We start from the raw sequence: 288,358 nt of genomic DNA on the forward strand, positions 1-288,358 counted from the left end.
AGGCGTCTCAGGTTTCGAGGGAACTCAAAACTTTGAGATCGCTATCTCGGGAACCTCGCTTAGGAGCGAGGGAAAGTAGACCAATTGATGAGAGAGGAATTTAAGGTGAGTCCAGGACTTACTCGGGCTGGCTCATGTGGGTACCCGCTTAGATCACGAAGAAAGCCCCCTAATCGTAGAACTGGTTCGAAATCACCTCCCTTGGCTTATATTCTCCTGTTTCTGCAATCACATAAACGTGGTTAATTTTACAAGATAAGTGGGCTAAAAGAGACCCCACCTTGTCTTTGATCGAATGTACATGAACATGCATATCCAAAAGAAGAGAGGGTAAGAGAATAAGTGAAAGAAGAAGAAAGGGGTAAATCAGACGAATTTTGACTAGGTGACGAGACTAACACGTCAGTTAGATCAACAAGTGATTTACCCGGCGTGGTAGCAAGACGGGCATGGTAACTAGACTAACATAACAGAAATACTACTAGATGCTAGAACGATCATCGATCAACCGGGCACGATGGCTAGCCTATCATGGAAGTAAGGCAAACTCAGTAACGAAGATCGGCTCAATGACAGTACTACTAGACGATAAGACTACCATGGCAATGTTTGTCTCAGTCTCTCTTGGTCAAATGAGAGAGAAGAAAGAAGAGAGAGAAAGAGAAACATGCACACTACTACCGACGTTGTGCTTGTGAGAAGAAGATGAGATAAGCAATGAGGGAGAAAGAAAAAAAGGAAAGAGGAAAGACAAGGAAAAGAAAGAGGAAGGAGAGAGAAGAGAGGAAGGGAAGATGGGCGGCGATGAGAGAAAAGATAGGAAAGAACATGGACGGCGATGAGCTCCCGCCATCCATGATGGAAGGGTAAGAAGAGAGAGAAAACACGAGCGACAATGAGCCTCTGTCGTCCGTGACAAAAGAATGAGAGGAGAGAAAATATGGGTGGCGATATACTTCCACCATCCATGATAGAAGAATGAGAGAAGAGAGAGAATACATGGGTGGCGATGTGCTTCCGCAGTCCATGACAAAAGATTAAGAGGAAAGAGAAACCATGGGCGGCGATGTGCTTCTGTAGTGCATAATAGAGAATTGGAGGAGAGAGAAAACATGGGCAGCGATGTGCTTCTACCATCCATGATAGACAATTAAGAAGAAAGAGAAAACATGAGCGACGATGTGCTTCTGCTGTCCATGACATAGATTAAGAGGAAAGAGAAAACATGGGTTGCAATGTGCTTCCACCATCAATGACAGAGACTAGAAGGAGAGAGAAAATATGGGCGACAATGTGCTTCTATCGTCCATGACAGATGATTAAGAAGAAAAAGAGAACATGGATGGCGATGTGCTTCTACCGTCCATGACAAAAGGGAAGACAAGGAAACTTTGACAGCGGCCCGACCCACCACTCGGATTAAGGCCCGTCTCATTGTTCATGTCTCTAAAGCAAGAAGACACATGCTAGGTGATAAACTTCGCCATGCATGAACAGAGAAGAATGAGAGAGAACAGAGAGATAGCAGGAAAGAGAAGAGCGAGAAAGGAAAGGTAAAGAAAAAGAAGGAAAGTTGATAAAGGAGATCAGAGAGGAAATAGGATAGAAAGATGGATGAGAGGAGAGACAAATAGAGATATGAGAGGAGGAGAGAGAGAGAGAGAAAAAAGAGGAGAGAAAGAGAGATAAAAGAGGAGAGAAAGAGAGAGAAAAGAGGAGAGAGAAAGAGAGAGAAAAGAGGAGAGAGAAAGAGAGAAAAGAAAAAAAGAGGAGAACAAAAAATTACCTTACTGAAGGGTACCAAACCTTTTCTTCTCTCTCCTCTCTCTCTCCAAGACGTACCCACAATTTGAACATGAAAACTCTCAAATTTTATTGATGAGTATTGAATAACCAAGGGTCCTTTAACAATTGTGTTTAGCATGTACTTATAGAATTGAGTCCAAACATGGGTGGATTCCCAAAAACTACCTAAATTGATGATAATTACAATTTAATTGAATTAAAATAAATTCTAAAATTGGGTGCAAAAGGATTGTTTTGCGTCTGCCCAACTATGTGTGAAATTTTATAACAGTCCTTGCTACTGCCCTAGAACTTGCGTGATCTTTCATGGATGATCTGGGGTTGCTCTGGTGCCCATTTGATTGAAAGATGATTGTTTTCTTGTATGGCTCGGCGTTGCGATCGATTTGATACCAACTTCGAGCCATGGACCATGTTTTTAGGTCAGGATCATGTGGCTAGAAATTTGGATGAATCTTGTAAATTTCGGATCGATAGTGTGCTTGTTTCTTGATGTTTTTCTTTAGTTTCTTCGTTGAATCACACTGAGCATGCTGTCAAGATTGCATGGCAACAAACTCAGCCAGAATTTACAGCAGCCTCGATGCCTATGTGTGTGAAATCCAACCGTTCATCGTACACAGGGTTCGGACCAGAGATAACCTCAAACCATATGCACATAATGCAATTAGTTTCGCGTCGATTGGGTACGCGAGCGTTGTGATTTGGCTTCTTGAGCGAGGCGTGCTGCTGCTGAATTTTCTGCAACTATCTTCACGAATCATCAACTTCTCTTTAGTTTTTCTCCCTGCTCGGGTATCGTCATGGGTCGTGCCACATATCAAAACGCTCGCCTTGATGAGATGAACATGTTCACCAAATTTGAGAGCGATCTGACTTAGATCAAGTGAGATATGGGCCTTTGAAGTTGTTGCTAGAGATTATGCATATCAACCTCCTTTAATAGAGATTGGTGTAGGGAGGCCACATGGGAATAGCGTGCGACCTACGCCTTTTTGGTCTTTTACCCATAACTTGTCCTGAAATTCCCGATTAAGCCAAAATTGACCTATAAGAGTTTTCAACCGTGTCGGATCCAATGGCAGTGGTCCCCACAACTGTTTGACGCACCAAGAATATAGTTCTAGTTATGGGATTCGTTTCAGGGTGCTAGAGGCTAATTTTTTCGAAATTGTTTCTTTGTCTGCGTTGTCTTAGACATGTCAGATTGAGACGAAACATAGCAGGTAGCCTTTTGGAGTGCTTCCAAAGATTCTGACCCATTCTAGGGAAATTCTAAGATTGCTGGGAATTTTACTGTATGTTAAGGCTTTATTGACTGGCTTCCTCTTTATTCTGCATCAGGGACCATGGTGTTGAAAAATGTCTTCAAACAGCTTGCCCCACCGAATGTTTGTGTTTCGAGAGAAGCGAGAAGGACAACATTCTAAAAATTTCCTTTGGCTTTATTACTTTTTTCTTCCTAGCCACAAGACAACGTGAACGTCGAGGAGATTCGTGCAATGTTGCACTAGGATGCTTAGACGTTTTGATACAATGTACAGGTCCATCCGTGTAAACTTTAGAGGAGAAGAGACTTTTTTTAGGGATCTTGTTGCATGGGGAGGAGGTCTTGTAAGAGAAGGAGAAAGCATGCATACTCCGTGCATGGGAAAGAGGTCTTATAAGAGAAGGAGAAGGCATGCACACTCCGTGCATGGGGAGGAGGTCTTGTAAGAGAAGGAGAAGGCATGCATACTCCATGCATGAGGAGGAGGTCTTGTAAGAGAAGGAGAAGGCATGCACACTCCGTGCATTAGGAGGAGGTCTTGTAAGAGAAGATAATGATTGGGCTATGTTTAGCCAGCTTTGAAGAAAGATATCAACTGGGCTACATGTTCACCTAGTACTGAAGAAGGATGTCGACTGGGCTACCTGTTCACCCAAGACTGAAGAAGGATGTCGACTAGGCTACCAATTCACTCAGGATTGAAGAAGGATGTCGACTGGGCTACCTATTCACCCAAGATTGGAGGACGACGTCGACTGGGCTACCTATTCACCCAAGATTGGAGGACGACGTCGACTGGGCTACCTATTCACCTAGGACTGGAGAAGGACATCGGCTGGGCTACCTGCTCACCCAGGACTGGAGAAGGACGTCGACTAGGCTACATGCTCATCCAAGATTGGAGAAGGACGTCGACTGGGCTACCTATTCACCCAGGAGTGAAGAAGGAATGTTCAAGGATGATTTTACCGTCTACACCCTGTTGGACGTCTTGATTATGAAGGGAGTGCTGGTTGAGGCCTTCTGTGGAAGTGAATATTGCATCAAAATGATTTTATTCGTCCAAGCGCCCTTTGTGGGTTTCACTAGGACTGGGGAAGTGGTGTTGTAAAGATGCTTTTCACCAATCCTCCTTTCTATTAGGCTCTTTTTCCCATGACCTTTTGACCATGTCCATCCTTTTTGTCTATTTATACTCACGATGTCCTTTCGGTTTTTCACCGTGCCTGGTTTTTATTCACGAAACTCTTTTACTCATGGTTTCGTGACCATGCCCGCCCATCATTTTTACTCATGACGTTCCCTTGTTCAGGTATACACCTTGCCCGTTATTTCTTCTTTTCCATTTTTTTTTGGGAGGGTGTATTTACGGTCATTCCTCCGAAACCCGTGCGAAACAGTTTAATGTCATGCGGCCTGGACGTGCACTATGGTTTAAGGTCATACAGCTGGACCGTAATGGTGATGGATAGCAATCTATGAAGGTCATGGAGTGAGTATGGTGGTGGTTTTCTTCACTTGGGGAGATGACTCGAGGCTATCCATGAGAGATGGGTGATGTATGAAATGTGAGTGGATGATGGTGACCCAGTAACTTACAACGAGTTTGAATGACGAGATGGTTCGCCTTTTTGTGAGCATGGGTGAGACTCACAAGGGAATGATGTATGGTGATGAAATGAATGAACTCACTAGGGGGGAGATAATGAAGGTGATGCGTGCACACTAATAAGTAGGTTAGGAAAGGCATGCGTGAAAGTGCACATAAAGGCGTGTGCGCGTATGTGGGGGCGAGTTTATGGTCATACCTCCTGGACCTGAGCAAAGCAGTTTATCGCTATGCGATCAGGACGTGCACTATGGTCTAAAGTCATATAGTTGGATCGTGGTTATGCAGTTTTAAAGTCATACAACTACGACCATGCAGTTTAAGGTCGTACAACTCGACCTCCGCTACAGTTTAAAGTCATATAGTTCGAACCATAGTGTTGTGCAGTTTAACGTCGTATGATCGGGACGTAGACTATAGTTTAAGGTCATATAGTTTTGACCATGCAGTTTAGGGTCGTGCAAGTAGACCAGAGTTGTGCAGTTTAGGGTCATGCAGCATGGACCGAGGAGTTTTAGGGTCATGCATCTAGACCAGGGCTGTGCAGTTTAGGGTCATGCAGCACAAACCATGGAGTTTAGGGTCGTGCGTCTAGACTAGGGCTGTGCAGTTTAAGGTCATGCAGCATGGACCACGGAGTTGAGGGTCGTGCATCTAAACCAGGGTTGTGCAGTTTAGGGTCATGCAAGGGACCACGGAGTTTTAGGGTCATGCGTCTAGACCAGGGATGTGCAGTTTAGAGTCATGCAGCACGGACCGCGACGTTTAGGGTCGTGCGTCTATACCAGGGCAGTGCAGTTTAGGGTCATGAAGCACGGACCGTGGAGTCTTAGGGTCATGCATCTAGACCAAGGCTGTGTAGTTTAGGGTCATGCAACACGGACAGCGGAGTTTAGGGTTGTGCGTCTAGACCAGGACTGTGCAGTTTAGGGTCATGCAGCATGGACTGCGGAGTTTAAGGTCGTGCACCTAGACCAGGGTTGTGCAGTTTAGGGTCATGCAGCACGGACCATGGAGTTTTAGGGTCATGCATCTACTAAGGCTATGCAGTTTAGGGTCATGCAGCATGGACAGTGGAGTTTAGGGTCATGCGTCTAGACCAGGGTTGTGCAGTTTAGGTTCATGCAGCACGGACAGTGGAGTTTTAGGGTCGTGCGTCTAGACCAAGGTTGTGCAGTTTAGGGTCATGCAGCCCGGACGGTGGAGTTTAGGGTCGTGCATCTAGACCAGGGTTGTGCAGTTTAGGGTCATGCAGCACAGACCACGGAGTTTAGGGTCTTACGTCTAGACCAGGGTTGTGCAGTTCAGGGTCATGCAGCACAGACAGTGGAATTTTAGGGTTGTGCATCTAAACCATGGATCGTGGGGTTAGGGTCATGCGTCTAGACCAAGGCTGTGCAGTTTAGGGTCATACAGAATGGACCACATATTTTAGGGTCGTGCGTCTAGACCAGGGCTATGAAGTTTAGGGTCATGCAGCACGGACCGTTTTGTGGTTCACCATATAGGTGGAGCTTGATGGGGAATAGGCATGTGGATGGTAATCTGACTCCTTGAGGATAACATGGCTAAGACCATTCACAAACTGAGGGCTAGGTGGAAATGGTGACCTGACGAAGGATGACTAGTAGAAGTGGACCTTACTGTGATTTTTAAGGGGGTAAGGCACTCTCTGGGGTGACAGATGAGACTTTATGACCGGTAACCCGACTCCCTAGGGATAAGGTAGCTTAGTGTGAAGCTGACCCACTAGATATTGGGGACGTTAGAATGACCCCAACTTCACTGGGGATGATGGGCTGCAGTATGGGTGTGACTCCTAGTGGGGGACGAGGGACAGCTCCTGACTCCATTGGGGAAGTCACAGTTTAGGTGCAACAGCTTGAGTACAAGTCCACTAAGGATGACACGTCCTGGCTTGGGTACACAACTCCACTAGGGATAGTGGTAGGGCATACACTGCTTGAAATACGACCGGCACCACATGTAGCGCTTTCAACCGGCGCTGAGTTCTCACAACACAACCGGCGCTGCGTTCTCACAACACAACTAGCGCTGAGTTCTAACACAACCAGCTTTTTTCAGCTGGTGTAGTGAATGACCCGTGATATCATCTGAAGTCAATTGATGCTGAGTTAACCGGCGCTAGGGTCGTTTCGAAGACATACACGGTGCTAAGTCAACTGGTGCTAAGGTTGAATTTGAAAACACACCTGGCCCTAAGGCAACTGGTGCTAGGTTGTATTTGAAAACACACCCAGTGCTATGTCAACTAGCGCTAGGTTTGTTCCCAACGCTGCGTCAACCGGCACTAGAGATGGATTGATGAGAGTTCCTCAGGCCTCGTGTTGAAGCCCGACCCAGCTCGTTGTCACTTGGATTTTCTTGGATGCACTGGACTTCCCAATTTGTGAAGAGCTTTTGAGTTCAATGTAGTCTATATAAGGGGGTAAAACCCCATTTTTCTCTTATTTTTCACCAAGGGTAAAAACTTAAGCAAGATTTCTTTAACCATGAGGAGAGAGTGCTCGGTTGAAGTTTCCAGTGAGCAGTGGGACTTCAGCAACAGTCTCTACAGGGAAGGTTCTTCGATAGGAAGCAGGATTATGGCAAGGGTTTTGCTAAGAATACCTTCGACGTGCGTACTTTGCCCATAATTTGGCGAAGTTGCAGAGAGAGTAGCAGGGAAAGGAGAGCTTTCTGAGAATCTTTTTTGGAAGCAGAGAAGGCTCCGGCTATCTTTTTTCTTTCGGGAAGAGGGGGGAAACACATCAGCGAGTATTTTCGAACGTCTTAAGGGCTTTTGGGGGTTTTTAAGGGGTTTCCCGACGGTTGTGGACGTTTTTCGGCACTTTTATGGTGTCGCAGAGGTTTCCCGGCGAGGTTCTGGTGAAGTCTAGATAAAAAAGATAAGCGGAGAGTTTTCTGTGAGTTTCCGGCCTTGTGAGAGCAATTTCGACGAAAGACGAATGGTCACCGAAGGTGGGCCGTATGGATGCAGGAGGTGAAACGTCATGGGGAAGGCGTACAGTTGCTGGAGGTGAACCATCGCGATGAAGGCATACGGTTGCTGGAGGTGAACTGTCGTCCTAGGAAATCTTGTGACCATTTATGGAGGTGTGAAATGAGGAGTCTCAGGAGGAGACCAATCGTGATAGGGCCGGTGTTAACAGAAGTCCAACTGGCACTAAGGTAACCGGCTCTGATGATTTAAAGTGCTGATACAACCGGAGCCGACCCTCAAGTAAAACAGCCGGCGCTAAGGGTTAGGAGCACTATTGACACTGGCCTTTGCATAACGCAACCGGCGCTGGCTTCAGTCAGTGCTCGTCAGCACATGTGACTTATCACAATGCGAATAAAGATGTTCGCATGTGTTAGCAAGTCATGTGCGGGGTTCGCGGCGCTCGACGATGAGCTACATACTGCGATGTCCATGGGCCGGCAAAAAGTGGTGAAGGATGAGGCGTGGCTTGTGATATCTATTGGAAGCCAAATCCTTCAGGACAACAGTGAGGTCCACGTTGTTCTGTGGAAGGGCATCTACTGTGAACAGGGTGTGCTTCTCGTCATAGGCCAGCTCCTTGCCAGGGCAACCCCTCTTGTATGTTTGATATACACGTCGAATGGATCCTACCTCGTATGTTCGACATACACCTCAGATGAGGTATCTAGCTTGTATGTTTGACATACAAGTCGAATGGACTGAGGCTAACTTCTTGAAGTGGCTCTGCTTTGTCTTCTGGCCTGTAACCATCCTCTTACGCGTCAGATGAATTAAAGCTAACTCTCCAAGTGGTTTCTCTTCTTCTTCATGAGGAGGTCCTTCCTTTTGTGGGTTTGCTTCTTCCTCATGGGACAGGCATTTGTTTTGGCCTGTAACCGTCCTCTTACTCTCAGATGTAAGAGCAAAAGCACAAGTTTTGGCTTGTAACCGTCCTCTTATCCTCCGACGCAAGAGACTTGTAACCTCCCTAATAATGGGTTCTTGTAACTTGTAACTCATTTTTACTGCAATATAAAAGAAAAAAGTTAGCATTTTGTTTGGACTATCTTGCTTGTTTTCACGTTGAGTCCCTACGCATCATGGATAGTACTTCTTTAGGTATCGCCCGTTGATAGGGGGCATCGCCTCTTCTCTATCAGGATGTGCTAGTATGTAGGCCCCGTTGGGAGAGACATTTTTTACTATAAAGGGACCTTCCTAATTAGGCTCAAACTTCCCTTTACGCCTGCCATGCATAACAATAGGCCTCTTGACGGCTAAGACTAAATCATCACGGGTGAATGAGCAGATATTGACATATTTGTCTAAATCCCTCTTCATTCTCCCTTGCTTGAGTTCAAGGTTCTGCTGAGCCTCTAGCCATTTTCCATCGAGTGCATCCAGTTCTTAATACTGGAGCTTGACTTTTTCATCTTCGGTTATTCCCTAATGAATAGCTACTCACAATGTAAGGATTTGTATTTTGAGAGGTAAAACTGCTTCACCCTCATAAACCAGAGAATAAGGAGTGGAATCAGTAGCATTTTGTATTGTAGTGCGATAAGCCCACAGTGCTTTGGGAAGCCTCTCATGTCAATTCTTCCTTGTTTTTTATACTAACTTTCTTAGAACATTTCATAGGGTCTTATTGAAAGCCTCAACTAATCTATTCGCCCGAGGGTGGTACATAGTTGAGTACCTCCATTCGAAACCGAACTGGTTAACTAGGCAATCCATGTGATGACTTCTAAATTGAGGGCCATTATCAGATATGATCTAGTCGGGCACTTCGAAGCAGTATATGATATGATGTCGAACAAAGTAGGTCACCGCTATCCCAGGAATTTGCTTAAGGGGACTACTTCAGCCCACTTAGAGAAATAATTTCTTGCAGCTAGGATGAAAACATGGCCCATTGCAGAAGCAGGGTCAATGGGCCATACGATATCCATACCCCATTGTGAGAAGGACCATGATGCAACCGTAGGGTGTAAGGGCTCTAGAGGTTGGTGAACCAGGCCGCAGTGTATTGGGCATACCTGACACTTTTTAACGTAGCTCAAGGAATCGGCGATCATAAAAGGCCAATAGTATCCCAACCTGCATATTCATTCATAGAGCTTATGACTGGACTAGTGCAGCCCACAAATGCCTGAGTGGACTTCTTCTAACACCTTATTTCCCTCTTGGATGTCAACACATCTCAGAAGAATGTCGTCAAATGACCGTCTAAAGAGAGCATCACCTTCGAGGAGGGTATACTTGGTGGACATTCGACGTATACTATTACGTTCGGCACAATCTTCTGGGAGCCTGCCATGTTTCAGGAAACTAGTAATGGGGTCTCTCCAATCTTCGACCTGCTCAATTTCTACACATATTGGGTCAAAGAAATGTGGTCCTTGATTTTGCCCTTAGCTCCTCGACTCTGTGCTATTTCTTGTACGGTCTTGGTTACTTCTTTGGCCTATAGAAGCACTCCAAATGGATAAGGAGGACACTTAGGGAAAATATTTCTCTCGTCATCCGCATCGACTTCAGTTATCAGCACGATGTGTCTCCATTCTGCCACCCAAACAAGCGTGGGTCCTTACAAGGACAACTGAATTGTAGCGCCGAGTTTCGCAAGGGCATCAGCCTGCGAATTTAGCCTCCTGAGGATGTGACTCAGGGATATGTCTTCAAATTGGGCCATATACGATTTTGCAGTATCGTGATAAGGCTTAAGGGTGCCTTTTCTTACATCATAAATCGCTTTGAGCTGTTGGATAACCAACTCAGAGTCACCGTAGATTTTGAGCTGCTCTAAGTCGAGATCGAAAGCTATCTTGAGTCCGATTATAAGGGCCTGATATTCTGCTTCATTATGAGAACTGGCATGAGCCAAAGAGAAAGAAAGTGGCAGTATTCCTCCTGTAGGAGTCAAGAATATGACTCTGACACCTCCTCGTTCTGATTGGAAGGCTCCGTCGAAGTATAATTCCCACACAAGAGCAAGGTCGACACAAAATATTTCTTCATCAAGGAGGACACTTGATAGAGGAGATTCAGCCGACAATAGGTGTGCTGCTAGAAAGTCAGCCAAGGCTTGGCCCTTGATGGCCTTTTATGGTACATATCTGATGTCAAACTCCATCAGCAATAATGGCCACTTGGCAAGGCGTCCCGACAAATATGGGCGTGTCATGAGAAATTTTACAGGATCAGCTTTTGATATAAGTTTCACTTCATGACCAAGCAAGTAATGGCGGAGTTTTTGTACTGCGAAGATCAGAGCCAGACACATTTTCTCAATAGGGGGATAGTTCCTCTCAGCTCCTTGCATCCTTCGACTGAGGAAATATAGTGTAGTCTCTTTACCCTCTTCATTGTTTTGTGCCAACAATGTTTTGAGTGACTCGTCTAGAGCAGTCACGTACAGAATGAGAGGTCTCCCCAATACTAGCATAGAAAGCACTAGAGGGATGAGAAAATAATGCTTGATGTCGTCAAGGGCTGCTTGACATGCTTCATCCCAGATGAATGGGGTATCTTTCTTTAGCAGATGTGCAAAGGGTTTACAACGACTTGAGAGGTTCGAGATGAATTTGCGAATGGATGTCAGTTGCCCATGAAGAGAGTGCAGTTCTCGAAGTATACTGGGTGATGGCATTTCTTAGATTGCCTTGATCTTACAAGGCTCAACTTCAAACACTCGATGTCTGACAATGAACCCCAAGAATTTTCTGGAGCGCACGCCAAAACCACATTTCAGCGAGTTCATTTTAAGTTGATGAAGATGTAGTCGCTCAAATACTTTTTCAAGGTCCTTCAGGTGAGCATCCTTCACTTCAGAGTTTACCATCAAGTCATCTACATAACACTCCACCTCTCTGTGTATCATGCCTTTAAAAATGGTCGTCATTGCTCTCTGATATGTGACCCCATCATTCTTTCATCCAAAAAGCATCATTGTGTAACAGAAGATCCCTTTTGAAGTTAAGAATGTGGTGGCTTCTTCATCTTCGGGTGCCATCCTTTTTTAATTATACCTGGAGCATCTGTCCATCAAGGAGAAGATCTAGCAGTGAGCTATAGAGTCGATGAGCATCTCGGTAATGACAACAGAAAGTCAGCTTTAGGACAAGCGGTATTCAAATCACGATAGTCAATACACACTCTAATTTGACCATTCTTTTTCTTGACCGGAACGACATTTGCTAGCCATTTTGGGTATTTGACTTCATGGATGAAACCTGCTTGTCTGGGCTTGGTTATCTTGGCGTCTATCTGCATCTCGAGGTCAGGGCTGAACTTTCTCGACTTCGGTTTAACTGGTTTGATAATTGGATCGATGCCGAGATGGTGAAGTGCTACTTAATGGTTTAACCCAAGCATCTTATGATAGTGCCAAGCAAAGACGTCTCAGTTTACTTTCAAGAAGGTGGTGAAATCTTCTTTTTCTTTTGGAGACATATTCGCTGAAATGAAAGTGGGTATGGGATCCACTTCGTCTCCAAGATTTATTTCCTCAAGTTCGTCAGCTGTGGCCCGACCACCTTCTTCCCATTCTTCTGAAGCCTCTTGAAGTTATTCATCGTCGTTCTCAGAGATTTTTGATCAACCTCAAGTGCAGAGACCCATGATCCTGACATTTCTACCTTTGATAGAGGTCTAGAGTGGGCCATAATTTATGCACCTCCCTCGAATATAGTGATGGAAAGGTCAACCTCAAACGTGGTGAACACGTCAGGTTGGAGAGGCTTGTCTTGAACGTTAGAGGGGAATTGAGGTTCAGCGATAATTATGTGAAGAGTGTCTTCGTACGAACCATACGGTATTTGTACAGATGCCTGGAGTGTTTGCTCCAAGCTAGCGGGTTCTTCACAGACTTGTATCATGTGGCAAACCTCTTGAGATAGAAGCTTTGTCCTCTTGATTCTCTCAATCTCTGCTCGAAGTCAGGCTCAAGGGGCCCCTAGGGCTTCTTTGGCTTTGACTTCTTGTGCTTCTTTGATGAAGGTGGCTCTGCCTTGGCTTTAGCTGCCATGAAGGTGGCTCTGCCTTGGTTTATAGTAGCAATTCATCTCTCCCACCATCGGGACATTGTATCTCTTCAACGCTTCAGCTACCATGCTCTTATTAGTTCCTCATCCACAACCTGGGTTGATGGAGGAGAGACCGGAGGTGAGGGAGTTGTTGGTGGCAGTAGCTCTTCTTTTGATGGCATTGTTTCAATAGCATGACATGCTGGTTGGGAGGTAGTTAAGGGATTTTAATGTGTCAAGGCCGTGTGCTCGACCTCTCGGGACACCAACATCTCTTGGTGCATGGTTTCCATCATTTTATCTTCTTACATCATCTCAACATGCAATTGCTTTGATGAACCCTTTAGTTGCACCATCTCATCTCCATAGGATTCTGACATTTCATCGATCACCATGGTATTGACTACATCTATGATTAGAGATCCTTCTTCCCTTGAAGGGTTGAGTCGTTCATCATTGGGAGCAAAAGGATAATGGAAGCTTTGGGGTTGATTGCCTTGAAAGTTTCTGGTGCACTCCAACAGAGTTTGCTCATCAAATGCCTATCGTTCCGTGGGATTTTCGATTATTGGTTCGACTGTTAGCACTACAACAGCATCATTGATGATGGTTATTGGGCTTTCCCTGGGGCCCACTTCATTTTGCAAGGCATGAACATCCTCGTCATTGACTGAGAATGTAAAACTCTCATAAGATGGTGAGGTCACATCATCAGTATCAAGGGAACATACGGAGCTTTCAAGGGATGGAAAGCGTATGCAATTGGCCTCTTAAGGAATCATGACATCTTCGGGCTCTGGAGGTGCCATTTCACTGAGGTGGTCAGTAGAGGGAATGCGGCTCATGCCATCGTCTATTAAGGAGTAGTTTTCCTCGAATGAAAGTGACAAACTCTCATCAGAGGTAGGAGTAATTAGGAGGACAAGGATGAGAGGGGCTGCATGTCACACCCCAAGTTTTCTAACATTATCGATGTGCGATAGACTATTCTTATACTATCTATATATATATATAACAAATTTAAAATTTCTACTAGTATATTCGCACTAAAACAGATTTTTCTGTTTCCTTTAATCTATACAAAGTCTGCCCACAACCGATATTAACATGAAGGGCTAGATATATACATCTCTTGATAGAACAAAAATTACAATGGCGCATTTGATTAAAAGTTACAAGGGGAAGGTCAATCATGTCTACAAATTCTTCAAAGATGGTCCTGCTACATTCGAACTATGAGACTACAATTATCCTGAAAAATATTTATCATAGCTGATGAGGTTGGCTACTTAGTAAGTGATCATCATGGTCCTCAAAATAATCATGGTTGAAAGATATAAACACTTTTAAAAGGGAGGTCTATTAAAAACAATTGGAGAGAGCATTTATGGAGAACAATTTCACTTTTAGGAATACAAAATTAAGCATAATCTAAAAGATTGAAATGCATAAAAACAATTTAACAACAATGCATAACTCAAATGATTTCACAAAATACCCTACTGGCGTCCCAAGTAGGTCACCTATATACCCCACCAGTGTCTTGGATGGATCCAAACAATCCCTGTAGGTCAAAACACCTCATCGACGTACCGGATGAGTCCAAATAGTCCCTACCGGCGTAACCGGATAGGTCCACACAATCCCTGCAGGTCCAAACATACCTCACCGACATCTCGAATGAGTCCAAATAATCCCTACCGGCATAACCGGACAGATCCTAACAATCCCTGTAAATCCGATCATACCTCATCAACATCTCGAATGAGTCCAAATAGTCCCTACTAGCATAATCAAAAGATCTGGCAATGAACTATCTACAAGTAACCAGTCAAACATTTTGGTAATAATTTCTTAAAGGTAGCAGTTCTGAAGTACATTCCTGAAATGTAACATGATAAACAGTTCATTATCAATAAAAGAGCTTTTATGGAATTCCAAAGTTAAATACAAAAATATTACAATTTTATGGAAATGTAATTATGCAAATAATCATTTTACAGGAATGGGTACAACTTATAACGTTTAAATTTCACAGACGGACAAAAATACAATTAAATGCATAAATGCGTAAATCTTACAATATTGGCAATATTACAATTTTTATTGAAAGCAGAACTAACCAAAATTCATAACAGCTACTGGAATATCATAATTTTGCTAAAACATACTATTTTTCAGGATAATAAGGTCACTTGCATATAAAACTTATAAAGTTGGAAGAAAATATCACTATTTTATTAAAAATAGACTATTTTTCCGGAGTATGAGGTCACTTACACATAAAACTTATAAAATAAATATGTTGGACGGAGATATCTCTATTTTATTAAAAACAGACTATTTTTCAAGAGGATGAAGTACTTACCTTTATGTGTCACTTTGAGAGAAAAGAGAAATTAAAATACTCGTTTGTCAGCCACGGACTCTTTATTATTTCACCTTACTGATGCTGGGGGAAACATCTTTGGGTCAGAACTCGTTCATGTGTGGACATATACTAAAATTCATCATTTATTTCATGGTCCATGTGATAATTATCATGTGTTTTGACAAGCTTCCCACTCCAATCACCCTTTAACCTTAGACTGACCTGCAAAAACTCTCGAAGGGTCCTCACCATCAACTGCCTTCAATTTCTGCAACTCCAACATGAATTGAGAAACCAACCAAGACTTTGACCCATCCTTCAACGTCGCGATTTTGGGGCCGTACTCTTCGGGAGCCTTACAAGGCCTACCCACTAACATAATGTGAGAACCAAGTGTTAATCCACAAGGAAGAAGCAACACCTTTTCGGATTCGAATTCAAAACCAGCCAATGAGATAAGAGTTTGGGCAACTTTCTTCCTCCTTTCTCTATCTAAAAGTCTCCTCTTTTGTATCTCTAGAATCCTCAATCTTGTAATTCTCCACCTTTATTCAAACTTTCTTACCAATTTGGTGAGCATCACTAGCGGACCTTTGAAACTCTGAGACCCCACTTGAACAATTCATGGAGCATAGAAATCACCCCAATACAATTGATGTATACTAATATAATAATAATACTAATCTTCTCTGTAAAAGGAGGTTAATGAGTAATGAAGCAATGTAGCCTAAACCACCAGCTGACCTTCCCGCTCTTTCCTCTCTCTCTAACTTCAATTTCTAAACTCTACATGACACAGTGAAGATGAAGACCCCGTAGATTTATTCATGCCCTAAGTTAAACTTATATTCATGTCCTCATGCTTTGATGGACCAAATCCACTCCTTAATGAGAGAGAGAATCGAGATGAAAGATAAATGAAAATGAATGAAATCATAATTCTGTACAGACCCAACCTCAATGAAGTGAGTTTGGTAGGAGTACGATTGCATATGAAGGATTCAAAACTGTGAGAATGAGACTTACCAGTTGCTTTAGAGAGAGAGAAAGAAAGAATCCAGCCAGCTACGTGTTCTTTCTAGAGAGAGAGAGCGACCAAACAGCTAGCTTGTAAAATGAAGATTTACCATCCAAGAGAGAGACTAAACAGCTATATTTAAAAGAAGGTCTACCGTTCAAAAGAGAGAGAGAAAAGTGGAGATTATCTTTGCATTTAAAACTGTACGAATGAGAGCTTAAGAATCATCCCCCAATAAATACGTTTAGAGAGAGACCAACACCTCATCTCATGGTGGGGCATGCGTTCATCGAACATGAAATTGTAGAGAGAGTGCCAAGTTAATAACTAGCCACGTCATGAGGTGAGGGAGACTTAAAGAGAGAGTGGCAAGTTAATAACTAGCCACGTCATGAGGTGAAAACAAAAGAGAAGCCCCAAAAAGAAGTAAAAGGAACTAATGGTCTTTTTGGACCATATTATGTAAAGTATAAATATTAGCACGATGGACTCTCATTCAAAACTTATTTCCTCATATAAATATGTTGATTTTATTTTTATTTTGATTTTGGTTTTATTATTATTATTTACCACATTTACTATTATTATTTTATTCTATATTTTCTTTTCTTTTTTTTTTTTATCAATTCTGAAAATTTAGAGTCATTACACCGCAGCATCAAAGTCGGGCTCCTCACCATCAAATGAGAATGTGAAGCTCTTATAGGATGGCGAGGCTACATCGTCACCATCAAGAGAACGTTTGGGGCTTTTGAGGAATGGGGAAGCCACTTCAATGAGGTTGCAAGTAAAGGGAGTGCGGCTCATCCCTTTCATTACTAGGAAGTGGTTTTCCTCGAATTAGAGTGATGAGCTGTCATCAGAGGCAGGATTAATTGGACGGATGAGGGTAATGGAAATCGCATCATCAGCATCAGCTAGAGAACGCTCCTGTTCAACAGTTCTTCGAGATTCTAAGACGAATTCGGGTAAAGTTGTGGAAGGGATGAGCGAGGGTGAAGCCTCTTCCATGACTGCTTCCCTCTTGTTCTTGAGATTTAAATTGGAGATGAGGCTTTCACCATTTTCAAGAAGTTTAGTAGTACTAGCTTGCTCTTTGGTTTCAGCCCAGGGAACTGGGATGTCGGTGAAGACCTTAGGTGGAGGTAGGGGGTCACTCTCTTGCCTTGTGACAGTGAGACCAGTCTCTTTATAACTCAGAATTTGCATCATCTAAAGGATGCTTTGCTCAAGCTAGGACATGATGGCCTCTTTAGATAGGGCAACATTAATCTTTTCTGCATGCTCCACAACTAACTCGGGCTTGATTTTCTCCTTTCCTAAATTTGAGAGTCGCCCCACATAATAGATTCCTCATGAATTCAGAAAGGGAAAATCCGACTTTTTAGCTATGAGCAACCTACCCCTAACCAGTTTAGTCGAGTCTTCATTCTGGATTTGGGCCTTTGCCATGTTTGTGAGTTCAGCTTCCATTGCGCTTGAGCATTTGGCGCAGCCCCGAGTTAGTGTTTTCTGACTCAACACAACTTCTTCGGGCACATTAGCTGCTCTGAGCTTGCATTGAATTGGCTTAGACTCCGACATCATGTCATGCTTGGACCTAGTCGACTTGGAAAGTCCATTGTCTTGGGTGCCTTGACCTGAAATGGGCTTAAGGGGAGCTATTTTGGAGTTCTAGACCGCAACGAGTGCAAGAGGGGCAGGTTCTGGCTCTAGGGCTTGAATGGGTGTTGGCTTGGCTTGCTCAAGATTGATGGGATTGTCAAGGTTGAACTGGTTGTTTGCCCCGTTTGTGGGCTCGTCTTTGTCCCGAGCCAAGCTTCGAACGTTATAGAGAACTGGCCTTACCATGCCCTGAGAAACCTCTTTGATGTTCACCATGTAACAGACCTTTCCAACATCTGGTGAGAAGGGAGAAGGGGTTCACATCTTTGGAAGGGAAGTCCTTAATTCTCTTCTTTTCTTTGCCCTTAAGTCAGGCTTTCAATGTCTTGGTCTCCCAGCCCCATATCCGGGCTTGAACATTATTTCCTTTCTTGATGGCCAGGTAGAATTGCCCTTGAGCGAAGGCGAGCAGTTCCTTCAACCTCTTTTCATGTTTGCCCTCAGAACTGGGTGAGGATTTGGATCCGTGCGTGTGTGTACGGTGCAAAGGTGTGCACGAGGCGGCTTTGGGGCCAGCCCGAAATGTGACAGAGGGACCGGCTTTAGGGATGCCGGCCTTGTCATGAAGTCTGCACGATAAGGTGGCTTGGCAGACACCATTGTGTGGTGAACATGCATGTGCATATGTGGACCATGGCTAGGCCATTGGTTGTGTGCTTGTTGGCCACTAGCCCGAGTTAGGTGTGCATCGTGTTATGCCATCCGGGTGGCTCTTGGGCCACCTTTAGGTGTGGGGCCGGGTCCTAAGAGGTCCGACGCCTTGGAGTGTATCAGGGTAACTTGTGGGTTGCCCGAAGCATCGGACCGATAGGGTGATTGCTAGTCCTTGTGAGTGGATGAGAAGGAATGGCCTTAGGCATCTTTTTTGTGGGAGACTGGTGACTGGGCTGTTAGTCTCATGAGTGGTGATGTGTGGCATGGCCTCTTGGCTGCCCCCCGACCTTCTCAGCACAGTTTGGATTTTGCTCCCTTTTCACTCACACACTACACCAGTTGGTTAACACACCTTCTTTATATGTACCCGGGATCGAGCACCCCTTTCGGTTCCTCCTTTTAGTGTGGGTCTTAAGGTGACAGGTTAGGTTTGAGGGTTGAAGAGGTTGGTGGGGGTTGGGTTCTAAGAAGAAACAGGAAAGGAAAGAAGAAGAAGAGAAGAGAGACAAAGAAGAAGGTAGAAAAGACCCCTTGTCACTTGGACAGCCTTCTGGCTTCCCCTCCCTCATGAGGTATTACTGGAGGATGCTTAAGGAACAGAACTGTGGGACGGAACTAAACCAAACAAACCTCAACAGAGCTTCTTAGAAGTAGTACTGGTCAAATTTGCAAAAATGACCAAAAAACATGCAAAACTGGGAAGAAAGCATGCAAAATATATGTAAGAGAGAGTGAAGGAGAGGGAAAGAAGAGAGAGAAAGTAGAGAGAGAAACAAGAAAGAGAAAGTAGAGAGAAATAAGAGAGAAACAAGAAAGAGAAAGTAGAGAGCAATAAGAGAGAAAGTAGAGAGAAAGTAAAGAGAAAGAAGACAGAAAGTAGAGAGAAGAGATAGAAGTAGAGAGAAAAAGAAGAGAGAGAAAGTGAGAGAAAAAGAGAGAGTAAAGAGATAACGAAGAGAGAAAGTATAGAGATAAAAAAGAGAAAAAGAAGAGGGATAAAATAGAGAGAGAAAGTAGAGAGAAAGAAGAGAGAAAATAGAGAGACATGAGAGAAAGTAGAGAAAAATAAGAGAGAGCAAGAAAAGAGAAAGAAGATAGAGAAAGAAAAGAGAAAGTAGGGAGAAAGAAAAGAGAAAGAAGATAAAGAAAGAAGAGATAAATAAGAGAGAGAAAGAAGAGAGACAAGAGAGAAAGTAAAAAGACAGTAGAGAGAGAAAGAAGGAAGACAAAGTAGAGAGAAAGAAGAGAGAGATAAGAGAGAAAGTAGAGAGAGAAAGAAGAGAGACAAAGTAGAGAGAGAAAAAAGGTAGAGAAAGTATAGAGAGAAAGAAGAGAAATAAATAAGAGAGACAGTAGAGAGAGAACCGACGCCTAGGTGAGGGGAGACTGACACCTTGAGAGGAGCATGGATGTAGAGGGTATGGGTCTAGGTATGATGTGTATGATGTATGGGTGTAGGGTATGTGGAAGTATAAAGTTCAGGGGGTAGCTCTCAAAGGGGGGGAGTTTTCTCTTTCCTCTGTCTTAGTGTTAGAAACACAATGCAAAAATTAAGCTCAAAGGGGGCAAGCTCCATATTTTTTTATTAATCGTTCCCACAATAGGTTACAAATGACTTTAAGAACTTATATATTATTCACTAAAAACATGGGTGGATGATAAAAAGTGAACGAACTTGCTTGAAAATAAATTTTATGAATTTAAAAAGTGAATTTCGTGTATGGGGAAAATTGGCCATTTTGCCCCTAGCAAGAATCATGAAAATGACAAAATAGTCCCTCAAGAAGATGTCATAGGCCATTGCCATGGTTCAGGGCCATTTTTAATGGTTTTGACGACGTTCATGGGAAGATAACATCGTAAAAATGTCGAGCTCATTGCACCGATCGATTTGATATCCACTTTTAGTCTTGGATCAAACATTTGACCTCACATTGGAATTCCGACCGAAACCCATAAACTTGTCATCTTTCATCTTCCTCATTTCGTCACGTTTCCGGTCATTTTCTTTATCACAAATCAAAGGGGAAGTTACTGCGATCATTTTCCAATATAAATCCATCGATTTGGATTCTAATGATCACTTGCCAAATTGAGGAGGTCGCCAAAAAAGGGATTCCGACGCCAAAAAACATGTCTTTCTTGAACTTGAAATAAGGTGTCTTTCAGTCCTTCATCTTATGTAAATTTTACCTCAAATCGAAGCGCTTTGAAATATGGTTGCAACAAACTCACACTTGAGGTGATCCGATGTCAGGGCTTCAAGATCCGACCCTTTGAATGAAAGGATGTTCCTCTTTAACATTTCTACAACACAAGAGTTTTCAAATCCAACTTCTCGCTAGAAATTCTCTCGTTTTGGACATTATGACGAGTCGTGACAAATACCAAAACGAGCGTCATGATGAGCTCTTTCATATAACAAAATTTGAGCTTAAGTGCCGTCAAGATGAGAGAGTTATGATCTTCATAAGGTAATCCCGAAATCAAATGGCATAGTTCACCAAGGCTGCACCAAAATAATGTAAAACCCGCCCTTTTTTGCTAAGTTAGACTGATAACGGTCTAGAAAGGTCCAAATCAATCGAAAATTGGTATTTGGGGGTTTTGGGGCGTTTCAGATCCAATGATGGTGGTATGATGCTCATCATAAGCCTCGGTAATATGGCCTTAGTTATGATGCATTTTTCAGCATGATAGGAACTGGAATTGTGAACCAAATTTCATCATGATCTGCTTTATCTCTGTCGGATTGGGAAGAAACTTGACGGGTTCCTTAGGGCATCAAATATTACCCTCTCATGCTTTTTGGAACCGATCCGACACGTTTTCAAATCCATATAATAATTAGGCTTATTTTATCAATGTTTTCGTAGTCCACTTGTGCTTTGGTATCGGTAGGGCTAGGCTGCGATTAGCTACTCTTTTATTCGCATCAGGGATGCAAGTGTGTCAAAAAATACCCTACAACAATCACAGTATTTAAAAGACCGTAATGCTTGAAATTTTCAGTAACTTTTTAGCATCATGGCCTTTTAAATACCATAATGCTTATGGTGGTCCAAGCTTTGAATCGCACTCAATGTAATAAAAGTAAAAATAAAATCATACACCCTTTTTAGTATACACACATTTTTGCTTGTTTTAAATCTTAAACATGCTCAATATCACAAATATACACTCATTTTCATCAACATAAATTTCCCATTGTAAATTGATCAAAATGACTAATAATTTCAAATGCCAAAAAAACAATTGTAGGCACTATTGGCCCCTTTACACACTATAGGTACCACTGGTCTATTTAAAAAAACAACTTGACCAACAAACATATACAAATCATCATGGATGCTTTCGTCTTGGCTTACACTTCTGACTGTGGTAACTCAAATCGTATTGTAATTGAGTTTCTCTCTTTATGTTTAACTAAGCGAGAGCGTAACTCCCATCTAGGCGCCTTCAGTTAAGCCGGTGTGGGGATAAGCTATGTATTAGTGTTTACGATGAAAATCAGATCTTTCGATGAAGATCTCTCAAATTTTAACACCTTAAACTAATTAAAAATATGTAAATAAAGTGGTAGAGATAGTGGGATAGATTGAATTCAAATTTGAGCCAGATTTGCTCGGAAACAAGCAGATCTACTCAGATATGTGGCAGAGCCAGCATGATCTAGAGCATTACAATACGATTTTTAAGACAAGTTAACAGATAATAAATAAATAAAAGAAGCAAAAAAAAAAAAAGAAGAACAAAGAGAGAGGAAGAAATAATACCAAACCGGACCGGATGGCCAGGGATTCTCGAGCCTTCGAGGGCTCGCCCGTATCAGAACCGATCCTCCTTGCCTCTCTGATTCGGATGTTGACTAACAAATCTCTAGTGTAAATGGTTAGATCTATGGTTCTTGTGCACCAATTCTAGTTTTGATCTAGGGTTTTTGTACCCTAGGTCTAGGTTTTCTTAGTCTTGAGGGTTAGGACTTCAGGAGGCTAGGGTTTCTATCTTCTCTAGGTTTTCAATATAGAGATTTTTCTAAAGCTATCGGTCTTTCTCGAGGTCTGAAGGAGAAGTTCTTTTATTTTCTAAGGCTGTTGTGATCTCCAGATGTTGAATATGAATTCTATAATTTTCTTTAATTTTTTGGCTTTTTGGCGATTTTTTCTAAATTTTTAAGAATTTTCTAAGGGTTTTTCCTATTTTTTGTATTTTTGGGTAATTTTTCTAATTTTCGAAATTTCTAAGGGTTTTGTTTTGTCTATTTTTTATCTCTCCTTTTAGGTTAGGGAGGGGTATTTATAAGATTCAATTGGTGATTATTTCTAAATTTTTTGGAGTTTTTTCGGAATATTTTAGAGTTTTTTTGGAATTGTTTTTATTTATCTTGAAGTTTTAGCCTTATCTAATTAAATAAAATGCATTTACTACATAATCAGATGCGTTGACTACATCATCAGCCTGTGTCTGGGCCTGTCAGGCCCATTACAGCCCTGCCCGCGACTCAATAGTTGGGACTCATAGGGACTAAATTGTCATTTGCCATATCATTTTATCCATAGGTCCGATTCAGTCGATTCTTAGACCGTTGAAAAGCTCTTGGGCTCTACTTTAAATTGAGATAAGATTTGGGTAGTTTTGGGGTAATTAATTGGATCTACTAAGATAATGTGGTCTTAAGGGTTTAGAAAACCATAAAATTTACCAGATTTAAAATGGGGTATCTACACTTGCTCATCTTTGGCACTCCCTGTCCTTCGAGGAATAAGTGAGTGGCAAAGAAGTAGATAATCTTTTGTTTTCTATCCTTCGAGGGGCAGGTAAACGTCAAAGATAAAGCATATATTTTAAATTTCTTCCTAATGTCATGTGGTCGGGGAGCACACCAACTATCTCTCCAAGTCATTGGGCTCACCGAGCTCACCCACCTATGGAATTTTTCCTCCTAGGTTTGTCGACATGAGATGTCGGTGAGTGACACAAGCTTGAAACTCGAGTTGGATTTTCTAGCCAAGCCACTTAACTTCAAGGGTTTTTGTAGTTTGAATTTTTAACCCTGATATTTTCTTTGATCTCCTTGGGGTTTCCTAAGGCTGTCTATAGGAAAAGGCTTTCTATAAGAAGAGACTTGTTTGGCCAAATTCGAAGTGAGAGACGAGGCAGCAACACGATAATCATCATATACGGGTGTCTCTTTAAGACTTTTTTAGAATTTTTTTTGAAAGTAGGGAGAGAATTGAAATAAAACCCGAATCAAGGACAACTTACGATTTTAACAAATAAATTAAATTTTTTGGAAAAAACACAAGACATATAGTGAAAATTTTGAAAAGATAAAGATATTTCGAAAAACAAGGTTGGTTAGCAGTTTTAACTCTTGCAACCGTAGATCCCTCTAAGCAATTTAGCATATTGCAGCGATGGACCATACACCCGACCCTTTTACGTCAATACGAGAATAGACGGAATCCATCGAACAGGGTGGTTGTGCCCTGGATACACTCGACCTTTTTGCGCCATACGGGGCTAGACGGTACCTGCCTCGGCTCTCTCACATCGCACGAGTTTGAAATTTTCCATTGAATAGGGTGGTTGTGCCCTGGATACACTCGACCGTTTTGTGCCATACGGGGATAGACAGTACCAGCCTCGGCTCTTTTACGTCGCACGAGTTTGATGTCTTTCCTGTCTCGGCTCTTTAACATCGCATGAGTTTGATATTTTTTTTATATTGGCTCTTTAACATCGCACGAGTTTGACGTTTTTCACATCTCAGCTCTTTAACGTCGCACGAGTTTGATGTTTTTTTCATGTATCGGATTTTTTAACATCGCACGAGTTTGATGTTTTTTTCCTGTCTCGGCTCTTTAACATAGAACGAGTATGACGCTTATCATATCTCGGCTCTTTTACGTCTCACGAGTTTGACGTTTATCCTGTCTCGACTGTTTTATGTTGCACGAGTTTGACGTTTTTCTGAATTGGACTTTAGGACATCATATGCACACGCGAGGATGAGCGTGCCTCATTTCACCTTAGGGGATCCAGTCATGAGAAAAACACTCCCAGACTAACCAATATCGTCATTGGAGAGGTCTCGATGTTCTTCCTGGATTCGTCGAAGTCACTTCGGTTTTCTATTCATATCAGCTCCCACATCTTTCTGAGTTGGTTCTGTTGGGAACCTGCAGGGTTTAGGAGGAGTCTTCGTCCTCAAGGTCTGCTTGAGCCATATTGTTGGAACCTGCAAGTATTTGTTTGTACTTGAAGTTTTTTTAATCAAAAGCTCCTTCTTGGAGTTTTTTTTTTTCGTGATGCCTTTTCACATTTTCACCACTCTTTTGAGCCCGTTACGGGTAGTATTTTTTGAGATACATCGCATTGATGGGGTCATTGAGCTCGCACCCCTCCTGATTCTTGATCTTGTAAGAATTGCCTGCGTGCACTCGAGTGACCATGAATGGCCCCTCCCAATTAAGTTTGAACTTTCCTAAAGGGTGTGGATTTGCAGGAATGTGGAAGATTTTCGTGAGTACCACGTCCCCTTCCTTGAGCTGTCGAGGAACAACTTTACTTTGGTATGCCCTCTCAATTCGACATTGGTAATCAACAATACTTTGTGTTGCTCGTAGTTGTCTTTCATCCAAATTAACGAGGGCAGTGATTCGTGCTTCGATATTTTGTTCCTCATCTGAATCTTTATGAACAAGCACTTGGAGAGAGTATCTCAACTTCAATGGGTAACACTACTTCCACACCATATACCAATGAGTACGGGGTCATGCCAGTAGGAGTCTTCTCAGGTTTTCGGTAGGCCCATAGCACGTCATTTAGCTTTTCGTGCCAATCTTTGCCACCTTCTACTATTCTGTCTATAATTCTGAGAAGTCCGTTGTTTGTAGCCTCTGTTTGTCCATTTCCTTGAGGGTAGTAAGGTGTGGAAAATTTCGGCGTTATCTCAAACTTTTTGCACACCTTAAAGACCTTTTCATTTTTGAGATTGGATCCATTGTCAGTAATGATTGACTCAAGAACATCGAACCTGAATACAATATTGTTCTTTATGAAACGAGCAACATGTTGTCCCTCAATTTTGACAAATGATGCGGCCTCTACCCATTTAGTGAAGTACTCTGTAGCCGTTAATATTAAATAGTGGTCGTTTGAGGCTTTCAGTGAGATCATTCCGATGATATCAAGACCCCACATAGCAAAGGGCCATACAGGCGGTGTTGAGTTGAGTGGTACAAACGGTGCATGGATAAGGTCTCCATAAAGCTGACATTTGGGACGCCTCTTTACAAACTTCCAACAATCTTCAGCCATGGTGGTCCAGTAATAGCCTTGGCACGTAATTTATGAGCTAAGGCAGTTGCACTAGAATGACCTTCTTCATTGTGTAAATCTGTCAGTACTTGGTCGATTCCTGGCTGATCAAGACACTATAGAATGATGCTATCAAATGAATTTTTGAACAGGAGATCTCCTCTTACTAAAAATCCCATAGAAAACCTTCGAAAGGTTTCTTTATCCATTTTGGTGGCTCTTTCAGAGTATAATCGATCTTTTAGCAAGGACAGAACATTGTGGAACCATGGTTTTGTCTTAACTAGCACATCTGAAGCCACGAGAGATACTTCCCCATCGTTCTCATTTTCTTGCTCTATTTCTTCTTCAATCCTTGGTGAGGAAGGATCATGTTTGTTCCTGAAATAGAATGGTAGTGTGGGGATTTCTGGAGGAATATCAATCATTGAAGCAAGGGTCGCAAGGGCATCGGTGAACCGATTATTCTTCCCTAGTTACATGCTGAAAGGTGATTTTCTTGAAATATGGGATCATCTTTTTCACCTTTTCTTGATAGGGCTTGAGCTTTTCTTTTTTCACCTTCCAAATCCCTTGAACTTGGTTTATGACAAGTAAGGAGTCACCAATCACTCGTATTTGTTGGATTTTTATTCCCATGGCATCCTCGAGCTCGGCTAACAAGGCTTCATATTCAGCAATATTATTAGTACATGGGAAATTCAATCTGATGGTTGTTGGCATTAAAATCTTCTCGGGTGAGCATAGTATGACTCTTATACCTGACCTGTATTCATTTCTTGCACCGTCGAAGTATAGCTTCCAGATTGACTCCGTAATCATTAAGAGATTTCATCAAGGAGATCCGTGTTGACGGGAGTGTTACTTGGCAGTGTGTGTTCAGCCAAATGGTTAGCAATGGCTTGTCCTTTGACCAATTTTTTAGTAACATATTCGATCTCGAACTCGCTCAATAGCATTCTCCACTTTGCCAAACATCCATTAAGGACTGGTCTCTCCAATAGGTACTTGAGTGGGTTTATTTTTTAGCTGAGCTTGAAAGAATGAGATAAGACATAGTCTATTAACTTCTGCATGTCCCACACAAGCGTTAATCAATGCTTCTCCACAGTCCACTATAGTCTTGCTGATGTAGTATATCGTTTGTTCTTTTCCATGGTCATTGTATTGTCCTAACATTACCCCCATGGTCTTGTCTCTTACTGACATGTATAGAAAAAGGTTGTATAGACTAGGAGGACTAAGGATGGGAGGTTTGGTGAGGTACTCCTTGATTTAATCAAATGCTTCTTGGCATTTATTATCCCATATGAATGGGGCATCTTTCTTAAGTAGTCTATTAAACGGCGCGTACTTGTCTGCTAGTGGTGAGATGAAACGCCTTATGGCTTGTATGCGACCTTGCAGCCCAAAAATTTCTCTGATGTTTCGGGGAGAGGGCATTTCAATGATGGCTCATATTTTGGACGGGTCCACCTCAATGCCTCTTTGCCATACTATAAAGCCTAGTAATTTTCCGGATTCAACCCCAAAGGCACATTTTTGTAAATTGAGTTTGAGTTGATGTTTTCGGAGTCTTTCGAAAATGGTTCTCAGGTTGATAAGATAATCGAGCCTTTTCTTCGACTTGACCAGAATGTCGTCGACATAGTCTTCCATGATGGTGTGCATTAAGTCGTGGAAGATGCTAGTCATTGCCCACTGATAAGTTGCCCCTGCATTTTTTAGGTCGAAGGGCATGACTTTGTAGCAGTAAGTTCCTCATTACGTTATGAACGAAGTCTTAGTCTGGTCTTCTTCTGTCATGAAGATCTAGTTGTAACCTACGAAGCTGTCCATGAATGACAACATCTCGTGCCCGACAGTGTTGTCGACCAAGTCATCTATGTTTGGTAATGGAAAATTGTCCTTTGGGCATGCCTTGTTGAGGTCTCTGTAGTCAACACACACTCGGATCCTCCAGTCTTTCTTGGGTACGATCACTATGTTGACCAACCATTCTGAGTAATCAACGTGGATAATAAATTTCGCCTTGAGCAGTTTATCGATTTCTTCCTTAATTTTGAGCTCAAGGTGGGTCTTCTGACGTCGGAGTTTCTACATTATAGGCTTAGCCCCTTCATTTAATATTAGGTGATGTTGCACCAATGTGGGATCTAGCCCTTGCATATCATCGTATAACTAAGCGAAGACATCACAATATTCCTTGAGAAAGGAAATCATATTTTCCCGCTCCTCAGGAGATAGGGAGGTTTCAATCTTCATTAACCTTGGGTCCTTCTCAGTTCCTAAGTATATGTCGATCGTCTCTTCGATAATAGCCGTTGGGTCACCATCGAATCTCTTCTTGAATTGCTTAACATGGGAACTGAGTTCCTTAGGTTTAGGGATTTCTTCAGACTCTTGGCTCTCTTGATCTTCATCTTGGTCATCCAATTTATCATCCTGGGTATTGTACACCGTTATCGGGCTATCTTAAGTGTTCGCTGTTTTTGAAATTCTTTTTTAATATTATCAATTTTATCATGTTTTGATTTTTCAACAGTTTTGGAAATCGCAAGAGAAATGTTGGGGACTAGACACTCTGGGTGGTTAGACGGCCACCATGCGCCTATCCGTTTTTTGGATCCGGGACTTGAAGGTTCCGCTGGTATGATTCCAACAATTCTTGAGATAGGGGAGTGATCGGCCAATTCCGTTCCTGGGTTTGAATCAGTGGATGAGCATGATTGTGCATACGTTCAAATTCAGGTCAGCAAAAAGGTCTTCAATTCCCAATTCTTGTGTGTGCTAAGATGTGGAAGAAGAATTATTCCCTGTTGAGGATTCATGGATCACCTTAGGCTGTTTTGAAGGACAGGCATCGAAAGGATCGAGGCTTTGAACGCCTCCAGATACAAAAGCCCAGATAGGTTGAAGGCATCATCCGCCTTTGCAATAAGGTGAGAGAACACCCGAGACCTCTTCGATCTCCGTTTTCAGTTTTGTCTTCGAATGATTCAGAAATGGCCTCTGTTGCGCCTTGCCCTTGACTATCCAAGCCATGGCGTGGTTGGAAACCTGGAGAGAAGAGCATGTGCTAAGCTTCGAGGGACCTAAAACCGCATCGATGCTGACATTGGATAATGTCATCCATCGATGCAGAAGTTTGTAAAATTTGAGGAACAACATCGCTAGCCTCTAGGCGTAAGGTGGCACAATCGGCTTGCTCGAAGGAAGTGAGCGGGATTTCTCCGAGCTCGACTCCTACAGCTAGCTTTCCATTATGTATACTAGGATTGAGAAAAGCAAGGGGTTCAGCACATACCTTTGCGACGCCGTTTTTAATTGGAAATTTGAGGCATTGATGGAGTGTAGAGGCGGCCACGAGCTTTTCATGCAGCCACGGTCTTCCAAACAACATGTTGAAAGAAGGTTTTATGTTAAAGACATAAAACTTTATCACTTGGACGGTAAGGCCGATCTTGAGTGTGAGAGGCAGTATGCCTTCAGCTTGTCTTTTAGTTCCGTCGTATGTAGTGATAGTTGATATGACTCGAAGACATCCGGGCTTTTGCTTATCTGCTTCATTGTTTTCATAGGGCATATGTTTAAGGGTGCCCCACTATCAACAAGCACTCTTCGTATCTCATATCCTTGCATGAAGATGATGATGTGTAGAGGTTGGACGTGAAATCGGTTGAAGCTAGCTGGGATGTCATCATCTGTGAACGCGATTAGTGTTGGTTCCATTAGCTGGTTGATCATTCCGCACAACTCATCCTGCTGTGTGTTGCTCGGGATGTGTGTCTTGGCAATGACCTTCTCGATCTGGGCTCTATGTGCCGGAGAATTGGCAGGTAGCTCCAAGATGGAGATTTGAGCCTGGATCTTCCAGATATGAGCTGGTAGATCGTAGGTGGATGCAGATCCTTGAATTTCCTTGTTCGGCTAGTGATCTACGACCCCCGCTGGTTGTTTGGTTGTTTAGGTATTTCCCATTCTTTTATCGAGAGTATTGGCCATCAATTGAATGGGGTGTTGGCCCCTTGTTTGGAAGATTGCATCTTGTCATTGGTCTTGACCATATCAATCTCTAGTGTGTCATCTTCATCATATCAGTCCCATTTGGGAAGGTTATCGAGGTTTGAGGATGGGCTTTTGTGGGTCATCTTCCTCTTAGGAGGCTCAAAAGATCTTCTTCGGTTTCTTGAAAGTGATGATCACAAGTTAACATGAACTGACTGGGTTCCACTTCTTCGTCCCCAAACTCAATCATGTGAATAACAATGTTCTCTTTCGAGTTGACTTGAGCTCCTAGCTTTTAGGTCGTTCTGACCATATTTTTAGGGAGATGATTTGTGAAGATACCCATCTTTTGATTAGACTCTTCGAAATGTTAATTTCTAGGAGCGAGAGTGATGTCCCCCTTATTGATTAACCCTTGAATCACTTGTTTCAAATATATGCAGTTTTAAGTATCATGAGCATTGTTTTAATGCCATTTGCACCACCTACTCTTACCCGTGACTTGAAATGGTGGCGAAAGATAAACCATATTCTTAGCCAAGAGTAATTCCAACACTTTTTCTAATGGCTCTTTGAGAGGGGTGAAATTATCCTCGCACCTTTGGTTATTATTTTGAGTGTTACCTCGAGGCAGACCCCTTCGGTTTTGATTCTGATTATTGCGTTGAGCATCTGAACCTTGGGTCGATCCATTAACGATGATCTTGTTTTTGTTCTTATTTTGCGGAGCTGTTGTGGGCTTGTTGTCGGGCTTGGTGCTGAGGGGTATCCCTCTGGCCCTTTCATGTCGCGCCACCTGCCCGATCATGGAGTCAAAAGAGTAGGGGATAAGACCTTAACTGAAGAAAGTCATGTACTCAGGAGCAGCATTCTCTAAGACTATAGAGATCTTGGCTGGGTCAGTAAGTAGACATTCTATGACCCGCATTACCGCCTCGCGGAATCGACCAATGAAATCCTCGAAAGATTCTCCTAGGTTTTGTTTTGTTGCACTGAGTTCGCCTAGGGAGAGAGGTCTTGGTGTTGACCCACGATAGTGAGAGACCAATAGGTTGAACATTTCGTCTGGAGTGATGTGCAGTCAAGCGGACATTGTTATCCGATGCCAGTTCAAGGCCTCATCGGCCAATGTTTGTGAAAAGATGGCCTCTAGTTGGTTAGGCATGTCTCACAAAGCTTGAACGGAGAGGAGGTACGCGTTGACATGAGTATCTGGATCGCTCTTTCCATTGAACTTGTTTCTAAATTTTGGAACAACAAATCCCAGGGGAAGGTCTTCCATGCCTCTAAGGGTCTCATGAACATATGCCTTTGGGGTTAGAATTTCATGCATGCCCATTCTTACAAGCATATCCTGCATTGCTTTTAAGGTGCCTTCTTATTGAGTATTTGGCATGGCAGTAGGCCCACTGGTTGGTGGGTTCCCAAGCGTAGACTAATAAGTTGAAACTTGGGGTATATGTTGGCTTGCATGGGCCTGAGATTAATGGGTCGCAGTCACCAGGGCGGTTTGATACATTGGTGCTTGAAGGGCGTACTGACCCATAGATGTCGCCATCGGTTGCAGAAATTGACGGTTTGTTGGACCGAATGAACCAGAGGGACTAATTGAAGAATCGGTTGACTCAGTTGTGCTAAATGTTGACCTATACCACTAACTTGGTTTGGGATCGACCCGTAAGCTGGGGCATGAACAGTGCCACCTAGGTCAACTAGACTTTTGAGGGCAGCTTCGACGCCTATCTCGCCTAAGGGTCGGTTTGAGTCGACACCTCTACTTCGTACAGTGTTAAGGACATCATGAGTTGTACTATGGTGGCTCGAGGTTGGGTTAGATCCCCTAAACCTAGGTGGGTCTTGGTTTTGAGATCACTGTACCTCAGAGTTATCTTGGTTCGAGTTACGGGAATTGGCTTTAGATGTTGCAAGAATTTCTTCTCTCACTCGACTTCTACTTTGGTTGCCTAAAATCCCCTGTAGGATGACGCCTGGTCGGACTCCTGACTATTCAAGGTTTTTCTGGCGGAGCCAACTTTTCGGGCCACACAAATCTCAGGATTAGGAGTGGATGCTTGAGACTCTGCCTCTAATTGAAGACTTGGGCGTTGGATAATGGATTGTCCAGAGGTCTGTCAATAACTCCAAGGGATCGCAGCATACTGGTCCCTATGTTTGGGTAGGTTAGACTTAGAGTCGGCCGTGAAGCAGTCATGACCTAAACTCGACGACTTAGGTAAGATTTAAAGTCAATGACTTAGGGCAATCCTAGCCTGACACTAGGGGCAGAAACCTTAACTAAGACCTAGGCTAAGACTAAACTGGAACCTACACTTACTAGACTAAATGGATTTTGGTTAAGACCCTAAACAAGGGTAAGCCTAGTCTAGATCCGGAGCCAACACTTAAGCTTAGACCTACGCTAGAACATAGACTAAGATCTAGACTAGATGGTGCATAAGTCTCGCCTTGGACCAAGAGTAGGTCTAAGTTTGTAGGGGTAAGCACCCCTAATGTATTTTTATTTATTTTTTATCTTTTTAATTTTGATGAAACACAGTTAAACTAAGCATGATGAAAGTAGGGAAAATATGATTTCAATCAAAATTAACAAACTAAAATAAAATCAAAAGGGCATAAACAGAACAGACCTGTCTGAAGGAAAATATTTGTTTATTATATTTTAAAAAAAATTATTTCAGCTCAAAAATTGGTCAACAGGGAGCCAAAAGTCCCTGGAATGGTCCTGTGGGGTCCCATAATTTTTCTAGGACACTTGCAGTTGAGCGACACGGGTGGTGTCGACTAGGCGGCACTAGCGGTGTCGCCCTTACAGGGTGGGCGACACAGTTGGTGTCGCCCAAAAACCTTTTTCTTTTTTTTTTTATGTTGTTAATCTTGATAAAATAAGACTACTTTAAACTTGAAAGAAGTAGAAAATAAAAAAATATATGATTAAATAAATTAAAATAAACTAAAATAGAAAAACCTAGATTGAACTAAAAAATATTTTTTTGTATTTTTTAAGATTTTATTTTGATCAGAAGTTTTTTGTACAGTCACAAAATAGCCCTGATAACAGACCCACAAAGTTCCACAGGTTTCTGAGACTTTTGAATTTGGGCGACACTGGAAGTGTTGCCCAGAAAAAGCAGGATTTTAGAGCATGGAAACCCTGGATTCTGGTCACAGCCAACTTTTGGGACCTTTTGTGACTAAAAACAATGAAAAACAGTGAATAAAAATTGTATTTTGAAGCTTGGATCAAGCTCGAAATAGCCCCATGGTGAGCGCCAAACTGTTCATGATGAAAATCTGACAGATCTTCCGATAAAGATCTCTCGAATTTTAGCACCTTAAACTAACTTAAAAGATGTAAATAAAGTGGTAGAGAATGTAGGACAGATCGAATTCAGATCTGAGGCAAGATTTTCTCGAAAACGAGCAGATCTACTCTCAGATCTGTGGCAGAGCCAACATAATCCAGAGCATTAAAATACGATTTTAAGACAAGTTAACATATCAAAAATAAATAAAAGAAGCAAAACAGTAAAAAAAAAGAAGAAATAGAGAGGAAGAAATAATACCAAACCAAACCGGATGGCCCGGAATTCTCAAGGCTTATAGGGCTCGCCCATATTAGAACGGATCATCTTTACCTCTGTAATTCAGATGTTGATCAGCAGATCTCTGGTGTAAAGGGTTAGATATAGGGCTGTTGTACCCTAATTCTAGTTTTGATCTAGGTTTTGTGCCTTAGATCTAGGTTTTCTCCGTCTTGGGAGTTAGGACTTCAGGAGACTAAGGTTTCTATATTCTCTTGGGTTTTCAATCTAGAGATTTTTCTAAAGCTGTCGATCTTTCTCAGGGTCTAGAGGAACATTTCCTTAGTTTTCTAAGGGTTTAATGATCTCCAGATGTTGAATATGAATTCTGAGATTTTCTCTAATTTTTTGGGATTTTTCCTAAATTTTTAAGAATTCGTAAGGGTTTTTCCTATTTTTGGTATTTTTGGATAATTTTTCTAATTTGAAGAATTTCTACGGTTTTTTTGGTCTCTTTTTTTTATCTCCTTTTGGGTTAGCGGGATGTATTTATAAGATTTAATTAGTGATTTTTCCTAAATGTTTTGGAGTTTTTTCATAATGTTTTGGATTTATCTTGAAGTTTTAGCCATATATAATTAAAAAAAACGTATTTACTGCATCATCAACCTGCCTCTAGGCCTATCGGGCTGGTTACAGGCCTGCCATCGGCCCGTGGCCCGACAGTTGGGTCTCACAAGGACTAAATTGTTATTTGTTATATCTTTTTATCCGTAGGTCCGAGTCAGGCGATTCCTAGACCGTTGGAAAGCTCTTGGGCTCTACTTCAAATTGTGATAGGATTTGGGTAGTTTTGGGACAATTAAATTAAGTCTACTAGGATAATGTGGTCCTAAGGGTTCATAAAGCCATAGAATTTGCCAGATTTAAAATGAGGTGTCTACAATTAGTTGGCCGCTCATTTGGTCATGAAGGGTGCCATAGTGGAACTATATCTTCCATCTCCCCATGTCTATCATCCACCTCCATTTCCTCAGAGGCATCTTCATCCCTTATCATCTCCTCCCAACTTTTGGGTCATATAATTTCAATGTTTCTAATGCTTCTCCAATTAGGTCCCAATTCCTTGAAGTATAACCTTCATGTACAAGTTGTGCTACATAGTTAATGTCCTTGAGTTGCATCAATTCATAAGACTACTAAAATTAAAGCGGCGTGAATAAAATAGTGATAGTTCTAAAATAGTCTTACTATTCTATTTTTATCGTGATAACCTCAAGGCGTGAATCTTGAGGGACGATGTCTATATGGGTTATGGATTAGGGACCTAGTCCTTGACGTGTACCACTTGATGTATTCTTGTGTCGGCTTCCCATACAACATATCATCTGTTGCATGACATCTATAATCTAACATGTTCATCCACAATTATCTAATGTCGAAGCTTGTCTCCCTGGTTCTCAGGCATCTTCCCCTTTGTCTCCCTCCTCTCCCATTGTAAGGGATTTGTCGGTATCTCTTGGTAGAGTCCAAACTGCCGAAGCATGTGATCTGGCATGTACCCCTCACAAATGTGTCCACCTGTGAGGAACATACGACACCAAACATTCTCCCGAACCTAAAGGTCATAATCTCTGTACTCTTGAGATTCATCTCCTAATTCAGGATAATCATCATATGGGGTCCATATGACCTATCACAAAAAAATAACAATTTGGAGTAAATAAATTGTACTAAAAATTAATAAAATTTAAATAAACAAGGTCAATGAAAACTTTTTCTATACTAATAGCATTTATCGATGCATTATCAGTCTCCTGGAGCCCCACGAGATGGAGTTGTGAGCGTTATCCCATTCTTTAAGAGGGGCCCACCTGAGGGATCTAAGAAGCCTTGTCGGGATGTCTTTGGGCTTTAGGTGCAACAATTTGAAGTGCTCATACACCCAGCACTGGAATGCATGCATAAAAATTTAATATCATAACCAAATATATATAAAAACTTTTAAATATCTATCAAAACATTTAATAATAGCATTATTTGCAAAAGAGTAACTGATCCACATAAGGCGAAGTATCTTGGACAAAGATTGGAACAAATAAGCTAGGGCAGCTGCACCCCATGCATGCTGACCAACAACTTCCATATCCTAAAAAATCTGCAAATATAATGTAGACACCATGCCATCGATGGAATCCACAAAGATTGTGCAGCCTACTAAATTCAAGAGGTACACACGGGGGCGTCGTAACAGAGTGCGCCGATTACAATTATGTTGCAACTGTCTAAACATCTTCCTCAACCATATCAGTCAAATAGTGGAATGCCTAGCGGCAACTCTCCTAGCATATTGACTATAAAATCCCTATAGTTCTCCACTCTCCTAATAGTACAAGTACACATGTCACCCTTAACCGGATAATTCTCTATACATCTTCAAGAGTAGGCATCATCTCTCCAACAGCCATATCAAAGTGTCTGATATTCATCCCTGTGTGCCACCTCCTGAAAATAATAGCCCGTGTCATGGTCATGGTGAGTCATAGCAACTAGGGTTAAAGGAAGCAACCTTGATTTCCTGACCAAGTCAATTTGAGCATTCTTTGATAAAGACCAAAAAGTTACTGCAATGGCTTTCTCATCAATCTTGAGGGGATTATCCTGATCTTGAAAGGGAATTTGTTTCAAATATTAAAAAAAGTATATTGATTAACGAACATGATAGACAAAGAATATAATTTTAAACATGTATACATACCTGTCCTTCACAGACCTTCAGTGATACATGCTAACTTTGTCTAGTGAGGAACGTAGGAATTTGAAGACCTTCAGGGCTGGGTGTGCCTTCGGCCATGATCCTTGTTAAAAATATTTAGAAATCATGAATTTGAGCCCTCTACAATTAATGACACAAAAAAAATGCCCTACACTAATATGGGAACCAAAAATATAAAATTAGCAATAAGAAACCTTATTCTTTCATGATACAAATAATTAAGGTGCTCCAAGAATAGTTCCAAAAAAAAATTTATACTCAAATAAAAAATACAAAACAAGCAATAACAAAACAAAAATCTCATAATAATATTTTTTCAGAAGAAATCATAAATAAAAAATCATCAATCAAATTCTTCAATAAGGTGTTTGGGATTTATATTGATCTATCATTTAGGAACCAAAATCAAAATGGTAATGACAATAAAATAAATTGTTATAAAACTACTTACATTATTGAAACAAATATTCTCGCCTTTGACTAAGAAAATCTCATAATCCATTTCAAAATGGTACTTCTTAAATGACATATCAAACAATAGGACATAACTGTCTCAGAAGGAACCAATAAGTATTAATAATTAGGGTATGAACATTCTTTGAGAAGGGACCAAACAAGAAGTTATTCAAAATAAAATTTGTGGACCAAATAATATCAAATGCTTTGTGATAAAATGTTCCAATAAGAAAACAAAATGATGCTAGAAAGATTTCTTTCAGATTTTCATTATATAGTCTGAACCAGAATCCAATTGGTAATAATTAGAAAAAAAAAAAAGTTACAGAGCTACTAATATTATCACAAATAATTACCAATAGATTATAAGAAGTTTTTTAATTCTCATGTCACTTCAACAAATAATGCCTCATGGATATTTTTCAACAACAAAAAGTACAGAAATAATGCGTATACAAAAATGTAGAAAATAGAGCATTGGGCATATTTTCAAGATACCTTAAAATACTTGACCTAAGTAAAAAATCACGAAATAAGAGGAAACCCAACATTATATATCAGGCTATATATCATCGATCTAGTATTGGTTCATAACAATAGAAAAAAAAAAATATTGGGGATTTATATCAACTATCATGCTCGGATGCTAAAAAAAGTAGGGAACGATTTCTTACCTCAAAGGACAAGTCTGATGAGATGAGACAGATGAGGGAGAAAGAGACACAATGAGAGAGAGAGAGAGAGAGCGCCAAAAGGTAAGAGCTCCTAAGAATTTATGCGCCAGAGAGGAAGAATGGAGAGAGCCCTAAGAAGATTGGCAAAAACAGTACCGCAAGGAAGAAATGGGTTTCCAATGGGTTATAAGACATGAAGACTATCACGGTCTTTCATGTACCGTGATACTCATTCGAGTAGTCACAGCACTTTAAGTGTCGTATAATTTATGAAAATCATCACGGCATTTAAAGTACTGTGATGCTTTATGTCTTCACAATAATACGATTTCCGTAAAGGCTATTTTTAATAAAATAAGAAAAAAAGGGTATGGCCAAGGTTTAGGAAAGTATAGGGTTTTTTGTAATTAGGAGAAAATTAAGGTATGTTCCGGATAATTTCTCATGATTTTCTTTAGCGAGTGGAGAATAAAATAAGGGATGCTAGACTATATAGGCAAGGTCCAAATAAATAAAAAATATACTATCAAAACAAATTGTAATTTTCCAAAAAAAATTTGTTTATCATAAACCGCACACAAACATATCAAAAGTTCTATCTCTAAAAAAGTTAACAAAATGGCAAAAAAAAAAGAAGGAAAATCTAAGTGGTGCAAACCAAAACACTTAAAATGCAATGATAACAGTGAAAAGAAAATAGGTTAAGGTCAAGGATAAGATTAGAGTGTGCTAAACTTCGATCAACAATAATGGGAACTCAAGGAGAGCATAAACTAGAGAATACCAAACTGTGGGAAAGAGATAAATGATCATTTTTCTTTTACTGAAGCAAGATAATTCTTTTTATTTTGAGAAATAGCTTGATCTTCTTTCTTTTCCTTTTTTTTTTTTTTTTTTCTTTTTCCTTTAAAATATGAGCTTTTTTTTGGAGCAAAATGGCTTTGCTAGGTGATTTTTTTAGTTATTATTTAAAAAAAAATATTGAGGAATTTTATAAAAAGAGGCTCTACCTTCTACGGGTTTTCTTTGTTTTTTTTAGCTAAAGAAAATTCAAATGAAATGCTAAACCATAAGACAGAAATAAGTGAGGAGAAGATCTATAACGGAGATGCAAAAGGTTTTCTTTTTCTGTTTTTTTTTTTTTTGTTTTTATTTGCTAACAAAGTAGCCTTAAGAAAAGGGATTTTTCTAATTACAAATTAGGTAGTTTTTTTTATGGATCTCCGGACATGCCTGCTAAACTTCACCTTAAACCAAAAAAAAATAGAATGTTTAGAAAATCTAAGGGAAAATAGGGAGATCTTGGAAAATATCTTAGAAATAGATATCAAGAAAAATAACCAAATAAAAATATGCATAAAAAAGACAAATAAGGGGAAAAGAAGAGATGCAAGACAATTTGGATTGAAGCCGACATCTGAAGTTGGCGGCCCGAATCAGAGTTTGTTGGTTCAAGGGGACTGTTCCCATTAACGTCGAACGGATGTGTCAGAGACGCTCAATTTCTAAAATTATCGTAGAATCGAAATGGGGCCTTCGCAGTATGGTTTTTGAAGTTCAATTTCCCTCTCACCAATCCTTGTATGGATAATGATTGTGCTTATTTTAATGGATGTAGAGACGGGAGCAGCAGTAGAGTAGCTTAGGGTCGAGAGAGGGGCATGAGGGAAGAGTGCTCAAGTGAGAGGATATGAGAGAGTTCATCCATGCATAAATGAGTTGGAGGAGTTAAAGGGAGGGAAAGCGAGCATGTCGGGTTGGTTATGAAGAGGTTGAATAAGTGAGAGAGAGAAAGAGAGGTTGAGTAACTGAGAAGGTATCAGGTTGAGTAAGTGAGAGGGAGAGTGAGTGTGTTAGGTTATAGAGAGGTTGGGTAAGTAAGAGGGACATAAGTTGAGTAAATAAGAGAGAGAGAAGGGGAGTGAGACATTGTGAAGAGGGAGAGAATAAGTGGAGAGAGAGAGGAACGTAGGGAAGAGGGAGCAAATAAGTGGACAGAGTGAGGGGAGAGACGTTTGATAGTGGGGGGAGAGTAAATGGAGAGATAGAGAAGAAAGAGAGACATTGGGTCTAGAGATAGAAAGAGAGAGAGGGACAGAGAGGAATATGGAGCAGGAAATAAAATATGAAGCATAGGATGGTGTACTAGGGTGCATTGTGATAGTTTAGTACCTAATATGATTCAAGTTAGACAATGGTTTTTTTTGTTAAGAAAAAAAATTGGATTTTGGTTAAAGTGAGTCGAAACCTTATTCTTAGGATTTTCAATATTTTCTATTCTCTAGAATTTCCTCAGCCAAAAAATGAAGTTTCACACATATGTATAAAGCCAAATCTTTAAAAAAATACTTCACAACTATGAAGCGAGAGGGAAAGTGTGTTATAGTGTTCTTATCACCTAGATCTGTCAATCTATGGGAAAAAGGAAAGGATGGACATACCTCTATCTATGTTACTCAAACATGGACTTAGGAGCCAGTTTCCAAAACATGTCTAACATATAGATAGATAGTGGGATTCAATCAAGATAATACTGGGAAGGTCTATCCAAGTATTTGCTATTAAAAATGGAAATGTATGCAATAAGATATTTTACTTCTGCTATAAGGAAGCCATAATTATTATTGACTGTTAGAAGTGAAATCGGGTGGCTAAGGATGTGTCATTTGGGCACAAAGTCCAAAATATAATTTTTCACACTATGTGAGTGTGTGATTTTATATCTGATGGTTAAAGGTGATTGTGACCTCTTGTACCAAAAATGAATGATCTTATAACATAGAATTTCTTTACAAAAAAGGGAGATTATCAGGAATATACCTTAATTTTGGCCTAATTGGAAATAAAAAACCTCAACTTTTATAAACCTCGTCCACATTATTTTTCTTCTTTTTGGCATTTTTTACCAAAATAACATTCACGGTAGTCGTATTGTTGTAATTATTATTGCATTTTATAAGGTATTTAAAATGACATAATAATTTGAAGTATTTTTATGTTAAAATGCCTACATTACGGTACTTTAAGTATCGTAAACTATCGCATATTATATGGTATTTTAAATATCCTAACAACTTGAAAGTCTTATTGCAACACTCAAAATGCCGTAATACTTTTGTATTTAAAAAAATCCCCATGAAACACTTTTCTTCATTGCAGTTCTGTTTTTACCATTTTAGGGTGCTCTGTTCTGGCTCACAATTTCTAGAGGCTCAATCTCTCACTGGTCTCTGTCTCCCTCATTTTCCTCATCTTGTCAGATTCTTTGTTGTGGTAAGAAATCTTTCCCCCCTTTTTTTTTATTCAACATTGCCAATTTTAGTTTTTTTTTTTTTTTGGGCAAATTATGCGATTTTTCCATTATTTTTTTGCTTGTTTTGGAATAGGATTTTGGTTTTGGGATTTTAGGGTAAATTGGATGAGTTTTTCAATTATAAGTTTGTTATATTAACCCTCCAACAATGCACTCGCTATGAACATCCATCTGCAGCGCACCTTGCCTATACACGTCTCTCCTCACTTTTTACAAACTTCGTATTGAAGTTTTATGATATTACATAATCAATCAGGTGATTACGGCATGCCTGTACGTCATCAAAATTATGACCATGTTGAAGTACAACTTCGTAATGATCAATCCTGATGGGGCTTTCTATCGAATTGATGTCGTCGATATGGCGCTCGATTTCTGAATCATGCTCATCTTTTATGCCTATGTCAGCAGTACTTTCATTCTAAACTACTTGCTTTGGTCGGGTTCCACTGTTGAAAAGAAATATTAAAAGAACAAGAGAATTATCCTAACACATAATATCTACTCTAAAAAGTCAAATAAAAAATAAATTTCATCAGTGCAAACTTTTTACATGGCCAATCTTGATGGATCATTATCGAGCACTGTTGGTGGTTGATATTTAGTGGAGTCCTACTCAATAGGTCTATTATATACGCACATAGCAATGGGAGAAGACCTATCCACTATATTTGCAATGTCATCATCATCGTTAATAGGTACCATATTCCTGGTACTTGGTAACCCTGTATCAATATACCTAATAGTCATGGTACTTTTGACATAATTTGTTACTTTTAATAAGTGAGCTTTTACTTGGTCGAAAGATGGGATCCCTCTAAAAATACAACCTTCAGGTCCCCATCATCATAGAAAATACATCAATCATTAGAATTCCTCTTCGAGAACCATCAAACTGTAAAACGATTTTCACTATGTCATCACCTGTTATTGGTGCATACAAGCCCAATTACTACTGAGATCTCCAATTTAAAAGAAATTTTTTAGATTAATAAAACATTGGAAGATAGCAATGCATGTATAAAGGTTTCAAAATATTTATATATAATGAGGTACCAAGGGATATTACATTGCCATACATATGCCACAATATAAATACAGATCTAAAACTTATTTACGCAATATTTTAAACAAAAAAATTACAATGGCTAACCCAAATACATCAAGTACTATAGAAAAAACAACATAATATTTGTTAAAAAATGTGGTCATCGCACATCCAAGGAAATATAATTAAAAGCTTAACGATTTTGATGACATACCTATAAAATGGTGTAAGTATGTATATTTGATGCTCATGGATTGAGAAATAACTCTCAGAGACCTCGTTCAGAGTTTGAGAAATAAAAGGAAATAATAGAAAATGGATGAGAGATTAGACAGACAGGAGGATAAAGAAGAGAGAGAGAGAGAGGAGGCTAAAGAAGAGAGAGAGAAATAGAGGATATGAGGCTAAGGAAGAGAGATATGTGGTTAAGAGAGAGTGAGATGGGAAAATAGGGTTTTAGGATGAATAAAATCATGTTAAATATAAAAATAATGAAATTAATCAAAATGATAAATCTAATAATGATTGTCTTTTAATGATTTGAATATTGGATGAATTATCTAAATTAAAAGTGTGATTGGAATCTTGGGTCTTTCTTCTCATTACATAAAGTATGTAACATACATCTCAAAATGTATAATCTTGGAGGAAAATGAACAAGTTGGTATTGTTTTGTTTTGGAAAATTATTAGGTAAGCCGCCTAATTCATATGTTATCTTGGTTTCAAGGAATTTAGGATCCACAACAATTCCCAAGTCAGTGTAAACTTGGATTAGTCGTGCGGATCATTCATCCACAAGTGTTAGGATGCTGGATTTGTAATCTGCATTAGATTTGGATTGGTCTGAGTCGGTGATCCAAAAGAGACCAATAAATAAAAATAAAATAAAATTTAATCAAGATTTTAAGGGTGGTGATTTAGAAGGGACCTAATAAAACATTAACAAAGTTTAGAAAAAGACAAAAAGAAAAAAAGAAGAAGAAGAATGTATGCAATAGGAGTTTTAGTGGGGACTTAGCCTAGACCCATTACCATCCTAACCAGTGGTTTAAAAATCGCCGAGTCAGAACGGACTCGGGCGATTCAACATGGGAATCGGTCACCTCGTGTCGATTCTAGCTCAAAATAGGAAACTACTCATGTTTAGAAAGGAACCGGGCGAGTCGGGCGATTTTGCTATAGTAGACTTGCCGATTCCACCAAGTTTCTACGATGAATAATGAAAGTTGAATGATTTGAGCTCAATGATAAGACTTTGAAGCTTTTTGATTATTTATTTTAACAAACTCGAATCTTTGCAGCTTTCACAGAAAGAATTTATAGTCTTATTGATCATTAAAACCAAAACCACCATCGATTTGAAGCTACAAATTCACGGTTTTGTGAAGAACATAAACCATTTTGAAAAAAATCCGCCATTTCATCGATTGCAGACAAAATAGGGCATGATTTGAGATCAAATCAAATGGCTTTTGATTTCGATAGTATCATTGATAAGAAATTGTAGCCTATTTTTGGGTTTTTTTGGTCGATTACTGGTGGATTTGTGATTTGAACTCACGGTTTTTGAAGAACAGGTAAGGGATTTTTTTATCAAATCAGAGGTTTTTTTTTTTATCTTAATAGTATTATGCACAATATATTGTAGTCTATTTTTAGTTTTTGTTGTCGATTACTGGTGTATTTGTGATTTGAAGTTACGGTTTTTCAAGAACAGGTTAGGGTTTTCATTTTTTTGCTATTTCATCGATTGTAGACGAAATAGGACACACTTTTTTATCAAATCAGAGGATTTTTTTATCTTAATAGTATTATTCACAAGATGTTATAGCCTATTTTTGGGTTTTTTGTGTCGATTAATGGTGTATTTGTGATTTGAAGTCACAGTTTCTCAACAGGTTAAGGTTTTCATTTTTCCATCATTTCATTGATTGTAGGCTAAATAGGGCACGTTTTTTTACCAAATCAGATGATTTTTTATCTTAATAATACTATTCACAAGATATTGTAGCCTATTTTCAGGGTTTTTAGTCGATTAATGGTGTATTTTTGATTTGAAGTCCTAGTTTCTCAAGAATAGTATATGGTTTTTTTTTTCTTCCACAAAGCTAATGTTTTCAGTCGAATTAAGGCATTATTTTGAATGATTTCAGAGGGTTTTTTAAGATATAATGTTATTTAGATAATTGTTATTGTTATTTGTGTGATCAACAAAGTTTTGTTGGTCGAATTTTGAAAAAATCGTATTATTGGATTTAATTTTTAAAATAATTTAATGCAAATGCGTATTATAAAATTTTAGGTTCTTTGACTAATTAATTTCAAACAATTGTTGATTAAAATTGTGAATTAATCTCTGGTGCCCACTAATTTAGATGATTTTTTCTTAAATCAAGTAAATGAATTGTCACGCGAATTCAATCAATGGCACCAACGTGACTAAGATGAAAAACAACATCGTCTTTAGTGTAGTCCATACATGATTATATACTTCATGCATGATAATTCTATACTTCGTCTTTTGCGTGATGTAAATTTAATGGTTAACAGTAGTTTATACAAGAAAATAACTTCTCAATATTCATATATTGATGCAAAAAAATGAAAGTTATTAATGTAATACCTTTATTTTTTATTGAATTCTTAAAAACCAACATTTTCAATGATTTTTAATAATTTTTTTAATTTTTTTTAAAAATCGAATACGATCGATTTGACCATTTCTCAATCCGATTCACCGATCCAAATGGTTTTTTAGGAATATCCCATGGGGGTCCGACCCTTTTTTTAAAGCATGACCCTGACCGCCTTCTAAATCGGTGATTCATATTGGAAGACAGAGCGTACGCTCAAATCATGCGTGTCCGAAAGCGGTCCATGGCTCTTGCTCTCTCGGAAAATCATACGTATAAGAAAGCGGTCCGAGGCTCTCCCTCTCGTAAACGAACCGCGCTCTCTTTCTACCTTACCGCCTTTGCAGAACCAAACCCGTCGACCCCGTATGCCATGCTTCCATTTTAAGCCTCCTCCTCTAGACCTGGATTTCTCTGGCTTTCGCTTAAACCAGCCATGAATATTTTGGCTGCGCTTTATTTCTAATCAGTGTTTTCCGCCATGTTTGAGGGCCTGGTTCGCCAGCTTTTGGCTGGTTATGGTCTTGGTCGGTACTTCAAGGATATACAAAAGGAACTGCAGTTTAAGATTGAATTAGGGAAAGGTATACTGATCCTTTGTTGTGTTCTATGATTTCTATTTTTCAAATTGCTTCACTGTTGTTAACAACTGACATCGAAGAGTCAATTCTCAACAGACATCCAATTGGTGAATGTAGATCAGCGTGCTCCAATGAATGGCTAAATGTTTTTGATTTTGAAACTTGTATTGGAATTTTATGTATATGGTGTTTTTCTTAAGAATCAAGATGCTGGAGTTAGTGATTTCGCAAGGTGTGATTGTAATGGAGTCTTTAGGTTATTGTATTTACAATTGAGAAGTGGAATTTACCATGACAGAGAGGAAATGGATGGATGCTGTTCTATTTACTGATAAACTGTATTCCGTGGGGACTTATATTTACGAGACTGTGTGGGCAAACATTCATGTGATACTGTAATTGTTGATATGGTTTTGTTCTTTGTCCATTATGCAGGAAAAGCATCGCTAGACAATGTGGCCTTGATTCCCGAAGCATTTGACTATCTGCAGCTTCCTTTTTCTATAAAGGAAGGTAGGATCGTCACATAATAAATTGTTTTAGGGTTGCATCTTTTCTCTCTTATTTTGCTATTTATTTTAAAAAATTCCTTTTACCGCCGAGGTATGTATCGTGTGACTTTTATGACAGTCTGTCAATAAATGCTTGTGAGTCATTTGATCAGAAAGTTATGGGATGTTGTAGCTAACGTTCTGCAAATCAAAATTTATAAAATTTTGTAGAATTTTATGCTGACTTGGTTCTTGAGAGAGCTGTTTGTTAGTATAGATGGCACATGCATACCTATTTGAACTTTTTTTATGCATACCTATTTGAACTTTTGTACATGGCTCATGTCTTTTGTTTTATTTATTTATTTTTTGAAATATCATTAATGCTTGAAAGTTTTATTAATTTGAAATAAAGATAAAAAAAAAGGTCCTGACATCACCAAGGAGATTCCGAGGTAGTCGTTGGCTATGAATAGACTTGGGTTATGAGCTCATCAAGTTTCTTATTAGTGGGCATTTTGAGTGTATTTGTCTCCCAAACTATATATTCCTTGTAATATGTCACATTAGATGAATCTTGATTTGATCTCTTTTTGGTGTGTTTCATGGAAGTTTATGTACTTATGTGGATATCAAAGGTATATATGTCCTGCTCTTGTTCTTGAACCAAGTTTTGATTGTTTCCTCCTCACATTAAGTACCACAAAAGCACATTTCTTCTCGTATTTCTTATGATTTGTTAGCCCTTGTATGTAATAGTGGTATAAAATGGCTAATTTATGTTTTAAAGGCCTTTTTATTTTTTGGTTCTTGTTGGAACCTTATTGAGATGATGCATCGGTAGTTGTTAAGATCCATAAATTACATTATCATCTGGCATCATTTGGTTGGCAGTGTTGTGCACATGTCAAACATGTATGTGTCCTACCAAGATCCATTACATCGACGACAAGATTTGCACCATTGATGAATGGGCTTTTCTGCTTATATTTCTTGGATACGCCTAAATCTGGGATTCTTTTTGTTGCATCGCTGTTTAACATGTATGTGTCCTACCATGTTCCTTTACATCGATGACAAGATTTGGACCATTGATGAATGGACTTTTTCTGCTTATGTTTCTTGGATACACCTAAATTTGGTATTCTTTTTGTTGCATCGTTCTTTATTTGTGTTCTAATCTCAAAACAAGGCAATGGCAGGACGGATTGGGAACTTGAGCATTCAAATACCATGGAAGAAACTCGGTTGGGACCCTATCGTGATTGAGCTAAAAGATGTATTTTTATCTACCTGTCCACGTGATGATGCTGAGGTACTAAATTGATTCTGTAGTGTGAAAATTATGAATGCTTTGTTACAGTTAACAGTTTAAAACAATATAAAAATTATGAATGCTTTGTTTCTCTTGAAAAGCGTATGATTTAATTACATTTATGCACTGAAGCATCTTAGCTATAGATCTATTCTTTACTCATTGGTTATTTTGTCCACCAAATCCTTTATTCGGAACTTGTTAATTGTCATTTCTCTTTTCTTTATTTGTGTCATCGGTAGTATGCTCAAGATGCAGTTGAAAAAAGAGATATTGCTAGCAAGAGAGCTAAACTTGCTGCAGCGGAGTTGGCAAAGCTATCGAGACGTGTCTCTAGTGAGTTCTTTCAGTTTCCAAATGCTACATTGACAGTGATGATCAGAATTTATTACTATGTTCTAATTTTGAGAGTTTAGAAATGCCATTGATGGATGAAATGCAATGAAGTTCGTAAAGAATATTCTCTTTTCAATGGGTTGATAATGCCATTGTCATGTCATAAACTGTCTGTGCCGTTGCAGTTGGTCTATTGATTCTGTTACAAATGACCATCTATTTGTTTGGAAACAGATGAAAATACAATTTGAGAGCTCTGACTTTCGAAAATGATTTAGCTGTTAAACTATAGATTTTTGATGCAAATAAATTCAAGAGATGTACTCGTATTTTTTAATTTTCAAAATTTTATTATTATTATATTTTTATGGAGAGTTTTTAGCGGGTTGTGCTTATTTATTAATTTATTTATGCATGAGGTTTAATTTTGGGAATTGGAGAAATGAAAAGGGATTTTTATTTCATATTATGGGCATGCATTAGGTTCTAGTTTCTTTACGAGGGCATGCCACATTCCTACTTCCTATGGTGTTTTTGGAAGTCCTCAATGTGTCATATAGAGGCCCTATTTTTATGGATATTGTAGAGGATTTTTCCATAAGACTGGAAACGAGGATGGGGAAGTATGGAACTTTTCTTGAAGAGATAATCCTATAAAAGAGGAACGAGGGGGAGGGAAAATAGAGTTACATAGAGATAAAGCTGAATTCACATAAGGAGTCCTAGAATGCAGAGAGTTTAGTAGAGAGTAGAATATGTGTGCGTTTTAAGGAGTAGCTGCTGGGTCCGTAGAGCCGTGGATTGTTAGAAGCTCCTTGTGGTTAGGATCGTCGTTCGTGCAATCCTACGGCAAGGGAGCACGATCCTTGTCATAGGGGAGCACAATTCCATGAGGAAGGAGTCACAATCGTATGTTTTGAGGGATCGCGAATGACACATGGGTTGACAGTACCATTGGCCACAAACCTAAATCATTGCATATGAATTAATGCTGAATAGAGAAAACATCACATGCACTGCATCATACACTTGAGAATCGCTATTCAAATCCGTTGCCTTGAGAACGAGGATCACTATATATGGATCCTCGTTTCATTTAAGATCCCTAGCTGGAATCACTAGATTAAGGTTTTGGAGCGGGTTCGTGACCTGTATAAAATGCCAACAACTATGTTTTGGACATTTATTTGTTATTTATTTTTATTTTATCTTATTTAAAATGACTTGTATAAAAAGAATTTTCGGACGTCCTATAAAATGGAGAGCGGACTTTTTCAGGAGGGGACTTAAATGGCTATGGAGGGAAGGACAGTAGAGAATATGAAGTGGTAAATATGGGATATAGTTTTGGGAAAAGAAATGAGATAGATGAGGCTATTATAGATTTTGCTATGGCCTATGACCAGCAATAGCAAACATTTACTTTAAAAAACGGAATGAACATTTACAACGTATGAAAGTGGATCATATAAAAGCCAGATGGAATACTTTCTAGTTAAGAAGGTAGATTTTCCATCATGTAGAGACTGTAAGGTTATTCCAGGAGAGAGCTTGACTACGCAAAATAGGCTCATGGTTATGAATGTCTGCATAAAGAGATGGAAGAGGAGTGAAATCACTAAGTTTCAAAGAACTAGGTGGTGGAATTTTAAAAAGGTAAAAATAGACTTATTTAGTGATAAATTGGTAAAAGAAGGGAAATGAAACTCCAATACAAAGTTAATATTGTGCAGAATGAAATGGATGACTATGTTAAGAAAGTGACAAAATAAGTTTTAGGAGAATCTTGAGGGAAAAGAAATTCCGATGGGGAAACTTGGTGGTGTGATGAGGTTCAGAAAGCTATTAACAAAAAATGATCATGTTATAAAACTTGGCAGTGTAATAGAAATCATCAAAACTTAGACGAACATAAAAATGCTAAGAAAACACTAAGAATTAACAAGGCCAAATTTAAAGTTTATGGTAATCTACACAATAAATTAAAAACAAGATAAGGTGAAAAAGGTGTCTTCAAACTAGCAAAAGTTAGAGTGGAAATTTACGAAACTACAGATCTAGACCATATTAAATGCATTAAGAGTAAGGATCATAGGGTCTTGATGATGGATGACGAGATCAATAAAAGTTAGAGATTTTATTCTCGAAACTTGTCAAATGACGAACATAATGGGAAGGCAACGCTAGGAGGAAACTGGTTAATAAAAATTATGCACAAGTTTTTTAGAAAAATAGGTTGTAGGAAACTGGTCTTTTTCTTTTTTTTCCTTTTTCGATTGGTTATATAAATATATCTTATCTATTGTTTTTAGTCTTCTAAAAATTGGTTGCAACAAATTTCACGATTTTTAAATACTATGGTTTTATTCAAATTGATAATATTTTGAATATGTTCCTTTTTTCAAAGTTGTATTCTAACAAAAAGTTCCCTTTTTTTAATCTTTAAAGCACTATCATTGTTCCATTTTTTCCTTCACAGTTGCAAATCAAAATTTCCTTAAAAAATCATTTGTACGTTTTCGTCTTTCATAAATCATTTATTTCAAATTTTTATACTTCAATAAAAAATAATATTTCAAACAAGCTTACCATTTTTTTATCTTTTCACTTTGTAATTTATACTTGTTTGTGTACTCAATTATTATGAATGATTTTAATTTTTAATTACAATTTTTAAATTATTGTTAATAATGGGGTGACTACAAAAAAAGCAAACTAGCCTTTTTTTTTTTTTAATTTTTTTTATCTAATTTATATTTAGCTTGTGTTGTATTTTAGGTGGCGGAGTATGGTGTATTAGGGAAAATATTATTGTTTATTTTATGGAGTTCGTGATGTGGTGCTAGTGTGGTACTTGTGGTGGCTACAACATCACGGTGGTGATAGTGTGGTGGACGTGGTGGGAGTAGTGGGATGATGGTGGCCATCTTGATGGTCTGAAGTAATGTTTTAAAAAATTGGTGATTTGGATCAGAACCGGCTGATTTGGATCGGGAATTGGTCAGGCCAATCTGAATCTTGCTAAATATCGGGAACCGATCGGTTCATCCCATGAATAACTGGTTCCTGATGGAATTGACTTGTTCTACTAGGAACTGGCCAGATTCCAAAAAGCGTTTGTTTTTTTTTATAATTTTATATTTTCTTTTTTGAAAATTGTATTTTATAAGATACCATTGTGAGAAGTGGCCTTGCAAAGAGGTGTTTTTTTATGTTAGTCTTTATTTTTTGTTTCTTACTCATATCGTATGATATTCTAAACTTTATGAGAATTGGGTCCACCAGTTTAAAGAGAAGTGGTCCCACAAGCTTTTGCTACATTCCTGTCCCTTGATGCTCTTCTATAAAAGAGAAGTGGTCCCACAAGCTTGGGATCTTCCTTTTAAGTAGTCGAAAAGAAAATGGGTTCAGTCCTATATACTGTGAAACGGGTTGTTGAGTTTCTTTGAGTTTTATAAGAGAGAAATGCACGAAAATGGGTTGTTGAGTTCCTTTGAGTTTTATAAGAGAGAAAATTAAATTAAAGCATCACCCTCTTCCAGTGACGTTTTGTACAAGAGAGAGAGAGGGAGAGCGAGAGAGATATGAGCATAGCAAGTGCAATATTGCTAAACGATCATCAAATTTACTAGTTTTTTTTTTTTAAAATCTTATAATATAGAATTTTTTTATTATTATATCAACTATCTACCATGTTAATATATCATGTTTTCTCTTAAGATGGATCATTTAGATATCAAAATGAATGTAATGTAATATTATAATTATTCATTAATAATACAAATCTTGTAATTTATTAATCAATTTATCTATATTCTAAATTACATAATGTGTTATTTTTAATACAAATGTAAATAAGAATTTTTTATATTAGAAGTTATTATATAACTAAATTTAAATTTAGCTAAATAATTATAACCTTACAAGTCTAATTTTATAATATTATAGTGTTATGTTATATTTGCATATGAGATTTGAAATATTCAATATTTGAAAATAATATAGATGCAAGAATATAAAGGAAATCACGTTTCAATGAAATTTTTAAATGAAGGTTAACTTAAATGGACTAACTTTTAAAATTAGTAAGGTGTAAGAACTGTGCCGTCTTTCCTTTTGGTATTAGATTGTATTTAAATGATTGTATGCTCCATTTTGGGCCATGTATTCATGTCCATGATGATTGTATGCTCCTTTTCTCCACTGATGTGAATATAATGGTCAATAGACATCTTGACAAACAACATTTCAATAGTCGTGTATTTTTGCAAAATAATTGAAGCACATAAGACACCGCCATCAATTTTTTGAAAACTAAAAAAACAATATTTTTAGGGATTTTTAGTATTTTTTGGATTTTTTTTAAAGCTGGATTCGGCCTATCTAATCGATTCTCCTATTCGGACTGCCAATCCATCGATTTGACCTGGTTTTTTGGATGGATGATCCAGGTCATCGATCATCATCATCAGAGCTTTTTCCTAACTAATTGGGGTAGACTACACAAGTCCTGGTCTGCTGTTATGCTCTACCAAGGGCCATAACCTCAGTGAGGCCATAAGTCCCCATATATTTTTTATTACTTCAAACCATATCCTTTTGGGCTTACCCTTGTCCTTTTTGAGCCTTCCACTTGAATCGACTCGTACCTCTTAAAAGGTGCTGTACTGGTTTTGCGTTGTATATTGCCAGCCCACCTAAGTCTACTTTCTCTCATCTTATCCTATTGGCGCCACACCTTAGGTCTCCCAATATATCTAGGTCTTGGGTCCATTTTGTAAAACATTGGTTTGAAGATAGTTATGGTGTTGCTTATCTCTCTTACACATGTTAAGCTCTTGTGTGCGGATTCTTGAGATTTGGATGCATGTGTGCTTGCATGTGTATGCGTGCAGTCATGAGGATACATATCCACTCATATTGGCATAAATACACATAATTCGCAATATCTAGTATATATTAAACGAGAAGGAGACTCATGTTATTCTATGACACGTGTCCCTCTCCTTATTTTCTCCCTTTCTAAAAAATGGTTCAATTGTTGTCTCTCTTTCCAACAGTTTCAAAGCCAAAGGTTCCCACCTCCTTAAACTAAATATCTACATAACTGTTTGCCTCTCTCATTTCTTTCTTCCCTCTTACTCATCCCTCTCTCCTTAAATCTCTTTAAATCTCTCTTTCTTTATCCCTCCTTAAGTCTCTCTCCTCTCCTCCTTTCACTCCCTCTCTCCCTCTCCCTCTCCACACTCTCTCTCTCTCTCTCTCTTTCTTTTACTATATATTAAGCGAGAAGGAGACCCGTGTTACTTTTATGACACATGTCCCTTTCTCTATTTTCTCTCTTTCTAAAAATCGGTTCAACTGTTGTCTTTTTTTTCAAAAGTTCCAAAGCCAAAGGTTCCCACCTCCTTAATCTCTTCAACAATGTCTTTCCTTAAACTAAAGGGAAAGGTTTGTATGCTTCCCCTACAGCATAGAAGTTCTATCCTCTCCCTACCATCCAGTCGTCCAATTTTGATCAAGAGAGCCACTCACCGTTTGATCTTGGATCCGACGTCTCTAAGTATTTTATTTTTAGTTTTTTTTATACAAATTGTATGAATATGGAATGTGGTACGTGCCATCTTCTCATTGGGGCGCACCTATAAAAAATATTAAAAATAATTTTTTGATAAAATATAATGACCAAAATACCCCTTGAAACTTTCAGGGGTATTTTTGTCATTTTATTTTATTGAAAATATTTTTTTTATATTTTTCGCTAGTATGAGTTTAATAGAGGAATAGACGTCCAAAATTTGGTGTCAAAATCGTTTATAGAAAAAATTAAAAATAAAATAGTGTAGAGACGTGACATTGTGATTGGCCCAATCTTAGCCCTCCATTCAGAATGAACGGTTGGATAAGGGGGAGGATAGAACTTCTATGCTGTAGGGGAAGCATAGAAAGTTTGCCCTAAACTAAATATCTACGTAACTTCTTTCCTCTCTCATTTCTTTGTCCCCTCTCACTCATCCCTCTCTCCTTAAATCTCTTTCAATCTCACCTTAAATATTTCTTTCTTTATTTCTCCATAAATCTTTCTCCCTCTCTTCCTTTCACTCCCTATCTTCCTCTCCCTCTCCACGTACTATCTCTCTATCTTTTTGTCCCAAATTTTTCGAAGGATATCTCTCCCCATTTCCTTCTAAAGTCTCTCTCTCTCTCTGTATTTTCTATTTTACTTTGTCTTATTCTAATTTTGACATTTTTTTTACCCGATCGTGATTTACAGCCAATATACCATATCATAGATCTCTGGATGCTGTCAATTTTAAACATCATTTTAAAATGTTTGGTAACAAAATAAGATTCTTTTATTTGTTGTAGTTTGGTACTATATTTTTTTGTGTCGTTTTTCATTTAATCTAATTATATTTTGCTTATTAAATTTATAAATTTATTTATTGTATGATTAGAAATAAAGAATATCATTTGGATTGAGTAATTGTGGTTGAGTAATTTAAATAATGATAATAGTGTTTTCTAATTGTTGTGTTTATTTTCATGACTATAGTGTTGTGTACAATTATGATTATGTATTTTAAGTCGATTAGTAGAATATTAATTTGACAATAACAATTAATTATAAAAGTATAAGGAGACTTGCATAAATTAATGTATCAACATCGGTCATTAGTAATAACGAAATATAAATAATTAATATATACCTTATCATTAATATAAGGAATTGATAAACATAATATATTATTATGAAAACTTATATTCATACTAATTAACATGATTATAGATATTAATATTCATAAATTTAAAATTCTTGAAACTTTATAATATTTACTATTTACTTAAAAATTTAGTATTATTGTATAATTATTTATTATAATTTCATTAGTGGATATAATGATACTTACATTGCATTATCAATAAATTGTAATTACCTAAATTTAGTGATAATAAATAATTTTTTTATAATTTTTATGTATTTTATATCAATTAATAATATTTGTCAATAATAATTAACACAATGATTAATCATTTGGATTATACTAATTATAATTCATAACTGTTATAATATTCATAACAAAAATAACTATAACTATTATTAAAAATATCAGGAGTATTAATTGCAACATTCTACTAAATATTATACTTATTACACAAATAATTATAGATTGTAACTATATATTATTAGCAATTGATTTTCTTATTTTTGGGGATACTTTTGGTCGACATAAAAATGTGCTCATTATGTGTACATGAATAATAATAATTATACTTTGATAACTATAAAAATAAAATAATTCATTTAGTGAAACGATATTGAATATAGTTTGATACTTTGATTAGTCATTAATTCAACAATTATGTTATACTATTAGAATTTTAACTAAATAATATTAATCTATTATTTGGGGTTCTTCATATTAATCTGTTGTAATAACATATGAATAATTATATTTTGTAAATTCATTTTTATAAGTAATAAATATTACTTATAATTCAATTAATAATCATAATAATAAAAAACCCTTTATATGTTAATTTGATATATTAAAATTTTATGTATTATTTAACTTAACACATAAATTATTTATTTATTTCACTAAATTTATGTCTATTCAGTCAAATAGTGTTTCAATCACTGTTGTTTGTTAATGTCTCTTTCGCTTACTCCTTATATGTGTGAGAAACTATTACTTTTATTTTATTGTAGAATATACCTTAATTTTTATTTCATTTTATGTTTTTATTTAGATTTTGTAAATTTATGTTCCTTACAAAATATCATTAAAAAATATTACATACATAACATTTTAATAACACCTGCAACATAGGTGCATGGTATTAGTAGTGTTATATATGACATAGTTCATATTAGTGTTTGGAAACTAGTTTGTTTGGGCTCAGACTCTCCCAAGTTGCTTGGGTCTAGTAAGGTTCTAGGTCTCGGTGAAAAGCCTCATGAACTGGTTGAGTCTCACTATTTCCTCGAGGCTACTTCATTAGTTTTTCATAGTCTCAATCAAGTCCTATATTGATTCGGGGCTGAGTTGGACCGCTTGACTCAGACTCAAGTGCTGTACTGTTCCAAGCCCTATTATGTGTTTCAATTTCCAGTTCATGTTATATTAACTTAGATTAACAAATACATAGGATTATAATCTTCCAAAAAAAAAACAAAAAAGCACAGAATTCTATGATGCATCGCAAATTATGTATATTCTACTATTAAGTGAGTGATTGTGGTGATGGGCTTTATTTTTGCTTCATTTGGTCTAGATGTGGGGTTATATATTATTTTTGTAGTTCCTATCTTATTTTGAAAGCAATGGTGAGGATTTCCTTCATATTTTTATGGAATTAGTTGTAGAAATATGGAAAAAGAGGGTTAAATAAACATAGGAAGAAATACTTTTTTTAAAAGATCAATATACTGCTATCTCGTAGTGAGAATGTTTTCTGTCATACGTATTTAATTACCCATAAAATATCTTATATACCTTTCATTTGATAAGTTCATTTGATAGAGTTAGGTTCTTTTTTATTTTCATTGTGTGAAATGCATAGGCTGCATACTAGTATCATATATAATACATGTGAAATGGTAGAAGTAAGTTGCACTTAAATGGCACACTTTTTTTTTTTTTTTTGAAACTATTTAAATTGCACACTGTTGTAAACTGCTGCTTTAACTCTATGTTTTTGACTTGTTTTTTATTTTTTAGAATGTTTTTGACTTTTTTCTTTCTTGCTTTCCAGATAATCAAGTGGGGCAATCTTTTCTTTCATACCTTTCTGCTAAGGTGAGGGACTGCTGTCTAGTTTTTTTGAATGTCATGATTGTGAGGTTTTCATATTGGTTGTGTCACGTGTGTGATATGTAATATGTAACATAGGTGAACATTTGAATATCATTCGGAATAGAACTATTTCGTAGTTAATATTAGTCATCACTAGTCCTTCCCAGAGTTGTGTATTTAAGTTTTGAGAAGTCAATTATGTAGTAAAAAATTGTGCTAAGGGCCATGAGAAGAGGATGATGCCAGTTATGACTTTCCGGTTCATAACTATCAGTAGATATGTGAATCATCATGGGGTAGCCAAGTTCTTGGATTGTTATTTCTAGAGGGTGATGCCCACAGTCTTTTCCTCTGTGGTGAAGTTTGAGGTCTTGCATTCATTGTGATTATATGCATAGTCAATACTGATGAACTTCATGCCATTACGACATCTGTTAACAACATAAGCCTTTGGACTGCAATTTTATTGGCCTCAAAGTTTTTTGTTATGAAGGTTTTTATATACAAGTTCTAAAGAAAAATTGTCCTTTTGCACAATGAATGCAGTTGATTTTAGCTTTTTATTTTGAGTTTGTTCAATGAAGTGGTGGATGTTTAGGTTAAGACGGGTGACTTAGTCTCGGGGAAGTCTTGATGCCTTATCATATACTTGTATAATCAGGAATGAAATCTTCACTTTTTCTAAATTAAATCATCATTTGTCATGAAACTGAATTGTTAAATTATCAACAATGAAGAGATATTTACATTAAGCTAACCCCAATTGGTTGGGAAAAGGCTTTGATGATGATGATAGAGAAGATATTACTTTAAGGAAAAAGTTTATATAAGGTGTCAACCTTATACTGTACAAGTAAGGTGCACTTGAAAAACCCACTAGAGAAGGTTGTTCCTATGTTGGAAAACCCTCGAATCGATTATCTTGACCTCGATATTCATAGAAAAAAAAAAAAAGGGATTTCTAGTCCTAAAAGTAGTTCATCTTCTAACACATTATCTAGACCGTCCATTTTTGAGATTTTCAAGTGTTTATAGATTTGCTTGATCGTCACCATTATTTCTGGAACATTAAATTTCATAATTTGGGGCAACAATAGATTTCCATATCATCACAAGGCTTTGCCGCACCGAAACTGCATTTTCGGTATGGTTTTGAGGTGCACCTTACGTCAATAGTATAAAGTTGACACCATATAGATGCCTCACCCTTACTTTAATAGACTCTTTTTCCATGACCCTATTGGACCATGGTGGTTCTGTTTATAATCAAAGGACGCTTTGCTGATACTGGCTAGTTTATGTCTGGCCTCTGGTCAAACTAGGCTGGATTAGCCATTCCACATCCGATTCTGCCAATGAATCTATGTATCATGTGCTTTGGTTTGCATCAATGGTTGGGATAGTGATTTGCATTTATAGGGTTTCATTCGAGATGCCTGTATATGATATATGGTCGGATGATATTAGTTGAGTGTTTTGTCCTGTTTAGTAGAGATCATGTTGAGTAGTGTTTTGGAGATCTGGTTGAGAAGTGTTATATGCTTGATTCCTTTTTGAAGGATGTTTTATTCTAACTCTTGATACTCATTCTTTACTTTTTTCAGATATTTTTTAGTGAAATTCTCTCTGATTTGTATTACATTCTTTCTGCAGATTCTTGATAATATCCAAGTGACCATCTACAATTTCCATGTCATCTATGATAACAAAGAGAAGGATTTAATGGTATGATCCAACCCAATCTATATGCCTTCTTTCCAATGGAAGTTTCCAGCTTACGATTTTTTTTATTAATTAAGTAGTTGTGTTGCTTTTGCTATTTCTTTGATCATGGATCTACTATATTCTTCTGTCCATGCTATTAATGTTGAGGAAGTTCTTTTGTACATTTTTCCATTATCAAAATCTAATGGATAAATAGTTTCAGGTTTGCAGCAATGTTTTGTTAAAGGACAATTGCTTGGGATCCTATAAATGTCCACGTAGGTTGCTTTTGTTGTATGCATGTATGGGTCTGTGTGTGCATGTTAAAGTCGATATAAATACTTTTATCTATCCTATAGCCTGTTGATATTTTTTGTTTGTTGCTTTTATGAGCCAGATATCCCTCTTGAATAAGCCTAGTATGTGTATAAATTTTGTTGTATACGAGGATGCAGATAGAAGGGGAGGCATACACATGTTTTGAAAGAAGATAAATGAGATAAGCGAAAGCAGTTACAATAAAAAAGAAAGACGCATGGATATAATGAAGCATAGCCATGAAATTAAGTAGAGGAGTCGCTTAATGAGAAGAGTAGGCATCAAAATAGTGAAGAAAACAATTTAATGGAAGATGGTGCGAGATTCCTCATTAGCTAACTCACTTTTCACCCCACTTTTTCTATTTCGAGAATGACAGAAAGAAATGTCCTTCTCTAATCCTTATGCTCCATGGAGACCTAGATTCTTGCTGAGCCATTCTAATGGCATCAATGAAGTTATACTCAATGAGGAAATTGGCTTTAGTAGAAACAAAGTATTCTCTCAAGACGTTCAACCATTGTTCAAAAAAACGGACCGCCCAGTGCGTAGGTGGTTCAGAAGGTTTGGACGCATCGCACAGGCCTAGGCGGCCAAACTGGGCGGTGGTCCATGGGTGGCCGCCTAGGCGGTACGGAACCCGCTTAGGCGCTTAGGGCCTACTCCCCTCCTAGAGGCGGAAAAGTGTTTTTTTTTTTTTCACTTTTTTCAAGACATAAAAGTTTAGAAAGATGGGTTTTAAGTTCATTTGAAACTTAAACCCACAAGAAACCCTTTTAGAGAGAAAGAAACCTCCAAAAAACTACATTTCATTGGATCGAATCGTCTAAGTGTTTATCAAAGTTTGGAGTTTGAGTAACCAAAGTAAGTGCCTTTTTTAGATTGCCTGTTTTATTTTGAGATGTCTTCTTCAGGAGTTAGTCGGAATGGAGATATAGGTTGGAAATATGGATACAACCCGAATTCAAATGACAAAAATTGCGTTAGATACAATTTTTGTAAAAAAGATACAAGAGGCATAAACCTGTTTAAGAAACATCTTACCGGTATTAAGGGGGATGTTGCCCCTTGTAAAAATGTTCCTGAAGATATCAGAGATGAGATTAAACAATTTATAAGTTATGTAAGGCAAAAACAAGAACAAAATCCTTGTCATAGATCTATTTCTGCTATTCGCAGAAAATGTGATCCTGGTTGGAAGTATGGGTACAACCCAAAACCAAATGATAAAAATTGTATAAGGTATAATTTTTGTGAAAAAGATATCAATGGGGGTATTAGCCGATTCAAAAAACACCTTGTTGGTGTTAGAGGTAATGTTGCTTCTTATACAAAGGTTTCTGAAGCAGTTTGGGATGAGGTTAGACATCTTCTGAATTTTGAAGAACCAGAAAAGGACGAAAATAAGCCCTGTTCTATGGAAGCATCTTCTCCAGGTTCTAGACGGAGTGGTGATCTGAGTTGGAAGTATGGTTATAACGCAAATCCAAGTGATAAAAATTGTATTAAATGTAATTATTGTGGAAATGATACTAATGGGGGGCATTCACCGGTTTAAAAAACGTCTTGCCGGTATTAAGGGGGATGGTGCCCCTTGTAAAAGTGTTCTTGAGGCTACCAAGGAAGAAATTATACAATATTTGAGTTCAGAGAAGCACAAAGAAAAGGGTAGAGCAGCCAAGACTCCTAGGGCCTCATTTGCACAGACTAGTAAGAGGAAGATAGAAGAAGAGGAGGAGGAAGAGGTAGATTCAAAAGAAACAGAGAAAGACGAGCCTTATATTGAAGGGAGATGACTCTGATGATGATGGCCTCGACTTTGATGCATATGATGAGGATTGCCCTATTGATATTCCTTCTGATGATGATGATGATGATGATGACGATGACTGAAGACTCTTGCCTCTTGGTGCTGAGTGTTAAGTGTTGAGTCTGTTGACTGTTGTGTTGAGTCATGAGTGTTGACTTTTGTTATACTATATATTTTCTAAATTTCTGTTGTGTTGAGTGTTGACTTTTATATCCTACCTACACTTGTATGGTTTTACAGTTTACTGTTTTAACAATATGGATTGTCAAAATTCTCTTCTCAACGTCGATCTTTTTTTTTTTCAACTAGTAATATGGTATTATATTGGTAATTTGGTATAGTTTTTACTTATTTTCAAATTTCAACTGGTAGTCGCCCAGGTTCTGGGCTCCCGCCTAGGCGCTGGGCGGCCTGGACCCCCCAGGTCGCCTAGAACCCGCTTAACACTTATGATACACTGCGTTCAACAGAGAGATTTATCCAGGGACGAGGTCATCCCTAAATGGGCTAGAGAAAAATTCTCTAGACCATAGTTACCTAAAGCGATTCGGAAACTGAATCAATTTAAAAATTGAAAGCTTGTAATCATCGTCTGCTGGAAGATTCCTATTTTCGAAATCAGTGTCCATAGAACAGGAATCGTGGGGGACGAGATTCTTATTTTTCGGAATTGAGATTCAACCAAAATAGAATCGAGATCCTTAGATGGAATTGAGATTCCTAGCTCTGTGGAATCTAGTTTCCGACCTAGTTGGAATCAACCAATATTGAATCGGGGATTTTTTCATTTATGGAACAAGATTTCGACATCTTTGGAATCAAAAGGGAGTTGCGAGGGAAACTATACATGTATAAATGCTATCCATTGACTGAACAAATGTACGTTTACATTGTTTCTAACATCTTGGGGTTGCAATCTCTCTATTGGATCGATACGATGCATATGTAAAGAATTAATAAGAACGTGGACAACCACTTTGGTTTCTATTGGTTATTTCATGGAAAAAATGATGACCACACATTGTAGCTTGAGATTGAATGTTCAGCTCGAGTTTGAATGTTCAGCTCGAGTAGTTTGATGCTTTGAAAAATTCTAATCATCTCCTATAAGAAAAAAGCAAAAAAAAAAAAATAGGGGGAAGTGGTAGAAGTCTGGTAAATGTGGAAACCAGTTTCAAGAATGTGGAAGCGATATTTACCAATTGTGGAATCGAGAATCAGTAAATATTGGAAATGAGATTCTAAAAGTGTTGGACTCGAGATTCCTAAAATAAGGAATCAAGTTCTAAACTACATGGAAATAAGTTCCGTGAAGATTCCAAGTTGGAACCGCCGAATTAGGGTTCCGAGTTGGTATCACGACTTTCGATGAGAGATTAGGGTAACTAATGCTTTAGACGTTCCCCGAGGAGTCCCTAAAAATAACTAGCTATCTTGGAGGGACATAAGTTCACCAAGGATGCCATTGAACTTGAGCTTAACTTCTAGAGAAGGTGTCCAATGGATTGTAGTCCCCATAACTTTGTCTTCTGGAAATATTTTTGAACTTCAGTCTTTGATGACTACATTGATTGTTTGACACAATTATTGTGATCTCCCAAGGAGGTGGTGGCTCCATCTCCAGAAGGTCGATCTTGCGCTTCGGGACAAGGGATCTCAGTCCAAGCATTTTTTGATTGTAGCGAACTCTATCCACAAAATTGGGGATCTAGATCCCGGATAAATGGGATCTAGGTCCTTCTTATCCAAATCATGGGTCCACATTTAATTGGAACCGAGCCTCCACAAACTTGGAACTGAGCTTCTTCTACATTGGGAACGAGGTTCATTGACACACTTGGAGATCGTTTACAATAGTTGTGTGGATCAATACATATTTTAGTTGTTGTGCATGGCAATTTTTTTATTTAAACTATGAGCTTTAGACAATTTGCCATAGATTCCCTACTTGGGGAGTTGCTTTCTTTTTATGACCTACGATTTATGTAAAGGTTTGGATTTCTTATATATTTTACATTTACAGTTTACACACCTTTGTGAGTCATGATTTGTTACTGATTTCAAAGAAAGACGACAAGAGAGGGTAGGGAGAGAGAAGGAAGAAGAGGAAAGAAGATAGTAAGAATAAGTGAGTTGCGGTATTATAAACGAGGAAAGAGGTCACTATTGATAGGCTTACCTTCCTTCAAGATAATTCACTAGGTCTTGTTCATCTCTTATTTTTGTAGTTTGGGGGGGGGGGGGGGGGGGGGGGGGGGGGGTGTGGGGCAGAGAGAGAATAATGTACCCATCAACGAATTTGGAGAGAATAGGATAGTGCGCAAAACTTTCCTATGTGTGTATATCTGTGTGTGTGTGTGTGTGAGAGAGAGATTCTTCACCACTGGGGAGGGGGGGGGGAGAGAGGTTGCTAGCATTGTGAATGCAAAGCAGTGATGCTCATTGGCCCCCACTTTTTGAGAGGCAGCACAAAGAGAGTCAGGGTATAAAAGATTTAATTCTAAATTTCTAATATTGACAATATAAAGGAGGAATGGGGAGAGAGTGGGAAATGGAGATCTTTGCCTTTCCATCGACAATGTCAACCAATGGCATCTAAGTGAAAGGACCCAAAGGAGGGAAAACAAGGTCAAGGACACTGGGATTTGAATCCTTGTATTGGAAATTGTTCCCGAACTAGATTACCCTAGTTAAGTGATCTTCTAGGCCTTGATTCTAAGATTCACGGACCCCTATCCCATATACTTTATTGTTCGATCCTGGGCAAATTTAAATTACGCTCCCTACATGTTGGGATCTTGATCCCCTTACCACAAGATATACGGATCTCGATCCCTCAGCTATGGATATTCGAGCATCGCTTTATCCCGATCTCCCTTTATCGTTACGGGATCGGCCCTCGCTCCAATCTTAGTAACGATGGTTGACACCATAAGACTCCTTTAAGACAACGCTCCATGACATGGTGCGATGCTGTGAATGATCGCACACTATTTACATACTTATTATCAACATACAAAGATCTTCTGCTTGATCTCTTTCCCCCATAATATTTTGAAATAAAAATATGAAAGTTTTTTTTTTGAGAAAGTTAACCTTTAATTAGTAGATAAAGAGAGTGCAACGAATCACAAAGTATAGGCTATCCACCGGGCAGAAGCTCTATGTACAAAAAGCCTTTCTGGAAAGGGGGGTGAGAAAGTTGAATAAAAAAGATGGCTTTCTAAAAGTTACAATGACATAGTAGCAAAGCAATCAACAAAAAGAAGCCGATCCAAAACATTGATCCTATAAACCATCCCAAAAATTAAGTTTTCATTTATCACAGATAGGCTTCAACCAGGAACCAGATCAAAAAGCATCATCCAACTCTTACCAAGAGGATTGGAAAATTCCAAAGTGCCTATGAGGGGCAGTGAGTCAGTATACATGCATCATGCTCTTAAAGGAACTGAATTTTATACGTCCACATGTATCTATGTCTATATGGCTGATTTTTTCCTTTATGTATTGCCTATAATGGGTGCTAGTTTTGTTCTTCTATATCATTATAAGGCATTCTTATCTCATTATATAGTGATGATAAATGATAATAGTAGTTTGCATTTCCTAATCCCTATAGTTTGTTTTACACTTGCAGCTAATTTTTTGCATCCACACCGAAATTTTCCCTTGTGTCAAATGTGTATGACTATGTATCATGTCATGGTACCATGTGTAAGGGGCATGATTGGCATTATCGCTTTATAGTTTCTTCTTTTTTTTTGAGAGTATTCACCTTTTTTGTTGACTAAGTAATGATATCCCTGGATATGAAGGACATTTATTGTAATTGTACACACCTTGACATCCCACAATGTAATAGTTTATCACATATGGCAAAGCCAACCCCAACACATAATAATTAGGGATTCACGCCAAAGGCACCTCCAACACATAAGAATTAGGGATTCACGCCACTCTCTCTTGCTCTTCTCATCTTAGTCTCTTTCTTCTTAGTTACAAAATATCAAACTTACAAGGTATTAGATCAGGCATCACCCTTTGACATTCTATGTAATCCATAACCACATAGACACTCCCTTACCCTCCGTAATCTGAAATCCTAATCTCATTCTCGGTTCCTCCAATTTGTTGCTCGAAATCACAAGATTTCTCTCTCAAACCCTAATCTCATTCTTAGCTTCTTTAATCTTAAACCTCAATCTAATGCTTGATTCCTTTGATCTGGCTTGAAATTTTAATCTCTCTCTCTGCCCCCTCCCCCCCCCAAAATCTGAAATCGATCCGCAAAAACCGAAATCCCTCTTTCTTTAAACCTTAATATCTCTCTTTCTTTTAGCCTCAAATCAGCCACTGTATTCACAATAACCCAGATCTCTCTTTACCTCTCTCTTATGAGCACCAAGTTGAACTCATCCAATGTCATAATCTGGAAGGCCTTATCAAACCCTGCATTCGTGGCTCATGACTTATGGGGCATGTAGATGGATATTCTAAATTTCCTTCCAAAACTTGTCACTAAGGAAGAGATTAGCGACAAATGGGAAGACAGTGAATGTTCTTTCCACCGACACGACTTTGGAAGAATGGGTTGCTAATGACCATCCACTCGTTAGATGGGTCAACCTAATTTTGTTGGAAGACATCCTAGTATGACTTATTGGAATGGTCACTGCTGTAGAACTATCGAAGGCAATTTATGACATTTTTTCGCTAGAATATGAGGCAGTGTGATGCACTTGAAGCATGCATGCATGAAAAAATGGCAGGAATGGAATATTTCAACAAAAGTTCTACAGCGATAAACTTACTATGATGCAAGAGTCAGCAAGTGACAAGGACAAAGGATACTATACACTTGTTTGCGGGAAGAATATGGGATTTTGGTCACTTCGATTATCATCGAGCCTCCCTTTTCATCCTTTTCAAAATTGCGCCTCCTTGCTACTTCAAGACCCTTCTTCAACATCAAACGTGCACCTAAAGCTGTGCAGAACCATCCGTCCGTCTTATAATGGAGGAAGTGGAGGCCGGGGATGTGGCCATGGCGATAGGTGCCGTGAAGAGGAAGTTGAGGTCATTTCTTTCCTCCTAACCAAGAGACGATGATCCACAATGTTCTCTTATCAAACCCAACAAAATCCCATGACCCACAGTTTCTTTATCGGGGCTCATGATTGGCTTGTCAAAGTTGGATAATAAAACAATGAAACTATGATCTTGGAATGTGGATTATAGTCCTCCCCTTTAGGAACAAGTCTAGTATTTGTCACTACAGTGCAAAAGGGGCTCTCTCGATGGACATGTACACGTGTCCCTCTAAAGGGCTGCTTCCCATGCGGTTGTCATGTGTACATGCCGTGCGTAAGTATGTTGAGGCTTTGGCCCTTGCGCTTACAGGCCTACAACTGCACAAAGGAGACCATATAGCTCTCCTGGCCTACAAACATGATCCTTGGGCATCTCTCCGACCTCAACAAGGGATGTCCCACTACAAACCCTTCTCAGTAGTGCCACATGCCCATGGCCTTTTGACACGACTAGGGCCATAAATGGCCCAACCCTTAGTCACTCAACGCACACACTTCCATTGAAGTGCATAATCCACTATAAATATCATTTTTACAAGTTTTCTAGGCCTTTAAAGGCCACAAAACCCAACAAATGCTTAGAATTACTATCTGAGACATTGTAGCCATTAGTCAATAAATTATATATATAATCTGATCCTCTCATTGTCCATGTGTCAAACTTCATTTGTTTTCGGTGCTCGTCAAGTGGGTCCATAGTTGTTGGAAATGCCTGAGATTCCAAATCTGCCTTATAAACCTTTCCTTTTAGTTTCATTGGTATATGTAGTGATCACATAGAACTCCAGATGCACATCTCCACTTCGCCCACCCTGCTCTAATTCTATATGCGTCATCTTCCTCAATCTCTCCATGCCTTTATTAGGAGTTTTTGCTCTCTGTACATGTGTTTTGAAAAAAGAAAAGGAAAATACTTTCCTAAGATGTCGCCACATGGGATTGTTGCCACATCGGTGTAGGCTACAACTATTGAGAAACAAACGCAGTTTTAAAATGTTATTGGGCTGATATTTAGGAATTTTGTCCTAGAGGAAGTAGTTTTGGGTAAATGTTTATTTAGGGTTTGAGCTCTAGATAAAGGTCTTCTACGTTTGAATGAGGATGCTTCGCGTTCATGAGTTAAGTTCAAATATGCATTTAATGGCTGATACAAAGGTAGAATAACTTGATGAGGTTTATTTTGGGCGTGATACTGAGAGAAGCAGATATAAAGATCATTCTTAGAGGAGGTAATGACCGCAGTTTCTATGGGGTTCAGTTATGGTTTGTGTTTGAGCTGCAAAAGTAAAAATTATGCAAAAAAAATCATTTTTTGTTTTCTTTAGTGGACTGAGGCAGAGGTTTACCATGTGTTGTCTAGGACTGCTTTGAACTGTAGAGATAAACCTAGTCACTTAAAAATAATTTTCTATTTTCTTTTTGTGGAAATTTTTTTCATTGTGTTGAAATTCTTTTTTTGGATTTAATATCTATCTTTTAAAAATTTCATTATATTATGTAGTTTATTTATTAACTTCCTGTCTATCTTGGATATTGAGTTTGAGGTGGTTTTATATAGTTTCTATAATAAATTCCTGTCCATGTTGGATATTGAGGTTGAGGCGTTTGACACAAATACTTTTAATGGTGCCTATGAACAATACCTGTAGCTCGCAGCTCGGCTAGTTGAAAAGTCAAATTCATTTGGCTGAAAAGTGGGCATGCACATGCCTGAATGTGTCCTTAATTTAATTCCTTTTTCCTTTCATATGCCTCACATTTGGTGTTTCAAGAAGGCTTCATTTTTTGTTTTTTTAATTTCTATGGTTCACTATTCTCATAAAGTTTATACTTGTATGGAAATTGATTCACTCTCTACATATGTGAGACATTACTCTTCTACGACACATATATGCAAATTATTGTTAACTTGCCTTTTTGAGCATTTAATTATGCATCTTTTTGACCCTTTCAGGCACATTTCATTTCTGGCCTAAAGTTTTCAAGACTTGATATCATGACAGATACTGGAGCTAAGCAGAATCGAAATGGGTTTGTTTTGAATGTTATTATGGAAAAGCATACTTTCTTTCGGTTTTAAAACTTTGTTTGCAGTTCCAGTTTGTTGCATTTTATTACTGAAATGTGAGTCATAAGTAATTACTTTGAGAAAAATTTTCTTTTTTTTTTTCTCTGGGTGTTGATCTAAGCCAAGTATCTATATTTGCCATTCCTCCGTATGATTTCTAATGGTCTAGACACTTTGGAAACTATTAAATACTTAGTAAATGTTGCTTGAGCTGAACATTATCCAATTTGTGATATCTATGTTTTTTCATTACATGCTTTACAACCGTTGCAGAATATTATTATGCAGGGCAGTTGTATTGTAAATGTATGTTGCTATAATCTATTGTATCATTTGTTTTTCATAGGAAACAATAGTTAATGCAAATGAAATCAGTAGAGAAAACAACATGAAATTTCTGATGTTAAATAAAAAATTTTCTATGTATATGGAGCGTTATCTTTCTTATATTTTAAGTAAGAGTTCTCCTTGCCTGGATTTCAACCTAAATTGATTGAGGTTTATGGCAATTGAGCTCTTGGATTCCGTTATTAACTTTACACATATTTAGATGTGCTCCTTTTTTTGGAGGAATACATATTTGTTTCATCCTATTTTCATGGAAATTAGAGGGAGAATATGTGTTCTAAGAAGGCAGGGAGAGATATGGGAGTAAAGGAATAACAATTTTTATCCTATAGCCATGGAAGATAGCGGGTTAGAGAGTGCACCAAAGGGGTTTTAGGGAGGGAGACATGGAAGAAATTGTTTATCATAAATTTGAAATTCTTTATGTTTTAGAGAGGTCTAGTAATTGTTGTTTCAAATAGTACAAAGGGTGTAATTGTAGCTATCCTATTGATTAATTACTTAAGTTAATTGCAGTATTCCAAAGAACGCCAGGCGGCTCCTAGGCAGGCAGAGGTTCCTGGCCGCCTAGCTCCTAAGTAGTCGCTAAGAACCTGGCGGGCCTAGGACCTAGATTGAAGAAGATGGGCAGGGGACAGGGAAATATGAATATACATCATAAAATATTAAAAATCCCATAATAAAAAAAGTTCCAAACCCTTGTTTATTCGTAATAGATAGACTACTAGCATAAACAAAAATCAAATAAAATAACAATTAGTAAATTAGTAATACAGGCACAATCCATACTCCATAGACTATACTCCATGCACCATAGTTCATATCATTCCATAATCCATATTTCCATATAATGATACAACATATAGGCATACACATAAGAGTAGATAGTAGAAACTAGAAGGTAAGAAAAATAAAATATACAGTCTAAGACTTAACACCAAGAGAATATACAGTCTAAGACTTAACACCAAGAGTCAAGTGTTTTCAATCATCATTAGAAAAAGTAGGGCAAGTCTCATCATACGCATTGGATTTTAGGCCATCATCATTACAATCATATTCCTCTTCAACATAATGCTTGTCTTCCTCTATTTTTTTTGAATCTTCCTCATCCTCCTCTTCTTCTACTCCCCTCTTACGCTTTGCAGATGAGGCCCTTGGAGTCTTGGCTGCTTTGTCTGGTGCCTCTTCATCCTTTTCTTGCCTTTTGTGTTTATTGATTTCTTCAAAAAAAATATCGCTTAATCTCCTCCGTGGTAGCCCCAGAAACATTTTTACATGGGGCAACATCCCCCTTAATACTGACAAGGTGTTTCTTGAACTGATAAATATCTTATTAGTATTCTTTCCACAATAATTACACCTTATGACCATACTTGCAACCCCGATCACCACTTCTAGAAGAACCTGGAGAAGATATTTCCATGTAGCGAGGCTCATTTTCTTCCTTTTCGGGTTTTACTAAATTCAATTTTTTTCTAATCTCGTCCCTAATAGCTTCAGGAACCTTTTTACAAGAAGCAACATTCCCTTTGATAATCAGCTAGGTGTTTCTTGAATCAGCTAATATCCCCATTAGTATTTTTTTCACAAAAATTACACCTTATACAATTTTTATCACTTGGTTTTGGGTTATAACCTGATGCAGGGCAAAATAATTTTTATTTTTGATTTTTATTCAACTTTAAAGGATAGATATTATAATTTTAGTTTTAGGATTTCTTTATAGGGTTTTTTAGTTTTTTAGGGATTCTAGGTTTTTATTTTTATTTTTTACTTCATAAATAATATTCATAAGTACTATTCACGAGTACTGTGCACATGTTATATTCACAGGAGTAAAACTGTCATTATAAAATTTAAGTTTAAGTCAGGTCTTATAGGCCATTTTAATCATTGTATGGACATGTAATGTCTTTGAAAATTAAGTTATACTATATAATAGGTGTCTGTCTGCCTCATATAGTTTATGGATATTGTGGTTACCTCATATATTTCAGTTTCTCATTGCTACCTCACTATTTCACGGGCTCCCATTTTTTGTGCCCTCTTCTTATGCTCACCTATTTCTGTAGTTCTTCTAAAATTTTAAGGCTTCCATCAAACCTAGATAGATGAGCTTTTATGCATATTTTTTTCCTGATAAATATAGGGGCTGTTTCATGTTATCTACAACATACTCTTCAATTTTATTTTCTTCTTCGCTCTTATGGATCACATTCTTTCATGTTTTTTCAAAGTAATCAAGTTCATGGTTTCAGAGAGTGCTTCTTAGTTACGAGTTGCATGTTTTCCAGGATATTACTTGTTTGATTGTTTTGGGACATATTTTAGAGGAAACTTGTATAATGGGGCTAATTTTCACTTTATGATCTAATTCTCCCACAGGAATGTTGATGTGAAGTTTAAAGGCACTCAGGTCAACAAGGTTGTGAAGATTTTGGATATGGGTATTTATTGGAACTCATATGAAGGGTACCCAGACAGAGATGTCATGAATATTTCCGAAACAAGTCAAGATATTGGAAGATATGATTATCTCATAAAACCATTTAATGTAACCATCTGGCTTGTGGTATGTGTTTAGTAGCCATAATCCTCGTTTTTGTTTTGTTTTGTTTTTTTTTTTAATATATATATATATATAATTTTATTTTTGTTTTTTGTTTTTCTTTTCTGAAGCTTTTCTTTTTACTGCATACATTGTTATAGATCTGATTTGGACACAAATCAGAGTTCCAAGTACCAACTCCTGAGTTAACTTACGCATACCTTGTTATAGATCTGATTTGTGTTTGTGTTGAACTTTGGGTAAACTGAATCATATGATTTGCTTTTGATACTGGAATTTGTCTAGAATAAACAATATGTACATTGGGAGAATTACTGCACATACTAAAAATATGAGGCAACATCAATTCCATAAACAATGGTAATCGTTATTGTTTGGAAATTAGAAGCATATGGTGATTTAGCCCCCCCATAAAATGATATCATTACAACAAAGTCACTCTAGCATAACAAGTTTTAGAAATTTATAAAAGAGGTGATTTTTTACTCTCTATAGAACAGAGATTTGGTGAGAGTCACTCTAGCATAACGAGTTTTAGAAATTTATAAACGAGGTAGTGATTTTTTACTCTCTATAGAACAGAGATTTGATCTCACCAATCAAAAAAGAAAAAGAAAAACTTACAATTTTGATATGCAATGAGAACATGTTATATGACGCTTCATTTGTATCGGACTTATTTCTAGATGCCATGAAAAACTTATTTCAATTGGAAACGTTTGGGAATTATATCCTTGTGATGAGAGGCAATACTAAGTCAAGTCTAGTTTATATATATATATATATGGAGCTTGGCCAAAACGTTTGGTAGAATGTTCTGGATAGGATTTTCTTCTCCTTTTCCTTTTGAGATGTAATAAGGTTTTCTATGTGGAAGTACTTGACAAAAAGCTGAATATGTGGTAGCTAAGAATATTTGTAAATCTTCTTTTTCTCTACAAAATTGAGAATTTTGTTGCTTTCAAATTCCTCTGCTTGATTGATGAGGAATGGTGGTGCCTTTAGGGGAACAATAAACATATGAAACCCAATATTTGGAAAAGAGAGGCAACTGATATGTTTTAAGTTGTATACTATAATATTATTTATATTTGGTACTAGAAGATCACAATCACCATTAGCTGTAATAAGGGGAATTGGGTGGTTAAGGGTGTTTCAGAAAATTAAAGAACCTTTAGCTTTCCGGTAGTGACTTTGCATGCATTCAATGGCAAACCTTTAGCTTTCCGATAGTGACCTTCTTGTACCTAAGGTAGATGTTCTTGTTATTTACTTCCCATTTTTTGCTAGCCCAATGTGGGCCATGGGATGCATGGGCTTTAAGCCCATGTTTCCCCCCATCTATAAACTAATTCTCGAGTATTTCAGAGAGGACTAACAGATTCATAATTTCTGAAAATTCTACTGGGAAACATAACATTCTAATATGAAGAATACACCTGTGGATTCCATTGTTTTGGTTTCTTAGCTAGGAAGGGCTTTAGCTCTGGTTTTTATTTTATTTTTTCTGTACATTCTAGCCAGTGGCTTGTTCTGTATTTTGTGTCTTAACACATCAATTTGCTTTATCGTTCTGGGGACTGCTGATTTGGAAATGGCTTTGGAATCGTTGGAGTCTTTTCTGTTTGAATCAAATGTCATTGTGTTGAATGATCAGTGTCAGACAATTTGTCATATAGATTTTCATTTGAATGGAATTTGTGTTATTTCTGTTCCTATAGGTTTTTGTGGTGATTATGTTAGATTATGGACTCTTTGATTGGTTTTCATGTTTGGCACACACAATAAATACCATTTTGAATATCCTGTTGACAGTCCTTTGTCATTTTATCGTTTACCTATCATATTTTGAATGGTGTGATTGGAGACACTTTGACAAGATGTTCTGTATTTGTGCCATACTAGATATTTTCTTTAAACTTGAATAGAATATGATTACCATTTGTTCTTTTCTGTTAGATTGTAAATACTCTAAATTATTTATGAAGTTTCTGATTTGTCTTGGAGCACTTGTGCATTTCTTCTGCAGGTAGACAAGTCTGGGAAATTTGAGGAGGGCACCCCAACTTATACCGTAAAGTCAGAGCTAACTCGCTTGGTCTGCCTTTCGCTACCCTAAGTTATTAGATATGCATTGGAATCTTCTTTGACTTTGTCACTTGGCTTTCTATTCTTATAAGCAGATGTGTTAACTCGAACTTTTAGTTGATGAAGTGTTACTTTTCTTTTAGGTGTTAACTTTGAATGAAATTCAGCTACAACAAATCTTATTTTTCGGGGATGAGTTCTCTATTCATTCATTGCGGGAGAAGTAAGTTGAGTAGTTAAAATGGAAGTGTCCTTTGTTTCTTATTTTTTTTACCTCTTCTTTTAATTTTTTTTGTTTCATTTGGCTAGGTGATGACCTTCCTTTAAGAATGAACATTGAATTATGACCTACTCAATTTTTTCTGCACCTTTTTATTTGTCTAAATGAAGGATATGATACTGATTGTCTATGGCATGCTGAATGCTATACTATTGCCCTTCCTATTTTTCAGATTGGTTTTGAGTTTAAGAGACAAGCAAAGGCAATATTAATTTGATGTCAATTTGGTTGCTTTTTTATTCTGCTTATGATGACAATTTATTGAACGTTTGAGGAGTGCTGAAAATTGGCTTAGGGAATTCTTAAGCGGTGCTATTTGTTGGGGTTTTGTAGCCTTTGAAGGCCTTGAGAGCATGTAAAAGTCATGATTATAGTGGATATGCTAACTTTTGCATAGTGGACATGTACTACAATGGGAGTGTGGTCCTCATAGGACGAATATGGCATTTTATGTTTTGTTGGTTGACTCACATGGAATGAGTTGTCTAGATCTGGGACCAAGTCTAAAACTCTTACCCCTAGGCATATGGTACTATCAGAGAGAGTTCTATTGAAGGTCATCCCTTGTAGAAGTCGGAGAAATACCCAAGAATGATGTTGTGAGCTTGGATGCTGCATGCGGTTGAAGGCTTGCCAACACAAAAGCTAAATCTTCAATCGCTGCATGGCATGTACACATAATAGCCGTGTTATGGGAAGCAACTGGGATGTGTTATGTGCATGTGCTGTGTGGAGTACCCCCTACACTAATATGATACCGTGTATTCATCCTGAGTCCTTATGGATATGACTTGTCCTTAGGTGGTGAACTTGTAATCCATGCTTCATTTGCGCCCCCACTATTATTGGCCAACTATTGACTGTAGGTCATAGGTTCCATTGGAGTTGTTTGAGAAGACAACCTATAGGTCACAATTTTTTAACAAAGGTTTGAGTGCTTTAGAAATTGCATATTCTAATATATGGATCCAATCCTCGTTTAAAAGTTTTTCTTTTATGTTTTAGAAAAGCTGTGGAACACAAAATTTTTCTGTATTGATTAAACATTCTATTCTAGTGCCATGAATTTTTAATTCAAAATACTTAATTTTTACTAATTAAAAATTCAAATTGTTTTCTAATTTTGTGCCGTTTAAAAACAATTGTTTAGAGCTTTGTAAAATATGGGATCCACATGGGACCCAATGTGCATTGGCCCACATATGGATGATCAACCCTTATGTGGGAAATGGGGACCACAAGGGCTCTATGGCTCACATGTCCTACTCCTCTCTTTCTCTCGCCTACTTGGGCGATGTTTGACCAAGTCAACGTTAAGGTGGTTGTGGGAGAGGATGGAGTTTGATTAGAATGGGACTCTTGGATAAGGTTTGTTAAAGAAAATAAGTTTTTTTAAAGTTTATGAGATTATCTTGAAATTAGATAAGGTTTGTAGAAGATTAATTGAGATAGGGCTTCCAGAAGATTATTATATAAACCTAGTCCATATATATTTTGATAAACCTAATCCTGCTAGAACTAAAAGAGGATAAGGGTCAAGGATCGAAGGGATACTGATTCTAGGATTCACTCCTTCATTATGATGGCTGATCTGACTTAGATTAAATCTCTTTTCACCCCAAAGATTACCTTGGACTCTTCAAAGCTAAATGCGAATTAGAATGGGCAACCCTAGACCCCAGAAAGCACTATATAAAGGGGTTCACCCTGCTCATTCTCAGCACCTTCTCGTGGCCTGTTTCTCTCTTCCATGTCAATCTCTCTCTTCACTCTTCCTCGTTTCCTAGGTTGGGCATGCACCCATAGGAGCCTTCTAGGCGAGGCATGCCCAACACAAGAGTATGGGGAGGTGCTACGTTGAGCCTAAGGTGTAATCCAGTTGTGGCATGCCCCATATTAAGGGGTTGAAAAGAAACCCAAGTTATTTTCAGACGGTTGAGAAGAAACCGTAGGTCCATCTTGGTTATGCTCTCAACCTCAGCCCTACTTTTGAGTTAGGGTGTTCCATTGAAGCTTCTTATCTTCTAGAGGATTCAACAAGGTCCATTGGATCAATGCATCATCGGCTTGGTAATCTAGAGTGGGTGTTTTAAGTCCTATGGAGGTGGTCCTAGTCATGTTACTTTAAGTGGCTTCCCAGTTTCTTATTGCTTTATTCTTCTTGTTTTATATTCCTAATTGTTAGTGTATTCAATCATTTTTTAAGCTTAAAGTTTTATTTTAAGCTAGTAAGAGTATGATCCTTATATTGTAATAGATTTTATTTGCATATGTATTCATAGTTTTTGCATTTGGCTTGGGATTTCTAAGTATAATTTGCCTGTATAATAATATAAAAAGAGAATTTGTGCTATTTTTCATTTCTCACCTTTCACTATCTCCATGGAATTCCTCAATAGATGCACATGCAAGCTTTTATGCACATAGGGAAGTCAATAAGTTGCTAAGTTGTCTAGAACCAAAGGAACATCTACCCAGTTATGTGGTTATTTGTTCACTAAGATCTTTTAGTTATCATTATTATTACCTGAATTCCACTTACATGGGCTCCAATATATTGCTGTAAAATATAAATAATGCCCTAGATGCAACTTAGGATCTTTATTTTCGTTGCCAAGAGAAATACAAGCTATCCAAGAACTTTAAACTAACTCCCACTATAATTTTTAGAACAAAATAAGTTCCTGAAAATTTACAAAAAATAGAAAATAATAATGTAAATTAATTTAAAACCACTGGGAAGACTTATTGGAAGATGTCTGGAGTTGCCCTATTAGGACTTTGTACACCCCACATTCAATTCCTTGACATTCACGCATTTTTGCTCCTTATGGTGTTACTGGGAATTCTGAGATGAGGAAGTTTTGTTGGCAATACTTCCTTTTTTAGGGTTATAGAGAGCTCAACAATAAACTAGGGTGTATAGAAATCCTATAGGAACAAATTAGGGTTGAACTTGAGAATTAATTTCACTCTAAGCTGCACATACCTCTTTTTCCTTCAAAAAATCAGCAAACCCTCACCCAAGGTTTTCAACTGCCACCACCTATTTGTCTTTCTTTTTGGATGGCGTGAATAAAAAAAGAGATGAGAGAGAGGGTGGCGTGAGATTGAGAGAGAAGGATCTCCCCTTTTGATGGTGCATGAAGGAAAGAGGAGAGAGAAAGTGGTGTGAGAGAGATGATCTTGTCTTGAGAGAGAAAGATCTTGTAATGAGTTTTAAAGGGGCTCAAACTTGATCCTTTTATAGAAAGAAATCTATCTCCTAAATTGATTAGGATTCCTTCTAAGTATTGCCTTATCTAGTTTCCAGTTAGGCCTTTAGGATAAATATGAAATCTGTGAGGTGAGAGATTTAATCAGCTCCATCCATCCCAAAAATCAACCATCATGATTTTGGGTAGAAAGATACGAATCTTATCCCTTCACAATTGACCCAAGTCCAATTCTTATTCAAAATTGAAATATAATCAAATCTTAAATTTTATCTAGATCTCCTATTAAAATTTGAAATGCAATCAAATTTAAAGATTATTTTGATCTCTATATTTCCCATAAGGATATGAAACCGAATCTCTTTAGAATTAGATTACGTATCTTAACTTAATTTAAAATATGAACCATAAAAATAGTGAAGTTGGGTGTACCTCCTTTTCGTTCTTAAAACAGGGAGTGACCCTTTTTGTTTTAAGAAAAAATTGTTGGCATGCCACCTTTTAGCTAAAAAGGTGGCATGCTCCCCCCTTTAGCAGGAAAAGTAGGTGCTACTTATTTACAAAAAAATAGGGCGTGGTCCTTAGGGTGCACGTGGTCCCCACTCTTAAAAAAGGGACACACACACATGTGGGGCTGGTGCCTTGGTCCCACATGTAATATTTAAAGTTCAGAAATTTCAGAAATACTCTTTTAATGGAACTTACAGCATAAATAATATTTTAAAGTTCTGAAAAATTATTTGAAAAATCATAAAAACATTTATAATTTCAAAAAAAAAAATAGTAAGAGTAGATTGGTACCAATGGGTCAAAATAAGCGACACTAAGGGCACTCAACTTCCCCTAGAAACCATAATCCAATACTGTTCTCTTATTCAACCCAACAAAGTCCCATGACCCACAGTCTCTTTGCAGGGGCTTATGATTGGCTTGTTAAAGTTAGATAATAAACAATGGGGCTGTAACCTTAGAATGTGGATTTCAGTTCCCTTCTTTGAGAGCAAGTCTAGCACCTGTCATCACGGTGCAAAGAATGCTCTCTATGCACATGTTGACGTGTCCCTATATAGGGCATCCACTCATGTGGCTGTCATGTATACATTATGTGAAGAAGTTTGTTTAGGCTTTGGCCCTTGCTCTCTCATGCCTACACCGCACAAAGGAGACCGAACAATTCTCCTAGCTTACAAACATGATCCTTGGGCATCTCTCTGACCTCAACAAGGGATGACCCATTACAAACCCTTTTCGATAGTAGCACATGCCCAGAGCCAAAGCTTTTGGACATGACCAATGTCATAAATCGCTTAACCTTTAGTCAGTCAACACACACATTCCCACTGAAGTGCATATTCCACTATAAATATCATTTTCACAAGCTCTCTAGGCTTTTAACTGCCATAAAAATGATCAGATAATAAACAAGTAATATAAGAAACTGAAAAAAACTTCAAAGATGGAGAGAATTGAGATTACAATCTTGCTCAAGGTACTGTGATTCACATGATAGTGTGACTTTGTGCATGGCAACAATATTCATAACACTATTGGTGAATATGAAAATTCAAGATAATGCAAAACAAGGAACTCCTAACCTCCTAGATTGCTCTTTTCCAAGCTCAATAATACATTCACTGTCTGCTAATAACATAGACATCCAAGCTGAGCCATAATATATAATACGAATCCCATCATTTGAGGTTTTCAGCGATTTTTCTCAACATTTGTATGCCAAATTAGAACCTAAAGCCATCTCTCTTTGGTTATGGCACTCTTTAAAATACTTTCAAGAATAGTGCATATTTGTCCCCTCACTCCGTATTGTTTCTAGAAATGAAGGAAATTAGTTCTATATATAGATCTTCTTTGTTAAGTTGATTCTTAATTTCTCAATGTTTGTAATCTTTCCAATCAGATTTTTACACCCAAATTAGGAATATTTTGAAGAGAGAAGGTAATACTGTTCTCGTAAATGTGTTCAAAATGTCATTTTTTTAATCATGGGTGTGATTTGCCATGTAGAACTGCATGGCACCACTAACATGGGTTTACAAAAAAGTAAAATTAGGCTCGGATGAGGATCGTTTCCATGGGGACAACTATTAGGGTTTGTGGCCTTTAAAGCCCATGAGAGCATTTAAATGTAGTAAATATAGTGAATTATATTGTTCAGTGGGAGTGTATAGTTGGTTAAGTGAGTCAGTGTTAAGCGGTCTATGGCCCAGGTCATGTAAAAAACCCATTCCCTTAGGCATAGACACTATCGTTTAGGGTTTCTGGAGGGTCATCCCCTTTGGAGGTTAGAGAGATGCCTAGGGATGGTTTGTAGGCCAATAGAGCTTTGTTGTCTCTTGCGAGTGATTGTAGTCCTATGAGAGCGATGGCCAAATCCTTACAGACTTTTGCATGGCTTGTATAGCGGACAACCGCATTCTGGAAAGCAACCTTATAGAGGGATACATGTACATGTGCATAGAGTCTCCCCCTTTACTATAATGATATGTGTATTTGACTTACTCTTAAGGGGGGAATCTGTAATTCACGTATTGAAAATGTGATTCCACTATTTTTTTTGAGAAAGGTTAACATTGTATTACTGGGTAAGAAGTGTACAAGAGAGAGGAAGCCAAGTTCACCCCCGGGTGGACTGGTAAACTACAGTCAGCGTATCATATACAGAAAGGGCTTATAAGACCGCCAGATGTAATTGTTTTACATGAAGCTTTGAAAAACTACAAAAAATGAGGAGGCCTAGAAAAGCCAGGTGATGTGCTATGGAAGCGAGCTGTGCCAGAGGTCTTGTGCAAAGAAGGAAACGACCCCGCCTTGATCTTGTAAATGCCTATTAGCTCCCTCTTTCGCCAAGCGATCTGCGAAGTCGTTGGACGTCCTTCATGTATGCCGCCATAAGACGTCCATATCCCTGCAAAGATGATCAATTTCATCGAATGTAGTGGTTAGGTACCATGGCCGAGAGGAAGCCCTACGAGGCCTTAGGGGGTCACTATTAGCATAAACCCTGCATATGATTGTGTATGATTGGGGCTCATAGATTGTTTCTTTTTATTGTGTATGATTGGGGCTAAATTTTTATTGGCGAGCTTTGACGGGTCAATCATGAGCGCTGCATATGATTGGGGCTCATAGATTCTGTCATTGTTTTAAAAACTGCTCCCCGTTAGCACTTAGGTGGCCAAGTAGGTGGGCTAGGGGGGCTTGGACACATTGCTCAGGCCTAGGCGGGCCTCGGGCTGGATGGCTTCCCGGGCACTATTCCTTGCTCAGGGGCAAAAATGCCCCTTGTGGAGGGGCATTTTGGTTTTCTTTTTTGTTATTTTTTAAGGTATTTTAGAGAGGGAGACTTTTGGAGATTTTTTAGTCCTATTACATATTTTTTTAAAAGATTTTGAGATTGAAAAACATCTCAAAGGTGGAAGTTTGAAGATCGAGCAATCAAGGTTAGTGTAAAAATTGTTTTTCAGGTTGCTTGGATTAATTTGAGATGTCTTGTTGGGGTTCTAATAGAAGTGGTGGCCCATGTTTGAAATATGAAAATAACCCGAATCCTTTAGATAAAAATTGCATGAGATGCAATTATTGTGAGAAGGATACAAATGGGGGTATAAACCTGTTCAAGAAACATCTTGTCGATATCAAGGGGCTGTTGCGCCTTGTAAAAAAAGTTTTTGATGCGACTACGGAAGAGATAAAGTCCTTTGCATGGTTGACAATGACAAGCCCTCAATGGGCTACATATATGAGGCAATGGAAGTTGCAAGAGAGAGAGCCCATAATTTGGATAATGATGTGAGATATTATGAGCTAGTTTGGAAGATTATTGATGAGAAGTGGGATAGGCAGCTGCATCGACCATTGAATGCAGCTGGTTATTATTTGAACGTAGCTGTTCATTATGCTTATAGGGATATACACACAAATGACACAATTATGTCTGGATATAATAAGTGTTTGGATGTGCTGGTCACTAATCACGATATCCAAGACATTATATGCGCTGATAAGCTAATAAGTTACAAGTGTGCATTGAAGCCTTTTGGGAGTCTAATGTGAGACAACTGACCAAAATTGATCCAGGTAGTACCATGCTTAACCTAGTCTTCAAGTTCAATTTTCATCTTTATTGTTTGTTTTTTATATTTCATATATAATCGTATTTCATAATCAATTTGCAGCCAAGTGGTAGAGCCGACATGGGTGTAATGCTCCAAACTTAACAAAAGTTGGCCATTCAAATCTTGAGCCTAACCACTACCTCGTCCTGTTGTGATCAGAATTGGAGTACTTTTGAGATGGTAATTCATTTTATTAATTTATAGTTTACTTGAAACAAAAATGGATAATGCCATGGAGTGGTTGTTTGATGATGATGCGGTCGGGGGTCATGAAGGATTGACATGGGATATGGACAACTATTGACTCTTCTAAGGCCCAATAGATCTTCTTCACAGAGGATGAGGGTGGCGGAGGAAATAGAGGCAGATTCAGAAGAGATAGAGGAGGACGACCATTATGTTAAAGAGGGAGATAATTCCGATGATGATGGGTTCGACTCTGTTGCATATGATGCAGTTGACCCTACTTTCTCTAATGATGAGTGATGGCTGAAGAGTCAAGGGAGTCTTCAAGTTTATTTTTCTTTTCTTTTTCTTTTCGTCTTGTCACGTGTATGCAATGTTTTAAAAAACGGTCCTCTTGGCGCCTAGGCGGTCTAGACCAAAAATCCGCACGCCTAGACCCAGGTGGCCCTACACGGGCAGATGTACTTGGGCAGGCGCCCAGAGCCGTGAGGCCTTTTTCATTTTTTTAAATCGCCAAAGGGGAAAAGGGGGTCATTTTGACCCTCAAGGTTGTATAAAAACGTTATGGGGTTTATGTTTAACCCCCAAAGTGAAAAACAAAAAAAAACCTTCAATATATGAAAACCCCCGAAGTAAAAAGAACTACAGGGACTCAAGGTTCTGGGGGCCCGCCTAGGCGTTAGGCGTTAGGCAGGCCACCTTAGGGGCCGCCTAGCTTTTTTTGAAACCTTGCGTGTATGTATGGACTATGGATATGGAGTATGGAGGAATGTATGTGGACTATAGACATTTGATATGTTGTACGTGTTATTTTTTTGCTTTAGTTGATGATGACTTGATGACTGAATTAAAAAATTTCGGATGTTAGATTATAGTTTCCTATTTTTACTGCGTGTATGGAGTCTATGGAGTATGGACAATGGCATGGAGTGTGGACTAATGTTTTGAAAAGTATGGATTATGGAGTATTGGAATGTGGATGGACCATAGTTTCCTCTAGCGATTCCGGATCCGAATCAATTTGGGAAACGAAATCGAGGAATCGCCATTGGTTAAAAGATTCTTGTTTTTGGAATCGACGTCCATGCAAGAGGAATCATAGGTTATGAGATTCTTATTTTAAGAACTAGGATTCGACCAAAATTGAATCGAAAACCCTACGTAAATGGAATCAAGATTCTTGGCTCTTTGAAATTGAGTTCTCGACCAAGGGGAAGTCGACCAATATGAAATTGAGATTCCTTCATTTATGGAATCGATACTATGACATCTTTGGAATTGTGAGGGCATTGAGAGGGAAACAATTTATGTTTCAATGCCATTCATTGATCGACATACCACACATGTAAAAAAATAAGAAAAAAAAAAAAACGAGTAAGTCAGTGGGGATTTGGGCCCCTACCTTTTGGTGGGAATGGAGTTAGAGACTTCATCATAAGATGCGTTGGTACTATTGTCAAGGCCCCAGCCCATTCTCAACATACTACACAAGTACGCTTACATTATTTTTAGAATCTTGGAGTTGCATCTCTCGATTGGATTAATCCACGGATACTTAAAGAATTAAGTATAGAATGCGGATTGCCACTTTGGTTTCTATTGGTCATTTCGTACCAAAAAAATATACTATACCTTGTAGCTTGAGCTTGGGTGTCTAGCTCGAGTGGTTTGATGCCTTAAATACTTCTAATCATCACTTCTAAGGAAAACAAAAAAAAAGATGTGCTAGAATTTCGGTAGATATGGAAACTAGTTTTAACAAGTGTGTAATTGAGATTCACCAATTGTGGGATTGAGAATCACTATTTTATAGTATTGGAATCGAGATTCCTAATAAAGGAAATGAGATTTCAGGCTGCACAAAAACTAGTTCTGTGAAGATTTGTCGTTACAATAGCCAAATTGAGGTTCCGAATCTATATTTGGGTAACTTTGGGATGGACTCTATGTTATGTATTTTTAATGTGTTTGATGCCTGAATAAATATTTTTTAGTTTTTTTACATAGAATTTGGCCCTAAAACAGTTGGATTAGACACCCAGGTTTAGGGCGGTCCCCTAGGCATAGGGCGGTCTGGACCCCCTGTCCCCCCCTCGGCTGGTTAGGTGCTGCTCATTGTTTTTTGGAATACTAGGTTTTGTGGGGCTGGTTTGAGAAAATAGTTGTAGACCACAGTTTCTTACTCAGGTGGAGTGCTTTGATAGTCACTTTTCTTGACCGATTGGTACCAATCCACTTCTGGATTTATTTTTGAGTTTTTTAAAGAGTTTTTTTTTAGGAACCTCAAAAATACTGTTTTCAACTCTAATTATGATTGTGATTTCTAGAAAATTTGCAGAATTTTTTAAAGGGAAAATTACGTATATGTCTGTTAGAGTTACAGTTATTATGAAAATACTTCAAAATTTTCATTATTACCCCTATATCTGTTTTTTCAACTTCATCACACTTTTTTTTAAAAAAGATGGAACTGCCCATTTTTCCGTTTTTCAAAAACATAAATTTAATAATTTTCGGATTTTAAAAGTCCGAATTTATACTTTTTTCGGTTTTTGAAAGACCGATAATCCACTCATAAAGAGCTCTCTACAAAGCTACTACCGTTCAATTGTCTTTGTAACCCGTTGTTGGGGGAAATGGACAGCCATATTTGATCAAAAATCACCATCAGACCAGTCAAAAACCCTATCTGAATTGGCCTAGTTCTTGTCAGACGAAGGAAAGGATTTATAGGTTGCAGTGTACTTGGATTGATGGCCTTCTGATGAGCTTGGGTACTGGCTCAAGAGGGAGTAATTGGATCTCCTTCTAGGTATTTCCAAAGGAAAACGATGAAGTGAAGTTGATGAATCAATAAAACCTAACACCCATTTTCCTTTTGAATTCGACCGAGACAAAGCTTGACAACTCACTGAACCTTAATTTGCCGTTTTTACCAACTAAATCAACCTATAAGCAGCTGAAATTATCAGAACCTGCTATTTGTGCCTGTGAGATGCAGCTTGAGCTCACAGATCATCAAACCCTAACTCACTATTTCCAAAACCAGATTTTGTGATGCACTGAAGGATGTTAGTTTCAAAAGAACCCCAATTCCCCCATTTGTTTCACCTGTAAATCGTCCTAGTACACAAGTGATGAATCAATGATACTAATCCATCATTTTCACCAATAAATTCAGTAGAAATTGCAAAAAATCGATAAATGCGAAACCATAATCAGCACTTTCTCAGCTGAATTGTCACAAATTCTCCGTTATCACCAGCAAATTCTTCCCTGAAAACATATTCACACGAAAGACCAAAACCTTATTTCATCATTCCAGCCTCCAAATTTACCCCGAATCACCATTTTCACCGGTAAATTTTGACCAAAAACCAGAATCCACAAAGCATCAAAACCCTAATTCACCGTTCTAGCCTCCAAATTCAGCTCCACCATACAATTTTTGTCCCTCAATCCTGCCTTACAAGCACCTAAAACCAATCAATATACCCTAACTCACAGGTCCTGCAACTTCTTGACCACATAGATAGAGAGCAACAAACATCGAGCCCTAATTTGCCATTTTCAGATGAAATTTTCTGCAAAAAAAAAGGTGATATTTTCGCGCTATTTTCAAAAACCAAATTGAGCCTATTTTTGGATTTTGAAAAAACGAATTGATCTTATTTTTGGTTTTTGAAAAACCAAAAATTTTATGGATTTTGGTTTTTGAAAAACCAAAAAATGGGCTGTTTTGTCTTTTTTTTTTTAAAATGTTATGAACTTGAAAACACGGACATAGGTGTAATAATGGAAACTTTGAGGTATTTTCGTAATAACGATGAATATAACGGATATATATGTAAATTTCGCTTTTTTAAAATTCATTTGCTGCTATTAAAAAAAAGAAAGGGTGAACTTGATATTAAACAATTTAGTTGGGGCTTGGTTTTAAGTGGGTTCGACATTGGGGGGCCAATGGCCTTGCTCCCACGCATGGGTAGGCCACCTAGGGGTTGGACATAGGGCCCATAAGGGCAACACATTCCACACACAAAGTGGAACACCCCTAATTCAATTTAAAATATTATTAAAATACTGTTTATTTTAGGAATCCTTATTGTTTTAGGATTCTATTTGGATTAGGATACTTACATAGACTAGGATTCCTACTTAGATCAGAGTTTGTTGTAAAGTATTATGTATTTTCGAAGTCCTAATTGTATTAGGAGTCCTATTCGAATTAAACCTACTTGGACTTGGACTTGGACTCCTATATAGATAAAAATTCATATTAAAATATTATTTTTTTTAAGAGTCCATCCTTCTTAGTGTGGATGATTTAGAAGATATAATTGGAGGACATGTATGGTTAGGTTTCATTTGTATACTTGGTGGAATTTGGCATATCTTAACCAAACGTTTTGCGTGGGCTCGCCGCGCATTTGTATGGTTTGGAGAAGCTTACTTGTCTTATAGTTTGGGGGCTTTATCTGTCTTTGGTTTCATTGCTTGCTGTTTCGTCTGGTTCAATAATACCGCTTATCCTAGTGAGTTTTACTGTCCTATCGGCTTCTCAAGCTCAAGCGTTTACTTTTCTAGTTAGAGACCAACGTCTTGGGGCTAACGTAGGATCTGCTCAAGGACCCTAGGTAAATAGCTAATGCGTTCCCCAACTGGGGAGGTCCTTTTGGAGGAGAAACTGTGCGCTTCTGGGATCTCTGTGCTCCTTGGTTGGAACCACTAAGGGGTCCCAATGGTTTGGACTTGAGTAAGCTGAACAAGGACATACAGCCCTGGTAAGAACGACGTTCGTCGGAATCCTGTTTGGATTAGTATTCTCACTTAGACTAGGACTCCTACTTAGATTAGAATTCAAATTTAAATGAAAGTCTAGCTTATCCTTGTTTAACTAGAAGTGGATATGGATCAAGATGCAAGTTTAAGGTTCCTAAAATTCCTCTCTTAATCGTGATGGTTGATTTGTGGGATGGATGATTCAGATTTGTTATCTCTCTCACCCCACAGATTACTTTTCGAGGCCCTCTCTCTCTCTCTCTCCTCTTGACGCCTCATCTCTCTCTCTCTCTATATATATATATATATAATTTCTGTCATCTCTCGTCCTTAGATGGTGGCATGCACACTTAGGGATTCCTAGGGTGGCACGCCAACCCCAGGCTAAGGAAGAGAGCACGCCCAACCTAGGTTGTAGGAGGGTGGTGCTACATAGTGACCTACCTTATGAGCTTTCAGGAAAGCCCTAGACCCACTTCATGCTCCCATGCCGTATTTCTTTAAATGGTATTGCCTAAGGAGCTTCCTAGTATATGGAATTCAGTGGGGCCAAGGGTTTAAGAAGTGTGCTATCGGAGTGGTAATCAGGTGTACTAAGTCCTAAAGGGCTGATCCTAGGAAAAGTATGGTAAATTTACCCAGCCTATTTATTTATTTTATATTAGAAGATCTAGATTTATATTTATTAACAAATATCCTATTATTATTAGAATTCAAATTTGAACGTTTCAATTCAGCCTTTAAATAAAGGTTTATTTTGCCAGTAAAAGTAAAAGATCCTAGATTGTTGTATTTTTTTTCTCTCTTTTTAGTTGTATTGTGGCAATTTTAAGTAGCAATTCTAGTTATTAATAAAAAAACTTTTTGAATCATGCCTTGGAATTCTACATATCCACAGGTTTCAACAATGCAAGAAAATGCGGTTTCATGTGTTAAATTCTTTAGAGATAGTTTCCAGTACTTCTAAGCTTGGTTAATTATTGGGCAGCATGAGCTTACACGAGGCTTGAGTCATCTTTTCTTTCCATCAATGCAAAACTTTTCCCGGTTGCCTTTTCTTTAGGTAGTGAGAAATTGGTCCGTTCATCTAATTGATTGTTATGAACTTAGAATTCAGAATGCTTTAAATTCTAAATTCTGTTGCTGTAAACTGCCATCTGTCCTTGTAAGTTTTTGTTCCTCTTGTACAAGAATCAGGGATTTTTGTTTGTGTATTGTGATGGCTATGGATTTGGGATGATTTATGTTGTTGCTACCTCCTTGTTGACTTTTTCTTTCATGTTAGGTATGGGCGACATCGACCTTGGGGCTGTCCTTTATCAGAAAAGCAGGATGGCTGGCAAAGGCTGTGGTGGTGGTATGCACAAGAATCTGTTTTATTAGATGTTCGTCGTAAATTACGGAAGAATTCTTGGAGCCATCTTGGAGAGCGAATGTGAGTCCACTATAAATCCTGAGTTAAATTCCAGTTAGAATTCTTGAGGCTTCAATTTCTTATATGCTGAAGTAGCATGAAGCATTTTATTGTGTGAGTGCTAACAAATGAGTTCTGGAAACATGCTTTCTCTGTTCTTTTAATTTGAATTGAGATGGAGAAGCTTGAAGAATTTGTAATAATTTGTATAAAGTGGTCAAATCATCCTTGGAGAGCGAGTGTGAGTCCACTATAAATCTGGTTGAAATCCTCTTGTTTTTGTAATAATTTGTACAAAGTGGTCAAATCATCCTTGCTTACAGGACAGATGATTGTTCGCCTTGTTCCTGTTTGTTTCTCTTATCTCTCAAGATCCTAGTTTAATCATTACCTATCTTTTTATATAAAAATGTGGTGCAGTTCTTTTCTTTTCTTTTATTAAGAGGCATTGTTCCTCTCATGGGCTTGGCTTATTAGATATTTCGAGATACCTGATACTACCAACTACGTCCTTGAAATGTTATATCTTTATAATCACTGTTTGATGTGGCTGCTAACTAGTAAATGAGGCTTAGTGAGGTGCAGTATATGAAAGTAGTGGCTATGTGGAATTCTAGGGAATAAAATTGAAACTTTTTTCCTCTTTTCTTTTATTTGTATAACTGAATTCCACTTATAGGTGCTACAAAGGATTGCTATAAATAAGAAAATGAACTCTAAATACAACCTAGGATCTTTCCTTTTATTGTCAAAGAAATATAATTTAATCCTAGGGCTGAATAAAAGCTTTAACTGTGAATTCTAATACAAATAAAATGTCTCGAAATTGCATTTAATTATACAATAATGACCCAAAATAAGCCAAGAATAGCCAGAAAGAGTTACTCGAGTTCGCCTAAAGTTACTCTTTAGGACTTCATACACCCCACACCTAATTACATGACGGATGACACACTTTATTTTATTGGCCCTACTGAATTCTTGGGGTTAGGAAGCTCTTTAGCCAATACCTTGTCCAACATCAGGGGTTTTGACAACATAAAACAAGGATAGGACTTTCCTAGACCCTCTTGGGACGTTTCTATGGCATGCCACAATTGGCACCTTCCTTGCTCAATTATGGGCTGTTCGTGCCCCTCTCTATGTTACCTAGGTGGTCGCGACATCCCTAGGGCCTCTAGGTGCTGTGTGCCACCTCTTCAATAGAGGGGGACTAGCGAGAGAGAGAGAGAGAGAGAGAGAGAGAGAGAGAGAGAGGCTTAGAAATTCAGATGGTGAGAAGTTTGGAGCGCTACCCTCTGTTTGTAGCTTTCATGGGGGTCAAGGCATGCTTATTTGAATTAGAATTCGTCTTAGTAGCCAATATGACGAGTGTAAACTCATATTCTATTTTGACTAGAATTTCCTTTTCTATCAGAGAAGATTGTAGAAAAAGTCAAAGAGATTTGGTCAAATTCAATGATTGAAAGAATATTTTCCATACACAAATTATTCCTACTCTCACAAAAAATGCGTATTTAAAGATTTTCTCAAGATTTCCTCTAACAAACTCTTCTTAAAATAACGCTTTTTTATTTTAAAAAATATTTCAAGATGAGAAGAGAGGCTGAGGGGAAGTCCCACCACCATGTGTGATGTGTGGGCCCTATGGGGGTAGCCTTCCACAGTGGCCCACCAGTGCAAAGGGGAAGCCCTAGTTATTTGGAAGGTAGGGATTCTACTCTAGACTCTTATATTTTTGAAAATTAGCAAAATGGAGTTATAAATATTCCAATTAGTGTGAATTTAGCTACGATGTTTCTTCTTCATCAAAATGATGGAATGCAGAAATCAAGTATGATAAAAAAGCAAATGACTATATTTTATTTTAATTTTTCCTTTCTTGTTAGTGAATTTACTTGTTTTTTGAGTTCCCATGATTAGTAATTTAAAGCTTTATTGCATTGAGTAATGTTATTTTATTCATACTTTGTGAAAATTTTTTAGTTTCTTTATTTTGGTATGTCTTTTGGGGTTTTTGGTTTTTTATCAAAACAAGTCACCAGAGTGATTTTTGCATTGTGCTTATTTGATTTCTGAATATCATGAAGAGCCATTGATATCCATGTCAAAACTGGTAGGAGGGCGCCCTTGGGCTAAAAAACTTCTGATTTTTAAAAAGCTCATTGTTTGCAGTATATTAGTATTTGAAAATTTCTTTCCTATTTTAAAAAATAAATCTTATTGGGTTTTCTGTAATTTGTATTAACATTGTAAAGCATTTTCTATGGTGATTTTTTTTTTTTTTTTGGAAACATTTGATTTTTAAAAAGCTCATTGTTTGCAACATGTTAGTATTTGAAAATTTCTTTCCTATTTTAAAAATTTAATGTAATTGGGTCATATTGGGTTTTCTGTAATTTGTATAAACATTGTAAAGCATTTTCTATGGTGATTTTTTTTTTTTTTTTTTTTTTGAGTAAGTCAGTAGCTAAGTCTATGGTCATTTGTTTGACAGCAAATTCTGTACTTACTCTCTTGAACCTAGCAAACAATACAAATGCAGATCTTAAAAGTGGATTTCTTCAAGAGAGAGGTTTTAGTGAATGTGGACGTCTATGTTGAGTCTCAGCCTTTAAGAATTGACATTTGTTTACTTTTTCTGTTAATAAATTGTTCATCTAGTGATGATGGGAACATCTACAAAATTTGGTGTAAAAGAAAACCCCTTAAGGTCTTGATCTAAGCCCATTTTTTCTTTCTTAAAACAGATGAGTTGGATTTATCCCATTTCCTTTCGTCCCAAAAAAATGTTTTCCATTTTTTTTTTTTTCCAGATTTGTTTTATGAGCATGTTCATTGAGCAGATGAATGTAGGTCACTTACAAAATTTGGAGAAAAAGAAACCTCTCTCGATAGGTTTTTGTTAGAGTTTTTGACTTGTGAGCTACTGTTGAAAAACTTAGCTTAAGTTTGTAGGAAATATATAGACATACACACATACACACACATGTCGGTGATTTCATGCAAGTGTTTCATAGTAATATTGTGAAGCTGGTCATTTACATAAACTGTGTTGGGACATTTGTGTGACCAAAATTTTTGCACACAGGCTCCTAATCCCAACAGTCAATTTAAAAAAGAAAAAGAAAATTGAATTTGCACTCTAGGAAAGTTCCACTTCGCAAATGAATCTAGATGGTCCATTTGGTGGACACTGAGGTCTAATCCTTTCATCATCATCATTTTAGCTTTTTGCCAATTAATTGGGGTCGGGTGCATGAATCCTAATTCTACATTCTGCTCTATTAAAGGCCATATCCTTAATGAGGTCATAAGTCCCTATATCTTTTCGGACTACTTCCAATCGCATTCTTTTGGGCCTACCCCTTGCTTTTTTCAGTTCTTCTACTTGAACTAACTTGCACCTCCTAACAGGTGTTATATTTGGTTGGCGCCACACATGGCCAGCCACTTAAGTCTACTCTCTCATTTTATCGCCTATTGGTGCCACGCCTAAATTCTCTCGAATAGATTCATTTCCAATTCTATCCCTTCTTGTCTTGTCACTCATCTATCTCAACACCCTCATCTCCGCTGTATTCATTCTATGGGTTTATTGTTTTGGTCCGCAAAACATTCTGCCCCATAGAGTAAAGCTGGTCTCACCGCTGTCTTATAGAGCTTTCCCTTTAGCCTCATTGGTATGTGGCGATCACATAAAATTCTAGTTGCACATCTCTACTTAGCTCACCCAACACTAATTCTGTATGTGACATCTTCCTCGATCTCGCCATTTTCTTAGATTATCGACCCAAGATATCGAAAGTGCAGCTTTTTTTGTACTTCCTGATTGTCAATCTTAACTACTTCCTCGTCTCTATCGCTATTATTACTAAACTTGCACTCCATATACTTCGTCTTAGTCCCACTAATTTTAATACTTTTAGATTCTAGTGGATCCCTCCCAAGTTCTAACTTTGTGTTGACGTCGCTTCAGGTTTCATCAATCAAAACTATATCATCTGTGAACAACATGCACTATGGTACTTCATCCTGTAGATGTCTAGGTAAGTGGTCCATAATTAAGACAGAGGTACATGCTCAATGCTGACCCTTGATGTAGACGTATTGTCACTAAAAACTCACTCGTCTCTCCACTAGTTGTTCGTACACTAATTACCTCTCCATTGTACATATCTCTCACCAAATCGATGTATTGTTTAGAGATGCCTTTCTTTCCCAATACCAGCTAAATCAAATCTCGAGGTACTCCATCGTAAGCTTTCTCTAGATCAATAAAGACCATGTTGAGGTCTTTTCCCTTCGCCTTAAACTTCTCAATCATTTGCATAAGTAGGAAAATAGCTTTAGTTGTTGACCTTCCTGGCATAAAACCAAATTGGTTTTCAAATACACTCGTTTCAAGCCTTAGTCGTTGCTCAATGCTCTCTCCCAGAGCTTCATAGTATGGCTTATAAGCTTGATCCCTCAATAGTTTGCACAATTTTGTATGTCTCATTGTTCTTGTAAATAGGTACCACAATACTTTTTCTTCAGTCGTCTGGCATTTTCATTGTTCTCAACACCTTGTTGAATAGCTTCGTCAGCCAATCAATGCCAATTTTCCCTATGAACTTCCAAACCTCTATCAAGATACCATTTGGTCCTAAGGCCTTTCATATCTTCAGCCTTTTCAAGGCTTCTTTCACTTCCAACATCCTAATCCTACAAATGTATCTACGATCTTTGCCATCAATTATACCAACAATCCCTTCTACCACTATGTTCCCATTATGTTTATCATTTAATAATTTTTGAAAATAGACTCTCCACCTTTCGTTGACCTCATCATCCTTCACCAAGACCCTTTAGATCCCTACACTATTTCTCTCTTATTTTTTCCAATTTTAAGATATATTTTTCACCTTCTCTTCTTCCCAGTTTATTGTTTAGATTATCATATGCATCCTTCACCAAGACCCTTTAGTTCCCTACACTATTTCTCTCTTATTTTTTCCAATTTGAAGATTTATCTTTCACTTTCTCTTCTTCCCAGTTTATTGTATAGATTATCATATGCCTTACTTTTACTTACTATTTGTTTAGCATTTTTCTTCGCATTTTTATTCTAGGTTTTGATGGCTTCTATTACACTGCCAAGTTTTATAACATGATCGTTTTTCGCTAATGGCCTGTTAAACCTCATTATTCCACCACCAAGTTTCCTTATCAAAGTTTCTTTTTCCTTTAGATTCTCCTAAAACTTCTTTTGCCCCTTTCTTGATACAATCAGCCATCTCATTCCATATTACATTGACATCATCTTCAGAGTTCCATTTTCCTTCTTTAACTAATTTATTCCTAAATAAGTCTATTTTCTCAATTTTTAAATTCCACCACCTAGTTCTTGGACGCCCATTACTTTCACCTTTTCTCCTCCATGTCTTTATGCAGACGTCCATCTAAACATTTAAGAACTGAAAGTCATTTTTTTTCTTTCTTAAAAAATATTCATCTAAGGGCCATGTTGAAAATTTGGGATAAAATAATTCCCTTAAGGCCCTGACTTTAGGGTCCCATCAATAGGACGACCTATGTACATTTTGTTAAAAAAACAACACTTTTTATTGTGTTATGTTTTTCTTTACTATTGTGCATCATGATGGAAAGAGTGTATGTTCAAATTTTTGGTTGAACAAATGCATCTATCATTGTTTATGAAGGTGTTGTTTCATTGTATTACTATACACTCTTTGTATATTAGTCATTTCCCATAAATACAATGGCTTTTTAGTTAACAACAATTTTTATTGGTAGCTTAATGATTAAGTAAGTTTACATTAAATTTTTTCCCTAATAGGACATTTACATTTTGACGGTAAGTGCCCTAAAACTTTGTTTGTACAAATATCCTTTTACTTCTTTTTAAAGATGATGAAAGTAACGTACTCCCAACTTTAATCTTGAAAATTCAAGTTGACCACCCTTTTGCTACCGTTGAAACTATCCCCTCCCCACTGTCCAACAATATGTGCCACAACTGGCCTTCTGTGCCGATCCCTATTTGATTCCCTAGGATACTTAACGTACACTGTGAAACTCAACCTTTAGTGAGTCCATGGGCCATCATTTTCCACCCTCCCTTCTTGCATCCCACCCATCCTACATCTGTCCCGCCCTACCCTAGAGTCGTGGCCTCTTGATTGTACCCTGTTGATTCCCCTAGGCTGACATGTTGCAAGTTCTTCATGCGGCTGTTGACCCACCTTGATCGTATGTCTCTAAGCATGTTTTCTCCATCACCCCTTCCAACGACGATTAAGGCAGCCTATGCATTGAGCATCGATGTAATGGTGCTGATGCTCCCTAAGCTATATCACTCCCCATGGTCTTGAGGAATGACCCATCCCCGAGGGTATCTCCAACATCAGATGGCGCATCAACTGAACCAAACCTATTAGAGCTATATGCTCTTGCGGATCACCTGACCGAAGCAATAAAGGCAAAATCAATATTCGACTGGCTCAAAAGCCCCACCATTAGCAGCAAAATGAATGGCTGGGTGTTAAAAGTGAATCCATGATTTAGGTGAGGGGTGTACTTGGAATGGGTTCTTTAGGTTTACTATTATTAGGGTTGTCATATTGACTGTACTTTCCTATTTTGTGCTGTGTGAAGTCCTACGATTTTGGGTAAAGCAATGTAATTTCTAAAAAGAAGGGATTAGAGAGGCCTTAAGTGGGTGTCTTCTTAGGTTTCTCAATATAAAGGCGGTTTTTTTAGGGAGAGATTGATGCAGAGTACTTGAAGAAACAGTAAAAATCAGCATGAAAAGAACCAGATATGCAATTTTGGAGAATTTCGATGGTTTCCTCTCACCTAGGGCTCGAGTCTTAGAAAGATGCTCTTTTATCAAGAAAGTATTTTTTTTGTCTTTTTTGAAAGAGCAGTACGTGACCCTTCTACAGCCCATCCACACCCCTCTTTTATATTAAATATGTAGTGGTTTGGACAATATTTGTCCATACAGTTGAACTTTGACCAAAGGATTCTAACCTAAGTATAACTTGAAATTAAACTTCCTAACTTTAATAAAAATGTTTGAAAAGTCCATAACTGGTCCAACAATGAAAAACAAAAACAAAAATAAAAATGAAATAGCCCTAAAACAACTAAAAAAACTATTCAAACTATTTCTTGCTCCTCTTCTTCTTGGAAGCCCTCCTAGGATTTTCATCATCCAAATATGAGTAAGAATTAAGAGGATTCTGTCGTTCCCAAAGAAGATACTCATGGCTACTCGATGTGCTTTGCTCATCATCATTCTCCCTTGGATGAGGAGAACTCACCCTCGAGTTTGCGTCTTCATCTTCATACACCATCGGACCATGATACTCAGACATATTTGAAATGTTGAAGATGGCCTAAGTCTATGTGCGAAGACAAAGCCACTTTGTAATTGTTGCTGCCCATCTTATTCAAAATCTTAAACGGTTCTACCTTGTGATCATTCAGCTTGTACTTTCCCACTGGATTTCGCTCCTTGAGATCTGCCATTACCTAGTCTCCCACATTAAACTCCTTGAAACGACGATGCTTGTCTATTGCTTCCTTGTATTTGGCTGTATTGGCTTCTAGATTAGTACACACTTGCTCATGCACTCCTTTCATTTGTGCAATCAAGTTCTCAACAGTATCATGACCTTCCTATTAGCCTGGATAGGAACCAAGTCATGTGAATGAGTATGCTTTTCCCCATATATCACCATGAACGGCTCTTACCAGTGGACTTGTTGTGAGCACTATTATAGGCAAACTCAGCTTGAGGCAGTGCTGGGTTGCACTATTTCTCCTTTTTTCTCACGATATTTTTTAAATATTGCCAAGAGTATAGTTTGGCCATCTGTTTGCGAATGATAAGCACTCACTACTAAACTGTAATTGAGTGCCCAGTTTTTCGATATAGTTCCCCAAAAATGATCGAGAAACTTTGTGTCCCTTATACCTGATCTAAAGTTATTGTCTTTGGAACACCTTGCAACTTCACCACTTCTTTGAAGTATAAACTAGCAACATGTGTGGCATCCAGGTTCTTCTTACAAGGTATAAAATGAGCCATCTTTGATAATCTATCCACCACCACAAATATAGAATCCATACCTATTTGAGTCCTTGGAAGCCCCAACACAAAATCCATGATAGCATTCTCCCAACATGCATTAGGAATAGGACGTGGAGAATGAAGCTTGGTGTTCTGTCGTTGTCCCTTAGCCAGTTGACACGTACGACATCTCTCAACAAACCGTACAACTCTCTTCAAAATTGGCTAGTAGTACTTAGACTCCACCAATATTATGGATTTGTCTAGACCAAAATGTCCACCAAGTCCTCCCCCATGAAGCACTGCTACTAGGGTTTCTCCAAGGGATCCTGCAAGAATACGAAGTCGATTTCCTTCAAAGAGAAATCCGTCATGAATAAGAAAGTCCCCATTGACTCTACTACTACAACACTAGTCCCATGTCTACTTGAAGTTTTCTTCATCTGCTTAACGATCTTTCATAAGCTTGAACCCAGCAATAGCAGTCGTCATTAAAGCGAACATTCTGCTCAAAGCATCTCTATATTTTGATTTTCTGCCTTATGCCTAATAACAAATGTGACCTCCTGCAAACAGGCTATCCATCAAGCATGTCGCTGATTTAATTTATGTTGCCCGTTAATATGCCTTAATGCTTCATGATCCGAGGACAAATAAATTCACTATGAAATCAAGTTATGCGGCTAATACCTTAAGGCTTAAATAATAGCATAAAACTCCACATCACTACGAGCTATCAACTCGTAAAATTCATTGGTATACTCCTCTGCACCCTTTCCCCTCTGACGAAGAGCATTCTTCTTATGATAGAGGGATTGTAAATAATTTTCAGGTTTGCATTTTTCTTTTAATTTATTTTTCATCTTTTCCCATGTAGTAATTTTGAGCTCTCCCATTTCTCTCTTTTCATCTTTTCCAATGTATTAATTTTGAGCTCTCTCATTTCTCTCTTCTCGGTCTAAGTTATTCCTACCATGCCGAGGCACTTTTGTCCAGCAATAAAGTAAATAGAAAAATATTTGAAATAGCCCCAAAGCAACTAAAAAATTTATTCAAACTATTTCTTCCTCGTCTTTTTCTTCTTGGAATCCCTCTTAGGGTTTTCAACCTCAAAAATTATGAGCGAGAATTTGGAGGAATTTGTTGCTCCTGAAGAGGATAGTCATGGCTACTTGATGTTCTTTACTCATCATCAAAAATTAAGATTGCATGTGTGCAAAATAGAGAGAAAAAGGGTGGGTTTTCTTTAAGAGAGAAAACCTATTATAAGGTTCGTGTGAGAGCGTGTAAATCCTTGTAATCTCTGTTCTTGCATAGTGTTTTTTTTATTTAGTAGAAGATATGTTTGCTAACTTGTGGATCTAGTCAATTGCCGAATGACATAAGTCTCTGATTATTGCTTTTTTAATTCAATGCACAATTTGTCTTTCCCTTCTATTATATTGAAGCCTTGGTTCTTATGCATCAGAATCTAGGGTTTGATATCCTTGTTGTGTAAGAGGTTTATGGTAGATCATGAAAGGTATATAGAATTCTAGATTATAAATTCAAAAATTTTCTTTCTTTTCTTTTATTAATTTCTAGAAATTCTACATACTGGTACCACAAATAAATATAATAAATTCAGCGGCAACTGAAAACAATACTCAGACTTTAGGAATAAAAAATAAGACAAAAACAACAACATATAATAACTACGTAATTGAGGGATGACTTATTGGCTTTTGCATAGCGTTACCTCTCTAGAGCTTCTTAGCACACCCCATACCCGATCACATAACCAATGGCGCCCTTATTTTTAAAATTTCTGAAATATCACTTTAGGGTTTTTATACATTTAAAATTCGTTTTAAATTTCTAAAAATTTCTAAAAATTTCCAAAAATTTAAATAAACGCTCTTTAATTTGAAAACAATATTTGGAGTTTCATAAAATCTAAAACATACGGAAATATGACTTAGAAGTGGGTAGGGGCTGGGTTGTGGTGGTAGCATCCCCACACCCTAGTCACCATGTTGTAGTACATTCTGATGTGCTGATTCTCTTGCCAAAGTAGATGAACTTGGATAATGAAAAACAAAGCATTTATAATAGGAAATGAACCCCATCTCTTCACCTAAATTATTCCACAGTGCTACCTCATTGGAAGAAACCATGTATGCGTCAAATTAACATAGATGAATATAAACCCTGCTCACCTGGCCAGTTGACATGGGTGAGTTTCTGATGCAAAATGTATTCTTATTTACTGGATAAATTATGAATAAAGCTGAAGTTATTCAGCGGGTAATGTGACTGGGTACTCCAGCTTTTTGATTCATTTCCATGCTATCTAATTCTACATAGAGTGGTGTCCATAATAATAGAATTCATGAAAAGACCAGGTACTTACGAATTCTAAAATTGTTTTTGCCTGCATGCCTGGTTGTGATGCAACTTTGACATTGGAAAACGATTAAGCTTTTGACCTTGACCTTATAATCTATTTGAGTGCATGCTGTCAACTAAATCCAATTGGGCATTGGACTATGGCAAGTTGTATGATTACTATCCAGTACAAGAAATGATTGCCATTCTTCCTTTATTTATTGTTTTCGCGCACACTTCTTATTCTTTCTTTGTTTTAGTAAGATTCATCCTACTTAAGTTAGCTTCTTCCTGCTTCTGCTTCTTCACATATAATTTCATAACCTACTGCCTTATGAAATGCAGAACCCGGCGGCGAGAATATGTCAAGTTGTACAAGACAAAGCTCGTCTCTCTCCTGCATAAACAGGTGGTTGCAGAACTTGCTACTGTTGTCTTAAGTTTTAACATTTGACCCATTCTTTAAAAAATAAATGTTTGTGTAGGCAACATATGTGAATGGCGATTCTATTATTTCCAATAATATAAATACAAAATTTCTTTAGTTTTAGAATTGCGCATTACCCAGGCAATTGGTTTGCTAGTTCCAATCTGACTGCCAATTGCTAGTTCCAATTTAACTGGCATTACCCTTAGTGAATATCAGTGATGAATTTGAAAAGTGAAAATCATAAAGAACAGAACTGACGCCATGAGCTGACAGAGCTAATGGGCTGATCACCTGTTTTTGGTGTGCTGGGCCTAGTCTTTCCTTTTTGTCAGTTCAATGCTCCATCAGACTTATGTTAGGTCTTATCCATTACTGGATTGGACCAGCTTGTTTGATAAGGCTAGTTCCTACATTATGTTAAATGTAGAGGTCTCAGTTGGTTTTATGTCAAAACACGTTCAAGTTATGTTATGATTTATTTCCTAGCATCTTCACTTTTACATCCATGCATTTTAGTGCTGCCTTCTGATCACTCAATTTTACCTGCCATCTTTTTCTTCCCTCATTTTCTTTCTATCAGGGTGGTGTTAGAGTGTTGGGGATCCTGGAGCATGAATATTAGATGTTCACTTTTGTATCAGTGTTTTTTAATGCTGCCTTCTGATCACTCAATTTTACTTAGATGTTCACTTTTGCATCAGTGCTCTTTAATGCTGCCTTCTGATCAGTCAATTTTACCTACCATCTTTTCTAACCTCTTTTTCTTTCTGTCGGGGTGGTGTTAGGGCATTGGGGATCTTGGAACATGAATCTTGGATGTTTGTCTCTGTGATGATACACTCTTTAACTGTTAATCCAAAATGCTAAAATCAAAGAGCCCCTCCCTTTGCATGGTGGTGGATAGATATAATGTTAAAGATTGTTGTGATGATAGTTGCAATTTAATACATATCAATATTTCTCAACAAAGTAAAAGATTGTTGTGATGATATACATGGGCTAGTCTATAATTCACAACCCTTGGAAACTACAAAGATTTGTCTTAGAATGAATTGTGAGTGTTGGATTTATTAAATATGCGGTTCTTCTATAAAAAAGCAACCTTTTATGGTGGCTTTCTCACTAAGGAAGGGTGCTTTGTAACCTTCGTTGAAAGATGTGTTGGATATTTGTGGCCATTAAAGCCTTATGTAGTGTTTCAAAATGCGCTAGGCAGCACCCAGGAGGCCCAGCGCCTAGGTGAGTGCTCAGAACCTGGGCGGCCCAGGTTCCAGCCCTTGATAGAGGGCCTCATGGTGTGACTAAGGGTATGGCCATAATCCGAGTTAATAAAAAGATAGAAGTTGAGAAGAGAATTTTGATAATCTATAAGGCCATAATCCATATTTTCATACAATGCTAAAACAGTAAAACCATACAAACTTACATTGATAGTTTGATACACTGTAGACTGTACACACAAAAGTTAGATAGTAGAACTAGAAACTAGAAAGTACAGTTAGAAACTAAAAATAAGAAAAATACAATGTACAGAAATTCAGAAAATATACAATCTAGGACACAATAGTCAACACTCAACAATCAACACAACAGTCAACAGGCAACACCAAGAGTCTTCACTCTTCAGTCATCATCATCATCATCAGAAGGAATAGGGTAGGCTTAATCATATGCATCAGAATCGAGGCCATCATCATCAGAGTCATCTCCCTCTTCAATAGAACGCTCGTCCTCCTCTGTTTCTTCTGAATCTGCCTCTTTCTCCTCTTCTTCTATCTGCCTTTAACTAGTATGTGCAGATAAAGCCCTAGGAGTCTTGGCTTCTCTACACTTTTCTATTTTTTTTGTGCTTCCCAGAACTCAAATATTGTATAATTTCCTCCTTGGTAATCTCAAGAACATTTTTACACGGGGCAACATATCCCTTAATACCAACAAGGTGTTTTTTAGACTGTTAAATACCCCCATTAGTAACCTTTCCACAATAATTACATTTAATATGATTTTTGTGGTTCGGATTCAAGTTATACCATACTTCCATTTCGGATCACCACTTCTAGAAGAATCTGGAGAAGATATTTCCACAGAACAAGGCTCATTTTCATCATTTACTGGTTCTTTTAATTTCAGAAGTTTAATCTCATCCCAAATAGCTTTAGAAAATTTTTTACGAGAGGCAACATTCCTTTTAATCTCTTGAAACGGTTAATACCCCCATTGGCATCTTTTTCACAAAAATTACACTTAATAGAATTTTTATCGTTTGGTTTTGGGTTATAACCATACTTCCAACTCGGATCACTTCTTCTAGATGTAGCAAAAATAGACCTATTCAATTGACAAGGATTTTGTTCCTGTTTTTGTTTTACAAAACTCATATATTGCTTAATCTCCTCTCTGATAGCTTTAGGAAAATTTTTACAGGGGCAACATCCCCCTTAATACCTCCAAGATGTTTCTTAAACCGGTTTATGTCCCCTTTCATATCTTTTTCATAAAAGTTGCATCTAATTCAATTTTTGTCCTTTGGATTCCGGTTATATCCATATTTCCAACCCAGATTTCCACTTCGACTAGATCTTGAAGAAGACAACTCAAAATAAAACAAGCAATCTAAAAAATAAATTTTTGCACTTTCTTTGATTGCTCAAACTCCAAACTCCCACCTCTGAGATATTTTCTGGTGCTAAAATAATAAATAACACCCTCTAATAGGATTATAAAACTCCAAAACTAAATCAAATCTTCCTGGGTGATGTATGGATCCATTTTTCGTAACTTTGAGAAACACTTCGATCCAATGAAAGTCACAAAATTTAGTTTTCTTGAGGTTTCTTTCTCTTTAGAATGAGTTATTGTGGGTTTAGGTTTGAAATGAACCTAAAACCCATTCTTCAAACCCTTTATATTTTTTAAAAAGTCATTATAAAGAAAATAAAATAAATTTCTGCCCCTAGGTGGGGTGCAGGCCTGGGCGGCCGCCCAGGGCTGGGGGATGCGCCCAGGCCTTCTGGACTGCTTAGGCTCTAAGCGGTCCGCTTTTTTGAACACTGGCCTTGTGAGAGCTTGTAATCAATATTTTTATACAGTGGAACAAAAAATTTGTGGGAGTTTGGTCCTTTAAGACCGAGATTGGCAAATGAAGTTTGCCGAGACTTTGATTAGGCTTAACGAGCTAGGCCAGTCGAGTTACAAAACCCTTAATACTTGGGCATAGAGCACAACCGATGAGGGTTAATAAGGTTATCCCTTGATGATGTTGAACTTGCCTAGGATAGAGAGCCAATGGATTGTATGACCCTTCTGTGTGATGGTAGGCTTGTAGAGACAAAGGCCATCGCCTCATATTTTGACCATCACACGACATGTATATATAATAGTCGTGTCGGGGAAAGAAAATCACCATTGAGGGTGATATGTGTACATGTGGGAGAGATGACCCCCATATACACCATAGAGTTTTGGTTGCATTAGGTCTGTGACCTTGGACTTGTTCTTGCGTGGAACATGTAATCCCATAGACTGGGATTGTGTCCCCTCACCTATTGACTGACTTTAGTAGCCCAATCATGAACCTTGCAATGGTCTGTGAGTCCTGGGAATTGCTGGGTCAGTTTGAGAAAGTGATTGTAGATTATAGTCCACAGTAAAAGATGGAGTGCTTAAGCAAATCAATATTTCCTTGACCTAGTTGGATTAAGTATTTTGATGTTAGATGATTCATTTTGATGTTAGATGATTTTTAGATTAGTAGTTTGAATTTTTAGAAGTTTTTGGATATTTTATTTTTTTAAAATGGATTTATAAATAGAGAGAACTTAATTTTCAGTATTTTAAATATTCAAGGAGAAAAAAATAGATAATCTTTTTTAAAAATCATTTTATTATTTTTATCATTCATACTATATATGGGGGCCCACCATATTTACACATGGAAAGTGCGTGGGGCCCACATGAGGCCCCATGGGTGACACGCCCTACTATGGGGGGCTTTCTTTCTAATTTTGGATGAGGCCATCAAGGCTCTCAATCAACTTAAGACAAAAAGGGAAATTTTGAGAAATTAAGAGATTTGATTTTCAAACTGAAAGCATGTGTAAGAAGATTGTGGAAAAGAAAGGAAAGTACATTATATTTTTCATATTATCTTTTATTTGATGGGATTAGGTTAAGGAAGCTGAAGGATAAGGTTCTAGCACATTCTTTTTAATCATGATGGCATATCTAAGGATTGTATGACTAAGATCTCTCACCCATAGGTCTTCTGTGATCAATGGTTTGGATCTATTCTTTATAAGGGTGGCTAACCCTAAGAAACCCTAACCCTGGAGAAAATCTATAAATAGGCCTCATGAGGGGTCCGATTCTCTATACATCTCATCTTTCTCTCTCTTCTCTCTCTAGGCGGCATGTCACCCTCTCTTCTCTCTAAGATCTCTCTCCCTTAGAAAATATTAATAAGAAAATAGGGGGCACATCCCACCTAGTTCCAAGAGAGGGGCACTTCCCACACACTAAGGCATTGAGGCTTAGTTCTTGTTCATTGTTTCAAAAAGCGGACTGCCTAATGGGCGGCCGCCTAGGAGGATATCCGTGGGCGCCCGTTTGAATCCGCCTAGGCGGCTGCCTAGGGCTTGCGCCTCACCCAAGGACAGAAATGCGGCTCCTGGAGGGTATTTTTGGGTCCTTTTTTTAATACTAAAGCGGCAAAATTGTGGGTTTTAGGTTCATTTGAAACCTAAAACCCATTAGAGGCTATTTTAGAAAGAGAAAACCCCAAAAAAAAAAATTTTCTACTGGGTCTCCCAGGTTATAGGCGTCCCTCTAGGCGCTAGGCAGTCTGGACCCCCCCGACCGCCTAGGTGCCGCCTAACGCTTTCTGAAACACTATTCTTGTTACATGTTCTACCTTTGCTCTCATAATTATACAAGGGTTATAGCCTATGGTTTCCCATACTTTAAATATCTGAGATAGATCATTGATCTCGTGTGTCATTAGATGAGGAGAACCAGAGTGGCGTGTATAAAGTGCAATTGAGTTAATCGTCTGGCATCTTGTTATATACTTTGTAGTTGATGTAGGAGAACTTTGATGAAACATAGAAATTCAGCAAGAAAGAACCTTGATAGAAGCAATTTTGGAGAACCCTAGGGTTTCTTCCCACCTATGCCTCAAGCCTTAGGCTTCTTTTATAAGACAAAGTCTTTGTTTTCTTAAAGAGGAATACGTGAATTCCTCTCCAGCCTATCCGTGCCCTTATTTATATTGAAATATTATTATTTTGGATAATATTTGTTCATACAATTAACTTTTGACGAAAAGGTCCTAACTTAAGTATAACTTGAAACTAAACTCCCTAACTTTAATTAAAATATCTAAAAGGTCCCTAAAATTCCTAGAAAACTAAAAAAACGCTAGAATTAAATTCTAAACCTAAAATCAAAATATACATCTTTCAAAAATGAAGAGAAATTAAATATAAGTATAAATTTTTCCCTACATCATTCTTTCCTTGTTGGAGAAAATTCGTCCCCGAGTTTTGAAATGTTCTATGATTAATTAGCATCAAAACCTCCTTCAATCTTCTTCTTTTTTGTTGGTTCAAAGATTATTCTTGGTAAAAAAAATTCCGCAAGATACAGATCTTGATATGTATATTGAGGAATTATGGCCACAATTTACAGCTTCTGAATCGACTATGCTTCCACTGTGCTACTCTGATTCCATTACCTTGAATTTCTTGAATGCTCTATATCTTTAATAATAATGACATCTTCAAAGGCCATGATGTGAATCAATCCTCTTGTTGTCTTCTCTTCATATTCTTCACCCTCTTCCTAGATGTCTTCGCCATCATCTTGATCCTTATCATAGATCGAATCTCTTAAGAAATCTTGTTGTTCATCTGAGTATATGTCGAAGAATGGTGGTGAATTCCAATCAACAACTTGTTGACTTTCCATGCAATCTATGTAAAAAAAAAATTTCACGCTTTAAATCGAAAACTCTAGAGTGATGTTTCCCATATCTGGGTCTTCTATTGCTATCCTCATCAACCGAATCTACATGCGAAGCGCGAAAGTGAAAATGCTTGCACATGAGATCCTCTTGGGCTGAAAGATCACCGTCTTGCCCATTATTGAGGCTCGCGAACTGCTGCGCCAGTTACTGAACTTGCCTTTCAAGTTCCTCAATTCTGTCATCTATGGGATCACAAAGCGGATCTATGAAAGCCGCTCTTCTACGGCCCTTTCTTGCTGCCTCGGGTTCGTCGAAATCAGAAATCATCGGCAAATAATCAACAAAAATTGCTGAAATCAGCAAGATCTAGGTTGTTTTGGCAAAGCTTTGGCCAAAATCAGCAAACCCTAGACCCCACTATAACTTTCCCTCTTTGTTGTTGTCTTAGGGCACCAAAAAAAAGGTGATGCTACAGTAACTCAGTACATGCTACAGTAACTTTCGTATTGTTACAGTAACTTTTGTACTTGCTACAGTTACTTCCGTGTAGATCGTGAGCTCTGATACCACTTGATGTAGGAGAACTTGACGAAATATAGAAATTCAGCAAGAAAGCACGTAGAAATTCTGCAAGAAAGCACCTTAACACAAGCATTTTTGGGGAAACCATAGGGTTTCCTCACACTTAGGCCTCAACCTTTAGAATTAAACTAAAAAATCCTAAAACTAAAATCAAAATATATATCATTAAAAATTGAATAGAAATTAAAAATAAGTATAATTTTTCCCTCCATCAGTAGTCTTGTTATTTCTTGTTCTCACGAGTCTTATGTGCTTTTTATTTATTGAATAAAAGAAGATGTATTAGTGGCAGCATGTGAGATCCTTTTTTGTTATTATTTGTTATTTATTTTGAGTTGATTTAATTGTGTTTGGACCTCTATAAGTGCTCTAGCCAGTCAAAAGAAGAAAAATGGCATATACGATGCTAGTTCACCCTGTCCAACGTTCAAGACAATGGGTACTTTTGTTGTCATTATAAGGGCAAAGTTGAAATTTTTAATAAAGGGCAAGGGTATTATTCAAATAAAGTTATTAGGCATTGACTTTATTTTCTTGGTTAAGTCGGTGGGGATTTGGGCCGCTACTTGTTTTTCATTAATAAAAAAGATTGTTACAAAGCATGTAGAGTTTATGGTACAATTTTGTCATGCAATGTCCTGGCCATATCAGAATAAATAAGTGGCGAAAGAAAATCAAATGGCCGGGCACGCCAAGGTATGGCCTCATAGAGACTTGCGACACTCTTGGCTAGGTGATCGGCCATCGAGTTGGCTTCTCGGTAGACATGCATAATACTCTAGGGGCGGCCATCCAGGTGGTAAAGGCAGTTTGCTATCATAATACGGAGATTCCTGGGGGCTTATGGTGGCCGTGTAGGCAATGCACCAGAATCTGTGAGTCGTTCTCATTGAGCACTACTACACAATGCAACTCGATAGCTAGCTGAATGCTCATTTTCAAGGGCCGAAAATTTAGAAACATTGTTTGATGTGTGGCCAAGGGGAACAACAAAAGCGGCGAGAAACTCTCCCATATCGTTTCTAGTAATTCCGCCACAACTAGCGACTTTGGGGTTGCCAAGAGATGAGCTATCGATGTTTAATTTATAACAACCTGCTGGGGGTGGAGATCATGAGACCAATAAATTGAAGCTTTAGGATGCATAGGGTACGACTAATTTTTGAGGTTGTTGACTATATGTTTCTGTAACCCCGTAACAATAGAGATGATTCGGTGCAACAACTGTTCTCTTTCGGGTCTCTTTCCTTCAAAGATATACAAATTCCTTTCAGTCCAGGGGAGCCAGATGGTTGTGGAAAATAGAGAAATCCTAAGATTACGTTATTCCGTCAATCGAAACCGGACTTTAACCCAACTCTCGAATGTCGAAGGAATCGATGAGGCCATAGGGAATCTTTTGCCACGTCACCACATAATAGAGCACCAGAGAACCTGCAAGAAAATACGCACTCGAATAATATGGTTAACACAATCACTTTAAGTCACAAGGGGCAACAAAATGCTAGAGAAATTCCTTTGGACTAGAGTATTTTTGATGTAGGGAGGTGAAGATGAAGGGAAAGCCTAGTTAACGATTTGGCCCAAGGGTCGAAATAAAATGGCCATAAAGATTTGAAGATCTCTCTGGTGGGGGCCGTATCTCTAATTTAGTTCCAAGCGCTCTTAATAGAAAAAGATCCATTTGAGGAGTGAATCCATGGAAGAAAGTCATCAAAAGGATGGAGAGGACCTGTGAAAGACTTCACCTGTTGCTAGGCTCGAATCAAATGCCCAGAAGTAGTTCTTCGCAAAGAATTGGGCCCAATGATGGGTTTGGGCCGACATCACTATTGGGGGTTAGCAGAGAGAAAATCAGCTAGACGAGACTTCACAGGTAGACCCAAGTCTTTGTGTATGTTATGTCCAAACTCGTCCTAGATACAGACCCCTGATAGCCATGGATCTGCCCAAAATTGGGTGGAATTACCATTACCCACAACTCACTTAACATTGCGCTTGGATCGATTTAAATCAGAGGAGATGCCCCTCCAAGCATGAGACTAATTCTTGTAAATGCCTAATACCAGGACCGACCTTCTCAAAGTGAAGGTAGATAGTCTCCCAATTTAGGAGATGTAATCCCTTCATATCTGTACCTGCCCAAAGAAAATTCCGTTGACATCTCTCTAAAAAATTGCAAGTTCGAACCAGCAGAAGAAAGGATAGAGTCTAGTAGATTGAGGAAGCACTTAAGACCGACTTATTCAGCTGAAGTCTGCTAGCAAAAGAGAGTGTTAAAGCGTGCCAGAACCCACTTGTAGCAACTGTCTGCCCCACCAAAGCTTCTCAATGGGACTGTCTTAGGGAGCCATGAAAGAGAGGTAAGCCTAGATATTTCTTTGGCAGATCGTCTTTGCCAAAATGGAGAATATCTTTAGTTTTTGATTTGAGTCCATCACCACCACCAAAGAATAGAATTTTGCTTTTCATAACGTTGAGTTTTTGCCTCGTGGCCCCATAGAAAGAATGTAGGATGTTACTTACAGCAATTGCAGCCTTAAGAGATGTCTCACAATTTTTTTTTTTTTTTTTTGATAAAGTTAACTTTGATGTCTCACAGAAAATTAGGACATCATCTGCATACAGTAGTTGAGAAACCCCATAGTTCTAACCAGATGGGAAAGCTGTTGGTAGGGAACTATTTTTTAAAGGCCTCTTTTAGCTGCCTACTCAGAAAATCCAAAACAATTAAGAATAAGTAAGGAGAAAAAGGATTTCCCTTGCCCAACCCCTACTTGGTTTTGAAGTAACCTTTAAGCAAGCCATCTACCAATATGGAAAAGCTAGGCGTACTAACAGAATGCTTCAACCAAGTTATAAACTTTTCAGGAAACCCCAAAGCTGTCAACCGCTTCATCATGAAAGTCCCATGACACCTTGTCGTAGGCATGGCTAAGATCTAGTTGGAGGCACATTTTGGGTCTGCTAGCTGGTTTGTGGTATATTGAAATAATTTCATTACCCATAAGCATATTATCAATGATTAGTCTACCCTTCAGCAATGCTGCTTGATAGGGCATAATAAGAGCATCCTCGACTGTATGTAGTCTATTAGCCACAGTCTTGCTCATAATTTTTTAAAGAACATTGCATAAACCAATGGTCCTAAAGCCCTTCATGGTACGAGGTGACTTATTCTTTGGGATTACCATATAAAAGTAAAGTTAACCTACCTTAAGAGCATACCTTTGATAAAGAAATCTCTGAGCGGTAGCCAAGCTTATGAGACTACTTATCCACTTTGTCATGATTTAAATTTGTTTCCAAACGAACTAAAATTCCAATGTCATGCTCGAACAAGAATTTCCTAATGTCATATAATCCATCATGGGCATTGATACCCTTGACGTTCCAAGGTAAGATTGACATATGATTTAAGAGTTTAGTGGAGTGCCTGTTTTAGGAGAGGGGGCACTTATTGTGGAAGGTGAACCCTTGCGGTCCTTCATGGCTCGTAATTTCTTGGCCTCCTTCGGGTTTTTTGTCTCATCATGATGAATTTCATGAGTCGTCATAATATGACGTTGAGGGTCAACAGCTTTCTCCATTGGCACCCCAAACTGTTGGTTTGTCGTTAGTAAGTCCGGTGAGGGCAAGTTCCCAGCGGTGTCAGTGGAGGAATCATCAAATATTCTGGAAGCATCTTTTCGGCCTGGTGGGACTAATTTAAGACCACCTTTTTCGCTTGACGAGGGAGGCGGATAGTTCTCCTTGTTGCTATCACCTCGAGAAGCGAACTCATTCCCGTCCAAAATTTTCTGGTCACTAGAGCCACTCATAGATTTTTGCCTCTATTCAATAAGGCGTTATCTTCGGAAATTGCACCGCCAACTCATTATGGTTTCCTTCAACGGAACCTTCCAAAAATGTGTTTTTCATATTTGAACCTTCCAAATTGTTTTGGAAACATTATCTTTCTCTTCCCACTTTTCAGCTGTAAAATCCATATTGTTTTTGGAAGCCTAATCTTTCTCATGTTGGTCACCCTCTACGATTCCATTGATTGGTTGATGTCTTGAATCCAGTGACCCCAAACTCTTTGCAGAATTGATCGGTGTGCCCCTCACATTTTTGCAACTCATTGCATGGTGGTACTACAGCAGAGAAGGTGGAGACCTCTGTGAGACCATGAAGCTCGTCTTCCATGGACACTTGCAGTTTGAGAGCATCTAATATGTTGGCCTGTTGAGGAATGAAGGTTTTTTTTGCGATAGAATTCCTCCTTTCTTCCTTTAACAGCCCTCCACACTTCCTCATTAGTTCGTTAATGTGTAGGATACACCTTGTTCTTCTGATTTCCAGCAGCAATATGACTACACCTTTTACAAGACTGCGACTTGTGGCCCATAGCATGACAATTAGAGCATTGTACAGGTATGACACACTGTTTTAACTCTTTGCCATTAAATCCAAACTTTCTTCAGATAATCCACAACAGTATTCATAGCGACACATACCCTTGCTTCAGGCCTTGTTCGTAGTCTGTGGGTTTGTCAATATAAATAGGTTTACCAACAGCAGATGTGATAGAGGCTAAAATCTCAAGGCTCCATGTAAATTGTTGGTAATCTAGGGAATTTGATCCATACAGGAAGCACTTCTTTTACTTTTTTTGATGGTTGAGGGTCCGGCTCCCACTTCTACAGCACCAGTCACTTCTTATTGACGAACCATGTTCCTCCAAGCATTGGTGTTTCCATATCTCTAAGGTCTTAAAATCTGAACACTAGGAATCCATCCGTAAGGGAGTAGATATCCAAGTCAGATTGGATGTTCCACATCTTCATTACCATGTTCTTCATATAGATCCAATCAGGTCTTCTACCTAGAAAGAAGCTTTATAGGTTGTATTTCCACAGTATGGCACAGGTCTCATACAGTTTTGGATCTACCTCCTCAACACATAGGCCATCCGCATTCTGGAACATTGGAGAAATTTGCTCATTGAAATAAACCACCCCCTTCTGCACGTCGTGGTTACCAAACAGCAAAACTGCTGCTGACATATCTTTCTTCCAACATCTAACAATATTAGATCTATTTTCCTCCAAATTCACAAAAGGTTCATGCTCTGAATCTTCAACATCCAACGAAGTTGAATTCCTAAAGGTAATTCATCATTACCTTTACTCCCCTCCTAATCCTAAAGGTAATGATTAGGTGTAGTAGTAACTAAAGGTAATGATGAAACAAAACCAGGATCAGGAGGGGACCGCCATGGGAGGATCGTCACCATGGTCACTACCCTCTCTCGGACCATGGGAGGGTTTGAATATCCATGGTCATGGCTGCGCTCAATCATTGCTAACATCTCTACATGAAAGATCGTTGCTCTTAAGTGGCATCGGTTTTGCTGATTATTACATTGGAAACTTCATAAGCCTCACCTCATCCTAGGGCATTGACTTCCAAAATACTATTGTACTTTTCTAAAAATTTCAAATATACTCTTAATGGTTAAATTACCTACAAAAACAAAAATCTAACAAAACTTAATTTTTTTTTTATATATGCACCCATTACAGCACATTCCAACATTAATTCGTATTTTGAGGGTTGTTAATTATAAACATGTATATATTATCAGCATCATCATCCAGGCCTTATCCCAATTAATTAGGGTCAACTACATCAATCCGGTTGTGGCCATACCCTTAGTAAGACCAAAAGTCACCATATCTTTTCTCACTACTGCTATCCATTCATTTCGGGCCTTCCCCTTGCCCTTTTAGAGCCTTCAATTCAAACCAAATCGCACACCGGTGTTGTGTTGGATATATGCTGCACATAATGAGCCCACGTAAGTCTACTTTTACTCATCTTATTACCTATTGAAGCCACTCCTAAGTTCCCTCGTATGTATCCATTTCGAAATCCATCCTTTCATGTCTTTACACTCATCCATCTCCACATCCTCTTCTCAGCTACGCTCATTATATTGATAGGTTGTTTTTTGACTGCTTGACATTCCGTCCCATAAAGCACGGCTTGTCTTATAGTTGTCCTATAGAACTTCCCCTTCAATCTCAATGGTATACGGGGATCAAGTAAAATCTAGATGCATATCTTCACTTCGCCCTCAGCTCTAATTCTATGTGCAACATTTTCCTCTTTTAGGTATTTTTTTATCATCAAATCTTAACTACTTTCTCATTTCTACTCCTATTATTACTAAATTTGTGTTCTATATATTCTGTTGTAGTCCGGCTAATTTTAAAACTTACAAATTCTAGAGCATGAATTTGTGTTGACACCGCCTCTAGTGTCATCAATCAAAACTATGTCATCTGCAAACAATATGCACCATGGTATTTCTTCTTCTAGGTACTTGGTTAACATGTCCATAACTAAAACAAAACGATATGGGCTCAACGCCAACGAGGACATACGATGGTATAAAAAAAAAAAAAAGGAAAACAAGAAAAAAAAATGGAGTCCCAATATGGAGGGACTCTCGCTTCAAACAATCCATGTAATACATTTATAAGCAATACAGTTAACTTTGTCAAAAAAAAATGTCCAAATTTTGTTGAGTACAATGATAAATTACTCCATAGTGTGAGCACCCTAATGTAACTCATATATATATATATATATATATATATATATATATATATATTACAAAAGTTGTCAACTTTAAACAGTTATATATGTATATTACAGAGGGCGTCAACTTTAAACAGTTAAAGCCACACCACAAAACCCTACCAGAAGATGTAGTTCTGGAGCCAGAAATGCCTATGATGTCATGAAAATCTATTTCCACCCCTAGTTATGAAATTTAGATCCTTTTATTTTATATCCATATATCTCAAGGTCGAGATGGTCAATTGAGGGACTTTCCAATGTCAGGACAACCTTTTTTGATGGATTCTAGTGGTGTTTGTTTCTTTTATAATGGATAAAATTATCTATATATATATATATATATATATATGGAAAATGCTAGCGTAGGCCAGTGGGCCTACAACTATATATGAGCCCAATAGCCTAGATTCAATCTGGGCCGATCCAATGAACACGATTGCATTTCGTATTGCAATTTTAATTTTTTTTTGTATAAATCCAAATCAGTTTAAATTTTGGGGCTTGTGTTCTTTAAAAATGGGAGAATCTAATAAAAATATAAAAAATATATTTCGTGAGAAATAAATTGACCAAAATACCCCCAAAACTTTTCAGGGGTATTTTTGTCAATTTAGATCTTGCGAATTAGTTTTTAATATTTTTATTAGATGCACCTTAATTAGAAGAATAAACAATTAAAATTTCACTTGATTTGGATTTCTAGGAAAAGAAATTAAAATTCAAATATGAAATGAGGTCATGTCTGTCAAATCGACCCAGATTGAAACTAGGTCGTTGGGCTCATATGTAGCTGGTCTAGAGTTAACAATCCCTCAAAATACCAAGGTTAATATTCAAATGGGTTGTGGTGGGTGTGTTTATAAAAAAATTATTACTTTTTATTTAAAACTTATTTTATTAGGTAACTAAATCATTAAGTAAGGGTAAGTTTGAAATGTTTACAAAAGTACAATGGTATTTTGAAAGTTTGTTTCCTGAAACTTTATTTATTGAAACTTTTGTCCTTTAATAAAATTTTAAACTCTATCCCTTAGAGAGATAACAAAAGTAACATTTGTCTTTTAATGATATTTACGAAATACCCTTACTTGATAAGTAAGATATCACAAAAAGTAACTTTAGAAATTAAATAAAGTATATAATTAATAAATCCACCCCTCACAACTCATTCTATCATTAACCTTTGTAATTTGAAACATTGTGTGTATTGTGAGTGTGTGTGTATACACACACACGCACATATATATATTGATATATGTACAACACACACACAGATATATATATATATATATATATATATATATATATATATATATATATATATATATATATATATCATTGTTTAAAAAATTTGGAGCATCCACTCTTCCCATCAAGGTGCACATAATAAAAATATTAAAAAATCATTCGCATAAAGTAAATCAACAAAAATTCCCTTGTAACTTTTAAGAGTAGTTTGGTGAATTTATGTTTTGTAAATTATTGTTTTAAATTTTAATACTTTTATTAGGTTCTCCTATTTTTCAAGAGTAGACGCTTAAAATTTCAACTGAATTGGATTTATAAAAGAGAAATTAAAAATCAAATATGAAATACTATCGTGACCATTAGATTGGCCCAGATTCATTCTAGGCCATTGGCGTTTACTGTAGCTGTCAATTAGCTGGTTAACCTCAGGCTCACCATATATATATATATATTTAGGAAAAAGTTTATATAAGGTTCGAACCTGAAAAATGTAGAATTATATATGCACCTCAAATATCCATCGGAAAATGTTGTTTTAATGTTGAAAATCCCTCTAATTGATCATCTCGACAACGCAATGCATGAATATGAAAAATAAAGATTTTGAGTCCTAGAAATAGTGCATCTTGCAACACGTTATCTAGACTGTCTATATTCAAGATTTTCATTTGTTTATAGATCTACTTGATTTTAACCATATTTGGAGTTTAAAATTTTATAATTTGATATGAAAATAGATTTTGAGATAATCCTAAGACCGTTTTGCACCAAAATTACATGTTATGATAAAATTTGGTGGTACACGTTATTTGGATTGTTTAAGGTTGCAACCTTATAGAAACCACACCCATATATATATATATATATAAATAAAATATATATATATATATATATATATATATATATATATATATATATTTACATATGTAATCATAATTGAATAAATTCTATATATATAAAGACCAAAACCATATATATATATGGTAAAAGCTGAGGTTAGCCCACTAGCTAACAACTACAGTTTTAGCCTAGCGGCCCAAATTGAATCTGGGCTGATCTGACGATCACGATATCATTTCGTAATATAATTTTAATATTTTTTTCAAACCCAAATCTCATGAAATTTTAGTCGTTTGTTCTTCTCATCAAGCCTCACCTAATTAAAATATAAAAAGAACAATTCGTAAAATATAAATTGACCAAAATACAGCTGAAAAGTTTCAGAAGTATTTTACTCAATTATTTTATGGAAATTATGTTTTTGATAGTTTTATTAGATTCTCCTATTTTCAAACTACAGACGCTCAATATTTCAAGTGATTTGGATTTGTTGATGGCCCAGATTCAATTTGGGTCGTTGGGCTAACACTGTTGCGTTAGCTCGTGGGCTAACCTCTGCTTTTCCCTCTAGTCATAGCTGAAATAGGTATTATATAATTCATGACTCCCCATAAATACCTGAACTTGCAAGTGCACAAATGCAACATGAATGTGTCCTTGTTGAAGAAATGTTGCTATTTGGATTGCTTTGCCAAAATATCTACATAATGGTGATGTACTCATTCTAGAAATTGGTATGCCATTGGGCTGTTGTATACTTTATTAGAGTTCATCATTGATCTCATGCACAACATGTGGGGCAAGGTGGTGTCTAGCTGTGATGTCCTCCATCTACACTACATTAGGTTGTCTTATTGTTATGTTAGATAGGTCAGCTTGGTTTAATGTTTTGTTTCAAGTCTGAGGTGTGAAGTTAGAATTGGCTGGTCAGCCAGTTGTAGTGGGTTTGAGGATGTCTTTTTTTTCTTAATTGGCATTTTCTATCAGAGCTAAAGATCTTCTTCACATGTAATTTTATATGTTAAATGAAGGTTCTTCTTTTTTTGGTTCCTTCTGTTTTAATTTGATTATATTTCTTAATTGTTAGGCTGTTGATGACAGTATCCTACAAGAGCTGGAGCGTATGGAGAAGGCTTTTGATATTGATGAGATTTTGACCTACAGGTCTATTGCTGAAAGCCAGTTGCAGGTATTATTTAGAAATGCAGGTATTATTTAGAAATGAACTGATCCTTTTTTTGAGTGAAATGGAAGATAAGGTAGCCCCATCTCAATTTTTTCCTTCTTGGAAATTGTATCTTTTGCTATTGGTGGAGCATGTCCACTTGTGACTTTGGTTTTTGCCATCTGTGAATTCTATACTACACTCGTGGTTCTCTTCATCCAGCTGTAAGGCTTCTGTTCATGATTGCATTTTGAAACCGTGGTTTTGTTCTTCCGTTCTCATGCACTTCATAATTGAACTTTATTTCACCTTAAACAATTTGGTAATAGTGGATCTTCAAGTTGGAATTACTGCTTTATGGCCAAATTGATAGCTTTTGCTTTGGAGAGTTGGAAAGGGGAATGTTTTACCTCCGTAGGTTTGTTGGTAATCATTTTGAAGGAGACCTGGTTGCTAGATGCGCTTTTGGGTTCATGGTTTTCCTGACAGTTTTTGAGTTCAATGGGTATTTTGACATTGTTTCCATTCTTTGCAAGTGAAACATCTAGTCATTTGAGTTTGGACACATCAAGTACCTATTGAGTCTTGTAAGGTCACCAATTTTTTTTCAGATTTTTTGTTTCATTTTCTTGTCTTTTGGGACAAGGTTTTTCCAAGTTGACTCAGTATCAGGCCAAGTTCCAAGCTTAGTCTCTGTTTAAATAACTCGGTGTTTTGTTCTTTTGTACTGTGCCAGTTACTGCATATTATGAAATATTAAATTTGTTTTTTTGGTTACCTTATGAGTTTAATAATATGCTTCCTAAAGTCCAGAATTGGAGCTTGACACCAGAGGGTTATATTCTAGAGTGACAAATAACAAACAATTTAGTTTTTGTTGGATGGATTATTTAACCTTATGTACATATATTGTCATTGTCCTCTTTGCATATTCCACTATTTGGTGTTAAATACTCAATTTTTATTTTTGTTTTGCAATAAAGGTTGGTCTTGCAGCATTGTTTAATGGAGGCTCTCTTGACACTTTATTCTGAATGGATTTCAAATATTTGTCTTCTATCTTTGATTTTATGGGTGATAATTAGGCATCAAGATATGTTTCAAGCGTGGGTGGTTATCATAAGAGATTCTCCTCTATATTTATTTATTTAATTATTTCCCCAAATCCGATACTCATAACCATGTGGCCGATGCTTTAAGTCAATGCTCCATCTGAACTTTATCTCATGAACTCATTCGTTTTTAGCTGCTCAAATTCCAATAATTTGATCGCCCCTACTTTTGTCCCTATATGGGAATGGCAGTGTTTAAAAAATCTCTGATCTGGATCGGGAATCATTTGAGCGATCTGGATCCCTAATATATCAGGATTAGGTTGTGTCCCCCCAGAATGGGTCGGTTCGAGGCTGCCCTTACCTTTTCTTTGTTGGAGAACCGGTGTGAGAACTGGACAGTCTTATTGAACTAGATTTTATCCACATTTTTTCAATAAAAAATGTTGTGGTGGTTCAACGTTATTGTGCACGTTAGATCTGTTAGCAGATTATTACTCATGGGGCCCACCTACACCTACCATCGGGCTTACCTCATGTGCAACAAGAAGCTTGGTTGTGTTGTGTGGTTCATACCTTTTATATTGCCATTTTCCCCCCCAAATCTTTGATGTGGGATACTGTTGGCTAGCGTTTTCTCTCCAAACTCAAGTTCAAAGTTAGGCGTATTCCATTAACATCTCTACGTTTCCATTAACATCTCTCTCTCTCTCTCTCTCTCTCTCTCTCGCTTATTCAAGAACAAGTTCGTCTACAAAATGAATTGTCTATAAAGTATGATTTATTTTTCTTTTTTAGATTTTTTATATATAATAAATAAAGGAAAATTTGAACTATGATTCATGCTTATTTTCTTATTCAGACCTCGTGACCAAGCTCAAAAACAAAATTCTCAAAGATCTATTTCATAAATCAATCAATTCTTCTTTTTATTCAGAATCATGCTTATTTCAACTAAGGGACAAATATTTCTCTTGATATTTAGTCATTATATCTTAAAATAAATGATTATCAAATGGTTCCTACTTAGAGAACCTTTTGGTTTGGAGGGACTGGTGAATCATTGTGTTTTAATATGAAACTGAGGTTTCAATTGATTTTTTGGGTCTCAAAATTCATTGGAACAACTTGATGAATGTAGTGGATCCTTTTAGGAGCTTCCAATGACTATAGATGGATTCTATCCGATTTTTATAGTGAGATGGTTGGCTGTTCACGGACTAGCTTTACCTTTAATTTTTTGCTTGGGGTCAATATCAACAATGCAGTTTATCCAATGATAAACCTAATTCGAATTCATTATCAAGCTACGACACAATCAAACCCGAATGAACAAAATGTTGAATTATATCGTACCAGTCTCTACTTGGTGTTATTACTCATGTTAGTACATGCTGTTTCAGTTTTCATTTTTTCTTCAATTGATTGAGAGAAAGAAAACAAATTCTCGTATTCCATTCGGAAGGATATCATACTCATAATTATCTATGATTGTTTATGTCTCTAGTCTAACCAGTTGATAAAATGTGGAGGGAAGTTGGGTAAATGGCTGATACTACCTGAAGGATTCCTCTTTGGCTGATAGGCACCATAATTGGTATTCCTGTGATCGGTTCAATGGGTATTTTCTTTGATGGATCATATTCCAGATTGTGCTTATCCCTATTGTAATTGAATGAACCGAACCGGGTTGTAGATATGTATTGCACACCATCATTTGGCTATATTTACTAAAAAAAAACCATCATTTGGCTATTGTTATTATTTTCCTAATTGCTGGTCACATGTACAGAACCAACTGGGGAATTGGTAATGGCTATAGTTAAGTTCTATTTACATATGATTACCAAAATAAATTTCATATAATTAATTTTAAAAACTTAGTATGATTCTATTGAAATTATTATTGTTTATTATGTTAATAACTTAATATAATTATGTTAAACATATGTCTCTATAATTATGTGGTTATGATTACATTAAAATTACGTTAATATCATTATGTTGAACGAATATATATATATACAAATTGTTAATGTATTTAATTATGTTAAATTTTTTTTTGCTATATTGAAATTTTTATTGTTATAAATACATTAAAACATCACATAATTTAATGTTTTAAATTGCTGCATTATTAATAAATTGTTATTGTAGATTATGTTGTTTTCATATTTCATGTAGATTGTAATTTTAAATTAGTATCTTTATAACTTGCATATATCAACAAACAACTTATTGTTAATTTGTTATTCTTATTGTAACTTATTTTATAGAGCAAAAAAAATTTAATATAATTTTAAGTTGTATTAAGTTGTTATTGTTATATAGAATATATATCAAGTTGTTCAGACGATCCTGAGACGTAGATGGAACGACTCGATGAGTTGTTGTGACAATTCCATGAGTTGCACCAACCCGATGAAGAGGAAGAACAACGACGTCATTCATTTTGGTATTAGGTGGTATTTTGATTGTTGTATGTTCCATTGTAGACCATGTATTTGTATCCATGGTGATTGTAAGCTCCATCTTTCTTTGTGATGTGAATGTAATGGTCAACAAACATTCAGACCTAGAAACATCTCAATATTCATGAATTTTTGCAAAATAATGAAAGTACATTATGCACCACTCTTGTTTTTTGTTAAAACTCAAAAAACACTATTTTTACTGATTTTTAGTGAGTTTTTCAATTTTGTTTTAGACCAAAACCGGCTGATTCTTTGATCTGGATCCCCAATCCACCAATCTGACTTGGTTTTAAAACCTTGGGGAATAGTGTTAGCAGGGTAATGATCCTTCATCTAACTGTGAGTTACAGGAAGGCTACTTATTTTGTGGTACAAAATTGTGTATTTGCAGTGCTTCTATGTGGGAAATATAATAATGGAGTTAGCTGATGGAAGCCTTAGTGTTCATTTTGGTTACTCCAAAATCACAACTTAGGTGGAGGAAAAATATTATTGGCTTAGGTTTATGCGGGATGTGAAGTAGTATGTGGAGCATTGCCGAGTCTTCTAAGTTTCCAAATGTCATTCTCAAAATTCTGATCTCTACATGCCGCTGCCTTGTTAACGTAAGTATGTATTTTGTCCTTGGTCTTCTGCAGACACCATTTGTAGTGGTGGGCTAATTTTCAGAAATGGCTTATTCTTTGCCATGCTAAAGGACGTTCCAATCAAATGCCGCTCAAGTATTTTCAGAGAAATTGCATGTTTACATGATGTACCAAAGGCCATTACTTCAGATTGGGACACCAAATTTTTGAGTCATTTTGGAAGATCTTGTAGCACAAGATGGGATGTATGCTGTAATATAGTAGTGCATATTGCCTTCAAACTTATGGGCAAACTGAAATAGTCTATTGAAGCCTTGAAATCTTCTAATGTACCTAGATTGCGACAAGCCTTCCCAAGGAGGCTTAGGGCCTCAGCAAACTGATTTTGACTTTATTAATAGATTGACAACTAAGTCTCCATTTCACATTTTTTATGGCCTATCTCCCATACATATTTTGGGTCTGGTGCCTTTACCAAATCTTGAAGGATGATGATGATGTTGAGGCTTAAACCAACAAATACATAAAGTTACAAAAAAAGGTTGAAATCAAGTTGCAACAAGTACTGGTAACTATTAAGAAGATGCCAATTCACATACGTCTTTTAAGGCTTATGAGCTTGGAAATAGTACATGGTATTTTTGGTACTGTATCCATGCTTTTGGGAGTTGTTTTTATGCATTGGGAGGGTGCATTTTTTGGGTGAGTATCGGAAAAATAATACTGGCTCTGGGAGTTGTGGTGTGCTCAAAGTGAGTCCGCTATGCGAGTCCCGAGTGGACTGCTCGGTTTGCTTTGGTTACACATAGAAAACCTGAAAAATAAAAATTGAGAAAATATAAACAATAAAATACTTGTAAGCAAAAGGTCTCCATCTTTTCTATCTTATAACCCCCTAGACCCCTTTGACCATAAATTTTTGACCCAAACAACACTAAATGACACCCTATTCAAGCTCCATCTCTCTCTCTAAAACTCCATCTCTCTCTCTTCACTTCTCGGTGAGTTTATCAGCCAAGGGGTTTAGCTTGAGCTCGAACACGAGCACACCTTCTTATGTGTTAGAGAAAGATGGAGTTTTAGAGAGAGAGAGATAGAGATTGGGTTTTAGAGAAAGATGGAGTTTTAGAGAGAGAAAGAGATGGAGTTTGAGTTTTAGGGAAAGAGATGGACTTTTGAGAGAGAGACGATGATGTGAGAGAGAGATGGCGTTTTGAGAGAGACGAACACGAGCACACCTTATGTGTGAGAGAAATATGGAGTTTTAGAGAGAGAGAGATGGAGATTGGGTTTTAGAAAGAGAAAGAGATGGAGTTTGAGCTTTAGGAGGAGAGATGGACTTTTGAGAAAGAGACGATGATGTGAGAGAGAGAGATGGCGTTTTGAAAGAGAGACGATGATGTGAGAGAGAGATGGAGTTTTAGAGAGAGACGATGATGTGAGAGAGAGATGGAGTTTTAGAGAGAGAGATAGAGTCATTTTGTAAGTTGTTGATGTCAATAATACATGGTCAAAAGGGTTTAGGGGCTTGGAAGATAGAAAAGATAGATTCTTTTTACTTACAAGTAATATTTTCAATTCTTGGGTTTGATGAGATATAGAAGTTAAAAATAGGGGATAATAGGATGATGAAAATTTGATTTTATTGGCATAGACTCATGAAGTAGTGGGTTTTTGAAATTTTTGGTAAACAGTATTTAGAAGTGTATTCTCAATCAGCGATTTTAGGTAGTTTTGGTGGTAAATAAGCCTTTGATGCTACAGAGAACTCAAACATAGGCTAGGGAAAAATTTTCAGGCAAGATAGTGCTAGGGTGCCTAAAATTTTGTGAGTATTTGAACATCGTCCAAATCTAGATCACAAATGTTTTTATTTTTCTGGTATTCGATGTTTAAACATCTGAGGCTGGAAAATGAGTCCTAAGGGTGAAATTTTTAGAGCTATCGAAGATCAAAATGATTGCACCTCCTTGAATGTGTTCAGCAAACCAATGAACAGGACCCTTTTACCAAGAGTAGGGGGATTTTGGTCATGGCAGGCTCAGGCTCATCTCAGGGAACTTCGAGTCAGACTCACGGAGTTTTTGAACAATGTTCTGGGGAATTAGTGTATGGTTTTTTTGGGATTGCATGAGTAGGTTTCTTTCTAAATGAGTAGGGAGAAAGACCCATATTAAGGTGACAAAGAAGTTGGGTTTTTATTTTTAGCAAAAAGAAAGTTTGGAGAGTAAGTGTGGAGCGTTTCTTCGGTAATTTTACATTCTGAAGTTGGATATTAAACAAATGAAAAAGGTGTTGAGCTTCTTTTGAGCGTCTTGCTTATTGTTGATTGCTTTCTATATTATGTTGAGTGATTTTCTTAGGAGTTTTGGCTTTAGTTTCAATTGAGAATGTTTTGAATTCAAGAGCAAGGAAAACTGAGATAACTGCTTCTGGTTCCAATTGATTTTGTCAATTTCTGTTCAGGTACTTTAGAAATCTTTGTCCGGCTATAGTTTTTGAGGCCCAGCTAGTGAATCAGTGTCTTGACTTTGTATTTGGCCAAATTTATCAGTTGTTAAGCTCAAGTTGGATGAAAATGGTCTTAGTTGATCTGAAACACATTGATGATTCTACTACTCCGTATAAATATTCTGGTCCATTTTTGTTATGTTCTGTGAATGTATTGATGTAATTTTGAGTGTTGGAAGAAACAAAACATTTTAAAATGTTAAGCTCCTCATCTTGTTTTTGGTGAAATCTATAGATTCACTCTCTGAAATTTGTTACCTGGATACTGCTTTCATAGGCTATTTCTTTTTTACGATATTTTCCTATGTGTAAGTTTATTTAATATCCTTGCAGAACCTTGCTCTTGGCCTTGTGGATTGGTTTTATCCCAAGTTTAAGATATTTGAGTTTTTAATTTCAGATATGCATCGGATTTTTCTTTGATACTTCATATTTTGTCTGACTGCTAACATGACTATTAACTTCTTTGAAACTCTTTTTTTGTCTTTGCTGTTTGTTCATCTTTTTACTGTTATCTTAAAAGGCATCTTCTTTTGTAAGAAATTCTTATTGTTCATTTTAGTTTCGGTTTATTTTTAGTTTTATTTTTCTTTTTTGGTTCATCTTTTGCTGTTATTCTGATCCACAGACATTGTTTCTTTTCTAAAAATTCTTATTGTATCGATCGTCTTAGGCAAGGTCGATCTTGCTTTCATCGTAAATTGGTTTCTTAAGAAGCATGTTTCCTTTGTAAAAAATTCTTATTGTTCATTTTAGTTTCAGTTAGTTTTTTGTGGTTCATCTTTCTGCTGTTATTCTGATCCAGAAACACTCTTTCTTTTCTAAGAAATTCTTATTGTATCAATCGTCAGAGGCAAGGTCTATCTTGCTTTCATTTTATATTGGTTTTGTTTCTTTTCAAATTCGTGCACACATAGTTATGTTTTTTAACATATACTGCAGGAATTTCTATTAAGCTCTACAAATCCCAGTGTAGAATCAACTGGCACTGGTGAGGCAAAGCAACACAGTGATGAACGGCCATCAAGCCAGCCTCGTGGTTGGTTGAACTGGTTATCTTTAGGCATGCTTGGGGCTGGGGACCCTGCTGATTCCGGTCAATTTTCTGGTGTTGTCTCTGATGAGACAATCAAGGTACTGGGTCTTTTGTCAATGGTTCCGTGCAACTTTAGTTGTCACTGATGTTTTTGTATGTGATGTTCATGCAGGATATTTACGAGGTGACAAAGTTTCATCCAGTGCCTTCATTCGATGGGGATGTCTCTCTGCAGGATAAGTTCTATTTAGCATCCATTGCAATCAATATTGAACAAATTTCTTTAACACTTTGGAGCAAGTATGGTTTCTTCTTTCAGACCCCTTGTTTCTTTTGGCAATTATGGTCATTGTTATTTGATAGTTAGCAATATTATTGCTTGCTGCTAATCTTCTGTTTGAATTTATAAATAACTATATAAAGATTATGTGGTTGGTTGGAATGGTTATCAATTTGTACCTGTTGACTTTTATGCATTATGCAGCATTTAAAAAAAAAAATTGAAAGGTGCACAGCTAGTAAAATTTGCAAGTTGGACGTACACTTTCGTTTCGTAGATAAAATTTGAGGTAAACATGATTTTAATGGGGCTACTGAGCTCGAAGATGCTGAATACACTTGTGTTTGGGAAGGATGGACTGGACTCTTGGATGCCATTTCTGCTTTCAAAGTTGCTGCTTAAGAACTAGATGCCGCTTGTGTAAAGATTAATGGGTGTACCTATATAGCATATTTCCTGTGGCATATTTTACAAATACTGAGGGATAATATAGTAGGTTTTACATTAATCTATTCACCATGCTGGAGTTCTGCTGCTCTGGAATATATTAACATTCTCTTATTTTGTCAGGATTTTAATGTGATCATCTGACCACTTGGTTGTTATAGTCCTTTAATCAATAATATAATAGGTTTTGCTTCAATCTAGTCACCATGCAGGAGTTCTGCTCTGGAATATATAAACATTCTCATATGTCATCATCGGACCACTTAGTTGTTATAGTTCCGCTGTATTCTTATTTGTCTGTATTTCTTATGGGCTCGCAAGTGTGTATGTTCATTGAGAAATATCTTATACCTGTTAAATTACTTTGAGTTACAGATCCACTTTTTTTTCCTTTTAATTTCTGTTCATATCTTATGTTTTGCAGTAAAGCTATTAAGACTGTTTCAGTATAGCAATGGTCATCAAACAAGAGATATGGTTATTCCTGTTCCAAACTGGGAAGAAAAACTGTTCTTCCAATAAAGAAAATTAATTTTTGGAAGCTTTAATAAACAAAGGAAATCCAAATTATAACAATGAAAATTTCATATAAGTACAATATCAAAAAAAATAAAATTGATATAAGTATTTCATATGTTTAAGCAATACAGAATAGCATCAGAATATTTACTTACAATGTACATTAGTGAATGTTGTTACAAAGCACATTGCAGTTGCTTGATATCTTCGAGGTGCTTTTTTGATCTTTGTGATTCCCATGCTATCTATTTTTGTTATTTTCTGGTGAGGCTGATGCTGATGCAGATGTGTTGGTTGGCAGTTGCTTGATTTGTGAGATACTGAGATGCCCTTGTTTCTGTCAAAATTGTTTTGAAAAAGTTTCATTTGTCAATAAAACATATATGTTTTTAAATGAAAATAGACAACCCAAGACATGCCTTGGTCAACTATTCGAAGATTTTGGCCTTATTATTCCAGCTTTGCGTTAACTGTGGACAGTTTGAGTTGCTCTAAGGGACTGCACCACAGTTGTTGGGATCCCTCAACCTAGGTGGCGATCCCGCTCCGGCATTTCTATAAGGATCTAAACTATCTTGACCTCCCTTGTTAGGGATGGTGATCTCTGCTATTAGGGATCTCATTGCCACCTCAAAGACCATGATAACGATCAAAATGATGATTTTCACGATCCTATTCCACTCTCGATTCACTATCAATCCCAACTACTATGGACCACACTACTATGCTAAACTTTGATGGATATTTATGGGGCAATTCAGGCGGGGCTGTTATGACTGGGATATTTATAAAAGAAGTTAAGAAGCTTAAAAGCTACTCGGGCTCGCTGGGGATATGTGATTGTACATTAGAGGCTTGTGCATTACTTGAAAGTGTATAGATTTGCCACTTCCATCATAGGTATTGAATCTATTGATTAGTTATAGTAGGGGATTGTCTCACTATTATAAAATGGCCCAGTAAAGCGTCCTTTATTTTGTGGAGGGCGGTTATGATATTTGATGACATTTGTGACACTGCGAATGTGACCTTTGTACACGTTTAAATGTGGGAATCTAGATATGTTGCTTTGAAACTATTGACTTCTGTTTTGCGCTTTTAACTTACAGCACTTTAGGTACCATTTGATCTGAAATTTGATTGATGATTCTATTTTATTTATTTTTCAATGCATAATTGAAGAAATGGCAATTGGTCAATGATTAGTTGTTGTCTAGGGATGTTCGGTTCAAATTTGAGATGCAATTTGTTAGTTTTGGCGTAGGAATGTAGTGTGTATGGTGTGATAGTGGTGGTTGTGCTTGTGGTGGCGATGCAATGGTAAAGACCTTGGATGGCCCCTAGGTAGCCGGGGAGAGTTGTTATGGCACCTAAGAAGGTGCCTAGGTTTTGTGGCGCTTGCAACACACTTATAGGAATATATGTGAACTTCAAATTCATATGGATAGTGGCATTTAAGATATGTCATCATCATCATCATCATCATAGCCTTTTCCCAATTAATTGGGGTCAGCTATACGAATCTTGGTCCGCCATTCTGCTCTATTTAAAGCCTTATCTTTAGTGAGGTCATAAGTCCCCATATCTTTTCAGACTACTTCTAACCACATCCTTTTGGGTCTACCTCTTGCCCTTTTCAATCCTTCCACTTGAACTAATTCGTGCCTCGTAACAGGTGCTGTTTTGAGTCAACACCACACATGGTCAGCCCACTTAAGTCTACTCTCTATCATCTTATCACTTATTGGTGCCCCACGTGAATTTTCCCAAATGGATTCATTTCGGATTCTATCCCCTCATGTATTGCTTCTCATCTATTTCAACTTCCTCGTCTCTGCTACACTTATTTATGACCTCCGCCCTCATTTATACCAATTGTTCCTTCTATCGCTATGTTCCCATTGTGTTTGTCATTTAATAATTTTTTAAAATAAATTCTCCACCTTTCATTGACCTCGGCATCCTTTGCCAAAACCCTTTGATATTCATTCTTAATGCATTTAATATGGTTTAGATCCCTACACTTTTTCTCTCGTATTTTTGCTAATTTGAAGACATCTTTTTCACCTTCACTTGTTTCCAATTTATTGTATAAATTATCATGTCTTAAATTTCTCTTTACTTACTATTTGTTTAGCATTTTTATATTCGTTTAAGTTTTGATCGTTCCAAATACATTGCCAAGTTTTATAACATGATCGTTTTTCGCTAATGGACTTCTGGACTTCATCACTCCACCACCAAGTTTCCTTATCGAAAATATTTTTTCCTCTAGATTTTCCTAACACTTCTTTTGCCACTTTCTTGATACAGTCAGCCATCTCATTCTATATTACATTGATATCATGTTCGGAGTTCCATTTGCCTTCAACTAATTTATTTTTAAATAAGTCTATTTTCTCATTTTTAAACTTTCACCACTTAGTTCTTGGACACCCATTACTTTCACCCCTTCTCTTCCATGTCTTTATTCAGATGTCCATAACCATGAGCCTATGTTGGGTAGTCAAACTCTCCTGGGATACTTATTTATGGAAAACACTTACAGATGCCCATAGGTGAAGTTTTACAGCACCTCACCTATAATCCATCGCGGTCCAAAATCGATCACATGGTCATGACTATCTGGTAGAGTTTTATTTCAATAATGTTTCCACAAATCAAATTTATCTTAATATTAGGGTTCGTGTACATCTGACCAAATTGCACTGAAACAAAATATTGAAAAGAGTTGTTTGAAAAATAAAATGATGAATATACCCTGAAATATTCATAGGGGTGTTTTGGTATTTTTATTGTCCAAATTATATTTTTTTATATTTTACTCATGTGGGCCTCACTAAGGCACACACACCCACAAAATTTTAGATAAATCTAATTTATAGAAAAATTATTAAAGTTCAAACACTATTGGATGGACTTTTGATATAGGGAAATTTGAATTCATAGTAAATTCGACAACGAACAAGCCAAACACAAGCATAAGTTGAAGAAACTTGTGGTTTCTTCTCCACACCCATGCTAGGGTTGCAAAAGCCTTAGTTTTTCTCTCCTTCAATTTCTAAAAATCATGTGGAATATGACCCAATGAATGCTCCACACAACTCTTGTATATTACAATTTAATGTTCTGTGTTCAAATAGCATCTAAACAAATAAGACATTGACCGATATATCCTAACCTAACTTAAAACTCATTATGATAGTTTTACCCTTTTGAATAGTACCTGTGAACAATACTTATGAACAATGTGAATAGTACCCATGAAATAAATAGAAAAATATAAAAACCCTAGAATTCTTAAATAAATTAAAAGAACCTATAAATAAAACCCTAAAACTAAAACTATAATTTGAGATGGAATAAGAAAAGTTAAAAGTAAGAATAATTTTTCCCTCTATCATTCTCCCTTGATTGGAAAAAACTCATCCTCGAGTTTTGGAGTGTGGTAAGATGAATTCAGTGTCAAACCCATATTTTTCTTATTCTTATTTGTTGGTTCAATGATTATTTGTAATTAAAAGAATTCCTGAAGAAACGGATCCTGATATGTATATTAAGGAATCAATACAAATTATTTATCAGATACAACTGTCCTTGAACTCCCATTGAAATTCATGTAGGAAACTTCAAACTCAATTTTCTGGTCTTTAGATGCTTTCTCCGCATCTAATTCGTTACTCTCTGAAACCAGAGCCACAATTTTATCAGTTGACCACACTCCCATTGCGCTATTCTGATTCCAATGAGTTAAATATCTTGAATTCTCCACCTCTTGATATTAATGAGTTCTTCAAAGGCGATGATTTGGATCGGTACACTTGCTGCCTTCTCTCCATATGCTTCACCCTTGTCCCAAATGTCTTTATCATCATCTTGATCCTTATCATATGTTGGACCTGTTAAGAAATCTTGTTGGTCATTGAAGTATATATCGAAGGCTGGTGGTGAATTTCAATCTACAACTTGCCAATTTTCGAATCAATCTGTGTCAAAATCAATAATCTCATCCTTCAAATCGCAAACTCCATAGTGTTGTTCCCCACGTCTAGGTTTTTTATCGCTAACCTCATCACTGGACTCCACTCGTGGAGCCCAAAAATAAAAAGGTTTGTACTCGAGATTCTCTTGGGCTGAAAGTCACCCGTCTTGCCCATTATTGAGGTTCGTGAACTGCTGTGCTAGCTGCTGTAGCCTTTCAAGTTCCTCAATTCTATCATTTATAGGATCACAAAGTGGATATACGAAAAGCTCTCTTCTATGGGCCTTCTTGTTGCCATGGGTTCGCCTAAATCACAAATCCTAGACAAATAATCAACAAAAAATTGCGGAAATCAATAAGATCTAGGTTGTTTTGGCAAAATATTGGCAAAAATCAGAGACCCTAGACCCCCACTATAACTTCCCGGCTAGGTTGTTAATCTATTGATGCGACAGTAACTCTTACCGTGATACAGTACTCGGTACACTACTATAGCATATACTGCTACAGTACTTTTCATGTAGATAGTTGGCTTTGACACCAAATTGATGCAGGAGAATTTGAGGAAACAGTAAAATCAGCAAGGAACAAGCTGAACACAAGTACAAGTCAAATAAACTTGTGGTTTCTTCTCCACACCCAAGCTAGGGTTGCAACAGCCTAAGCTTTTCTCTCTTTCAATTTTTGAAAATTATGTAGAAAAAGCTTATATATTATAATTTAATGTTTCGAGTACAAAAAGATTCCAAACAAATAACACATTGATCTATATATATCCTAACTTAACTGAAAATTCGTAATGACAGGTTTACCCTTGTGAACAGACCCTAGAAATAAACCCTAAAACTAATACTATAAGATACATCCTTTGAAAGAGAAAAAATATTAAAAAGTAAGAAACAATTTTGCCCTCCAACTTTGGATTGTGCCTCCCTATGGCTGAAAGAGGTCTTGGGGTAAGAGATATGATGGATTTCAATATCACAGGAATGATGAAGTTAGCATGGAGGATTTTGGAAAATCCATTCTCGTTGTTGGCACGGTTCTTCAAACATCGATATTTTACAAATTCCTTTATTTGGGAGGCTGAAGGCAGAAGAGGATGTTCTCATGCATGTAAGGGGATTTTACTTGGCTTGTTTCATTTGAGAGGCAATGTATAGTGGAATATTGATAATAGTCAGATGGTGGATTTCTGGATGGACCCATGGTTAGCAGGTCAATCAGTTTTAGATTTCTACGATGATAACATTCAGGAATATTTTGGGGCTGCTGTAGGGAGGAGGGTTTCAGACTTTATCAGAGTACCTCAAGCTTGGGTGCTACCACATCCCACATCTGATTTTTTGAGGAATATATGGAGAGAGGTTGAGAATTATACTCTCCCTCTACAGCTCAGGAAGTCACTGGTCTAGATTCATTCTGCTGATGCATTGTTCTCTATTAAAAGGGCAGGGGATTTTATTAGGCATCAAGGTTCATCACAACCTATTTTCTGTGCAGTTTGGTCCTCCAAATGCCACTCAAGGGCGAAATGGTTCTCATGGCTGGCCTTGCATAATCGATTGCCCACTTCATTCTTATTATAGCAGCAAGGCATGCAACTGGATTCTTTATGTCCCTTTTGTAGTAACCATGATGACAGTCTTTTTTATCTATTATTCCAATGTGCCTTTGCGCAGGGTGTATGGAGATCACTCGCTTGGAGATGTGGAAAAGGTTTGTCCTTGGTACCTCTGTCCCTGATTTTCTTAGGTGGTGTCTACTTTTCAGGTTTGAATCGCATGCATTTCGCATTATTTGGTGTTCCATCTTTTTTACTGCTATTTGGTTTCTATGGGAAGAGCGCAAGGGAAGAGTTTTTGAGTCAAGACCCACCAGGAGAGAGCTTATTGTGAAAAGAATAACTTTGCATGTTCAGGCATTAGCAGAAGTTAAGAAGTGGTCTTTTTATTTATCAAAAAAGGCCATCATTGGTAACCTTTGGATAACTTGGCAGCAGCAGAGGGCTGAGCCCTTTACTTCGGTAGTGTGGTCTTTTCCTGAGACTCATAATTACAAACTCAATATTGATGGTGCTTCCTTGAGAAATCCAGGTTTACCAGGTGGTGGTGGAGTTATCAAGAACAGTGCGGGTGGTTTTATTGCTGCACTCAATATTGATGGTGCTTCCTTGAGAAATCCAGGTTTAGCAGATGGTGGGGGAGTTATCAAGAACAGTGTGGGTGGTTTTATTTCTGCTTTTGCAAAGCATTTTGGTTTTGCTTCTAATAACCATGCATAATTCTTGGCATTTGAGGAAGGAGTTCAATTGGTTATTCAAAGTAATTGCTTTCCAATCTAGATTGAAAGTGACTCGGGCTTGCTTGTGAACATCATTCAGAATTGATGCAATGCTCCATGGAGATTGAAGATGATTGTAGACAATTGTTGCACCAGACTGTCTTCTCATTGATGGTCCATCACACTTGTCTTTCGTGAGGCTAACATGGTTGTTGATGCCCTAGCTAAGAGGGTAGCTGCTGGCTCCGGTGCTACTGTGTGGTGCCGCTGACCACTAGATTTTCTTTCCTCTCTTTTATTACATGATCTGGCGCACGTGCCCTACCATAGGGTTGTATTTTAATTGTTTTTCTCTGCTTTTTTTTAATGAAAAACGGGTAGGGGGCCTTCTCCCCCACTGACTTACCCAAAAAAAAACTTTGGACGGTGATGGGCTATAGGTGAAGTACTGTAAAACTTCACCTATAGGCATTTTTAAGTGTTTTCAATAGACTGTACTATACATTATTTGAAAGAGAAAAAATATTAAAAAATAAGAACAATTATATATATATATATATATATATATATATATATATATATATATATATATATATATATATATATATATATATATATATTTTTTTTTTTTTTTAGAGTAATGAACTTATGAGACCCTCACACATTCCAGTTGTATAGGACCTCACTCTTGTACCGTCAGATGTGCATCTAGATCTTAAGAAAAAATGAGGACGCCAACTCACCAGTAAAGGGACTAAAAAATCAACTGGTTGAAATGGTCATAGTTGAAAATAAAGAAAAATAGGAAATTGGGCCCCACTTTCTGTCTATTCACTGTTAGTTGGCACCCCGCTCTCTGTCTCTCTCATCTGAGGTCCACATCTCTTGCTCTCTCTCATCTTCCTGCACCTCATATGTGTGCTCGTAACTCTGAGTAAATCCTTTCTCCTTCCATAATAAAAAAAGCCCCTTCACCTCATTGAATCCTCTCTCTCTAAAATTCATCTTGTAATACATGTTTGCTGAAATCTACACAGCGATCATCCCCCCTCTGTCGCTCACCAATCCAGTCCCTCTGCCTCCACACATGCTTGCAAATCCATGAAACTTGATCTCTCTTTCTCCACTTCCTTGAAGAACAAGAAAATGGTTAACTCTCACACTTATGCCTCTCTTTCTCTCTCTCTCTCTCTCTCCACACTGTAAATAGATGGCAGACCCACACCTCTCTCGGACTTTCCCACATTGACAAATTTTAACAGATTTAATGCAATGCTTGGAGAAATTGGACCCTCTCCTTCTGAGAATTCTCTCCTTTCTTCATCCTCTTCAGAAACAAGCCTTCTGATGCACTAAGTCCAGAAACTCTTTCCCTCTCTCTCTCATGCAACTCCAAGCCCAATTAGGTCTCTCTCTTGAAGAGAAAAGAAATGAGCCTTCTGCAATTCCCCTGCTAAATCACTACTCCAGATCATAAGTTTTAGACATAGAGAAATAGCGCCATCTTCGCATAAGATGATACATATGAGCCCCCATTGAATTTTCTTGGTCTTCTCTTCAACTCATCTTCAGTTCTTAACCAATCGATCTAATCTTTTACGATTCTCCAATCTTTACAAAGAAAATCAAAGCCCTGAATCTCAACTCAATTTTTGCATAACTCTAAAGTCCCTCTGGCCCCTCACTTCCCACTCAATGAAGCCATTAAAGCCCCAATCCAATTTCTTCTCCACTACAGAATGCCAATGGTGATCAGAGCGTATCTGCCGGTATTGAAGAGATGGAGCGAGAGAGATAACTTCGAGGTTAGTCGAGCTCAACCTCCAATAGGCGGCCACCTAAGAGAGAGAGAAAGAAAGTTTCATCGGGGAAGACATAATGTTTCTATCTCATTGCAGAGCGTGTGATGGCATAACTTTTTCTTCTTTTTTTTTTTTTTTAACTTTGACCACTTTACACCTTTTTTACTGGTGAGCTGGCATCCCAAACTTTCCTTGAGATATAGATGCACATCTGACGGTACAAAAGTGGGGTCCTATACAGCCCGTATGTGTGAGGGGCTCATAGGATCATTGCTCATATATATATATATATATATATATTATGCAGCCGGGTCTATATATAAATATATGTGCCTATTTGCTAAAACACTTTGACATATTTGTGTACTTTGAATCACATGAAATTTTGTAATTGTGATAAATAAGCAAACATTTAGCAATAGAAGTTTAAACTAAGAAACTAAGTAATTACCACGACGAGTAATTGTAAAGGTGTTGTATACTGTGAAACCTTTGATCTTTATTGCAAGGAGATCACAATTGCTCCTAGTCGTCAGATGTTACATTGGATGGCTTGGGGTGAGTCACAAAGTTCGAGAAATCTTTTTTTGAACTTTGAGTCTAGTCAATGACACTCTTACATCCACCCAATTTGAAATCTAAGGGACAAGAGTAATTGTAACCTCCTTGTACTAAAAGTAAATGGTTTCTTTGTATACTTGAGTAAAAGATTTAAACTATCCATTAAGTGCTCTGGTCAATTGAAAAACATAGCAGAACCACTAGTTCATAGTTCACTGACTCCAATATCTGTACACATATTGGTGACCTTCTTAGGGTTGTGATGCAAATCGCATTGAGGCTTGCAAGAATTAGACTAATTAAATATTTTTTATTTATTTGTTGTTTTTAAAAATTGATTTTTAGGGATGGGGTAGACTTTTTCTAATTTTCTATTGGGGTTTTATATTTTAGTTGTCCTTTTTTTATTTTATTTGAGATTATAAAACTTAGATGGGAGTAAGTTATTTTTATTGGGCTTTAGTTATTGTTATGAGGGACTTAGAGGGTATCTTCATTTAGCATGGGACAAGAGTAGTAAATTAACAAAACTTTCTTATTTAGGATATGTTCAAATTTTTGAGGATGGGGGGATGTTTTATTTGTTAAGGAAAGGGAGAGGAGGTAATCCCGTGAGGTGGATCTCTTCTTTATTTATGGTGGGGCCTACATGAAGTTAGATTGAGAATATGTGGAAAAGATAAAGAATAGAGTTTCTATAGTAATATGGGTACATGAGAGAGAGAGAGAGAGAGAGAGAGAGAGAGAGAGAGAGAGAGATTGATTGACGTGGGAGATAGAGAGAAATTGATTGGGTTTTCTTTATTTGACTTTGAATTTTTTGGATTGCATTTAAAGTGGGAATTTCCTCTTAGAAGAAAGACTTGGATATTTTTGTAGTGTTTTTTTTATGACTGACGAAAAGAGAGCTTCTTTATGGCTTGATTTACAACCACCTTATTTTCTCCATAGGTGCTGAATTTTGTTGATTTTAAGATCGAAAGAAGGCTGGATTTAATTTCCCGAGCTCCTTTTGCTTCATTTGTTATCAGAGCACGGTTCGAAAGGGTTTAGCAACTACGATGGATGGTCGTGGAGGTCGCAACCATAGGAATGCCAAGCAAGACCAAATATACATGAAATCGACAACTTGACGGAGATTGTTGAAAAGTTGTTGCAGAAACGAAGACCACAACAATGTAAAAATCGAACAAGATGAGATCTATGGTGTGAGATCCATATTGTGTGAGTCTTGTGAAGATCGGCATAAATCAAAGTGCGAGTCTGAGTGAGAACGATCGGATGTTATGCTTGATTGCACTTATGGGTTCGATGCACGATGGCATCGACGGGAGCACCAATGTAGAGAAAAGTTGGGTAACCAACAACCCTAAAGCCGATGACATCTTGCATATGAGAGCAGACGAAAATCAGTGTCAAGGCTAGTAGAGAAAGAATTTTACTACATTCAGATCAGCCCTAGAACTGAATCATCCCAAGCTAGGAGACTGACAACTCCAACTTGGGGAGTTGCTGTCCCTACCGCTAAACCTGAGTATCACACAAGTAAATAGAGATAGGTATATGATTTCATAATCAAAGAAAATCCTAAATTTGTCACTAGTGAGGTTGATGCATTGAATGATGCACAAAACCCCAAATGTATTGAGAAAATGGTAGATGTATTTATAGATGAATGTGTTGAAAGAGAAGAGATAATTGGGGATATACCTAACCACTTTATTGATAGAAGGATGGATGCTTTCAAATCTGACAATGAAGAAATTCATCATTATCTTAATCAGAAGGAAGTGTTAACTTTTAACATTATTTCCATTGAAGATAATATTGAGTTTGCAAATGATTCACTTTTAGTGAACAAGGAAGAGCAATCCATAACTATAATCTTAGGGGACTTGCGATTGGATGAGAAAGTAGAGGCATTGGCTTCTGATCAAAGTAAAGTGTTAATGGTTAGAGATGAACCATCATTGTTGTCGTTGAACGAGGAGATTCCACCCAAATCTTCTGAAGAGGAGGGTATCGCTCTACTATTTATCTGAGAACCTACAAAGAAAAATGATATTGATGATAGTGCTCATAATGGTGTTGTTTCGCACAATGTTTTTCTAAATCTGTGGGGCTATTGGAGATGCATACCAAGGAACTAAAGGTGTTTTCAACTTCGTTTCTTGACAATAGGCTTGACATAAGTAATGTCCACTTTGAAGTTGATAATATCGTCCTCAGTGGTGAAAGAAAAACTGCTCCATTGTTTTTCTTTGAGTTGCAGATTCCAATCTCAATTCATGAATTATGTGTTGAAAGCTATGGGCTGAATGTAGGATTTATCTTGATCCACTTCAAAATTCTTGGCCAAAATTTTTCAGGTTTCTTTGATAATGAGACAATTGCTTGAGGGAGATGGAGGCCCATGGTTTTTATTTTCGTATTCTACTCTTATTGGTGTTTACATATTTGATTGGCACATAGATATGGAGAGTATAAGAGCCATTATGTAAATCCTTACTGAAGTTTTGAGGTGTGGATTCATTAATGGCCCTTGCATTGCCAATGTACTTTTGTCACCTCATGGCAAAGTTATTGAGCTCCTTGCTGCAGATTTGATGCTTGATTCCATGAATTACAAAGGTAATAATTTGTTTTGAGATAGTTTTAGTAAGAGCTCTCAAAGAAGGTATGGGCCATGGCGTTTTGAATTTCTTTCTTCATGTGCTTTACCGTGATTTTAAACCTTATGATTTTACCCTCCCTATTGGTAACAGTGCATGCATGTGCTTGAACTAGAGCGATTCAGCCGTGAGTGTTCAAGTTCATGGGTTAGGTGTTAAGTGGGGCTTAGATTCGGGTGATTTTATGGGGAGTTCTTTTATTGTACTTTGTGCTGGCTTTGGTTCGTTGTGGAATGCCCAATTTTCTTTTAAGAATTGACAACATAAAGATGTTCTTAGATGGGGCTTAACGATAGGAGCTTGTGTTGTCCATGTTCATGGAGGAAGGCATCTCATTTTTGTTTCAAATTTCATGGGCTTACGCTTGACATTGAGTGCACCGATTTTTGCTAGTTCCTTGTTGGTATCCACAACTCTTGCCATTCTTGAACATGTAAAGCATGCCCATATATCATGCTGAGTTTGAGACCTCTAGCGAGGATTGAATCCGATAAGGAAGACAAGCAGGTAGGCATAAACCTCAATTATAGTTTCATTGATATTTTGTACTGTATTTTTAGTTGTTAGGCCATATTTCTTCCTTGCACTCAAAAGAAGTAATCAGCTGAGCCTTGAAGTAGTCGTAGCTATTTGCCATGTTCTTGGCACACCAAATAAAGTATTTATTAAACTTGGTAATGTTTGGGGCTATGCAATAGCGCTATTGCCATAAGCTAAGGCGATCCTTGTCAAATATGAACTTCACTTCTTGGAAGATTTTTGAGAATCGCTAAAGTTTGAGATTTATGCTGAAATCATGGAGTCAGTCAATATTTGCTTATTTCTAGGGAAATTTTTTCAAGACCAGACATGGGAGAAAGCTTCTTCGATTAGGAATCAAAATTCTTTGGCGGGAACTAATTATTCTTCTTCATAAAGGGTAGTCAATTTTGAACTCTCAGTTAGTAATTCCCTATATGTGCCGCATGGATAACCATCAGAGGTGTATTTTGGTTGTTCGCCTCATGCCTTACAAAGAACAATTGCGTGGAGATGTAGGGCTTCGCCATCAGCTAAGAGAGGATGAAGATGCAACAGAAGAAACTTGAGACGAGTTTTTTTTCCATCTCGAGTATGATGCGAATCGCATTGGGGCTTGCAAGAATTAGATTGATTGAATGTTTTTTACTTATCAGTTTTTTTTAAAAATTGATTTTCAGGGATGGGGTAGACTTTTTTAAATTTTCTATTGGGGTTTTATTTTTAGTTGTCTTTTTTTATATTTTATTTGAGACTATAGGACTTAAATGAGATTGAGTTATTTCTGTTGGGCTTTAGTTATTGTTATGAGGAATTTTGAAGGTATTTTCATTTAGAATGGGACAAGAGCAGTAAATTAGCAGAAGTTACTTATTTAGGATAAGTTCAAATTTTTGAGGATGGGGGGATGTTTTATTTGTTTAGGACAGGGAGAGGAGGTAATCATATGAGATGGATCTTTTCTGTATTTTTGGTGGGGCTCACATGAACTTAGAGAGAGAAATATGTTGAAAAGATAAAGGATGGAGTTTCTATAGTAATATGGTCTCAAGAGAGAGAGAGAGAGAGAGAGAGAGAGAGAGAGAGAGAGAGAGATTGATTTGGGGGATAGAGAGAGAAAGTGATTGGGTTTTCTTTACTTTATTTTTTATCTTTTTTGGCTTGTATTTATGGTGAAATTTTTTCCTTAGAAGAGAGATTTGGATATTTTTGTTGGTTTTAAGATCGAAAGAAGGTCGGACTCCTTTTGCATCAGGTTAGAAGCATGCATGTAGCTTCTTCAACTTTATCCCAAGCCGAACTCTTGTCAAGAAAGGCCTGTTCAGTCCCGTGGTTTTTAAACAAGCACTACTAGCATCTTTATGTATTTGAATGCGATGGAATCCGTCTTTTAACGATCATTACATGCTTCCTTAGCATTTGATTACACTTTGTGAAGACTAAATCATCGAGCCTCTTTCTCGCAAGCTACTTCCTTTTTTTTTGTATGGACATGTAAGAAACTCTATGAGCTAGAGTTGAGGCTTAATGAACTAAATATTATATTGCAGTCAATCTATAATAGATTAATACTCTATTAATAGAGTGTAGGAGTTATAAGTTGATATAAGGCTATAATTTTTAACTGAGTAATACCATAATTGTTGGATACTCTTGAGATTCTTAATCGTTTTAGAATCGGGATCGCGGATTCGCGGCTAGCTAGAAGATTCTTATTTTAAGAATCCATGTTTGTACCAGGGGAATAGCGAGTAACACGATTCCTACTTTATAGGAATTGAGTTTTGACCGAAATGGAATCGAGATCCTTATATACATGGATTCGAGATTTCGACTGCTTTAGGAATCGAGTTTCTAGCCTATTTGGAATCAACCCATATGGAAATGAGATTCTTTCATATGTGAAATCTTGATTCTGCCTTCTTTGGATCAAGTTTTTGATGCATTTGTAATCATGATACATTTGGAATTAAGATTCATGCCAGTGCTCAAAAAAGCAGGCCGCCTAGCGCCTAGGCGGTCCAGAAGGCTTGGGCACATCGCCCAAGCCTAGGCGGTCCAAAAGGCTTGGGCGCATCACCCAAGCGTAGCCGGACAAACTGGGCGGCAGTCCCTGGGCAAAAGTCCCTGGGCGATAGTCCTTGGGTGGCCGCTGAGGCAGTACGGAACCTGTCTAGGCGCAAGATTTTTATTATTATTTTTAGTTGTATTAATTTTTTTTGAAATATAAAGGGTTTGAAGGATGGGTTTTAGGTTCATTTCAAACCTAATCACAGAAGAACCCATTTTATTGAGAAAGAAACCTCAAGAAAACTAAATTTTGTGACTTTTATTGGATCAAAGTGTTTCTCAAAGTTACAGAAACGGATCCAAACATCACCCAGGTAGATTTGATTTAGTTTTGGAGTTTTATAATATTATTAGAGGGTGTTTTTTATTATTTTAGCACCAGAAAACATCTCAGAGGTGGGAGTTTGGAGTTCGAGCAATCAAAGTGCAAATATTTATTTTTTAGATTGCTTGTTTTATTTTGAGATGTCTTCTTCAGGATCTAGTCGAAGTGGAGATCCGGGTTGGAAATATGGATATAACTTGAATCCAAATGACAAAACTTGCATTAGATGCAATTTTTGTGAAAAAGATACGAAAGGGGGCATAAACCGGTTTAAGAAACATCTTGCCGGTATTAAAGGGGATGTTGCCCATTGTAAAAGTGTTCCTGAAGCTATTCTAGAGGAGATTAAGCAATATATGAGTTCTGTAAAACAAAAACGGGAACAAAATCCTTGTAGTTGAATAGATCTATTTTTGCTACTTTTAGAAGAAGTGATCCGGGTTGTAAGTATGGTTATAACCCAAAACCAAACGATAAAAATTGTATAAGGTGTAATTTTTGTGAAAGCGATACCAATGGGGGTATTAACCGATTTAAGAAACACCTTGCTGATATTGAAGAGAACGTTGCTTCTTATAAAAAGGTTCTTGAAGCTATTCGGGATGAGATTAGATAGCTTCTGAATTTAAAAGAACCAGAAAATGATGAAAATGAACTTTGTTCTATGGAAATATCTTCTCCAGGTTCTTCTAGAAGTGGTGATCTGGGTTGGAAGTATGGTTATAACCCGAATCCAAATGACAAAAATCGTATTAGATGTAATTATTGTGGAAAGGATACTAATGGGGGCATTTACTGGTTTAAAAACACCTTGCCGGTGTTAAGGTGGATGTTGCCCCGTGCAAAAATGTTCCTGAGGCTACCAGGGGGGAAATTATACAATAATTGAGTTCAGGAAAGTATAAAATGATAGACAAGGGTTGAGAAGCCAAGACTCCTAGGGCCTGATCTGCACTTACTAGGAAGAGGGAGGTAGAAGAAAAGGAGGAAGACGCATATTCAGAAGAAACAGAAGAGGACGAGTGTTATATTGAAGAGGGAGGTGGCTGTGATGATGATGGCCTCGATTCTCATACTAGTAAGAGGGAGGTAGAAGAACAGGAGGAAGAGGTAGATTCAGAAGAAACAGAAGAGGACGAGCGTTATATTGAAGAGGGAGGTGGCTCTGATGATGATTGCCTTGATTTTGATGCATATGATGAAGCTTACCCTATTCCTTTTGATGATGTTGATGATTACTGAAGACTCTTGGTGTTGAGTGTTGACTATTGTGTTGAGTCTTGAGTGTTGACTATTGTGTCCTAGACTGTATATTTTTGAATTTCTGTATATTTTCTTTTTCTTATTTTTAGTTTCTAGTTCTACTTTCTAGTTTCTAGTTCTACTATATAACTTTTGTGTGTACAGTCTACAGTGTATCAGACACAGTCTATTATCAAACACAATATTAGGAGGAAGGTCAATTAGTAGATACTCATAGTCCACCAGGGAAATTGTCTACAAAGGATACAAGTATTATCTCTTGTATTTTTTAAATGTGATTTTGATATCATTATTGTAGTTATCTGCACTATGGTGTTGTTTATGTTGTAGTCTTATTGGAACATAATGTTCTTTACCAATTATGTTTTAAAAAGGCAGGTAATCCTAACACTATTAGAAACATGATCTGAGCCTATTCTAGCTTCATAAGAAACATGATATGAGCCTGTCCTATGGTACTCTCATTAATGCTCCTTTACGATAGTTATACCTGCCATTGTGACCTACAAAAGGCATTAGATTATAAATGTTGAGTTCTTAAACATTTGCATTTGAAAGTTGATTCTTGTTACAAATACTTCAGCCACTGCATTCATTGAATTATTGTTTGGAGCACCTATAAACCATGGGAAATAATGTTCTCCAATCGTATTTCCAAATAACAGAAATCATAATCCATGAATATTTGAGGCAAGATTCCACATTCAGCAAATCACAATTTGTCCACCTATGAATATCAATGCTTGATCTTGTGGAAAATTTGGATCGAGATTCTATGATGGTGGATGTCAGATTCCATGTTGATTGAATCACAGTTTCATACACCTACGAACTGAGGTACTTTATGTTGTAGATTTTGGATTCAAATGAAGGAAAAAATCAACATGGGATTCATTATATGTGGAATGGGGAATCATCAAATGTGTAATCTGTATTCAATAAATGTTGGACTCGAGATTTGAAAAAGCTGGAACCAAAATTCCATAAATCTTGGGATCGAGATTTGGAAAAAGTTGGAATCAGGTTTCCTAAAATAAAGAATCGAGATTCCTGAATTCAAGGAAACGGGTTCTGTCAAGACTCTTTGTTAGAATCCCAAATCAGGATTATGAAGCGGAATCGTGAGCTTGGTAGACAGACACTAGTAACTGTGTGATACATTGAATTCCAAACACTATAATTCAAACTTGATTTTGAAATGTTAAATTTCTTAATCTTGGCAGAATGCAACTTGCCTACTTAACATCTCAAATGAACAACTGTTTTCTGAAGTAGATGAGAAACAACTTAATCTCAATATTCAGATGGCCATCCTTTGTAAGTTTGAAGCATTACTCCCATGTTGTTCATTATTCGCCTACAAATTGTAAGCAATCATTATAAGTCTATATTCAAGTCGATCTTCTATATCCTATATCATCATATGAAGCTACGCAAGTCGAATCTTGAAAGAAATTATTCAATTAGAGAGATACCCAGATCTGATTTGGTCTTTCGTCCCACTGCCATTTCCTTCCCAAATGATTTTAATGTATACGTACAAAGTCAACTGTTTTGTAGATATCTTATGTTGGATGTTTTTGTCCAAGACAAGCCTCTCAGCACATTCATTAAAGTCATCCATATTTGCATCCTTGCTCTCAATACCCAGGTGAAAGCAATGGTGCCTAGCTACATGCAATGGTGCAAGCACCCTCTCCCATCTTTTATCTTTAGTCTCCTATATTGAGCCACAATTTGTGTCATCATTGTTCAACCCATAGTTAGGCAAAGCGATTTGAAATCCAAATCGATTTAGGGATTGGAAGCATGGAATTGCCAACACGCTTCCACATCGTCTTAACCCGAAATGGCTACCAGCTGGGGGGTTTATGTTTTCAGAATCGATGCCATGCAAGAGAAATGATGGGGAACGAGATTTCTATTTTTAGGAATCGAGATTCGACCAAACTAGAATCAAGATCCTCACATCGATGGAATTGAAAATCCTAGCTCTTTGGAATCGAGTTCTAACCTAGTTGGAATTGACCAATATCAAATGGAGATTCCTTCATTTATGGAACCGAGAATCCGGCGTCTTTGGAATCGAGAGGGAACTGAGAGGGAAAAAATATATGTATCAATGCCATTTATTGACCGACATGCCATATGTGCACGTTTACATTATTTCCTTTAAATTATTTCTAACATCTTGGAGTTGCAACCTCTCCATTGAATCAATACAAAGCATATTTAAAGAATTAAATAGAGAACGTGGACCACTATGGTTTCTATTGGTTATTTTCGTGCCAAAAAAGATGATTACACCTTGCAGCTTGAGATTGAGTCTCTAACTCGAGTAGTTAGATGCCTTGAAAACTTCTAATCATCACTTATCAAAAAAAGCAAAAAGAAAAAAAAAGGGGAAAGAGGTAGAATTCTGGTAAACGTGGAAACCAATTTCAACAAATGTAGAAGCGAGATTCACCAATTGTGGAATCGAGAATCAATAAATATTGAAAACTGGATTCTATATAGGATGGAATCGAGATTTTACCAATCGGTATCGCGACCATCGAGAAGAGATTCAGGTAACTATGGTTCAAAGCCTCCATTATCACCCTCTTAGTTCCATTGAGTGCAACCTATGTAAAACCCATAAGGGACTCACCTTGTTGTCAACAAAACCGTAGAACTTTTGTGGTGGTAGTGGATGTGGTGGAGTGAGGTGAGGGGGGGGGGGGGGGGTTTGGAGAGAGAGAGAGCTCTCAGTTTGGTGTAAGAAAAATTTGTTTAGAAACATCCGATAAGGCGTGTGCAGAGGGTTTAACCTCATATATTAGTAACTCAAATTCTTAAAGATAATGAGTCATGTCGTCCCCAACCATAAAAGGCATTCAAGTACATCACAAATACCTCAAAGTCTCAAAAAAAATACCACAAAGTCTCTTTTTACCAAGTTGGTATTTTGCTTAGTTATTGGGGTGGTGTGCATTAGAAATTGCTTTTCATGGACTTTCTGAGTTGTTTCCTAAAACGTTGTCCCATATAATGTCTCTTAGAATGCCAAATTCACATTTTTCTTATTTATCTACAGGGAAGCTAACAACGACTCTTTGCGCATGATGGCCTATGGAGTTATTCTTGAGTGCAAAATTTGGAGCAAGTCTGCATCAGTTTCTTCTTTGATTAATCAACTACAAATTGTTGATCCTGCCACCACAAATATCTGGCTTGCTAGTTTGAACAGCAAGGTTCTTGTTGGTTCCTTTTCTGCATTTCCTAGTTGACTTATGATGGAAGGAGGGGGGGGGGTAAATTATTCTGGTGTGCTGATTATACCAGTTACTAGTTTCTGTTCTGACTGCAGAATCTGAAGCAAGGGCAACCTTTTATTTCTGTACAAGTTGAATTGTTACCTCAAAAATGCCCTCATGATATTTCAGTGAAGGTGATTGTTGAAGGATAGTCATTTTACATCAGTAAAGGAATTGATTGTTGAAGGATAGTCATTTTACATCAGTAAAGGAATCATTCCACTAATTCTTGGTCACCAAATTTTTTATCGAATAAATGACATGTACAAGTAAAAATATCTTTTAATGGGTCAAATCCCTTTACAAATTCTTTAAGGGGTTCAAATAATCCCATCTAACATTATCAGGGTTACTTTCTAGCTTCTCATTTCAGTCTAAAAGAACATCAAGAAGGCCTAAATAGCCCTTGTTCAGGATTGGGAACCCTGAGCAATAATGACATTTTGGTAATCTTAGCCTTACTATAGGGGATAAATTACCAAAATGCCCCTGAATGGTCAGGCGTCCCAGTGCAGAACAGTGGAACTTTAGGCATTTTTGAATTTTATATGGGGAAGTACCTGATTGAAATGGAGGTTAAAAAGTAACCTTTGCGATATAAAATGGCTTCATTTAGACTAAATGATTTTTTATAGGATTGGTCCCATAACTGATACTTTTCGTTTCAAAAAGTTTTCTTAATAATTTCTTTTGTACTTATGTTCCTATGGTTGTTGTACATGATTAGGTTGTATTGCAACCATTTGAGGCATTTTGTGATTCAAAACTCTTGCTGAGTCTCTTATATTTTCATAGTATTTTGGGGAGCTTTCAATCTCATGATCATATGGTAAGTGTTTGTTGACTTTCTATATGGTGTTCTTCTATTCTTTACCCACGTTTTTTATTTTGTTCATTTTGATTGATATCTACCTGATAGTTTCCTCTGTTGCGGTGACATCATCCCTTTTGCTTGTTGACTTTTTTGCTTGTTGAGTTTTGTACGCCTATGAGCTTCCTTGGATGGACTAGATGTTTTGAACATAAATGCTTATGTCAATAAATTTCTCTTAAAATTGCTTTGGCTAAATATTATTTCACATGAAGATTTTCAATGTTATGTAATAATGTCATACACGATTCTGAATTATTACTAAAACCAGATGAGGCTGGCCATTCCAACAAGAATCAGTTTTCTTTGTTTTGGGTGATGACTGTATGATGCCTTCACCTTGTTGTAACTGCGATTAACTATCTGGTGGGTTGTTGGACTTCCTCAAACCCTGTTTGATAAGAATAATTTCTGAATCTTCTATTTAAGGTGGCGCTTATGCTCCCGAAGTACATTCCCGCCATGTTTCTCTTCTCAAGGGAACATTTCTCTTCTTTATGGGAGTCTCTCTACTAATTAAAGGAGGAGATCATCTTTCCAGTGGACCCCGTATGGAACCTACAAAATGCAGGACAAATTAAATTTTTTGGGTTCTAGAGGAGCGGTCACATTCTCATCCTTACCAGATTCAAAAGGCAACTTGAGCATCAAAATTCTTTCTTAATCCAATTTAACAATTAAGTTCCATTGTAGCAAGCATGAGCTAAGATACATCATGGGAGTATTGAGATACCTATAATGGATTCTTATGTACGAACGTTATTCTTAGTAGAACTTCATTCATGGAAAAAATATATTACTTGGTGTACTGAAAATTTCAATTAATAGCTTTTTTCGGTAGTTCAGTGGGGATAGGGTCCCCTGCCCATGGTAGGAATGGAACCTAGCCGATTTTTAATTTCAATTTTAATTAAGGCTATGATATAGAAAACTCGATTTATTTATTTTTTAAAATTTGGATTTTATGATGTGCATTTATATATAATCAACATATTTGCAATTGCTTTGTAAATAAATTTTAAAATTATTTAAAAAATATGGCCCTTGATAGAGCAGAATGGCGGACTAGGATTTGTATACCCAACCCCAAGTAGTTTGGAAAATGTTCTAATTTTTAAAATTATTTAAACATTATGGCTTTTGATAGAGCAGAATGACGGACTAGGATTCATGTAGCTGACCCCAAATAGTTGGGAAAAGGCTATAAGATGATGATGATGATTAGCAAGTGCTTTATAAATAATTTTTAAAATTTATCCTGTTTCCTAAATATTTATTGTACGTGCTCTCAGACGGAGCTTTTGGCTACCTGCTCGTTCTCCCTCTCCTAACAACTACGTTGAAAACCAACGTGGTCTGGTCTACAAGTTCCTTGACTGGTTTGATTGGAACTGATGCTCGTGATTTAGTCAAGACTGATTGTTGATCTCTCTCTCCCTTTGAACTGGCAATTCTTTTTTCAATGGCTCACTTTCCACTTGAGTTTATGGTAGCTTAGATCTTCTGCATAGCTGCAAGCGACATGGGCTAGTTCACACCCTTTTCTGGCTATGCTATCATTCAGTGAAGTTGTTTCCGTGGGATATGACTGCCATCAATTTCATATTGGCATATAAACTTATTGATATAAATGTATTGCTTACATTAGAGGAAAAATGGAAGATATTCCCATGGGGTTCACTATACCAACTCAATGATGCAGCTATTGATAGTATTGCTCACTGTTGGAAAAACCGGGTGATTTAACCGCTAACGGACCGGTTAGATGCCACTGGCCAGTTCTGGTTTTGGTTTGTTTTGGTGATCGACCGGTATTAAAAAAAAATAAAAATAAAAGAAAGTATATAGATTCTAAAAACTAAGGAATTTGGTTTGTAATGTATTTTTTAATATTCTTTACATTATGGTAAAGATTAAAAATTGTTTTTGTCATTAATCCTTGTTTTAATAATCCATTATTTTCATTAATTTTCAACTTCATTTGAATGTGTTTTCTTTTAATAATTCTTTATATGCTTTTCATATTTTATTAGATATTTTTTTTGACCGCCCGGGACTTGCTCGGTTAGAATGGTTGAATCGGCCAGTTTAGCGGTTAGGCCGGTTAAACCGCTTTTGGGCCCATGTCCGGTTAGCCGTTGCGGTTTGATTTTGCGAACACTGGTATTGCTAAAACTATCTCAGGATATACATGAAGTTTTTACTGGCAAGATATTAATTGCAAAGCTTATTTCTCTTGCTTGGGCATTGCTGAAAGTCATGTCTTTTCTGTTTCGTGGCTTAAGAATGTAATTTCTATTTTTGTTGGAGTCAGATATTGTATCACACTGGATGCAATTGTACTTTACATGGTATTGGGTATTAGGTCATTGTACCTAAACCTTGTATGTCTCATGCATGTAACCTATTATGCTTGGTGGAATTTATTCTTTTTGGCTGCAACCAGAATTTGTTTTCAGTTTACTGTAGTATGTCCAAGTGCTTTTTATTCAGCTATAGTAAAGTAGTTTTGGACCTTGTGGTACGTCTCGTGCTCCTTGGAGCAGATTGTTGATCTTAATATTTTTATGTTGAATTCTGTAGCTATTGATTTATGTAAAAGTTTTCATTCACCATCATGTGGACATGTTTGTTGTATTTTATCTCTTGTTTCACTTTTTATTTGTGGAATCTTATAGTTGGCCTTTTACTTTCTATTTGAAGTGCAGGTCCTTTCATCACTTGATGGATTTGAAAATGTTAAAGTCCGTTTACTGACCAAGGCTGAGTGAGTTTCCTATTTAGCAGTGAAAAGCTGTGCAACAATTGTTTTTTATTTGGACTTGATAATTCTTCGGTAGCATTTATTTGCCTATTGGTTTTTGTTCTGTTTTCTAAGGTATGTGCTATTGAATCGTGCCAAAGTGGCTTGGGATGTTAAGCTGGGCAATGCAACAGTTGCGATCCCTTGCAGTTGCTGCGCTATCAACACACATAAAATGGTGTCAACTTGGTTTTTTCTCTCTATTTTTCCTGCCCTAAATTTTTGAGGACATTTTTATTGTTCAGCTATTTTTAATAGCTTTTTCTATCTACGCTGTAACCTGGGTGGTGTGGTGCTCCCCATCTTGACCATTTGTTGGTATGGATGCTATTCATGGAAATGGCATTCATCATCCCGGTTGTTTATAGTGTGAATTATCTTAATTTTTTTCTTTGCTGAGCTAGTCCAGATTTTGGACTGCTCTTTTATACTACTATAATAAACATATGTTCAATGGGTTTAAAGACCGATTCCTTTCATTTTACCAAAAAAAAAAGTAATAGGAAGACTAGTTGCCTGTCTTCATTCTTCTCTTGATTTCTTGAAACAAGAGGCTGTGATGGCTCTTATTAACTTGTGAGGCTCTGTCCCATTCCTGACTAGATTACTCATTTACTGCACATGTGAAGCTCTTATTATATGTTCTCATTACGCCATTTCTATTTACAAGTATCCATATTTGTAGTGGAAGTCATGTTTCCTGCTAAATGCATCATAACATCTCAATGATTCACATGGTATAGGCTTCTCTCTTCTGTCTTAATGCCTGAATTACAAGTTATATGGTAAGCTATATGAATAGTGAAGTGTTTAAAATGCATAGAAACTATAAATTGAACATGGTTTATCACGAAAATAAATCAATACTGGAGTTGTATTTTACTTTTAGTTTATATCTAGATTAGTTGGATTCTGGATGGTGAATATGTGTCAATACTCTGTCTCTCAAATATATTAAGATATTCTGTGATGTCAAATTTAATAGATTGTAATGAACAAGTTGCACTAGATATTATATTTTCACATATTGCTACATTTTGTGTATCATGCTTTTAATTAGTTAAGCTAAATAGAATGTATTGTGCTGTGTACATCTTCCCCTTTTAATTTTGCTCTTGTGATTGGCAAATGTGTTCTTACTATGAATTTACCAAAATTGGAGATAATTCATATCATTAAAAAATTTGATTTCCTCCATAAATTAAAGGCAGTTCGAAACTAATTCCTCTTTGGAAAACAATAGTTCCTTAATTGCAATAATTACATCATAGATGCAACAAAAAAGAAAATCTTCTCAATTTATGCATTAAGGAAGTCAACGGCTTCGAAGTACTACTTTCTTTGAGAAAATATTATACTTCCAACACAAAGAAAGCAATATAAATATAAATATAGATTTATTTAAAAACAACATAATGAGGAAAGAGACAAATTCTAAGCAGTAACACAACATTAATAAAAACGCAAAAACTATAAATACTAACCTTACATGTATCAAAGTTTCACTACGTGTACAACAAAACTGAGGCAAGAATATAATTAATTCATATGTTTTGATAAAATACAATTAAAATCTAACAAAGTGCAATACTATTACAAATAATAGTATTATGATTCAGAATATCAAGTTTAAACCATTTTTATGGGTTTGAATAAAAAACATAAAATTTACCTAATATTTTTAGCTTGAAAGCCACAGATCTCTATCCTCGGTATGCAGCACAAATGAAAATTCCCAAACAACTTTTGGGATTCGACTTTGGTTCTATGAGTCCAAGGGTTTCAAATTTTTGGATTAATAGAAAATCCGAAAATAAGAATGAGAAATTCCTACTTTTTTGTTTTGGGATTTATTTGGAGGAACCATTATGTTAAGGAATTAAGAATACAATGTTGATTCTAAACTTTGATTTTCATCAAATATCGACAGCATAGATCAAAGAAATCGAGGTCTTCCAAAATCAGGCATAATATCCCCAATTTTTAGATCTTCAAAGTGCAAGAAATCCGTGTTTTTTTCTCCCTTTTTAAACAGTGTACAGTGGCGATATTGTGCATAGTCACCCTAGTACTTTAGAACTCAGACAAGTGAGCCCGAGCTCTACAGCACTAATCACCCGAGTTCTACTGCACTAATCACCCATGTAAGCCCAAACTCGGGTGAGTATTGTACTGTGCACTTTCCTATACCCAATTGGGTACAAGAGAACTCGCCTTGGCTACTACCAAGGGCATGTAACTAAACTGAGTCGAGTTAAGCTCGGCCAAGTTTTGGAATTGCGATTCAATAAAGTTCATTCAAAAGAAATCAAGTGTGGATGTCAATGAAAATTATTTAACTATTTCAATACTACATTTTGCAGATATTGAGTTTTGTGGGTTTGCATTTGCAATCAATTCCTGTGGAGGAAGGCGATGAACTTACACAAAAGGGGGATCAAAACTATGACTATACACGCCTCCATTTCCATCAATTTTTTAATCAAGAAGATATCTCAACTATTCTCTACGATTTCTATGATCGCTTTCAGATTAGAATTACAGATTTTGAGGTAAATTTTGTGTGGAATCCCATGCATTTATTTTAAATAAAAAACATTTTCTGGACTCAGAACTTGAATGAAAAACATTTTCTGGATTTGGAACATGTGATTGGCTTCGTCTTTTTTTTTTTTCCATTTTGTTGATCCTTTTTTGATGACATTGATCATTGCAGGGGACCGTTGTAGGAAGTGATTCTTCTCAAGAAGTTACAATTGTTGATCGATTTAATGCTTTGATAACTGTTGGATCATGTATATTTGGGGATGAATCTGCATTGAAACAGTTAGAGGTAAGTTGAGTTTTGAGAGATTATAACTGATTCTATTGTTTTTTGTACACGCTTTTGTTGAAGTCTTCAGGTATCTTGTGTAATGTACTTTTGCCTCAGGAAACATGATATATTTTTCGTGAACTGACGATGTTTCTAACATATATAATCAAATTCTCTTAAAGGATTTAGAAAACAAAATTTGAAGTTGTTCCTGTGCTAAAAGAGTATAGGAACCTGACATTAACAAAAGAAAAAAAAAAAAAGAAGAAAGTTGGTTGTAAACCAGAGAGGGTGGTTGTACTTTCGAATTCTTTACTTCTCTTTTTAAGGTGTTTTAATATTCGAAGGGATTTTGGACATGTTGACTTTTGGGGTTTTAGTTTTATGCAAATGGTTGCGTTTATTTATTTATTTTTTAACTTTTTGGGATTTAATTTTATGGGATTTAATTTTATGTTGAGGTTTATATTTTCTATTTAGCAATATATTTATTTAGATTAGGATTTAAGGTTTGATATTAGATTGAATGAATGGTTAAGATTTCGTAGGAACTTTTAGGGTTTCCCTTTGGGTGTTCTATACACTAGTTTTGACGGAGGATATGGGGACTTTGGTTTTGGAAGATTACTTTGTGTGCAAAGCTTCCCTCTAGCTAGGGTTTGAGACATTGGAAGTGAGGATCTTCAAGCTTGAAGCTCCAGATAACCGCAATCACCTTTTGGCAGTGAGTCAACGCATGAGGACTTATCTTTTTCTTCGGTTCAACTATTGTTCTCCTTTTTCCTGCAAGAGTTTGGAGGTATTTATGCAATTTTAAGTTGAGAATTTGGGGATCATTTATCTCTCGAAATTGCCAAATTCTATTACTAGTTCTTGGATATTTCTTGCTTGTACTGCTCTTAGCTTTGATTCACATGAACTGGTACCATGGAAAGTTCATTCCTTGCAGCCATTCAGTTCTCCTTTTTTTTTTTCTTCTTCTTATCAGGCACTTCATTCTTCCAATTGATGATTGCAAGATGTGCACTTGGAATCATCGCTGAAGGGGCAGGAAGGGGGTGACTCTTGAGATGTTTCAAGGGATGCAAGAAACAAATCCAACTTGTGAAGTTTGTTATGCGTGTGATGGCCTTTTATTATGAAAATTGACGTGATTGTGGCTCTTATCGTATTAGTGTGGTGGTCAATAATTTTGATCCATTTTCTGAAAGAGATAGTGGTAGCTCTAACAATGAAAGTAGGGCAGATCTGGATAGTCCTAACTGGTGGAATGAGATGGGACAATGATGGGAAGATCGCATTGTATGTTCTCTACAAAATAACAAAGACTTCATGCTCAAATTGCTGGATTTGATGAGGAAATGGAAGCTGAAGAGTTTTTAGGCTAGTTGAACAACATGGAAAGTTATTCCGATTGGAAAGATGTCCTAGAGGAGAGAAAGGATAACATTGTTAATGCTAAGTTGAGATGTATAGCTTCTATGTGATGGAAGCATTATCAATAAGATAGCGAAATTAAGGTAAAGGGAAAGGTAAGAAGATGGGAAAAATGATATACAAGATGAGGGCCCAATGTTTACCTTGAGACTTGAGAGAAAAATTTATTTTAGAATGTACAAAATCTACATCAGTGGGAGAGTACTGAGATGAGATATACTCGAGGTCTATATCGACTTACATTAAGGAGTAACTGATACTAGAGTGAAGCCCAAAGAGTTAGTTAGTATCTGAAAGGTCTACGATTGGCCATACGAGGTCAGGTGGGACTACATCAACTCCGTAGTGTAAGTGATACGTATCACTCTCCTTAAAAGTGGAAGATCTAACTTGTGGAGCACTAAGAGGATTGAATTATTGTAGTGGCAGTGCATGGTCTAACCGTGGGAACAATGCCATCCACGGGGATAGACAGCAACCCCTACATGTTAGGAACCACGCAAATCCTAATAATGAAAAGATGGGGTTCAATACTTTAAGCTCGAGGTAGTGTGCAAGGGGGAATCAAATGTTTTAGGTGAATCAAATGCTTTAGGTATGGATGAGTGGCTTGGATAAAAGCCTCTTACGTGCCATTGATCTAATGCATGAAGGATCAAGATCAAATCCACCTTTATGTTCTAAGTATAAAAGTAACTTATGTGATCAATTATAACCCAAACTTATGTATTCACTTCAAGGAGAGAGAGAGCCCCCTTAACAAAAACGTGGCCACCCATGCGACTATCTTCTTCCTTGAACTATTATTTGAAACCCTTCTTTGGAGTAGTCCCTCATGTATGTGATCAAGCACATACTATTGCTTCATTAAGGTATAAATTTTTCTTCTTATATTTCAATTCCTACCTCATTTCCATTATCAAAACTTGTTGTAATTCTTAATTTATTGTAGTTTTCTTCATTTTTGGTCATGAAAACTTGATATTTGAAGAGTCCCAAAGCAATAGTGTAGTCCATACACATAGTATATGTAGACAAACTTGGTTACTCCATGATCTTGTATAGTTTCACCTTGATTTTCTTGATCGTATTTTTTTGGAATTTTTATTGAGAATATACAACTGATGAGATGTTTATTTCATCATATTTGAGCATATGAAATAGTCCCTTTAATTATTTTTTGAATGTTGAAAAGTTCGTGTTGTTCCTTATGGACCACATGGTGTAGTTTTACTATTACTTCCTTAGTTTTGGTAGTCTCTCTGTCAAACTTTGAATGACTGTTTTGGTATGTCTCCCTCATGATTAGATCCCTATTAAGTGAAACAAAAGTGATCATTTGCTTCCCATTGGATTGATCTCCTTGAGTTATTATTATCATCCGTGCCTTAGACAATGGGACAAAATTAAGTCCTCGAAAGGCCCTTTCGTGGCCCGAGCACAAGGTGTTCAAACCATGGCTTCCCCCATGTATGTTTGCATGTTAATTTGATGTATTTACAATTATTGAGTGATTCTTGATTGATTAATATTGAGATTGTTCTTATAGTCATGTAGTATGTGCTTTAATGCGATGTTATATTGTTTATGTAAATTGAAATCTCATTGGATCGTCATGATCAAGTGTATAATGTATATGAAACATTGTGATATATGGTGAGAATGAATAATGAAGATGTAATATGTCTAGAGATGTACATTGTGAGTATTTGGACATTGTATTGAGTTTAATTGTATGTTTGAGTAAGGGATTTGTAAGGGACCTATTAGGGTTGAATTTTTATTATTCAAATGTGTATAAACGATGTTTGTAGGTTGGAATATATGTATTATGGTTATGTATTGAGATATTCATGCATTTAAACCTTTCAAGTTTTAATACAATAACTTTTTTTTTTTTTTTAAAGATTGCGTTTCTAGCCCACTGGTCTTATACCACCAATAGAGATGTGGGCATAGATCGAATGAGTAAACAAGAAGATGAAATGAAGTACACACATGGAAGGTGAAGCTCAATTTGAAGAAGTTCCTGAGTCCATTGATATCGAAGAGGAAGAACTTGAAGGCGACATGTTTGGTGAAACACGTGTCACTGATGATCTATGCTTGCATCGTATCTTCGAACTTGTGGCCAACTGGAAAAAAACTTTGGAAAAATATCATTGACCGCGGGAGTAGCGAAAATCTGGTTGCTCAAGAGATGGTGGACAAGTTGAAGTTCAAAACCTGATGCAACCACAACCTTACCGCATTCTTTGATTCAACAAGGGGGAGCGAGGTAATTGTGTCTTTAGAATGCCTTGTCAATTTGTCAATTGGGATTTCATTTGAAGAATTGGTGTGCTACGACAAGGTCCCATGGACACTTACCGCATCTTTTTAAGTCATCCTGGGCAATATGATTGGAAAAATGTTTGTCTTGATGACAAGAAAACCTATGCATTCTTCTAAAGTAATGAGAAAATTATTCTAAGGCCAATGAAGGATGGTGCCTTTCTGAAGATGGAGTGTGGAGCTTCATTTGCTCTCTTTAATCTACATGATGTTGCAGACAAAGTTGAAAAGAGTGGTGATGTAGAGAACTTGAAGAAATAGTAGAAAATTAGCAAGAAAGCATCCTGACGCATGCAATTTTGAAGAAACCTTAAGGCTTTCTCCCACCTAGGGCTCAAGCCTTGTGCTTCTTTACCCAAGACAAAGTATTTTCTTTTCTTCAAAGAGGAATACGTGAATGCCTCTCTAGCCCATCCACGACTTTATTTGTATTTAAAAATTTATTGTTTTGGAAAATATTTGTCTATACAATTAACTTTTGAGTTTTGACCAAAAGGTCCTAACTTACGTATCACTTGAAACTAAACTCCTTGAGTTAAAAATATCTGAAAAGTCCCTAACTGGTCCAACAATGAAATAAATATAAAAAACATTTGAAATAACCTCAAACTTAAAAAAAAAACAAACATTCAAACTTTTTTTTGTTCTTTTCTTCGTCTTGGAAGCCTTCCTTGGGTTTTGATCCTACAAATATGAGTGAAAATTAAGAGGAATTTGTCGCTCCCAAAGAAGATACGTGTGGCTACTTGTTGTGCTTTGATCACCATCATCATTCTCCCCAGGTTAAGAAGAACTCACCCTCGCGTTCACATCATTGTGCACCTCTAGACCACGATACTCTGACCAATCAACAATGTTGAAGATATTCGAAGTCTCCATATGCAAAGTCAAAGCCACTTTGTAAGTGTCGTTGCCCATTTTCCTCAAAATCTTAAACAGTTCTGCCTTGCGATTATTCAGCTGTTTTACTTTCCCAGTGGATGCCGCTCCTTCTTGAGATACACCATTACCCAGTCTCACACATTAAACTCCTTGAAACAACGATGCTTGTCTACTGCTACCTTGCATTTAGCTGTATTGGCTTCTAGATTAGCATGCACTCCCTCATGCACTCCTTTCATTTGTCTACCAACTCCTCAACAATAGCATGACCCTCATCGGCCTGGATAAGAACCAAATCTATCGAATGAGTAGGGTTTGTCCCAAATACCACCTCGAACGGACTCTTAGCAGTAGATCTATTGCAACCACTATTATAGGAAAACTCGGCTTGAGACAGTGCTAGGTCGTACTGTTTCTTCCTTTTCCTTACAATACTTCTTAAAAGAATGCCAAGAGCATGGTTTACCACTCCAGTCTTGCCACTTGTCTGCGGATGATATGCCCTACTAAATTCTAGCCTAGTACCCAATTTCTTCCACAAAGTTCCCCAAAAATGGCTGAGAAACTTTGTATCCCGATCTGAAGTGATTGTTTTTGGAACACCATTCAACCTCACCACCTCTTTGAAGTACAAGTTAGCAACATGTGTGGCATCCAGAGTCTTCTTGCAAGGTATAAAATGAGCCATCTTTGAGAATCTATCCGCCACCACAAATATAAAATATATACATATTTGAGTCCATAGAAGTTCCAGCATGAAATTCATGTGAACATCCTCCCATGGTGCATTAGGAATAGGAAGTGGAGATTAAAGCCCGGTATTCTGCCGTTGCCCCTTAGCCCCTTGACACGTACAACACCTCTCAACAAACCATACAACATCCCTCTTCAATTTTGACCAGCAGTACTTGGACTCCACGAATACTATCGTTTTGTCTCAACTAAAATGTCCAGCAAGACCTCCCACATGAAGCTCTACTATTAGGGTTTCTCTAAGGGAACCTGCAACAATACAAAGACGGTTTCCTTTGAAGAGATATCCATCTTCAATAAGAAAATCCCTCATGACCCCACTGGAACAATGGTCGCATATCTCCTTGGAAGTCGTCATCATCTGTATAAATATCCTTCATAAACTCAAACCTAGTAATAGTAGTAGGCATGGTAGTTAATAGAGTCAACCTTCTACTCTAAGCATATGCCACTTTGTTCTGATTGCTTGTCTCATGTCAAATAATAAAAGTGAACTCCTGCAAATAGGCTACCTAGTATTCTTATTCTTGTAAGTTGTTTTTGTGTTAGGAGGGATTCAAAACTATTTAGACATTTGGATATTTAGTTTTGTGAAAAGGGTTATATTTGATACTGATTTGGACATTTTGGGATTTAGTTTTGTGTGAAGGGTAATATATGGTATTTGGCAATATTTTAACTTAAAAAGTTTAGATTTAAGGGTTGATATTTGACTAAATGGATGGATAGGATTTCGTAGGAATTTTTAGTGTTTTCTTTTGGGTGTTTTAAATGCAAGTTCTAAGGGGGAAAAGAAGGGCTTTTGGTTTTAAAAGGTTACTTTGAGAACAAGGCTTTGCTCTAGCTATGGTTTGAGAGATTGGAAGTGAGGACATTGATGCTTGAAGCTATGGATCACCGTAACCACCTTGTCGCAGTGAGTTGGCACATGAGGAGTAGTCTTTTCCTTTGATTCAACTGCTGTTCTCCTTTTTCCAGCAAGGATTTGGAGGTATTGATGTAATTTTAAGTTGAAAATTGAAAGATCTTTTTATTTCTCGACGTTGCTAAGTACACATACGGCTAGTTCTTGCATGTTTTCTTGCTCTTGCCTTTTCGCATCCAAACCATTCAGATGGGTCGCTATCATTCTGTTGCAGTATTACTTTATTTCTAAGGCACCTATTTGTTGGCACTCTGCTGGTTGTGTAAAAACAGAATCTGCTTTTTTAGGTTGGTTAGCCTTCCTAACGTTGTGAAGAGTTATTCGTCCAATATGCAGTCGAGTTGCACTAGGTGTCTGGATTATCTCCACTAATCTGTACAATTGTTCAAGGACTCGGTTGAGTCCAACTAGGACAAGCCGGAGTTACTTTGACTAGGCAGGCTGTCGAGTCTTGAAGAAAACCTTTGGATCCAGCCAAAGGGCTAAGAAGGTCCTTTGGATAAATGTTTTTGGGACTCTACTTGGCTTAGGACCCTAACGAGTCCTAAACCAAATCCATGCTTTAAAACACTGGTCTATGCTAGTGTTTAAAATCACGGAGCTGTGCACTGATCTGGGCAGGGCCTGCTTTTGCCTGAGACTACCAAACTCGGCCAAGTTTCTACAAGAACCGACTGAGAAAGGAGGGTCCAGAAAAAGATAACACTCGGGTAAATCCCAAGATATTGGCTCGGACTTGCTAGGCTCCTCAGCCGAGCCGACTCAGACGCATCCAATTGACTTGACAAGTTTTTAAACACTGACCAGTACCTCTATAGTCTCATAAAACCCCACCTCTAATCAAGTTAAGGAGTAGTTTGGAGAATCTTAGTTATTTTGTCTTAGCATTGGGGTTCTGCTTTAGCAAATCAATTGCTATGCACTACATAAATGAATATTTGACATACTAGTAACTAGCATTGCAACCTCTGAAAACTGGGTCTTCATGGTTTATTTCATAACAATAGTGTAGCCTGAAAAAGTATCTCACAGCAGTAGTGATATCTCACTGAATGTTATGTGGACATCTTTTTTTTTCTGCCATCCTAGTTAGTCATCTGTATTTATTTATATTTTTATATTTGCGGCGATTATTATATACTTCATTGTTCAATTTACTTTTATTGCTTTTTTTGAAAGCATGTCCACACGACCTGATATTTACTTCCGAAACTCTGGAATAAGTTACCATTTATATTGTATCTTTTGTTTATGTCAGTTTTTGTGTCACATAATGGAAATTTCTAATGTGTTGCCTTATTGTCAGGTTTGCAGCATTGTGCAATCCCTGGGTTTGCACTTTTCCTCAATTGTAAATGAGGCACTAATTGGTTTGGTGAATGGTTTTACACTGCAAAAATCAGATGGAGGGGACATGGAGAGATATGAATCAGCTTCTGGACAGACTTGTGATGCTAGCTGGATTTCAGGACGTGAACCACATGCTTCCAGTAAGGTTTTCCAATATTCTGCTACAGTACAGTTCAATCTTGTTACTCTGCATGTTAACCTTGAAGATGAGGATGCAGAAAACAATTTGATCATGGCTTGCAGTTTGGAAGACTTAGATTTTCAGTATGTAGTAAAGAGCATTTGGATCGTACATTTGATTTGTATTATTTTGGCTGTCCTTTCAAGTATTCTTCTTGAATCTGTTCTCTAACTCTGCATTTGGTTTCAGGTGTTCACTTGAGGAATTTGTTGAAGAGTACAGGATTTCTATAAGGATGCTAAGTGCTAAAGTAATTAATACAAAAGGGGAATCTGTCAATTCTATAATATGCACAAACAAGATCAATTCTGCTTCATTTGTTGAACTGCAGGGTGCAGAGGAAGTTGATTGTGGTTTTGTGAAGGAAAGAAACAGTGAAGCACTACTATGTGCTCCGGCTGAGGCATGTTTTGTTTTACAATATCAAGCAGGAAGTAATGTGAACAATTTCGTCCACAAAATTACATTGGGAATAAATGATATTGATTTTCATTGCCATCCTAGAATTGTCGCATTGCTGCTCATGAATTATGAGAGATTGTGCCATCAGTGTATCCCATCTTCTTCTTGCGACTCTGTTGCAACCTGCTTGGTGGAGGAAAAGGAAATTTTACATCCTAGATCTATGTCTGGAATTGCTCATAAGAAATTTGGCTTTTCAAATTTTTGCATAACAGATTCTCACGAATCAGCGCCTATACCTTTGGATCAGTTTCCATTTGTTACAATTCACAACTCTGGTTCTCTTGACAGCTTAGAGGAGTCGCTTATTTTTGGGGTCTCTGAGTGGAGAAAGTTATTTCCTGTTAAGAATAGGCAATCCACTTCTGCTAGACATGAGAAATTAGCTACATGGAGGACATCATGGTTGGTAAACAATTCAAGGATGAGAAGAAGGTGCAGTGTTGTTTCCAATGGGAACTCAGGCAGTTTCAATGAATTTGTTCAATTTGTTGTTGATTTGGATCTATATGGTGTCAAACTCCATTTTCATGATTTATCCTGCATTATGGCATCCCTTGGTATACCTGCTTTGAGATCATCTCTTTATATTCGTCAAGTTGACTGTTGGGATATAATAAGCTCATTTAATGGTTTGAATCTTACTTCTTCGTGGTTTATGCCCGATAAATGTGAATTGCTTTGGGGGCCTTCATTACCATATATCGCTCCTGTACTGAATGTTCGTATACGAAAGGGAATGCATTCAATGGCATCTTCTCAAATAGAAATAAGTTTAGGGATTCAGCATATAAACTGTACATTGCCATCGGATTTTCTGGCTGTTGTTATTGGTTACTTCTCATCATCTGATTGGAAGCCCAGTATGAAGAAGCAGTTTCCTAACATGGAAGATGATAAGACTACTAACTTTGGAAAAGAATCATGTTGTTTTTTGTATAAGTTCGAAGTTCTTGATTCGTCACTGAGCTTGCCATTGGGGAGCAACAGCCATCAGTTTATTGAAATTGGAATTCAACAGCTTTATTGTAGTTTTGTTCCAAAGGGGCTTGCATTAGATGCACTTAAGAGAGTTCCCTCTGAATGTGCCATTTCAATAAATGAAGCTTCCGAGGTTGCTCATCTTCTCAACATTTTTGGAAGAGGTGTATCTGTTTCATTTAGTTTGTTAAATGGCATTGGACAACACTCACAGCGACTTGATCAAGATCAAGATATTAAAATTATGCCGCTTGTTGAAGCACTTCATGCCGATATGTGGATTAGAATACCATGCGAAAGTGAGTGTTTTGGCGAATTATCTACTGTTCCTACATGCATTATGGTGATGGTGGAAACGTGTCAGTTGATTGCTACAGGTATGATGTTTCCAATTCTTGGGGATTGATAGCCTGGTACGAGTATCCCTCTTTAATTCATTTGTTTTTACATAGAACTTACGGTAGCATTTGTACTTCAAGCTATTTTTGCTCTCCTGTTTTGTTTCTGCTTTTCTCATGCACCACCTGCATATGCAGAGGAATACTTCTTATGGGGCCTTGAAGCTGCTATGGCTGTGATAGATGAGATGTCATCTGTTGGTATGCTTTCTAAATTATTTACATCAGATGTCCTGCGGTTCATGCAGTTGAAGAACGTTAGGCATACCAATGCAATGGTGCAAGATGGTTCATCTGTGGGCTATACGAAAGTTAGAATTTGCATGAACACAATGTCTGTGAGGCTACAACGGTTGAAGGATAAGCATCTTCTCTATTCCAAAGTCGTTGCTCAAGCAGAAACACGCCTAACAGTTTCTGCCATGTTCAGAAATGGTATACCCATTGGCTTAGATATGAAATTTATCAACTTGGTCCTTTATTCAATGTGCAGCAATGATGTATTGTTTAGTTTCGCATCTGTGGATTCAGTGAGTGCTAGTCCTGAAATCCACTTCTCCAAATCAGATAAAGATGAAGATGAGTTATTCATTGTGATCCCCTCTGTTGATGTTTGGCTGCTTTTAGAAGCATGGGACGAGGTTTTTGAATTTATTAGCTCTTGTACAAGGTTAAATAGGCCATCAGAAACAATTATGTCATCTGAAAGTCTGAATATAGAACCTCTGGATGAAAGAAAGTGCTCAGGCATGAGTCAGTCACAAACAAAGGGAGTAGGATCTGATAATCAGCCACGGTTAAGTGTTCATTCTGCTGAAGACGGTATGCATCCATCTGGTGCGTTTACTGTGAACTTGGAAAATAATTGCATCTTCTTGCATTTCCCAATCCATGCTATGAATGATCCTGTCGATTCACATAGATGTGCCAAAAATGAACACGATATGCACCAGGGCTTTACTTACGTAGTTTCGGAGAGAAAACAAGGCTTCATTTCATGTGGACCAGGACTTTGTAAATCTATGACATTATCTCTTTACAGCTGTCATAGTGAAATTGTACTTAGTGGTAATCATATGAAACTTAAACTTAAGTGTGAGAAGGCAGAAGGGAATCTTGAGATGATAGGTGCCGAGTCAATTCACTCTTTACCATTCTCCCGTCTTTTTAATGTAAATTTGACTATGGAAATTTCCAAAACGCTGCAAGATTTAATGCAAGTCTTCACTGTGATCCAAACTGATACGTTGGACTTGTGGATTTCATATCAAATACTCAACTTCTTTCATGGCATTGGGCTTAGATTACCCAGCAAGTCCTCCTTTCAAGCTCCACAATTTACTATGGCCATCAAAGTTATTTTAAGAAAGGGTTCTTTCCTGCTAAGTGATGGGAGGGTATGCTATATTCCTCGACTCTCTTGCAATACTTTCTGCATTGGTCTTGTTAGTGTTTGATTACTGATAATTGACTTGCTATGGATCTCGGAAAACCTTTGATTGGATTTTTCACTTTCTGTTGTGCTAGTTTGCCACTTCATTTACTTTTTCTGTACAGTGGAACTGTAATCTACCCATCATGGAAATCTTCTTGAAGAATATACTTGTGGACAGTAATCAAATAGAGGATAGGGTGGAGACATTACTCACTGGAGACCTTCAAGTGAACTACAACAACATTCAGAAGGTGCCTTTTTCATTGCCATACAACTTGCAATGTTGTTGTTATGTTTTCGCAAATAACATATTCTGAGAGAAATAATTGCAGGTCATGTGGGAGCCTTTCCTAGAGCCTTGGAGTCTAAACTTAAAGTTGATTAAGGCTTGTGAACAGAGTGCCCTTTTAAACAGAGATGTTGGAACGGACATACATTTATTGTCATCTACAAAGCTTAATGTGAATATAACTGAAGCACTGCTTGAGGTATAAGATGGACATTTGCAATTTATCGTTATTCTGTGATTGGCTTAGATTTAAGTTAGGTTTGAATATATGCACAATTTTATATAGAGTCGAGGCTCTAAACAATCAAATTAGAGCGCATCTCAAAATTCATTTGAAGAAGTTGGTTTGATGCCCAAATATCATCAAATTGATCATCTCAACATCAAGATGCATGGACATGAGAAATACATGGATTTCAAGTTTTGGAAATGGTGCATCTTGTAATTCATTTTTGGACCATCAATTTTCAAGATTTTCAAGTTTTTATAGATCGGCTCGATCTACACTATTTTTTAAGCTTAAAATTTTTTAATTAGAGATGAAAATATATTTTTAGGCTATCACGAAGATTTCCAGTACTGAAACTACATTTCTTGACATTATTTGAAGGTGCACTTTATTTTGATTGTTTAGAGCCTTGGCTGTATACAAACCACACCCTTGAATATATTGTCTTGGTTTTCAAGAGTTGACATATCTATAAAGTTATACAATCAAACTAATTTTAAAATATGTTTTAGTTGCAGATGTGGTTTAGTATTATTGTTTTATTTGGGCCCTAATGAGTTCTCTATAGTTTTATCAATGAGTCATGTATGTTACGTTTTTGTTGCTATCCTTCATAGGCTTGTTTGAGGGGAAGTGAGATAATTAAAGACGCTTTCTGCCTACTCAGAGAAAATGGGAAATCTGAAAGTAGTGAGATAGACAACAGCAGGACCACAGTGTCTATAAATGGAGATCGCTACGCGCCTTATATTCTTCAGAATGACACATCTTTGCCCTTGTCATTTTGGGTATTGGGTCTTGCCAATGCCGAGGATGTTAGCATTTCTGACACAAGAGTAAATATTGTTGAGCCAGGCTCTTCAGTTCCATTGTATATTGATGAAACTCCAGAAGATCAATTTTTCCGCCACAAGCCAAGCCATTCCTCTGAAAAGCTTAATGGGAATAAATTAGACGGAGTGCAGCATCATATGATCTGTGTCCAACTTGAGGGAACTTCTCGAGCATCTATACCTATGTCAATGGACCTTGTAGGTCTTCGCTATTTTGAGGTAGATTTCTCGAAATTCCCTGATATCACAGATACAGATAAGAATGGGGACCCTTACATGTACAGTAAGCAAACCGAAGACAATATTAAAGCAGATTCTGGTGTTGCTTTTGTTGTACCTGTTGTATTTGAAGTCTCCATTCAACGTTACAGCAAGTTAATAAGACTGTATTCAACTGTAAGTATGTTTGTGTTTTTTCCTTTTGGTATTTACTTGTCTTTGACAACCCTTTGGTGTGTCTTATGAATCTTATGACTTCAGGTTGTTCTTTTAAATGCAACTTCTGTGCCATTAGAACTTCGTTTTGACATACCATTTGGAATATCCCCTAAGGTATGTTCTTTCCATAAGTTTCATAATATTCCCTTGTGGAATCGCCTAATTTTGTTATGATTTCAGGTATTAGATCCAATTTTACCTGGCCAGGAGTTGCCACTTCCTGTGCATTTGGCTGAAGCTGGTCGCATGAGATGGCGTCCACTTGATAGTAATTACCTCTGGAGTGAAGCGCATCCTCTTGCAAATATCCTTTCACAAGAGAGCAGACTTGGATTTCTGAGATCCTTCGTTTGTTATCCTTCTCATCCTAGCAATGATCCATTTCGCTGTTCCATCTCAGTTCAAGATATACCCCTCACTCTTTACAACGGTACAAAGCGGAGTTCAATCCCCCGTCGTAGTCAAAAAAATTTCAAATGTTTGAATGAAAGGTCGGATCAAAGGATTCATAGTGCTAACGAGTCAAAGAAGCGATTTATTCGTCAAGTGAGGCTGACTACACCTTTAATTCTCGAAAACTGTCTTCCAATGCCATTACATGCAACAATAGAAAGCAGTGGTGGAGTTGTCTCATCTGTGCATATTTTAGAGGTTTGTATTGTGCTTAAAATGCTACATGATGACTGTTTGTCCATATATGTACTGAATGTTTACCTGTGCATGAATGTTAGATGTAACTTTTGTGGTACCATTCTGTTTTGTATAGGTGGACACTGCATCTTTGTTCCATATCGATTCCACGCATGACTTGGGGATTACCTTCCATCTATCTGGATTTGGGCCATCCCTTTCAAAGTTCCTTCGAGCAGAAACTTTTACGGCCATGGGCAAAACAAATGCTTCCAAATTCCCAGCATATGAAACATTACGTTTTCACCCAGATGAGACAAATGGTATCTCACCATTTTCTCAAGCTTTTCAGATTTGCTATGAGTCTTTCTTTGGTTTGACTTTTATAATTATGAATTTACATTGCAGTTACTGATAGATTTGGTTTCTTGGACTAGGAGATCCCCCGATATGCTTGATATTGGAAAAAACAATGGATGCATTTTCCGGTGCTCGCAGAATTAGCATCTCGGTTCCATTTTGGCTCTACAACTGCACTGGTTTGAATCTTACTCTTGCTGATGGTGACAATGAAAACAAGGGGCATGAGTACTTTATACCTTCAAGTTATTCCCTAGTCAGTGATGAACAATTTCTGGCTGGAAAAGTTGGTTTGTCAATTGTTTCTGCAGAGGTGTCAGCTGCATCCCAGCGCACTGGCAACTTTAGAAATATATACCCAAAAAAATCCAGTATGCCTTGTAAAGCAAGATACCTTGTCCATTTGGCGCATGGTTGTGGACATCTTGGCATGCATGATACAGTTTCTCAGCAAGCTTCTTTTCCTAACATCCAGAACAAGCAGAGAAATCCAGCTCGGAGGTCGGAGAATAATTTCATTGTAGATGATGATAGCCGCAAGCTTAAGGCGTGCATGTATTCTCCTGTAGGGGGCTTTCCTTCTAGTGAATTAATGGTTAGACTGAGTGCTTGTGTGCCAGATTGCTTTAACTCAAGTTCACGAAATATTTTGTGGTCCAATCCATTTTCCCTTGTTCCTGCAAATGGGTCAAATAGTCTGGTTATTCCTCAACCAGGTAAAAGTGGAGCTTTTATTCTGTCTGTAGCATCCATGCCTTTTTCTGGAGTACTTAATGGGAGAACTAGAGCTATCATTTTTCAACCCAGGTGACAATGCTGAACTGGACCTTTTGTTTTTGGTTTTCCTCTCTGTTGTAGAAATGTGATAGTTTTGACTATATATATACTGATTCATAGAAAAATAAAATTTTAACGGTAGTGCTAACTGAACAGTGTATGTTCATTTTTATCATGAAAATGCACTGGGTTTCTACCTGTAGGATAGTGATTTGGAGCTCTTAATCTTGCACTCTCAAGTCACCAGCATGAATCCCACTCTTAGACTTGCCAAAAGAACAGAAAATTGAAATGCATCATATTTACTTGTTTAGAGTCAGTTTTCATTCTTTTGATGTCATTTATATACTCACAATAAAAGTTTGAAGAGAGCAGCATCCAAGGGCAGAAACAACCTTTCCTCGAGGCGCTATGGTTATGTACAGGCTTTGCAATTCATATTCTCTCAGTCAACAACTTTTCAAATATGATTTTTAGTTATGTAGTCAAATGTTATTGTGATTTCAAAGTTAACAGAATGCTTTTTGTTTCAATGAATTCATGATTGGAAAGAAGCATGTTAAATGGTTTCTTCTGTTTGGGTATTGTACCTTTGTTAGACATATCGACATGCATACCTGCATCGATTCTTCAGGATTCTTTCTCGTTGATTAACCATTGATGACATCATTTTAGAGATTTGATCTTCCTGTTTGTTCTGAGTGGATACAAGTGAACTTTGAAAATGACTTTGTAACTTTAGGAAAATCAATGAATTCAACCATAATAGGAACTTTAAGAAAATCAATGAATTCAACCGATTAGGGCATAATTGATTATTTCTTGCTACTCATAATGAAATGGAATGTTATTAAAACATTATTGGGTTTGGTTGTCTCTTCATAATATGGCCTTGTTGCTGAATGCTCTTCATGGCATAAGGGTCTAATACACCATACCCATGTCAGACAGTAACACACATACCTGTGTCCATTTGACATAGGAAAGAAAGAATAGCTGTCAGAGCTAATTTTTAGAAGTACCTTTTGTGACTGATATATGGAACCTCTGTGCTCCTTACCTTCATGTTGTCCACAAGCGTGCATGCAGCAGCACATTTAGGCGAAGTAGTTACTAACATAACTTTCCGTCAGTTTCTCGTGTTGGATCTCTTCAAGGTTCTATCCACTCATGTGATGAATAGATAACTTGTGTATGTTTATGCACAAGGAAGAACTAAAGGAAGTCCTCTGGTCCATGATCTCCACCATGTGATTCAGAGATTCTTGACAATGGGGCTGTTGATGTAAAATAAACCACAGAGAGGAATACAAGCAACCGTCTGTATTGTTCGAAATAGAAAAGGGGGACTTACAACCCATGCTTAGCTGCCTCTGGTTAAACCAGGAAACCTTAAGCAGAAAATCCCAAGACTGACCTCACCCTTACATCGCGCACTATTTAGCGAACAAATCCTAACCTAAATATAATCTAGAGCGTCCATTACAAACATTAAATCTAGGACATTGACATGAAAGACAGAGATCAAATATTAAACAGTCCTTGATGCGACAAAGTCCAAACTACCCAAACAGTTGATTAAGGTCCCCCAAGAAAGGCCTGGTTCACATGGTCGAGCCATTCAACCTCTCCCACTCTCTCCAAACTTGATCGCTTCCTGTTTAGCTCCAATTGGGATGCTCTATTCCCAGGCTCCCATGCTTCTGCTCTTCCAAAACCTACCTCCGACCATTGTCCCATCATCCTTAAAACCAAACCTGCTCCAGAGGGCCTAAACCCTTTAGGTTAGAGCTTTCTTGGTTAGCAGAACCCAATTTCTCTAACCTGATCCCTCTATGGTGGGACTTTTTCTCCCCCCTTGTTTCCAGTTGGGCTAGTTTCCGATTTCAAAGGAAACTCCAGCTCCTCAAACAGCCGCTCAAGGAATGGAGCAAGCCACTCTTGGGAAATCTTAGCTCCCACAAAGGTGAAATTTTGTAGTCAATATAGACATGGGACTCCATCGAAGAACAAGACCTCTCCTTGTGGATGAGCGAGCTCAGAGAGCCCACTTGAAAGTAGAATACCAAGTCCTTCTAAAGCAAGAGGAAATTCACTGGTATCAGCATTCATGGATTAAATGGTTCAAATAAGGGGGCCTGAATATGACGTTTTTTCCACATAATCACCAATTTTAGAAGTCAGAACAATACTATCTCTTGTATCAAGGTTGCTGAGAGTTTCTTTTGATCCGCCAGCAGAGATGGAAGGAGCAATCTTGGGCTTCTTCAAACACCTTTTCACCTCTCCCACCAACCCCAAGATCTTCAATGGGAAACCTAACCTCCTTTACCCTCCCTCCTGAGATAACCTCCTGGCTCAAACACCCCTCTTCCGAGGACAAGATCCTCAAACCAATTCATGATATAGGCAAGGACTATTCTCTTGGACCTGAAGGATACCCAATGGCCTTTTACAATTCTTTCTGATGCACCCTCTGTCTCAGACAAACTCCTATCTAAGGTCTTCCCCTCTCGCCTCAGAGAAGTCCTAGGCTCAATTATCTCTCCCCAACAAAGTTCCTTTGTCAAGGATCGACAGATCCTTGATGGCGCTTTCATCACCCATGAATGTATCCACGCTAAGCATCTCTCAAAAACCCCTGGACTGGTGATCAAAGTCAATTGAGAACAAGGCCTAAGATCATGTCGAATGGGTCGTCCTTGACGAAACCTTGGCTCACATGAGTTTTAGCCTCTGAAGGGGGAAGGGGATACAAGGTTGTATCTCCCAGCCTTACTTCTCTATCCTTATCAACAGATCTCCCAAAGGTTATTTCCTGTCGATGAGGGGCCTTAGACAGGGCGACCCCCTCTCCGCCTTCCTCTACGCTATTGTGGCTGAAGTTTTTAGTCGATCTCTAAGTTGTCTCTTTCTCTCAGTCTGGCTGCTTTGCTTCTATATATGAAACCATGGGTTGTCCATCACCCACCTTTAATACGTAGACGACACTCTAGTCTTTTGCAAGGCCTCCCCTTAGGAGGTGGACACCCTTCTCCTTTTTTTCAAATGCTTCCAAAGGGTTATAGGGTTTCAGGTTAACATGAGCCAATCAAAGATGATTGGGGTACACCTCTCAACCAAATACTCAGGGCCTGAGCCCCAATTTTAGAAGATCCCCTTTCTGACTTAGAGTTTTAGGAATTCCTTGACCTATTCTCCCTTCTGCATTTCATCTTGCTCCCTCTTAGTGGAGAAGACAAGCCCATATGGTCTCTTGCACCCTCGGGGATTTTCATAGTCTCCTCCTTTACTACAAACTCTTGTTACCACCAACCTTTCCCCATTGGTCCCAATCCAATAATGGGTCAAGCATGGTCTTGCATCGCTCCACCTAAGGTTAAAGTGTTCACCTGGATTGCCATGTCTGAAAGAGCCCTCACAATGGACCAACTTCAAAGAAGAGATCTCCCTATTCCAAACCACTACGCCATGCGCGTGGAAGCTGAGTCCAATGCCCACCTCTTCCTTCAATGCCTCATTGATTTTTCTCTGTGGGGCACCCTCTTGTGCTTATTCCATTGGTAGTGGGTCACCCCTCGCACCATTCCCCTCCTTTTCTCCTCTCTCCAACCCTACCCCTGGGCCACATTAGGCATCCAATTATGGAAGGCCTCAAGAGTGGCCCTCCTTTGGACTATTTGGACGGAGAGGAATCATAGAATCTTTCGTGGGAAAACATCCTCCACAGTTGCCCTCTTCTAGGAGTTTAATGGCTCAATCGATTTTTTGACCTCCAACCATAAGCTCTTCAAGGGAGTCCCTCCTTCAGCATTTCAATTAGATTGGGTGGCTTTGCTCAACCTTACGTACGCTCATATACCTCAAGCCTCTTAGTGGAGATCACTTGAGGTCGGCCATATAAAACTCAATTTTGACAGTTGCTCTGTAGGCAACCTCGGTCGTTTTGGCATTGGTGGCCTCTTCAAGGAGCATCTTGGTACATCACTGGCCTCCTACCCTAAACACTTGGGCCACTCTAATTCCCAAACAGCAGAATCTTCAGCCCTCCTTGTAAGGTCTCAAATTATTCGACCGGTACTGGAGCTCCTCCTTAATTGTTGAAGGTGACTCCAGCAACGTAATATCTTAGGCCTCTAGTCCTTCACCTTGCCCATGGACCCTCGCCCACCTGTTTGACAAAATTTCCCAATTTAGTAGGCGTTTGAACATCGTCTGGTCCCACAGTTGGAGGGAAGGAAACTTAGAGGCTGACACTCTTGCTAAGGCTGGCGCTTCTAACTCTAACGACTGAGGAGTTTTTGCTACCTCAGTCCACCTTATCTCCTTGTTTATGTATACCTTTTTGTATTTACCCCCTAATACATGGATAGCCATTTTTTCCTGTCTAACCGGGAAGTGCCCCTTATGTTGCTCCTCTCTTAATACAAAAGTTAAGTCTTTCACAAAAAAAAAAACAAAAAAGTTCGGGATTGATGTTCGTGCCTTTAGAACCATTTTATGCTCCAATACGCCTAGCGAAATCATCAAATTGGATTTACCTTTATAGGGCTTAGGCTGCCGTTTCTGAATGGGATAATTATAGAAAATATGAGCGATTGAGAAGCCAACACCATCTCGAAGTTAGACACCCAGAATCACTTGCATCAGTCTCCCATGGTTGCCTGCGAGTTTTGTTCATTTGAGAACGTCCATCAGTCTGCCATTGTTGGCCACGTTTTGCTCGTTTGAGAACCTCCTTAATGCCTTCTCATCAATTCTCCTCAAGTCTCCGAGATCCATAAGTTCTTCATGTGAGGTTTATCCTTTCGCTGGACTAGGTACTGGTTATAGGATCCATGCCAATTGGTGATGATCCTAATGCGCAAAACCTTATAAACAACCTTGGCAGCTTGCTTAGGCAACTGAGCCTTCCACTCTGCTTCCCCTGCTAGTCATAAAGTTGGGCAACATTGAAGATAGGGGTTATGCTATACCCCTCTGGTACCTTGACCTTTTAGCATTGTTACCTATCTTATGTAGCACTGGACAGGAGCCAATTATCCTACATTTCAGCTAATGATAGTTGCCGATCAGAAAGCACTCTTGCTGCAAGTACATCATCAGTAAATCACATTGATTAATTTCTCGTCAGTGGTGGGCGACATCATCCTTATATCTTGCATAACTCTCTGGCACCTTTCTCACACCTGCGTATGGACTTCTCAGAGATGCTTGGTTAGCGCTTCTGCGTCATCTTTAGCTTGCTCCCCCTTGGGAAAAGGAACCAGGTCAAGTACTTGGTTGTCGCCCATACACGTCAAAATGGGACTTTCTGGTCAACCTATTAAAAGTGTTGTAAGTGATCTCAGCTTGGGGGAGGACTGGTCCCACTGATTGGGCTTGTCTGCTACAAGGCTCCAAAGGAGGTTGCCCAGACTCTTCACAAGCTCCATTTGTCAGACTGTTTGTGGGTAGTAGTCAGAAATGTATTGAACTTTGGTACACATCTTCCATGAAGGCGATCCACGTCTTTGAGGTGATAGGTCTCAATCAAAGGTGATAGTCTAGAGCATTCCATATAGTCTTGAGGATTCCCTGAAGGCAATCCATCTCTTTGAGAAATATGTCAGCTGTATGGGTGGGTGTCAAGTGTGTGCTTGCACTGGTTGAAGCGTGTCATCTTCAAGAAATGATCCACCATGATGAAGATGGTATCCCAGCACTTGGTGGTATAAGGAAGTCCCACTACAAAATCCATATTGATATCCATCTAAGAGGTAGTAGGGATGGGCAGAGAAGTATATAAAGCAGGGTTTTGGGACCGGCCCTTGACCGACTTTCTGATCATGTACTTTACTGTGAACTGGCTGATGGCTCACTGTAGTCAAGACCAATAATGCTTCTCGTCCATAATATCACTGCCTCATCCCACTTGATACCCTTTGAGTCCCTCGCTGTACAAGTCGGCAATGAAGGATCTTTTCAAGATGCATAATTTACTCCCTTTGCAAAGGAAGCCATCTTACAATGCAAAATCAGAAGAGGGAACCTTGCTGCCCCTCACACATGGATCAATAATTTTACAGAAATAAGGATCAGTTGCATATAGCTGTAGGAACTCAATCCCAACCTCTGAAGACGCAAGAGATCTGGCCACCTTGTTGTGGTTGTCAATTTATGTTAAGCAACAAAAATGAATTACTGCAAGTGGGAAATCCACTTGGCATGATGCATGTTCAGCCTCTTGTGGGCATTCAAGTGCCTCAGCAGCTCATAATTGAAGAATTCAATGAACTCCTTTTGTATGAGATAGTGCTGCCAGTTACACACAGCCTGTACAACAGCATGGAACTCCACATAATTGGTAGAGTACAAAGCTTTGGACTCATTTAATGTTTCACTGTAAAAGGTTATTGGCTGGCCTACTTGGCTAGGGACAGCTCCAATGCCTACATGTGAGGCATCACAGTCTTATCTGAGAGACCTTGAAATCTGGCAGTGCTGAGATCCGGGCATCAGTCATCTCCTACTTAATGTGCCTAAAGCTTTCATCAGCTGCCATAGTCAATTCAAATATGCCTTTCAAAGGCTGATATTCTTAATAAATCTCATGTAAATAGTAGCCAAATAAGAAAGCTTCTCATCCCTATTGTCTGTGGTATAGGTTAGTCTATGGCAACCTGCACTCCGGTTTGATCCATCTTAACCCTTATAGCCAACATCACAAACCCCCAAAAATATGAATCTATTTTGTAGTAAAAAAGCTTTTTGTCAGATTCACTAACAACTCCTTTCAGATAGCCTTCAACCCTAGCCTTAAATTGCCGAAGTGCTTATCATCAGTAGAGCTGGAGACAAAGATGCCGTCAAAGCACACGTTATAAATGTCACAATGAAGGGTTGAACACTTGGTTCATCACCCATTAAGGTACTTCAGGGATTGGACCACCCAAATGGCATGAACAAGCCCCTCATATGAACCCCTCAATCTGTAGATTTTTTTGAAGAAGTTAATATTGTATTAAAAGAAATGGAGTACATATAGTGATAATAGAGGACACTCGGGTATGTCCTTTTGGAGGGGGTATAGTAAACCACTGTGGATAGGTGTAGTACAAAGAGTACTCCAGAAAGACACTAACCACAGGCTTAACATCGACAGATTGGGGTCGGTTTACAAGGGCTTTGGCCACATAGTGGCAAGCTAGGTATTACAGTAATAAGTAAGACCAAATAAACATGAGGAAACACGATTAGGAAAGTCTTCCAGACTTAGGTAGTAGCTGTGGCTTGCATGTTGGCTCCCTCCTTAGCTAAACGGTCCGCCAGTGCGTTTGATTCCCGCCAGATATGCGTCCATGAGACGGGAATATCCCTGCAGTGGTGAGAAATCTTGTCAAAATCGTAGAGAGGTACCATGGGGGGAAAACATGACCTGCACCCCAAGAGACTATATTGCGTGCATCCCCTTCCACCAGGAGTGGTTGATGCCACGCAGGATCAAAGAGTTTGATGCCCATGAGCAAGGCGAGAGATTCTGCTAGTTGTGAATGGGCATGAACTATTTGACTTGAGAATTGTACCAGGGTCTTTCCTTAGTAGTCTCTGAACTCCCCCCCTAACCCAGAGGGGCCGGGATTTCCAAGCGAGCAGCCATCAAAGTTGAACTTAATTGCACCCGGCAGAGGGGGCGACCAGTCCCCATGGCATGGGGGTCGAATGTTCTGAAGCATAAGTAATTGTTGCCAGTGTAGGCGCAATTACTTATAATTCGCAACCTCTAAACTTTTCATAATTTCTTTTGGAAGTGTAGGCGCTTTGACCCAATTTTTTGTTTTTGAGAGGAGCAGCGAGAGCTGCGAAGGAGAGGAGCCACCAGCGAGAGCCATCAGTCAACGAGCACTCAACAGCGAAGCCACCAGCGAGATCTGTGAGGGCCTCCAGCGAGCAGCGAGATCTGCGAGCAGCCAGAGACATCAGCGAGCAGCAAGTTCTGCAAGGGCCACCAGCGAGATCTGAGGAGCCTCCAGCGAGATCTGTGAGGGCCACCAGAGCTGCGTGTGCCACCAGAGAATTTGTGTGAGCCACCAGAGGTACGACCAGAGAGATCTGTGAGCCACCAGTGAGACTTCTGGGCCACTAGCGAGTTCTTTGTGTCCAGAGCCACCAGCGAGAGATCTGCGTGATGCTGCTTTTTGAAGCGTGTTTGCTTTGATGGCTTCCCAACCTCCTCCTGGTATGCCTCTCCCTTTGGAGAGAAAAACACCTGATCCTCAAGAGCTTCTTTCTCGTCTATGCGGAAGTAGCATTGCTTTCTGTTTTGGTGGTGCTGAGCCCCTTAAGTATATGGCCAGATCTGCTCTTATTTCTGATGGTGGCCATCTTCTCGATAGAGATGGGGATGGATCTGGTCGTGATCCTATCATTACCGATCAAAGCTATATCATCAAAGATGGATCTGGGCCTAAAGTCTCTGATGTTATAGTTTCAAAGCTAGATTCTGGTGCTGCCTATCGTGTGGTTTCTGGGTCTGGTTTTGGGGAGATGCCTGCGAAGAATAACAATTCGAAGGAGTATAATAGTGCTGCCTTTAATTCTACAGAAGATGATCATGAAGCTGCGTACTTTGGGGAAGGTTTGGGTGTTCGTAGTTCTGCCCCTTGCGATGATTTTATTCAAGATTCTGGCCTTGAAAACCCTAATATGGGTCCTGCCCCGAGATCTAATGCTGTTGCTCTTGTTGGGGTCATCAGGAGCTTGCAAGGGAGGCTTCTCTTCTCTTAAAGGGTGTTTTTGACAAAGGCAAGGTGGTGGCTGTTACTCCTTTGGAAAAAATTTTGGGTAGTAAGAACGACCTAGGATCTACCTCGGGTCTTCATGGTGAAGATGTCGTACGGGAAGCATGATAATTTAGCTAACAGTTGTTGGGGCCCGGGTAGGTCCTCAGACTTGTTATTTGGTGCCAAGGGTGTCCAAAATGGAGTGTTTTACTTTGAAGAGATGGATACTTCACCTACTGAAATTATTAATGGTAAAAAATTTGTGAAAATTGACAAGAAGGTGATGGATTCATGTAGGAGCAGGTGGGCAAACTGTCTATTGGGATACTTCTTGGGCCGCCGACCTAATTGGAACTACATGAAAGAGATGTTGAAAAAGATGCGGAGGCTTGAGGGGGATTTTGAAGTATTCTCCGCTGATGGGGGCTTCTTGATTTTTCGTTTCCATTCTAGTAAAGAGATGGAGGTTGGCCGTACAGGGGGACCTTGGTTTATTAACAAAAAATGCTTGGTGCTTCAAGAATGGCATCCTTCAGTTCAACCCTCTAAGCATACTCGCCATACTGTGCCAGTTTGTATCAAATTGCCAAGGTTACCATTGGTATATTGGGAACCAGAAATTCTTTTCTCTATTGCCTTCAGTGTTGGAAAACCCATCTTTATGGACAAACCGACAAAACTAAGATCAAGGGCTGAGCCAAGGGTGTGTGTTACATTGGATCTAGATAGCATTTGTTCGACTGAAGTTTGGCTGGATTTTTTTGGGAAGGAGTATAAGCAAGAGATACTCTATGAGTTCATACCCTCGATCTGTTCCAAGTGTCGGAGGGTGGGCCACAAGCCCAAATTATGTCGAGCAGGCTTAAGTGCAAAGGTTTCCATTGAGGTCAGTGCAACAATTATTCTCAACGGTGTTACTTCTGTTAAATTACCCTCTGGGGAAGAAGGCTGGAAGGTTGTCAAAGGGAGACAACAGTTAGTTTACAAAAGGAAGGGGAAGGAAAGCACTGTTGCGGTTCCAACCCTTCCCACCTTGCTAGAGAAGAATAATGTTGCTGTCCCATGACCCACAGCCTCTTACAAGGATTCATGATTGGACTATCAAAGTCGGAAGTGCAGGAGATACGATTCTAGACCATGGATTACAGGTCCCTTCCTGAAGACAAGTCCAAGCCCCATTTAAGCAGTATGCTCCATGGGTCCTTCCAACACAGTCCAGTATTATACACGTCACACAGCCTTATCCATAAAGGGCCGCTTCTCAGACAACTATCTAATGTACATGCCGTGTGATGGTAATAATGAGGATTTAAACCCTTGTTCTCTCAGGCCATCCATCACACACCAAGGTCAAGTCCATGTCCTCTGGTCAACTGTCCTAGCCACAACTCCGACATCATGAAGGGATAATCCCACGTCAAAACCCTTATCGGTTGTGTTCACACATGCCCATGACTACGGGTTTTGGGACAAGACATTGAACCATAGCCAATCAAAGCTCAGGTGTTTCTAAGCATTAGAAATGGCTTACAATCCAATGTGGACCACACTCTCACTGAAGCCAACATTTCACTATATGTTTTTCAGTATATGCTATTGTAAGGCCTTTAAATGGCCACAAAACCCCAATACTAGAGAAGAGGAAGTAGTTAAGATTGCTGGCCAAAAAGTACAAAAAAGACCGTACTTTTGATATCTTTGGTCGATGATCCAAGAAAATGGAGAGATTGAGGAAGATGTCGAACACAGAATTAGTGCTAGGTGGGCGAAGTGGAGATGTGCAATTGGAATTTTATGTGATCGCCGCATGTCTATAAGATAGCTGTGAGACCAGTTTCGCTTTATGGTTCATAATGTTGGCGGACAAAAAAAAATACTTGAACGTAGCGGAGATGTTGAGATTGATGAGTGAAAAGACGGGATAGAATTTGAAATGCGCACATTCGAGAGAGTTTAGGTGTGGCACCAATAGGAGATATGTGAGAGAGTGCAAACTTAGGTGGGTGGGCCATGTGTGGCATTGACCAAGTACAACACCTGTTAGGAAGTGCGAGTTAGTTCAAGTGGAAGGACTAAAAATGGCAAGGGGTAGGCCTAAAAGGATGTGGTTGGAAGTAATTCGAAAAGATATGGGGACTTACGGCCTCACTGATGGTATGGACTTTAATAGAGCAGAATGGCGACCACGATTCGTGTAGCCGACCCCAATTAATTGGGAAAAGGCTATGATGAAAATGATGACTAATAATAAAAATTACAGTAATAATAATAATATTATTATTAATAATGTTATTTATAAAAATATAATACTATTATACATGCTATTATATTATTATGACACTTTCATTTTATAATAATATTGTATTACAAATATCATTATATTATAATAATAGTATTATTTGTTATTTATATATCATTTTAAGTTATTTTAATATTAATAATATTATTGTGTTATTATCAGTTTAATTATAGTGTATTCTCTCTCATGCTTACAAAGTCGTGTTTTGGATAATATTGTTGTATTATTATCAGTTTTATTGTATTATTAGTTTTTTCCCTCTTCCCTTCTTACAGAGAACGTGATTATGGGTCCAAAAAGTTGCAAACATGTTTTTTGGAAAAATAACTTGGGTTCACAAAATATGATTTTTCGATACCCTAGGATCCAGACGACCCATTAGCTATTTGACCCCTATCTCATGGTAAAAAGTTCGGGTCAATTACTCTTGCTTTCTTGGATTGGTATTACGTCCTTTAGTGGCCTAGGATGGCCTTGATTAGATATATGTATAAAAAATACATCTCTTCAAGTTTGCCAACTTTTTGAACAAATCAACAGGATTCATTAAGGCTGGTTATTCGGTGTAGTGTCAAGTTTCAACCCAATTATGTAGGGGCTATGAGCTGAACGTCATTTTTATGGATTTCGTTTTTGACTCATCAATAGGTAAAACTCCTTTGTGTATTCTTGCACGCTCTTCTCCTTGAGCAATTGATGAAATCTTTGGTTTAAAACTTGGGCAAACTCAATTAGGATGAACTTTTCCTTCAAACATCCTTTTATCGTCCTCCCAGTTTTGATTTTCCCCATTCCTTTCCTCAAACAACTTGTTTGCAATTGCTGCCGCCAAAATTAGGGCATGACCTTTCAATTGGGTAGCCACAAACATTACCTTCTTTTGTTCAGATAGCTCCTTCCACTCAAAAGACTTTGTGAAGCAGGCAATCCAATCTAAGTCAAGTCATTTGGTTGTACCCGGGTAGAAACCTCAGGCATGTTGACTAGAATGCCTCTATCCTCCCCTTCCAAAGCTCCCACCAAGCATTCCTCAAGATAGAGATTCGGATCCCTTTGCTGATTAGGAAGTGAGCTTCATCGTTATGGAAAGGTTTTTCCTTTGTGGATTTAGAGCCGTCATTCTCATGAATGACCAAGTTCTGCTCGGAATGCGTTTAGTGTACCTCATGTGCCAGCTCCTTGAATAGCCTCAAAATGTCATCGAAATCCTCCAGTATAAGTCCGAAACCACCACCATGACCACGGCAGCCTAGGGCTCCCCTAGTGGCTACACAGTTGCAGCACCAGAGGTGCTTTGGGAATAGTCCGGCTCTGAGACCATATGATGTAAAATGAAATCACAAAGAGAAGAAGCAACATGTTGTGTCGATTGAAATAGAAGTGGAAGCCTACAAACCATGCTCCATATTTATCTCTAGATAAACCAGGATATCTAAGAAGAAATCCTAAATAATGTCACCTCCCTTGTATATTAAACTATTTATAGACCACGTGCTGACCTTAATGTAATCCAGATTGTCAATTACAACATTAAATCTAGGTCATAGGCATAAAACAGAGAAATCTAAAAGACCATAGAATCCTTGACGCAGAGTATGCCAAACTATCCCTAAATATGTGCTATAAACTTCGGGCTTGACATTCGGGCCTTTAGAGAAATTTTTGGGTTGAACTTTCCTAGCAAAACAGAGAAGCACATGTCACCATTATAGAGCTCATGTTGTCATTTCCAAAATGGGGTTGTAGTAGAAAATATGAGCCAAGACCGAGAAGCCAACCCCTCCAGACGTTGGGGCAACCAAAATCACTTGCTTCAGTTGTATCCACATTGGATACGTTAAGAATAAATGTAAAATCAGAAATGGCTATACATATACTTAAAAGGAAATATAATAATCAATATTCCAAAAAATGCCTGATGGCACCTAGGTGGCTGGGGCCCTTGGTTCTTAGTGCTTGTACGGCAGCCGAGGTTTCTGGCGGCTCAGGTTTTTGCATTATGATTACAAATTAACAATAGAAGGAAAACTGCACTTTTTTTTCTTTTTCACTCTAGAATGTAAAACAAGGGCTTTAGGGCACATGAAAACCTAATCCACCTTTTCCCCCTTATTTAGGGGGGAAAATTATGAAAGTGCCCCTCCAAGAGGGACATTTTTGCCCTTGGGCGGGCACAATTCCCTGGGAACCCGCCCAGGCCTAGGAGTTGGGCAGCTGCATAGGCATGCGCCTAGGTTCCCTAAACAGGCACAGTTTCCTGGACCCCTGCTCAGGGCTAGGTGCTGGGAAGCCGCCTAGGCAGGTGCCCAGACCCCCTTGACCCATCTAGCGGCTGCCAATGTTCTGGGCAGTCCTTTTTTGGAACTGTGATAATGTTGCATCTGGTCGTAAAAGTTGAATACTGAGTCTTAAAGGCACAAAAGTTGTGTCTAATACTGTTTTGGACCTCTTTTAACGTAACACTGGTTATGTTGTACTTGTACTTGCTCCAGGAGATATTTACTTCCATTGCTGTAACGTCCATCTCATCACGGTTAGATTGTGGTCATTTTTTTGTTCTAGAACTTCTGTTTTGCATTTTCCACGAGTTCAATTTGAGCAAGCTCATTTATGGCAAGTTATAACCAACCCCAAATAGTTGGGATATGGCTTGAATAATGATTATTTATCCCAAGTTATGATAAAAGTACCTTGGAATTCTTTAGTGAAATTAGGGTGGTATGTCGTATAAATATTACAGTAAGGTCATGGTGTTGCTTCTCAGTTATGTAATCATATACATTTTTCTGTAAAGAGCACCACACAGTTCTGCTTATTCGTTTGCAAAAACCATCATGTACTGTTTTTGTGATTCGTATTGTTAGTGAATGGCAGTTCACCAGTAATTTGGTGTAATTTTAGTGCTTTGTGATTTAGGAGTTCTTTACGGATTATGTGAAACTGCGTAAATTCTGAAATGCATTCTCACAATCAATCTCTCTGTATATATATTGCCCCCTATTATTGATTGAAGGATGCATATGTGTTTGCTGTGGTTTTATAGGCAATGAATATGGTTCAACCATGCAAAGAAAATATGAAACATGCCTCACAATATTTGGCTCATCCAATAAAATTATCAGATATTAATTTATAAGAATCATAGAGTTGGCTCTTATTGATGCACCCTGCTATAATATACCGTTATTGACTGCAAATGAGCTTGGTGATGGGTCAGAATTGAAAATAGTATTCCTGATGTCTTTTTTCAAATTTTCTTTTTTGGTTTATGTGATGGATTTTTTTTGTTTTGGGCGGTGGGAGGGTTGGCATTTCAGGAGACAGACTTTTCATTTATCCCTAATTGCATTATTTATTATTTGTAAATTGCTGTCTAAATAAACCGACTTCTGCAATGGTTTACTTACACTAACAAGATTGATGCACTTTTACTTTGTCTGATTATTGTCTGTTTGTGTAATTAACAGTGGAATAACATTTTTGTGTTTGTCTTTGCAGATATGTCATTAGTAATGCATGCCGCAGGGATCTATGTTTCAAGCAGAAGGGAAGTGATTTGTATTCTCGCTTGGGAGTCGGAGAACATTGTCAACTTCACTGGACTGATACCTCAAGGTACATAATAAAATTCTTGAGTTCCTTTCAGCTACTTCTCTCACTACTTGGAATTCTTAATTATGAATTGATCAAATTAGGTATTTGAATACATAGCTTTGCAGGTAGCATTTCATTAAGTATTTGATATTCATTGGCTCATCGATGTTGCAGGGAGCTCCTTGTCTCGGTGCGATTTGATGAACCGGGATGGCAATGGTCTGGGAGCTTCCTTCCTGATCGTTTGGGAGACATTCAGGTCAAAATGCATAATTATGTTACTGGCGCCTTAAACATGGTCCGTGTTGAAGTGCAGAATACTGATTTTTCTATTCAAGATAAAAGACTTTTCTACAGTTCCAATGGGAATTCTGGAACATATTTGATTCTTCTATCTGATGATGACACTGGGTTTATGCCATACAGAATTGACAATTTTTCTATGACAGTAAGTTGCTATTCTGTTTCATTTCTATACTGATACATGATTTCCACAATAGAGATGCTGGGTAGGGTGTTCATTTGTGTGTCTATTCATGTGTATGACATGTGCATGTTTCTTTTTTCTGTTTTTGGCTATACTAGCGGGGTTTGCATGGGAACCCCACCCATAATTAATTTGTTTGAAAATTTACATTAGTGACGGGTCAGTCCTTTTGAAATATTATCTACAATGAGCCTCACTACAAGTTTTGCTCTATCAGTCTATTTACTTAATGACCTCAGTATATTTGCTCATGCTCACTCAAGGTCGATTGAGAGTTTGTATTTCCCATATTTCATATATGACCTTTTCTCTTACATTCCTTGGGAGGATTATCTTTTCTTCTGGGGTGCTATTTTGAATTTTCCATGTCATTTTCCTAAGTGTCCTTTGAATGATATAATGATGATCTTCCTTTGACCACATTCTTCTTTAGGTCACTCTTCTTTTAATAAATTGGACGGTTTGAAGGTCTGAATCCCATCTAACGAATCCTGAGAACGACTTTAGCTGTCTTTAAATATTTGAAAGAGAAACCGTAACACTTGGTTGACTTTTTTCTCTTGATTAAAATCTCAGCTAGTAGCCTAGCCAAGCAACTCCAGTGGAACCCCAGTCTAAAGCCACAATTCAAAACAATGGTTCTTACTCTAGTTAGTTTATGTATATTACTATCTAACCATTTCTGCAGCTAAATTTCTCTCTTGTGTGAAATAATCTTTTGGTCACTGTCAATAATATGCAGAGGTTTATTAAAGGTTTATTATCTTATACCTCGTGTGCTCTCGGAGTTTCGCGAGTGCTTATAACTTCATCATTCCCATTGGCCATTGCATAATTTGTTTTTCATCTTTTTCAAATTTAGTTTTTGCCTGGCCTAGTGATTAGACTGATCTTGTAGATATTCAACTTAAACAGAAGTTCACCTTCCAGAATTCTAGATGTTATTCATCAGAAACTAAAAGAGGTACTAGTAGTAGCTTTCAACTTATTGTACTCACTTGACTGGTACAATCACAACACTACATCCCAGGTTCAAATACCACTACTGAGCTGCACCTGCCAAAAAAAAAAAATATAGCATGTTGTAAATTCACTACCTGAAGATGCAATTGATACGGAAGTCACATCATGTTAAGCAAACATTTAGAGTTGTGCTTTCCATGAGACTTGTTACAAACAAAAAATTATATTCACTATTTGATAAGACTTGATGAGACTTTCTCCCATCCTCGTTTGTAAATTCATTATATGTGGAGAGATTTCCTATTTATTTAATTAATTTCAGATTATAGGGAAGCATTTGCTGACTCTCTTTCCTTTTCGAAATGTAGCGGTTACGCATATACCAGCAAAATTGTGAAATATTTGAGAGAACTGTGCATTCTTATTCGTCTTGCCCATACGCTTGGGATGAACCTTGCTACCCACACCGTCTCGTTGTTGAGGTGTGCTAATTTCCTTTTTTTTTTTTTTAGCATAGTTTTCATAATGATTCTCAGGAATTTGATCATGATTCTTCTTGTATTTGCTAGGTTCCTGGGGAGTGTGTTTTGGGGTCATACATACTTGATGATGTGAGGGAATTCGTACCTGCATTTTTACCATCCACATATGAGGTAGCCAACTGATTTCTTCCCAATTTTAGCAGCCTAGAAACAAAATGGTATTCATTAAAGAATAGGTGATGCATCTAAATCATTTGCAGGCACTTAATTTTCAGTTTATTGAAGAACTTAAATGTGTATGTATCCAGTGAATGTTTTTCCGTGTATCAAATAGGGCACGTACACTATCTAATTAGAGTGAAACCTTGCAACCAACCTGATGAGGAAACCTAATATTTTTTTTTGGGTAAGTCAGTGGGGAAGAAGCCCCCCTACCCATTTTTTCATTAATAAATGAGCAGAGGAAAACAATTATCGTATAACCCTATAGCAGAGAAAAACAATTACCTCATAATAAGTAATGGGCATTTTTCAGTTTATCTGTTCATTCTTAGGAAGTTAATTGTAGTTGGCCTTCTTGGGAAATGTTAATGTTTGTTAGACCTCATTTTTTCCCTGTTTTTTTATCTCTTCTCTCATGAAAATTCTGAAAGTCCCCTTAGAATAATATTTGGCGCTTCGCCAAAGAGAGTTTTGAAGCTCTTCACAATTTGACTTTGTTTCATGCATATTTCCACTGTAGATGGACTCAAAAAATGTGGAACTTTTATTCTGCACAAAGAATTATTGATGTTGTACTGTCTAGCAGTTGTACACTTCAGTACCTCATGTTACGTTGTCCAGTGTGGGCTACTATTTGTGATGCATATGCAGAGTGGTTAATGGATGAACTTGACTTTGCTCTTTCTTCAAAATCTCTTGTGCATATGTCATGTACTGTACTTGACATTGATTGATACTATCAGGTAGGAATTTGTTGAACGAACCGCACTCCTTCGTATGGTAGGAGTTACAATGGGGCATTAATAAGAGAAATAATCCAGTAACAGTGCCTAGAGCACAAACGTTTTATTTTTCTGATGTGTCACTAAGTCCAATTTAATTACTCGTAAGGCAATCAGGCATATGAAAAAACTAATGTCCTTAGAAAACAAATAGTTGTTGAATTACTTGCAGTGGTTGTCAAAGAATAGTTGCGTAATGCTCACTATGACTTGTGTTTCAGAAAAATGCTTAGAATGGCTTTTGAACTTCGGACAAGTGGTTGCACTGCTCCACAGGCATGAACCAATATAGAAAACTGCCAGCCCCTAAAACACTTCAAACTTCAATAGTATCAGTCTATATCACTTTTTGAACCCTATGCCGCAAAACTGGAAAGGTTCACCATTGGGCTAGGGTAATCTAATGATTGCAAACTGTAGTACAGATCACAATAGTATCAGTCTATATCACTTTTTGAACCCTATATCACAATTGGACTAGGTAATCCAATGATTGCAAAGTGTAGTACAGATCACAGTCGTAAAGTAAGATTCCTAGGCATAATTTAATAGAAAGAAGTGCCTAGATATAGATATGGCTGCAGATAGAAAGAAATATGGGGGGCAGGAATCTTGGACACAGTTACAGATACACTTATTCTGTCTAACATGTTGATACATACATATTACATTCATAAATCTATAATGTGCAAACTGGCATATGATGTTACAATATATATAGTAGTGTATTGTATCTAGTACATAAATACAGTTTACGAATGGATATATATTTATTATCAAGATTAAATTCATGGTGTGTTTTAGGTGTGTGCGACAAGTATATAGCTTAGATATATCATGTTATATATCACATGCTATTAATTCAAAATATATCGTATTATATTTAATTGGAATTTATATTTTTGTGTTTATATCATTTTTCTATATGTGATATTCTAAATGTACTCATTACTTTTGTGTTATCTTGTTGATCAGTACAGACTTGCATGGCATATACATGTTTCCTGTTATCCATGTTAGCTTCTTAAATGGAACACTCCACTAAGAATGACATAAAACCAGAGTTGTCTGGATATTTTTAATTTTTTGTTTGGGAAGCTATTTATGCATTACAGATGCTAAGTATATGCAAAAATTCAGATGTTTTAGCCAGTAAAACAAAGCCTTCAGAATGATGTAAATGAGTTCTGTGGATATTCTTGAACTGATTCAACTCTTGATGTGCTATGCACTTGGGGATACCCAAGCAATCTGGAATGGGATTTGCTGCTGATCCATGAAGTAATCAGTCATAACAACTGTTGGAAAGCAAAGCTGTCGTCATAAGATGTTGAAATGACAAAAATGAAGCAAGAATTCCCTTGCAGTTGTTTATATGGAAACAAATCATCTTACCGTGGACTTCTGGCATTTGCCTTTTTAATTGGTGACAAAAATTTACTGACATAGAAAGGAAGCAATACAAAGAATGAAAAAGATACATCATAGGGATTCCATGGTGCCATCTTAATAATGAGAAAAGAAAACTCCTATATTGCTAAAGAAGCTTGTGCACACCCTTATTATCAAGAGTATCATCGTCAGCATTCGCCTCTCTTCTTGCATGCTGAAATGAGAAGGATCGGACCGTGCACAAGTGTCTAGCTCTTCTCAAAACAATGTCGGGCATTTACAACTTGATTGTTAGTGGAGACAACACTACACTGTTCATGCTATTATTGTTGCCAACTAAATGAGATACGAGTGGAGCTATGTGTCTTCTATACATGTCGAATTTGTAATTGCTGCTGTGTAAAACTAGATGTGGATCCATGTAAGGATTTGTATGTCTCCAAGGACTTGCCTTGCTGATGATACCCATCTCATGCTCAGTTGGACCAGAGAGGTGCCATGTCCACAAAATTTTAGTGCATCTCAAGTGATTTTTGTGCAGAAGTGTGTTAAGTGTGTGCCAACCACACAGACATTGGTAGGCTAATGAAGGGACATTTAAATTGTTGGTTGAATTGACAATGGGTCAAGCAGCATTCTTTTGTGCTATTCTTTTTCTTTGCACTGGTAGGTCATATCTTATGGCCTCCTATTGTTGTTCCTTTCCTTTTTACCATTAAATTATCAAATAAATACGGTACTAATACATGGTATCTTGTCATCTCAAAATAAAATCATGATTCCCATTTATAGGGAATTATTATGATCTATGATATAATCAGTCATATATTTTTGTCGACAAGCAATGGAAACCAAGAGGAAAATGCTGGCTCGGCACCTCGTTGACCCGCATACCTAGGTATAAACTTTGTTAAATAAGAAAGCATAAAAAAAAATATAAAAATTATATTTTCTACTAAATCAGTGTATAAATATTTTATGGAAAAAGTTTATATAAGGTTGCAACCTTAAAATGCAGAATTAAGATGCATATAAGAAATCCATCATAAAAGGTTGTTTTGAAGTTGGAAAACCCTCTAATCGATCATCTCGACATCAAGATGTTTGAATATGAAAAAAGAAAAAGGATTTCAAGTCCTAAAAATAGTGCATCCTGCCATACATTATCTGGATCATCCATTTTCAAGATTTTCATGTGTTTATAGATCTATTTAATTTGAACCAGTTTTGGGGTCCAAAATTTTATAACTAGAGATGAAAATCGATTCTCAAACCATCCTAAGAATGGTCAATACCAAAATTATCTTATAATAAAATTTGGTGGTGCACCTTACTTTAATTGTCTAAGGTTGCAACCTTATACAAACTACACCCATATTTTGTATATAATTTTGACATTTTTAATGATGACTTGTGAGTTTTTCTTATCATATGCTGTAGTTTTCTAATTTCACCTTGTGTAGATTTTCTAAATTTTTCCAGCTAGAGATCAGTTACTTCCAAATTACATCTGTTGTGTATTTTTTTATATTTTTTTCACCTCTGATGTTGTTTATACGTCGGTTGGCTTTTTACTTATTTATTTTTTAAACCTTTTTTGGGCTGTAAATTCGTGCGTCACTTGGACTCGCCTGCGTTACTGTGCTTGGGAAAGACCTGAGTCCCGAACCAGAGCCAAGTAATTAAACCTTGGTAAAAATTAATAGTGAGAGGTGCATGTTGATTATAATGATCGATTTCACTATGGCCAATCATGGAAGACATCTTCATAGTTGACAACCTAGTATAATGTTTTTCTGTTAATTGTCTTTAATGAAATTTATCAAATCCCACATGAGAGTTAAACTATTTTGTGTGTCACCATATCTTTTTATCTAATTTCAATACCATCATTCTTTTGATCAGTTTTCAAATAGCCCATCAATTGGCACATATGATCAAGGTATACCATTCTGACTGTATATGCTCTTTCACTTGCAGAAACCTGAAAGGAGATTCTTTCTCTCTGTCCATGCTGAAGGAGCAGTCAAGGTGGAGCCCTAGTTTCTGGCTGTATCACTAATGCATTGTTCGTCTCTGTTCTTCATCTTACAGTAACAACTGGTTCTTGTTTGATGCATTGCAGGTTTTCAGCATTATCAATTCAAATCTTCACTTTATGGAAGATGTGAGGGAAAGCGGATTTTATGGCCTTCGAGAAAGGAGGAAAATTAGCCCAAAGCAAGAAAACGCTGTTTATTTCAACGAGAAGATATCTATTCGTTTGCCTTTCATTGGTATTTCTGTTATAGATTCTGCTCCACAGGTGAATAAGAACGTCTTATACATTTCTGATTGTGATATTTTTATTGCAAACGAAAACATTAAAAAAACCAAGAGCTCTAGCATAAAGTATGAAGTTTATTTCGTGTGCCTTATCTTTCTGGTTCCAGTTATCATATTAGTATCAGTTGTGCTTTCTGTTCATTCACGCATGCTTGGTGTGCATACACAGACATAAGACAAATTAAAAAGAAAATGGATGAAAATGCTATGGGACATACTCACATGTGCACACACATGCTTAAATATCTGGGAAAGAAAGCAAATGAAATGATAGGATTACAGCCAAACTGTATGTGTTTATTCAATATTTAAATCATTGGCAATATGAAATTCTTATTGCTCAATCCCTTGGGCAATCTTTATTTTTTATTGCAGGAATTACTTTTTGCTTGTGCAAAGGACATCAAGATTGACATACTGCAGAGTTTGGATCGTCAAGAGCTTTCGTTTCAAATATCATTACTGCAAATTGATAACCAACTGCGCAATACCCCATATCCTGTTATTTTGTCTTTTGACCATGATTTGCGAGGAATGTTGGCCTTGCAAGTGAAAAATAAAAAAAATTGTAATGGAAATGAGAGAACACCCTCTGGTGCTTTTGATAGTTCTCCAGAAGCTGTGTTTGATCTGGCTGTTGCAAAGTGGAGGAACAAGGACTTGTCATTGGTCTCCTTTGAATACATAAATTTAAGGTTTTGACTCACTTAAAGTTTGAGGTGTTATTTAGAAATGATCTCGTTACATTTTCTACCCAAAAAAATATCTTCAGTTTTCTGACAAAAAAATTTCTTTTAAATGATCTGAAGAGCACTAAACCTCATGTACTTGCAGATTAGCACCGATGCATGTTGAGCTTGAAGAACAAGTGCTTTTTAACTTGTTAGACCTTTTCAGAGCTATGACTCTCAGGATTCAGTCCAGAAGCTTTCAAGAACCAAAATTTGAACTGCTGACAATGGGCAATGGGACAAACAATAGCAAAAAAAATTTTGCACATTTCCAAAATTACGAGTTTGTGAAGAATCAAAAGTCAGGCCATCTCCATTTCTTGAAGATACATAAATTTATGGAGTGTCGCACTATCAAGTCATCACTTGCTCCTGTAGTTCCCATAGGAGCTCCTGGACAGCAGATTTTCCTCCTAGCCAGAAGGCAGAAAAAGCTGTATATTGAACTATTTCATGTAGCTCCTATTATGTTGACCGTGAGGTACATTTCTCTCTATTGGTCTTTCGTTTTGTGAAAATTATGTATGAAAAATGATATTTGTTTCTAGTTATAAATTTCCCATGGAAAGTACACATATACATTGACTAAGCTTTAGTTTCAGTTGAATCCGTTCACTAGCTAAATGTTGACGAATTAATAGCAATAATGTTCATTTATGCCCCTTTAACCTTGGCAGCTTTTCTAGCACTCCATGGATTGCAAAAGATGAGAGTCATGTCTCTGCAGAGTCAATGATTAATGCTGGTGGCAGTGTTTTTCAGGTGGGAATCAAATTCTGATGGGTTGTGAAAGAGAAACATGCTAGTACACCTTCTGTATGAGTAGCCATATTATATTATTTACATTGCTCCTAGAGTGTCATTTAATCAATGAAAACGTTTATATAAGGTTGCGGCCCTAAACAATCAAACTAAGGCGCACCTCAAAAATTCACTAGAAAAAGTTGTTTCACTACCGAAAAACCCTCAAATCAGATTATCTCACCCTTGAGATACATGGACTTAAAAAAATTATCGAGACCGTCAATTTTCATGATTCTTAGATCTGCTTGCTCTTACTGTTCTTTGAAGCTTTAAATTTTTTTATTAGATATTAAAATAAATTTTCCGGCCATCACAAAGATTTTCGATACTGAAACGACACCTTTCAACACTATGTGAAGGTGCACCTTACTTTGATCATTTAAGACCTCAGCCTTATACAAAGTCTACAAACCACACCCTTTAATCAAATTGTATTATAACCAAACAATTAGGAAATTTGGGACAAATTTTGTTATTTATTGCTTGTAATCTACATCTTTTTTAGTCGGATGCTGATATTTCTGTGATCACATTGTGAATACCATTTTTATAATGACAGAGAATAAGTCACTGGTGGTTTGCTCTGAAGTTCTACCTTCCATTCTCAGCAATATCTTTCTAATTGAAAATAAATTCCTTTTTGGCACTTAACACTTCTTAGAAGAACCATACAGTTAAATCATTATTTATCACACAGAACATTGGTGAGAAGTTATCTAGTCCTTTACTGAGCATGCAATTGTTCTTCCTATTGTGTTTCTAGTATCTTGAACTTACACGCGTTATGTTCATGATATTTTATTATGATAAAATTACGTTGTGGCAGAGGTGGTTAATGGCTCTTGTGGATGTCGATGGCGCGCCAGTTTATTTGAAACAAATTACTATGGCACACCATTTGGCTAGCATGGAATCCATGCAAGAGATCCTCATTAGGCATTATACTCGACAGCTCCTCCAAGAAATGTACAAGGTAACCCTTAATTTACCCAAGTTCCTGCCAGTCAAGGTTATCTTTAGGGATTGAGAATAAGAGTTGGTTAATATGAAGACTTTTGTGAAAATGAAAGTTGAAATATCATAGCCAATGACTACGTTTTGGTTTGTTTACAAACTGTTTTGTACAAGAACATATTGAACTCCTACATTGAGATACACCTACAGATCGAAATAAATCATGAAAAGATATGACAAATAGGCAATGATTATTGTAATTCTTGTCATGCCAAATTTATGGGCAGCCATTTATCTTTCGTCAATAAACAGCAGATCCAATGTTTTCCTTGACGATGAAGTAGATAAGCTCTAGGTGTATTTGTGTACTACGAGTTGGAATGCTTATCTGGCTTTTCTAGTTTGGATGTTGGAAGTTATAATCCGTTGTCTCATCAATTCATGCTCCTGAACTGTACTAAAGATATGAGAAAAAAGAAGCATTAACATGAAGCCAATGCAAAAAGAGAACCACAATTACTTCTGCTTCCTCATATAATATGAATCAATAACTTTGTCATAATATAGACCACAGACAAAATATAATACAAATATTGAATCAATGATGCAACTTTGTGATATATTTTACTTCTTTAATTTGCAGGTATTTGGTTCTGCTGGTGTGATAGGAAATCCTATAGGCTTTATAAGAAATGTCGGGCTCGGCATCAAAGATTTTGTTTTAGTACCTGCTAGAGGTGTTCTTCAGGTATGTCCTGGCAAAATGTGAATTATTCATATCTCTACTTTGTTAAGCGGATAACGAGTCATTGTATCTTTTAAAATGAAAATTATTTTCTCCAGAGCCCTACTGAATTAGTTGTGGGAATGGTACATGGAACTAAAAGTCTTTTTATCAACACTGTCTATGCAATGAGCAATGCTGCAACACTGTTCAGTAAAGCTGCTCGTATGGTAAGAACATACTGAAAATGTTGTTGAGATGAACCAGCTTGCTAATATGTCCAATCTGATTGAATTACTACGTCTGTATGCAGGGGGTTGTTGCTTTTGCATTTGATGAACAAGCTGTTGCAGAAATGGAAAAGCGACGTAAACATCAAGGTTCACACAGCAAAGGAGTCTTAAATGAATTTTTGGAGGTTTGCCGCATTATCTGACAAATGTGTTATTCCCCTTTGTGTTATTTTCGCATTTGAAAGTAATCACTATTTCTTTTATGTTCTCAGGGTCTTACTGGTCTCCTTCAGTCTCCAATTCGAGGTGCAGAAAAGCATGGGCTACCAGGAATCCTCTCAGGTAACTCTCATTTTCAAGAATCACAGGCTTGCTTATCTGTTGCTTAAACTGAAAATTCTTGATTCCTGCCTCTGATGTACATGGATTATACCTTTCAGCAATCCTTTAGGAGCCCTTTCGCATGTAGCACCTGACTTCTCCTAACATTTTTATTTGGATGGATAGCTTTGATTGGATGGGCATCTCCATGCAGGATTAAAGGGACCCATGTCCCCGTCAATACTACATTTTCTGTTCAATGTACTATAGATTCATGGACAGAAATTTTATCTGGAAATTTACTTGGGGAGACAATTGGAGATGCAGGAATAAAAGGACCCATGTACCCCTCCATACTATGGTTTGCTTTTCAATATACTATAGATTCATGGACAGAAATTTTATCTGGAAAATTACTTGGGGAGATTTGTTGTGATGTTTGTATAATAAAGTATTTTCCTGAAAAATTTTGTGAATGTTTTTGTAGAAGGGCATGTTTCTTAAAACAAATTAAACAGCTCAAACTCTCCAAATATTGCAAAAAGAACAATGTGAAATACATCGAAAGTGAGTTTCAAAATATCATGAAAGATTTCGATGAGATATTGTTTCTTGAAAAAGGAGTGTGTCGAATGACAAGCTCTTATATGAATAGGTTGATCTCGACCTTCAACCCTAATTTGGTTACTGTTTCCAAGTTGCCTCAACTTTGACCTTCTCCTGATTTTTATTTAGCTCGTACAATATATATTCATTCAGATTTGTCTCGAAGTATCACAAGATTTTCAATAAGAGATGTTCACTGCAATATCACGTACAATGGAAAAACCATAGTGCGTTGGATCATAACCCTCCCTTCATTAGGGTGGGATGGTGATGGGGAGAGAGTAGGACCCACATTAGGCTTCATGCACATTCTCTCAGGTCCTTTACCCCATGACAATCCATTCATCAATCTGACATGTCCCAACTAGCATAAATGGTTTTCCTTGGCCCATAAGATCACAATATCCTCTTTCAAGAAAGTCGGAGATATTAATGAAATTCATACTCGCTTTTATATGCAGGGGTTGCTGCCGGGACAGCTGGGTTTGTGGCAAGGCCTGTGGTTAGCATCCTCGAGGTTGCTGGGAGGACTGCGCAGAGCATCAGGAACCGCACCCAGCCCCAGAAACTGAGCCGTTTCCGGGTCCGCTTCCCCCGCCCCTTGGCTTTTGACCTCCCTCTCCTCCCTTACTCATGGGAAGAAGCCGTAGGCATATCAATGCTCCTCGAGGCCGATGAGTCTAGGCTAAGAAACGAGACCTTTGTCACTTGCAAAGCATTAAAGCAAGCTGGTGGTTTTGTGGTAGTCACAGAGAGGGTTCTACTCACCGTGAAATGTGCAACCCTTGCAGCTATGGAATTGGGGGATCATCATGTTGGGGTTCATGATGCAGAATGGACCATAAATTTGGAGATGGCACTTGAGAGGGTGATACATATTGATGTTCAAGGGGAGGTTCTCAATGTGCTAGCGTATAAGCAAGAGTGGGTGATGGGGAAACGGAGGGGCTCGAGGATTGGGCAGTGGAGTCCACTTGGTATGCCCCTTGTGCACGAGAGTGTGGAGTTGTCTGAGGAAGTGGCAGCTCTCGAGGTTTTGCACGTGTTGTGGTCGATGATAGAGCGGGGGAAGCACAGAGCGTGGGGGGCATGTGTTGTGCAGCAAAACATGATGAGGTGAAAGAACTCGGTGTTTCACACACACACTAACAGTGGCATTCACTGCTTAAGTAGTTCAAGACACTGTAAAATGGATTGAAACGAGATTATTCCAAGAATAGAACATCATCTTCCAAATGCCCTCACAAGAGAAATGCAGATGACAAGAACAATTGACAAGGATGAGCGGCTAAGCCTGGCCTCTAGAAACCCCCAAAAAAAGACAGAAATTATGTCAAAAGATAAGGAGTTTTTTCTCTCTTGAACATGAGAATATTGATTTAGCAGTAGGTTCATATCCTAACATAAATTGTTTCCTTACTTTTGCTTAAAGAATTCGTATAGTCATAAACAATTTCAGATGAACATCCTTGGACCTGAAATAATTGCCAGGCATATTCAAAAGGAAGTTTTGGATGATTTCATAATTTTTAATTATATCCTAACAACATTGTCAGATATTTCATGACAAAGTTATTAAGTTATACAAATTGGGAAAAGGTTTGATGCAAATATCTCCAAATGAGTAATTTTATTGAGCCACGATTTATCCAAAGATATAAAGATGAATTGATCTACAACCATGAAGCATCCATCATAAATCCACCCACAACAATGTAGTTATAAAGACCTCTTCTATAAAAATGTTAAAAAAATGCTACAATTGCCTAATCAAATAATACTTTTGCTTGTTACATCGAGAAGAATACAACAACATCTTAAGTTATGAAGATGAAGCACAATAATCACTGTAGACATTCCACAATTTGTTTGTCTCCATGGACAAGCAACTCATGGTTTTCTTTCTAGTGGTTTTACTTTTCACAAGTAGTTTTGCTTTTTGGACGATGGATGTATTGTGTACTTTTACTTTACTTTTTGAGTAGAAGCAATAATGAATGATGAATGGATGTACTGTATGCATTTATTTTTAAATGGTGATATTCCTTTCCCATGGTTTTAGCCCGTTGTTTTGTAAACTATTATGTGGTATTATGGGCTACTCTTTGCCTTTGTTTGGTTATAAATATATACTCTCTTTTACTAAATAAAGCCAATGTTCAAAAACAGGATGCAGTCCCCTAGGCGACTTGGGGTCTGGGCCACCTAGGCTCCAAGTATTATGGGCTACTCTTTGCATTTGTTTGGGTATAAATATATACTCTCTTTTACTAAATAAAGCCAATGTTCAAAAACAGGATGCAGTCCCCTAGGCGACTTGGGGTTTGGGCCACTTAGGTAGGTGTCCAAACACAAAGACAGCATGTGTTGACTTTTTTAAAAAAGTTAGACACCCCACACCTCCCCCCATTTTATTGCATATAGATTGTTTTTTTCTATTTAATAAATAAGTTTTGTATATAATATATTGTTAAGAAGTCAAAAGTACATATCAAACATAAACATTTACGACTTTAGACTGTAAATGAAATAATTAAAATTCAAATGCAACTTTAAAAGATAAAACCAACTCGAGATATCCTTTAAATCTCGCAAATCACAAATCACAACAAATACTCAAAAGTCATTAAAAAAAAATCACATTCGACCATTAAAGGTACACCCCACAAATATGATTGATTCAATTATGAGGTTGAGTTTCATCATCACTAGCAACATGAGGTCGACGTCCGACATGCAGTCCACTTTAATCTGAAGATGATGCCAAGCTATCATCATCAAAGTCATCCTCCCCTCCACATAAAAACTTTATTCTCATGTCTCCTTTGAGTCTGCATCCTCCTCTTCCTCCAAGATCATCATCCTCTTTTTTGCTTGCGTGTTCTTCTTCCCCTTCTTCTTCCTCCCACTCCCTTTTCCCTTTTCCTAAGCCACTTCTTTTCCCTTTCTCTACATTTAGGATCTAGTAATTAGGGCTCAATGTCAAACAAATCACCTCTCGCACTTAGGTCCATGTCAAGATCTCCCCCTCGAATATAGGCTCATCCTCGGCATCAGGCTCGATCAATCACTCGCTTGTTGGATCTAAATCTTTCATAAGTATAGGGTCTTCAATTTGAAACCGGTCTAGATGGCTCTCCTTCAGCCTTTGATTGTATTAAACGAAAACAAGGTCATTTAGTCTCTTCCGCTTGAGTCTCTTTCTGTTATTTTAATATGCCCGTTTCATAGTATACCATTTCCATGTTACAATTTTTTACTTGAAAAAAAAATGTATAGATAAGTTAGTCATACCTTGATAGGAGATAAGGGTAAATAAAATATTCACATCTCGAAGGTGATGAACTTGCGCTTGCAGTCGGACGATGTACAAGTTCAATTTTCGTTGTGCTATCATTTGCAAGTTGGGGGAAGTTTTCCCATGGTTGGCCTACCAAGAGGCTATAATAACATTTAACAATAAAAATAAGTAGAGTACATATATCTATGTAAATTTAAATTTTTATAAAAGTAGAGTCAAGTTAAACTGAAATTACAAATACATCTTCAACTTACATGGATATATCTTTCTCTATCTCGCTTCTTCAAATACTGATTCACCCTTTCTTTATTCTACTTCTTCAAATGATTCTCTAAAGTACTCAGTACTAGTTCCTTCTTGGGAACCATCACATCGAGATTCAGATGCGAAAAGAATATATCAAGAGGCCCTATTGTCCGAGGTCTCTTATGCTCAATGGTGCTTGATCTACTTATAAAGGCTCCTTCCTCTTCATATTCATCATCTTCAGGTATATGCGATGGATGTTTCTAGAGGTCCTCATGTCTGGATATCCCTTTTGGATTTGTTCTTTCTTCTTTTAGGCCCCTTCTATATTATCTAGTATCTATTTCTTGATCTCTGCGGGGACTTGAGTACATGGTGCTACATCTCCTCTTATGATAGCCAAATGTTTTTTTAATTTATTATGTCAAAATTGTACTTGTTTTTGTAAAACTTGCAAGCTACTTTATTCTTATCATTAGGGTTGGGATAATATCCATATTTCCATCCTAGATTACTTTGTTTACTTGAAGCTGAAGAAGGCATTTCACATACAACCTTTATCTATCAAGTATCAATTTATCACCTAAGCCTGAAAATTGCACAAAAGCATAAAGTCAAACTTGAAAATATTTACAAGAACTGAAAATATTTACACGAAATGAAAATTGTACATACGGAATAAAGCAAGATTAATATACAACTACTGGCTTAAATATTTGAAACTTCAAATTAGTCATCCAAAAAAAAGAAAAATTAGAAAATGGTCATCTAAAAAAATTACAAATAGAAAATTGAAGTAAAAATAATAGTTACATTGACCCTTTAATATATTGAGTTTTTATTAAGCCAAAAAATAAATCTTGGTAAAACATGCGCAACAAAATTACAATGATATAACACAAAATCGAAAAAACATATTACACATGTAATTATTCAATAGGCATTGAGCAATTGTTAAACTAACTAATAAAAAAATTTATGGGGAGAAATGTTATGGTTTATGAATCATACAAGTAAATTCATGTATAAAACTAAAAAAAAAGAAAAAATTAATATTCATTCGGTTTGGGGGCAATGAACTTTTTTATTAAATTGTTTTTCCAAATACCCAAATTACATATCAAAATGGGAAAATAATATATGAATAAACAATAACATATCAAATACATATCGCAAAGTATCACAAAATAATACAAATAGCAAAGAATAACATCATTAGACATTGTGGAAAAGAAATACATAGCCTAATAAAAACTATTGAAATATACCGACCTTCTTGAAGTTGATTCGATATCGGGGCAAACCGAAATGTTTGGATTCCCGAATCTCCTCTTTTACAACCACTATAAGTCTCAAAAAGATTAAGGATGAATATCATTTAATTTCGTGACCATTGAAGGAGGTAAATTTTTTTTTTGATCTCTCTATAAATCTTTAAATTTTTTTTTATTTCAAGTTGATTCTCACTCTAAACATTACTTAAAATGTTTTTGGGGACAACAGTGGCCCCCAAAGCCCTTTTTTCTTATTTTTAAAGGGGTAAATGACGATTTTAGACATTGCCTACATGATATTTTCCACCACTAGGAGAGGCGACACCTAGGCGCCAACCTTTTATGCCACCTAGGCAGGTGCCTAGATACACCTACCTAGAGAATGCCGCCTTGCCCACAACTAGGCATTTTTGAAAAAAGGCCGCTTAGGTGGCAAGGCGGTCGAATTTGCATTCATTGAATGAAGCCAAAGTGAAGTTGTTTGCAATGTGCAAAAAAATTGATAACCAAACCCAGTAGATTATACTGCGCACTAATAGTTCTTTGATGAACTCATCCAACCCCGTTACCGAACGAAACTCAAGATATCGAAGCTCTATTTAACTAAGTGTAATTCCAATTAGGGACACTATCAGGTGTTTTTAAATGTTCTGGTACCTGATCAGACTGAGAGGGTCAGCAAGTCATAGCCCTTAAAAGGATATCTCAATGGACTGTTGGTGGTTGAGCACAATACTCACCCTCCTTCATCTATCTTCCCATCTAATTTCTTTCTACCTCCCCTATTGTACAAAAATCAACAGGTAATCCCCTCAGATAGAAGAAAAAAATATGGAAAAGAAAAAATAAGTACGAATGAGTTTCTCTTCTCTATCTTATTAACTCATCTCTCTCCCTCAAGTAATTCGTCTGAGAAATCATAAATTCTTCAAATATATCTCTGTTATTTTATCTTCTTCTTTAAACTCAATTCTAATATTATAAAGTTTTTTTTTTCTCTTCCGTTGTGTCAATTACGGATTATCCAATCCTTCGTTCTCTCCTTTTTCTATCTCATATTACTTTTTGTTTCTTTGCTCCCTCTCTCTAAAGTCTGTACTAAAGCCTTTCAAGGACTTGTGAACCCCTCTCCCTCTTTTTGAAAATACTTATCCCTCATTCTGGTATCAAAGCCCATAGGTTCAATCTTTTGGCTCCCTGTTTCTTTCTCTTCTCTCTTCTCGTAGCAAAACTTGGTGGTAAAAGTAATTATTTTCCTGAAATGACAGTTTATATGCTTGGCACTGATCCAATAGATAAAATTGTTCAGTGGGGAAGAATATTTTCATATTTTGAAAGAGAAGATGTATAATATAAATTAGTATATATCAAAGAGAAAGGAAATTTCAAAAACTGGAACCATCTAATTTTCAAAACTATATATAAGAAATTGCCCCCTAAAGGATTAAAGCTTGATGAAAAATCATCATCGAAAAGAAAACCCAACAAAAGTTTTTTGTATTTTCACTCATCAACTGCACCGGCTATTAGATTTGAAGGCAGATTCCTGCCATAACTGCTTTGATACCCATGTTGGAAAAATTGGATGAACCTAAAAAGGAGGTGAAAACAACAAAGGAAAGGAGGAAATAGAAATCACATACCATTTCGAATCCTCCCTTCAACTTATACGACCTTTTTCGATTTTCTCCTTTACGTGTGTGCGTCCTGTAATTTGAAATTTTGATGTTGCAACCCTAGGCCTACTCTTAATTTCTAGAACTAATAGTATTGTTTATACAGTTTAAGTCCTCGAGATATTTGATGGAGTCGTTGGAAAGATTTCACCGTTTGGTCTATAAAGGCTATTTGGGACTGTCCCTTAATAGAAAAAAATACCTTATGTAGAAAAAAGAGACTAAAGAGAAGAGAGAGAAAGAGTCACATGAGGGGATTTTACAACATCTATCTCTCTCCCCCTTTTACAAAAGTGGTCCCCCTTTTCAAGGGGTCCACAACCAATTTCTATGATATTTTAGATTCCTTAGCTATCTAAAATATTTCTGCATGTTTTTCTCTCCATATCTATTTAGTCAACAGACCAAATATCTCAGAAGCCCCCCACCCACAAAGGAGTGGGCTCCACCAAAATCCAATACAAATAAAACATCTCGAGATGATGGAGAGGGTCAAATATTATATTCATAAACTGAGCAAGATGGAAAAATGTGGCTTACAGTACTGAACTAGGTAAAAAGATCTTTGTTATAAAATTTTTGCCACAACCTAGGATTGTAGACACCTGAGTTTTAGCTAGTCATGTCTAATTTGGATAGTTTTCTTCATACTAGATTGCATACAGAGATAGAGTTCCTAAACACCCATAAAAGCCTACTCATGAACGGTAGGATTGATTTTACAAGGAAATAGTCCACGTCGATACCCTACATTCACTAGAATATAATCATAGTAACATTAGCCATTTCCATCACACCTATCCCATGTCCACAGGAATCAAAACAAATTTCCAATAGTTCATATCTCGTCTCAATTGGAGTTACGAGTTCAAATGCTATGCTCAAAATACCAACACATGGCAAATGAATTTTGGGCTAAACTCCTTATAACCAATAGTTGGTCGCATGTGGGCAACATCGTATGCCGTTCAATGTTGCTTGCATGCCAGTAATCATTGGCGCATGCAGCCGACAAATAATTGCATGGGCCTCACCTCATGGGAACCATGTGATCATGAAATCTCAGTTGTTCATTCACAATGTGAGATCCTAAAGCCTTGTCTATAAATACCCCGTCTTAGCCCTCATTTATAGAATTTTTAATAGTTCTAAGGAGTTCATAAGAGAAACCAGAGAGAAGGCCATAGAGTTTTTAGGTCTTGTCTCCCAAAATCCCTTAGTTGTGAATAGAATTTTGGGATTGAATTACCCTTGACCCTATAACCTTCCATCAAGGCCTTCGATTTAGGCCCAAAAACCCTAGATTTCAATCTTAAGGCCCTATTTACCTTAGGTCTACACTTAGTAACGCATTTTTAGTCCTCTTCAGTCTAGATCTAGCTTGACTTGACCATTAAAGGTCAAATCATATATGAACCGTCCAAACCGAGATATACCCTTCTTCAGCCCATATCTAGTCATATCTAACAATTAAAAGTTAGATATGAAAGATCATATTAGATTTTAGTGCCCCTTTTGTGGGTGAGGAGGTTTATTTGGATATTTGAGCTATTTACTAAAGGGAAATATTTCTATGTAACCCAACAACATATAAGTTATATGTGAGCCCACTTCTTAACTATACGATCTGAATCAAACTGCTACGATTGTTCATACCACAATGTCACACCAAACATTGTTTTATCTTTCATTTTTTTCTACATAACTGTTTTTGATGAAATTTTGGGCATCCCATCATAAAATTAGGGCAACATTTCAAAAAATAAAGACATTTTTTGTAAAAATAAATTACCAAAATACTCATACAATTTTAGGGGTATTCTGGTAATTTATTATCATTGAAAATATTTTTTATTATTCTCATCATGTGTGCCCCTATCAGATCTATGCATGCTCCAAATTTTGCTTCAGGTAAAATAAATAAAAAATAAAAAAACTATGAACCGTCTGATCAAGTTTGACGGTTAAGAGCTAGCTTGTGACATTGTGGCTCAAGCCATCTCAGTTATATACCCAGATCTGATAGCTGAGACCAGGGGTCACATGGGTGGAATCACATAGAGAGCTTTCCCATTTACTAAATGGATAAAAAGAGAGAAACAAGGAGAAATATTTTACATAACTTAAGAATCCAAAATATCATGGGAAGTGATTGTTGACCACTTAAAAGGGGGACCCCTTTTATTAAAAAGGGGGGAAGAGATTTTGTAGAGACACCCTCTCATGACTCTTCGTCTCTCTTCTCTTTCTTTTTTTCTCTCTTTTCTCCCAAACGTCAGTCCCCCAATAGACTTCCATAAACTAAATGATGAGATCTCTCGAGCCACTTCATTAAATGGCTAAGAGATTTGCAATGTGTATATGACACTCCCAGTTTTGGTAAATGAAAGTGGGCCTAGGCTTGCAACAACTAACTCTCAAATTGAAGGGAACACATACGAAAAGGAAGAAAATCGAAAAAGGTCATACAAGCCACACAGGAGGATCCAACAAGGTATGTTATTTCCATCTTGTCTTTTCCTTTATGTTTCCGCTGCCTTTCTAGGGTCATCCCATTGTCTAACATTGCTAACAGAGCTGTTACGATAGAAATTTACCTTTGGCTTTGATAACTGGTGTTGTTGGTCAACAAAAAATGCATTTTCTTTTCCTTTTTTTATATTTTTGTGCTTTTCTGGGATTTTTGTGGGCATCATTAGGCTTATGAAAGTGTTGAGACTGTATCTAAGATCACAGTGCATGCACAGACACTATCGGGGCACGCGAGGCTAGCTCAAGAGGTGCAAACAGGCATTGTGCGTGCCTTGGATCAGCTGTGGTCCATGCGAGGGACCTCAACCGCAGGGTGCTGCCAGGTCATGTGCCTAGTGTGCAACCACACAGGTCCTGCGTGGTGGTCGTGTAGTGGACCTATGTGGTGCACACGTGTCTGCAAGTTTCTGCCACATCACGTGCCTATTATGCAACTGCACGGGTCCTATGCGGTGGTCACACAATGAGCCTACACGACAAGAGCACTCCAAGGGACAAATCAACCTTGACTTGTTTCAATTGCGTGAAGACCGGCCACTTCGCTCTTGAGTATACTAAGCCGAAGAAGGTGCAAATAGATTACTCTATTGTTTTTATTAACATGTGTACACAAAGGTGTTAGCTTCTCATCCACTGTCTAATGGTTGGAATGTGGATTCACAAGCAATGAAACACAGCAAGGGATGATGAAGGTGGGTTCGTGGAGTTTCACCAAGTTCCAATGGGAGGCATGAAGATATTAATGGGAAACAGCGCCACAGAAGATGTAGTGAAGGTGAGGACCTATCGTTTGGAGTTTCAAATTGGTCAGATCATGTTTCTTCATGATGTGTTCTATGCTCAAGAGATGAGGAGGGGTCTACTCTAAAGTACCCAGACTCTCTTGAAAAGGACACTTGATTTGGTTTTTACGTAATAGGGTTCAAATTAAACTTAAGAATGGTTCTATTTTTTGTGGTTTCCTTCATGATGGGTTATCTACCAGTTATTCATCTATTCTTTTTTATAATACATCCCATTTGCTCTTTTTCCTATTCCACTATGCATAATGATGATTCTATGTTATGACATGTAAGAGTGGGTCACTAGTAAAGATAGGATGCCAAGATTAGTCAAAGAATGGCTTTTGAGGTTGTTAACCAAGGTAAACCTACCCGTGTGTGAACCTTATCTAATAACAAAACCAACCAAAAAACCATTCCTTAAATCTCAAAGATCAAAAGAACCCTTAGAAATCATTCACTATGACATATGTGCTCCTTTGAATTCAAAGGCCGAGGAAATCCTGCTACTTCATTAGTTTTAATTATGATTACTCGTGATATAGTTGTGTATTTGATTTCACTTAAATCTAAAGGAATTGATTGATTCCAGATATTTAAGTTGAAAGTTGCGAACCAATTAGGGAAGAAGATTAAGATTATTCTTAGAGCTAACAAGGGATGGCAGTACACTCTGAGTTGTACTTAAAATTTTGTTAAGACCATGAGATTCGTCGGCAAGAAACAATGTTTGATACTGCGCAGAAAAATAGATTGTAGAGAGAAGGAATCATACCTTAATGGACATGGTGGGATCCACAATAGAACAGGCGAATATCCTAGTGACTTTTTCTGTGTACATCTTAAATTAGGTGCCTACAAAGTCAGTATCCAAAACCCCTTATGATTTGTGGCCAATAGAAAGGTTGACCTATCACAAATACAACCCATATGAGTTAGCTGTGTTCATGCATATACCAGCTCAGTTGACCAATATACAAGATAAGAGGTCCACCGAATGTATTTCCATTAGATATCCTGGAAACTTAAAATGATATGTCCTATGTTGTGAATCTAAAGAGGGTGGTTTGAATGAGGTGGAATCCCTCGACGTTGACTTCATTAAGATGAAGTTCCTTAGAAAGAAAAGGTTTAGATTTACACTCGACATATATGAGATGGGTGATACTTATAAGAAGAGCGGTAAGGAATTCCAACATTAATAATTGTCATAACCTCTTGCCCCTTGACCCCTACCGTACCTTACCGGAGGGCGACAGAGTGTGGGATCACGATCGGAGGTCACGAACATCACTCAGGTGGGAGTGGCTCAACGTGTGTTAGAAGAGCGGTAATCAAAGCAAACCACGAAAATAAAGAAAACTAATACATCATGCACCAGAAGCTGAATAAATTAAAACCATTATTCATTCAACTTCAAGGTTCTTTACAATATTGTTCAAAGCTTACAAGCCTGACATTACAATACATCAATCAAAACAACATGGTGGCATTGCCACAAGACACCTACTAAGCAGAAGGAATCCCCCGACAAGTTTGGAGTTTCAAAAGTCTGCCATCACCACCCTGTTGTTCGATTCCCACAAATAGATACTAACACTCTACACAGATGAAAATAAGCGACGTGAGCTATAAGCCCAGTAAGTAGATCACTACCCTTGTATTCCCACCTACATGCATATACATAATAATATGGTCTATGGTTCATTAGAAATCATACTGGCAATACAGAGTAGGATCGTGCAACAAAATATATATATGCCGTATAAAGAGAGTATTATTCATCAGAATATCAAATCACATCACACTATCAATGGATGACCCATTGCATAGTCCTTCATATCATATTACTTATCATATCAAATCACAGTATCAGTATCAAGGTATCACAATTTAAGTCTCACACTATCACATATTCATATTTTCTACAATTTCAAGCAATGACATCCGGTCATAAACATAGTCATAACTCCCGATCCATTTGGAATTCGGAGACGGTTCCAAAACCAATTTTATACTAGACACAAATATATTTCAAATGGGGTAGTTTGAAATAATTTGGACTCAATTTGGCTATTCAAAAGTATGTAACAATATAAGTGATAGTTCTGAAATTTGGTAATAATCTGGCAATAGTGACATATACTCACATTTTCATGTATAACTTTCAATCTAGGAGTAATTTCGAAATACTTTCAACATGAAACTTTAAGACTATTCAGAAATATTTCAAATGGCGATGGTTTAGAAGAAAACGGGCTCCATCTGGTCAGATAAAATTCATAACAACAGAGATATCAGTTCTGAAATTTTACTAAATCTAACAATAGTGACCTACTTGCACATTTTGAAGCATAACTCTTCATGCATAAAGAATTTGAGAAAGATTCAAACTTAGACACAGATATATTTCCAATGGAAATCATTTTAGGTCATTTGGACCTCGTTTGGTTAGGCAAAATCTCAGAAGCAACATTTCTGGAATTTATTACACTCTGCTAACAGTGATATACCTGCACAAATCGAAGCATAGCTTCCAAAATATCAACAAACTAAACTGAAATTCAACACCAAAATCAAGTAAACACATGTATCTTTCAAATGGAAATGGTTTGGTATCATTTGGATGTCATTTGATAGGTCAACAGAGTGATGCAAAAGTATCAAACTTTAAGGATCAACAGAAGTGATAATAGTGCCCAACTTATCATACAAAAAAGACCCAATTTTTGGAAAACAAAACTCAAATCATACATGCACACGATTATTTCATACAAATTCTATACAAACTCATGCTTAACTCCATGCTTTCATACTATGAACACATAAGAGTATGATCCACTTACCTGTTGTGTGCAATGGGGCTCACAAACCCTTACACAGTCACTCAACTTCACTCCAAGTTCACCCACCAAGCTTCCATCAAAGGCCAAGCTCCCAAATATTGAGTTCTAAGTGTTGGGCTCTAGAGAAAGAAAAATGAGAAGAGTGAATGGTGTGACTAAGGTTTAAGTACTTGCTGGCTAGGTAGCAACCCAAAGCTGGACAAGTGGCAAGCACCACACATGCACAAGGACAAGTGGCGTGCGTGGCAACATGCAGCTGGTAGGTGGCAGTCTTGTTCATACATGGTGGTAACACAAATGGTGATAACACATGCACAAGGACAAGTGGCATGTGTGACAACATGCAGCTCGTAGGTGGCAATCTTATTCATGCATGGCGGTAACACAAACGGCGATGACACAAAAGGCGATGACACAAAAGGAGATAACACAAAAGGCGATAACACAAAAGGCGATGATACAAAAGGCGATGACACAAAAGGCAATAACACAAAAGGCGATAACACAAATGACGATAACACAAAAGGTGATAACACAAATGGCGATAACACTTAAGGCGATAACACAAAAGGCAATAACACAAAAGGTGATGACAGAAAAGGTGGTGACACAAAAGGCGATAACACAAAAGGCGATGACACAAAAGGCGATAACACAAAAGGCGATGATGACACACAAGGCGATGACACAAAAGGTAATGACACAAAAGGCAATGACACAAAAAGCGATAACACAAAAGGTGATAACACAAAAGGCGATAACACAAAAAGCGATGACACAAAAGGCGATGACACAAAAGGCGATGACACAAAAGGCGATAACACAAAAGGCGATAACACAAAAGACGATAACACAAACGGGGATAACACAAAAGGCAATGACACAAAAGGCGATGACACAAAAGGTGATGACACAGAAGGTGATGACACAAAAGGCGATAACACTTCTCTTCTCCTCTTTCATTAGCTCTTTACTATCGCGCAAGCCCCTCTAAGTGGAAAATGTTTCGATCCTTATATCATTCCCCCCTTAAAAAGGATTTTGTCTTCAAAATCGTTCATATGAATCCAAACAGTAGGGGGAGGGTACCCATATACTCACTGCTGCCTAATACAACTGTCTACAACATATACTTAACATCTCACAGCTTATACTTAATATCTCAAGACAATACTCAGAGTGTCATGCACTAAAAAATCAGATACCATATCAATCTAGCATGCAAACCTTAACAGATTAATAGAAGTAGATATGTAGCTCAAGTCATTTAACCATATGCAATCTCAACAGATCAACAACTACTAGCTAACTCACTGGTATCAATCTCTTGGTCAGGTTCGGCCATATTCACAAATAGGCACCTTACAAGTGTCAATCACCAAGTCAGGCCCTGCAATACGCTCAAAGCAGGCACCTCACTAATATCAATTATGTTCATGCAATATGCTCAAAGCATGCACCACAGAATCATAAAGTCAGGCCCTGCAATACGCTCAAATCAAGTACCTCACTGATACTAATTACCAAGTCATGCTCTACAATATGCTCAAAGTAGGTACCTCACTAGTATCAATCACAAAATCAGGCTCTACAATACTATCAAAGTAGGCACCTCACTAATATCAATCACATAGTCAGGCCCCATAATACGCTTAAAGCCGGCACTACAGAATCACAAAGTCAGGCCCTACAATACTCTCAAAGCAAGCACCTCACTAATATCAATTACCAAGTCAGGCCCTACAATATGCTCAAAGCAGGCACCGTAAAATCATAAAGTCGGGCCCTACAATACTCTCAAAGCAGGAACCTCACTAATATCAATCACATAGTCAGGCCTTGTAATATGCTCAAAGCAGGCACCACAGAATCACAAAGTCAGGCCCTGCAATACTTTCAAAGTATACACCTCACTAATATCAATTACCAAGTCTGGCTCTGCAATATGTTCAAAGCAGGCACCTCACTAATATCAATCATGGTCATGCAATATGCACAAAGCATGCCAAAGAAATCACATAGCACTCATCACTTCAGTCACACTACCAATGGGTGTCCCATTGCGTAGTGCTTCATACCACAATAACACTTATCACCCGGGCTAAGACACGGGTCCCATCACATATCAAATCAAGTGGAAGTTTCATACTCACCCATCAATACCACATTATGCTTACTATGTCAAAACAGAGCAGGTCTCATTATCATGCATCATATCACCTTTCACTTATCACAAGGTTGACCATACAGGTCATAACATATAGTGCTTATCACTTCAAACACATGGCACTTATAAGTTCCTAAACAAATGGGGCAGGACATACCCTTCAAGCAAAGCCTCATATAGTTAACATATCAAAATAGTCTCCATAGAATCCCCCATCAATTTACACACAACTAAAGCACAGTCTAGCATTGAAGATTCGAAATTTATAAGACATGCCAAAATGTGGTGTTATAATAGAGTGAGAAGAAACAAGCTCAAACAAAATTCTACATTCTATACCACAAATCAAAAGCATACCTCTGGTCTACGAAGTCGAGGCCCTAGCTCCTTCCCCACTAAGTGCAAAGACCCGATCCTGAGTCTTTGATTTGGGCTCATTCCTCAATGTCGGGAGGTCTCTAAACAGGTGGCCTGACTTGCCACACTTGAAGCATGCTTTCATCTTCAGCAAGCACTCGGAAGCCACGTGGCCAATGCACTGGCTGGTTTTGCTTGACATCACCCTGGGAGGTCCTTTGGGTTTTATCATTCCCCCTATTTCCTTTTTCTTGTAGGCCTCCTGGGAGCGGCGGCCTTGCCTTCTGCTTCTCCTTCCTTAGTCGGTAATCATCGCAATCCCTTTCTATCTTCCTGGTCAAGTCCACCAATTGGGAGAAAGTCTTAAGATTGGTCACCAATGCCCTTCCTCGAATATCTGGTCTAAGGCCCCTCTCAAACTTACTTGCTTTACTAGCCTCCGTATTGATTATATGAAGCTCGTATCGAGACGACTCTGAGAACTTAGCCACGTAAATTTCCACAGTCAACTTCCCTTGCTGCAATTCTAAGAACTCTACTTCCTTCCTTTCTTTAACTAAGTCAGGAAAGTACTTTTCATTACAAGCCCTTATAAATTCTTTTCAAGTAGGTACTGTCCCCATTTCTTCCTAGGTTTGCCGGACCGAACGCCACTAATGTTCGGCGTCCCCTTCTAGTGTGAAGGTACCCAGCCTCAATTTCTCCTCATCAGCGCACTGTAAGACTCAGAATATTTTTTAAACTTGCATCAGCCACCTTTCGGCTTTCTCCACTCCTCCATGCCCCATAAAAGTTAGTGGCCCTAACTTCTTAAACTTCTCTATTAGACCACTATCATTAAGTCATGGGCCAAGGGCAGCTGGGGCCGGCATATAGTCCTTCATTATCTAAGTCAAGGCCTCTAAGATCTCGAAGAATTCACCGAGGGCCTCGGTATTCTCTTTATTGGAGCTCGTATTATTAGCACGAGTCCTCGGCATCTTTGACCTAAAACAGGAGCACCCAGTCACCAGCCGACTCAAAACTACTCTAGAGACACTTATATTACTCTGATACCATAGTTGTCACGACCCCGCCCCCTGACCCCTGCCGTATCTTACCGGAGGACGACCGAGTGAGGGTTCGCGACCAGAGGTCGTGAATATCACTCAAGTGGGAGTGGCTCAACGCGTGTTAGAAGAGCGGTAATCAAAGCAAACCATGAAAATAAAAAAAACTTATACATCATGCACCAGAAACTAAACAAATTAAAACCATTATTCGTTCAACTCCAAGGTTCTTTACAATATTGTTCAAGGCTTACAAGCCTAACATTAGAATACATCAATCAAAACAACACGGTGGCATCGCCACCAGACACCTACTAAGCAGAAGGAATCCCCCGACATGTTTGGAGCGTCAAAAGTCTGCCACCACCACCCTGCTGTTCGATTTCCACAAACAGGTATTAACAGTCTACACAGATGAAAATAAGCGAATTGAGCTATAAGCTCAGTAAGTAGATCACTACCCTTGTATTCCCACCTACATGCATATACATATAACATGGTCTACGGTTCATCAGAAATCATGCTGGCATCACATAAAAGGATCGTGCATCAGAATATATATATATGTCGTATAAAGAGAGTAACATTCAGATATCAGAATATTAAATCACATCGCACTATCAGTGGATGACCTATTGCATAGTGCTTCATATCACATTACTTATCATATCAAATCACAATATCAGTATCAAGGTATCACAATTTAAGTCTAACACTATCACGTATTCATATTTTTTGCAATTTCAGACAGTGACATCCAGTCATAGACATGGTCATAACTCCCGATCCATTTGGAAATCGGAGATGGGTCCAAAACAAAATTTATACTAGACACAAATATCTGTCAAATGGAGGTAGTTTGAAAGCATTTGAACTCAATTGGCCCATTCAAAAGTATGTAACAACAGAAGTTATAGTTATGAAATTAGGTAAAAATTAGGCAACAGTAACATATACTCACACTTTCGTGCATAACTTTCAATCTAGGAGGAATTTCGAAATACTTTCAACATAAAGCTTATTCATAAATCTTTCAAATGGAAGTAGTTTAAAAGAAAATGGGCTCCATTTGGTCAGTCAAAATTTGTGACAACATAGGCATCAGTTCTGAAATTTTACTAAATCTGACAACAGTGACCTGGTTGCACATTTTGAAGCATTGCATAAAGAATTTGAGAAAAATTCAAACATAAACATTTTAATCGACACTTATATCATTCCAATGGCAGTAATTTGAGGTCATTTGGACCTTGTTTGGTCAAGCAAAATATTAGTACAACAGAAGCAACATTTCTAGAATTTATTACAGCTTGCTAACAGTGACATACCTGCACAAATCGAAACATAGGTTCCAAATCGCAACTGGACTTAAACACCAAAATCAAGGTAAACACATGTATATTTTAAATGGAAGTAGTTTGCTGTCATTTGGATGTCATTTGATAGGTCGACAGAGTGATACAAAAATATCAAACTTTCTTGGAACTTCACAGCACAGCTATGGCACACTTTAAATATCACTTCATAACTTCTAATCTACATTAGATAACAACATGAAACTTTTTCTATCTTAAACTAGAGTCAGAAGAGCATCATTCCACATATTTTCAGGATCAACAAGAGTGATAACAGTGCCCAACGTATCATACAAAAAAAACCCAATTTCTGGAAAACAGAACTAAAATCATACATGCACCTGATTCTTTCACACAAATTCTATACAAAGTCATGCTTAACTCCATGCTTTCACACTATAGAAACATAAGAGTATGATCCACTTACCTTGTGTGTGTAATGGTGCTCTCACAAACACTCACGCAATCACTCAAGTTCACTCTAAGGTCACCTACCAAGCTTCCTTCAAAGGCCAAGCTCCCAAATCTTGAGTTCTAAGTGTTGGGCTCTAGAGAGAGAAAAATGAGAAGAATGAATAGCGTGAGAGAGGTTTACGTACTTGCTGGCTTGGTGGCAGCCCAAAGCTGGACAAGTGGCAAGCACCACACATGCACAAGGACAAGTGGCGTGTGTGGCAACCTGCAGTTGGCACGTGGCAATCTTGTTCATGCACGGCGGTAACATAGACAGTGATAACACAAAAGGCAATGACACAAAAGGCAATAACACAAAAGGCGATAACACAAAAGGTAATGACATAAAAGGTGATGACACAAAAGGCGATGACACAAAAGGTGATGACACAAAAGGCGATAACACAAACAGTGATAACACAAAAGGCGATAACACAAACGGCGATAACACAAAAGGTGATAACATAAAAGGTGATGACACAAAAGACGATGATACAAAAGATGATAACACAAAAGGCAATGACACTTCTCTGCTCCTCTTTCATTGGCTCTTTACTGCCGCACAAGCCCCTCTAGCTGGGAAAGGTTTTGAGCCTTTCAATAGATGAAAATGGAAATATTCCTCTGGCCATTAAGGAAAATGGGAAAAAACTACAATTCATTCCTGAACCTCGTAAGAGTACACATGGTAGAGTTCTCTGAAAATATTTTTAAATCGACGGAGAAGATCAACTTGCATCCCCACAAATGAGGATGAACCAAGTTTATATTAGGAAGTATTCAGGCAAATCAAGTGGGTTGCAGCATTGGATGAACAGGTTATTTCAGAAGAATTGAGTGTAAGAACTTGCGGATCTTCCTCTTGGTAGAAATGCTATTAGAAACAAGTGGGCCTAAAAATTTTTAGAAAGGTCAATGAAACTATAGACACATACCCAATTAGTGGTAAAAGTATTTACCCAGGTTGAGGGAATGGATTATGATAAGACAATCACTCTGCTGGTGAGAATGACCTCAATTCGCCTCATACTTGCATTGTGGTGCATTTGGACTTAGGACTTTACCAAATGGTATTAAGGCAACATTCCTTAGTGGGAATCTAGAGGAAGAGACATACATGGAGCAGCCAAAGGGCTATGAGATCCATGGGCAAGAACAGAAAGTCTATAAACTTGCCAAATCAATTTATGGACTAAAACAATTCTCCAAACAGTGTACATGAAATTTCATACAGCTATGAGACCATATAATGATTGAGCACAACCACTGTGTGTACGTCAAACCCATAAGAAAAGTTTCATGATTTTCATGTTGATGACATTCTAATGGCAAATAATGATAAGGAGATGATCAATGCCACTAAGGTATGGCTTGTTAGAAACTGAATTTCTATATATTTTGGCCTAAAGCCCCCACGAAATATGTATTTCAGAGCTTATCAAAGATATAAACAAGAGCCCAAATTTATAGGGTTATAATGTTGTGTACTACTAAAGAAAGTAATATATGTAATGAACCCTTCCTAATATGGATACACATAAAATGAAGGAAAATATTGTACCAAAAAATAATTGTAGGATTCTATAATTTCCACACTCCCCCTTAAACTCAAGATGAGTTAAGAGATAACAACTTGAGTTTGGACAACTAAAGGTAGGCCTTAGAAACAAAACAGGAATAGAAGATGCTTGACCAGCTGCAAATTAACGATCATCAGAAACCGACGCCTCGAACAGAGCAGTCTCGCATAGCAGCAAAGCAACAGGCCTCCAGAACAGACATAGCTAGTAATAAACTCGATCATCATATAAGATGGAGTAACAGAAAAGTCAATCATTAAATATGATCGAGTAATAGAAAAATTGATTAGAAATTTGATTATCAAATAAGAGGCACTTGGAAGAGCCAACAAAAATCTGCGGCGGATCAACAAGCACAGTTAGACCTTAGATTCAAAGTTGAGAACAATAAGATCCAAAACATATCAGAGAGTCGAAACATGACCCAAGAAAGATCCAGATTAAAGAGTCGAAACAAGACTCGATGATTGTTTTGCAAATGGTGCAGATCGGCCGTTTTCATAGGCCATTTTTAGAGGGTATTTAGAGGCAGGTTTTAGATCCGGCTCACCAAAGGTCTAGCATCATAGGGGAGACTGGCCTCAAAGGGATTTTGAAACTTGTCGAATGCAATAACAGTAAATACAAGGAGCAAATACAAAGAGTCCAAATACGACTCGATACTTAATGGGAACTTTGACTTTTTCATCAAAATGGTATAAGAATTTCCTACTATGCTTGCATACATAAATGTAGAAGAGGAGGGGACTCCATTCTCTCCCTGGGTAGTTGCAAACGTGTCTCAAAAGTGGGGACCCATGCAAATGGAACAGCATGATTGAGGTGGTCTAACGGGATGAGAAAAAAAAGGCGGAGAGAGAAGATGAAAATCTAGGGTTTTTTCTTCGGGGCTGAGGGACCATCGTGATTTAGGGCTTCCTTGAGTTGCAGGGAATGCTTGAGGGGAGGAGTTGGGGTCATGTTTCCTGGACTCGTTCCTCGTGCCGAAGCATTTGGGGCTTCTCTCATTGTATCTGCTTTCTCTCTAAGCTCTCTCTTTCTCTCTACCAAAATAGGACAAAAGAAAAAAGAACGAAAACCTAGAGAGATGGCTAGAAGCAAGAGATGGAAAAACCGCAACAAAAAACAAAAAAAAACGCAGGAAACAATACAGATTTGAAAATATTGTGGAGGAGCTTTTGTCGAAGAATGGAAAGAGAACGAGTACTTATCTTGAGTGACCCAGAAACAAAATGAGTGCTTATCTTGAGTGACCATATTTGTGTGAAATTGCATATCCTGGCTATGATACCATGTTAGAAATTGTATTTCTATATATTTGGGTCATAAACTCGTATGGGAGATGCATTTCAGAGCTTATCAAATATGTGAGTAAAAGCTTCAATTTATAGAGTTACAATTCTGTGTAGTACTAAATAAAGTAATACATGCAATGAACCACCTTCCTAATATGGGGACCTATGGAAGGAAAATATTATACCAAAAAATAAGTGCAGGTTTCTATAATTTCCACATGGTTATCCTACAACTTTGACATGAGTGATATAGGTGAGGTACATTATGTGCTTGGTGTTAAGATCGAGTACGACCATTTTGAGAAGCTCGTAAGTTTGTCCTAAGAAACTTACATAAAGAAAATCCTAAAACGGTTTAATTTGAGTAAATGCCAACCTATCGATATTCTTGTTGAAAAAGGTCAGTTATACATCATTTTTTACGTACTTACATCTCCCAAGAGAACAAGGAGAGAGCCAGCAATAGCATGGCCCTACAGGTACACAAGACACCAGCAGGCCAAAGTTGTGCCGTAAAATAAAGCCTTAAGTTATATGACTTGGGTATGGTGCCATCGCACCAAGGAAGAACCTTATAAGTGTAGCCATATGGTAGCGGCTTCAAAACTATACCAGACCATTGCCATCACATTTAGAATGATGAAAAACCCTCGGGGACCAAATTTGGGCTCAATCGGACTACTCGAAAGGGGTTTACACCCATACGGCCTCGCAATAGGCGAGTTTCACACTAGCGTCGCGCGGCTTCACCTAACCAGTCCCTAAACATGGAGACCGCAACATCATGTTTTAGGAGCATCTTCAAGAACCCATGGCGCCTTCCACTGAAACCAGGAAGGGTCAAGATCTAGATATGTTCTAGATCACTTCAGCCTCGTCATTTTGACTTGAGGCCTGCACTGTGGCGAGACCTAGAGTCAAACTTCGCCTTAAAAGAAGGTGCTCGCAAAACCAGAAAAACCAGGGTTCAAGAAGAAAAAGCCTCGAATCCAGTGAAGCACAGCTCAACGTTAGAGCATCGGATCACTGAGGGGACAATTACAATGCAACCACCTCGCAAAGAGCTGCAAGCAGGTATAACTCTTGCATTTAATCCAAAGTTCGATAGATGCAAGTCTCTAGGTCACATAAGAAGTAAATCTGCCTGGTTGTCAAAATTCCTCTTTCCGGTGACCTCCCAAATTAGGCAAAAACTCAAACCAGAACAGAATCAGCCCAAACTTGGTCCAAAATAATTGCGACTGTCTCTTCTCTCATTTGCAAGTAGAGTCAGGAGCCAGAACATCATAGGTTGAAGTGCATTAGCGAAAGAAGTTCACAAATCCACCCCATGGGAACAGGCCACCATAGTACGACTAAAGGGTATAAAAATGCTCAGAGTCACAAGGACATTGAAGATATGCTGACGAATTATCTAAACCATCACCGCAAGTTGCAAAAAAAGCTTCAAAGATCTGGCCATGGCGGAACAACCTGCATGCAAGGATGGCTTCGTCATTAGCAGAAAAGATCTGAGAGACATTTTGATCATTGTGCCTAATTTCGAAATTTGATTTCCAATTTCTTAAATTTTAATTAAGCTTTGGTTTTTAACATTCACTCCTGTTTGGTGAATCCTCTATATTAGCAAGCTTAAGTCAATTATCAACGAGGCTGAAAAAAATCATTTGGGCAAGGTATTTACCCATTATAAAACAGAAGCATTACGCTTGTTCTTCTTGTCGATTGCTTCTGAGTCCTTAGTTCAGCCGAAAGGAGAGAGATAAATTTGAGGGAGAGAAAACACCCCTGAGTGCGCGAGTCGGTAGATGCCTCTGAGCGCGTAGACTTTTCATCCTCTCTCCTAAACCAAGTCACGCCCCAACCCTTCTCTCTCTCTCTCTCTCTCTCTCTCTCTCTCTCTCTCTCTCCCCTCCCCCCCTCCTTACGCAACACACCATCTGCCCCCCGTAACAACGCACGTCACCAACAGACATGCAGACGCGAGGGAACCCACGGGTTCTCTCACAGCCCTCCATCAGCCAGCCAGCCCCCTCGAGACAATAGCCATAAGGAGGGATAGTCAGATCCCATACCGGTCCTAAGCGACAGAAAGAGAGTAGAGAGGTTGCGAGCCTGAAGAGATTCTTTGTCCAAACCACGCAAGCACTTCATGACTATTCTAAGAGGGCTGACTGCTCGAACATGTCCACCAAACCCCAAGCGACGAGGCTAACATCCCAAAACGCCTCCCCACTGTCAAAAATCTCTCTCATTGTTGGTACCTATCCGCACGCCAGGAGCCCCTATACCCACGCCAGCCTGTGCCCTCAAGTCCACATGCGAGCGACCCAGCGGTTGTCCGTGAGAGGGTTATCGTACCGACCTCCACGAGAACCAGGTCCGACCAACTGGCGACTCCACTAGGGACATGTCACCTTATCGTTGGCTTGGATTGTGTTCAAGTATCAACCTCTCTTTCTTCTCTCTCTAAAATTATTATGGGATCCCACTGTCCCTCTTTTGTCTGGATTGGGGATTTCTACATCCCCATATGCGTGACCTCACTTAGGGCGAGTAGACCATTTGGTCTTGCCTCCCCTGTGTCTTACTCAAGTAACCTGGCTGACCCTGCTATCCTAGTCCTGCCTAGGAAAATTCGGGGCATGGGCTCTCAAGCTCCCTGCCCCTCCTCTTCCGACATCAAGAGAACATTCCTTGATGTCAACTGCATGGACGGCACTCCACCGGCCCCCTCACACAAGCACCCTATCACTGGAAGACACCCCGCCAGTCACATGCCTCAGCGTGGTCCTTATGCCACTACTCCTCCTCGCCTGGTGGGTCCCAACAGAACCACCGCATCTGCGAGTAACTGAAAGTGTGATCCCACTCATGTCTCACAGGGGCATTGCCAGTGCTGGCACCCTCATGCACACACCACACACTGGCAACTTATATGCAAGTTCGCGCGAGCACCTGACCGCTGCGCGCCCATACACATACATCATTGTTGATGGTCCAACCTTCACTGTGGCGAATCGGGGTAAGCGACAGCCCACCTCACTCCCCCAAACTATTTCGGGTCTCTTCCAACCCGGACGTAGCACTGGTGGTCCCAAGACCGCCCACATCATGCATGCTAACCCTCTAGTTCGAGGCAGCCCAAAGGCTGAGACCTGACGAACACGTGACTTTCAAGACAATTGAAAGTTTCAGAAACAAGTGCACATGCATGTTCGAGGCCTTGAGGCCTCACCAACCAAATGAGCGGCTACCACAAGTACTCCACCCCTCACTCCACAATGGGTTGGCCCAGCGGCTGCCCTAAACCCCACCATGGATGGCACACACATGTGCAAGTCCAAAGATGCTCCCGATCGCAGAGAAGGACAAGGGTCTGGGGCACCACCAACTCCTTCCAAGCCTCCCTTCACCGCCGTGTGAGTCACCGTCTTGCACGTCACCGCTGTGCGCGACACTGTCGTGCGACACCGTCATGCACATTACTGCCATGAGCATTGCTGCCAAGGAGGAAGCCGTCATGCCATCACTGTCGAGCGCGTTACTACCATGAGCATTGCTACCAAGGAGGAAGCCACCATGTTCGTCATTGTTGTGTACAACACTGCCGAGAGTGGATGTATAGGGCAGTCCAAGGAACTTCTATGCTTTCTCTTTCATGAGTGCCATGTGGCACATGTGTGCCACTTGTATGTCATATGTCTGCCACTGTATGCCACTTGTGTGCCGTTTGCATGCCATCTGCCTGCTGCCTCCCCCTCTTTGCTTATAAGTACCTCCCTTCACACCCCTCTCAAAAAGTTTGCTCTCTTTCACCCACAACCTCCCTTTTCTAACACTTAGAACCTCAAGCTTGTAACCTTTCTTGGAATTTTGGCCTGTGTGGGGAGAACTTGGAGTCTTTTAGTGCAAGTAAGTGGATCTAAGATCCCATGTTTTATGCCTTGTTTGATGCATATTCAACTTATTTGTTAAAGCATGAAAATTGAGTAGGAAAATGCATGTGACTGTGGAAAGAGGCTTCTAAAATTTTGTTAAGTATGCACTTTGTTTTTCCTGGATTGTGACTCCCTTTGGAGTAATTGTTTGAGTACTAAATTATTTATGTTGATTTTGTGACGAACTAGCCCTTTGAGTTTATTTTAAGTGGTAGAAGACCCCATATCAATATCCCTTTTTATTGGAATGCTATGAGCCATTTACCAGAACATGTCATAATTATGAAAGAAATTCGAAGAACTTTACCTGTCTCTTTGTAAGATTGTTCACCAACCAAATCATGTTTTAATGATTTCAAACTACTATTTATTGAAAGATGAGTGAGTCTACTTTAAATATTATTTTGTAATCAAAATGAAATTCCCTACAGTTTGAAAACTATGCTCTTTTTTTATGAAGATATCACTATTGTGAATGCAGGAATTTTTCCAAAACTGTTACATGTTTTTGTGTAAGATTGTTCACTGATCAAATCATGTTAGAATGAGTCCAAACCCTTCGAACTGCAATATGTATAAATCTATTTTGAAAATGGTCCTGGAAGCATGATTAAATTCTTTGTGATTCGAAAGGTAGGTTAGTTTTTCTACAAGAATACCACTGGATTTTCTGCTGAATTTTCCAAAACCATCATATGTTTTGTGCAGCATTGTTTACTAACCAAAATATCTCAGAATGATGCCAAACTACTTCTAAATGAAAGATGAATGAGTATTTTTAAAATGGTTTTGGAACTATGATAAAATTCCCTGTGGATTGGAAGTTATGCTCATTTTTCTATGAGACTATCACAATGGAATTTCTGCTCTGCTATGAAGTGATGAATGTGCATGGTTGTAATAAGACACTCTTATAAAATCTTGAATGTGCATGGTTGTAACAAGATATGCTTATGAAATCTTGAATGTGCATGGTTGTAATAAGACATGCTTATGAATTATTGAATGTGTATGGTTGTAATAAGACGTGCCACACATGTGATATGAAGTATTATGCAATGGGGTATCTATTGGTAGTGTGATATGATATGATACGAAAGTTATGCCAACAGTTAAGATCTTTCCCTGACTTACGATGATAGGAAGGGAGTTAGGATGTGAGTCATATGGATGGGTCACGCCCCCCAATATATGTATAAATGGCGGTACACAATGGGTCATCCATTGGTGGTGTAACACCCTCCAATTAGACAGTAAATGACGATCATGTCTTGCAAGGCCACCGCCTATCAAAAGCCCCAAAGCGCACTAGGGATTGGATGTGTGTGAAGACATTATGAAATGGGTCATCCAATTGTCATTATCTTCCCTCCTGAATAATGGTAGAAGTCTTATGCAATGGGATTTGGCTTGGCCTGATTGATAGGGTTTCTACTTCAAGAATAGGTGATATTAGGATTTCCTGCAGTTTTTATATGTTTGCCTGAATTATTGACTTATTCTTTCGATGTAAAGATTGATAAATTGTTAGCTCATGTGATATCTGATATCTGATTTGTGCTAACTCCACCATAAAGAGAAATTTCTCACGACACATTGCTAATGAAAAAAACTGTGATGAATGACTCCATATTGTAAAACCTGCATGACTTCTAGGGACGGTTATGAATAACTATGTATAGGCAGGAATGCATGGCGCTTTGATCTACTTACTGGGCTTCATAGCTCATCCCTTTGACTTTCTTCAAAGTAGAGTGATAACTCACGGTTTGAGAACGAACGGTTAGGTGATCGCGGCTGACAATTGGAGCCCCGAACTTGGAGTAGAAGCTTCTTTTTTATTGTACGTTTTAGATGGCAATTTGGCCATATAGTTGTTTTGTTTTTGAATTATGTAACTGTTGTTGGGCCTTTAGTTCCTTAGACATATTTGTAATAATTTTGGAGCTCTTATATATATTTTGGTTTTAGTTTGCCCAGCCTTTGTTGGATGTGTTTGGAGTTCTGTTTTTAGTTCGTGGTTTGCTTGATTTCCTCTTTTTCAAAAGGGTTGAGCGCACTCCCACCTGAATGACATTCGCTACCTTTGGTCGCAGTCCCGCACCCTATTGCCCTCTGGTAAGTACGACAAGGGGGCAGGAGGCCAGGCTGTGACATAAGGGGATTCAAATGCCTTTCCAGTAGGCTTTTCCCCGTCTTCCCTCCTTGAAGAAGGTGGGAGACAAAACTTAAAGCAAGATCGCGGAAGCAAAACCTCAACAGATTGAGCATTGGAAATAAGAACAAGAAAAAGAAACGACCTTCTTATTCACATATAAAGAGGGTTACAAAATTTGGTGGCCTCCTGAAGGTCGCAGAAAAAAAAAGAGAGAAAGACCATAAAAAACAGTCAAGCACCTCGCGCATCATTGCACTCAGAACTTGTGCATCTTCTAACGCTGCTTACTTCTACTCTTCAAAGAGAGAAATGCTCTTCATGACTCTCTCAAACAATCTAAGGAGCTTCTCCACATCGAAGCCCACACGCACCAGTCTGCGAGACCTCACGACCATCACTTCCCAATTCTGATGCCGGTGAGCTCTCAAATCAGATGCACGGGCTTGCAGGGAGGCAATCTCACCCTCTACGTCAACTAGCTCACGAAAGAGTTGGACCTCTTCCTCCACTGAGCGAGTGTTCCTGGCGGTAAGCCACTCCCTCTTCGCCTCATAATCCTACATGAAGGTCCGCTGCTTCACCAATCTCTCTTGTGAGAAGGCTATGCGTGCATCAAGGATCTTCGACACTGCGGCCTCGCTTAAGATGGCCTCGGATCCCCAATCCATCTAGAACAGAAATCGCAGAAGCCGCCAGGTCGACACCTGAGACTTCTCCCTTAGCCTCGGCCCCGATCGGCGTCGGCGTCACCAAGGGAGAGGACAGAACCAGGGAAGCCTCCACCTTCGCACGCTTAGCCACTGCAAAAGGAAAAGGGTTAGCCCCAGGAGCAAAAGAAGCAGCACCATGACTACGCTAAGGGTACGCTAGACCAAATGAAGAAGCAACAGTACCTGGAGAAGGAGTCGAGCTGGTGTCAGCCATTGTCGACGCAAGAACACAACGAAGAACTCTGCTCCAGAAGTTCTAATGAAGAAGGGAGGCGAACAGAAAGGGGACTAGGCTTCTTCTACTTCGAATGAAAATCCTTGAGGAAAGCAAAATCACAAACCCCTCTTTGTAAATCCAGAGAGCGGCAAATCAATAAAAGTTGGCTGTATGACGCATGGCCCAATCATGGGAGAACGTCAGCAGCACGCATGCGGAAGCGTAAAAAACAGGACACCGAAGAACAACAGGCACACGACCTGGAGCGTCACACAAGCAAAACATCGTATAGCTCAGAGGTACGGAAGTACGAACAGCACACGAGGTGATGTGTCACACATGCGAAAGATAACACTCCATCTCAATGAAGCATTGAGGCCAAGTAATCACATTGTAGTACGCCCCTAACACAACTCTCTCATTTACTGTTATGCATGTGTGGCACCGCTGGTCGACAACGGCCTACCTACTGCTGACAAAACGCCGCTCAGGTACGCAACCCTTTACCTCTTGTTCCGTACAAATCTCGGGCCCACTCAAAAACTCGGTGCACACTCATGCACCACTACACAGAGCAGACAAGCGGACTTCGTTCCTTGTCCCGTCTACACACATACACGACACTCTATGGTCTCAAAAAAATAAAAAAATAAAAAAAAAGGGGTGGCCCTTGCTAAATCAGAAATGCCGCATACCCTAAGGGCTAGGGCAAAAACCCGCAAGGGTGTCTCAACCACCAAGTCACGAGGGCAGCAGCGGCCCCACAGGCAAGACGAGTGTTCCATCGACCATTTCTTATCCTCGTCATCAGCAAGGATAAGAACTGAGCCAAGGAAAGAAAAGTGGCGTGATGGCCGCACACACGGGCCCATAAGGCAAACAAGGAGAATTCAATGCGAAGGAGGATTTTATTTCATGAACAAAAAGGATTACAAGAATGATGGTATAATAAGATTTGTACCTTCAAGAAAAAGTTACATATGTTCTAGAATAAATCCTTTCCCTTCAAGAGCTCCGCCACCTTCTCACGGTAATGGTATTTTTTAGGAAGCAGTATCACTCTCTTCAAGTAAACCTTGAAAAGAACGGTGATCTCCGCCTGCTCTTTCTCGCCACTTGCAAAGGCAAAGAGTCTAGCGCTGGTCAAAGGGAGTAGTTGCAAGCAAAAGCCTGAACAAAACACCCCCGCTGCCACCTTCCACTGGGTGGAACGTCTTCAACCAGACGCCTAACGCTATGACGCACCCCAAAAGCCGGGACCTGACAGCCAGCCCTTCCCGAGCAGCACGTCGTCCAACCACATGGACATGTGTCATCACAACGGTGCCTTGATCTATGGCCATTAAAACCGTCTGATGCCTCACGTTCCAGGTGACACATTCGAAGCATAACATTCAAATCTTCTGCCACCCTGCTACCAATAAAATATAATCAATGGATCGCACGCCAAATCTCTTCCGTCGCCCCTTCGTCCAAGTGTCACTCTCTCTCCGACCTTGCATCGAATTGCAGGCGCTTCGTCAATCATGCACCATCTTCGTAAAGACATGTCAGCCTTGCGTGCACCAACATCTACCCTACGTACCGCCTTGGTCATAAGCCACCCCCGTGGGCACCATCTCTACCCTGCGTGGGCACATCCCGTCAAGGTCACAAGCGCCTCGCGGGCACCAACACTCTACCCTGTGTGAGCACATCCCGCCTGGGTTGCAAGCCGCACCCCGGGCATCAACACTCTACCCTGCCCGAACACATCCCACGCTGGTCAAAAGACCTCGTACCTCGGGGCAACACCTCACCCCACGCAGACGCACCTTGCCTCGGTCACATCAACTGGTAGCCCAGCCGAACCTCCATACCACATCTGCAAGGTTCACTGTTCAAGTAAGCCCCTCAAAAAAAAAGAGAAACCAGGCGTCATGGAAACCATCTCGAGTAAACAAAAAAAGAGCTTCAGGCGGACATAGCCACTAAGGCTATGGGTAAAATCGTCAAAAAATAAAAAAAATGGGCATGGTGAAAACCAGCAAGAGCAACATGAGTAAAAATGACAGGTGGGCATGGCACAAAGCAAAGAGTAAAAGAGTCCTGAAATAAAGAAAGTCAGGCATGGCGAAAACCCGCAAGGGCACCATGAGTAAAAATGGAAATCGAAAGGGCGGACATGACCTCGAAGTCATGGGTAAAAATGCCTCAACAAAGGGACTTGGTGAAAACAACTCTCGTGGTGCCACTCCCACCTAGATTAAGTGAAAACCTGCAAAGGGCGCTTAAACCACACTCCAATTCTGGCCCTTGTGCCACCTCCAGAAAATTCCGGCTTGTGTGCCATCAAAAAATTCGGCCGCTGTGCCATCAAAAATCCCAGCCCCTGTGCCATCAAAAATTCCGGCCCCAGTGCCATAAAACAATCTGGCCCCTATGCCATCTAAAATTTCGACGGTCCCTGTGCCACCAAAAATTCAGACCCCTGTGCCACCTCCAAAAAAAATTCAAGCTCCTACGTCATCAAAAACAAATTCCCGCCCATGTGCCCTCCAAAAATTATTTCAGCCCCTGTGCCATCCAAAAAAATTCCGGCCCCAGTGCCACCAACCAACATCAATCACCAACATGTAGGGTAAAGTCTCCTGAACAAAGAGACTGCCTCAAGAAGCCTCCCTATCAAGTCTAGACTCCTCAATGCAGGCCGCACAAAAAGCCCCCGACTGGACCAGTAGGATGGGAACCAAAGAGGTACCCTGCTTGTCAAAACAAACCCATCACTAAGGGGCCCTTGTGTCATCAAAAATTCCATCCCATGTGCCACCTCCAAAAAAATTCCGGCCCTGTGCAATCTAATAGAAAATTTCGGCCCCAGTGCCCTACACTAACATCAATCAACGACATGTAGGGTGAAGTCTCCTCAATAAAGTGACCACCTCAGGAACCCTCCCCATCAAGTCTAGACTCTTTGATGCAGGCCACAAAAAAAACCCCAACTGGACCAGTAAGATGGGAACCAAAGAGGTACCCCTCTTGTCAAAACAAACCCATCACTAGGGGTTTCCAATTCCAGCCCACCTCCAAACAAAAACTTTCGACCCATGTGCCATCCAAAAAACATTTCGGCTCCAGTGCCCTCCACCAACATCAATCATCAACATGTATGGTGAAGTCTCCTCAACAAAGAGACCGCCTAAGGAACCCTCCCCTATCAAGTCTAGACTTTTCGGTACAGGCCACGCAGAAAGCCCTCGACTAGACCATATAGGATGGGAACAAAAGAGGTAACCTGCTTGTCAAAACAAACTCACCACCAGGCGCTTTCGTTGGTCAGAGATAAAGCCCACAAAAAATTCACCCGTCAACTGGAGCAAGCACCAAATCTTTTTAGTCAGGTTGGGATAACATCCCTTAAACAGCACTCACTGGCTCCCTTTTTCTTTTAGCTAGATCGGGATAACACTCCTCAAAAGGCACCCATCGACTCCCTTTTTTTTAATGGACTAGGTTCGGCTAAAGCCCACAAAAAAGGTACTCACTAGTTGGACCACCAGGAGTTCTCGTTGCTATGGTGTCGAAAGCCCACACAAGGCAGTCTATCAGCGCGTTCTCCCATAAAACATATCCTGACAGAACCCAAAGAAAGCCCCTCAACAAGGCACCAGTCTGTTAGAAGCCACTTTGATCACCCCCCGGTCAAGGGAAAATCTCAGCAAGGTCTACCCCTCAAGGACTGTGCTGATGCCTGTGATCGAGAAAAAAAATATTTGTTGAGCGGAAATAAACATATCTTAGTGAGGATTTGCCAGATGAACTTCGACGATAATTTTTCATTGTGCAACATCCGTCGAGACAAGTTTTTGTACATCATTTTTTACATACTGACATCTCCCAAGAAAACAAGGAGAGAGTTGGCAACAGCCTAGCCCTGCGGGTACACGTGACACTGGCAAGCCAAAGTTGTGCCGTAAAATAAAGCCTCAAGCCATATGACCTGAGTACAGTGCCATCTCAAAAAGGAAGGACCTTACACTGTATCCCTATGCTAGCAGCTGCAAAACTATATCAGACCACAACCATCACATTCAGAATGATGGAAAACCCCTGGGGACCAAATTTGGGCTCATTAGACTACCTGAAAAGGGTCTACGCACAAGCGGCCTCGCAACAGGCGGGTTTCACATTAGCGCAGTACGACTTCACCGAACCAGTCCCCAAACATGGAGACTGCAACATCATGTTTCGAGAGCAGCTTCAAGAACCCATGGCGCCTTCCACTGAAACTAGGAAGGTCCCAGATCCATATATGTTTTAGATCATGACAGCCTCGTCATTTTGACCTATGGCATACACTGTGGCACGACTTAGACTCAAACTTCTCCTAAAAAGAAGGTGCCCGCAAAATCACAAAAACCAAGGTTCAAGAAGAAGTAGCCTTGAATTCAGTGAAGCACAGCTCAACTTCCAAGCATCGGATCACCAAGGGGATGACTTCAATGCAACCACCTAGCAAAGACCTGCAAACTGGTATGACTCTTGCATTTAATCCAAGGTCTGATGAATACATGTCCCAAGATTACAGAAGAAGTAAATCTGCCCAGTTGTCAGAATCCCTCTTTCCGGTGACCTCCCAAAGTACGTAAAAACGCAAATCAGAATGAAATCAGCCCAAACTTGATGCAAAATGACTGCAAATATCTCCTCTCTCATTTGTAAGCAAAGCCAAGAGCCAAAACATCACAGGTCAAAGTGCATTGGCGAAAGAAGTTCACAAATATGACTAAACTTCCACCTCATGGGAAAAGGCCACCACAGCACAACTAAAGCGCATCAAAATGCTTAGAGTCGCAAGGATAATGAGGATATGCTGACGAATCATCTGAACTATCGTCGAAGTTACAGAAAAAGCTTCCAAGATCTGGCCATGGCAAAACAACCTGCATGTAGGAATGACTTCGTCATTAGCAAAAAATATCTCATGGACATTATGGTCATTGCACCTAATTTCAGGATTTATTCCCAATTTCTTAAATTATAATTAAGCTTTGTTTTTTAGCATTCACCCCTATTTCGTGAATCCTCTATATAAGCAGGCTTAAGTCACTTGTAAACAAGGCTGAAAAAAATCCTTTGGGCAAGGTATTTACCCAATATAAAACAGAGGCATTACGCTTGTTCCTCTTGTCGTTTCCTTTTGAGTCCTTAGTTCAGCCGAGAGAAGAGAGAAAACTTTGAGGGAGAGAAAATACCTCTAAGCACGTGGGCCCGTAGATGCCTCCGAGTGTGCAGACTCTTTCATCCTCTCTCCTAAACCAGGTCATACCGCCAACCCCTCTCTCTCTCTCTCTCTAATAGGAGTACAGGCCAAGGGAGGCAATTTCGAATCATTTGTAGGACTGGAGGCTTTCCATCGTGATCTAAGAAGGCGCCCACTCGAGTCACCCCGAGTGAGTCATGGACCCAGGTGAGGTGTGTCCCACCTCACATTAAAAGTCATGTCTCATCGGTTGGTATACTTTTTCTTGTTTCCTAACAAGGTTCCCGAAAGAGCGGTGTCAAGTCCTGGGTTCCTCTGAAACCTGAGACACGTGCCACCAGGTCATCTCGACCCGGAGGGCGAGATAAAGGTACCTAACCAGTGGGGCCCACCAACTAGACATACACGTCACACATTAATGAATGTGCATTGCTTTAACCCTCCAACAGATATGAAATGTGTGTGGGCATTTTATGCACACTTTTGCTATACAAAATCTTTTATGTGGGAGATATTTGTCCCCTTTTCTTCCCCACATCATTAAAGAAACTTTGGGTCTCTCTCTCTCTCTCTCTCTCTCTCTCTCTCTCTCTCTCTCTCTCTCCCTTTTACATCGCTTAATAGCTTCTTTCATAAATTAAAATTCCAAAGTTGATACAAAAATAAACAAATTAAAATAAATTAGAGAGATTCATTTTATAGACAACAAATACTCAACATGAGACATGTTCTCAGTATATACATTTTGAAACATTAATGAAAACCATAACGGAATTACCATTATTTCTTTTATAAACCTAAAACATTAGATTTCTAAAAAATTATAGTGATTTTTTAAAAAAATTTGAGTCGAGACTGGCCAGTCCGATTGATTCTCTGATCCAGATCACCAATCTATTGATCCGACATAGTTTTTTAGGGTGGTCGAACAGGGTTACCGATCTATTTTTTTAAACCATGGCAAGAAGCATACCTTAGCCTGTAATGAGTTTTCTTTATAATGAACATATGTCCTAGTGCATAAGTGTAAATGTGGAATCAAAATCATGTGTCTTGAACAATTCATAGTACTTTCCATCACTCACATAAATGGTAAAAAACAAAGACAATATCCATGTATAAATAAGGCTAGTACATAATAAAAATAATCAGGGACATCCCATTCCCTTGACATGAGCCCGGCACATCTCTCTAGCTACAGGCTTACTCAGGAGCACTACAATCATCCTACTCAGGAGCACTACAATCATCCTACTCATAGGTATATAAATCATGAATATCTCCTTTTTCTGTATGACATCTCTTAGGTAGTGATACTTGATATGAATGTGTTGTCTTACTATGATATTCGGGATCTTTTGTGGAAGCCAATGTTGCTATGTTATCATAAAACATGGTCATATACAACCCCTATAGCTTGTAGGGACCATTTGAGCCACACGCCTTCATGTGATGCTACACAACAAGCAATATACTCCACCTCCATAGTCGATAGTTCCATGCATGTTTTCTTCTTGTTGCAGTAGAAAATAGCTCCTTCTCCCAGAGTGAAGACACATCTTAATGTCGACTACACTCACTCAGGTCACCATCCTAATCAATGTCACTAAACCATCGTAATCTAAGATCATTTCCTTGAAAGTCCAATGCGTAATCTACGAATCCCTAGAGATATCAAAGTATCCTCTTCATGGCCTACCAATGTTCAGGACCTGGATTGCTTTGATGGTGATAACAAGTCCTATCACATAGGAGATGTCCCATCTTTCCACAATGTGGCATACATAAGCCTGAAATGGCATTATCATAGGGTACATGGGACATATTTTCTTTTTCATCCCTAGTTTTATTGCAAAGCTTTAGACTAAGTACATGACCTTAGTCGGACCTGGTTCTCGTGGGGGTCGATACGAGAACCCTCTCTCGGATAACCGCTGGGTCACTTGCGTGAGGAGTTGAGGGCGCACGCCAGTGTGGGGCATGCGGGCGCCAAGGCTTCTGGTGTGCGGATAGGTACCAACAATGGGGCTAGCACGGTTTGGACAAAGACTCCCTGTAGGCTCGCAACCTCTTTGCTCTCTCTCTTTGTCGCTTAGGATCGGTATGGGATCTGGCTGTCCCTCCTTATGGCTATTGTCTCGAGGGGGCTGGTTGGCTGATAGAGGGATGTGAGAGAACCTGAGGGTTGCAGCCCATGGGTTCCCTCACATCCGCGCGTCTATTGGTGATGTGGGTTGCTACGTGGGGCAGACAGTGTGTTGCGAAAGGGGGGGGAAGAGAGATAGAGAGAGAGAGAGAGAAAAGAATTGGGTTGATAAGAGAAGAAGAAAGAGATAGAATAGAGGAAAGGGGAAGAAAGAATTTGACCAAGTAGAGAGACTAACACAATAGCTAGACCAGCAAGTGATTAACCCGGCCTGGTAGCAAGACGGGCATGGTAACTCAGACTGGCACTACGATAATACTACTCAACAACAAAACTATCACCGCCCAGTCCTGACAATATAGCTAGCCTATCGTGGCAACAAGACGGGCACGGTAACTCAGACCGGCACGACGGCAATACTGCTCAATGACAAGATTACCATGACAGTGCTTATCGTAATCTTCCTTGGTCAAACGAAAGAGGAAGAAGAAAGAAGAGAGAGAAAAAAGAGAGGGGGAGAAAAGAGAGAAGGAAATAGAGGAGAGAAGAAAGAAGTAAGAAGAGAGAGAAAGAAGAGAGAAAGGAAAAGAGAAACATGGACGACGATGAGGTTCTGCCGTCCATGACAGAAGAGGGAGAAAAGGAAAAGAACATGGATGGCGATGAGATTCTACCATCCATGACAGAAGACAGAGAAAGGGAAAACATGGACGGTGATGAGTTTTTGACGTCCATGATAGGGGAGAGAGAAAACATGGATGACGATGAGTTTTCGCTATCCACGACAGAAGAAAGAGAGAACATGAGAGAGAAGACATGGACGGCAATGAGGTTCCACCGTCCATGACAAAGGGGAGAGAAAATAGAAGAAAACATGGACGGTGATGAGGTTCCACAGTCCATATCAAAGGAGAGAGAAAATAGAAGAAAACATGGACGGTAATGAGTTTTTGCCATCCATGACAGAGGAGAGAGAAAATATAAAAAACCATGGACAGCGATGAGCTTCCACCGTCTATGATAGAGGAGAGAGAAAATAGAAGAAAATATGGACGACGATGAGCTTCTACCATCCATGACAGGGGAGCGAAAATAGAAGAAAACATGGATGGCGATGAGTTGCCAACGTCCATGACAGAGGAGAGAGAAAATATAAGAAAACATGGACAGCGATGAGCTTCCACCATTCATTACAGAGGAGAGAGAAAATGGAAGAAAATATGGACGGTGATGAGCTTCCGCCGTCCATGACAGAGGCGAGAGAAAATAGAAGAAAACATGGACGGCGATGAACATTAGTAGTTCAAGACGTTGGAGAAGAGACAGGAGAATTTGGATAGAGGCTCGGCCCATCACTCGGGTTAAGGCCTGGTTCACTGTTTATATTCCAGGAGTCGGAGGATGTCATACTTGGCGATAGCTCCACCGAGCATGAATGGAGAAGAGAGAGAAAGAAGAGAACATGAAGAAAGAAGGAAGAGAGCGATTAGGAAAGTGAAGAAAGAGAAATAAAAGATAGAAGAGAGAGAAAGAAAGTGAATAAAAAAGATCAAGAAAGAAAGAGAAAAGAGAAAGAGATAGACAAGAAGAGGAAAGAGAAGAGAGGAGGAGAGAGAAAGAGAATAGACGAGAAGAGAAGAAGAGGAGAGAGAGACGAGAAGAGGAGAGAGCAAGAGATAAATGAAAGGGAAAGAGATAAATGAGAGGAGGAGAGAGAAAGAGATTGATAAGAGAAGGAGAGAGAAAGAGAGAGATGAGAAGTGGAGAGAGAAAGAGAGAGATGAGAGAAGAGGATAGAAAGAGAGATGAGAAAGGAGAGAGAAAAAGAGACATGAGAGGAGAAGAGAGAAAGTTACCTTCGTCAAAGGGTACCAAACTTTTTTTTCTCTCTCTTCTCTCTCTCCAAGACGTGCCTGTAATTTCAACGTGAAAACTCTCAAATTTTATTCTTGAGATTAAAAAATGAGGGGTCCTTTTACAATTAGGTTTAACATGTATTTATAGAATTGGGCCCAAACATCGGTGAATGCCCAAAATCTAGTCTAATTGATGATAATTACAATTTAATTGAATTAAAATAAAATCTCAAATAGGTATAAAAGGATGGTTTTGCCCCTGCCCAACAATACATGAAATTCTAAAATAGTCCCTACTGCTACCTTAGAACGTGTGTGATCTTCCATGGATGATTCGTCGTTGCTCTGGCGTCCGTTTCACCAAAAGATGATTGCTTTCTTGTCAGGCTCAGCATGAACTTCGAGCCCTGGATAGGGTTTTTAGGCCACAATCATGCGACTCGAAATTTTTACAGATCTTCGAAACTTCTAATCTATAGTATGCTTGTTTCTTGATTATTTTTTTTTCTTTGGTTTCTTTGTTGAATTGCACTGAGCATGCCGTCACAATCACGTTGCAATAAACACAGCTCGATTTCATTCCCGGACGAAGATTTCGTTGTCTTAGGTGTTTGGCTGGATGTTGAAATTCGACAGTCGGAATCTACAAAAACTTTAACGCCTTTGTGTGTCGAATCCAACCGTTCGTCATACGCAGCGTTCGGACAAGACATAGCCTCGGACCTTATGTACATAATACAATTGGTTTCGCATCGATCGAATACGCGAGCGTCGTGATATGGCTCTCGAGCGAGGCATGTTGCTGTTGAATTTTCTGCAACTGTCTTTACGAATCGCTAACTTCTCTCTAGTTTTTTCTCCGTGCTTGGGTATTGTCACGAGGTGTGCCACATATCAAAACGCTTGTCTTGACAAGACGAACACGCTCACCGAATTTGAGCGCGATCCAACTCAAGACGAGTTAGATACGAGTCTTCAAAGTTGCTGCTCACAACTGTGAAAACTAGTCTTCTTTAATAGAGATTGTTGTAGGGAGGCCGCACGGGAATAGCGTGCGGCCTACCCCTTTTTAATGTTTCACCCCATAACTTTATCCTAGAATATCTGTTTAAGCTGAAACTTGACCCTTAAGGGTTTTCGACCGTGTCGAATCTAATGGAGGTGGTCCCATAGCTGTTTAACGCATCGAAAATAGAGTTCTAGTTATGGGGTCCATTTCAGGTTGCAAGAGGCTGATTATTCTGAAATTATTTCTTTGTCTGCGTTGCCTTAAACATGTTGGATTATGATGGAACTTGGCAGAGGAATTTTTGGAGTGCTTAGGAAGATTTTGAACCATTCTGGGGCAATTCTGAGACTGTCAGGAATTCCACTATATATCAAGGCTTTATTAACTGACTACTCTTTTATTCCACATCGGGGACCTCAGGTGCTGAAAAATGTCTTCAAACAGCTTGCCCTGTCGAATGTTGTGCTTTGAGAGAAGTGAGAATGACAACATTCAGAAAATTTCCTTCGAATTTATTAATTTTGGCTTCCTAGACACAGGACCATGTGAACACCAAGGAGATCCACGCAATGTTGTAACTAGGATGCTCAGATCTTTGGAAGAAGAGATTTTTTGAGGGATCCTATCAAAGTCCTCACTCTCGTGTGGACTGTTTGCGATTCTAACAGCTAAGGATTTTGTATGGACCTCGTTGGTCAGAATCAGACCCATCTGGTGGTCGAGTGCCATGCTTAAGGGAATTTTTCCCATTTAGTCTAGGTTTGTTTGTTTTGTTATTTGTTCTGGATGGTCCGCTGAAGGGCCTTATGTTGGCAACCGTCTGTGTTTCGCACCAGATTTTGCTTGGCAGACAGGGTACCTCAGTTTATCGAGGTGACCATCTTTGGGCATAACCCTTGCTTACTGCTAGCAGTTTCAATAATCAGGATACCTCTCTTCTTTGTCCGAGGCGACCCCTGAGGGCTCAATCCTATTACTGCATAACAGGTCCAAGGTCTGGCTGACTTGGCTTTCTTGGAGCACCTTCAGCATCTTGGAGTGCGTTAGTGACCTCGTGGGAATGGTGCTCTTCTTCATGATAATTGTCGTGCCTTCTTGACGAGTCTTCTATCCTTCGAGTCCTTTTTGCGAATGGACTTAGGCTGTCGGAATATTTCCTTGAAGCTCATCTTTTTGGGTCCTGATATCAAGACATTCTGACACTAGGGATTTTTCTTTTGAATGTTGGCTGAAGCCGCTTATAAGGCGTATGCCGCATCAACATGTTTATTGGTCCAAACGTCCTTTATGGATTTTCACTTGGACTTGAGAAGCGGTGTCGTAGAGACAGTTTTCATCAACTTCCTTTTATTTGGGGCTCTTTTACCCATGACCTTACTGCCATGTCCACCCTTATTTTTTCATTTTTACTCACGGTGCCCTTTTGGGGATTTCACTGTGCCTGTATTTTTATTTTATGGAACTCTTTTACTCATGATTTTGTGACCATGCACGTCCGTCATTTGACTCATGGCGTTCCCTTGTTCAGGTAGAAACCATGCCCATTATTCATTTTTTTTTTTTGAGAAGGCGTGTTTAGGGTCATGCCTTCGAGACCTGCGCGAAGCCTTTTAATGTCATACTGCCAAGACGTACACTACAGTTTAAGGTCATATAGCTAGACCGTTGTGGTGATGAATGGCAGTCTGTGGAGGCCATGGAGTGAGTATGGTGGTGGTTTGACTAGCTTTTGAGGAGATGGCACGAGGTTGCCTGCGACAGATGGATGATGTATGGATGATGGAAAGTAATGACCCACAAGCTTACAGAGAGTATGGATGGCGGAATGGCTCTCCGTTTTGTGAGCACAGGTGAGACTCACTGGGGAATGATGTACGCTAATGAAGGAAGATGGATTTAGTGGGGAGGTTGATGAAGGTGGTGCATACACGAACGGGTCAGTTAGGGAAGGCATTCATGAAGACACATGTAAAAGGCATGTTAGCGTGTGTGGGGGTGTGTTTAAGGTCATGCCTCTTAGACCTGTGCAAAGCAGTTTAATGTCATGCAGCCAGAACATGCACTATGGTTTAAGATCATATAGCTTTGACCGTGGCTTTATTTTTTAAAGTCGTGTAGCTAGGACAATACAGTTTATGGTCATACAACTAGACCTCTGCTACATTTTAAGGTCATATAGTTTGGACAATGGTGTTAAGCCTTTTAACGTCATGCGGTCAGGATGTGCACTATGGTTTAAGGTCATATAGCTTGGACCGTGGCTATGTAGATTAAAATCATGCAGCTAGGACCATGCAGTTTAAGGTCGTGCAACTCGACCTCTGCTACAGTTTAAGGTCATATAGTTTAGATCATGGTTGTGCAGTTTACGGTCATGCAGCATGGACCATTGTGGGTAGCCATGTAGGTGAAGCTTCATGGGGAATAGGTCTGTGGATGGTAATTTGACTCTCTGGGGATAAAGTAGTGAAGGCCATACACAAGCAGAGGGCTTAGATGGAGATGGTGGCCCTACAAGGAGTGGCTAACGGAAGCAGACTTCACTGGGGATTAGGGTGTGAGTGTGACTCTCAGGGGGTAAAACGTGAGACTCCATGGAGAATAGGCTTATGGAAGGTAATCAGACTCCTCAGGGATAAGATAGCAAAGGAAAAAGGACTTGATGTGAAACAGACCCACTGGTGGTTCAAGAGGTAAGAATGACCCTAACTCCACTGAGTATAATGGGCTGCAGTACGAGTGTGACTCCAACTGGGGATGAGGGACAGTGGCCTGCACTCGACTCAATTGGGGATGACAGATCACGACTTGGGTACAACGGCCTGAGTGCAACTCCACTGGCGATGACAAGTCACGGCCTGGGTGCAACTCCACTGGGGATGTCAGATCACGGCCTAAGTGCAACTCTACTAGGGATAGTGGTAGGACACACACGACGGTGACCAAGTTCTAGCACGTGCGGTGCTAGCACATGCGCGGTGCTAGCACATGCGCGGAACTAGCATGGGGAGCATAACACACACATGGCAGTAGACTTGAACGATAGTAGCATTGACACGTATGGAGTTAGCACGGGTGAAGGTAACACACGCGGCACTAGCGTGGGCAGTGACAAGACACGTGGCGATAGACTTGAGAACACAGCCGGCGTTGGGGATAGATTACACAGACAACGCTGGTAATAATTTACACAGACGACGGTGACCTGTGTTCGGGCCTCGGGCCTAAGCCCTACCCAGTCCTAATCTCTGATGCATGGGGCTTCATGGGCGGTGGTAAGCCTCCATTCGAGCCTCGAGTCTGAGCCCAACCCGGTCCGACCAATTGCCGTTTGGTCTTCAGGGATGTGCCTAGAATTCCCAACTTGTTAAGGGCACTTTGAGGAAACATCACCTATATAAGGGGGTAAACGTCATTTTTACCATTTTACCAAAGGTAAAACGGCTAAGGCATTTAGCAGTGAGAGTGAGAGAGCTTCCAACGAGAATTTTGGCAAGCATGCAGAGCTTACCTGCGAGGGTTTGCAGGAGTTTACCTAAGGCAGTGAGAAATTTCCCATGAGAACTCCGGTGCGAAAGCAAGGTCCGACTGGCGAGGATTGCTATTTGCTTGAGTTAGGAAGTAGGAAGTCTGCTGACTAACGCAGGGATTCCAGCAATAGTTTTGGAGTATTAAATAAGGAGAAAATGGGACTGTTAATGGACTTCTGCTAGCCTTTGTGGGTTTTTCAGTGGTGTTCTGCTGATCGGAGAAGAGGGGAAGGTGCAACAGTGGATTTTCAGCCAGTGAGACGAGTTTCCCAGTGAGTAGCCAGGAGGTCCCGAGGGATTGAGGGTCACTGGGAGGTAACGATCGCCATCCGCGTCAAACCACGTCGTGGGTGGCAATTGTCAGGCGGTGCACCCGAGGCTCGAGGCGACACATGCACACTCTGTGGAACGTGTGAAGGATTTGAACGCAGGCGGCATTGGGCTATGACCAAAACACAGCCGGCATTAACCCTTGAAGACACGAATGGTGTCAACCCTTGGGAAACGCAGTCGGTGCTAGGCCTTCGAGAATATAGCCGGCGCTAGGCCTTCAAGAACGCAGTTAGCGCTAGGCCTTTAAGAACATAGTTGGCCCTGACCTTTAAGCACACAGTCGGTGCTAGCACAGCCAGTGCTGGGCCTTGACAAACACAACCGGCACTAGCGTTTGAGAACACAGTCGACACTAGCCAGTACCTTTTCACACGCGACGATAGTCAGTGCCTTAGCGATTCGCACGCGGCAGTGAGTCCTTAGGCTTTATATAATGGCCAGGCCTTCTTATAGAATCCTTGACGTGAAAAATATTTCGAGGGAAGGAGAGCTTGACACCGATGATTTTACCAGGGAGAGCCTAATCAAAGGCGAGCCCATTTGGTTGACAGAACCAATATGCAAACCAGAGTAGCCCCTCAGTGTCACTTTTCTTACTGACCTGGTTCGTTTTGAGGTCCGAGCAGACAATGATGGAAACGTCAGTATCGAAGAAGGGGTGGCCCTTCTTCATTGCATGCACAGGAATGTGGCATCTGACACAAATTTGCCCACATTGGGGAAGAGAATGGTGAAGACCAAAGGGCTGATATGGTCTTCTTCTGGTCTCTGAGTGCAAGGGGAGCACCAGTATGTAAAAGGATATTCTTCATGGACCACCAAGGTGCTGGGGTCACACAGAACCATTCTTGAGCGTGCTTCTCTATTAGCTGTTGTGCAGTGCTCAGGCAGCTACTACGATCGGTGCTCCAATAATGTTAAGATACTGCTGGAGACATAGAGTCATGTTAGCAACACATGGCTCCTTGGGCTTGGGGAGGCAAGAATCTCCTTATTGGATCTTCATTTCATCATCGACCTTCTGCTGATCGAAGGAATATATGATGAGTTCGTGCCTCAGAACTTAGTTATCTTTGGTGGAGCTCGCCTAAGGGGAGAGGAACCGCCGCTGGTCTTCAGGAGATCTTTGATATATACCAACTACTTCACTCCAAGTCTAGCAGTGGTCGTATGACTTTCACCGAGTGGGTGAAATTCTTTTGCGGGGATTACCCCGAAGAGATTGGCCCAGTTGTTTCAAGGAGAAAGGGAAATGCAGTTGTGAAGGGAACACCTCCCGTTTATCAAGAGCAAACCAATGACAACTGTGTCTTTTTGGCTGCTTATTTGGCCCTGTTTTTATGCAAGTTCGCTATTCCTGGAGGGGCAGATGACATCTGTCCAGGCACATTCTATGTGTCCTACGCCATGGCAAGGGGGCAGCAGTACGCCCTCGCACAACTAGTTATATGCAGCATCTACGACGGATTGTGAGCCATCTCTAGAGGAAAATCCTACAAAGGCAAGGAAGGGGGCAATGGCCTTGTGGGAGGCGAAGCTTTCCCTGGGGACTTTAAGACACCATTCTCCATCAATTACATGTATGGGTGGCTAGGGGCCTATTTCCCTGCCACTTATGTCCAAAGTCAGGGCTCGAGGGAGGAAATGTGCCCCTTCTTGATGATAATTGCTGAGCAGAAGGCCATTTTTCATAGCCCGAGGGAAGCTTGTAACTTGTTGACGAATAAAATTTCCAGCATGCGTCGGGTCGCTTTTACAGTTGGGGGCTTTACTGACCGCACCTTTATTGATGAACAGGGCAAGGAACTGGATGGTGCTTCCACAACCATCAAGGAGCTCAAGTTTATTTTAAGCATCCGAGGTAAGGTTTTGGCCTATAGTAGCCCATTCAGTGCCGAACTTGAAGGGTACTTCCCCCATCTCTTTGCTCGTCAGCACGGTCTTGATCAGAATTGCCCCTTCTCTGTGTTCTTTCAGAAGCGTCACGGCATAGTGAACATAGGGAGGAAGGAAGAGCAGAGCATATCCGCACCGCATGGTCCACGTGTTTGGAGATGACTGAAGTTAGCAAATATGTGGTACCACATTTCGACAGGAGGGTGCTGGCGATCGAGGCCTATGCGGGCTGGTGGAGGATTACCAACAAGGGGTACTGGGTTGCTGATCACCCCTGGAAAGGGGAGAACTGTAATTGGCGTTAAGACACCAGGCAGAAGAAGATGCTCAGGACTCTTCCTCTGGGAAAGATTTTTACCTTGGATTACCCTTGGAATTGGGAGGCTCTTGGGGTACCTCGCAGGATAGCGTTAGATGAAACTTCATCTTCTTGCAATGGAGAAGAAGATGGGGAGTTTTTTTTACAACCTTACCTCTATCTTCGAATGGAAGGAGGGTCAAAAGGTCCCAGGTCATGAAGGGCACCCAGTCCAAGATCTGAATGCCATGATAGGGAGAGACCCACACAGTGTTCTTGCTACAGTCTCTTCTCGAGAGGGGAGTTCTGAGGCGGCTGCTCATTCTCCAGCAAGAGGGAGGAAAAGGAAGCACTCTGCCCCGACCAACACTCGTGCACCACCTCGGGCTGTCAGACCTGCTCGAAGACGTAGGGGTACGAAACTTCCAGTCATCTTAGAATCAAGAGATAGCTCCTCATCTTCTGTCTCTGGTTCGTTTGCTACCCCGTCTGAGTCACCTTCTTCTCTTTCTATATCATCTTCTGCTTCTCCTGAATTGTTTTTCGCCTCTTTAGAAACTGAGGTAGACGAATCTGGCCCCTCTGAGCCTATTGTCATTGCTTCTGATCGAGGGGTGACACCGGAACTTGAGGTAACGCCTCTAAATCCAAAAGTGATTCCTAAGCTAGATCCAGCTCCAATGGAGATCAATGAGACTGAAGGCACTGAGGTTACTGCTCAAGGAAAGGAACCTGACACTGATAGGACCTCTGTCCCTCAGGAGGTTGCTGCCCCGACTGAGATAGGGGTTGTGGTCATGGATAGTGAGGGCCCAAACATCTTTCAGGAGGAGGGGCTTATGGTTAGTGGGGCATCCGGCATGATGAGGGAGAAACCAGCAAGCTGGCTTCCTTGGAGGCGTCGATCATACGTCAGTGTGAGAGAATATATTCTTGCACAGAGAAGAAGGTTGTTGTGGTTGCTCATCAACTCGATCTCAAGATGGAAGGAAGATCCTATTTTAACAGGATGATAGCCATAAGGATGGAGATGCGGAGGCTGAGGATCTAATTTGATGATCTTGAGAGGGAGATGAGTCAGAAGAAGGCCTTGGATGCCTCTTTGGCTGAGGATCTATCAGCGCTCATTCGCACCATCGAGTTGGAAACCGCCTCGGTGGAAGAGGAGGCTCAAATGGTGGTTGAACTAAAGGAGCGTATTCAACATGCCAAGGCTTCTTCTGCAGCATCCAGAGCAGAGATCAATAAGATCATTGATCATTTTTTAGAGTGTCCTTTCTTTGCCATATGCCAACACTTGTAAAAATTTTGAATTTATAAATGAAATGCCTCTTTTTCTCCTCTGGCTCATTTTGTTGCATGATTTCATTCTTCTTTTTCTTCGCTGCACTTCATTTGCTTCTTTTGGGCTTGACCGCCTCTCAAAATTTTCATTGTCTCAAGGGAATAAGACAGAATACCATATGACTTGCTTTGTCTTGCGACAAGCTGTTGTGGCTTGAATGACCCCGAATGGGGGAGTAATTGCTTCTTCTCCCCTTAACGTTTGATTGGACAAGGGCTCATAATTTATTTTTCTCATTATTTGATGAGCCTTCTCATTATAAGTAGTCCAATCAGGAGGGGCTTTGGCTTCTATTGAAGGTGCATTTACTTCAAGCTTGTTATAGCTCTTGGTCTCAGGCACGAACTCCTTTAAATGTTTTGAAGCGATACGCATAACCTTCAATTGGCTCTGGAGATTGCGAACTTCTCTTCTTAACTCCACTAGGGGATCCTGTCCTTGAGGGCGGAAGGTTGTCCTTTCTCAAACTGCTCTCCTCCCACAGAATCAGGGAAGAACAGAACATGTGCTTAACTACTGGTCTGAACTAACCCTGCGATGGGATGAGGAGCATCCTCTTCACTTATAGCAATCGAGGTTTGGAGGACCTTCCGCAGTGGCTGGCACGCCATTTCTGCTTTCAAGAGTGCAATAGGGACATGCAGGACTTTTTGATGGTCCAATATGTACATGACCTTTGGAGCCAAGAGTCTTGTCCCCATGACTTCCTCTATCTCAGGAGTAAACTTAGGTTCCTCTTCTTGCAAAGATTGCATGAAACTGAGACACCTTCACCAATCTTGCGACGAAGGCGAACAGTGTCAGCTGGCTTTTCTCCTGACTGGTTGAATCCTTGGATTGTAATATGCATCGGAGTGAGATCTTCAGAGCCTAATCCCAATCGAGTGAGGATTCTCCTTGGGTTAAGGTTAACTGCTGGCCCTCCATCCAACATAATTCAATTGATGGGGCATCCATGTAATTCACCAGTCATGAAGAGAGGGCGATTGTGACATTTTTCTCCCAATTGTAGATCATCCTCTAAGAAGGTGATCGGCATACATCCACTCAAGATTGATGGGTCCACCTTGATGGGTTCCACTTCAGCCTCGCACACCTCTGGATTAAAAAGAGCCTAAACTAAAGCCATACGATAGTCCCTTGAGAGCATGAGAGTATCATAGATGCTGAGAAGGGCTGTGAGCTTCCTCAAGTGCCCTATCACATCATATTTCACCTTTTCCACGTCAGCCTTTTGTGTTCCCGGTCCTGCCATTGGCTTGGGTGGTATAGTAGGTTGAGTAGGTTGGGTGGATTAGAAAGAGCCTAAACTAAAGCCATACGATAGTCCCTTGAGAGCATGAGAGTATCATAGATGCTGAGAAGGGCTGCGAGCTTCCTCAAGTGCCCTATCACATCATATTTCACCTTTTCCACGTCAGCCTTTTGTGTTCCCGGTCCTGCCATTGGCTTGGGTGGTATAGTAGGTTGAGGAGCAGGTTTTGGTGGAGGAGGTTTATTTTGGCCTGCTGGCTGGCTTGGTTGCGCAGCTAGCTTGGTTTGGGTGATCTGGGAGGATTGGGTGACCGAGATTTATTTTAGCGTAGTGGAGGTTTGAGGTTGAGGCTTAGGAGATGGCTGGGTATATGGGACCAGAGGCATCTCAGGGAATTGGAGGACGGGTGGATTGTCTCGGGCATTTGGGCGAGGAAGAAGCCCAGGGAGCTGGAGGATGGGTAAATTGTTTGAAGTATTCGAGTGAGGGAGAAGTAGTGGACCTGGAAACTTTAAGATGCCTGGCTTCTGAGGTGGAGGTTGTAGTATTTTCCCCGACCTCAGGCTCATTTGCCCCGTGCTGGGTGATGCTTTAGATATTTGCACCATGTGACAGACTTCCCGAGGATAGAAGATTTTCCCTCTCGATTCTCTTTGCCTCTGCTCAAAGTCGGACGCAAGGGGCCATTAAGCTTTCTTTGGTTTTGACTTCTTGTATTTCTTTGTGGAGGAAGATGGCTCTGACTTGGCTCGAGCCACCAAGGCGTCAGCAACTATTAAGAATCCAGTTGCCTGGGCTAGTGTCTTTTTCAACCGCCTCCATTGCATCCTACTTATATTGGTTCCTTCAAGTTCTCTGTTAAGGGCCTTGAAGTCTGGACATTCCCGAGTTGTACCTGTAGGGGACATAGAAGAGGAGGGAGAAGAAGAAGAGGAAGAAGAAGAAAGGTCAGTAGGTGAGGGACTTTTAAGTTCATTCCCCTCATCGGACCGATCTGGGTAGCTTTTTGCATCATCACCAAATTTGGACGTGTGCAAGGAGTCTTTTAGGTCTTTCTCCTACTTAGATCGCTAGGGGGTGTTTTTAACGTCGTCACCTTCATTGGACGTGCCCCAAGTAGAAGATTACTCAGGGATATCCTCTTGATGAGATGAGGCACGAAGGATGATTACACCGGGGATGAAGTCTTGTAAGGTCGGTTATGGGGGAAGAGGCCTGACAAATTCTTGCTCAACTGGTGTTCAAAAGTCTTGTTTCTCCGACGAGCAGCCCTTGGTGCCCGTCTGGTCCTGGTTTTCAGTAGAACTGCTTGATTCGTCTCGCTAGGTTTATGAACAGCCCTAGCTTGATGACCTGCTTCTCGCCTTAAGAACTTGAGTTTGCTCCGCCCATGCTGGAATATCCATGGCTGGGAAGTTGAGGGTTTAACGTGATCTGAATCATCATTACCAGGGTCTTGTGTCAGGAGGCCCTTTCACACAAGTGGAACAGTGACTTGGGGGTCTTCTTCTTGAACGTTACAAGCTTCTTAGCACGCCTGTATTTCCTTCGCAATTATGTCATGGAAACTGGATCACTCGCTTAGGTCGTGGCCCCATGTCTGATGGTATAGGCACCAGTGGTTCTTAGTTCCCTGAGCAAGGCATCGAGGCTGCCTTGCCAGTTTTGGTGTGATGAGGCCTTCTTTAAGCATCATGACGAACAACACGCGAAGGATATGTCTTCCTCTTGGACTGTCACTACGTAGGAAGTTTCTGCTGCCCCAAATGCTTTCTTTAACTCTTCAAGCTTTATCTAACCCTTTTGAATCAGGGCTTTGATGATGTCTTTTAATGTGTAGCATTCCTCTATGGGGTAGTTTATCCTCCGATGATAAGAACAGTGATTCGCATGGGTGTCGAGTCCAGCTTGATTAAGGAACTTGGTCTCCGGCAACTCGATCATGTTTTGTTCGAGTAATAATAGGAGTAGTGCATGGACCCACTACTTTTCAAAAGGGTAGACTTTATTTTTGTACCTGGTCCAATAATCATCTCGATTAAGGTTCGCAGGTGGAGGTACCCGGTGGTATGACTGTTGTTGCTTTCCTACCTGAGGCGCTTTCACTGTGCTTACCCCTTTGGAGAAGGAAGCCTTCTTTGGATCACTGACAGTGACGGCTGCACTGATTACTCATTTCTATTGGTTACCCCGGGCATTGGTTCGAGAGCTACCATTGCCCCAGTTGTTTCCTAAGCTTGCAGACTATTATCGTGACCCGCTATAGTGGCGTAACAGGCTTTCTATACGAACTGACTTAGAGATTAGCTCTGAGAAGGAGGTCGGATTGGAGGCCTCAACATGTAGAGTAATCCCAGGTCTCATGTTTCGCACACAGGTTTGAACTGCTTCCTTCTCAGGCATAGGATTAGGATGTCGAGTGGCTAAATCCCTCCATCTTGCTATAAATTGATCCATGAGTTCGTCAACTTCCTAGGTCAAGGTGAGAAGCACGATGGTTTGGACCTCTCTCTCAACCTCATATAAGCGTTGGTGGAACAGTTTCTCCATTTCCTCCCAAGTATGTACTGAATTAGTGGGGAGCCGAGCATTCCACTGAAAAGCCGGGCCATCAAGGGTTTCAACAAACTGACGGAGGAGAAGTCTCCCATCAGCTGTTGTCTCTCGACATGCCACTTGGAAATGGGCGATATGCTGGTGTGGGGAGGTTGTACCATCAAACAGGTGAAACTTCCCTTTCCCGTAGTTTGAGGGAAACGGAACCTGATCAATGTAAGAGGGATACAACTTTTGGTAAAGCGTTACACCCTGCATTTTTGGAATCTATCTGTTCTTTAAGCTATGGGCTACCATAGAATCGATGTCTGCCTGTGAGACGAGGTGAGGGATGGAATTTTCCTGTGAGGGAGGAGGAGGAGGCTGCCTTGGAGCTGCATCATCCGAGTGATGAGAGTCGGCCTCATGAGGGGATACATTGACTGAGAACTGTGTGCTTTCCATGCAATCAATCTTATACATCATCACTCGCACCATCTACTCGAACCTGTCCATGCGTTCTTCCTAGTTGTCATTAGGGTCTATAACAACCATAACGCTAACCATTTCCTCAAGGCGATCAGCCTTTGATGTGGTTGAAAGCTTCCAATCTTAGAGAGTCACGAGCGATAGATCGGTCAGCAAGGGCTCAACATGCCCTGACTGTACTCGAGTCTTATATGTCGATCGCGTGAGAACCAGGTCTTGACGGTCTTAGGACCGTGGCTGCTGAGTGGTTGGGTCATTTTCTACAACACTGATCATGGTGCAGGATTCACGCACTTCTTCTTCAGGGTTTGTCATCTGAAGAGGGTAAAAGGGGGTTTTGATGAAGAGGGTCACTCGGAGAGGCTGCCCCGACCGTCTTGGTTGCTTCCCTAGTCAAGATTTGCAGACTCCTATTGCGTTTAGCTTTGAGGCTTTGATGGACCTCATGCCAGAACTGCGATCGGGACTGCAACTAGTCGGCCTTCTTGCCCAAGAAAGAGTTGTTTCCATCAGGTGAAGCAATGGGTGTCGGCCAAGAACTGGGGTCATCCTGGGCCTGGGAGGATGAAGGACTTGATCTCCCATTGGGTCTTTTCCTCGAGCTCTCTTATGAGCTCCAAAGGCATGATCAAGATGACGGGGCTGGTTCAAGATGGTACTCTTGGGAAGGTCTTCGAGTACCAGGGCTGGAGGTGCTTGCCCGAAAAAGAAGGGACAGGCGGGGGAAAGATCGACTCATGAGGGTGCCCAAGTAAGAAGCGAGGGGTGGTCTGTGAAAGCAACGTGTGTGCGCCCCTTGAAGAAGGATCACGGGTGACTTGGGGGTCAACCCGGACTCAAACAGGTGGTCTGGCCTTAGGAGGCCGAGAACTGCGAGCAGGTGTCCGTAAGAGAACAGGTGGAAGCCTGCCCCTTACAGGGTGCGTTAGTATGTGCTGAGTAGGAGGACGAGGGGCTCGTCTTCCGTGTAATCAGGTTGACACAGTGACGGCGTTGCCCCGAGTGGTGGTATGCACATGCATAACGTGTGCAGGACCTGTCCTTAAGAGGCCTGATCTTGAACACTGACTCGAGGTAGCATAAGGGTTGCCCTGAGGTGTCGCTCGAGTGGATGATCCATGAGCCTTAGGGTGTGTACTAGAGGTGGAGGCCCCAAGGTCTTCACCTCGATGTGTCGAGCCTCTAATCATAGAGACTCGAGGTGGTGCAGGAATATGGGGGCCATCCTTATGGTGACCCACATAAGCAACGGCAACTTGCTTGCCTTTTGTAGAAAGGGACTAGGCAGCCTTTCGACGTAGCTCGGCAATACAATCGGCAAGTGACTTGTCTATAACCAGGTGCATGATGTGTGTGGTGGCGTGTGTGCCACCAATGCAGAGTGCTTTGGTGGAGGTTCCACCAAAGCTAGGAGATGGGGAGTTAGGGACTTTTAAGTCCCTTCTCACACCTACCTAGGTTAAGACCTGGGAGCTTGACACTGGATCTTTGCTCAGAAGGAAAGTTGGGAATGAAGTTCAAGGAGCCTGTTCCTGAGGGGCGCTCATGAATGCGAGGATGAGAAAATCCCCGATCTGGATAAACAGGTTAAGAAACTAGAAGCCATGTGTGTGCAGAAAAATAAAAAACAAATGAGAGATTAGCCAAATAAGGACGATCCGACAAAGGGGTAGTGTGTCCCCAGTGGAGTCGTCAAGCTGGTTAGGAGCCTTGATCTCGCCCTCCAAGTCGGGATGACCTGGTGGCACGTGTCTCGAGTTTCAGAGGAACTCGAGACTTGAGGCCACTCTCTCGGGAACCTTGTTAGGAAACAAGGGCAGGTATACCGACTGATGAGAGAGTAATTTTAATGTGAGGTGGGACACACCTCACCTGGGTCCGTGACTCACTCAGGCTGACTCGTGTGGGTGCCCTCTTAGATCGTGACAGAAAGTCCCTCCAGTCCTACAACTGGTTCGAAATCGCCTCCCTTGTCATGTACTCTCCTGTTTCTGCAATCACATACACACATGGTTAATTTTACATGAGAAGTAGGTCAATGGACCCCACCTTGTCTTTGAGCGAATGCACAAGAACATGCGCATTCAAAAGAAGAAATGGAAGGAACGAGATGAGGATTTGGGGTGATAAGAGAAGAAGCAGATAGAATAGAGGAGAGAGAAAATAGAAGAAAACATAGACGGCAATGAGCTTTCGCCATTCATGAAAGATGAGAGAGAATAGAAAGAAATGGACGATAATGAACTTCTGCCATCCATGATAGAGGAGAGAGAAAATAGAAAAAAACATGGAAGGCGATGAGCTTTCGCTGTCCAAGACATAGGAGAAGAGACAAGAGAATTTGGACAGAGGCCCAACCCTCCACTCGGGTTAAGGCTCGACTCACTATTTATGTTCCAGGCGTAGGAGGACGTCATACCTGGCTATAGGCTCCGTTGGGCATGAATGGAGAGGAGAGAGAAAGAAGAGAACAGGAAGAAAGAAGGAAGAGAGAGATTAGGAAAGAGAAAGGAAAGATAGAAGAGAGAGAAGGAAAATGAATAAAGAAGATCAAGAAAGAGAGAGGAAAGAGAAAGAGATAGATAAGAAGAGGAGAGAAAAAGAGAGAGAACAGAGGAAGAGAGAGAAAGAGATACACAAGAAGAGGAGAGACAGAGACAAGAAGAAGACAGAGAAAAAGATTGACGAGAGGAGGAAAGAGAAAGATAGAGATGAAAAGGGAAGAGAAAGAGATGAGAGGCGAGGAAAGAGAAAGAGAGAGGAGAAGATAGGAGAGAGAAAGAGAGATGAGAGGACGAAAGAGAAAGTTACCTTCACCAAAGGGTACCAAACTTTTTTTCTCTCTCCTCTCTCTCTCTCCAAGACATGTCAAAAATTTCGACGTGAAAACTCTAAAATTTTATTCATGAGATTGAAAAATGAGGGGTCCTTTTATAATTAAGTTTAACATGTATTTATAGAATTGGGCCCAAACATGGGTGGATACGTAAAATTTAACCTAATTGATGATAATTATAATTTAATTGAATTAAAATAAAATCTAAAAATGGGTGCAAAGTGATTGTTTTACCCTTGCCCAACAATACATGAAATTTCAAAACAGTCCCTGCTGCTGCCCTAGAACGTGCGTGATCTTTCATGGATGATTTGGGGTTGCTCCGGCGTCCGTTTCACCGAAAGATAATTGCTTTCTTGTCTGGCTCGGAATGACGATCGATTTGATACCAACTTCGAGCTATGGATCGCGTGTTTTAGGCCATGATCATGCGACTCGAAATTTATATAGATCTTGAAAACTTTTGACCGATAGTGTGATTATTTCTTGATTTTTTTTCTTTGGTTTCTTTACTGAATTGCATTGAGCATGTCGTCACGATCACGTTGCAACAAACGCAGCTCGATTTTGTACCCAGATGAAGATTTAGTCGTGTTGGGCTTTTGGTCGGATCTTGAAATCTGACGGTCAAAATCTGCAGCAACTTTAACGCAACTTTATGTGGCGTTAATACCAGACATAGGCTCGGACCTTATGTATATAATGCAATTGGTTTCGAGTCAATCGGGTACGCGTGCACCGTGATATGGCTGCTCGAGCAAGGCGTGTTGCTGCTGAATTTTCTGCAACTATTTTCATGAATCACCAATTTCTCTCCAGTTTTTCTCCTTGCTCGGGTATCGTCACAAGGTGTGCCACATATCAAAACGCTCATCTTGACAAGATGAACACGCTCACCAAATTTGAGCATGATCTGATTCAATACGAGTGAGATACGAGTCTTCAAAGTTATTGCTTGTAACTGTGCAAACCAGTCTCCTTTCATGGAGATTGGTGCAGGGAGGCCGCACGGGAATAGCGTGCAGCCTACCCCTTTTTAATGTTTCACCCTATAACGTTGTCTTGAAATATCCTTTTAAGCTGAAACTTTACTCCTAAGAGTTTTTTACTGCGACGGATCTAATGACGGTGGTCCCACAGCTGTTTGATGCACAAAAAATAGAGTTCTGGTTACAGGGTCCGTTTCAAGACACTATAGGCTAATTTTTCCAAAATTGTTTCTTTGTCTGTGCTGCCTTAGACATGTCGGATTACGACGAAACTTGACACGTGACCTTTTGGAGTGCTTAGGAAGATTTTGACCCGTTCTAGGGCAATTCTGAGACTGTTGGGAATTCCACTGTATGTCAAGGCTTGATTGACCAGTTTCTCTTTTATTCCACATCGAGGACCCAAGGTGTTGAAAATGTCTTCAAACACCCACGTGAAGGTAATAAATTTTTAGATTAAAAATACAGTGTAGGTTGTTGCATCTCATTTTAAAAAAAAAAATTAATATTCCTTGATTTTGTTTTTCAAAAATACACTTACCAAGTTTCTACATTCAAACCTTTTCAGGTAAGAATCGGCCGGTTTTGATATGACAGAATCGACTGACTTCTGACAGAACTGACTGGTTCTATCAGTGAGTTGACCGGTTCAGGGGGAAGCTGACCAAGCCTGTTCCCGATATATGATAGGAACCGGACCGGCTTCGTTGATTCTCGATTTGGATCGTGTCATTTCAATCTGAATCACCGACTTTTCAGACCTGGCTTCTCTCACAGATGACCTCCCTCAATATTAAGGACACTGGAGGATGAGACATGCAAGAGGTGTGTGATTATTGCCTCAATAATAAAATCGATATGAGATTCTATGGTTAAGAATAGACTTGATCCATATATCTATGTCTTCTCACTAGATCATGTAGCCTGTATGATAGTCGAATGTGAGAATCATGGATGATTAAGTTAGTTACTCAAGTGTGACCCTGTGCCACAATAGATGCATGAAAACTATAATTTATTAGATGAGCTAAGTGAAAGTACACAACGGGGTTGAGCAGTCTCCTGAGCATGTAGAGCTCATGAGGGATTAGTTGAGATGCTCAATCCACTGTGGCCAAGAAGGTCTAGGGCATCTAGAGCCACTCCATCAAATGACTCAAGGGCTTGAATTGTGTATACAATACTATCAGTTTCAGTAATTGAGAGTGGGTCTAAGGTTTGTCTCAAATCGGAGGAGATGTGTACAAAAAAAGAGGAAAATCGAAAAATAGCGTATAAGCCACTTGGGAGGATCTAAAAAATGTGTGTGATTTTTATTCTATCATTTTCTTTTATGTTTCTACTAGCTTTCTTATCTTCACATTTTCCAATAGATCTAAATCGTCCAAAACTATAGCCTTCTTCTGCCCAAATCTAGTTAGATCTGACTATTAAAAGTCAAATGTAATCCGACCTAAATCGTCCAAACTTGGATCTCACCCTTTTTAGCTCAGTTCTAGTGAGATCTAACCCTTACAGTCAATTTTAATCAGAGATTAACTGTCAAAACCTTGATCTAACCTTCTTTCACCCTAAAACCCTAGATCTTTCATCCCTCAGCCTAGATCTACACAACTTAACACTAGATCTATATCATCCAAGCCTAAATTTGTCCAATATCAATATAAATACCTCTGGTCAATCTTTCTTTCTAGGGAAAATATCTTATTATCTCCTATTTTTTACTTTTATTTCTCATAAGACCTAATGATTGAAAATATTACTTGTAAGCAAAAGTTCTCCATCTTTTTTATCGTACAACCTGTGGACCCCTTTGATCATGAATTTTTTACTCAAAAAATACTAAAATGACGCACTCTCAAAACTCTTTTCTTTTCCATTAACATCTATCTCTCAAAGCACTGTCTCTCTCTCTCTCTCAAATCATTGTCTCTCTCTCTCTCTCAAAACTTCATCTCTCTCTCTAATACCCAAAGTTGTAGAGAAGTTCCCTTCTCTATATCGTCTCTCTCTCTCCTCTCTTTAAAAATTATCTAATAAGCCTTCGCATGTTATTATGGCAACACTATCTCTCTCTACCAGCCCTCTCTCACTTTTTCTCTCTACCTGCCTCTCTCTTTCTCTCTCTACCCCTGAAATTAAAGTCCCCCCTCACAAAAGAAAAACTCGCCCCCAAAAATGGCCAAACATGAATTTTCTAGTGAAGTCCAACATTTTCCAAGGCAAACTACCAATAAAGAAGGAACAGCTTTCTCTCTCTACCATCCCTCTCTCACTTTCTCTCTACCTGCCTCTCTCTTTCTCTTTCTACCTCTGAAATTAAAGCCGCCCCTCTCACAAAAGGAAAACTCGCCACCAAAAATGGCCAAACACTAATTTTCCAGCGAAGTCCAACAGTTTCAAGGGAAAACTACCAGTAAAAAAGGAGCAGACCATGTTTTCAAGTGAAAACAAATTATTTCCCAAAAAAAAACGAAGGGTTTGTACATAAAGGGAAGAGAGAGAGATTGGGTTTTCTCTCTCATTAGATGCGGCTTTACACTTCCCTCTCTATCTGTTCAAGGCAGCCTTCCCTCTATGGTATCGTTAAAAAGACAGACACCCCTTCACAAACTTATTCAAACCAGTTTGAAGATCAGTTGCACGCTTTTACCAAAGCTCCTCCTCAGCCAAACTGATGTTTTCCCCAAATTGAAGGGAACACAAATTGGGTGTTTCCAGGCATTTCAACAACACCTTCAAATATGTCTAAAATTAACGGGAGAGATAATACAGAGAGGAACTTCTCTGCAACTTTGGGTATTAGAGAGAGAGAGACATAGAGTTTTGAGAGAGAGAGAGAGAGAGAGAGAGAGAGAGAAAGAGAGATGGTGCTTTAAGAGATAAACGTGAACAGAAAAGAAAAGAGTTTTGAAAGGGTGTCATTTTAGTATTTTTTTTTGTTCAAAAATTCATTGTCAAAAGGATCCATGAGATTGTAAGATAGAAAAGATGGAAACCATTTGCTTACAAGTAATATTTTCAATCATTGGGTCTCATAAGAATTAGAAGTTAAAAATAGAGATACGGAGATATTTTCCTTTCTTTCTATTCTTAAACTTTCACTTCGGGGATGTACTTACCGATATCAAAAATCAATTTCCCTTTTGAGGCATCAATTGTTCAATTTTAGTTTGATTCATCATCAATCACTCCAAGCACTTTCTTTCCTTACATTATCATTTATTATTAGTAATTTTCTTTCATTGATTATTTTTTTTTATTTTAATATTTAATTTATAAGTCACCTTTAAAAACTTTGTTTATTTTCTTTGAAATCCTTAGAGATTCTTTTCAATTTATTGCGACCAATAAGGTGGTACGCTAGGGTAATAATAATCTAACATACTTTTGGAAGAGCCTTTTTGAATTTTTAACCTTATTTTCATCAATTTCTTTTCAAATAATCCTTTTTGAACTTTCTTCAATTTAATCGAGGTAAGCCCTCTCCTTATGTTTTCGCGGCCCAAAACGGGTGGGAGCGGACAACACAGGAAAATAAGGACATTCGTGAGTCGTTTGGGGCTTGGTATTTATTTTTTTTTATAAAAAAATTTATTACTCTAGAATGAAATTACAGAGTCCAAAATAGATGCATCAAAAAGGAAAGTACCACCTTTAGCAAGAAAATCTGTCAATACATTAGCCTCCCTATAAACATGAACAAAAGAGACCGAAAGGGAGGAGGAGAGATCCAAGATCTGCAACAGCATAGGTTTGAACTCCCATGGAAGCAATTGTTCCTCTTTGTACCACATAATCACATTAAGGGAGTCCCCCTCTATGATGAAATTATGCCCCAACTTCCTCTCCACAATAACTCGCAGCCCAAAAGAAAAGGCAAATAGTTCAGCATAGTTAGCAATCTGCACCCCAAGCGGACCCGCATACGAAAGAACCACATTTCCATCCCAATCTCGTATCACCCCTCCAAAACCAACTACACCCAAGTTGCTTATTGAGCTGCCATCAAAATTAAGTTTATACACCCCAGGTGGCGGAGTCATCCATCTACCTTTCGGCCTACATTAAAGAAACCCAATTGGAAAATGTTATTTAAATTTCTTCTAACATCCACTTCAGATATATCATTCCCCCTATGAGTGATTGAAAGAAAAAGCCATATTGAGTGAAATATTATATCTAACACTTGTCCAAAAGGTAATGGAACTCCTTCAAAAACTCTCATATTTCTCTCTTTCCAGATTTCCCAAAGGGTGACTCCTCTTGAAATTTGCCATGCAATAGCCCCAATCTTTGGAAGAGTAGCTGAAAGCCCTTCTATTATCCCCACCACCAAAGGAGGCATTACAAGTGTAACCCCCAACTTCTCAAAAAACCATCTCCATATCTTATTAACAAAAGGGCAGTGAAGGAAGAGATGATCACCGGACTCCCCATCCTCCTTACACAAAAGACAAATATTAGGTAAAATCTTCCCTCGCTTTATAAGATTATCAATAGTAAGCACTCTATCTTGGGCCGCTAGCTACAAAAGTCCTTGTATTTTAAGAGGTAGAGGGGACTTCCACAACCTAACAAGAACAGGTATGGACCATCGAACCCTATCATGAAAAAGCATATTATACATGGATTTTACGGAATAAATCCCATTCTTATCAAGTTCCCATACAACTTCATCAGCAGCATTCTGAGGAATATAAATGTCTTCCAAAAGCTTGAGAACGTCAAATAATTGAGAGAAAGTTGCTTGAGAATATCAGATAATTGAGAGAGGTATATGACCACCCTGCGAACATGGTAATCAGAGATAGTTGCTTCTTGATTAACCACCCTTTGAAAAACCAGTGGGAAAAGTAATTTAAGTGAACAGTCCCCAACCCATTTGTGATGCCAAAAGGAAATATTTTTACCACTACCCACACACCACCTTATATCTCTATAAATGAATCCTTTACACAATTGAATAGCCTTCCAACAGGCCAACATACTTGAAGCTCCCCTCATGGTCCCCACCCATAATCCATACCTATCAGTACCTTTGAAACAACCACTATATACTAAAGATGGATTTTAAAAATCAAACTTCTCCACCACCACTTGCAAAGTAGAGCATGATTTACCAATTTAATATTTTTAATGCCAAGGCCACCTTCCTTCTTTGGTGTACATACCATATCCCAACTCAAAAGGTGAAACTTTTTCTTATCCACTGAAAATGCCTATAGAAAGTTCATCATCATGGTCTCAATCTTCCTGGCCACCGATGTTGGGATCTGGAGAATGGACATTTGGTAAATGGGCAAGTTCGGCAAGCATGCCTTAATAAGTGTAATCCTGTCCCCAAATGACAAATATTTAAAGTTCTAGAGATCTAACTTAACTTGAATATGTTGAATTATTTTGTCCCAAACTGCAATTGGGAGCTTACCATCTAATAATTGTATTCCCAAGTAGGTAATAAGGAAATTATCAACCTTGCAACTAAACACATGTGCCAAAAAAGAGACCTCCTCATCAAGGAAATTAAGGCCCACCAAACTTGTTTTTCCAAAGTTAACCTTTAAGCCCAAAGTCACTTCACAACACTTCAAAAAAATAGCAATATTAGATACTTGAGGCATATGTGCTCCACAAAACAACAGGGTATCATCTACATATTATAGATAGGAAACACAAGGGCCTTCATTAGGTAACTGAAAGCCTGTAAAATGACCACTTCGCATCACATTAGAGAGCATCAAACTGAAGCATTCTGCATAGATTGTTAAAAAAAAAAAGGTAAAAGAGGATCTCTTTGACGCAATCCACGAGTAGCCTTAAAAAACCCCAAAAAACTCCCTTTATACAGTATTGAGAATTGGGGCTTGGTATTTATAAAACTTAGTTATCCAGTATTTCCTAGGTATACAAATTTTAGTAGTTGTAAAACATGGTTTTGGTAACAATGTCGTCTATGTAGCTTCTAAATTAACCTAGTATATAACAAATCCCATGTTTTGCTCATCTCAATGTAAAACTAGGTTTCGGCAATAAAATATTATTATATTAAAATATAATAATACTAATATTAAGCATATTGCATGGTTAGAAAAACTGAGCGATCTAACTGGTAACCGCCTGGTTAGATCAGAACCGACCCCTTGCCAGTTTTGGTTTCGTACGATTTTGGCGATCGGTCAGTATTTTAAAAATAAAAATTCAAAAATATATATATAAAGTCTCAAAAATAAGGAATTTGATTTGTAATACATTTTTTAATATTTTTTACATTATGGTAAATATTAAAAATTGTTTTGGTCATTAATGCTCACTTTTAAAAATCTATTTTTTCATTAATTTTCAACTTCATTTGAATGCGTTTTCTTTTAATCATTATTTATGTGCTTTTTATATTTTAGTAGATTTTTTTTTGCAATTTTTTTAATTTTTTCAACAATTTTTTGGCCGCCCAGGACTTGCCCGGTTAGAACGGTTCAATCGGCCAGTTTACCGGTTAGGCCGGTTAAACCGCTTCCGACCCCATGTCCGGTTAATCGTTTTGGTTTGATTTTGCGAATACGGGGATGTTGATAATATTTCATAGAAAATAATAGTAATAATAATAATAATAATAATAATAACAATAATAATAATAGTAATAATACATATAAATGACATAATTATACATTAATATCATTTATTAGTATAAATATAATATTATTATATTATTATATTATTATATTATTATATTATTATATTATTATATTATTATATTATTATATTATTATATTATTATATTATTATATTATTATATTATTATATTATTATATTATTATATTATTATATTATTATATTATTATATTATTATATTATTATATTAATATAATAATATAATAGTACAAATATTAATAATATTGATGATATTTCATAATACATTTTATAAATAATAATACTACATATAAATATTATAATTAATAATACCATAATTATAATAATTATATAGTAATATAATATCTTTTATAATATAACAATATTAAAATATCATAATAAAATCCAAGTATTTTTAACATAATATAATATGCTATTAGTATAATAAGGTAATAACATAATATTATAATAAAATATATTAAATGGTCCCTATTTTAATAATCAATATTTTTTACAATTAATAATAACAACAACATCATCCATAAATAATATTATTATATTATAAATATAATATTAATAAGTTCTTCAATAAAAATATATAATAAAATATTCACATAATATGATATTAATGTAGTAGAATATCATGTTATTATTACAATAAAAATACAACGACACTATATATTTTGATTCTAGTATAATATTATTATGTTATAATATTATAATACTAACATTAATAATGTTAATGATATTTCATGATAAATATTTAGAATAATAATAATATTAATAGTACTAATAGTAATAAATATTAAATATAAAATATCATAATTATAGAACAATGTTATTATTATGAGGAATGAAAAAGACAAAGGGCAGGAGGCATGTACCCCAATGCAAAAGCTACCTTTCTCAAAACCTTGGATCCGCTCATTCCATGTCAATGCTGAACATGAGGGGTTTTGAAGACGTGGATATCTTGGATATGATCTCAGCAAAATCGTGACATGCGGGGTTTTGAGGATATGGATATCTGGATATAATCTCAGCAAAGTGATGGGACGACTTGGGCTTGAAGCACCCCCAATTCCAACTATTACAATCAAGGTACTTATAAAAACTTGTTACTAACCCTATGTGAGTGAAACTAGAGCCAATGAATCACGGAGTTAAGGATAGGTTGCAGGCAAGTTTCACAAGCTTGTCTATGCTCATTACAACTTCAAAAGTAAAAATTGAAATAAAAATTGAGGAAAATGGAGGACTGCAACCCTATCAAATTGGACCACATATTTGTCGAAGATTTAACATACGAGTGGTTGGTGGAAATGGAAGGGACTAACTCTCAATAAGAAGGTACTTAACAAAGAGACGGTACCCATCAACAAGGAAAGGAGAGAATGAAGTTGGACAAGTTGAAACAAGGATACAAATTGACGAACACGGGGAAGATGGTGGAAGAGATGATGACAGTGAGGATATCAACAGTAATATGGGGGGACCATGAGACCTTGTGCTAGAAGCTCCGAATCACTGTTGAACAACTTCATCATTCATGTTGCATATAGATCCCAGTGTTTTCTATTTATTTGAGTTGTGACTCTAGTCAACATTATGTAGTATCCACTTCTTTGCCTCATGGATACATTAGACTCCTTTTCATTGACCTCTTAGCAACAGCTTGTGAATTATAATCTGTAAATACAGAGCTGTATGTTGAAACTAGGAAATAGTTTTGAACATTAAAATTCAAATGTATATCTGTATTGCTATGTACTAGTATGGACCATTGAATGCATGCCAAATGGTGAAGAAGTCAAAATGTATTCATAACCCTCAAAACCTGTAAGTTTCTATGTTTTATCCATATAATTACATTTTATCTATATTGTTTTCCTCATTTTTCCCTTTTCTGTGATTTGTTTTTTGCTAGTGACCTTTTCTATGATATTTTATCCACCGTTTTATTTGAAAAGTAGGGCAGGCTCGCTGAACCAATGGATCAGGACATCACTGAATCCATTCCTGGTTCTGGGTTTTAAAACATTTGAGCAAACCTGATCCCGTACCTGGTACCAGGTTTTAATACACTTATCAAAATTTACTACATATTTATTGACCGATAAATCAGCACTTTAACCTATACATTATAATTCCCTGTGGCTTGGGAACGTGGGATAATTCATTCAGTCACAAGCAACAAGCAAGAAGTAGCAGACAACACACCCACCATAATTCTGTCATAGGATGCAATAGTAACCTTTAGAACCAACCTACCAGAAGCATCGACACCAAATAAATTGGCAGGGAAACTAGACCTTTGTAGTATGTCGCAAGGGCCTCACCATTGTTCTCCCGCTTCCCTATTGCCCACCATATGACCACCAATACATCAACCGACCCATCTTCACACCAATCTGCAAAAAATCATTTCAAATTCCAAAAAAGGACTCGCCTCCTGCTCCTTGCCAATAATTTTCTAATATTCATGCCCCCTTGAAGCATTTAATTGGATCCTGAAAGACAACCTTTGTTCAAGTAAACAAGATTTCCGGCATTGCTTATAGAAGAGAATGCCTGCTTCTTCTCAGCCTCTTCAATGCAATACCAGTAAGATTAGACAGAGCACGAGAGAGAAAGTCCCTCATTACAATTTATGGCACCGCCCCACAGAGCAAGTTTCTACACTTCAAGCTGAAAAAAAATTGGCAAAATTTTATCCCCTCGACCTCTTGGAGCCACCCCTTTCACAATGACCAGGCAGGGTCCCCATCAAGAATCTTTTTGACGGCCTCTCAAACCAGTAGCTCGACCTTTACGTCCTGTAGAAAGACCCAATATATGGAGAATAAGAGAGTCTCAGAAGGCTGGTTATCAGGTGAACTAGCGAGAGCAACAGAGAAATATCAAACTTAGCAAAAAAAGAGAGATGCAGGTGAGAGAGAGAAATTTTCATAATTATACCAGGAGATGCCAAGCAAATTTGCCTCCTCTGAAATCGTCGGTCTTGATCATCTAGGCACTCTGTCGAAGCACTGATGCCCACACCATCTTGTCCCTGCAGTTTGGAACACCAATTGGCTTCACAAAGGCCACAGAAAATATCATTACTGTAGAATGTGGATTAAAGTATGTTGAAGTTGCACCAATACAATGCCTTATCACATAGTGTCTAGGATGCGAAGCAATTCTTGGCCCCATTTGATTTTATATTTATAGCAACATTTGGTTTCCAAATTTATACCACAATTGAGTTTCATATAAACTACTAGACATGGATATTTCATTGACAGTACCAAGCCAGAATTATGTTCTTTAGAAATGTTAGTTAATCAACAAGAATACAAACACATTTCCAAGCAATGGACCTTTTGTAAACCATAACTCAGATTCTGAAGTCCAAAAGTTTTGCTGGAATAATGTTTTTCTATTTCATTCTTTTAGGTAGAAAGGCAGATTTGGTGCTCATAAATGCCTTACAAATCAATAGAATACATAGAGGAAATGACTTGACCACAGAATTAACTGAACAGAAAGTCTCAATTAGAATACTAAAGGAAGGCAGTTCAAGGAAAAAAATTTATCACTTGATGCATCCACTGAAATGCAAAACCAATCAGGGGTAAAGATCTCCAGATGATGGAATGGAGCAGATTTGACTTCTATTGAAGATACCAAATTATGCAACCGCAATAAGAAGGGTTCGCCACATGATAATGTACCTGAGGAAATGCATTGCCTTGTGTATAAAGGTATCAGATTGACAGATTCATGTGAGATTGGTCCCAGCAAAAGACATTTTTAAACAAAATATCCCCTATTAGTACACATGCATGTGCACATCCAAAACCTAACGACAATTGTCAATCAGTATAAGAAAAGTGCAAGAAATGTTAGTATCAATTCAGGAAATCAGAACAGTTGCAAGACGCTTTCTGGCTTCACTTACCAAGGAGATTTTATCTTCGTTGTCAATATCATTTTACTCCGAACTTTCCCAAACATGCTATCATTATCACTTAGTGTTTACACTCCAATCTGCGCCAATCTCTGAGATGAGATTTGCTCAAATCTTTGCAAAAACTAAGTTAAAGCTGAAAAGATAGAGAAAGTGAGGTAGCTTGAATTATGGGCTCAGAAAATCCTAGATCTATACAGATCCGGTCTTTTTCTGAGTCCACTAGCAGCCAGCTCCAAATCCGTATTAAAATGCTTCTAAACTTAACTAAATCTAATAATAAATTAATTTTCAAAAATAAATAAAATAAAACAGAGAATTAAATGAAGAAAGAATTAAATTAAACACAAAAATTAATAATTAGCTCTAGGGACCCGAAACCCGAAGTTTCGGGCTTGGATCAAGTTGCTCTTCTAATTTGCGCTACCATCTCTTTTTCTGGATGCTTTATGCTTGCTGAAATTGGTAAATCTAAAGTTCCTTGACCTAGATCTAGGGTTCCTAAGGCATGAAAAAAGCTTGAGAATTTTAGGTAGGGTTTACGTAGGCTTTTCTTGAGATTTGGAAGAGAATTTCTTTAGTTTTCTAATATTTTGGGATCTCCTAAGGTAGAATCTAAGTTCTCCGGTTTTTTGGACTTTTTTGGGATTTTTTCTAATTTTTCTAAGGATTTTTCCGAATTGGAGGTATTGTCTAGGTATTTTTTCTAATTTCAGGAATTGTGTCCTATTTTCTAAGGATTTTTTGGGGATTTCTGATGTCGCTTTTTGGGGTTCTTGAGGGGGTATTTATAGGCTTCAATTGAATTTTTTTTTTTTTTTTTTGGACTTATCTTGAATTTTTGGCTTTATCTAATTAGAAAAAAACACGTTTACTGCATCATCAGGCCGCATTTGGGCCTGCCGAGCTACGACACGGCCTACCCCAAGGCCCAACATTTGGGTCTCACTGAGATCAAATTGTCATTTTCTAGATCTTTCTTTAACTGTAGGTCCGATTTGGGTGATTCTTGGACCATTGGAAAGCTCTGGGGGTCTACTTCAACATGGGATAGGTTTTGGACAGGTTTAGGTCAATTATATTGGTTCTAGGTTGCCTATGATCTACTAAGGTTTGTGTGGTTCTGTGTGATCCTTTAGACTCATAATCAAGGTTTTTACAAATTCCCTTAGTCGGAATCGAATGCGAACAAGAAGTTCAATTCGTTAGGAATTTATCATCCCATCATTTCTTCTAAATCAAACTCCCATTTGTTTGGAGAGCCAGACCCCAAGAAAACAGTCTAAAGTCGAAGATGACTACACTGGCAGCTTCCCAAATAGCATTGGGGTGACTACAATAAGGAGTGTCACCAGTTCAAAGATAGCACGGCTCTTGTTGGCTGTCACTTCAGATCCCGATTGTCGGAGACCTCTCAACTGCACTGACTCAAATATAGCAATGTCAATTCTATGTCTTATGGATCACAAGCATTCATCGACGTACCGCCGACTTAAAAGGGTACTAGTCATTCAAAAGAATGATCCCTCATAAATCATTTCCTCCCCATTGTGTCTCAGGTGTCTACTTCTATGTCATTCACCTGGTACCTCAAGTGAATGCCAAAGCGGGGCAATTGTAGATACCCCCTCGAAATTCTGGCTAAGTGGACTACTAAAAACTTCAATTCTAAGACTAAAAGACCATACAAACCTTAATAATAGGCAAACTAGACCTAATATAATTGCCTCAAAATTGCCCAAAACCTATTTCGAGTTGAAGTATATCTGGAGAACTTTCCAACGATCAAAGAATCACCCAAATCGGACCAACGATTAAAAAGATTCAAAAAATAATAATTTGGTCCAACGATCAAAAAATCACCCAAATCAGACCAACGATTAAAAAGATTCAAAAAATAATAATTTGGTCCCTATGAGACCCTACAAGTGTCGGGCCCCGAGGCGGGCCGTGTCGGGCCCCGAGACGAGCCGTGTCGTGGCCCGACAGGCCCAAACGCGACCTAATGATGCAGTGAACACGTTTTTTTAGTTAGATAAAGCCAAAAAATCAAAATAAATCCGAAAAAAAATCAATAAAAATCCCCACTTGAAGCCTATAAATACCCCCTTCTAAACCCCAGAAAAGACATCAGAAATCACTAGAAAAGAGGGCGCAATTCATGAAATTAACAATATTAGCCCAAAAATACCCAAAATTAGGAAGAAGCCCTAAAAAATTCCTAAAATATTAGGAAAATCCCCAAAAATACCATAAAATCTCAAATTTTGGATTTAATCTTAGGAGCACCCAAAAACTTTAGAAAACTAAGGCAAATCCCTTCTAAACCCTCAAAAAAACCTAGATACACCCTACTTAGGAACCCTAGATCTAGGTCAAGGAACCTTAGATCTACAAATTCCAACAAGCATAAGGAATCCAAAAAAGGAGATGGTGACGCAAATAAAAAAAGCGACATGATTCAAGCCCAAAACTCCGGGTTTTGGGTCCCTAGAGCTAAATATTTATTTTTGTGTTTAATTTAATTTTTTTCTTCATTTAATTCTATGTTTTATTTCCCATATTTTCGGAAATTGATTTTTATTACATTTAGTTAAATTTAGAAGTGATTATAAGTCAAAATACCGATTTGGAGCTGGCGCTACCAGTGGACTCAGAAAAAGACCGAATCTATATAGATCTAGGATTTTTCTGAGCCCATAATTCAAGCGACCCCACTTTCTCTACCCTTTTCAGATTTAACTTAGTTCTGCAAAGATTTGAGTAGATCTCATCCCAGAAATCGGCATATATCGAAGCGTGAACACTTAACCAAGGTTGCAATAACTCTTACTGAAACTATGGCAAGGGATTTGAAAGACAAAGAAGGATAATAGTCTATTGTTCAATGGAAGAAAAATCTTTGTGAGTTCGACCATTAGAAACATAGTTGGTTCAGCAGCAATAAAAAACATTTGTTCATCTTATAATGACCAATTATGTCACTACGTTGAAATCCAATCTTGTATAGGGATTAATGATATGTAAGTTGTAGATCTCTTTAGATATTTTAATGCTATATCATCAATTTAATGATACGGCCTAAGAAGAGTGAGGACTTCAAACTTTCCTTTAACCCATCCCAAGCCTAGGTAAAAGAGGTGGATTGTGTTAGGTAGGCAACGAACGTAAAACTTTGCTAAAAACTTTTCAAGGATCCTAAATCTATGGTAGTGAGAAAAGATATGAGAACTTATGGTCTCACTGAGAGTATGGCCCTTGATAGAGCAGAATGACGGACCAGGATTCGTATAGGTGATGCCAAATATTTTGGGAAAGGCGATGATGATGATGATAGTCAATTTAATGACAAGAAAAAAGAATTGAGCATCCAATCTTGCTCATCTGATTAATAATTTCTTCTACAGGAACATCACATGCATCAAAATACCACATATTCATCCCCATCCGAGTACGATAGTTGTCTTTAACTAAGTCGAGAAACTGAATTCTAATTTGACAATTAGCAAAATAAAACATTACTCAAATCTGGGAATTTTTTATGGAATACACTACTCAGATAATTTTACTTGGGATAGCAGTGATCTTATACTTCAGTAGTGCCACTTCCAACCAGCACGCTAAATGACTCATCTATGCTTTGCAATTGTGAAAAGCAAAAGATGTCAAATCGTTAGATGAAGCCGCATTTTAATTGTGAAAAGCGGAAGATGTCAAATCGTTAGAAAAGGTCTCTGGCCTAAATGTTGGCCATCAAACTATAACAAAATTAGGATTTAAAATGAATCATGACCAAGTTCCTCCTTAGGCTTATAGATGATGAAATTTGAGCACCACATCCAATCTCCTGAACTAGTTGTGGATTACAGTGCTCAAGTTATAAAGGATGATTACCCCCTCAGCTCAAGAAATAAGTTACCAATTCTCCATTGCAAATACACAATGGGGTTATCGAAGAAATAGACAAACATAAAACCTTCCTCTTTTTTTTGGAGATGGGTGGATTTTTTGTGGGGTGAGAGGGAGGGAATTGGAAGCAGTCAATCAGCAAAATGATCGAAAGGCTGATGTATAAATCCAGAAGAGATTGTGGGATTCGCACGCAGATATCCTAGATGAAGTAGCATGAAACAACAAGAAATTTACATGGACATGTAAATCTACGTCTTGGTATACCTATGCAACAATTACTATATTCAATGGAGAGCTTTAGGTTTAACAGGGTTATGAATTTTCCTTCATACACTATCCACAACATCAATCTAAGTAACTGATGATTATCCACAATATCATTTGCATAACCAAATTTATAAATCATACTCTAGTACTAGACTTGGCAACCAATTACAAGTGACATTCATATACATGTCATAATTATAAAGAAAAATTTACAAGTTACATTCATCCAACTGCAAAAGTCATCATTATAAAGAAAATTTACAAGTGACATTCATCCAACTGCAAAAGTCATCATTATAAAGAAAAATTTACAAGTGACATTCATCCTACTGCGAAAGAAGGATATGACTAATAATTTAAAGATGGATGGATCAAAATCCAGTGAAACAACTCAGTTCCTTTAAATAATACAGCTAATAAATAATGCATGGGCGGAGATAACAAACTATCATTTCAAACAAAGCCAAAAACTTATCAGTTCTGTTTTCTTAATTTCCATGTCTTGTATTCATTCATATTCCATATTGAAAAATTAAAGTTTTAATAACTCATGCCAAGAAAAGCACTTTTATGTGTTTATCAAATCCTACACAAATGGAAAACGAATATAAATGTGGTGCCTATGCATGCCCTAAAAACCAAAACACAAACACAAATATGCATTCCAAATTTCCAAAATGGAAAAGCTTCAAATATGTAGAAACCAAAAAACCAAATTTCATTACCTTCTTGTTTTGCCCTAACCTCCTCTTCTTCAAGACCAAGCTCTCTCCTCCCCTTCCCTTTCCACACGAGTTACCTTTTCTCTCTCTAACCTTCCACACGTGCGCCTTCCTATATATCACTTTCTCGCTCTTCCACGTGGCAATGCTCGTGTCGATCACCGTCACCTCCGTCCTTGAACAGGAGGATATGTCCACGTCAGCATCGTCGCGGGACCCACCGCCCACCCCGCTATTATTATCGGCATTATTCCTCGCTGAGAAGTTCGGTAATTCCTCGGCGGATAGGGCGCAAATCCTCGGCCTCGATTGCTTCCTCCCGTTTTTTCGGTCCCTCGAATCCCTAAGCCGACGGAAATCGTACGAACCCTCCATGTTGAAGAGATCGGACAAAACATCCGTCATAATATCGAACCATGCCCCTGGATCTCGCTTGGTGGCCGAAAAACCGCTAGCGTTGATCAGGTTAAGGCTGTTTTCCGGCGAGTGACATAAGAGCGGAGGGGAAACATCGCCCGAAAAGTTAGGGTTAGGGCTAGGGCTAGAGCTTTTGAGGAAGTTTTCCAGGTTGAGGCCATTGTCGAGGGGGAAGCCCTTTGAGGAGCGGAGCTTGTCGAGCCAGTTGTGGGCTCCAGGGATTGTAGGACAATGCATTTGCATTTTGTAGAGAGAGAGAAAGGGGGAGGGTTTGCGGGAGAGAATGTGACTTTTAGAAAGAGAAGGGCTGGTTCTTAAAGGGTGGGTGCAATGATGGAGGATTAGGGTTCTTGGGTCATTTGACAAGGGGACCTGCTCAAAGGGGTTCCTGTAAGTTTACAATAATTATGAGGAACCCCTACCGCAGGCGTTCCCTGTAAGTTCAATAATTATGAGGAACCCCAACCGAAGGGGTTCCCTGTAATTTTAACAAAATGACGAAAATGCATAACTTTGTTGAGTTGACCAAAAATACCCCTGCCATTTGCATTGCGTAATGTACACCGCTCGCTAATCCCGTTTGTTTTGCTGGTGGATAAGCGAATCGGCGCCGTGGGTCACTGGAGCCATAACTTTTGAAGATGGTTGGTATTTTTTAAGTAAAATTTGTGAAAAATAGAAATTATTTTATTTAAAAAATTGAAAGTAATATTTTCGGTATTATATTTTATTCTCGAGTTCCACTTTGGAAAGCAAACATCGTATTGTAATTTTATTTTTGTATTTATAATATTTAGCAAATTGGGGCATTTGTACTTTATACCATCACGCAACTACAAAATATATGAGATTAATAACTTGAAAAGAATAAATTGACCAAAATACCTTTGAAAGCTAAAAGGGTATTTTGGTTATTTTATTTTTTTGAATTATTTTATAGAATTTTAACATATGCAAGAGGCTCAAGTTTCAGACGCCTATAATCTGAGCATAATCCATTAAATGATCATCATCATCTGAACCCTCAAACTATTAGGGTTAGCTTTATTAAAGACTATCTGTTTAGTTAGAACATAAGTCATCATATTTTTTTCTTGTTATTTTTATTCTTGTCCTTTGGAGCCCTCTCAGGCTCCTTTTAGAGGCTTGCAGTTGAACCAAATCATCTCTCCTAACTGGTGCTAATCTAGATCAACGTTGCATATGAATAGACCACTTAAATTTTCCACTGACTACTAACCTAACACAATCCTCATTCTTTCTCATCTAGACATGGGACCGGTAATGGTGGAGTTAGCTTAAGAAAATTCTAAAATACAATATATATTTATTAAGTATGAAATATAAAATACGAAGGATTTATTTTTAAGGTATTATATACAATAAGACCATTTACCTTTAGTATAAGGAAGTCACAATTATCAAAGGTACAATTACTTATAGCCCTTCATTATGAAATTTGATAGCTTGGGTTTGTCATAAACTTCAAGAAGATTTCTTTGGAACTTTACGCTTAGTCAATGGAATAAATACAGTCACCCAATTTCACATTCAATGGTTAAGATTAATTGTGACCATCTTGCTCATTATATACTTTTCCTATTTTTAAAAACCGCTAATAAAATTTGACATGTCTAAGAGTTTTATTTTTTCTATTCTTTCCAAGTTTGGGCGTTTGGGTGCCTTGAGCATATCATTGTGAACCTCATTTATTGTATCTGACAAGTTATGAATACAAATAAGAGTTATAACCAAAAGTATTTGGTGCGTCAGGGACGCAAGTATAGGGTTGAGGGGTTACACCAAACACCTATTGTAAGAAAAATATATCAAGAAAAAGTATATATATCTATATTTCATATTCATGATCACCATGGTTGAGATTACCAACCCCTAAATTAGATCTAAATCCCATCTTTAATATAAATTTGGAAACAGGATAAATCTAAATAGACGAGTTTCCTTGCACATTAATGATTATATCCGTTTCCATGACTTTTTATAAAGGTAAAACACAATAAAGATGAGGATGTAAAAAAATACTATGTGCAACTTGGATAATCAAAGAACCACTTAGATAATCATTACTAGCATGTGTTCAACCCCTGCACAGACTAAATAAATGACACAAGTATAGGGCTAAGGGGTTACACCAAACACCTATCGTATTCAAAACATATATATATCATCTTTCATATTCATTATCACCATGATTGAGATTACCAACCCCTAAATTGGATCTAAATCCATCTCTAATATAAATCTTGGAAACAGGACAAATCTAAATAGATGAGTTTCCTTGCACATTAATGATTATATTCGTTTCTATAACCTTTTATAAAGGTCCAGCACAATAACGATGATGATGTAAAAAATACTATATGCAACTTGGATAATCAAAGAACCACGTCATCACTAGCATGTGTTCAACCCCAGCACAGTCTAAACTTTATTTAGTGAAGCCCTATGAATAGGTCCATATCAACACTCCTACCCGATGGGCACTGAAGGACCGTAAAAAATTGTCGCACCAAACACGATTCTGAACTGGCCACCACCGACTTTGCGTGTCGGCCTTAAGAGTCCAGCTTAAGATTAGCTTTCTTTTCTTATTCTCATTTTATTTCATATCTATTTTCAAAACCCTTTCTATATTTCCCCCTCTTTTAATCGGAAAACTCGTTCCTATGGCTTCTTGTAGACTTTCAGATTTCTTGTCCCTCAAGCCAGTACTTCCGGTAATTCATGGGGGTACGGTCTCACGACCAATTCCTCATTCGGGTTGCAATTAGATGGGACCCTTATCCCTACCACTGATCAATGAGTTTGCACGGGAAAACGGGGCAGAGATCGCGCTTGCTCTGCTTAATTTTTTTCTTATAAACACATGTCCAAGTCTAAATCCAAAGATTGAAGAGGATTGCTTGAACCAGGGAAACATTCAAGAACAAATTGGTGAGGAAACCATCCTAGGTAAAAACTTCGTTTCTAAATCCTTTCCAAATAAAATCTACCACGTAAACCTACAGTCATAAAAAACTTTAAGAGTCAATGGTGTAATGGGAATATAATTAGCCAGAATTTTCTTCCATAAATCTTTATGATACTTCAGATAAATTGGTACAATGATAATCACAGGGGGGGACCTCTCAACTTGCACACCTCAAAGTATTGGAATTTGTGTCTTATAGGTTTTGCTAGTGGTACCTTCTGTACCTTATCTTCTTAAATTCAATTGAAAGTTAACACCAGACCAAGGTGAACCAATATGACTCGCCGGGGACCTCTCAACTAGCACACCTCAAAGAGTTGGCAATTCAAGTCTTAAGGGTCGTAAGAGTGTCACCATCTCTGTTTTGGTGTTAGATAGTTAAGCAAATAATCTTCATTTTTAATCTCTGGTGTTTCATGTGTCGGTGCTCACCTATTTCTCGAATAACAAAATAAGCGCCAAAGAAGGGTAACTTTAGACAACCCATTAAATATTGGCTAAGGAAAATCCCAAGAAACCATAACCTAAACAACTGTTAAAAACACAAAAGACAGGAAAAAAAATCCCTATCTATTAATCATTATCAACATGTATGTATAATACAAATAGAAGTAACTTACACAACAAGATATATTACAGGAACTTTTTATACATGATATATAAAATAAATACAAGATCTTCGACTATCTCTACACTCCCCCTCAACATATATATATAATAAAACCATATGTAACTTGCACAGCAAGATAAATTACAAGAAGTAACTTTCTGTACATGATACATAAAAATAAATACAATATCTTGAACTATCTCTACACTCCCCTCAAACTGAGGCTAGTTAAACAACATCAGTTTGTCAATGAGATAATCATAACGAGAACGGATTATTGCCTTAATAAAAATATCCGTAAATTGTTGTTGTGAGGTAGTATGTGGGAGTGTAATTTCTCCGGCCAGAATTGTTTCACGAATGAAATGACAATCAACTTTGATATGCTTTGTGCGATCATGGAACACTGGATTTTATGCAATGTGTATGATAGTTATCAACATACAATGGTGTAGGAGTTTGATGAAGAATATTGAGGTCATGTAAAAGACCTCTCGACCAATTTCACTTCAAGTTGAGGACATTGCTCGGTAGTCAATTTCTACAGAAGATTTCAACACAGTTTGTTGTTTTTTACATTTCCATGATATGAGAGAATGTCCAAGAAATATACACCACCTAGTGGTTGAGCATCGAGTATATGGGCAACTTACCCAATTCACATCAGCAAAGACTCGTAACTAGAGAGAAGAGTTAGAGGAGAAGAATAGGCCTCTATGGCATGTACCTGCAGATAACGAACGATGGACAACCAAGAGGTGGATACGACGGGGATCTGCAATAAATTGGCTGACGACCTGTACTGCATGAGATATATTAAGACGAGTCATAGTGAGATAAAGTAGACTACCAACCAGTTGTCTATAGAGAGTGGGATATGGAAGTTTGTCTCCATCATCCTTTCAATATTTTACATTCACTCCCATTGGTGTATCCACTCATTTATCCTCAGATAAGTTGGCCAGTTTGATCAAGTCTTTGGTGTACTTCTTTTGGTTAACTATATATCCCTTAAGGGAATAATGAATCTCTAAGCCAATGAAGTAAGTCAACGGACCCAAATATTTCATTTTGAATGAGTGACTGAGAAGCTTTTTTAAGTGTTGTATATTATCAAGGTTGTCTCTTGTGATGAGAATGTCATCAACATATAGGAGAATGATTGTTATCCCTGAAGAATAATGGTGAGTAAATAGCAAATAGTCTTGATCACTTTGTTTCAACCCAGCGTTCAGAATGGCCTGTCGAAACCATTCAAACCAAGCTCTTGGAACTTGTTTTAAACCATACAAGGGTTTGTTCAAGTGCCAATACCCTAAAGGAGGTCGCATATATATTGTCTCTTTTAAATATCATGAAGAAATGTATTTTTCACATCCATCTGAGATATAGTCCACTGACAAATAGTTGAGAGGGCAACTATTGTACATACAGTGGTCATTTTAGCAACATGATCAAATGTTTTATCATAGTCTATGTCATACTCCTGTTTGTAACCTTAAGCAATTAGTCGTGCTTTATATCGCTCAATCCTTCCATCTGATTGAAGCTTCACATAAAAGACCTATTCACTTCCAATAATACATGTGTGATGAGGGCACGGCACAAGATCCCAAGTGTCATTTCCAACAAGGCACTTATTTCTGCATCCATGGCCTCTTTTCAACATGGCATAGTCAAAGCTTGTTAGTAGGTGGAAGGAATATCAACTGAATCTAAAAGGGCAAATAATGAACTACGAAGTAAACAAAGATTTAGGTGGTTGGAAGGAATCTCAATAGTATCAAGAGAAGTAAGCAAAATTCTAGGTTGTAGCGAAAAGTTAAAATTATCAAAGGAAAAGCCATATCGATTAGGTGGGTTAGTTACACTTTAAGAACGTCATAACTGGGTAGAGTCATCAACAAAAACATCATTAGGATAAAAGGTAGAGGGAATAAAATCACTTACAGGTAGGGCGGAGGTTTTACCTTGCTCTAGTTGGTGAAATGGAGTAGGCGTCGATTGGTTTTATTGGCCTTGTTGTTGATGCATCAAAAGTTGTGATGATTTATCAATGGTGTTGGCATCTGAAAAATCTAGAAAGAAATGAGCAGAGGACCCTGTTGATTTTGCAATTGAAGAGTAACAAAAGAGGCTTTCCATAAAGAAGACATTGTGAGAAACACGTACACCATAAGCTTCTTGGATCGTAACATAGAAATCCCTTTTGGTCGGGACAACCCACAAAAACATAAGTAACTACTTGAACATAAAAGTTTGTTCATTCATGCTGAGGAAGACAAACAAAACAGACACATCCAAAAACATGCAAGAGAGAATAATCAAGATGAACATGAAATAATGAATTATATGGGAGGTGATTTATGAGATAAACAGTTGTTGATGTAGCTTCAAACAAAAAAATATGAGGAATACGAGAGTCATCCATTAGGGTCCTAACAACTTTTAGGATATGGCGGCTTTTCCTTTCAGTTATGTCATTATGTTGTGGAGTATAGGGGCAAGTTTTCTGTGATTGAATACCCTGAGTTTTCAAAAATTCTTGAAAATCATGTGATAGTATTCTGCCCAGAGTCTGACCGTAAGATTTTACTTTGGTATCAAACTGAGTTGCAAGCATGGATAAAAACATTTTAAAATGGGGGAACACTTCAGATTTATGGCGCATAAAGGATATCCAGGTATAGCGTGTACAATCATCAATGAACAAAACAAAATACTTATATCTCATTCTGGATAAAATTCAAACAGGACCCCATACATCACTATGAATAAGATGGAAAGATGCAATTGTTTTTTCTACTTGAGTCGGAAAAGGCAAACTGATGCTTTTATTCAAATAACAACTAATACAAGATTTATTAATAGAAGTTTGTGCAATGAACCAGAATGAAACAAAGTATCTAATTTATTTGCATTCGAATGACTAAGTCTCTGATGCTACATATGCCATTGTTTATTAGAAAACAGAAAAATCAAAATGCGATGAAGAAAAGAAAGAAGCATCACGATTTGTTTTCTCAAACTCCAAGGCAAACAAACGATCAATTCTACCTCCCTTCCCTTTCACTGTACCAGTGTTTAGGTCATGTATTACACAACCATCACAAGAAAATTGAACATTATAACTATCATAGACAAATTTTCCCACAGAGATTAGATTAGCAGTTAATTTAGGAACCAAGAAAACATTACGTAAATGAAAAGGTGTACTAGGGGAGATAGAGAGTGAGAGACTCTCAGTATCAGTAATATTCACTTTATCCCCATTAATGGTGAGAATCTGCCTATTACTATAGTATGATTTAGTAGATGCTGGAATTGTGTGCACTCTAGTCATATTATTAGAGCCACCCGAGTCAATAAACGAAAAGGGATTCACACTAGGGTATAGGTGAGAGTTAATACCAGACAAACCCATAGCAGAAAAAGCAGAAGAGATAGTCGTAAAAATAGAGTTTTGTACCAACTGTCAAATATCATCTGACATAGCTGATATCTGGGATACTGTCTTGTTTGGGTCATGAATAGTACTTGATGGAGGGGCTTCTACCATTAGTCCCTTGAATGCATCATTAGCAGCTTGGTATGCCCTATAAAAAGGTTTCTGTGTATCTAATGCTTGGTTGCCTCACCAAGAAAGATCTCGACACTCTTTGATACTATGCCCAAGACGTTTGCAATAAGTGCAAAAGAAAAATTTCTTGGAATGTGATGCTATATGAACATACTCTTTACATTCATTACATTGCAGCGAAGATGGACCATTTGTGATGGTTTTCCTCTAGCCTGTTAAGCCATAATGACAGACTCTATATCCTTCTTTCCCTCAATGGTGGTCTGTGTCGTAATTCTAGTCTCCTCACAAAGTAATTCACCTAGAATGGCATTCATATTAGCTAATGTTTCGAGATTCAAAATATTGGCTCGAATGATCTCATATTCTAGGTGCAATTTCATTAGAAATTGCACAACCTTCCTATCATCATTTATCTCATTTAAGCTTTTAATACAACAAGCACTGGTGATAGCCTTCAAGTTTACAAATTCATATTATGTCCACAAGTTCATAAAACCATCATAATATTCCTGGATGTTTTTCTCCCCTGTCTATAGGTAAACATATTATACTCAATTTGGAAGCGTCTTGCAAGATTTGATTGTTGATAAACCTTTTCCAAATATTCTCACATTTCTTTTGTAGTGCAGAAGCTTCTCATTGGTCTTCCAATGTTCAAATCTACAGAACCAAGGATCCATGAGGCAATTTTTGCATTATTGATCTTCCATTGTTGGGTATCTTTAGTGTTGGGTGTAGCAGGTTCAAGTTCAGTTCCATCAACATACCCCCACAAACATTTCCCTTCAACAAAAAATTGAAAATGGAAGAGCTAATTGGGATAGTTTTTTCCATCGAGTTTTGTGGTCAATATGTCTCCTTTTTCAGAAGCCATGTGCAAATGGCGTTAACACTCATAATTTCAATCAAAAGACTGAGTCCAATATCAAAATATAGACTTGATAAGCCAAAATCAAAACATAGACTTGAGAAGTACAAGCTTATATTCCTGACCGGGGTCTGGTTTTCTTGGTGAGAGAAAACCCTCTCTCAAACAACCGCGAGGGGTGCACACGCGAAACATGTTTTAGACCTGTGCATGCATTCCTCTTTATGCGGATAGAAACCAACAACAAGAGAGATTTTTTGACGAAGACGTATTTTAGGTACTTACCTCGTCGTTTGTGGATTCGTCAATACAACCGAGCATGTACCCTCTTAGAACAATCACGAAGCCCTCCGCCTATCTGCCAGCATGGTTTGGACGCTCCTCAAACTTTAACGCATCGTCTCGTCTCTTTGTTTACTCTCGGATTTGCAATGGATACTCGAAAATACCCCTTTTGGTTCACTCAAACAAGGATTGGCTGGTAAAGGAAGGATAATAGGGGAAAGATGTCCCCCTATTTGTCCGAACGCTACGGAAGTTGACGATCAGAGTGGCTTAGAGAGTCCAAACTCTCTCGACTACCTACTCAAGATGACTCCACCTGGGTGAATGAGGGAGAGAGTATGTGTGTGTCTCGCAACTCAACTCCACAATACAAAGATGAAGTTAAAGTAGTGATCCAAACAATAAGTCTCTTGAGGCTTCTCTGTGAAATGTCAAATTGCACATGTAATAAATATCAGGATCAAAGAAGAAAGGAGCTGAGAGAGAGACGGCGTCGTAGGTGTTGCAGCTCCGAAACTTATCATGCGAAGTTAGAGAGGCATAGAGAGAAAGACAAGACTGCAAGGCTGCTGCGGTTCTGAGTTACCGTGCAAGGCAAGAGAGAGAGACGTGAGCAGAGAGACGGGGTTGTAAGGGTTGCGGCTCTGAACTCATCACATGAAGGAAGAGAGACGTAGAGAGAAAGGTGAGACTGCAGGCTGCTGTGGTTTCGAGTTATCGTGCAAAGCAAGAGAGAGAGAGAGAGACACAAGTAGAGAGAATGGGTCGTAAGGGCTACGGCTCCAAAACTTATCACACGAAGAGAGAGAGAGAGATGTAGAGAGAAAAACGAGACCGCAGGGCTGTTGCGGTTCTGAATTACTACGCAAGACGGCAGAGAAAGATGCATGGAAAGAGAGATGGGGTTGCAGGTGCTGCGGCTCCAAAACTTATCACACGAAGAGAGAGAGAGAGAGAGATGTAGAGAGAAAAAGAAGACCACGAGGCTATTGCGGTTCCGAGTTGCTACACAAGGCGGTAGAGAAAGAGGCGTGGAAAGAGAGACAGGGATCGCAGATGTTGCGGCTTCAAAACTTATCACGTGAAGAGAGAGATAAAGGGTGCAGAGAGAAAGACAAGAACACAGGTCCACTGTGGGTCACAGTTGTTAACCATGGGGTAGGCTAGGGTGCCTAGGCTAAGGGTAGCTTCTCTCTCTCTAAAAGTTTTCTCTCCTCTCCACTGAATCCAATAATCAGAAGCAAAGTCAAGCTAATGCCTCAATTTTATTAACGAACAATCCAGCCCTTTTACAAATGACCTAGGCTTGTTTATATAGAGGTCCCAACAAACATGGGTGGATGCTCAAAACTAAGCCTACTTATAATTAAAAGAAATTACAATGAAATCCCAAATTTAAGAATAATAACCAAAATGCCCCTTAAACCTTTTGTGCTAATGACGAAACATCCCTCTATAAGGGACCTCTCACCATTGCCAGATTTTAGAAGCTTTTTCGAGGACTTGTAGCACTAATACAGACGATCAATCATCATAGACTTGATGTTTGCTTGATTCTAAAATTTTGATGTCTTTTGATTGTCTTGAGACGGAATTTACCCGAAGGGTAAAAATACGCCTAGATTGTGGTCTTTGGCCCTCAATACAATGTGATTCATGGTGCTCTGAGTTTTCGTTTTGATTGCAAATTAAAGAGGAGACTGTCACAATCGCTTTGCACCAAGTTTTGTGCGATGTGGTTCTTGCTTGAAGTATTTATGAATTCGGGAGGTCATCGAAAAAGGGATTCCGGTGACCGAAAAAACCTTTCCATCTTCAACCTTGGAATTTACGCTATCTGGCCTTCAATTGAATGCAAAAGTTGTACCAGTTTGTAGCCCTTCGTGACATGGTCACATCGGGGCCGATTTTGCAATGATCCATTGCACAGATCTCAAGTTATCGATTCACGAAGCGTGGGATGTCTTTCTTTCAAAGCTCTGATTTTTATGGTTTCAGACTCATATTCTCTCTAAAAAAGCTTCAGTTCTGGGTCACATCGCAACGCGTGCCATATGTCAAAATGACTGGGTCGTCGAGACCTAGTTGGTGTCCAAATTTGAGCTTGTTTCGATTCCAAACAAGCGACCTGTTGACCCTTGAAGATCATCTTGAGATATGAAAATACAGTCCCAAGATTGGAAATTGGTTTGATGAGGCTGCAGCACAATAGCGTAAAACCTACCTTTTTGTGGTAATCTCGGTACAAGACTATCCTGAGAGGTTCGATTGACCCCAAATTTAGTCCCTGGGGGTTTTTCGACGTTTTAAGTACAATGGCAGTGGTCTGGTACTGTTTTGAAGCCCTTAACATAGGGTTGTAGTTATAAGGTCTCTTTTTCACATAATAGGAACTGGTTTTGATGATCGAATTTCATCCTGATCGTATCAAAACTTATCAGAATGTGACGAAACCTTGTAGGTGCATTCGGGCATCCCAAACTACCATTTTTATGCCTTTCAAAACCGTTCTAGCACTTTTTCCAAGTTTGCCTAGTCTTAGGCTTATTTTGCAGTGTTTCATAGTCTGGTGGTGTCTTGAGTACCAGTAGGACCAGGTTGTTACCGATTCTCTCCTCATGCAATTCGAAAATACAAGTATGTCAAAAATGACGTATAACAATTCCTTTTTTTTTTCTTTTTTTTCTTTTTTTTCTTTTTGGTCGGCTCAATGAGCTTAATTCAAAAGTCTCTCTCTAATTTCTCTCTCTGAAGAAGAAGGCTAGGATTGAAGTGGGTATCGAAACAACCCTCAATGTATAAAATAATACCCAATTGAACGGATTTGGTTCAGATATAGAAGCTATTGGCACTGAACTTAAGCATGGGCATAACCTCATGGGCACAAAACAAGTCCATGGTGTGGATCTTGATGGGATAGGGATGGTTGAGAGTGGGTTAGGTGCTAGAAGGTCTGGTTATTAGAATAACGCCAATATTGCGGATGAGAAAGCATAATTGTGATAATAGAGAGATGAAAAAAAAAATAGTATATGGAACAATTAAGAAGCGAAATTCTAGAGAGAGAGAATATGGAACCTGATTTTTTTTGTAGTGGATTCTTCGATATAAGAGAAACCCAGATCTAAAGATGCATGAAAGCTTTTTCGTCATAAATTACCTTCACCGGAAAAATAAATAATAAACTAGAACTTTGCTTTGATACCATGTGAAACACACAAAAGGTAAAAGAAAAATCCATATCTATTGATCATTATCAACATGTATATAGAATATTACCGAATGAAACTTGTACCGCAAGTTAACTTGCACAACAAGATAAGTTCCAATAAGTAACTTTTTATATATAATATATATATAAAATAAATACAAAATCTTCAACTATTTCTACAACAATTAGGCACCATACTAGCATACTACACTCTAATGCACCATAACCATAATCCATAATCACTAGGATATCCTTAGAACTTATCCAAACGAGCAAACCTACCCAAATCGATCTAGATATATCGAGGTTTCTCAAGAATAGTAGGGTAGACCCAGAGATGAACATAAAAATTGCCGACTAGAGCCCCAAACAAGTGAAAATTCGATTAGATCTCCACCAGATCAAACCACAGAAGATTCCACATCATCCAGAGCTAGAGAGAGCTCAGCTAAATGGCCTACAGTGCTGAAGCCCGCCAATTTCCAAAAGGCTCAGCTATATGGCCTACATTGCTGAAGCCCATCAAGTTCCAAAAGCTTCTAGAATGTTGGCTACATGTATTGAACTCGTTTATTGCCCAATATATACTCTTACGGTGTGATTTCAAGGATATATTAAGAAAATTGGGAGAAATCTAGGAACCCTAGAATTCTAAATCCTCTAATCACTTGGGCTTAGAAACCCTAGGTTATTAAAACCCTAATTCTCTTCAATTTTCAGCCACTGCTAAAGCTCCATAAACCAAGAAATTCAAACCTTAAGCCATTGTTCAAGTTAAGAAAACCCTCAGAAAATTCTTGGGTTAAATCCTTTTGAAGGTCAAGTTCTTCCCTAATTCGAGAGAAATTCTAGGGTTGACAAGAAAGTCGCCTCAACTGCTAAGTCTAATCCAGGACATCAACTCCAACTGTCGGGCCTGGGGACTTGGCATGCCAAGTAAGTTGCTTCTTTCTTCTTGTCTAGTTTATGTTCTTAAAATTCTTTTAAAACCCCTTTCTTATGGTTTTTTTCAGTTTCCTGAGTTTCTTTTGGTTTAACGTATTCTTAAGCCAACAGAGCTGGCACATCATAAGGGGGAAGCCCTAAGGCCGAACTCCTCTGATTTGTAATTCAATGGAACCCTCCTTCTTTACTAACGTAATTGATTAAGTTTAAAATATAAATCAAAGAGGCTTGCATCCGAGATCTTCCAAAATTAGATGTAAACACCTAATGACACCACTTTGAACTTCTTACACCCCTTATTGTTTGCCTAGACTGATGGTGCACCTAGTTCGAAAGAAAATATCTCTTCTTCAAGGTTTTTGAGGTTGTTGCAGAGGCACACATTGAGGGAAGAAAACCCGAACCTCTCAAGTTACCACCCTCTATCTCTCTTTGCTTTACGCCAAACATTTCTCTCTCTTTCCTCTATTTTCTTTGTACCCACATTTCCCAGGGATTTTCCAGCTCTATACACACCTCGCTCCCGCTTTTGGATTGAAAAGAATGTGTAACAATTAAGGGGAAAGGGAATATCCATATGTAGGCAAGTTTTTTTTGTTTAGGAACATACATTTACTTGTCTTCTACTAGAAGTGGGGAAAATAAGGGATCAAAGTTAAAATCTTAACCATCAAATCCTAGATCAACCATTATGATCGAAGGGCTGGAATCGTATCTTTATCTCTAGTAGGAATCTCCAAGCAATCTTCCAATATCCTTCCTAAATACCCCTGTAACCTAACAAATTAATTAGTTCATAAAAAATATTTTTAAAATCTCCTAAAATCTTTGGGATCCAATTTTCACCTCAAACCTGTTTAGGATATCACAATACAATTAATAAAATGAAAAACCAATAGGGTGGGCATGCCAGCCATGGGACCCACATGTGGTGTCCACCTGGCACTCATTGGAGGGGGCCACGTATCCCCATTTGACCATGCATGGCCACCACGCGTGCTGTATATAAATTTGCCCTCCCCATTTGAGCCATGGATGGCCACCGCGCGTGCTCTATATTAACTTTCCCTCCTTATTTTATGTAATTTCAAAATATTGTTTGAATACAAAAAAAAGTACTTCCATAAATTCTTTCTTTAGAACAAATACATATTTTCCAGAAAAATCCTTTTTCTAATTAAACCAGGAAAATGCCAAAGATCTATTCCATACAATTTCTATTCCATAGATCTTTTAGAAGGCGCAAGAACATTAAAGGAGCTGCTCCAACTCGTCTAGCTTAACGACTGAACTCGTTCTTTTAGACCTAGCTCCTTCACTCTCCTCTATGTAACAAAATTTTTTCAAACCCAACAAACTACAGCTCGAAAGCAAGAACCAATAGCTAGCGCGGCACTTTAGCACATCCGTTTTCTTGCAAGAAGCAATGGCTAGCCTAGCGTTGCACTAATGCATGGCGCTAATGCGCATCTGTTTGTTTGCAAGAAGCAAAGGCTAACCTAGTGCAGCGCTAACACGCATTTATTTATTTATCAGGAGAAATAGCTAAAGTGGCGTTTTAGCGCATCCGCTTTCTTGCTTGTATTTGTTGGTTTGTTTTTTTACTGCCTAGTTTCCTCGTGCGAGTACCCTGTAGATTTCTTACGAGGGTTTTTTTGCTGTGCAAGTTCACAAAATAGTGAATATTTACTTGCATATGAAATATTTTATCCTCAATTAAAAACTCACTAGTGCAAACCGTAAAATATGCAACCCTCGTGTAATTGATTAAAAAATCTGATCTTCCGTATGCATCCATCATATTAAATTCAGCATTCATAAGTTGTAGATAAGAAGATATTATTGGTACATGTGAAACAAAAGAAACTTCCCATGTTAGTATTATCGAGCCCCATGGTGAGGTCTAACTTCATTCTCATCAAAAGGTAGGAGCCCTATACTGAGGTCTTTGAGTCCATTCTCATCAAAAGATAGGGGTTCAAATCCCCACTAACTTACCACCTTTTGAGAAGGGGCTTGGGTCGCAGTGGTAGTACCCCACACCTTGGTCGCCATCACCATGTTATGGTTTCCATTCCTACCACTAACATCACCCACTAATACTTTCAAAAAGCCAACTCCTAATCTACTTGAAAAAATGGGCCAAAAAAAAAAAAAATTTGGCTGCAAACTAGTGTGAAAAGATGGGTTGGGATCCATTGGAGTTAAAACACTCCCGCACCTAATCACATGGAGCAGTTCTTTTGTGTGAAAATATTTTCACAAAAATATTTTCATGCATATCAAACATGCCCAACGTCTCTGTTCAATAGGGCAAACCAGTGTGTTAAAAAACGGCGAGTCGCAACAGACTCGTCCAAGTCGACACGAGAATCGGTCACCCCGTGTCGATTCTAGTAAAATATATAGTCTCCCGGTTCTATAGAAGAACCGGCAATTCGCTATAGTGAACCGCCTGAGTCACTGTTCAAGACTCGATGAACAGTGTAAAGCATGAAAAAACATCACATTTTGAATTTTTTTTATCAATTATTGGACCTTGCAAGCTTTGGATCAAATCTTTCAGACTTTAGCTATCACTTTTTAGCCTTATTGATCATTATATTCTAATTGAAAGCTCGAATTTAGATCACAAATTATCGATTTTGGGAAGAACAAGATTGTTTTTAGTTTTTCCGCCATTTCTTGGATTGTAAATAAAATAGGGCACTATTTTTATCAAATCAAAGGGTTCTTACTCCTGATAGTGTTATTCAGTAGAAATTATATACCTTTTTTAATTATTTTGGTCGATTACAAGTCAAATTTGGGTTTGAAGTCACGGTTTCAGAAAAACAGGTAAGCGCTTCTTTTTTCTATTATTTAATCGATTACAATTGATTTTTAGCAAATATTTTCTTCATATTAAAGGGTTTTGGTACTTTATAATGTTATTGATCATAAATTGTATCTCATTTTATCTTTTTTGGTCAATTTGAGGTGGATATTTTATTTTTAGTCACGATTTTTTCAAGAACAGTTAGGGCTCTTTTTTTTCTGCCAAACTATAAATTTTAGACGAATTAAAGCACCATTATGAATTATTTCAGAGGGTTTTTGAAGTTAATACTGTTCTTCGTATGATTTTGGGTGTAATTTGTGGGATTAACCAATTTTAATTGCTCGCGTTTTTAAGAAATGGAGTTGTGACTGCGTTTTTAGAAAAAGAGTTCAAAAGTCCGCCAAACTGAAACTTTCAGCCAAATTAGGGCATCATTTTGAATGATTTCAAAGGGGTTTTGAGGATAACAATGTTATTCAGACTACTATTGGTGGTATTTGTGTGATTAACTAAATTTTGGTGATCAATTTTTTGAAAAATCGTGATTGTTGGTATTTTTTCAATTTTTTTGGAAAAACATAATTTTCTGAAAAATCGTGACCAAGTTTTGATTATCATGAGAAATTAACTTATATTTTTCAACTTTATTGTTAAATTGTTAATGCAAAAAAGGTATGTTGATACATAAAATGTATGTATATTCTTGATACATATTTTATAATTATATTATCTTGAATGATTATATCATTGTAAATATTATTTGTGCCATTGTGAATGACTATATTATTGTAAATATTATTTGTGGCGAGTTTACATGTAGTGGCATTATAGATGACTATATTATTGTAAACTTTTTTTATTGATATTATATCATTGTAAATTTTTTTTTTTTTTTTCTTGATTCTAAGTTTGCCTTATACATACTCTTTCCACCTATAATGTTGCATAAATAAATTTTTTTTGCCAGTAGGATATAATTCATACTAATCAAAATGAAGATTTGTGGCGAGTCTACATGTAGTGGCATTGTGAATGATTATATCATTTTAATTTTTTTTTATTGATACTATATCATTGTAAATATTTTTTTTACTTGATTCTAAGTTTGATTTATACAGACTCTTTTTATCTATAATGTTGCATAAATAAAATCTTTTTTTCCAGTAGGAACTAATTCATGTTTGTCAAAATGAATATTTGTGACGTGTCTATATGTAGTGGCATTGTGAGTGACTATACCATTGTAAATATATTTTTTATTGATACTATATCATTGTAAATTTATTTATTTATTTTTCCTGATTCTAAGTTTGGGTTATACATACTCTTTTCAACTATAATGTTGCATAACTAAGTTTTTTTTTGCCAGTAGGATCTAATTCATGCTTGTCAAAATGAAGATTTGTGGCGAGTCTACATATAGTGGCATTGTGAATGATTATATCATTGTAAAAAAAAATTATTGATATTATATCATTGTAAATATTTTTTTTTCTTGATTCTAAGTATGACTTATACAGACTTTTTTTATTTATAATGTTGCATAAATAAAAAAAAATTGCCAGTAGAAACTAATTCATGCTCGTCAAAATGAAGATTTGTTACGAGTCTATATGTAGTGGCATTGTAAATATATTTTTTATTGATACTATATCATTGTAAATTTATTTATTTCTTTCTTGATTCTAGGTTTGGCTGATACAAACTTTTTTTATCTATAATGTTGCATAAATAAAATATTTTTGCTAGTAGGAACTAAAATATATTTGCTAGTAGAAGTATTTTTCATTAACAACAAAGATAACTTCATGAACTACCCCTACACATTATCACTACACATGGTGATTATTTTTCAAATTGAATTGTCAGGTTCATTTTTAACCATTTACATCTTAAAACAGTCAAACATGGTAAGATCCAGGGAAGACCCTACATGGCAACATGGGGTCAGACTTGATTACAACAAAAAAGGTAAAATTATTTGTCATTACTGCCAAAAAGTGATAAGTAGTGGGGTACATAGGTTCCATCAACACTTGAAACTATGCCTTTGTGTACAATAGTGTCCCTAGCAATGTAAGTAAGCAGATGGCGGTCATTCTCAAGGCTACCAAAGGTAAAAAAGTCGTAAAGCAGATAATGGATAAGGAGATAGCTGGCTTATATATGTTATCAAGTGATATGGATCCAGAAGAGCAATATAATCAAAACTTGGAGATGACCACAAGAATGAGCTTGCACGAAACATACCAAAGGGAAAGCGGGTTCAGAATGCATGGTGGTTATGACATGGGCATGCATGGTGGGCCCAGCCCAAGCATGCATGGTGGGCTAAGCATGCATGCGGGCCCAACTTAAACATGCATGGTGGGTCCAGCTCGAGCATGCATGACGGGGCCAGCTCGAGCATGTATGGCGGGCTCAACTAGAATATGTATGGAGGGAGTTGGTGGCAATATGTATCCAGAGGTACAGGACATTGAGGAAATTTTTTCTGGCTTATCTAGGAGCACCAATATTGCAGTCATGGTGCATAAACCCATTTATCTCAAAACCCAAGTCACAACAGATGCCCCTCAAAGGCATGGTGAAAGATACAAGGAACATATTGGGTAGATACGTTGGTAAATGGTTTTATGATAAAAAGATCCCCTTTGATGCAGTCAATATCCTATATTTTCTGCCTATGATCAATGCAATCTAGAGAGCCGGGCCCAAGGTAAAGCCCTCGACTGCATATAAGCTCAGTGGATCGATCTCGAATGAAGAGGTAGAGGAAATTAGGAAGTAGATTGAAGAATATAAATAGGGTTGGCCAAGAACATGCATTATTCTCATGAGTGATGGTTGGTTGAATAAAGTTGGCAAGAAGAAATATCTTAACTTGGCCTATTGCCCTAAAGATACAGTCTTCTTGTCTAACAAAGGCGTCTCTAGGAAAAAGAAGGATACATACTTCTTGGTACGACTATATAACCAGATAGTGGAGGAGGTGGGAGTTTACGCATGTGGTCCAATTTATTATGGTCAATATGACTATTTGTGTTTCTGCGAGTAGCAAGTTGATTGATAAGATGAAGTATCTAGTATGGACCATGTGTGTTGTACACAGCATCAATTTTATGTTAGAGGTGATCGATGATATCAAAATTGTGAAGGAGACTCTAGAGGCAACGAGGTTCATGTCAAGATTTATATATAACAACTCTAAAATCTTATTTTTGTTTAGAGAATAATCTAAGAAAAAAGAGGGCATGGGTTCTTTTGGAATATCAATCTTGGATACAGACGGCTAAATGATGTTATTTTCTCTCAATGGTGTGCTTTGATGGAATTGTTGGAAAATGTATATATCTCACAAGTTGCGGTAGATGAGTTGGTGTAGGAGATTGAGAGTGATGGCAATTTCTCAATTAAGTTTTGCTACAATTTATTCTTCCATGATCGTTATAGATGGTCCTTCCCTGAGATTGTTCAGATCTGAAAATGACATGTTCCCCATAAAGTTCAAAGCTTTATTTGGTAGGTGGCACAACATAAGATCTTAACTATAGACAACCTTATGAAGAGGGGTAAAAATCTGCCTAATATTTGTTTACTTTGTAAACAAGATGGTGAATATGTTGCACACTTGATGATGCATTGTCCTTTCTCTTCTGGGATTTGGCAATGGCTGTTTAGGTTGGTTGGGATGTCTTTGGTGCTGCCGCAGAGGGTCTCAAGGATACTCTCTCAGTTCTCTCATCCCTTTTTACCTAAAACTTGGAGAGTTATTTGGAAGATTGTCATAGGTATGCTGATGTGGGAAGTATGGAAAGAAAGAAATAGAAGAACCTTTGAAGGTCTAGCTTTGCCCCCCAAAAAGTGATTCAGTTAATTAAGCAGTCGATCTGGTCTTGCCTTTCTATGACCAAGGAGGGCTAGGGTATTACAAAAGTGGATGTCACGGCCAATCTTTACGAACTTTTTTTCTTTTGGGGTGAGAAAGTATCGACCTAAGGCATTGTGGGTTGCCCCCCAATGGGTTGCCTTAAGATTAATTTTGATGGTAGTTCTTTGGGTAACCCAGGTATGGCTAGCATTGGGGGTGTTATACGTGATTTTTTGAGAACATTGTTCTATCCTATGCAGGACCAATTGGTATGACAACTTCGAATTTTACAGAGATGAGTGCTTTACTTAGAGGGTTGCTTATTTTCATACACCATAATCTGGGCACCACTTTGTCTTATCGAAGGTGATTCATTAAACATTATAAGATGGTGTAGAAATGAGCAGTCTGTTCCTTGGGAACTTCGACCTTTGTGGCTACTGATTATGGATGTGTCAACATCTTTAACTATTACTTTCTCCTATGTTTTCGAGAGCCTAATGGGGTCGCTGATGTTTTGGCTAAGGGGGGTGTTGGGCTTAATTTTCTTACTATTTCTTCTTATGTAATTTCCTTTTAGCCTATCAATAAAGTTTTGAACATTGGTCAAAAAAAAAGAAACAAGAGTTAATCAAGCACCGCTTTGCGATAGATTACTTGGTTGTTGACTCCATTCGGGAATCCCAAACTGCATTGAAGAGATTGTTTACCAGCGACGAGTGGCCAAACGACTGCCTCTCGAAATCTAGTAATGGGCTAAAAGTGGAGGGTATAGTCACAGATTGGAGGTTCTAGTGTCGGTGTTCGAATCTCGTAGAGGCCACTGCCCATTTGGTCACAGTGTTAAGAATGGTGGATGCTGACAAGAAAGCTATCACATGCATCTTTTACGAAGGTATCGAGAGGGTCAAATCAGCTATCGGTGAGAAGTGTAGTTTACTAGTAAAGTGATCAATATTATAGAAAGGTGGAACACCAAATTTGTCTGTCCCATTCATTATGCGGGTAAATAAATATTTATATCCCTAGAATATTTAATTCTAAAATATTTTTTTTAATGAAAATTTAAATAACCTTTCTCTATCGATGTATTTTCTAGGTTACTACTTCAACCCAAAATTTTTCTATTTGACATCTGAACATCCCCACAAGATTATGGAAGGGGTCAGATACATTATTGTCAGGCTAAAGAGAAGCCATCGAAACCAGGTAACGGCAATATAAGAGGTAATATTTAATATTTGGGTAAGAACTTCAATGAGTTGTTATATTTGTGAGGAATAACTAATTCACTAAAATGAAATATTTTGTTTTAGCTTTCTATGTATAGGTATGTTGGACTTCCTAGGAATTCTCGAACTAAGATGGATCCAGGTTAACCACTAATTAATATTTTGTTCTTTCATATCTTTATTCTTATGAATTATTCTTGCCCGTACGATGCTTTTTTGCATTTTAATCTAGTTGAGATATATGGTAGTGATGCACCTCACCTAAAGAGGATAGCAATTAAGGTGCTCTCTTAGACATGTTCTGCTACTAGGTGTGAGCGAAACTGGAGTATGTTCCAATGGTTGCACACTACTCGGAGGAATCGGCTCGTTTCGAAAAGGTTTTATAAGCTAGTCTTCATTATAACCTCCGAGAGCGACCTATAAGAAGGAAGCTTGAATACTACATGCCGATAAACTTGGGCACAATATTTGTCACAGACATAGCAGAACAATAGGTAGTAAAGGAAGAGGAGTCAGTGTTACACAAGAGAGTGTTAAGCTATCGATGAGAAATATCGTGAAGAAGGTGATGGGCAACATGAAAGAAGAAGCAGTCTAACAACATATCCACAATTCGTTAGAGATGTCGAAAGTATTGCACCTAATGAGGGAGAGTGAGAAGGGGGTATAAGGGAAAATGAGAGAGATGATGATTCTAAGACTTATCCCAATCAAATTATTCACATACCAAATCCCAATAGAAGAGGGTAAAGAAAAACACGACAATGTAGGTGAGCATAAAAGATAAAAAAGCTTCAAGAATTTTGAATTTGGAGCACATTAAAACACAAACGTTCAAGGATTTGGGTATAGTCAAATGCCCACTAATTTGGATAATTCGTTCTTAGTTTAAGTCAATGAATTGTCGCGTGAATTCAATCAATGACACCAATGTGTCTAAACTGATGAACAATGTCGTATTTTACAAATTGTATGCTTTATTGTAGTCTATGTATAATGATATACTTCATCCATGATAATTATATGCTTCTCTTTATAATGTAAATTTAATGATATTAATAGTTTATTTCTTATTGAATTTTTGAAAATCAACGTTTACAATGAATTTTAATAATTTTTTTAAATTTTATTTAAAGCTGAATCCGACCGATTTGATTGATTCCTAATTTGAATCACCGATTCATCAATCCAGATGGGCTTCTAGGGTGCCCCATCCGAAGCACCGATCCATATTTTAAACCACTGGGGCAAACTAAGGAATCCAACCATCAACGAAGAGAAACAAAAGCAAGAATAGCAGGAAGCGCAAAACTCCATGCGACTAAATATGTGCCCATTGGCATTGTCCACAACGAGCTCCAAGGATTACAAGTATTACATCACCTTTTACCTTTAAACAATGGGTACTTCTACACCAAAAAAATATCCACTCATCCCTTACGGGAGGAAAAGAACAAAGGGGATGGAAAAACTCATTATAAAGACGAGCGCAATAAATTCGGGTGCGCCTTTACCGAGTATCTCTCTCGCAAACCCATGCTTCAGGGAGGTGGCACATTCTGACACTGATTCTGGTTTCTACACTGATTCTGGTTCTAATCTCACTCTATCACAACCTTCTTCCAAATTTTCCAAACCTTCTCGCAACGCCAAATATCACGGCCTTCGTCAAGAGTCCTCTATCGAGGCTACAAGCGAGAGCCACAGCCCCTCCAACAATCAAGAGCTTCGGTATATTCCTGCCCCATGGCTTCTCTTCTGAGCTTTGTATATCCGTGTCTAAGGACTCGGATTCCAAGGATGCCAAGTACGTGGCATCTATTTTGTTGATGATTTGAGCCATGAATGCACAGTGAGAGAGCTGGGCACCTGACTTTCTGGCTGCTTGATAGGCACGCAGGCCTGGTTCAATCTTTTTGACAGCCCCCCACATACCCTGTCGAACCCCCAATTTTGCGATTTCCCATGGGATTCCCATGTCCTCGTGATGGAAGAGCAGCACCTCACATGCAGTAAGTTGGCCATCTCGTTTCGATTCCACTGTTTTCAAGATTGATAAAAGAGGTCAACCATATATGCAAAGACATGGGAACAATATGGGCTAACATGAATGCGGTAACTTAAGTTCAATTCAGCACAGTGAAGAGAAGGAACAAAATTCGATTTTACCTGCTCGGATACACCAACTTGAATAGTAAAGGTCGACTCGTCTAGGCTTGTTGCGCCTGGGTAAGGAAGCATATGGTACTCCCTGGAGAGAGAGAGAGAGAAGGTTTTAAGCACCATCACGAAGATTGATAGAAAATTCACATGTAAACTTTTCAACAGTGCAGATAGTAGGGTGCACCTCTAAATTCTAAGAAACTAAACAAAATAATTAGTTGGTGTCTCCTAGTACTTTCTCTTTGCAAACTGAATGACTGAGACTTAGTATGAAGTATAATGGGTCAGTTCCACATGCCCAAGTAATCACAAACACATGCATGCATGGACGTGCATGCATGTTATATATTTGATAACAAATGACATAAAATCACAAGAACCCAAAATTGGAGCTCACTTTATAGATTGCTCGATTTCGCAATAACTCAATATGACATGCACAATTAATCAACAATGCCAGACATCTTATGCAGTAAACATATAATATCCCCTGATTTTAGAAACGTCTTAACCTCAAGGAACAGAACATTTCAACATCCAGTTTCTAAATTTTGAAGCGGATGTCCAATTTCATGAGAAATTGATGCTTAATATACTGGGTGCATAAGCCCAAGAGGCACTTCATTAACTGAAGAGAGTATCCATCCAAACCACTTTCCGTGAAAGACTCTGACTCTCCCTTCTTATGATACAGTCATACAAAGCCCGAATTTTTCTTTTTTTATAGGGGACAAGCTTGTACATGAAACAATTATAGAAAGAACAACGAAGAAATTACTTGAATGCGGAGCCAAGTTACATTGACTGGGCATGGGTACAGGTGGTGGAGTTAGATATGGTCGCTACTAAGGGATCATGGCAATTGCTCACAAGAATTGACAAGGAACTTGGTGGGTCATTTCGGATAGGATGTTCTATTTAATATAAGAGTCAGAAATCAATGTTCAAAAACTCAGCCAGGTCCACCCAGACTTGGCCAAGCAACTTGCCCTCTGATGGCCAAGGAGCTTTCAAACACCCAACTCGCCCTTGTTAACAACTCTTAAAAAATACAAATTTTATAGTATGATTTAGAAATATGTTATATGTGTCTTTTTTATAATGATTTGAGAACTTTTCTCATTACATGCTTCAAGTATAAATAAGTGTTACCTGGAAGGATTGGACAAGCCACTGAACCAGTCAAGGGTTCAGTCTAAGTTAAAACAAGTTCAACCGCTGCTTGAACCGGTCGGACCAAATTTCAAAAACTAAAAGAAAAATATGAATAATAGTTTAGAAACATAAAATATATTACTAAAAAAATGCCCAACTTTGTTTATCTTATTTAACCGTTCAAAACCATCCGGTCGGCTTGGCCATAATCAATCAAACATTGATTTTGATCGTTATCGAACCTTGTTTTTGCTTTGGATCGGACCATCCCAAGCATTGGTTGGCACTCCGACCAGTCGAACCGGGAGGTCTAGTCCAGTCTTGATAGCTATGGTCTAAATCAAAATTTTCAGTAATTTAACTTTCATATCCTATTTCATCTTTCTTTTTAAGCTGTTTGGACTTTATCATTTGTTATGTGAAATTCTAATTATTTCTGTTACTTATTTTAGTTTTCACTGATTTTAAATTATTTTTAACAAAAAAAGTTTACATTAGCCTTTAATTTTTGGGCTCATTTGGGGGCTTTTTAAGGGCTTTCAGACCACTGATTGAGACCAAAGGTCTCATTTCTTTATATCCTTCCTTGTACTCTATGATTTTGTTTCGCTCTTAATAGTATAATAATTTCAACATAACTCGAAAATATAAGATGTTGGGCTCTTCTACCAAAAGAATGAAATACATCATAAAAAAATGTCAAATGGTCAAACTCAAGGTATCGAGACAACGGAAAAATTTACTATATGACGTAGGACTATTCATTGGAAAGGATCCCCAGGAATGACATATCAGAATAGATATCAGGACGTATGTCGAAACATTTCTAATAAGAGTATGATCGCACGGATCCAAATAAAAGAATATATAAGATATTAGAACCACCACACCAAACTCAACAAGGTACTAATCATTGTATGAATAAAAAGGAATATGGAATCAACTTGTACAAATCAAACTCCCAAAAGAACGATTTCCTTATCAGTGCAAGTAAATGAAAATCTCTTTCAACTGTCTAAGCACATGTCCCATTTTAGGAGCTAATGTAGGATCTCTTGAAACCTGTTAAACTCATCATCAAGTTGGGGTAAAAACCCGGCCTAAAAAATGTTAATGAAATGGCTCATCAAATGTAAGCAAATGATTCTCATTAATATACATAAACCAAAAAAAAGAAACATAACAAAGAATTTAGTTGAGTACTAAAATCATTTTTCAAGAGATGACACTTTCCGCAACCACAACAAACCAGGGCCAACCTCATGGTCACATACATTCTTAATCTATCAGAGCTCCTCTTTAAGTTTTGGTAGGCAAAAGATGCAATATGCGATTCCAACACACTTGAAAATTTCCACAAGGGAAAATTTCCACAAGGGCACTTTGTCTAATTGCAGATAAAAAAATTTTGAATAAATGGATAAGAACAAAAAAGTAAGCATAGAGGTCTTAGGCTATCCTGAAAAAGAGTCATAATGAATGAAATTACATTTTTGAACAAAATAAACCACAAGGACAATGTTAGACAGTATCAAATAAAAACTTTGATATATTTTCTCTCACCTTTGTAACACAATAATATGACCGTCCTGACTCCCAAATGCGACGGCCAATCATGTATTCTCGATCACTACAGAAAAAGGGGAACTGCCACAATTCATGAAAAATATGTAAGAAGAAATTATCTAGGAAATTAAAAAAGAGAGACAAGACAATCCCAAGCACTATAATCTTACCTTTCTAATCCAATGTACCATCATAGTTCCAGTAACAGGGCATTCCTCAAGCGTTGCAGAATATATAAGCATGTCATCCCAATTGGCTCTAAACTCATCATCCCAGAAGAAGTCCCTAACTAATTCAGGTGTTGCATCCTCAAAGACTGTTCTACTACGATACTGTGGGGGGGCAGTCTAGCACATGAATAAACACAATTTTTTGTCAACAAATCAATTGATATAGTACATACTACTCAAAGTCACAAGTCCTATGTATCTTTTGTTTGACACAGACCAATAAATGTTTCCAATGAGAGAGAGAATGGAAATGAGAATTCGTAATGCAACTTTCCCTCCATATCTTCCATCAAGAATTTCTATGTAAGTAATCAATGAACACGTATATCATTTATATATCTCATATATGGTGCTTGCCCTCCTCTTCTTTTTTCTATTCTTTAATTTCTATGAAGTTATCATTAAACTTCTTTATATTCTTAATTCTCCCTTTCTGTTGTTCATCTGTTTCCTTCGCTTTCTTTAGATCCTTTGTTTTTCTGTGAGTTTGATTTTGCATCAAATGTTTATTTTCAATCTGGATCAATATTTGTTACTTACTTCTGTATCATTCTTCTGTAAACCTTTCTTCTTCAACACCATAACTTTCTCATACATTTAGTCTATCGTGCCATTCTTTCTTATTAGTTTATCTTTTGGTTTTTTAGAAGTTTTTGCTTGACACATACATTAGCTAATAGCCATATTAATAGTGTATGGAAAATCTCTAAGCTTACCTCAGGGTCTCTACGCCATGCTTGATAGTTCATTGTTGGTGTGGAGCGATCCATCATATGTATCCATGCAGGACCACCATCCTTCACCTCAACAAGCTGGCATAAATGTTCTAAATCCTCCGTTGTAACAACTGGTTCATCACGGTTGGATTGAGATGAACTGGAAAAGGCAATAACAAAATTTCAAAATGGAGAAATAGAAGTGTTTTATTCGTCTGCACTTTGACGAGGTACACACTACAAAGAGGATAGTTGTTCAAAAACCAAAAGAGTTGTTTTATTTGGTTCACGGTGTAATCTACTAGTAAATTGTAAGGGAGAGTCATACAAGCCAAATACCAAATACAATACAAAGTCAAGTACAGAGAGAATGATTTAGAAACAATAAAAGCTCAGTCAAAAATGTGAAAACAATTGTCAAAGAGAACAAGTAATAGCCCAATCAAAACCCAAAATAAAAAGTATAACCCATTGTCTTTACGCTTGTCATCCACCCCTAAACAGTTCAACCCATTCAACCCAAGGTTTCATTCAGTCCTTAATAACAAAGCTGGAAAAACCTCAAGCAGGTAATTTTCTTAAAACTTTTTTACTTCTATAACTATCAATCGTAGTAGTTACAGTGCCACAAAAGTTGACTATGATTAATATTTTCAAAAAAAAATAAAAAAATAAGGGGCTTGACTTCCTCTAGGGAAAAAAGTTGAATCAAATTCGTAGAACCCAACTTCCATATTGAAAAAGCCCATCATTTTTCCCTAACATTAATCACAAACAACAAACCAAACATCCCACAACCAACAATTAGAGATAGAAATAGAAACCGAAGTCTGCATTATAACAGAGGGGCAATTTTTTATGAAACTTTCAACTAACACAAATCAAACAGGGAAACCAACAAAAACATAAATTTTCTAATAGAGAACAGATTCGAAGGAACCCAAAAGCTCACTTGTTCTCAGAGTTCACGGTTAGAATCTCTTCAGGGGCAGCTCTCTCATCATGTTTCCTTGTAATGCAATCTGGTAGCTGAACCTTCAGAGAATTCAAACGCGAAAAAGAATTAAAGCCAAAACCACAAATTGGTTGAACCAATAAACCAGCTGAATCCGCCCATTTTGGTTTCCAAACCCAGCCCACCAATAACCCAACCAAAACAGCAATCCATAGAGGACCCAAAACTGACCCTAGCTCCACCACCACATTTCCAAGACTCGGACTCTGCACAATCTCAAATAGAGAAGCCGCCATGACAATAACAACCCTAAAATCAAAACCCAATCTTCGAAACTTTAAAATACAATCAAAACCCAAACCCGCCTTTCAGGGGAGAATCAAACCCCAATATCCAAAATTTTGAAATTCAACGACAACCCAATATCTTTATCGAGGTAAGAATCAAAACCCAATATATGAAATTACGACATTGGAAGAACCTAAAGGATTCCGAAGATGGGATTCAGAGGGACCCAAAGGATAAAACCCTAGAACCAGTGGTCCGGCTTCTCCGCTAACAAGTTTTAGGCAGATAAAGCAAAGCAATAGGAAGGAGAGAGAAAATGAAAAAATGTTTGATAAAATAATGGAGATTTGAAATAAGCGGACGAGGATTCTTCTCAGCTCTGGATAAGGATTTAGATAGAGGGTTGGAGAAGGCGCCAAAACTATTACGATTTTGTGTAGGGACGGGCGTCACCTCTGCCTGTCTCATGCCAAAATTCTTGGCTAAATTTAGCGGAAGATGCCCTAAAATTACCGCTAAACTTAGCAGAGGGGCTAATTCTAAGAAAACACGTGGAAAGTAATAAAAACCCTAAATTCGAAACCCTTCGCTTTACTGTAGTAGATGTGGGATTTTAGAGAGGGAGAGACACCGACAGAAACCCTAAAAATGATGGGATAGGTTTACGACCATTAGAGGCTTTTTAAAGAGGGTATGAAATGAAGTTGTACTATACAGATTTTGATGGATCGTTTGATTTTCCTTTCCACCGCGTAATGAGGGCCTGGCATGGCATGCTTATCTCGTTGATCTTTCTTGAAATGGTCGTAAGTCTCGCTTTCCACGTTATTGGGAGGCGAGGGGCTTTCGCTTTTTTAATCAGAAGTCATAGGGAAATTATTATCAACATAAAGCTTTAAATAAAGGGGTTAAATGATAACAAAGTATGCATGTTTGTCGATTTTCTTTACTTTAAATTGTTATTTCAAGGAGAAATGTTTGTAAAGAAACTTTTTTAAATTTTTTAAAGAGTAATGATCCTATGAGACCCTTTCGTATGCATGTGTTTAAGATCTTAAAGGATCACTATTAAATGTGGCACAAATCTCTATAAAAGTTATCACGTGAGTGTAGGACTTGACTTTTTTAGAGATGTATATCAAATTTAATGGTGATCCTTTGAGGTCATGTAAACATGGGTGTGTGAGCGTCTCAGAATCATTACTCTTTTTTAAATTATCCATGTTCTATATTGGGAAGGCCCAATAATTTAGAGGCACTTTGATGAATTAACCTTGAAAGAGGACTTAACAAAATAAAAATAACCTTGGTTGTTTAGGGTTAAAAGTATTGAAGAACTCGCTCGCTAATTGAAATGGGGCAATAATAAAGGGTATATATGTTATTTGATATAAAGAAGGCAAACACCTTTTATTGTTCCTTATTTCAACCACCAAACAAGTTGTTTGGTGTTTTTAACAAGCATTCACCCAAACCATCATGAACAAGCACGAGTACTTTTGTTATTTTATTAAGGTTGTGAAATTACCAAAGTAATTGTAATTGATTGGGCTTCCCAACACAAAAAGGGGTAATTTATGAAGTTTAAAAGTTTTCTAGAGGACATATCTAATTGAAATAAAAATTTTAAAGAAAACATTTAAATGTAATTTGTGATTATTTGATGGACCCGGTTTTTATGCGGCCAAGCCTGCATATGTAGAAATGTGGGCCTTTCAATAAATCTATTTTTGAGATCGATTTTAAGTCTTAATTTTTAAGACTTAATTTTTAAGATATTTTTGAGAGGACATATTTAATTGAAATAAAAATTTAAAAGAAAACATTTAAATGTAATTTGTGATTATTTGATAGACCCGGTTTCGATGCGGCCAAGCCTGCATATGTAGAAATGCGGGCCTTTTAATAAATCTATTTTTGAGATGGATTTTAAGACTTAATTTTTAAGGGCGTGCAATCTATAACATGGAGATGATAACTATAAATAAATAAATAAATTTTAAAAACCAAAAATAATAATTCTAGTAAGAAAACATTTGGACTGTTAGTTTTTATTATTTTTAAATGGAACACCCACTTGCATCAATTTTTTAGATGGATGTTTTACACTTTCTGGATTGCATATGTAGAAATGTAGTCCAGCCCGCATGAAACAATTTTCTTTATTTGACCCTTTCAGTGATTTTGTAGAGTGTTTCAAGTTTCAACCCTTTAATTAATATTTTCCTAAAGTTATATTACTTTGCTTTATTAAATTGAGAATGATAGATGTAATTGTAATCTATGAATAAAAAATAAAAGAAAATAGGGAAATTATAGACCCCTCACCCCCCCAAAATCAACTTTCTAGACATTTTACTCCCAATACTTCTTGTATCATAACTTAAACCCCAATAATATTTTTCTTTGTATTTAACTCCGCATTCAAAAAGTCAATAAAATTGTGACAAAGGGCAAGCTTTCTATGCTTCCTTTACAGCATAGAAGTTCCATCCTCCCTCTTATCCAACCATCTATTCTGAATAGAGGGCTAAGATTGTCCCAATCACAATGTCACGTCTCTGCACTATTTTGTTTTTAATCTATTTTGACGTCAAATTTTAGACGTCCATTCCTCTATTAAACACACACCATTGAAAAATATAAAAAAATATTTGTAATAAAATAAATGACCAAAATACCTTTAAAATTTTCAAAAAATATTTTGGTCATTATATTTTATCAAAAATTTATTTTTAAGATTTTTTATAGGTGCACCCCAATTAGAGAATTATAAAAAGGTTTCCCTTATGACAAAAATACCGTTTTCCTCACTCTCCCCCTTGTTTAGTCACGTCAACACTTTTCCTCTCTCATCCTGCCCTCTCCTCTCTTTTTTCTCTCTCTACCCACTATGTTCTCTCTCTACCTGTCATCTCTTTACTGACCTTTTTTCTCTCTACCTGTCATCTCTCTACTCACCTTCTCTCTCTACCCACGTCGCTCTCTTTTTCTCTCTATCTCTATTATGGAATTTTAATCGGGATTTATCTCCACTCCCCACCAATTGCCTCATTTTCTCAAAGACCCACTCTTTTCCCTTTTCCCACTCCTTTTTTCCTAAACTCAAACTCACAGGGCAGTGACGGTGGTGATGGCGGTGCAATAGTGGCTCCTCTTAGCCCCTACGCACGTGTTTTAAAGGGAACAAACACGCAACAATGCTTTCTCTCTTAGCCCTTTTCTCTCTCCTCACCCTTTGTTTCTCTCTCTTCACCCCCTTTCTCATGGAGGCAGTGGATTCAAGCTAGTCTCATTGGAATTAACCAAATTTTTTTTGCGGCCCGACATAAAAAAGTGCTTGACCGCAAAAACATTTTTGGTCCAGCACCTGTTGTGCTAGACCGGTGTTCCAAAGACGTGTTTGACCGGTTAGATTTTCAGAACAAAAATAGAGAGAAAGAGGGTAGGTAGGTGGAGAGAGAGAGGGGCTGAGTAGATAGAGAGGGTGGGTGGAGAGAGATGCCGAGTAGAGAGAGAGGGCAGGTAGAGAGAAAGAGAGCGAGAGAGGATGGGTAGAGAGAAAAAGAGGAGAGAGAGAGGTAGAAAGAGAAAGAGAGAAATTATCGTCAATAGCACATGATTGAAAAATACAAGGGAAGAGAGAGGAAAATAGTACTTTTTGACAGGGGTTAAATACAAAGAGAAAGAATATTAGGGT

At 38.4% G+C, this 288,358-nt stretch overlaps 3 protein-coding genes across 16 annotated transcripts; 1 reads left to right on the plus strand and 2 right to left on the minus strand.

Annotated features, from left to right (window-relative positions):
• The first annotated feature begins 44,366 nt into the window (after nt 1–44,366).
• LOC18430385 (vacuolar protein sorting-associated protein, putative (DUF1162)) lies at nt 44,367–189,177 on the plus strand. 14 transcript variants are annotated; one of them, XM_020664999.2, is made up of 47 exons: nt 44,367–44,765; nt 45,198–45,275; nt 46,456–46,568; nt 46,811–46,904; nt 55,665–55,708; nt 57,359–57,430; nt 66,585–66,661; nt 69,435–69,621; nt 71,648–71,716; nt 71,850–71,929; nt 85,588–85,737; nt 96,512–96,575; nt 112,946–113,047; nt 120,590–120,781; nt 120,856–120,983; nt 140,483–140,639; nt 140,756–140,836; nt 141,430–141,531; nt 144,282–144,340; nt 144,452–144,554; nt 146,740–146,928; nt 147,093–147,209; nt 154,829–155,136; nt 155,243–156,873; nt 157,033–158,291; nt 158,452–158,580; nt 158,662–158,817; nt 159,465–160,076; nt 160,161–160,232; nt 160,299–160,769; nt 160,885–161,071; nt 161,186–161,915; nt 176,445–176,561; nt 176,715–176,988; nt 178,359–178,472; nt 178,560–178,643; nt 182,849–182,899; nt 182,994–183,173; nt 183,569–183,888; nt 184,028–184,405; nt 184,602–184,686; nt 185,555–185,701; nt 186,326–186,430; nt 186,526–186,636; nt 186,720–186,824; nt 186,912–186,981; nt 188,028–189,177. In XM_020664999.2, exons 1-47 carry the CDS (start codon nt 44,663–44,665, stop codon nt 188,684–188,686), a joined length of 10,716 nt encoding a protein of 3,571 aa, XP_020520658.2. In that variant the 5' UTR covers nt 44,367–44,662; the 3' UTR covers nt 188,687–189,177. The 14 variants fall into 14 exon arrangements, 13 of the variants coding, with proteins under 13 accessions (XP_020520658.2, XP_020520659.2, XP_088702633.1 ...); XM_020665000.2 differs by having other exon boundaries at nt 161,189–161,915; XM_088846507.1 differs by lacking the exon at nt 188,028–189,177 and adding an exon at nt 187,080–187,350.
• Nucleotides 189,178–249,979: 60,802 nt separating this feature from the next.
• On the minus strand, nt 249,980–257,451 carry LOC18430383 (fantom protein). The gene is made up of 3 exons (XM_011623682.3): nt 256,751–257,451; nt 250,853–250,946; nt 249,980–250,710 (listed from the first exon to the last, which is right to left on the minus strand). Exons 1-3 carry the CDS (start codon nt 257,405–257,407, stop codon nt 250,661–250,663), a joined length of 801 nt encoding a protein of 266 aa, XP_011621984.1. The 5' UTR covers nt 257,408–257,451; the 3' UTR covers nt 249,980–250,660.
• A 21,428-nt stretch (nt 257,452–278,879) lies between these two features.
• CP5 (Polyketide cyclase/dehydrase and lipid transport superfamily protein) lies at nt 278,880–284,915 on the minus strand. Its single transcript, XM_006840537.4, has 6 exons — nt 284,368–284,915; nt 283,416–283,575; nt 282,640–282,816; nt 282,467–282,550; nt 279,755–279,836; nt 278,880–279,625 (listed from the first exon to the last, which is right to left on the minus strand). Exons 1-6 carry the CDS (start codon nt 284,664–284,666, stop codon nt 279,195–279,197), a joined length of 1,233 nt encoding a protein of 410 aa, XP_006840600.1. The 5' UTR covers nt 284,667–284,915; the 3' UTR covers nt 278,880–279,194.
• Between the last annotated feature and the right edge of the window lie 3,443 nt (nt 284,916–288,358).

The sequence above is a fragment of the Amborella trichopoda genome, chromosome 9, assembly GCF_054954075.1.
Source record: "Amborella trichopoda isolate Santa Cruz 75 chromosome 9, AtrichopodaSantaCruz75HAP2 v2.0, whole genome shotgun sequence".
Taxonomy (NCBI): Eukaryota; Viridiplantae; Streptophyta; class Magnoliopsida; order Amborellales; family Amborellaceae; genus Amborella; species Amborella trichopoda.

Coding starts and splice junctions, on each gene's coding strand:
- LOC18430385 (XM_020664999.2), top strand. CDS start 44,663: ATGTTTGAGGGCCTGGTTCGCCAGCTTTTGGCTGGTTATGGTCTTGGT. Junction 85,738..96,511: donor AGCCATCTTGGAGAGCGAAT/GTGAGTCCACTA, acceptor TATGAAATGCAG/AACCCGGCGGCGAGAATATG. Junction 186,982..188,027: donor GCTACCAGGAATCCTCTCAG/GTAACTCTCATT, acceptor TTTTATATGCAG/GGGTTGCTGCCGGGACAGCT.
- CP5 (XM_006840537.4), bottom strand. CDS start 284,666: ATGGCGGCTTCTCTATTTGAGATTGTGCAGAGTCCGAGTCTTGGAAAT. Junction 283,576..284,367: donor ACCGTGAACTCTGAGAACAA/GTGAGCTTTTGG, acceptor TGCCTTTTCCAG/TTCATCTCAATCCAACCGTG. Junction 279,626..279,754: donor AAGTTGGTGTATCCGAGCAG/GTAAAATCGAAT, acceptor TCTTGAAAACAG/TGGAATCGAAACGAGATGGC.
- LOC18430383 (XM_011623682.3), bottom strand. CDS start 257,407: ATGCAAATGCATTGTCCTACAATCCCTGGAGCCCACAACTGGCTCGAC. Junction 250,947..256,750: donor GGTTAGGGCAAAACAAGAAG/GTAATGAAATTT, acceptor TCCAAACTGCAG/GGACAAGATGGTGTGGGCAT. Junction 250,711..250,852: donor AATTTGCTTGGCATCTCCTG/GTATAATTATGA, acceptor GTCTTTCTACAG/GACGTAAAGGTCGAGCTACT.